This window comes from Aethalodelphis obliquidens, unplaced genomic scaffold, assembly GCF_003676395.1.
Source record: "Aethalodelphis obliquidens isolate GAN/ISIS:26980383/991018 unplaced genomic scaffold, ASM367639v1 scaffold9, whole genome shotgun sequence".
NCBI lineage: Eukaryota > Metazoa > Chordata > Mammalia > Artiodactyla > Delphinidae > Aethalodelphis > Aethalodelphis obliquidens.
Genome location: NW_020837953.1, coordinates 32,818,236 through 33,103,247, shown reverse-complemented (window position 1 = coordinate 33,103,247; position 285,012 = coordinate 32,818,236). Strand labels below are relative to the sequence as shown.

At 49.3% G+C, this 285,012-nt stretch overlaps 3 protein-coding genes and 1 long non-coding RNA gene across 12 annotated transcripts in view; all 4 read left to right on the top strand.

Moving 5' to 3' along the window:
- Window positions 1-50,061, top strand: part of MACO1 (macoilin 1) — a 56,394-nt gene extending 6,333 nt beyond the window's left edge. Inside the window, exons 2-11 of one of the 3 annotated variants that reach the window (XM_027109654.1) lie at window positions 8,513-8,654; window positions 10,205-10,331; window positions 14,656-14,779; window positions 16,319-16,497; window positions 17,690-18,191; window positions 37,352-37,510; window positions 38,887-39,069; window positions 41,094-41,214; window positions 44,166-44,340; window positions 48,888-50,061. In XM_027109654.1, coding sequence (XP_026965455.1) covers window positions 8,513-8,654; window positions 10,205-10,331; window positions 14,656-14,779; window positions 16,319-16,497; window positions 17,690-18,191; window positions 37,352-37,510; window positions 38,887-39,069; window positions 41,094-41,214; window positions 44,166-44,340; window positions 48,888-49,090 — 1,915 coding nt within the window. In that variant the 3' untranslated portion in view covers window positions 49,091-50,061. Of the gene's footprint in view, window positions 1-8,512; window positions 8,655-10,204; window positions 10,332-14,655; window positions 14,780-16,318; window positions 16,498-17,689; window positions 18,192-37,351; window positions 37,511-38,886; window positions 39,070-41,093; window positions 41,215-44,101; window positions 44,341-48,887 lie in introns of those variants that run through there. The other 2 variants (XM_027109655.1, XM_027109656.1) reach the window with 2 other exon arrangements.
- A 32,421-nt stretch (window positions 50,062-82,482) lies between these two features.
- Window positions 82,483-106,912, top strand: LDLRAP1 (low density lipoprotein receptor adaptor protein 1). Of its 4 annotated transcripts, none has more exons than XM_027109649.1 (9): window positions 82,483-82,651; window positions 91,101-91,243; window positions 92,062-92,174; window positions 94,488-94,602; window positions 100,178-100,250; window positions 100,636-100,722; window positions 101,247-101,377; window positions 103,058-103,092; window positions 104,877-106,909. In XM_027109649.1, the coding sequence occupies exons 1-9, from the start codon at window positions 82,564-82,566 to the stop codon at window positions 105,019-105,021; spliced, it is 930 nt and encodes a 309-aa protein (XP_026965450.1). In that variant the 5' UTR covers window positions 82,483-82,563; the 3' UTR covers window positions 105,022-106,909. The 4 variants fall into 4 exon arrangements, with proteins under 4 accessions (XP_026965450.1, XP_026965451.1, XP_026965454.1 ...); XM_027109650.1 differs by having other exon boundaries at window positions 82,505-82,651; window positions 103,061-103,092; window positions 104,877-106,912; XM_027109653.1 differs by having other exon boundaries at window positions 82,565-82,655; window positions 104,877-106,912.
- A 17,254-nt stretch (window positions 106,913-124,166) lies between these two features.
- On the top strand, window positions 124,167-273,267 carry MAN1C1 (mannosidase alpha class 1C member 1). Of its 4 annotated transcripts, none has more exons than XM_027109648.1 (12): window positions 124,167-124,514; window positions 194,669-194,765; window positions 239,895-240,010; window positions 242,375-242,455; window positions 247,019-247,113; window positions 253,377-253,503; window positions 256,567-256,660; window positions 261,816-261,931; window positions 267,391-267,610; window positions 270,103-270,275; window positions 271,420-271,535; window positions 272,506-273,267. In XM_027109648.1, exons 1-12 carry the CDS (start codon window positions 124,464-124,466, stop codon window positions 272,624-272,626), a joined length of 1,407 nt encoding a protein of 468 aa, XP_026965449.1. In that variant the 5' UTR covers window positions 124,167-124,463; the 3' UTR covers window positions 272,627-273,267. The 4 variants fall into 4 exon arrangements, 3 of the variants coding, with proteins under 3 accessions (XP_026965449.1, XP_026965448.1, XP_026965447.1); XM_027109646.1 differs by lacking the exon at window positions 124,167-124,514 and adding an exon at window positions 140,915-142,481; XR_003433380.1 differs by lacking the exons at window positions 124,167-124,514; window positions 270,103-270,275 and adding an exon at window positions 140,910-142,481 and having other exon boundaries at window positions 272,506-272,620.
- On the top strand, window positions 130,553-132,386 carry LOC113622016 (uncharacterized). The gene is made up of 3 exons (XR_003433381.1): window positions 130,553-130,810; window positions 130,957-131,106; window positions 131,852-132,386. It is a non-coding gene; the product is annotated as an uncharacterized LOC113622016 (long non-coding RNA).
- Window positions 273,268-285,012: the final 11,745 nt, after the last annotated feature.

Below are 285,012 nucleotides of genomic sequence, written 5' to 3'. Positions count from 1 at the left end.
TTTTTAAATTATATTATTACTTTGCTCATCTTCAAAACACTTTTAAAAACCAAATAAGCTGCTCAGTACTAAAGTCAGTACTTTGCCATCTTGTAGTGAGGTCAGGAGCTCTGGAGAAAATGGGGGCCATGTTCATGGTCAAACAAAAACTCCTGTCTCAGATGAGAGAGATACTAAGGCTGGAGTCTTCTGTCTCAGATGTAATAAGTATTATTTTCTTGTGTTTTTCTAGACTTGACAAACTATACCTCATGGTTCATTGTGTTTCTGGCTTTTTAAAAAATGAGTTGTCTTTTTATTTTTAAATTACATGTTTCTCTTTTACAATGACCATTCTATGAGTGTGAATATTGTTGGAGAGCAGTCTTGAATTGTCCCATCTTTTGTGCCATAGCTATTTCTGTAAAGAGCATTTGACTTTAACATCTTTTTCTGCAGAGCTTCATAGTGTGTTTACAAATTCATAGTTTATGAATTAAGGTACTGAGTGTTTATTCTTTCATAAAGCACATCTGCTCATTTTTTTAAAACTTGGTTCTCTTGGAGAATTAAAGAATTATGTAACTTGGGGGCTTCCCTGGTGGTGCAGTGGTTAAGAATCCGCCTGCCAATGCAGGGGACACGGGTTCGATGCCTGGTCCGGGAAGATCCGACATCCCGCGGAGCAACTAAGCCGGAGCACCACAACTACTGAGCCTGTGCTCTAGAGCCCGCGTGCCCCAACTACTGAAGCCCACACGCCTAGAGCACGTGCTCCACAGCAAGAGAAGCCACTGCAGTGAGAAGCACACGCACCGCAATGAAGAGTAGCCCCCGCTCGCTGCAACTAGAGAAAGCCCGCGCGCAGCAACAAGGACCCAACGCAGCCAAAAATAAATAAATAAATAAATTTAGTTAAAAAAAAGAATTATGTAACTTGAATATGTATACACAAAGGGATATAAAGAAGGGAAATAATATTTATCAAACATTTAGTAAGAGATGAGAAAGTCCAATGTGATGGATAAGCATATGGGCTTTAACATCATATGAACTTGTGTTCGATTAATGTCCCCGACACAGGTTTCACCACTTGATAGAGACCTCTATCTGCCTTACCCCAAAGTCTGTCCTCTTTTTGTTTTACTTTTTGTGCTACTTCACCCTTTCTGAATGGTGTTTATGTGTAATAACTCTTATGGTGCTCTCAAACTCTCTACTACGTGAAGGACAGGTGTCATTATCTTCATTTTTCAGGTGAAGCAACAGGTACCAGGAGTGTCTTGTGCAAGGCCATTAATCTTTTTTCCTTCTCAAAATGAGAATCTCTTTTCCATTAAATAATCCAATATAGATGTGACAACAGTGCAAAATGTGATCCTGGACTGGAATTGATTGATCAATGGGTCTATCTATCTATCTGTTGCTATAAAGGACATTAGTCAGTTCATTACTGAAATTTGAATAACTTCTGTAGATCAGATAATAGTACTGTATCAGTGTTAATTTCCTGATTTTGATAATTGTGTTGTGGTTATATAAGAAAATTTTCTTGTTTTCAAGAATTTCAGGAGTAAGGGAACATTATGTCTGCAAATTATTTTCAAATAGTTCAGGAAAAAACTACGTATACATATATAGGGGGAGAATGATAGAAACTTGATAAAATGTTTTACCTTTTGTGAAATCTGGGTGGAAAGATATAAGGGAGTTCTTTGTATTATTTTGGCAGCTTTTCTGTAAGTCTAAAACGATTTCAAAATGAGGAGTTAAGAAAATAAAAGCAATACATGCTTGTTATAAAAAATTAAAGCAGTATGACAATGTGTTAAGTGTAACAGAAAAGAGCTTAGTCCTCTTGCCCTGGAATGAGCACTGTTATATAATTCATAAGTATGGTTTCTTCCTTGATCCATATAAACAAACATATATAGTTCTTTCTTAACAAAAATAGAATTCTGTTTTACACAAAAGTTTCTTGGTTTTTCTCCTTATTTAATCATGTCCATTTCTTTACATAGAAATTTATTTATAATTTTTTAGCAGCAACACAGCAGTGCATGTAGAATTCACTCTGATCTCTGCGGTCTCCTGACTCCCATTCCTGTGCTCTTTCAACAGTGTCCTGCAGCTTATTAGTTCCCTGTTCCTCAGTTTTCTTTCCTATAAAATGATAATAACTGCCTTGCTTATGTCATAGTTGTAAGGATAAAATGAGATAATATGAAAGCTTTTGGAAGAGTTACACAAGTGCGATGTAAACATAAGGTATGATTAGGTAGATGATTATTACTATTAAAGATATGAAGCATAATACTTGATTCGTTTATAAAATGAATTTCTAATGTTTGTACAATGTTAACACAATTTTTTAGGGCCTGTGGGTTGTCTTCTTTCTCCTGTTGTCTTCTTTACCTCTTTTAATCCCAAACCCCATAGAGTCCACACTATTAAAAGTGTTTTTGAAGCAGAAATTCTAAAGCTCTAAACTTTCCAGTTACATTAGGTTACAGTACTTGTTCCTGATATCTTAATAGTCATATAGTACTTTAGAAAAATACTATACAACACAATTCTTAAAAGCTTTTTTAGTGATTTCCATTCTAGGGTTTTTTTCTTTTTAAATTGGACATATTTCACACTGTTAGATTTGTCATTCCAGTGGCTGTGTATGTGTATAAGCATGAGTGTGTGTGTGTGTGTGTGTGAGTGATTGACTCTAGAATGGTTTTCTTTGCAGTCTACAGGAGGCCCAGAATACAAAAGAAAAATACAGAACAGCTTAGGTCTTCTCAGCCTGCTCCCCTTTTCTGGATTTTACACAAGGATGTGGTTGCAGAACGTAGCAGTGGTTCTAGTCTTGAGGCTCATGCACTACTTTCTGTAGACCACCATTCCTCAGATTTTTTGTCTTGGAACCTCTTTATACTCTTAAAAGTGATTGAGAATCCCAAAGAGCTTTGGTTTGTATGGATTATATCTAAAAATTTTACTGGATTAGAAATTAAGACAAAAATTTTAAATAATTACTAGTTCATATAAAAATAACAATAATAAATGCATGAGAAGAGTGGTGTGGTTTTACATTTTTGCAGATTTCTTTAATGTTAGGCTTAATAGAAGATACTTTGAGGACCCCCACAGTAGTCAGAACCAGTGGCAGGTAGGCTAAATGGAGTGATAGTCTGGCATCCAGAGCAAGGCTGATAAGATTTCTTTCTTCCTAGGGGAAAAATAGTGAGAACAGATTGGGAGCAGGTGCATGGTAATCCTTCAGGCAGCAACTGTATTTGTTATCTTCGTTGGTGTTGCTTTGTTCAGACACCCTTCTTAGTCACCTGTGCATTATCTTTCCCTCTACCTTCACTTTGTAAGTGTGTGCTTTGATAAAAGCCCTACTGTTGGTCCTAAACATTCTTATGCATAGCAGGTCATTCATTCAACAACTATTTGTTAAGTTTCTCTGGTGTGCAAGGTTCTGTGCTGGGCATCGAGAATAAAGCAGGGAACAAAATGGGCAGCTCCTTTGTTCTTCTTGTGGACTTTACATTTAAACAATTAGTTATACAAAATGTTATTTAATTATAACATGATTCTTGTGGTACAGGATGCTATATGAACATATAATGGGGTAACAGTCTTTACTGTGGGGTCAGGGAGGCCTTTTTTGAAGAAATGATGTTCATGCTGCGTGCTGAAGGATAAGTAGTAATGGAAGTGCTTCATTTAGTTAAAGTTGTATTTAGGTAAGGATCTTGTCTGTGACTCAGAAAGAAATGTAGAAAAATGGAAGAATTAACCCTGGACAGTTTGAATGTTCCCAGTTGAGGGATGGATAGCTAACAGTTTGGAGATAAGTACTGATGATCTGAGTAGATCGTTGTCTTCTTTTTGAGAAATTGTGGAATTCAGTGGAAGTTCTATGAGTATGAGAAGTTTATACAATAAACCAATACTTCTCAAATTTTAATGTATGCACAAAGGGTCTAGGGATCTGGTTAATACACAGCCTTGGATTAAATAGGCCTGGGGTGGTCCCTGAAATACTGCTTTCCTAAAAAGCTCATACATGATGCTGATTCTGCTGGTCCATGGACCACACTTTGAGTAGCAAAACTGTAACTACATATAATAAGACTTTAGCAGGATACCAGCTGGACAAGAGGCTGGGCAAACATTCTGGAAGTGATGTCCAATAGGGAGAAGTATTCAATAACAGTAGAGACAAAGCAGTTTGTTTCAAGAGGTATCATGCTACATACTGAAAAGTAAAAGGGATTCACAGTTGCTGTTACGGAGAGAACAGGAAAGCTTGGGATTGTGATAGATGACTACCAGCACAGCCAGTGAAATATTCCACAGACTCATTTCTGTGGTGAGGCCCAAGTGAACTAAATGACCATTAGTCTGCCTAGGGAAAAGGTCAGGTACTGAGGATTGATAGCCACCCTGTGGTAATTATATGAGCTCCAGAAAATGATCTAAGTGACAAGCAGCTAGAGATACTAGAGAGAAGGTGCACTTTACATGGAAAAAGAAGAATGTTCAATACTACTTCTCATTAATCATAGGTGATTAATCCATAGATGGAGGGTATTGCTAAATAGATTCAATTTTAAAAAAATGGCAAGGGTAGGAGTAGAATGGGGAATTCTATTGGGAATGGAATGGGAAAAAAGAATCTTATAGTTAATATTCACTGTGAAAGAGTCACCACCATTAAGCCTAATGTTTGCATATCTCTTCTGTATTTCACTGGCACCCAGAGTAGAAGCTAATCAGACCATCAGAAGACATTATTGGTCTGCCCTTGTTTCAATATATTATTATGGAAAGTATCTTTTTGTTGCAATTCTGCTTTAAATTTTTGTTCAAGATATTTTATAGTAATTAGTAAACTTATTTGGATCAGAGAATTAAAGTAACAGCAAGTTAGCCATAAGTCATATTATGAACTATATATATAAAAATATTTTATATTTAATCATATTTTTTTCATGGTTTAAAAGAAATATTTTGGAATGTTAAGGGTTTAAAACCCTGTCTAGGGGCTTCACTGGTGGCACAGTGGTTAAGAATCCACCTGCCAACGCAGGAGACATGGGTTCAAGCCCTGGTCTGGGAAGATCCCACATGCTGTGGAGCAACTAAGCCCATGCGCCACAACTACTGAGCCTGCGCTCTAGAGCCCGTGAGCCACAACTACTGAAGCCCGCATGCCACAACTACTGAAGCCTGTGTGTCTAGAGCCCGTGCTCCACAACAAGAGAATCCACCACGATGATAAGCCCGCGCACTGCAATGAAGAGTAGCCCCCGCTCACCGCAAGTAGAGAAAGCCCACGTGCAGCAACGAAGACCCAATGCAGCCAAAAATAAAATAAATAAATTTATATTAAAAAAAAACCTGTCTAAAATTTTCTCCCCCTTTAGAATGTCATCTCTTTGGATTTGGCAAAATCTTATGACCTTCAGAATATGGAAGGAAAGGAATTAGTCAGGTTTTCTACACTGATGAGCAGTCATTTTAGTTTACTTGTCTTTTAAATTTTGTACATGTACCTATAGAAGGATGATAGGCATAATTTACTGATATAGAAGGCTCAGTGAATCAGGCAACTGTCTTAAACTTTCTAAAACTCTTATTAGATTGAAATGAATCTATAAAGTTTAAAACTAGTCCTAGAGTAGAATCAACTGTTAATTAAGATTGCCTCTTGATTTTAGAGGCAGGCCCACCTAGAAGGGGAGCCTGAGGAAAGCTGAGGGTATAGCACATGTTTGTGAAAGATCAAGTTTCCTTAGATATCTGTACTTCCAAACTGTGACTCCATAAGAACTGGGTGTCCAGGAACATCAGAGGTATGAAAGCAGCTGTTTGAAAAGAAATTAAATATATAAAAAGGAACCCCCTTGAAGTTACAGAATTGAAAATGAGTAGTCACTGTAACAAAGATGATCGTTTTTGTAATGCCTTAGGTTTAAATGATTGAGTTATTAAAAAGTATTCAACAGGCTGCCATTCTTAGGATAATGCTTTCTATACAGTGAAATGGTTTGTTGCCAGCTAGACTAGGATCCTGCCATGCCTGGGAGCACTTGGGGCAGAGAGCAGTCGGTAGAACTCTGTCTTCTCCACTTGGGGAATAGTGACAACTAGACATGATGAGGCACCCACCATGTCTTATTCGGCTACATTCCACACACAGCCCCATGAGAAAAGGATTCATCAGAGAAGTAAATACATTTCCATGACATTTCTTAAATGCCTTAGGAATATGGATGAAAGGCTATTATTTCTTCTTTAAAACCTAGAAACAATTCTAGAAACAAGGAAAAAACCTTTTACTTTTATTTATTTATTTATTGCTGTACGCGGGCCTCTTACTGTTGTGGCCTCTCCCGTTGCGGAGCACAGGCTCCGGGTACACAGGCTCAGCGGCCATGGCTCACGGGCCCAGCCGCTCCACGGCATGTGGGATCCTCCCGGACCGGGGCACCAACCCATGTCCCCTGCATCGGCAGGCGGACTCTCAACCACTGCGCCACCAGGGAAGCCCCAAAACCTTTTACTTTTAAAGCCAAGCTTGGAAATCTAGTTTCAAACTAGATTTGTGCTCCTGAATGCCTGCGTGTCTCAGTTGTTCTTTCTAACAAACTATGCCTTACTCTCCACTGGATCAGTGATGGATTTAATGAATGAGGATGAGAGCTCTGTCCTCATCTGGCTAACATGACTCTAATGAAACTAAAAGGTGGGACTTAAGATTCAAGCTTGTGGACTTCCCTGGTGGCTCAGTGGTTAAGAATCCGCCTGCCAATGCAGGGGACATGGGTTCAAGCCCTGGTCCGGGAAGATCCCACATGGCCACGGAGCAACTAAGCCTGTGCGCCACAACTACTGAGCCTGCGCTCTAGAGCCTGCGAGCCACAATTACTGAGCCGACGTGCCACAACTACTGAAGCCCACGCGCCTAGAATCCGTGCTTCGCAACAAGAGAAGCCACTGCAGTGAGAAGCCTGTGCACTGCAACAAAGAGTAGCCCCCGCTCGCTGCAGCTAGCGAAAGCCCGCGCGCATCAATGAAGATCAAATGCAGCCTCTAAATAAATAAATAAATATATGGGAGAAAAAAAAGATTCAAGCTTGTGTTGTGGTTTGCCTTGGGTTCCTTGATTCTACAGCAAACCTCTTAATCAAAACTTACTGTTGTGCCCAAAGAAGTTCTACCAAGAATTAGTATTAGAAATTGACCCTAGTTGCAAATTATGTATCATTATGATACTGTAACATTAAGGGTCATATGTGTCTGTTCTTGACATCTTTTACCTGTGTGGCTTTATAGGGCATAGAAAGAGGCCTCAGTGCTGGATCCTGCTTTTGTTAATTTTACCCCAAGAATATAAGTCTTTTCGTACCTTATTTTAACATATTTCAAAATTATTTATTAAAAGTTTTGATTTTATTGTTCATGTTGTATATTCAGACAGCTAATTTAATCAGCAATATTGGAATGTTTGTATTGCAAAACACCATGCAAGGCTGTTGCCCGAGTCAAAGTGAATTTTAGGTACTTCCCATCTGTATATCTTAGAAAACCTTTAAAAAAAAATACCTAAATTGAACCTGCTCCAGAAATGACCAGATTAAAGACCTAGAATTAGGGGCTTATTAATAGGTAGAGTCTGAAAGCTTCTGTTATCTATGATACAACTAATGAATTGGAAGAATGGCCTTTTAGATTATATGAAAAATATATTTTTTAATCCAGGTCCTTACCTTGCTTTCAGATATCACAGTGGTTAGATATGTGTTCTGACTGGCTTATCAAGGTGTGTTTCTATTTAACGTAAGTCCAGAGGGAAGTGGGAGCACACATTAACATCTCAGCTAGAGCAAGGCTGGGATCTTTCAGGGTTTTTTTCTTTAATGTACATTTTGGTACCCTCACAGCCCTTGGAAGTGATTGGCATCTGCTCCCTAAGTTAATTTCTGTCTGTTTTGGGAAGTCATTTGGTTGTTGTTTGGTTAATTCACATGAATACTATAGAGAGAGGCAAGAGGAGAAACGGGGGGAAAAAGACAGAATTCTTCAAGCGTGTAGGGATGTGCATCAAGAATTTCAAAGACTCTTCAAACAGATGTTGAGGGGTGGGGAAACAGCAAATTTCAAGCCACTCAACCATGACATTTCTTCTAATGAAGAACAGCTTGAAAGCTGTAATTTTGAGAGTGTTGCAGTATTGTGAAGTCATATACTTAGCACATTTTAAAATAGTGGTGAGATTTAAGTGGGCCTTTTCCATCTTAAATGGAATTAAGCATTTTGGGTCATCTTATTTTGGTAGTTGTGGGTCTCAGAATGAACACCAGAGCTTTTAAAATTTAGGTGGGCCATGGCAGCATCTCTTTTTGTCCTTTATCTCCACTGTTTTCATAGTATAGGAAGATATTTTTTGTCTCTTTAAATAAAGCAGTGAATTTTCTTTTTCTAGCTCTTCACAAATGACCTTGAATTCTTTTATATTTTGCAGTACGTTTTTATACCTGAAATTCCTGGTAGTGTGGGCACTTGTCCTCCTGGCAGATTTTGTCCTGGAGTTCAGATTTGAATACCTGTGGCCATTTTGGCTTTTCATCAGAAGCGTCTATGATTCCTTCAGATACCAGGGACTGGTAAGTTTATTAATATATATATTTTTCAAGTGTGAAAGATTTATTTACCCTTCTAAGAAAGTCTTCAATAACTGATAGTGAAACTGTTTAAAGTAGATTTTATTAGCAATACTTAGGTGACTGTACTGAGTAACAGGGTCTATGGACTGAAACTAGCCTTTGAGGCTATTTTGTCTAAACCCACTGATCAAATCATTTTACTCCCTCCTCTACCATTCCAGTGAAAAGAAGGGGAGGGAGGGAGGATTTCAGGAGGAAGACAGAGTAGTGGATAAAGCAGTAATTGCCCAGGTCTACTCTGAAGTACCTCTGGAGCCCCTATCACTGGCTTTGTGACTGGGTTCGAGTTAGAGCAGTGGTTCTCAGACGTTTTGGTCTCCAGATCCTTTACACTCTTAACAACTATTGAGGACTCTAGAAAGCTTTTATTTATGTAGGTTACATCTATCTATTTTTACTATATTAGAAATTAAAACTGGAAAAAATTTTAATACTTATTTAATTTAAATAAAAATAAAAAATTTAAATTTTTATTTAAAATAAAATAAAATTTAAAATAAAAATTGAATACTTAATTCACTTAAAAAAAGAAATAATAAACCCATTACATGTTAATACACATTACATTTTAAAATGAAAAATAACTGTATTTTCCAAAACAAAATAATTAGAAGATTGACTACATTTTTGAAAATCTCTCTAATGACTGGCTTAATAGAAGACAGCTGGATTTCCATATCTGCTTGTGAACTCAGGTGATTACAATATCACTTACCGTGTAACTTCTAGAAGACACCACCATACTCCTGAGTAAATGAGCATGAAAGAGGCAGATAACGCCTTAGTATTATTATGAAATTATTTTACCTGGGAGACTCCCTGGAAGGATCTCAGAGATCCCCAGGGATCCCCAGATCATGTTTTGAGAACTACTGGATTAGAGCAAGAGCATAGGCCTGGGCTTGCTCCCTTGGTTGACCTGCAGTTCTGTTGTGTTCCAGAGCCACATCTTAAACCTGTACCTCTTCTACCCAGGCCTGGTGCTTTGGTCAGAGCAAATCCATGCCTTGAAAAGATGGTTTTGAGCTCATGTCCTGTTAGTAATAGCTAATGATGTGTCCAGAGGAAGCTGCATTGTTAAAATTACGAACATCAGTGTAATTCTTGCCACAACAGCCTCCAACAGCCTATCCTTTAAGAATGAGTCTCTTTAGTAATATTTTGTGAGGAGAGAGGAGGCTTTTCTGTGTTAAAATTCTGTTTCTTTTAGGTAACCCACCTGTGGAGTCCAAGTAAACTCACTGTGAATCAACCTGTTTGTTCTGGTCCAGTTCTTCATGATTTGAGGCCATAAATAGGATTACTCTTTAATGCTAAATTAACGACTACTTTTTATATGGGTGATTTTAACTATTTAAAATTTCCTGTTGTAACTTGTTCTGTAGTTATTGCATAGCAGTTTCAGAGATTTTGTCCAACGTGCTTTTAATAATCTCTGTTTGAAATTAACATGTTCTAAGATATGCTTTTTATTTTGTTTTTCCCTTTAGGCCTTCTCAGTATTTTTTGTTTGTGTAGCATTCACGTCAAATATAATATGTCTGCTGTTCATTCCCATACAATGGCTTTTTTTTGCTGCTAGTACATATGTGTGGGTTCAGTACGTATGGCACACAGGTAAGTTTTAATGGTTTCTTAGATAGAAATCTTAGATTCAAACTTTTTAAATGTGATTTCCTTGAATAAATTATTTAGAGTTGAGTTTAATGTGAACATTTTTTTTAACATCTTTATTGGAGTATAATTGCTTTACAATGTTGTGTTAGTTTCTGCTGTATAACAAAGTGAATCAGCTATATGTATACGAATATCCCCATATCCCCTCCCTCTTGCATCTCCCTCCCACCCTCCCTATCCCGCCCCTCTAGGTGGTCACAAAGCACCAAGCTGATCTCCCTGTGCTGTGCCGCTGCTTCCTACTTGCTATCTGTTTTACATTTGGTAGTGTATAAATGTGGACATTTTAAAGATCCCTTTTCATAATAGATTATAATATACCTTTAAAATTTATTTTTTTATTATTGAATCAAAACTTTAAGCCTTTATGATTTGATATTTTGATTGTAGACATTTCAGTTACCAACTCTCATTATGAAGATATCCGATATCCATTTTTTAAAAAAAAGTTGAAGCAGGTTTTATTTAGGTGGACTTGAAGACAGCCATGTGCCAAATAGGAAAGATGTTCCTTCAGCTTCAGTATTGAAAGGAATGTCAGAAGTCATTTAGTTGAACCCTTATTTGGCGTAAGAGTCCCCACAGCATCCCTGGCACATGGTGGTTTAATGTCTGATTGAAAATCTAGTGACAAGGAACTTACTACTGTTGTTTTGGGGCAACTGGAATAGAAAATTCTTCCTCCTACTGAGCCAGAATTTTCCTCCTTACACTTTTGACCCAGCATGTCTTGACTGTCTTGGGACTCACTGATCACTTAGGGGATATAAAGGGCTTTCCCCAGAAAAACACATGGGAATATACAGAAAAATTTTTTTTTTTTAATTTTAAAGGGCTTACAGACCACCCCTCTAGTCCAAACATGGGACCCCTGCATTAGAGCCACACTGAATGAGCGTAATCTTCCATCCATGTTAACATTTCTTTAGAGCCTTAAAGACACTGTCATATCCTCTCATCTTCTTTTCTGTAGACCAAAGCATTTCTGATTTCATCAGCTTTTCCTTGTATGTTATTTTAAGCACTTGCACCATTCTGATCTCCCTAGTTCTTAGTGGCTCTCTAAACCAAAATGTACTATTTCAGGTATGTTCTGACTTGAGTGGAGCTACGTAGCCACCTCCCTTCTTCTTAGAGCTATTCTTTTGCTATTACAAACTAAGATGACCTGAGATGTTTTGATAGCTCCAGTCCACTATGAAGCCTGCACAAGGGACGCGTGGGGATATGATGATTGGCTCTCAGATCATCACATTTCTCTGCAAAGCTGCATGAAACTTGATTCCTAGGCCCAGCTGCAACCTGTAGAATTTTGACTGCTGTTGGAACACCAACTAATAAAAGCTGTCTGGAGCAACAGTCATTCTCTTCTCTAAATGCTATAAGGATGATGTTGTCCCATGGTAGAAGACACAGTTCAGCTCTTATTTAAAGTATCCACTTTGAGCATTGTTTTCTCCATCTTTAGCGCTCTCTCATATCTGACTGAATTTATAAGCTAGCATGCTGGTTCCTTAGTCTGCTTTCCTCTAGTTAAAGTGATTTTCCTATATACCAGTTTTTACTTCTATTTCCTTGTCCTAGCCCTCAGTTTCGAGTGAGTTGCCATTTATACTTGTCATTCTCTCTAGGTCTCAGCTTCTTCTCTGTCATGTGAGGGTAGAGTAATCTAGACAGTGTTTAAGGGAGCCTTCGAGCTCAGATAATCTCTGACTCTGATGAACTATAATGATTCCCTAAATTACTTTAATAATGTCTTAATAGATGAGAAAAAACTACTCATATAACTGTTAATAGAACCTATTGGAGTTCAGTGGGTGACCCACAGGGCAGCAATGAAGCTAATGTTATAAATGTTATTGGCCTCTCTTTAGCTCTAGGCTCAGAAATGCATGTTGGAATACCTACGTTATGAAGTATGTTTTAATTTGGAATGATTAGTGAACAAACAAAACTAACTTTGTGTTCTTATTAGGCCCAATAAATGAGTGCAATTTTTATAGCTTGGGATTAATTTCTCTTTCAGTTGTTAAAATTTTAAATTTTTCTTAAGAATGTTACGAATGGTTGATGAAATTATATATTGCCACAAAAGAATGAAAATATTATATCATTAATTTTTCTCCTTGCTATTAAGAGGGAGAAAACAGGATATAAAACTGTATGTACGGGACTACCCTGGAGGTCCAGTGGTTAAGACTCCACGCTTCCACTGCAGAGGACACGGGTTCGATCCCTGGTTGGGGAACTAAGAGCCCACATGCTGCACAGCATGGCCTAAATACATACATACATACATAACAGAAGCCAAAAGAATACCTAAAAACCACCTGTATATACAACATGACTATTATACTAGTTCAAAAATATTTTCAACGTGGTTTGATTTTATTTATTTTATAGGTGTAGAAATATGGGTAGTTTATCCAAATTTTTCTATTTTTTCTGTAATGTGCTTATTTTGTTTATGATAACTTTAGAAATTAATATAGGGAGTGCAGAATATAAATTTTTTAAAATGCATTTTGAAATGAAATTGAAAATGCATTATCCTAAGGGTTGCTGTTTGTCTTCCTGCATTGTGAAAATACCCTTTTTCCAGCACATTAAATCTGTAAGAATGGTTGAGACCATTAGCTGTCTTCACGGAGCTTCGAGTGTCTTCTTACCTTATGGACTAGGTCTATGGGGATTTAGGTTCTCCTTAGAAGCAGATTCATTGTTACCTCTGTGATTTGGACCCAATTTGTATAAACTCTGGGCCTCACTTTACTCTTCCATAAAATGAAAGTTGGACTAAGTGATCATCTTTCTAGTACCAAGATGCTATAATTTTTCTTGTGTTTCATCCTAAAGAGTCTTAGAAAAAAGCAATTTAGTTCTTCAGGTCACTGAGTTTTCCCTCCAGTTCTGTCTTCTGTAACTTGCTAGCTTTATATGGTCTCAAAGGAGATCTTTCCAGAGTTAGTGGATCTCATGCCTTTGTGGTCTGTCTTTCATGAAATATCCCATTATTAGTCATGTCCTGACATAGATGGACATAGCCTACAGACTTTGATTCTAAAGCCCAGTGAAAATTATCTCATTATTTGAGTTTTATTTATTCTATTGCAAGTTGCTTTTTCCTACATTGAAAATTGTTTTTAATTACAAAAGGAATATGAGCTTGTAGTTAAGAAAAAAAATTTTTTGAGTAATACTTAAATGTCAGAAACATTTCTTAGTGCTGTGTAACTCATTCTTACTTAAGAATTTGTGTTTTTAACATATTTTGTGCTAGTACAGATCTTCATCCTTTTGAAAAGCTGCATCATATTTCATTATATAGATTTATCATAATTAAACATTTCCTGTTGAAGGGCATTTAAGTTCATTCTAAGTCCTAATTTTTGCTATTGCAAATAATACATTGAATATTCTTATACATTTTTCCCAGGGCTCTTTTGTATTTCTGTAGGGTAAATTCCTGGAATTGGAATTTCTGGGTCAAAGGTATAAGTATTTTTAACTATACTGCCAAATTGCCTTCTAAGAAAGTTGCCCCAATTTATATTATTGCTGAGTATGAGAAGGAAGTGTTTCACATATCTTCCCTATACTATTACCCATCTTTAACATTTTTGCTTTATCTGATAGGCTAAAATAATAGAATCTCATTTAAAAAATTTTTATCTCCCTAATCAGTAATGAAGTTGGCATCTTTTCACATGTTTTTTAGCCGTCTATATTTTTTCTTTTATGACTTTCAAATTTTTTTCTTCAGTTGACTTTCTATTGATTTGTAGGAGCTCTTTGTATGCTAGGGGTATGACTTCTTTGTTTTACATATATTGTAAATATTTTCTGCCAGAATGCTTGTTTTTATTTTTGTCTATGATTCCAGGCATCTTTTGTCATATAAAAGCTTTCGGTTTGGATCATATTGCTTTTTAATTAGTTTGGAAGTCTTTTTTTAAAATTTATTTATTTGCTTGTGCTGGGTCTTAGTTGCAGCAGGTGGGCTCTTTAGTTGTGGCTCACGGGCTCCTTAGTTGTGGCATGCGAACTCTTAGTTGCGGCATGCATGTGGGATCTAGTTCCCTGACCAGGGATCAAACGCAGGCCCCCTGCATCGGGAGCGCGGAGTCTTAATCACTGTGCCACCAGGGAAGTCGCGAGTTTGAAAGTCTTAAAGTTACTGTAGTTGAACCAGTCTCCCAAACAACCCATCTGTTATATTAGTTAATGTTTCATTGATACTTGTCTCTCTGCTGCTTTCCCACAGAAAGGGGAGTGTGTTTGCCCACAGTATCCCTCTGGATACTCTTTGTTTATATTGAAGCAGCAATTAGATTTAAAGATCTCAAAAATTTTCATGTAGACCTTTGTCGTCCATTTGCTGCTCACTGGTGAGTATTATGTGTATTCTTAATCTGTAATCTAATTCAGTGTTTTCAATGTAGAATGGTAATTTCAATTATAAATTTTTTCTCAGAGGTATTACATGAATCCAGAAGATAACATAACATGGTGTGGTAAAGAACATGAGCCCTGTAGTCAGGCAGATGGGTGTTTGAATCCCAACTCTGCCCCCTAACAGCTTTGTTGCCTCGGACACGTCACCCTCTCTAAGCCTGAGTTCTCTTACCTATATGTTGGGAATCTGTCTCATGGGGTGTCATGGGAAAGATGAAATAAGGTGGTATATGTAAAGTGTTTAACTTAATGCCAAGCACATAGGTGTCTGATATATGTTATCTATTTTTATTGTAATCAGATAATGATTCCAAAAAGTCTTAGTGAAATATATGGCTATTTCATGGAGCTTAAATGAACTTACAATTTCCTTTGCCTATTTACAAAAGTAAGAGAATATTATTAATAATTTTTTAAGGAATATTATTTTTAACCTTAAACAATGAAACATGTTTTAAAATGAGCTTGATTCTTGTTTATATCTATTGTGGAAATAACCATGTAATGTATATTTCTTTTAAATACACCAATTTTTGCTAATATTTATGGCAGAAACCAAAACAAATAGGAATCAACAACAAAAAAATAGTTTCCAATATGTTTAAAGTCTTTTCACAAGCAAGTGAATTAAATAAACCTGGTCAGTAAAACTTGTCACTTTAAATTTGTGGTGTGATCACGTTTAGACTAATTATAATTGTTGTTTTCATGTTAATGAAGCTTAATATGAGTTTCAACAGTGTTTTCAGAGACTTTGAAATGATATTAGACAGACTGATGAGTTGAATGAAAATATTTCAACTTTTTATCCCAGAGATTAGAGTTGTAAGTACAGGTGGTTTAATTTGTTGGTGCAAACCAATTGTTGGCACTGTTAACATCAGACACTTAGTTAAATGATTCTTGAATTTATGTTTGATAGAGTGTTTATGTATGAACTAATTTTCCAGGAATAACTGGTGACAGTACCCCTCAGGCAGCAAGAAGATTAGTCACCTGAATTTGACCCTGCCTTCTAGTATTAAAAACCAAATGATGTCCTTTTGATTTTTTTAACACTTGTAATGTTCACTTATGACCACTCATAAAATCTCTACCCTGTTAGTTCTTAAAAGCATACAGATGCCTAAGTTCTAATCATGCATAAGGCAGTTCAATGTTCATCAAAGACATTAGCCACTGTATCCAACAGTCCCTACGGTAACTCCTTGAGTTCATTTGAAGAATGCCAAAGTCTGATGGGCAGCCTTTTATGGTCCAGCAGTCCTGCTGTTCCCTGGGGGTTTGTTCTACGTGCCAGCTGCCTCTGATTTCCACAGCATGCATTACACACTACGTGTGTGTTTACTGAATGCTCAACTATCATCATCATCTAGAATTTCTTAATTTCAGTCATAGGTGTCCTCATGTACTTGATGCACATGTTGTTTGTTTTTAACTTACAATTACTGGCGGGATTGTCTTCTTTCTAGTATTGGGTACCCTGTGGTGACTTTGGGCTTTGGCTTCAAAAGTTATGTAAGCTACAAAATGCGGTTGAGGAAGCAGAAGGAAGTGCAAAAAGAGAACGAATTTTACATGCAGCTTCTTCAACAAGCCCTCCCCGCAGAGCAACAAATGCTACAAAAGCAAGAAAAAGAGGCTGAGGAAGGTAGGTCTTTACTCTAAAGCTATTGACTCAATAGGTTAGTCATTATTTTGTCTGTCAGTAGTTTTTTTTTTTTTTTTTTTTCAGAAAAGTTGCTAGGGCTCTGGAAAATTACCAAGGCTTTTCCTGTCTTCTGGTGTGCCTCTTCAGGGCTGTTGCTTTGTTTGGTCATGAAATACAGAATGTGCATGATGTTTTCTACCTAGTGTCTGAAGGCCATGTGCTTTTAAATACGTTTATTTTATTATTTTTATATATTTCATTTTTATAGCTTATTTTCTATTTTAATATTTTATTTGTTTAAAATATTTATTCTCAGTAACAAAATAGTGTATATAACTATGTGCATTTGTAATTGAAGCAAACCAAGAACCAAAGTATAAGCAAGATAGAGATGTAAACATATAGAATTGTTTTATAAGTCAAAATTCTTCTGAATAGAGCAAAGATGGCTAGGTCTCACTTTAAATGGTTTGTATAATGCAACATGGATCTCAGATTGACCTTTTTCTAATACAACCTCTCTCATGAATATATAACCAGTTCAACAGATGAATTGATAGCAATACCAGTTTTCTTTGGTTTGAGAGGGTCATGTTTTTAGTTGATACATGACAAAATCTTATTATCTGGTGTGGTGCAAAATTATCTCTTCAAGTAGACTTTGACAAGTCGGAATATGTAGACCTGATACAGAAAATTCTTTGTAAGTGGCCTAGTAAATGATAATAGACTTCTTATTACTTTAATGAGAAAGTCCAGACAGAGGATAGATGCCCTGTATCCTAACATCACACCTTTTTGTTTAATCTAAGCATCTTTTAAAATGTGACCTTTTAAGAGTATGATGTGCCTGTGCCCTATCACCCCCGTGATAGACAAGTTTGATTTGACTGATAAGTATGACTTAATTGTAAAATCCTCATATTATTTTCAAGGCCAAAACTTTAATGGCTTGGTGTTCATAAGTGATGGCGATTTTCTAAATGTGCAGCTTCTCAAATTTACTTGGATTTGCTTCTTGAAGTTAGCATAATGTGGTGTGGTTATTGCTTCTGAATGAGTTTGCAACTGAATATAGTGAGTTTCTAAGTGTAGATGATGCAGTTTATTGAATCAATCCATTGTGTTTTTTTACAACTAAATATTCCAGTGTGGGTTTTTTTTGCTTGTTGGTTTGTTTTTGGTATTGTAGCAGCCAAAGGATTACCTGATATGGATTCCTCAATCCTCATACACCACAACGGAGGTATCCCAGCCAATAAAAAACTCTCCACAACTTTGCCAGAGATAGAATACCGAGAAAAAGGGAAAGAAAAAGACAAAGATGCCAAAAAACACAACCTTGGAATAAATAACAACAATATTCTACAACCTGTAGACTCTAAAATACAAGAAATTGAGTATATGGAAAACCATATCAATAGTAAAAGATTAAATAATGATCTCGTGGGAAGTACAGAAAATCTCTTGAAAGAAGACTCATGCACTGCTTCCTCAAAAAACTACAAAAATGCCAGTGGAGTTGTGAACTCCTCACCTCGAAGTCACAGCGCCACAAATGGGAGCATTCCTTCCTCATCTAGTAAAAACGAGAAGAAGCAGAAATGCCCTAGCAAGAGCCCGAGTGCACACAAGGACTTAATGGAAAACTGTATTCCTAATAACCAGCTAAGCAAACCAGATGCACTGGTAAGGTAAGTGTGTGTGCTGTGACCTTACCAACGCTTTCCATAAACTTGACTTAGGTCTTGAAAAACACACTTCCAAGTATGCCTGTAGGAATTGTTTGTGATCAGATACCGTGACAACTAACTTTGTGGTGTTTGACATTCAGTGTTTATTTCACATGGGTTTGTTGGTCAATTGTGCCGTTTTCCAGAAGCATTGACTCCAGCTCTTTCCAGTGTTCTGAGTGAGTGGTGACAGTGATTACTTTCCACATTTGACAAATTTACATGTAACTTGATTCTTCTCATGGTTTTGAGAGGCATATCTTTAGTCCTTGACCTCTTCTGTTTGCGTATCCAAAGTTCTTGTGGCATAGACACAAAAAGAAGAGTGTGTGTCCTGTTCATGCAAATCTTTGTCAGATAGATAGAAAAATGAGGGTGGGGGTGGAGAAGGTTGTCCTTTACCACTTTGGACTTGTTCTTGATTGTCCACTTAAAATATGAATTATCCCCCAAATAATTCTGGGAAGGTTAGGTTTGAAAAATAATCTCTTTCTAAAAATTCCATAAGTAAATACAGTTGATCCTTGAACAACGCGGGTTTGAACTGCATGGGACCACTTATATGTGTTTATTTTTCAATAGTAAATACTACAGCACTACATAGTCCTTGGTTGGTTGAATTTGCGGATGTGGAAGAACCATGGATATGGAGGGCCAACTGTAAATTACACTGGGATTGACCCCCATGTTGTTCAAGGGTCGACTGCACAGTGTTAGACATGGATTTTAATCAGAAATGTTCCTTTCCCCATCTTTAAGTTAAAGAGTAACGTCGTATTACCTTGACTGGCTCAGACTTAATTTTGCTGTATTTTATGTATTTTATAAAATACACATATGTTCATTTTACTTCATATCTTTCCATTTGGAAACTGAGATCTGAATTGGAGCTTTTTTATTTTTTTCTCCTTATGTTTTAAAATTGAAGTATAGTTGATTTACAGTGTTGTGTTACTTTTTGGTGTACAGCAAAGTGATTTAGTTTTATATATATATATTCTTTTTCATATTCTTATCCATTATGGTTTATTACAGGATATTGAATATAGTCCCCTGTGCAATACAGTAGGACCTTGTTGTTTATTTTATATATAGTAGTTTGTATCTACTAATCCTAAACTCCTAATTTATCCCTCCCCACTCCCTTTCCCCTTTGGTAACCATAAGTTTGTTTTCTATGTCTGTGTGTCTCTTTCTGTTTTGTAAATAAGTTCATTTGTATCATATTTTCGATTCCACATATAAGTGATACCATACGGTATTTGTCTTTCTCTGGCTTACTTCACTTAGTAGAATAATCTCTAGGTCCATCCATGTTGCTGTAAATGTCATTATTTCAAGGAGCTTTTTAAAAATACATAACTCAAGAGGGCACTTGTAACTTCTTTCCTCCACTAAGTTATCTTTATTCCTCTTCCTTTGGCTTGCTTCAGAACAGACAATTTATGAGGGAAGGTTTTTCTAGTGTTATGAATTAGATTATTAATTTGTTTTAGTTTTCTTATTGGCAGCTAGATGAAGGGAAATATATGTGGGTTCTACTGCTGAAGTCGCTAGAGGTTTCAGAGCCCTCTGCCACTTCTGGAAGCATACATGCTGTTGCTGATGCCAGGCTGGCATCCACATCTGTTTGTTTTGATATTCTGCCCCATCATACCCTGCAGAGAAAACACTCAGCAGAGAACTCTCTTCCATTTGCCCATGGGAGAAAGACCAATTAGTTGACCTTCTATGTCAAAGGGAATATCCCACAAATTTACTATATGCTATAAATGAAACATCTGCCACCATCTTTTTAACATCCTTTCTCCTACACAATTTTAATAATAGCAGTCAAGTCAAAACAGTTTTCCTCTGTAGGGTGTTGCAGAGAGAGAGCAGTCAAGGCTCAGTCTTGTGATACCACCTCACTTGGGCCCCACTTGTTATGTTGGTTGACTCTACTACCTGATCTGCCTTTAGTAAAGAATTTCAAGGTCTCAGATGGCCCATTTTCCAGTCGTGGGTCCAGTGCTCCTGTGCCTGCTCCTGGGGTATATACCTCTTCCTGTGGTCTCTAATGTGTCCTCTGATGTGCCTTGATCTGAAGGGCCCCAGAATATTACTCTGCTTTAGGCAATACCTGCTGTCAAATACCTAAATATAAAACGTTATATTTAAATAATTTTATAAGCTTCCATAGGATTATTTTCAACTTTTAATATAATATTATAAAAAATAAAGAGATGATATAAATATCCAACAATAGGGGAGAAATTTAAATAATTATGGTCCATCTATTCCATAGATGTTTAATACAGAAATTACAAAATCATATTTTTGAGCCATATTAAATAATATAGGGAAGTGCTTATGACATAATATTTCATGAAGAAAGTAGAAAGCAATCTTATTAAAAACATTTTGTTTTTCTAATATACACAGAGAAGGGATTTGAAGGGAAAGGAACCAAAATGATAACAATAGTTAATTGCTCCATGATAGTATGGGGGCTTTTAATTTTTCTTCTCTCATGCATTTTCAAGTTTTTCTATGATGAACAACAATGAAAGTTTATAAAAGGAAAAGGACATCTATCCTAGCGAATTATCACACTGTCCCTCGCCCTTCTTGGCTATCTCCTGTTTCTTCTTCCTTGACTTCATGTATGTTTTGATGAATATTAGTAAGACTGTAACGGATCCAAACCTGACATGTTTGAGCTGTTAGTCACAGAGTGGATTTGTTATCTTTAGATGGAAAGGGCTGGGCTCAGTGGTCTCTAAGGCTGCTTCTGATGCAAACGTACATGGGCTGACAGTATGTACATGAGTCCTTTGCTCCTGCAGGTACACCCAAGGCTGTGTATAGTTCCAGGCTGGCTATAAGGATAAGACTGATCATCCCTTTTATAAAGCTTTTTCTAAAAATCGTTTGAAAACCAGTACTGTATTATTAATAGTAAATTAATTGCAGCACATTCTACATAGCTATGTCTGTCTCAGTATCATGTTGAAAACTACTGTATTTGAGGAACCAGTTCATTGATTTTGGGGGGAATATTCATTAGTACACCACCTTCAAAGAATTCTTGGAGATCGGTGTGGCTGTCAAAATAAGGTTCGATGGTCGTTCCCTGTGAAGGAGCAAGCAGTCCTTCAGGTCTTCTCACCGTCTCTCCAAGCTCCAAGGATGTTCTCTAGTGTGCCGAACACCACAGGCTGGCAGACCACTGCACACAGGCCAAACTTGGCCCACCGCCTGTTTTTGTAAAAAAAAGTTTTATTGGAACATAGCCACGCTCATTCATTTACATAGTGTCTATGGCTGCTTTATTGTGGCAGAGTTGAGTAACTGCGACAGAGACTCTATGGCCTGCAAAGCCAAAGATGTTTACTCCTAGCCCGTAACAGAAAAAGTATGCTGATATATGTGCCACATCTTCTTTATCCATTCATCTGTTGATGGACACTTAGATTGCTTCCATGTCCTGGCTATTGTAAATAGAGCTGCAATGAACATTTTGGTACATGACTCTTTTTGAATTATGGTTTTCTCAGGGTATATGCCCAGTAGTGGGATTGCTCGGTCATATGGTAGTTCTATTTGTAGTTTTGGAATATTACTCAGCCATAAAAGGAAACGAAATTGAGTTATTTGTAGTGAGGTGGATGGACCTAGAGTCTGTTATACAGAGTGAAGTAAGTCAGAAAGAGAAAAACAAATACCATACGCTAACACATATATATGGAATTTAAGAAAAAAAAAAAGTCATGAAGAACCTAGGGGTAAGACGGGAATAAAGACATAGACCTACTAGAGAATGGACTTGAAGATATGGGGGGAGGAAGGGTAAGCTGTGACAAAGTGAGAGAGTGGCATGGACATATATACACTACCAAACATAAAATAGATAGCTAGTGGGAAGCAGCCGCATAGCACAGGGAGATCAGCTCGGTGCTTTGTGACCACCTAGAGGGGTGGGATAGGGAGGGTGGGAAGGAGGGAGACGCAAGAGGGAAGAGATATGGGAACATATGTATATGTATAACTGATTCACTTTGTTATAAAGCAGAAGCTAACACACCATTGTAAAGCAATTATACTCCAATAAAGATGTTAAAAAAAAAAAAAGTATGCTGATAGATCCACTAAGGTGGGGGAAGGTGGGGAACTTGGCAGTAAGTGTTGCCTGTAGGCTCCTTCCCAGGAAAAGTTTGGGAACTTGCTAAAGCCACTCCAAAGTCCTCTTTTGGTTTGAGAAATACATATCTTACAAAATGACCCAATTTCTGCCAGCTTGATTTCTGAATTCTTTACCCAAGTTATTTAGAAACAGACTTATAATATTGGTAGCGAAAAATATTTTTAATTCTGAAAGGAAGATCAGTTATTTTAAGTAAGTGCTGGGTTAGAAAGGAATCCTGTAAATTAGAGTGAGGTTTGCTCAATTTTTTTCTTCAGTGGTCAATTTTAAAATATTTTAAGTGTGAAAAAATTATAGAAGATTTAGGTGGAAAAAGGAGGAAATATATGACACAAATCACTGTTAAATTTTTGTTGTATTTCACCAACTAAATTTATATAGTTGTGGCCATAGTGTTTGTGTAGTTTTTTTTTTATTAATTTGTATTGGAGTATAGTTGCTTTACAGTGTTGTGTTAGTTTCTGCTGTACAGCAAAGTGAATCAGTTATATGTGTACATATATCCCCTCTTTTAGATTGCCTTCCTATTTAGGTCATCACAGAGCATTGAGTAAGAGTTCCCTGTGCTGTACAGTAGGTTCTCATTAGTTGTCTTTTTTATACATAGTAGTGTATATATGTCAACCCCAATCTCCCAATTCATCCCACCCCCTCCTTCCCCCATCGATATCCATAAGTTTGTTCGCTGTGTTTGTGTAGTTTTCATGTCCTGCTTTTTTCACCTAAATTATATTGAAATCATTTTCCCAATTTAGCCTAACACTGGTTTTCACTTGATGTGGAATATTCCATGGCAGGTCTGTGTGATCATTCAGTGGTCACTCTAAGATCCGGCAGGTCAGGGTGCGACACCTGAGCTGCTTTCCTGTAGTTTCAGGGCCTACAAGCAGAAGAGCCAACACTTTTGTTTGTACTTGGCACAAAGCTCCCTCTCAAATACAGCCCAAGACTGTGGGGTTTCTTGTTGGGGTTTGTTACTTGTTTCAATTTCCTGGTTAAGGGAGAGAATTTAAAACTGAGTACAAAATGTAAAGTGATCATATTCTGTAGAAATGTGGAAGCAAAAGTCTTCTTGGTTTATTTCCATCCCGCCTTTTCTTTCTTTGTTTTTTGTGTTCAAGACAGAAGATTAACCTTTCTTGTTTCTAGTGCTTATTCTTAATAAGATATCAACTCTTTAACATAGGTGAATAATGTTTGGTGTGAAGGGTCATGAAGGAAAAGAGTCCACAGTTTGCCTAGTAGAGATGCATTTTACAAAACTGAGTAGAATTTAGAATGATGCGTGTTTTTTTTGGAACTGCAAGAGTTCTAAGAGACAGACCAGCCTCCCCAACCCTGTCTTTTTAGCAGAGAAGTAAACAAGCCTTACAAGAGTAAATGGCTAGTCCAAGTAACCCAGCTAGAGTGGTAGTTACCAGGACCGGAACCGAAATTTCTTGACTTCTGCCTTTGCTGTTATACCATGCTGCTTAAAAAAAAAAGTTTTATCAACCTGCTTTATTTCTCTGTTTTTTAAAAACATTTTGTGTTTTTGTGTTTTTGTTTTAAATGCACACACAGCTAAAGCTGACATAAGGATGGGCACCAGAGCTAAGTTTTATGCTCTCGTGGCTAAAATCTACAGAAGAAATGCTTAGGATTTCAGAACTCACTTAATTTTACATTTTTCTAGAGATATGCTCTTTTAAGTGTTTTAAAAATTCTTGCTCTTGCCAAAGACACAGGGGTGTACTTATTTCTGAACAGAAGGGGGCCATCCAGTCGTACCCTTGAAAGCTTACAGGGTCTCTGAGAATTCAGTTCTGGTTAGTGCTACGTGGAAGTTAGTCTGGTTCAGATAGCCTAGAGCCACCCAGCAGGAAATTTGCCCTTTAGCAATAAATCTGGGGTAGGCCTAGCTTGACAGCAGCAGAGCGAAGAGCCTTGAATTGGAAAATTTAGGATTGGGGATGTAACCATCAACTTACCCTGAGGAAAGGCCACCAGTGACTGCTTTGAAGTCCTGAGGTGCTGGGGTGTGGGCGTGGCCATGGTGGTAAGTTCTGAGGGTGAGGGTGGGGGTGGGTTTTCTTCAGGGGAAAGTGGAAATCTGGGATATGTTTTCATATATTGAAAAGTCACTCTTTTTTCCTCTCTGAATTCATTTGGTTATTTTAAGCACACCAAAATGTTATTACTTATAAGTTAGTTTGTTCATACAGTTCTGCTTATTTGGAGACTTGAGAGCCTTGGGAGAAAAGGAGGATTTTTCCAGTAATCAGGATTTTTCCAGTAATCACTAAGCAAGTGTGATAGCCCTGACTCAGAGGGGAGGGAGGAGGAGAGGAGGGATAGAGAAGCACTTTAAGACATTTTAACTCATTCACTGACACTGAGGAGTGTTTAACTTACACTCATACCCAGGAACTAACTTATATTACTAGATCTGGGTCTTAGGGAAATATTTTGGGATCATATAGATTAATGACAACATACTTCATAAATAGTGTTCTGATCCATCCGTGAGTATATTGATTGTGTTTTTAGTAGCTGTGATATGAGTATTTGTGACTCATCTCTTTCTAGGTTAAGCTGGTAGGTGAGCAAAATGTCACTGGTCTTCATTCCACTTTCTAGCCCATATAAACTTTGTGTTTATGTTTTATGATTTTATGTTTTTCTTAAGGGGGACGAAGATAGCAAAAGCTAACAACAGCCAACTTTCTTCTTTGACAGGATTTGCTGATGCCACAGATTGCTCAGGTGGTTTGAATAGCAGTTCTCAGTCTTTGTACTTCTGCATTTAATCTTGTCTCCAGACACCAGCATTTGAGATTGTCATGTAACCTCTGCCTTATAGAAGGCTACTTAGTGTGGTCTTGCTGTTGGGAGAAAAACAACAGACAGTTTACACTACTTCCTATTTTTCATTTCCCACATTTTAAGGTGTCTACACACAATTAAAAATTATGTATCCATTGAAAGGAAATGGCCATATTTTTAGATACTGATTTTTAATAATCAGTGGGTTCAGTATGATTTTGGTGTGAATAGCTGTGCAAAAGAGCAGAGTAAAGATAATCCAAGAAGCCCCTGTTTTGTCATCTTAGAGATTGTAGGCACAAAGCGAGGGTAGAATCCAAAGTTGAGACCTGACTATGGGAAAGAAACAAGACAGAGCAGTCAATTCCAGAGGAAGAGCCCACGAGCATTCTCTGAGACAGATACTCCAGGGGGAGGTGGCCTTTTATGGACCTTTCCAGCCCTCTCCCAAGTCCCTAAAGAGTCCTACGTGGGAAATCACAGTAGTTTAAGTGGGGAAGGTTACAAAGGAGTCTCTTGAAAGGCGGAAACTCATCTTAAAAGAAGGTAATGGAAACACCCCAATATTGATTGTTAAAGGGGCGGAAATAGCAAAACAGATCATATGGTATGAACCATTAACAAAATATGGTTAGGTATCATTCTTATATACACAGAAAATTATTTGAAATAGTATACACCAAATGGTCAATTGCAGCTGATTATAGGAGATGTTTACTTTCTACATTGTCCATTTCTACATACTTTGAATTTTTACACGGGCTTATTATGCCCATAAAAGAATGTAAGCTCGACCAGGGCAGGGACCTCCTTTTTTCTTGTCTGCCACAGTACACAGTGATTGCCACAGGGTAGATGCTCAGTAAATACTTGTTGAATGAATATTACCTTTGTGCAGGGAAAATACTAGATGGGGGCAGGGGGAGGAAAGATGCAGTGCAGTGCAACTCAAAGGATTTTGAGGGTGGAAAACCTAACTATTACATTAGACCAGGCCAAGGACCTGCCATCCAGTGTCAAACTATTTGTTGTTCTTGAGTAAGTTGTTACTGATTTTATTTCTAAAAAATAGAAGGACTTTCCACTCTAAGCCCTTTTCCTTGGTATTTCCCAGAAAGTTTTAAAATTAAGTACTCTGTCAGGACTTTTTTCCAGGCTGTGAGGAGGTTTAAGAATTTCTGGAAGTTACAGGGCAAGGGGAGAAAACTCCTCCAAGGGACTTTTGAAAAAGCCATTTACTCTGCCAGTGGGTTGGTTGTTCCTCAGGGCCAAGGAATCCAGGCACAAGCCACACGTCAGCCAAGAACTCGGAGGAAATCTCAGTTTGCCTTGTCTTATTCATCTTTCCTGGAGGGTCTTGCCTTCTCTCTTCCCCCTTAGCTCTACCATTGTCTTTGTCTTTGTGGTAGCTGGAGAGAGAGCTTGGATTCCATGTTTCCAAACTTCCCTCCAAGGAAATCCCCCTGGTTAGAAAATGCGTTGACTGCTTGTATGTCATCTCTGGTGCCAAAGAGAAGATGGTATATTTGTTTGTTTTCTTTTGCATTTGAATACATTTTGCTGTGTGTCAGGAATAGTTTGTGGAAGAAAATATGACCTTGGGAGACAGTGATTGGGGCTTTGGGGCTTTACCCTGGCTGCTTTCCCTACGTGTGCTACCTGTCACCTGCATTGACAACCTGTGCTGCACAGTGACTTGCGTGACACTCTCCTCGTGAGTGGTGGCTGCCAAAGTAGGCCTTTCCGCTTCCACAGGTGCATTTGACCATTTACTTGTAACAGTATCATTTCTAGCTGAGAGGTAAATTTAGTAAAAATACGTGACATTTCAGAAAGAATTAGATTAAATATGTTGGATATAGCTGCTACTAAATTTTTTGGAAATTATTAAGTGAAAATAAATTCTTTGGAAATTATTAAGTGAAAAAAAGTAGTAGAGCCATATTTCTATTTATTAGTAAGTTCAGTGTCTCTGTGGAAACATGTTTTTGATTTATATTAGTCTAGCATTGTTTCTGAGCAGATATACATTGTTGGACCTGATTTATTTTCATTTTCTTCCATGCTCATAATATTTAAGGTACCTGTAGGTTTTATTTGGTTAGCTTTGTTTATTATATTAATTCATAATATAGTTTGAATTTATTTTAACCATTGCAGTGATTTAAAACTATAATATTCTGGGATATAAATGTGGTAATAGAAGCATGATCATTTTACACTTAAGCAGGCCTATTTTGTGACTTGAAAACCAGCAGCACTTGAGGAGCGAGGCATCAATGAATGCAAGCCAGCAGCTTACTTAGTCTGCGTATCCAGGTGATCAAAAAAGATCATTATCTATGTTGTATGGATAAATTATGAAATAACACAAATTATTTGGTGGGGGGAATCCACATTAGAAACATTTTTATGTTGAGTACTGAGAGTTTATTCTAAAACAGGGATTTCTGATTAGCCAGCTAGAAAGTTACCTCCCTAGAATTCAGAAGGAACTACTATAAAATGTTGTGTTAAATTCTGAGTCAGTACCCCTGCTGGCACATAACGAACTGAGATTTCCAGCTAAGGGAATTAGAGGTGGATTCCCTGAAGAGGCGGAGCTCCAAGGAAAAGGAACTGTATTCTTTAAATGTTACTCACACTACCATTTAGAAACTGGCTATTTGAGTACTTTGACCGCCAGTGTGGGTATACTTCAGTCTGTGCAAATCTCTCTGGGATCTCTTAGACCTCTTTTCTAGTCAGCTGGGACTCTCAGAATTAAAGCAAGTTTTAGTTTCTTTTTTATGGAAAGAATGACAACTCCTCTCTCTCGTAAGGTACGTTTCACCTTTCTTGGTAGAGTGTTGTAACAGATTTGAAACAGAAACAGTGTAATGAACTGGAAAGGACCACTGCCCTTACTGTCCCCCTGGCTCTAGAGAGGGTGTTGCGGACTCCGGCACGTACAGGAGCGAGGCAGGGCACAGGTGTGAGCAGGGGGCCGGGGTTGGCATCGTTCGTACTCAGTACTGCACCCGGCACGTGGGAGTTGGGAAGCACATGCCCTTCCAGACGGCCCAGCCAGGTGTTGCTGTGGGGTTGCAGGCCCAGTGTTGCTAAATCTTCTGATATTCAGAGGAGATGCCAAAATAGGTGTCTTTATGTGAAATCTCACAGTTCCACAACATTTATTTTTGCATCATGTGGAGGAGAGTGAAACAAACATGTTCATGGGCCGGATTGGCTCACCAGTCTGTAACCTCTGCACCTGACCCTTCTGTTACTCTTGTATTTTGTTCCATCCCCCACTGACCCCACCAGTCAAAAACTGGACTCCTGCAGGAAGGACTTGTAGTTAGGGGCAATCTGGTAATTCCCATGCACGGATCTGCCATGTATTGATGGGAACTTTTTGCCTTCTCCTGTCCTTGAGTTCCGTGTGCTCCTGGAAAACATGCACCTGTTGACAGTGCCCCTCCAGAGTCAAAGACTGCCATCTTTTTTGTTGCATCCTCACACCTGACCGTGAGGCCTTCAGACCACTTAGAAGGAGAGGGGACAGCCTTATGGTAAGAAGGGTAGTTTGGGTCTCTGGTGTTCCTCAAACCATACGGTATAGAGGCCTCCTGTGTCTAAGGCAGGTGACTTACTCCACACCAAGGTGTTTTTCTGCCGTGTTCTTGGAGCATAAAATACACCGAAACAGGGGACATGGACAGTGGTTATTTGCAGATTTCACAGACCAGCCAGTTTAGAATCTGGACCTCCCAGCACCATCCCCTGTAACGTGTGTATACTGTCAAGGCTGATGTCAGAGCGATGCCTGCTCTCTTCTTTTACAGGGAGCCCGGGCAGGGCCATAAACTGCAGCTCTAGAATCTAGATTTAGACAAACTGTTGCTTTGATAGGAACTGATGAATGGGAAGCACAGGTAGCTGATGCAGATTCAGGAACTGAGGTGTCTTCTACTTCAGAAAATTAAGTTCGCCTTCCTTGGAGTGACCTAAAAAGTTTAGGAAGTAAAAGAGTTGGGTTTTCCCTAAGGCTTTCAGATTATTTCTGAAACTGGCCTGTGACATGGGCAAATCTAAGAGTAACAGTGAATGTTGAAAAGCCATGGAAAGCAAATTAACAGCTTCCTATTTTGAAATAACTTTTCTCCCAATCATAAAATGATAATTAAAATGTTAAAAATAAGCTGTTGATTACTTCCAATTTTGAAAATAAAGAAGAGGTGGCCACTATCTTTTTTTTTTTTTTTTTTGCGGTATGTAGGCCTCTCACTGCTGTGGCCTCTCCCGCTGTGGAGCACAGGCTCCGGACGCACAGGCTCAGCGGCCATGGCTCACAGGCCCAGCCGCTCCGCGGCATGTGGGATCCTCCCGGACTGGGGCACAAACCCGTGTCCCCTGCATCAGCAGATGGACTCTCAACCACTGCGCCACCAGGGAAGCCCCACTATCTTAATGTATATCCTCTCAGTCTTTTTTTCTCTTGCATACATACATATTTTCACAAAACGAAGCTCATACTACATATAATGTTTTGTAATTGTCTTTTTCACTGACTATATCATGAGCATTCTCCCATGTCATTGAATATTCTTCCTCAGTGGTTTTTTTAAAAATTAATTTGTTTATTATTTTTTTGGCTGTGTTGAGTTTGTTGCTGCATGTGGGCTTTCTCTAGTTGCAGCGAGCGGGGGCTACTCTTCGTTACGGTGCACGGGCTTCTCATCGCGGTGGCTTCTCTTGTTGCAGAGCGTGGGCTCTAGGCGCGTGGGCTTCAGTAGTTGTGGCACGTGGGCTCAGTAGTTGTGGCTCGCAGGCTCAGTAATTGTGGCACACGGGCTTAGTGCTCCGCACCATGTAGGATCTTCCCAGGCCAGGGCTTGAACCCATGTCCCCTGCCTTGGCAGGCGGATTCTTAACCACTGTGCCACCAGGGAAGACCCCAATGGTTTTTTAATGGTGGCATGTCAGTCAGACACATGAATATACAATTTATTTAGCCACTCTTCTGTTGAATATTTGTGTTCCTGCTTTTTTTTTTCTTATTATAAATAATGCTGCAACAAACACACTTTTACACAAATCTTTGTGTGTATCTCCAGTGTGGGAGAGGGATGATGTATTAACAGATATGAACATTTTAAATACTTTTTTGATACAAAGTATCATATCTGACCACATCTTTTAAGGACCTTATTAAAAATACTAGTTCATGGCACCCATAGCTTTATTCTTAAAGGGCTTCAAGAAGTCAGTTTTCTATTCCGTGAATGGCCAGTGAAATCCTCTAGATTTCCTTTCCTCCTCTGTGTTCCTTAATGAAAATGAATGTGTTTGACAGATTAGGGAGCAGAGACATAAGGTACTTTGTATTATGGTTTCACCTAGCAATCAGATAATCAGGCTGTTGCTTATTTTTGGATACATGTGCCTGGTAAGCAATTGTAGTAACCACAGTGAGACCTGAGGCAGCTTCATTTCCTTATTTCCAAAGCTGTGGTTTATAGGATATACTAGAGCAGCTTCAAGTCAGTGTAGGCTCACTTAAGACGAAAGACATTCATGTTTTTATGTGAATGACCCATGCTACCCAGCCTGTCAGGGTGAATGACCTGGAAAGGGGGGAAGGGAAGGAGTTGGTGGAGAAGGTGAACAGTATTTCTTCTGGGGACAGAGCTTTGATTTATGAGCTCAGTTTCCTGCATAGACAGCCGTGTGGTCCCTAAACAAGTTTTGTCTTGTATGATTAACGTATGCCAGGGGATCTCCTAATGGAATTAGGTACGTAGCGAGATAAAGCAGTTGCTCTTCGTTCAGTCTTTTTTTTTTTTTAAACATCTTTATTGGAGTATAATTGCTTTACAATGGTGTGTTAGTTTCTGCTTTATAACAAAGTGAATCAGTTATACATACACATATATTCCCACATCTCTTCCCTCTTGCATCTCCCTCCCTCCCACCCTCCCTATCCCACCCCTCTAGGTGGTCATAAACCACATAGCTGATCTCCCTGTGCCATGCAGCTGCTTCCCACTAGCTATCTATTTTACGTTTGGTAGTGTATATATGTCCATGCCACTCTCTCACTTTGTCCCAGCTTACCCTTCCCCCTCCCCATATCCTCAAGTCCATGCTCTAGTAGGTCTGTGTCTTTATTCCCGTCTTCATTCAGTCTTTTCATGTGCACCTGCCTTCCTGATAAGCAAATGCCCCTTTACCCCTGTCTCCTTCAGCCACTACTGAAACTAAAAATCTGGCGGCCTGCTGTAGATAGGTTGTTTCCAGAGCCTCATATATCATAACGCTAACCCTGTTCTAATCTAAGCACTGAGGAAATGGACACAGAGCGAGGGTTAGAGACATGGTCTTGGAAGGGTTGGAAGAAACTTTAGAAATACACTTCCAGCTTCTAATTTTAGAGCACCGCCAGTCCCTGGCTTCAGAGAACTTTTAGACTCTTTAGAAATAAGATATATACACAGGAAAATATTAAAAACCAAAACAATGTAAAAACAGCACAGGGAAATGGTTTAGTGCCAAACCAGAAACACCAACAGTAAGGGCTTTCAGATTTCAGAAGGAGAGGGAAATCAGCACCTCATGGTGGAGAGTTTGGTTTTTGTTTTTATTTTTTAAGTGGGTCTCGAATGAGTGAGACTTGAAAATTGGAGGCCATTCCTCCAGGAGGGAGGGGTGGTATAATTAAAGGCAGAAGATGTCTGGAAACAAGGAGTGGGTCATTTTGGCTGGTATGATGGGTTTGTGAAAAAAACTAATCTTTCAGTCACTTGGCTGTATCGTTTGAAGGTGACCTTCTGAAGCCCCTTTTCTTACGTGGTAAGCAGCACTCTTAAGTTCTGTGTTGTCATGCAAGGCCTACAGCATCTCTGTCACAGCTTCTTAGAGCTCAGAGATAACCAGCAGAGCCGAGGCTCCTTATCTTCCTGAGGGCCTCATGGGGTCAAGCTGGCAACCCATAGAAATATACACTTAGGTCCTCTTCTGGAATGGGTATGGAGTCATCCGTAGGTGAAGTCCTGGCTGAGAAAAGGTCTCCCTCTTTTTCGCAGGACTTGCTTCCTGGGGCAGTTTCCTGCCCCGAAGTCTTAAAGTTCTTCTGTGTTCTCAGTCAGGCCTCATAAAGCCTCAGGCTTTATAAAAACATGAAGGTACTGGCTCTACACATTGGAGACTTTTAAACTTTCAATGAAGTCATAGCACTGTGGCTGTAATTCAAGTAATTCACAAAGATAAGGATTACAAACACTTAGACATAAATATCTCCCTACCTTTTCAGATGCTTAACAATACCTCTTTCAACTAAAAGCTGACACTTGAATACTGTACTTTGTTTTACTACCAGGTGTGCTTCAAGATGCTCAAAGATATTTTTGTTACTTAGCCTGCCTTGAAAGACGCAGGTCTGAGCTTCATTCTTTTGGTCAGCTAGGAAATTACCCCTTATTAACATGTAACTTTTTCCCTTAAAATTAAATAATTAGCAACCATTTACATTATAGCGTACCTTAGCTGGGTGGAATGAGGGAGGAGATGAGGTAGAGTTGAGGTTTGGAGTGGGTGAGAGCGTTCCTCAGCTTGGCAGTTTTGCTCTGAAGTCAGCTGGGCCGGCGAGTGGAGCCCTGAGGAAGGGCTGCTCCAGGGGCCCCACCTCTTGCTTGTGAGTTAGGTGCTCTGCTGGAGTTTAGAGGTAGCTTACAAGTTTAGAAGTTGATTTAAAATTTTATCAGTAAAGTGGAGTAAAGTGGCTCGGAAAGGTGCCTGGACCTAACAGGTAACATTCTGAGTTGATTAGACCCCTGGTTTGTCTGATTGGGCCCAGATAGACATATTTATTGGACACATAGACTCCAGCTTTGCTGTGGGCCCTGTCTGTATCCCAAGTGGCAGCGCTACTGGACAGCCTTCGTAAGGGTGACTAGCGCCACGGGAGTTGGGCAAGGAGGGAGTATGTTTATTTCCTGCCGAAGCCTTGGTTCGGTTTGGTTAAGATCTGTCTGACCCATTATTTCTCTTTTTTGGATGAGTTTATAGTTCTGCTGGAGGAAAGTTCTCTTTTATCCCTTAATCTTCTATTGTGTAGGGAGGAGAATAGGATTTAGCTCTGATAAATGGATTTGAGCTTGGAGATGAAATTTTTTCCTGCTTTCTTTTGATTCCTATTTACTGAAATTAGTTTTAAGGGTTATAAACTATTACTTCTGCCTCATTTTCTTCCTGGCCACGTGCTTCAAATTTAGGTTGCAGCTATCGACATTTTAGTAAAATCCCATGAACACATTTGAAGATTTTGCATTAACCTCTTAACACCATTTAATCAGTACTTCTTGGTGTTTCACAGCAGTAAATTATATATCTGCATTTTACCTAGTAAGTATTGACCTTCAGCACAAAAGGGTTAAGTTTACCATTATGACAAGTAGTAGTTATCTGTCTAATAAATGCCCCTGGCACTTGACTGGCTCGATTCAGTTCGACTTACTAATTCATGTAATTCTTTAAAAACTCATGTATACATTTTTTTATTGAGCATATGCAGAGATTGGTAGTACAGTACATCTGTGCAGTGTAATATTATGCAGCAATTAAGTTGTTTGTGAAAAGTTTCTAATAGCGTGGAAAGGTGCTTAAGATATGTAAACTATACATGTGATACCCTCTCAGCAATATGAAAAATGTTTACATGTGTTAAGAAAGAGAAAGAAAAAGACATACAGAAATGAAGTAAACCAAATGCAAATAGTGGTTCTGTCTGGATGAAAGGATTATGAGTTATTTACATGTTTATTCTTTATACTTTTCTGTTGTATGCAGTTTTTTATTTTGACTGGGTATCACTTTTGCAATAAAAACATAAATCCAATAAGGGTTTGTAAATCATTTTACCACCTACCTCAGTTAAGATTTAAAATATAGTGAACGTTCAACATTAAATTAATGCTTTCTGCAGAGAGACAATGAAAAGTTTCCCCTAATAAATTTTAAAAGTTACTGAGAATTTACCATTTAGCACATTAAGTTATCTTACATGTTGTTATGCAGTTTCCTATAGACCAGTGTTCCTTAAACTGAGGAATGCTGTGTTAACTAACAGGTTTGCTGCAACTGTTTGGAAAACAGTCATTCAGAGTTTTACAGAACCAATGGCAACAGTTATGAAAATCCTGAAGCATTTTAATTCTGTGCCTTGTGAACTTAAGTTATTTAATTTTTGAAAATAAGCTTTTTATTGAAGTATAACACATATCCACAAAAGTGCTCAAATCCTAAGTGTACAACTTACGAATTTTCAAAAAGTGAACACACCCTTGTAACCACGTCACTGTATTTTTCTTGTATTGTGCTGCTATATGTCTTTGATAAAATTTTCATAGTTCTACACACGAAAAATATTGTTTAGTGTTCTGCGACCTCCAGAAGTTACACTCTAGATATTCTTGCACACTTTGCTCTCCTAACTGCACTAACTCCTTGGTTTTTTTACATTTTTCGAAGAACTCTAAAGTTTCATTCAGAAATTGTTATTCTTAGTTCATGGTAGGAAATTTGGCTTTTATAGGTTAAAAACTCTAAAAAAGTAATAACTTCAAAATTCTTGACATCCAGACTTCGCAGATTTAATTTTTCTTTCATTCCCAACTGCGGCACATGCTTTGCCCCAGTGGCTGGTTGTGTGGAACTTGATTCCTGGGCCTCTGCATATGATACAGCTTAGGTTGCTAATCTGAAGGAGCAGATCAACAGCCAGTGGTAAGTGTGTCAGGCCTAGAAATCCTAGACCAAGCTGGGAGGAACTTTAGAGATCGTTTGCCTCAGATGGGGAAACTGAGTCCTGAAAGGTTATATGCCTTGTCCAGGGTCTCAGAGCTGGCTCCAGAGCTGAGTCGAGAATCCTGATCCTATACCCCGTTTCTAAACCTTGCTAAGTCCCTAGTCTCTTCTTAAAGCTCATCCTTTTTACTAAAAAGGCAGCCCTCGGGCTGTGAAACCAACTTCTCAAAAAAGATAAATTACCTAACACATTTTTCAGCCAAACTTCTTAATGAGGATAACCTGACAGCATCGACCTGTTTTAGAAAATATCCCTTGGGTAACTTCGGGTGAATGAGTGACGGTGTGGGGATGGTATAAATGCCAGTCGGTAATTGTTTAGAGCAGTTCCGGGAGTACATTCAACTGGAATAACCCTGGCAATAGGGAAAGTGTGGCATGATGTCCATTTGTGACGCTTCCCTGGGGAGCGAGCTGTGTCAGGAGACCCGGCAGCTCTTCTGGAACAGAGTCTCTAGTCCGTGTTCCCAGGCACTGGACAGGGGGACTGGCTACTGGGCCTGGGAGCTAACTGTTGATGTTTCATGACTTTTTGGTTTTGAGACTTTGTTTCAATTGGCTAAAGGTAAGACAGGTAAATAAAGCTGCTCTTTGGTTTTCTCAGGAATGCCAGGCAACCGATACATGTATTTAGTAAGTGTTGATCACTGTGATTGATGGGCCCTGGGGATTTAGTGCTTCATAAAACATATCTGTAAGGACCTAGTCTATGGACCTGGCAGTTCCAAGGAGAGATCACCATTGCCCTCCAGAATTCTTGGTGCTGTTGGTGTGTTGGATTAGTGAAATGCGCAAGTCTCTTCAGAGCTAACTGACTTTTGCCTGCTGTAAGTTTGTAGGAAAAGGTGTCTTCTGAGTCTCACCTGGCAGTCATCCTTGGCCTGAACTTGAGTGCCGTTCTCCATGGTCTAATCTGCCAGGTCCCTTCTATCCTTTCTCACCCTGTTCCCAGAGTACAAGCCTTCCTCAGAGGCCAGACTGATTGCTCTGCCTCCAAATGCCTGTGGCTGTTGCTACCTTTGAGCTTTTGAGCATGTTTTCCCCTTGTTTGGAATGTCTTCTCCTCCCCTCCTACTTCTCCAAATCCTGCCCAACTTTCGAGGCCCAACTCATTTCCCATCTTCTCTCCTCAGAACTCATGCGACACTTCTCCCCATGCCATGCTGTGGCTGATAGAGCCACAGTTTGGCCTGCTGGAGAAGAGAGTGGAGTCTAGAGCTAGGCTGCCTGTGTGACCTTGGGCTGGAACCTTTCCTGAATCTAAATTTCTTCATCTGTAAAAATGGGACTAATAATTGCCAAGGTTATTCAATTTAGCTCATAGTTGTACAGATTAAATGCGTTCATACCATTAAAACCTATGGAACAGTGCCTGGCATGTAAGTTCTCATTAAATATTAGTTACTCCCTTTAGCATGTTTTTAACCATGGCCTTCCTGTATTATGGTTTAATCATTTTAAATGTCTGTTTATTGGCCTCTAGTGAAATTGTAAAGTCCTCTCATGAAGAAGGGGGCTTAACTTTATATTCTTTGTTGACCCTTTTCAGTCCTACATGTGCATATAATAGCTCCCCAATACATATCACTTAAAGTGAAACTATTACTGCATTAAAGAAAATAGATGGAACAGGAGTAAGGAATTGAAAAGATAAGCTTCATTTCACAGATTGAGTTTTCTCATGATTCGTAGATCACGTAATTTGTACCTTTTTTCATTGTTGCTGAGTCTAGTGAGCTCTTCTGTCACAGTCACCACAAGTGTGAACATCATTTAGCAAGGATGCTAGCAGTTTCAGGAGGCTGCCTCAGACACTGTTTTCTTCTAGGCCCATGGTGGGAGGGAATCTCAGACAGTAGACTCTGATCTATCAGGATATCTCAAAGCATGTGGGTCCTGAGCTGGTTGTTATTAGCATATCTCCCTTGCTGAGGGGCATGGGGAATTCACCAGTGGAGAGGGGACCATGCCCTTCAGGCACCCTCCCTCTGCCTTCCCCTCCTCCTTTATTAGCAGCTCAGATACTCACAAGCACCATCTTCACCTGTCAGCGTTCACAAATATTTGGGGGGAATCAAAAGTTACCCTCTGGTGGGAAGGGGGAGACCCAGGCAGAAGCGCTGATTCAAAGGCTGATTGCAGACGGGAGTCGCGTTGATGTCAGGAGCTGCTGGCAGGGTGCTCCACCAGCCACCCAGCAGTCAGGGACTTCAGCCAGGGTCTGCCACAGAGCCCCTGGGTTGGCCTGTCAGTGATGAAGATGCTGTGTTTCTCCTTCTCCTAGGCTGGAACAAGACATTAAAAAGTTAAAGGCCGACCTGCAGGCCAGCAGGCAAGTGGAACAGGAGCTCCGCAGTCAGATCAGCTCCCTCTCGAGCACCGAGCGAGGGATCCGCTCAGAAATGGGCCAGCTCCGGCAAGAGAATGAGCTGCTGCAGAACAAGTATGTGCGCCTTGTGGGCCTCTGGCCGTGAGTCAAGCAGCCTCGCATTGCTCTTGTTTCCAGGGATTGGAGCACAAGGCTCATGACGACAAAGGGATCTAGCAGAGGGTTTTTTTTTTAAACAAAATGTTTAAAATATTTAATGTAGGACCAGATATTCAACATGTTATAAAATCTATAAAAACTTATTTCATTGCAGCCAGTTTATTAATATTACTATTCTGTCTTCTCTCATTTAATAACTTCTTCTCTTAGTTTAAAATAGTTATTGAGCTTTTGTGACAATATGAGTAAAATTGACAAGAAGTATTTCTGCCACAATTTGAAACTCTTGTTCCCTTGAGTGAACATTTCCAGAGGATTAGACTCTATCTCCTTGTTTTCTGGAACTAAAAGATGATGTTGAACTTGATTTTATTTGAAGAGGCAGACAAAAAGCTAGCTCTTCTGCATGAATTCTTTTATGCTTTCCATTAATTCATTCTGGAATTACTTCTTGACTCAATGTGGGTCTGTCTTTTTTTTTCATCTCTAAACAGTGTGTGTCCGGGGTAGTGATAACTGTTACAGGTGCTGAGCTTTCTGGGCTTTTCCTTGAAAGAGCAGTTCTTCATCATTTTCAGGGAATGTAGCTCAAAAGCTAGAGCATTATAGGCAAATAACCTCTCCATTGCTTCTGACTCACGTATGTATGTGATGGCTCTAGCATTATTACATAGAGAACATCTTACCTTACATTGATATATTGAGAGAAACTCACCTTATATTGATATGTAAAGTTGGGGGTGGTAGTAGCAGGGAAGGGAATGTGGCTGAAATTTTTATCTGAAATTAAGCATCCTGTGATTCTAACTACAAGATCTATTTTGGGATACTCTGAGAAAACATCTCCCAGCTGGAAAGGAAAGGCTGCAGTAGGCTGCAGCATATTGTATTCAGGCAGAGAAAGACCTTCCCCTCCTACCCTTTTCCTCAGTTTCAATGGATCTGGTTCAGCTCTTCCTTGGTCTCAGACTGAAGTTCTTTCAAGGTGCTTTGGGGCAGTAGAATTAGTTCTACAGTTATCTTTTCCTCTGATAGAAACTTGTTTTATCCTATTTTCTGGATTATCTTCCGTAGATCACTTACATTAATAAAGCAGAGGCTAGGTCCAATTCTGTATCTTGTAAGGCAGCTTGTTTATTGGCGTTTAGGAATTGTTAAATAATAATACAATGTATTTTCCTTGGACACTCCGGGAATTGACATTTATGATTTGCTGTTCAAATCTCCTGTTTGCTTTGGCCTCAAAATGATAAAGAGGAGCCATGTTTCTCCAGGGTTTATATTGGACGTTTCTAATTGTAAAACTTTGTATGACAATCATTTCCATATAGGTTACATAATGCTGTGCAAATGAAGCAAAAAGATAAGCAGAATATCAGCCAGTTGGAGAAAAAGCTAAAAGCTGAGCAGGAAGCCCGAAGTTTTGTAGAAAAGCAGTTAATGGAGGAAAAAAAAAGGAAGAAGTTAGAAGAAGCTACTGCTGCCCGGGCTGTTGCATTTGCTGCGGCGTCTAGGTATGTTGGTGCCACCTGAGCGCTCAATCCAAGGTTGGCTTTCCTTGGACTGAGAATGGGAGCTTGATGCCTTGGGCAGGGCTGGAAACACACAATCATGCGCGGATGGATTGCTTTTAAGTACTGTTTTATTAGCTGGTTTAAACCCCATCTGTGCAAGCTTATGCTGTCATGACAACTTCATCCCTCAGTGACCTGCTGTCTAAAGTGGGATGAGGGAATCTCCATGCCTCCCACACCTGGGAGGCAAAATTCTGCTCAAAAAGGGATTTCCAGCCACTTTCTGTAAGACCGATAATTACTAAATGCTTTGAGGGAACCAATCTGGACTTTTGTTCCCTTTGTAGAACTATCATTATGCTCTACTCTTAGTTGTGTGTTTCTGGTGTTTTTAATCTTAAACTGGAAGAAAGATAAAATCTTGGTCCCCCAAGCACTGTGTACTGACTGCTCATGTCTTTGTTGGACATCAGCAGACTGTCAAATGACCTGGAAAAGATGGGGAAGAGAGTTAAGAGCCTCTTTTTCTTCCCTTCTGTCTCTCTCTCTTTTTGGCTTCTACTTCACTTTTTCTTTTTTCTTTGTTTTTTTGACTGGTGAAGTTCATCTGCATGGTGGGGGTCAGTTATGGGTTTACAGATGTAGGGGAGGGTAAATTATTATTTATTTAAGTTTCTATCCCTAAATTTGTGTCTATGTAATATAATTCTACTTTTTGCTTTTTTGTATTTGTCATGTTAATAGCCTTCTTTTGGGTTCTGTCATTTGTAGAACAATTGGTGAACCATCATTTCATCTTTTAGGAAATAGCAGCGGGAGAGAGAACTCTTTCTCCTGCGTGATCCTGCCTTCCCCCAGCAGACTCTGTACTGCAGATGGCTGAGCTAACTTGGCCCGTTAGCATCTATACGGATTCACGAGACCATTTACTAACCTGCTTAGGATGTCGGGGGGGTGGGGGGGGTTGTTTGTTCACTCATTTAAAGATTTGTGAGCGTTCCTGAAGCACTTACACTTGCAGGAGATTTTCCTGAACAGTCATCTGGTGTGGCTTGTGCTCTCCTTAATTCATCCAGCAGTTACTCTTTCTCAAAATATCCCTGAGGAGGATATGACAGTTTCTTAACCATATTGTTTAGTGTCTCTTATGCTTGAGAATCAGTACATTGATTTCAGTCTCTACCCTTAATTTCTTTTGCTTTTGGTTAAGCTTATTGCCTTTGGTCTTATCCTTGGATGGTCCTTGTTTGCCATCATTTATGTAGAGGCTGTTTTTATTCTTAAGTGTATCGCAAGGCTTTAGTCTCTCACTGGGCCTTCCTTTTTGTAGGCAAAGGACACCTACCTTCTCCACCAGGCTGTTTCTGAAACCTAAACAGTTCACCAGCTTTGGACTGGCCATTGCCATCATCTTTTTAAGTTTGTCCTTATTATAGCCCTGAGAAGGAACCTAATGCTGCTCCCTTCTTTTTCTTTTTACTCCAATCTTGTCAAAACTTCATGACTAAAGAAAGGTGACCTTCCCAGCGCACAGTCCCTCAAAAGTGAAAATGTTTGTTAACTCACTGCCCTCTGCTGGAGACAGCACATGTCTGGTTTTCTCTTGCTCAGCTTGTGTGCCTTGTCTCAACTCATATGGCCTGATGGGAAGCTTGCTGGATTGGCAAGGTGGAAAAACCTCAGTTCTTATCCCAGTTCTGTGACCTGCAAGCTGGGTGACCTTGAACTAGTATTATATCTGAGTAGCTTCAGTTTTCTTCTCTGGAAAATAGGATAATAAACCCTACCCCAGTAAAGAAGGAAGTGTGGGTAAAGTACCTAGCTTGGCACCTGGCTCATATTAGACACCCAATTAATAATTATTTTAGATCATTTTTGAAATTATAAAGAACAGAGAGAATGAGCAGACTGAGCCAAAAGCTACAATCTGACTCTGTGGAGTATAAGAAAAATATCAATCCTGCAGTATAGTTAAACCTATAGTCTTTTAAATCCTCTTTTTCCCTTCTCTTCTTTTTCATAAGGGGAGAGTGCACCGAAACCTTACGGAATCGGATCAGAGAATTAGAAGCAGAGGGCAAGAAGCTCACAATGGACATGAAGGTGAAAGAAGACCAGATCAGAGAACTAGAACTGAAAGTTCAGGTAAAGGAGGAAAAACAGACTTCATCACGCTTGAATTCCTCTTCCGTGTTAGGTTTGTGCTCTGTGCTTCCGTGTAGAGATGGTGCCTTCTGATACAGACCAAACCCCATTGCATCTGAAAATCTCTGTATGACCAAAAGAAGCTCTCACCTGTCCGGCTCATTCAAGTCATATTTAGTTTATCTGGATTCTAAGACAAGCCAGAAATGTTAATGGTCCTTGACGTGTTTTATACCAGAACTTGACTTACGGGAGATTCATTACACTTTTTCAGGTTATAGGCCAGATTAGTGTGCTTTGGAACGTATGCACCTCTTCTTAGCCCTAATTCTCTGTCCATCGCCAGGGAATGGACCATTTTGGATGGCTCTCAGCTTCACAGATGGCCACTCTAGGCAATGCATGGGGAGGAAAGCTGCCAGTGCTGTGGACATAGCCAGTTTTGGGGCTGTGTGTACCTTAGCCAAGTATTTGGTGGCGTTGGGTCTTCAAAGGGATGTTTAAGGCTAATGTTATAAGTTGTAAAGTTACAGTAATTTTGAGTCACATGGAGCCCATGAGAAATTAGTAGCAGGTCAGTGGGGTAGAATAGGTGACCCAGAGACAAAGCCTAAATTAGTGTTCAGTGAAGGTGGCATCAGAAATGGATGGAGGGCTTCCCTGGTGGCACAGTGGTTAAGAATCCGCCTGCCAACGCAGGGGACACGGGTTCGAGCCCTGGTCCAGGAAGATCCCACATGCTGCGGAGCAACTTAAGCCCATGTGCCACAACTACTGAAGCCTGCATGCCTAGAGCCCATGCTCTGCAACAAGAGAAGCCACCGCAGTGAGAAGCCCGCACACCACAATGAAGAGTAGCCGCCACTCACCACAACTAGAGAAAGCCCGCGCGCAGCAACAATGCAGCCATAAATAAATAAATTTATTAAAAACAAAAAAAAGAAGAAATGGATGGAACAGCAAGGGTTGGTCAGTGAAAGGCTGAGGAACAGCTAGACAACGGGAAAAAATAAAATGAGATGCTCATCTCACATCACACAAAAATAAATTCCAGAGGAATAGTTGAATCCAGGGAAAAAAACCATTTTGTTTTAAATCACAAATTAAAAAAAAAAATGAAAAAATCAATTGGGGTGGGTACAGATATTGCAACAAATATTATAAAAAAAAGAATTAGGGGGCTTCCCTGGTGGCTCAGTGGTTGAGAGTCCGCCTGCCGATGCAGGGGACATGGGTTCGTATCCCGGTCCGGGAAGATCCCACATGCCGCGGAGCGGCTGGGCCCGTGAGCCATGGCCGCTGAGCCTGCGCGTCCGGAGCCTGTGCTCGGCAACGGGAGAGGCCACAACAGTGAGAGGCCTGCATACCGCAAAAAAAAAAAAAAAAAGAATTAATATCCTCAATATGTAAATAGCTCATAAAGATTGCTAAGAAAAGCTCAAATACACAGAAAGTAGGCAAATTATATGAACAGATAATTCACAGAAGAAATATAAATGACTGATAACAATGTAAGAATATATCCTCATCTGTCACCAAAGACAGATAGATTAAAATTGGATATCACTTATCTCTTGTGAAATCAGCAAAGAATTTTTAAATGCTAATATCAACCTGGGTGAGGATACAATGAAATAGGCCTCGTATGTTGCTGGTGGAAGTGTAACTTTCTGGAAAGGTCACGTATTTTTAAAAAATATTTTCCTCAGACTCCGGCCTTGAGGTAAATATTTAAAAGTCTCACCGATGATTGATATACAGAGATGTTCATCATAGTGGTATATAAATGCAAAAAAATTGGAAATAATCTTAACAATGGGAGATTTGTTTAATAAATTATGGTACATATACATGTAGGAATATTAAATTAAACAGCCAATAAAAATTGCATTTTCAAAGAACAGTTGAGATTATATGTTTTTAAAAAATTGTATGTATAGTTTGATTTCAATTATGCTGAAAGATACACGTATACTTAAAAAAGACTAAAAGAAAATAGATCAAATTTTTTGCAGCGTTGGGATTTTGGGTTATTTTTATTTTCTTCTTTGAACTTTTAAGTATTTTTTAATTGACTATAATAAGTTTTGATTTCTCTCTTAAAATGAAAAAAATATCAGCATATATATATATATATATATATATATACACACACACGCGCGCGCGCGCACACACACACACATACATATAGGCTACATTATCTGGTGTTTTAAGTGGGCCTATTTTTCAGTATACGCTGTCAAAATAATTAACATTTTTACAATTTTTAGTGTAGGTTGAGAGTAGAGTTTTCGCACGTTTGACTACAGCATTACAGCAACATTTGCAGCTGGCAGCAGGGAAACAGTTCTTTGTGGTTCTGAATTAGGATTGTAAGAAAGTGTTTTATATATTTTTTTAATTTATTTTTTTAATTTATTTATTTTTGGCTGTGTTGGGTCTTTGTTGTGGCTACTCTTCGTTGTAGCGCACGGGCTTCTCCTTATGGTGGCTTCTCTTCTTGCGGAGCATGGGCTCTAGGTGCACGGGTTTCAGTAGTTGTGGCACACGGGCTCTAGAGCATAGCCTCAGTAGCTGTGGTGCACAGGCTTAGTTGCTCCGTGGCATGTGGGATCTTCCCAGGCCAGGACTCAAACCTGTGTCCCCTGCATTGCCAGGCGGATTCTTAACCACTGCACTACCAGGGAAGCCCGAAAGTGTTTTATTTGGAGACAGAGTCCACAGTTATCTCAAAAAGCCCAATACAATTATCGTTTTGTATATGCACATCACTGTATAAATACATTTTGCACTCCCTCTAAGGGGCGAGGTCTAAACCCATGAAACACCAGGATTCTGTGTTCTAGGGGCCAGGTCAATAATAGTGGGATTTTATTTGTGATTTCAGGCTAATTTGTAGACATCGATGCCAAAACTATCTTGTAACATTGCTGCTTTGATGATATTGATAGGAGCTTCGGAAGTATAAGGAAAATGAGAAGGACACTGAGGTGTTAATGTCAGCCCTCTCAGCCATGCAAGATAAAACGCAGCACCTGGAGAACAGCCTGAGCGCAGAGACAAGAATCAAGCTGGACCTGTTCTCCGCACTGGGGGATGCAAAGCGACAGCTCGAGATTGCCCAAGGTAGGAGAACAGCCCAGGTCACGCAGCACGGCTGAGAATGCCTGGGGACACGGAGAGCAGAGCTCGCTTAGAGCTCGAACCAAAGGCATTTCCATTTCCTCTTCAAGTGGTTTGATAAGTACCCACCATGGACATCTAGGAATCATCACATTAATTCATTCTGCAGACATATTTTGAGATGAGAACATACCAAGTGCAGGGCACACAGGGAAGAGTGAGTTTCTCTGCTCAAGGAGCTCAGAGTGTTGTAGAAGAAATAGAGAACTGCAGAGTTACCAAAAGATGCTGATGTAACAGGATGTACAGGGCCTGTGGGAACATAGAGAGCCAGGGACTCAGCCAGTCTGGAGAGTTAGAGAGGGCTTTTTCTCAGGGGAGCTGATGTCTGAGCTGGGTCTTGAATGATGAGAAGGGGTTAGCCCAGTGAAGAAGCGGTGTAGTGGCAGTGAGGGGTAGAGAGGCATCTGAACAGAAGAAACAGCTCGAGCAAGGCCAGGGAAGCTAGGAGGGCCTGATGTGTTCAGAGCGGCAGCTGGCTCTGCTTTGCTGGAGCGAAGGCTGCAGATGAGGGAGTGGAGGGAGGAAAGTCTGGAGAGCAGGGTATTCCCTCGGCAGATATTACTGAGACTTACTACATGCCAGGCACTGTGCAAACCCCTAAGGGGACAGACAGTAACAAGCAAATATATAATATCTGATGGGTGCAGTGAAGAAAATAAAGCAGTGGTGACGCAGGCTGTGTGTGTGTGTAGGGCTGCTGCTTTGACATGGAGGACATGGAAGAGCCTTTGAATAGGTAGCATTTGAACAGAGACTGAGAGGAAGAGAGTGAGTGAGCCATATAAGTCTCTAGGGGAAAGGCACATGTGTCGTGGCCACTGGGGCTGCAGCCTGAGTGATGGGGAGAGTTTTTAGGGTCAAAAGTAGCAGGAGCCACAATCTGCCCAACTTTGCAGCCTATGGAAAGAACTTTGGCCTTTACTCTGCGTGACCTGGGAAACTGGAAAGCTTCTGAACAGAGGCCTGACATGACCTGATGAAAAGAAGTTTAGATTTTGTTCAAGAAATTGATAAGCCACCAATAGATTACTGAAAAAAATTTTCAAACAGTTGACTTAATGAAGGAAAAGAATATTTCAGCAGGTACTTACAGAGCGTTCACACTTGCTCTGCATAAAGCATTTTACTAGAAGGTGAAGGGGAGACAAAGACGAACAAGACATAGTCTAGCTGGGGATCCGCTAAGGTAGTTGTGCTCAAACTTTTTGGTCTTAGGGACCCCTTTACACTCTTAAAATTATTGAGTACCCCAAGGGAGGTGTTTTTCCAGTGAATTATGTCTACCAATATTGATGTATTAGAAATTAAAACCTAAAACATTTATTAATTCATTAAAAAAATAATGTAATAAACATATTACGTGTTAACATAACATTTTATGAAAATAACTATTTCTCAAAACAAAAAAAAGTTAGTGAGAAAAGCAGTATTGTTTTACATTTCGCAAATCTCTTTAATTTCTGGCTTAATAGAAGATATTTCAATTCTCGTCTCTGTTTCTACATTCAGTCTGTTGTTATTTCACTTGCCATGTTGCTCCTGGAAGACTCCACTTAGGCTCATGAGGGAATGCACGTGAAGAAGGCGGATAAATATCTTAGTATTAGCATGAGGACAACATGGACGCTGTGAGAAGTGCTGCACTAGGGAAAGCCATGCACGAGGCCTGCTGCCACTAGGTAGAGGCAGATGGCTTGAAAGGACAGAGGAGAGATCAGGGTGGCTTCATAAGGGAGGGACCATTGAGTGGACTTCGAAGGATGAATTCTGAGAGCAGAGAATGGCAGGGAAGAACATTGTTACCTGAGGGAATGGCATTTAAGCAAAGGAAGGACAGTGTTGAGAATGTCCACGTAAGCAGTCCAGTGGCCTCTAGCTGGGGGACATGGAAGAAGAGAGTAGATTAGTAGGACCGTGAATGAAGCTGTACTAGAGGATGTATCCCCTAGATTTTGAGGAGGAAGCAGGTGACATGTTCCAACAGGGTTGCTGGAACCATGGAAGAAGAACAAAACAGATGAAGGAATGAGAAGAGAGAATGAGTTTGGTTTGGGATGCTTTGATCTGGAGTTGCCTACCGGACACTCGGCCTAAAGATCTTCATCAGTCAGTGGGAATTTGGGGCCTAAACCCCAGGGAAAAGGCCAGAACCCCGGGGTTGGGGGTGGGATGTAGAAGTTGTGAGAAGTCAGTGAAGCCATAGGAGTGGCTTGGGATGGCAGTGGCAGAGCAAGAAGAGAAGGGGTTGAGAATCGGGCTTATGAATCTGTGGACTCAGGGAAAGGCATTTAAAAAGAAGGTTCCTGGGGGGCTTCCCTGCTGGCCGGTGGTTGGGAGTCCGCCTGCCGATGCGGGGGGCGCGGGTTCGTACCCCGGTCCGGGAGGGTCCCGCATGCCGCGGAGCGGCTGGGCCCGTGGGCCGTGGCCATTGGGCCTGCGCGTCCGGAGCCTGTGCTCCGCAGCGGGAGGGGCCGCAACAGTGAGAGGCCCCCCGCGTATCACAAAAAAAAAAAAAAAAAAAAAAGAAGAAGGTTCCTGGGAATCCTGCTAAACTTCTGACCATACGGTGGTGTTTTGCCTGCCTGGCTCAGCTCCCTGAGAAGTGGCTACCCTCTCCCTGCCTCATCCCTTTTACTTGGATTTGCAGACTTGAAAGAGGTTGTCTGCTGGAGTGAAGCAGCACCTGGGTCTCAGAGTAGCCGAGGGGAGCTTGGCTTCCCAGCACAGATTATGCTTCCTTGTTGGCCCAGAAATTCTCGTAAAGCAAAGAGAACTGTCTTTTCCAAAACTCTGGGAATGTTTGTATGTTACTGATTAAAGAAATCAAACTTAAATCTTCATGGAAAAAAGATACAGTGGCTTATATATCAGATGCTGTGAGGTATTTTATTCGTCTGAGGCTTACTTCGTTCAAAGGGAAGGAGGCTATTTGATGCTTACTTGAAGCTGAGGGGACATGAAGGAAGCCAGAGCGGGGCGGCTCTTTGCTGCCGTCTTTCCCACTACTCCCCTCCACTGTCATGCTCATGCTTGGAATATTCTAATAAGAACCCAACTTCATAATTTAAATCAAGCCCCTTGCTGGGTTTCTCCTTCCTACTTTCTGTATCATTTGATTCATCTTGGTTCCAAAATGGCTTTCATCTACTATATCATTTTTTAAAATACGCCACCATGCTCTCTTACATTTTAAATATATTACTGTATTCTGTAGGACTCAAAGTGAGTGCAACTCAAATACAATCTCTTCCTTTTTTCAGCATGTAAATTTCTGAAGGGCTACTCCTAAGTGTTCTTCCCCTAGTAGACCAGGAAGCATCAAAGCATGATGGAAATTGCATGGGCTTTGGAACAAAGTGGTCCTGGGTTTAAATCCTGCTTAGTCATTAATAACTGAATGACTTTGGGCAAGACACATACCTTGCAGGGCCTCAGCTTTCCACTGGGCTGGGCACTAGGGATTTGGCAAGGACAAAAATGGGGAGACAGTCTCAGCCCTCATGGAGCTCATGGGCCAGTGGAGAGATGATGGACACAAATCATCACCCAAATGAACACTCACCGGAGACAGAAAAATGCAGTCGGCAGGAGTGCAGACTCCAGAGCCAAACTGCATCATCTCGAATCCCAGCTCTTGTCCCTCAACCTCTCTGTGCCCTGGTTTCCTCACCTATAAAATGGATGACGATGATGATAATTCCCATCTGATAGGGTTGTTGGGATAAATAAATGAGTTAGTCTACGTAAGCACTTGGAACAGTGCCTGGCACATACGTGTTAGCTATTGTAATTATTATCATTATTACAAAGAATAAAGTGACAGAAAGGAAAGTTTCAGGTGTGTTGAGAATCGAGGAGTCGGGGGCTGGGGGTAGGGTCTGATTTAGATGGAAGGAGCAGGGAAAGCTTTGTGAGGGAGTAGAAACAGAAACCTCACGAGTTAACACAGAGAGCATTGGAGAAGCACAGAAAGGGAAGCAGCCCTGTGGCAGGCAGGAGCTGGTTGGATTCCTTGGTCTCATACTCCGAGATAGTCCATCCTCCCAGAAAAATGTTTCCGCGCAAGACGTAGAGCCCTAGTTCAAAAGAAGCACCCTCTTCGGCTGCCCTGGTGACTGCCGAGCTCAAAACGTGGCTCCTGGAGGTTGAGCCCTTTGCTTCGTCACACCTACCTAAACGCGGTTCCTCTTGACACCATGACCCGTAGGCCACATGTGGCCTGCCACCTTTTCTTGTACCACCCGTGGGCTAAGAATGGTTTTTGCAGTTTTCTACGGTTTAAAATAAAAAAAAACAAAAAACGACAAGGACAGTATGTGGCTCACAGTGTTTAAATATTTACTGTTTGGCACATTACAGGAAAAATGTATCTCCCCTTACAAACCATCAAAGCTGGAGTCGAATCCATTTGGGATCAGTGGGCCCAAGAGGGCACTCTGGTGGGTGAACGCTCCCTTCTCACTAATGGTGGGTCTTTGATCTTCCAGGACAAATTCTTCAGAAAGACCAGGAAATCAAGGACCTAAAACAGAAGATAGCCGAAGTCATGGCCGTCATGCCCAGCATAACATACAGTGCTGCCACCAGCCCCTTGAGCCCCGTTTCCCCACACTACTCTTCCAAATTTGTGGAGACCAGCCCCTCTGGACTCGATCCCAATGCCTCTGTTTACCAGCCCCTGAAGAAATGAAGGCCAGCAGTGTGTTTTTTCCAGGCTTTGGTTATCAGAAAGCATCACAAAGGAGCGTCTCTGGCAGTCAAGATTAAAAAAAGTTTATATTGTATTTTGTGGGACTGTATATGTTGTCGTTTTTAAAAAGGGGGGGAAAGATAACATCCAAGTCTGATTAGAACTGCCCACCAGTTTTTCTTGTAAGTTTTTAGAAGACCTCACAGAACTTTGCAGTTTATTTTTCTCGGCCATTACATTAAAACCATTCTTGGATTTCAAGTAGCCAATTTTGCCTTTTATGTATTCTTACAGTTTCCTCTTGAAGAAAAAAAAAAAAAGCAGAGTTTTTCCTTCTCAACCCTTTATTTTTGTTTTGTTTTATTCTTAAATCAGCAAGCAAAACCTGCACATTGGATTCACAGGGGATGACCATGAAAACTTAGTCTTTAGTGTGAAAGGTTTAAATAACCTAACACAGCTGTGATGCTATAGCTGCATTAAAGAAAATGATTACTAAAATTACAGAAAACAAAAATTGATTACCCCTCCAAGGACCAAACAAATTCAAGGAGTGTCATTTCAGCCGAGGGGAGAGACTCAGGTGATGAGACCAGCTGTGAGAACGTAACAGGGGTTGTGTCTGAAATGTGTATCTTCCCATCGGTGTGTTTAGTCCTAGAAAATTGCTAGCAGCAGTCTTGTTCACAGTGCCTTGGGAAAAGACATTTCAAGAGGAAACTTGATTTTAAACAATTTCCCCCTTTACCATCATCTACCTTCTCTCTGTGTCAAGCTCACTACGGATCCTGCTATAGAACTGGTGGGTAGCTGGGCTGTTCGGTACCACTTCAGCCACACCTTCTGTTTCCTTTCATTGAAAGCACCACGGTGTTCTGGACTTGTCTCGAGGCAAGCACCCTGGGAAGGGGAGCTGGGCGGTGTTTGTGTTCGAGAGACTGCAATGCCGGCTAATAAAAGCTGCAGTTCTAGGTTTTGTTTTGTTTTATTTTTTTTAATTTCCTTTAACTGTGCTTTCCACTTTTCGTCATCTTGTGTTTGACGATTTAAAAGAAACTTGACAATTCCTCAGCTCTTGTGCCAAGGAAGGTTTGTTGTTTTGTTTTGTTTAAAAAAGTTTAAAACTCAAAACTCTGCACAAAGATTTCAGTCTCAAGTGTATATTATACATTGGTAGAAAAGTGTTTGCACTGGCAACCTTTGGAAGTGTTTAAGAATCAGGGAGGGGGTGGAGGGAGGGGCTGGGAGAGGGAGGGGCAAAGCAAAACTGTATTTGGAACCTAGGAAAATTAAGAAACCAAATAGAATGGTTTGACTTCCTTGCCATGGATTCTGGAAGGACATAGTTCTAAAATTTCCTGTTAATTGGCATGTATGTCTCATTTAAAGCAAATTAAGTAGGACAAGCAAGTCAGCAAGATAGAAGTGTTAAAAAGAATCTTCCTTTTTAATCACTGATCTTATTTTGGGATTAAAACCTTCTAGCTTTAGCCAGGTATGCATGTTGCTGCCACTTTGCATTTTTGAATCATCTTGTGTAATTGTCACCATGGAAGTGTTACTCAGAATTGTCACAGATTTTTTTCATCTTTGTGCAAAAACATGGAAAATTGTCACTGACTTTGTGTTGAGGTTTCCCCCATTTTGCTGCCTTTTGGGACACTATTTTGGTTAAATACTTGGTCTTGGCTGCATTCCTTTTTTTTTTTTTTCCTGTGGGGTTCAAAAGAATAAACATTTTCTTACAGATAAAACTAGTTTTCTGCCTTTTTAACTTTTCAGGAGGGGACAACAAGGTAGATTGTTCTGAATGGGACTTAGATTTTTCACTCCTGTTCTGTCCTCATTTCCGAACCCTGACAGTGGCAGTGTCTCGGGCAACGGGTGCCGCGGGGCGCAGGTTACAGGATTTGGGGTGAATCCATCCAGGCTCTCAAGTAGTTTTCGTTCTAGTCTTACTTCGGATGTATCCATTCTCATTCTCTCTCCCTCCCTCTTCCTCCCTGTCCCTCCTCTTCCCTCCTTCCTCCCTCCCTCTTTCCTTCCCTTTTTCTCCCTCCCTCCCTTTTCCTTTCTCTCTGTCATCTGAGTAGAACCAAGGCTGCCTTGTTTTCTGGTACAATCCTCCTTTCCTAAAAAAGCAGTAGTTGAGAGTCCGCCTGCCAATGCAGGGGACACGGGTTCGTGCCCCGGTCCAGGAAGATCCCACATGCCGCGGAGCGGCTGGGTCCATGAGCCATGGCCGCCGAGCCTGGGCATCTCCGCAACGGTGAGAGGCCTGCGTACCGGAAAAAAAAAAAAAAAAAAAAAAGTTTAGGGGTGGGGTTGGAAGGTAGTTGGTGAGAAATTTTTGAGAGCAAATTTCCATTTTCCAGAATCTTGTCAGGCCAGTTTGTGACCAATACCCTATTGGGTTTCCTATCTGCTGCAGATCCTGAACTGATCTCCAAGGTAACCGCTTCTGTAGTCCTCCCTTGTTTCTAGAGGCTTTGTCTGTTTTCTTCCTCTGAGAAGCCAGCTGCCCCTCTCAGCCTCTGTTTTCCTCTCTTGGCCATTGTTACAATTGATCTTGGCTCCAGTTTCGGAAAATTCTGCTCTTGGCACCTCAGCCCCGTCCCTATTGCAGGACAGCCTTCCTGAGTCGCAGCCATTTAGGCTCTTGCAGACATACCACACTTAATACCGCGAGCAGAGTTCCCCAGGGGAAACGCCTTGGCCCTCCCTGAAGGAATGTGTCTGCCCAAAGCGTTCTCATTGTCATGTTCTTTTCCACCAAGGAGATCTCCAGTTGTTGTCTTTGTTACTCTAGGCCCATCATGAAATGGTTACGTCTTAGTACAGTATCATTTATGACAGGCCATAAAGCAGTGTTTGCCATTCTGGATGGTTAAATAGTTACAGAAAGCGTGGGCTGAGTGCTTTGACTGGCCGAATAACCTCTGTTGATGTCTCCCAACTTGACATAAGGAAATAGCTGTTGTGTGCCCATTCCCTCTGTGATAATCTTTCCAAGACATCCTATAAAATGAGAATGAGTAATTCCTCATGGCTCCCAGCCTAAAGAAAGGGAATAGTCCTTTCTCCTGCCATCCCAGGTCCCCAGGCTCACCTGGCTGCATCAGTCAGGCTATGGCAAGCCACCTGGAAGGGCTGAACGTCTCTAACAGCTGCTATCAGATTGCTTCCTGTGAAATTCACATCACGCCAGAGGGAGACAGACAGGTAAACTGGAAACCCACCCCAAAGCCAATTCAGTGAAGGCCAACTAGTAAACTGTTTTCAGGTGGACCACAGCAACTAGACCTGTTTAGGTTAAAGGCCCTTTGAGCCCCGTAAATGCCTGGTTTTCTGTGACTCTCAGTGATGTTTGCCGCTGTGCTGGCTTCTTCACAAGCCTGCAGCATCTCCTCTCTTTATAAGGCCCTAGTCTGTTCTAGGCCAGGCAAAGCCCTCTAGACAGAGATGGGAGTTTGCTCCCAGCTTTGCCACCAGCACAACTTCCCTGGGGTAGGTGCTGTTTCCTCCCCTTTAAGAAGGTGTATTGTTCCTGGCTGCCCAGCCTGCCGGAAGGAGTTGCTGTGGAAATCAGGGAGAGGAGTGCTCTGTGAACTAGCTAGGGCCTCTGCTGAGGTTAGGAGCTGGAGCTGCAGCAGGGAGCGGCCGTGAGGCCTGTCTGGCTGGGAGTCTGCATTCCGGGCCAGCTCTATCCCCGCAGCCTGACCCCCCAAGTGGGGTCCTCAGCAGTTTAGTGCGCACTGTGGGCCTGCAGCATCAGCACTGGGAGCTCTTCCCCAGGCCCCCATCTAAATCTGCACTTTAACAATGTCTCCGGGTGATTCAGTTGCACATGACTTGTTTAGAAGCCTTGCCTGAGCTGACTTTTCTAACCCGAAGACTCTCAACACTGTCACTCTCCTAGTTCAGCTTTGAAAATTCAGAACAAGAGCTTAATTTTTGAGGGGCAAGCTGGAGATGAAGAACTCAAAGTGTTACACATTTTGCTTATTTTGTTTATTATCTCTCCCCTCCCCGCCATTAGAATGTAAACTCTTCGAGGGCAGAGATTTTCGTCTGTTTACCGCTTAACCCCAGAACCTAGAACAATGACTGCCACACAGTAGGTACTCAGTGAATACTTACTGAATGAATAAAGTTAATTAATAGATTGGACATGTAACCTGAAACACAGTGTCTTAACTGAATCAGAGCATCTCTTTAATACTACTGTTAGAATGACAGTATAAACAGAACTGTTTCTAGGGGAGGAGAAAATTTGAAGTGGCATATTTACCATGACAGCTTCCATCTGCCTGTCTCTGGTTTCTGCCGAAACCTTGTTTTTCTTGTCAGATTTTCTCTACAAACTCCTGCTTGACTTTGCCAGGTGCAGAGATTTCCTAAACAGCTGGATGCCCTGAAAACCATCACTCCTCTGTCAGGGAAGCCTCGCTGCAGGGAACCTGCTGGGGGCCTAGGCGTTTTCTATCCAGTTGGAGCCTCAGACCCAATTTCCCCGAGTGCCAGCACTGCTGCATCTTGAGTCAACGTGGGGCTTTTTCATTCTGACAGTAATCGAATTATAAAGCATTTCCTCCAGGAAGGTATCTGGTTAAAGACTGATCCATCTGCCCAAGGGGAGCACACTTCTTTTCTCGGCCCCCTCCTTCCTGGGGCTTACTTTGCTCCTGCTTTATTCCTACCGAAGTGTTTGCTTTTCATTCCTCTGCCTCTACCTGAAGTTCAAGTCTTGCATCCCCTCAGGATGGGCTTGCTAGGGTTCTGGAATCACCCTGCCCTTATACCTCTGATCTCTGTCCTAAGAATCCAAGGCTTAGTTTCACACAATGTGGTGTGGCCTTTTAAGCCCCGTCCAAGGAGCCTGGATGGGTTTACTCTGGGCAGTGGTCCATTCTGCCCCTGTTCCCCAACTCTGCAGCCTCCAGATACCTCAGGGCTGAGAGGGAGATGGGGCCGAGTGTGGGCAGGGACCTTGAGGAGGTGTTTGTCCAGCACCAGCGCCTTCACCATTTCCTTCCCTTTTGTCCTCAGAGCTTGTGCTGTTTTGACACATTATCTGGTACCAGGCCTGTACTTATCTAGAACAATGGTTCTCAAACTTTAGGGCTTATCGGAAGTACCTAAATGGCTTGTTAAAACACAAATTGCTGGGTCCCACACTCAGAGTTTCTGATTCAAAAGAACTGAGGTAGGGCCTGAAAAGTTGTTTCTGACAAGTGTCCAGGTGAGGCTGGGTCCTGGGACCCCACTTTGAGAACCACTGACTTGATGGCCCTGTGAAGCCATCCCCTCCAGCTGCCACCAGAGGGCACATGCGATCTTAGCCAGAGGTCTTCTTTTCACCTCCAGCGCTGTCTCCACTGGACAGCAGAGGTTCTTCCCTAAAGATTCCTTTCTTTCTGATTGTAATTTTGTTATTATGTATTAGGAAGAAGAAATATTGATCTAAAAAATAAGGTGGGTTCTCAAAGTCTGTCTCTGACAAGCATCAAAGGTCTAAGGGACCAGCCTTTTAAAGGTGTTGAACGTCCAGGCTTTCAAGAATTGGAACTCTGTTTCTGCAGGAAAAGACTCCGGGGGGCCCCTCTCCCCCAGCGCATTGAAGTGGGAACTTTCTTTCAGAACGTCCTGGAATCATTCCGTATTCAGAACCCAAGGGGCAGTTAAGATTATAGGTGACTTTCATTTTCTTCTCTGCATTTCACTGTATATTCCAAATTTTCCACCATAAACCGAATATTATGTTTATAATAAAAAATAATGGTTTTTAAAACACACTTTAAATGTAATTAAAAGCCAAAACAACAACTCAACATTTGAAAATTGGGGATTTCACATCCAGATTTTTGTTTGTTTGTTTGTTTTCTGCTGAAAAATCTACATGTCTTGGCATCCCGGGGCTGGCATCCCTCTCCACGCACTGCAGAATCTGGAGGAGAAGTAGGCCTCAGGTCTCAACCCTGGTCGCTCGTTAGAACCACCTGGGGCGCTCTTAAAAATGCCCATTCCCCAGGGCCCACCCCCAAAGAGCCTGATTTAACCAGGCTGGGAGGAACCTGGGCTTTGTTTTGTTTTGTTTAAACTCTGCAGGGGGTTCTAATGTACAGTCAGGGTTGAGAAGTGGAACTAGAGGATAACGAGAGGAAGCCTCAGTCCTGGCCGGGGTCTGGAGCCTCAGACAGGTGTTACGGGCATTGGCAGGCCTGGGGCCGGGCCAGGACCGAAGGTGTTTTTAGCTGGCCAAACTGAGCTGTCCGGGAAGCTGGTCTGTCTGCCCACCTTCCCTGCAGAGACCCTGGTCGGCTCTCTTCTGCTGTCCGGCCCCTGGGCTTCCCTTCTGGCCCTTGTCCTGGACTCCCCTTGCCAACCACATTATCACAAGTGATTTTACCCGTTTAAATTGTTAGCCCTCCAGTTTCCAAAAAGAAATTCTGTTAGCATCACCTTAAATTTGTTGTTACTATGTGTTCTCTTCTTATCTGAAGTTTTTATATTGCAAGCCATAGACATGGACAATAAATCCAAAAGGGAATTGAATGGAAAGGTACAGGGCAAGCCCGTACAGTGTTGTCTGGAAGCTGAGAAGCCAGCTGGGAAAGACAAGAGTCAGCCAGTGTGGGCTCTCGCAGGCAGGAAGTGCTCAGTGGGGCCCGGGCCCTGCTCCTGGGGTAAATGAGTCCGTGACCCAGCCTCTCTCGAGTAAGAGTCTGTGGTAGATGTGTATGATGGTTCCCAGCCGTCCACTCCAGCCCCACTGAGAGGATTATGCATCCACCCTCCTGGGTGCCAGCTGGTTTCTGGAATGTGAGTGGACAGCACCTGTGCCAGAGCTGCGCAGAAGCTTTAAGTGAGCCTGAGTGGCTCAGGCTAGCCTCTGGCCCTCTCTGCCAGGAGAACAGTATTTCCCAGAGAGGGGCCGTACCTGGCTGGGAGCTGAGCCGAGCCAAACCAACCCTCAGGCCCGTGAACACAAAGAGGAGTTATTGGCGTAAGCCGCTGAGAGTTGGGGGCTGTTTGTTACCACAGCAAAAGCTGACTGATGGAGAGCAATTGTGCAAGCTTGAGTCTTCTGCCCTCCCCTGGGCTGAACCTTGGGGTGGAGAGCAGGAGCCTGGGCCCCCTCAGCTTCACGGTGGGGGCCAGAGCATGTGTCCCCTGCCCCAAGCTACACACAAAAATAGAGAGGTTGTTACAAAAAAGAAGCCAAGGTGCTGCTGGGCTGGGGGACCAAGAAGCCCGCAGTCACCACACCTATAGTTCTAGTAGACGAAGCCCCAGGCAGCGGGTCCTAGCCTTCCCGCCACCAGGCCCCTTTCATTATCTTCCTCTCCCATGAGCTCCACGTATAAGGATTTTACCAAAAAACAAAAGTAACTATGTGTATTATTGATTACTACCAATACTGTATTAGTCTAGGAGGTAACTGCTCATAGGACTTCTGATCCACCGCAGGGGCCAGTGGAGCTGAAAAGCAAGAGAATTCTACCTTTCAAGTCACCTGTGCAGCCTTTTTGAACTATCACAAATAGCTTTGGGAGAGCATGTTACAACTTCCCAGGCCTCTATATAGCTGGGCCCCGGGGGTGGGAACTGACAGCTTACTGTGCTCCCTGTTCACTCCATCCCGGCCGCCACACTGGAAGCCAAAAATGTCCTGAGAACCGAAGGAATGAGCCCAGCGGGGGCAGTGCAGGCAGCGTGGCAGGCGGTTCAGCAGATACCAGGGCCTTTGTGGGGGAAGCCCTGTGCATAAGGCTGTCTGCCCACTGATGAGCCCTGACTCTGAATAAACTGAATTCCTTGTGAGAGCAGCAGAGGGTGATGTGACACCCACCTGCTAGGATGCTTTCGGTTGGACAGAGCTTGGACCAAGTCACCTGAACTCTCTGTGCCTCACTTTCCTCATCTGTCAAATGGGGGTGATGAAAATGGTCCCCAGGTCACACTGTTGCTGTGAGAATTCAATGAATAGGTACCTGCCGGGCACTGGGCTGGTTCGCACTTCACCTCACCCATCACGTCACTAGTCCTCCTGGCTGTTTTAGGAAGAACATAAGAGAAGTAGGCTGGGGAGTTTGTTGCAAGGATGATATGAGCGAAGGCATGGAAGTCTCTAAGCTTAAATGGGTGAGTCTCTAAGCTTAAATGGTTGCAAGCACACTCATGTGTGTGTGTGTGTGTGTGTGTGTGTGTGTGTCCACGCCTGAGCATTCACCCTCCCTGCCCCAAGGTGATCCCACCTCCCCAGGTTTCAGAGTTTAAACTTTTGTTTCTTTGCTGCTGACTCCAACATCATTCATAATCTTCAGTTTAGGTCTCTCTCCTCAGCTCCAGACTTGTATTTCCAGATGCCTCTTGACAACTCCTCTAACTCAATCTGTTTAAACCGAGTTCCTAATTTCCTCCCAAACCTGTCTTCCTCCATCCTTCCAGTTGCTCAGGCTACCCCTGGATCCTCCCCGACTGCTCTCTTTCTCTCACACTGCACATCTAATCTGTCAGCAAATCCGGTCAGCTCTCCCCCTGGAAAAACAAAATATTTCCAGAATTTGACCTGTTCTCACCTCCTCCACTGCTACCATCCTGGTCTGACCCACTATCCTCTCTCGCCCAGACTTCTGCAGGAACCTCCTCACTGGCCTTCCTGCTTCAGCCCTTGCCCCCCTCCCCATGGTCCAGTTTCAACAAAGCAACCAGAGAGGCGCTGTTAGATCACAAATCAGATGATGTCAGAGACTCCCGGTGGTTCTATATACTCCGCGCAGCAAAGAAAGGAGTCCTTACGCTGTCCCACCAGCCTGTACACCTACCTCTCTGATCTCCTCTCCTCCTAATCTCCCTCAAGCAGTGCCTCCTTGCTAATCCCACCAGGCACACTCCTGCCTCAGGACCTTTGCACTTGCTGCCCTCTCTCCCCCCATTTTTGGATAAACATTTTATTTTAGAACAGTTTTAGGTATACAGAAAAATTGATAAGATAGTACAGAAGTTCCTATACTCCCCACCCAGCTTCCCCTGTTATTAACATCGTACATTAACATGGTAACTTTGTTACAATTAATGAACCAATATTGATACATTATTATTAACTAAAATCCATACTTAATTCAGATTTCCTCAGTTTTTACGTAGTGTCCTTTTTCTTTTTTTTTAAATTTATTTATTTATTTTATTTTTGGCTGCGTTGGGTCTTCGTTACTGCACGCAGGCTTTCTCTAGTTGTGGCGAGTGGGGACTACTCTTCGTTGCGGTGCGCGGGCTTCTCATTGCGGTGGCTTCTCTTGTTGCGGAGCACGGGCTCTAGGCATGCGGGCTCAGTAGTTATGACGTGCGGGCTCAGTAGTTGTGGCACACGGGCTTAGTTGCTCCGCAGCATGTGGGATCTTCCTGGACCAGGGCTCGAGCCCATGTCCCCTGCATTGGCAGGTGGATTCCTAACCACTGCGCCACCAGGGAAGCCCTAGTGTCCTTTTTCTGTTCCAGGACCCCATCTAGGACACCACATTACATTTAGTCATCATGTCTCTTTAGGCTTCTCTTGGCTATGACAGCTCCATTCTTTCTTTTCCAAATGTCTGACTCATTTCCTTACCTTCTTCCTGTCTTTACTCAAGTGTCACCTTCTCAATGAGCCCTTCTCTGACCAGCTAACCAAATAGTCTCTATCCCTCTTCTCTGCTTTATTCTGCTCGGTATTTATTACTATCTATCACATTTAAATTTTTTACTTATTTTGTGGTTTGTCTGTTTTCCCTGACAGAAAAAGTCAGTTCCATGAAGACAGGGACTTTTGTCTGTTTTGCTCACCTCTGTATCCCTGGCACCCAGTATCATGCCTGGCACATAGCGGAAGCTCCATAAATGTTTGCCGGATGAAAGAATGAGCACTAGAATCTGTCAGCCTCCGTATCCCCTTTCAATCCATATTCTGCACTCCCTCCCAATAAACAAGAGGAAATCTCTCTGAGTGCTTCCCTCCTGGGGGCCTAGGTCCACCTACCCTCATTCACTTCCACAACAACCCCAGGGGGTTGGTAGAGTTACCCTTGTCCTCACGGGTGAGGAAACTGAGGCTCAGAGAGGCGGGGTCACACAGGCAGGGAGTGAAGCCTCTGGCCTCCTTCATTACCAGCCTCCCTCAGATGCATGTCTCCTGCAGCCTGGGAGTCCTCTGGCAGTTAGAGGGAGGGGCTTTTTCCTCCCATGATGGTTTATCACAGGATATTGAATATAGTTCCCTGTGCTATGCAGTAGGACCTTGTTATTTATCCATCCTATACATCATAGTTTGCCTCAGCTAATCCCCAAACCCCCAATCCATCCCTCCCCCTCCCCCCTCCCCCTTGGCAACCACAAGTCTGTTCTCTGTCACTGTGACTCTGTTTCTGATTCATAGATAAGTTCATTTGTGTCATATTTTAGATTCCACATATAAGTGATATCATATGGTATTTGTCGTTCTCTTTCTGACTTACTTCACTTAGTATGATAATCTCTAGGTCCATCCTTGTTGCCGCAAATGACATTGTTTCATTCTGCTTTATGGCTGAGTAGTATGCCATTGTATATATGTACCACATCATCTTTATCCATTCATCTGTCAATGGACGTTTAGGTTGTTTCCGTGTCTTGGCTATTGTGAATAGTGCTGTTATGAACATAGGGGTGCATGTATCTTTTTATAGTTTTTTTCCAGATATATGCCCAGGAGTGGGATTGCTGGGTCATATGGCAACTCTATTTTTAGTGTTTTGAGAAACCTCCATACTGTTCTCCATAGGGGTTGCACCAATTTGCATTCCCACCAACAGTGTAGGAAGCTTGAGGGAAAGGCTTTGTGCGTGGTGTTTGCAGAGAGAGAGAGAGAAAGAGAGAGAATGATTCAGCCTAGTCAGAACATCATGCACCGTCAAGGAGGGGTCTAGTGGGCAATTGCTTTCCTGGGCCCTGCCTGGGTCAGGCCCTCACCACAGCTCTGTGCAGGCGAGCAGACTGAGGCCCTGTCCGAGTTCCCACAGCCCACCAGAGCAGGAGGGGGCAGGGAGGCTGGCCTCCTTGATTTGGAGGGGCCAGCTCCCTGAGTGAGGTGAGAATTTGTGGTTCTCAGCTTCAGGCGACAGGAGCGAGTAGGTGGAGTCAGTCCACCAATGGCATCCTTCAGACCACTCTGATTGGTTCAGGGATGGAAACTCAACCACATGAGGGCCAATAAGATGTGAGGAGTCATTACCCACCTTCCACAAGAGCACTTCCTTTCTCTTCCACCCAAATTGCCACGTGGCGTGAGGATGTGGCATTCAAGGTGGCCTGTTGGCGGGTTGTCCACGAGGTGCTGGGTGAACAGCCTCACTCACAGCCTGACCAGGGTGAAGAGGGGAGACAAGGCAATGCTCGCCCACCGACCACAGGGCCTAGCACACACCAGGGATCCCGTAGATATGGGGCATCAAGCTGCAGTAAACTTTTCCTGAATAAATGATCGATGGATGAAGAATGATGCCTTCCCTCAGCTCCCTATCCCAAATGAGCTGCTGAACTGGACTTATCTCTCCTTCAGTTGTTCCCCCATCCCAAATATCTCTAGTCTCAGCTTCCTAATCTGTTTACTGAGTGTAATAATAGTATCTACCTCCTAGAATTATTGTGGGAACTAAATGAATTTAATATATGTCTGGCACATAGTAGGTACATAACAAATGTCAATTATTATTGTTATCATCATCATCATTTCCCTCTGGGAGCCTCAGTTTTCTCATCTGTGAAATGGGAATTCATCTGTTCGTTCAACAAACTGTTGTGGTTAAGATCTGGGGCAGCTATACAGATGAATACATCAGGGTCGTGTCTGGAGGAATTAACCTTCGGGTGTGGCAGGCAGTCAGAGTTAAAACCCAGTGGGAGGAAAGCCAGGGCATATGGAAAATCTACTGTATAGATGTGGGGTGACCTGGGGTGGTGAGACGCTAGCTCCAAAATTGGACTCGTAGAGGTGAGGGATGGAATTGATTTCATGTCCCCTGCTCTTGCCAGTATGTTGAGTTGGCATGAAAACGTTTGGGATGGGCTCCAGCTGTTGACCCGAGCCAGACAGAAAGGGGAAGTTAGACTACCAGAGAGCCCAAGGTTTAGGGCAGGTCTAGATAGATACAATTAAGGGTCAGGGAAGAATGAACCAACTTGTATCTCAGGAATGTTTCTCCTAAAATATTATCTTAATTTTAAAAATTATGTGGAATGATGTATAAATTTAATTCTTTAGATTTTTGTCTTTTTTGAAAAAAATGAGTGAAATTTTTATTTTAATGGAGGTCAATATCTGATAGGAGCAGCCAAATTACACCGCCACCTGGTGGCAGCATACTAAAATCACAGGTTTGTTTTATTTTGTTTGAGATAAACAAAACACTGCAAGCTCGATTTTTGGATATGACCAGAGATATCAACTCCATTCCCGCCATTCCTCTTCTCCCCACCCCTTTACTAAAACCCAACTTCTATAGTCGATGCTCCCAATTTCCCAGCTTTTTGCCTGAGCCACACCTCCTCAGCAGACAAGCCAACCAGCTCCTCCTTCTCCCTGTCTCTTGGCCTTCACCAGGCCTGGAGAGCCTCAAGCCCATTTTCTCTCCAGCTCTACATTTGTGCTAACACATCCCCAAGCCCTTAGCCCAGCCTGAAAAGGGAATGTGAGAATCTGGAGAGAACCTAGTCCAAGCATAATGGTTGAGTGCAGATGGTACACTTGGACTGTTGTGGGCTCAAATCCCTGCTGACCACTTACTGGTTGTGGGTCTCTGGACCTCTCTAAGGCTTCTCTGAGCCTCAGATTCCCCATCTGAAAAATGGGATGGAGTCTGGATTCAACAAGAGACTTCTTGTTCTTTCTACTATATGTCTTTCTACTTCTCTTTCTACAAGAGCTGGAGTGGGTGGAGACCAAGCAATGATGGGGAGGAATGGGACGGAAGAGGAGCACTTCCGCCTCTTGGGGCACCTATCCAGAAATGGCTAAGGCCTAGCTCTTAGCTCTTTCACAGTCTCCCTTCCAGGCTCTCCCCATCCTAGTCTACCCAGTCTTCTCTAACAGATTTCTTCAGAGCCTGGCCCTAACACCTCACACCCTCTTATAGTCAATCCACTTAGCACTCAAGGGGCAATGAATGAGCAAAGGTCCATCAGCCCCTCCTTGGGGCCCAGAGAGGGCAACGCTTAACCCTCTAAAATGGCTCACAAAAGGTAGTATTGCAGGCGCTTAAGAAGGGGAGAAGTTTTGGAGCTGGGCTTCCCCAACCGTGGCAGCTACCAGAGCCCTGTCCTGAGCACAGGAAACCAGCCTTCTGGCTTGATGCTGAGGCTGCCTGGACCTTGTTGTGTGGCCTTGGATAAGGCTTAGCTCTGCTGAGTCTCATATTCCCCATCTGTAAAACAGAGCACCCCAATCTACTTCAGCCCCAGCAACATGGCTGCTGGGACTGCTGAAGAGGTGGGCAGGGTCGGGGCACCCTCTCCCTTCCCCTGCCTCCTTGGGGAACCCCAGGACCCTGCTCAGAGTAGGAAGCGCCACTTCCCCTAGGGAGGTAGGTCCCAGGGGACTCTGTGATCCTCTCCCACCCTCGCTCTGGGCAGCCAGCGCTAAGTGCTGTATTAATTGTTACCAGCTCTCCCTTGGGAAGCAAATTCAAAATGAGGTCACCATGGTAACCCAGACGGTTGCAATGTGACCAAATTTTTAAAGTGCTCAACGTGTTCCAGGCACCTTACCTTTCAGTGGAAAAGAAAATACTGGGGCCTCAGTCCCACACTTCAGTGGCCTGGGGAGCCCTGGAGCTCTCCTGCACCCAGAAAGGGTGAGGAGGGGGCAGGGCAGAGCTGGGAATGACATCCCGGTCCCACACAAGGCCTGACGGGAGAGCCAGAGGCCCTGGGTTTAGTCTCAGCTCTGGCACCATCTTGTCTGCAGCTCCAGGCTGTCCTTGTCTTCTCTGGGCCTCCGGTAACGCTTCACCCAGCAGTATCTCTTCAAAGATCAAATAAATGAGCCAGTGGGCTGTTACCCTCACAGGTCGGGTGGAGGGTGGCGGAGAAGGCCAGGGAGTCTTTTGCTAATCAGGCCTCCCAGGCAGAGAGACCACCTGGATTCAAATGCTACCTCTGCTGCCACCAGCTGCGTGACCTTGGGCCCGGGATCTCACCCCTCTGAGCTTTGGCTTCCTTACCTATAAGAGAGGGGCTAACAGTAGTCCCTTCCCTTTGGGGCGGTTGTAAAGTTTAAATAAGATAACCCATGGAAAGTGCTTAGCATGGCGCCTGCACACAGTAGGTGCTAACGTCATCCTTGCTGCCGTGCCCGATGTGCCAGGCCCTGAGTTCAGCAAGTTACACATGATCTAGCAGTGAATCCTCACCACGTTCCTCCCATGAGATGCTTGCTATTATTAAGCCCATTTTACAGATGTGGAAACTAAGGTTAGCAAGGTGAGACAACTCACTGAGGTGCAGAAACACCCATGGAGTGGGGCTTGGATTCTGACCCAGGTCTGTTCTTGAGTCTGAACTCAAACCCCTAACCACTCCCTACACAGCCTGAGGATGAAATGAGATGTGTGTTGAGCACCCAACAGTTGGTGCTTATTAAGTAGCGTGTGGCATACAGTTGGTGCTCATTAAATAGTGGGCAGTCACAGGCACATCCAGGTTTCGTGTCATAGCCACTGTATTGCTCCAACCGCTGTCTTCTGGAGCTTGGGTACCGGATCTGGTGGGTTCAGAACTTCCATGGCTCAGGCAGTGATGGGGGAATGAGCAGGCCCCTCTTTAGGCCACTGCATCACGATGGCCCTGCCTGTCCCTGGGGCCCTGGCTGCCCTCACACTGTGGGGACACAGACGGCCAGAAGCTGCCTCTGACCTCATCCCACCCTAGCTACTCTCTGGCCTTCACGGCCCCCACCTAACCCCTTCCTGCTGGGTCAGCCCCCCGCCCCACCCTCCCCTCCCGGCCACCCCCAGGCAAAGCTGGCTTTCCCAGGACAGAATGGGGTCAGGCCTGCTGAGTGGTAGATGAATTCAATAACCAGCCATTCCTACCACCAGCCCATTTGCCCTCCACTGTCCCAGGCCCACAGAGGGGCCAGAGTCAGCCTATCCATCAGGGGAGAGAAGTCAGAGGGGTGGAAAACACCCTCCCAGCCAGCTCAGGGCACTCCAGGAGCCCAGAGCAGCTCAAAGCTGAAAACTCGGGATACGGATACGCTGGTTTTAGCCCTTCTCCCCGATGCTGGTATGGCCTTGAGCAAATCATTGCTATTCTCTAAGCCTCAGCTTCTCCATCCACAAAATGGAGTGGATAATCCCCACTGCCTGCCTCCTGGGGTTGCTGTAGGGCCTGAGCCAGTAGCAGACGTGTTCTCCCTTTGTAAATCACCGTGCCCACATACAACGTGATTCTGGTTATTGATAATCTTGGCTGCTATCTGGGTTGGGTCCCCCCAGAAGCAGACCCTGAGACAAGGATGAGAGAGGTGCCCTTGGAACTTCTTGGGCAGTATTGCCCTGGTGGGGAAGTGGGGAAGTGAGGCAGGGAAGGAAGAATCCAGTTCAGGGATTCTGCAGGCTACAGAGAACAGGCTACAGAGGATCGGCCCGTCTAGAGATTTCTGCGAGATAGGGTAGCACAGGCCTCAGATTCATCCTACTCAAGAGGTGAGAAGCTGGGCTATTATCCACCAGCTCTCATCACCTTCGGTTGAGGACTGCTCCCTAAGACACTTTGCTGCTTCCCAGCACTCCCAGATGCCCTGTGAGGGGGCCAAGCATGCCCTCTGGGCAGAGAAGGCCTTCAGATAGGTTGCAGGTACTTAGCTAGGAGGCCTTCATGTGTACAGGAATGGTGATGCTGAGGGGATGCAGACAGGGTCCCACATGCATAATCTCATTTATTGTTATCCTCACATCAGCCTTATGAGGGAGGTACTATTATTAGCCCCATTTTGCAGATGAGGAATGTGAGGCTCAGAGAGGTAACATTCACTTGCCCAAGGCCACACAGCTCAGAAGGGGTGAGGCGAGGATTAGAATTGGCTGCAGGGTCTTTGGTCTTTCCACTGCCTCCCAAGTTGGCAGGACTCACTTGCATGTGGGTTGCAGCCAGTAGCGTGCTGATAAATGTTTAGCCACGGGAGAAAAAAAGCCCTGGCTTATAGTGTTTACTGGTTGCCATGGTATAAATACTCCCACCATGGCCAATTTCAAGCTACCAAAGCTATGTCTGTCACTGAACACAGAGCTGGGAAAAGATGCTAACAATTGGCTCTCATGAGCTGGTATGAGCTGGCTCCAGCACACCACTTTTGGAACATTTTTGGTCTCACCTCCTACCAGTGTAGCTCTCAGTACTGAGCAGACTGAATTTCTCTCTAGGGTGAAAACACATCACACCTGTTCTAGCTCCCACCCCTTTGCCCTTACTATTCCTTCCCTCTGGGATGCCCTTTTCTTCTTCTCCGCGTTTCCAAATCTTATTTACCTTTTAAGAGCCTGCTCTGGTCCCACTTCCTCTAGGTTGTATTGGTCAGGATAAGTACCACTAGCTGCTATAACAAACAGCCCCATAATCTCAGTAATTTAACACAATCTAAATTGATTTCCCCTTCGTCCTGTAGTCCAGGGGAGGTTCTTTTCACCCTGGAATGCAGATTCCTTCCATTCTTTTTCCTTCCATTTTTAAATACTACCATCATCAACACTCCACATCCAAATTCACCGCAGAATGAGGAGAGATGAGAAAGGATCCCACAAGAGTTATATGGCCAGCCCTGGAACTGACGCTCATCACTTCTACATATTTTGTTGATCAGAACTGCCCCTCCTGACTGCAAGGGGGTCAAGAAATATGGCTTAACTGGAAATGTGATTTTCTTACAAGGAGAAAATGAAACCACGAAAATGAAACAAAGCCAGCTTCTGCTTCTATATCCCCAACTTCCACAGTCCAACCAACTTCTTTCTCTTCTAGATTTTTCCAGAACATACTGTCCAGAAACTGTTTTCTTTGGTCTTTGACTCAGACTGCCAGGCATGGTTAATGGGTCGGTCTTCTCTGCCTCCATAGACTCACAGAGGCTGAGCTATGGAAACTCCCAGAAGCAGGGTTCCCAATTCTTGTTTCAGGTGTAAATCACCAGTGGATTCAGGGTTCCTGATAATGCAGGTCTGGGAAAGAGCCCAGCAATCAGTATTTTTAACCAGATTGTTAGGTAGTTCAGATGTGCAGCAAACACTGGAACCAGTGATCTAGTCCAAAGGTCCCATTTCATAGATGTGGACACTGAGGCCCAGAGAGGGGGAGGAGTTTGCCCTAAGCCATGGAGTAAGTTAAAGCTGGATCTGAAACTCAAACCCAGGGCTCCTGACTTTTAACCCTGAGCTCTGTTTATACGCCATGGTGTGTTTCCACAAGGAGACCTGACTGTAAACTCTAACACAAGGCGCTGGTCGATGCTGAGTCGGTCATGAGTTATCAAGATGACTTCTCAGTTGAATGTGAGCTCTAGAGGTAAGCAGACCTGGGTTCAAATTCTACCTCTTCCACCTGCTTGTTTTGGGATCTTGGACAAGTCTCTCTACCCCTCTGAGCCTTGGTTTCCTCAGCTGGAAAAGGGGGATGATAAAAGCACCTATTCCATAGGTTAGGAGGAGAAAATATATGAAAAGTGCTCAGCACAGCATCTGGTAAATTCTCAATAAATCCTTACTGCTGGCTCTGGTTATCTGCCGAGGTGAGCTGTTGTTCTCAAGGAGCGTGAGGAGCACCTGGAAACAACCTCTAGGATGAGGCTAATCCAGAAGAGAGCCTCTCCTCCTCTGGGTGAAGTTTCAGTCACTGTGCAGATCTTTCATGAAAACCAGCTCTCAACATGTACACGCAGAGCCCTTGGAAACTCAAGCAGCACAGCTTGATCTTGGTTTTTAAACAATTGGGCGCATAGCTAATTGCTTCAAAAATATACCCGAGCTGCATGTGTGCCTGTGCAAGCCTGGGCCTTTCTTCCAAGCACAGAGGCTGTATGGGTCCCAGCCCACAGGAGGGCCGTGTCAGCCAGGGCAGGGCAGGCTCTGCTGCAGTAACAAATACCCCCACAGCTTAGAACTACAAAGCTTGCTTTCAGGCACTGTGTGTTCATCATGGCTCAGCTGAGACTCTGCTCCTGTAGGCACTCAGGCACGGGGGCTGAAGGAGCAGCCACCAGCTCAACCGCTGCTCTTCCCTGTGGCCAAGAGAAAGAGGGCTCTTCGGGGCTTTCCTCAGGCAATGAAGTGTTCCGCCCTGGAACGGAGTCACATTACTGCTTGAGTCCAGACGCAGACACCACCTCACTGAGGCAAGTCCCTGAGCCTATCCCCTTCCCAGTCTGCATAAAGGGGATGAAAACAGTACCTACCTCATTGGTGTGAGGGGCTACCTGACATGACCCTGTGGAATTCTTAGAACAGGATGGTGAAAGAACTTGATAAATGATGGGTTTTAATAGCCAAATAGTGGAAACAACCCACATGTTCAACAACAGATGAATGGATAAACACACGTGGTCTATCCACACAATGGAAGGCTATTCAGCCATAAACAGGAGTGAAGTACTGATGCATGTTACAACACGGATGAACCTTAAAAACACTTAGGTAAGTGAAAAAGACAGTCGTAAAAGCCTTCTAGTATACGATTCTATTTATGTGAAGTATCCAGGATAGGCAAATGCATAGAGACAGAAAGTAGACTAGTGGCTGCCAGGGGCTGGGGGAGGAAGGAATTAGGAGCTAATGGATACAAGGTTTCATTCTGGGCTGATGGAAGTGCTCTGGAATCAGATAGTGGGGATGGCTGTACGACATTGTCACTGTACTACAACCCACTTGAAAATGGTGACGTTTATGTCATGTGAATTATATCTCAAGAATATAAAAAATTAAATAAATAACTAATGATAATAATTAATAAGGGAAGGATAAGAAATACTTCCCTTCCCCTACAGAGTTGTTTGCCCCCCCCCCCCAAACTGGGGCCCGGGTCTTTAAGCTGTCATTTCTGTGGACTGGCCTGTCTCCACTGGCCCAAGAGCCCTTCAAAGCCGTGGTGGAGCCTGGCTATTTTTGCTCTTATTTTTGGTCCCTGATCCCGGCAGGCAGGGTCAGGTGTGTAAACTGTGCACTCTCACTCACAAAGCTGTGCCCACGCCCTGTGTGGGTGTGCGCTCCTCTGTGTGTGCGCGCTGCTGTGTGTGTGTGTGTGTGTGTGTGTATGTGTGTGTGTGTGTGTGCGCGCGGGCACACAGCTCGGTCCTGGAGCCTGCAGGGAGCTGGTCGTACACTGGCACCCGTGGCAGGCGCTGCCTCACCTCTCTGGTCTCCCCGGGCGCTTCTCCTGCTGCCCCCAGAATCCTGGGGGATGCCTGCCTGGGAGGGAAGAGCCATCAGCGGTCCAGCCCCTTCCATTCAGTCGTAGGGAAGCCGGGCCCAGGGAGGGAGGGCTTGTTCAGTGTCACACCGTGAGGTAGCAGCAGAGCTGGACGAGGCCCCCAGGTGCCCCACAGCCCGCCAGTGCCCCTCCTGCGGGGGTGGCGTGTCAGAGGGTAGGCAGTGGGGCTGGGCGAGTGCTGAGAGATTCCTGGGCCTTCTCAGAGCTCCTCCCGCCAGACAGGTGACCAGTGGTGCATGAGGATGTGGAGGGGACAGAGGGCTGCTGGGGTCAGGCAAGGCTGAAGTCAGGCGGGGAAGGTCCCAGCCGCTCCGTACTTCCTGTTTTTATCATTGCTCTAGTCGTGGGACACAGTTGTCACCACAAAACCACAACAGCAAACCCTCTGGCTTCCCTTCGCACGTGCCTCTCCCTCCCAACAGTCCCTCTGGGATTATGTCCCTCTCTGTCCCCCTCCAGGCCCACAGAAGTGGGCCCCCCATGGCAGGGATGAGGCTGGACCCTGAGACGAACCAGCCCCTGGGAGCCATCGCTGCAGTCACGCCCACAGGCTCACTGAGGTTGGACCCATCCCCTCTTCCAAGGGCTCTATATTCATGCATTTATTGAGCACCTTTTGTGTGCCAGCTCCTCTACCACATGCTGAGGGCATCAACACCGGCCTGTCCAAGACTCACTTGAGACAGGCTTAGCCAGGCTGAGGCTGGGGGTACAGCTCGGGGCCCAGCCCATACCCAGAGCCCCAGCTCCACCCCGCCCAACTATGAGAGGTCACTCTTGCTGTCTTAAGTTCAGGACTCCAGGGGACAGTCTTTCACAAGGAGGGGACACATTCATGAGATGGGCTAAGTGGGCGCACAGGATACGGACTCACCGAGGGAGAAAGTGATTCCATTTCTGATGAGAAAGGAGAGTCTCGGATGGGTGCTCTCCGTGTTTAACACCTTTCTGACCTCCGCTGACCTCCCTTCGAACACAGAGACTGGCCCTCAAATCCAGAACCCTGGGGGCACCAGGGTCCAGCTAGAATTTAAGAACACTGGTGATTAACGTCATACTCATACCATGACTTAGCTCCTGTTTATGGCAATCATGCAGTTTTCCATTTACGTAGTTTCCTTTGAAAATAAACTATTTAAGTGAAGATGAGTTGATTTTTCAAAAAGCACCAAATAGCTATCAGTACAGGCAAAAATGAAAGTGGTTTTGAATGTTTGCATGGTTTGAGAAACACAGTCCAAGGTTTCGGGATCTGGGAGGTGGGGCGATTTAATCCCGGTATCCTCCTGCTGGAAGGACCCTGGACTGAACGTGTCATAACTGACTCCCGGTGGCCTGAGTCCTTGTCTTCAGAGCATCTGGCTCCCTGACTCCAGAGCAGCTCTGGGGAGGGTGCTGGTGGCCCTGAAGACGAGCTCCTGGGTGGAGGCCACCCTCCCTCAGGTGCTGCATCCTCCCTCATCAGGTGTGAGCTCAGCCAGCCTGGCCCCGGGCTGCTGTGTCACCTATGGCTCAGGACCCGGAACCACCATCCTCCTCTCTTCCCAGCCCTCCCCCATAGCTCTTCCTACAACGCCCTCAGATGACAAACGAGGGGTCTGACTACCTGGCCCTCCCTCTCCCTCCCTTCCTTTTCAGGTGAATTTGAGATTCCCAGCACAGAGCCTCTCCCGGCACCCGGTTCTCTGGACCGTGCCCCTCCTGCCCTGTGCCTCTTCTTCCAGGTTCACCCCCTCCATGGCTCCTGGGTGTAGCTCTCTGCCGCTGAGGGAAGCTGCCCTCAGATGGTTTTCTGGCACCTTCCTTTAAAACACCACCACCTAGATCTGTGGGCACCCTGTAGGGCAGAGTCGGGACTAAGGTGAGGCTGGCCAGGTGCCTAGGGCACACAATTTATGGCGGCGTGCGTTCCCAGTGGTCACCCCGAAAGTGAGTGCTTCCTTAACCTACGTGCCCCAGATACCTCCCTTGCCCTATGCTAGTCCCAGCAGTGCCACAGAACATGAGGGAAAGAACCCTGCTGGTTAGAAGGATTTCCTGGGGGTCATTGGGGTTCTGAGTCGTTCTCACAGCAGTTGCCCCCTTGGGATCATACGATGTCTCAGGGAGGCTGGTTGGCAAGGCGGCTGCCTAAACACAGTTGTGCGTGGTATGCACTTCAAAAGGGTGTGGAGTCAAGAGGTAAGTGTGGCTGAAATCCAGCCTGTCCCCACTCTGTGTGTCACCCTCTGTGTCGCGGGGCCTGCGTCAGCCTGCTGGAGGCGGCAACTTTCTGCATTTTGTCCACTGGTGAGGGCGCCTTTCAGTACTTCCTACGAGGATATCAAATGCGCAAATGCGCTCGCAGTGGCGGGATTAGAGAAGGGGATTAAAGAGGGGCGGGTACTTGCCCTAGGACACAAAGCAGCAGGGCTGGGACTCAAGTTTCTTGATTCTTTACTCAGTCTTCTTCCCTTTGCTTTTTATCACTCTAGTAAAATGCGTTAGAGAGCTATTTCCCACAGGCAGAGGTAAACCTAGAATATGGGGTCCCTGGTATGCCCTATCTCGTCTGCCCCTCCCCCACCAGCGGCAATTCCCTCCTTGATGTCTTTTCAGCCACTTGGATTCGCCTCTAATCCCGGGTCTGTGTGCCCCACTGGCCTGTGAATTCCTGGAGCGCAGAGAACTCGTAGCCCAGTCTCGGCAGGCACAGTGCGGCGAGCATGGTAACGCACGTATCCTGGGACCCCAGGAGGCCCCGTCTTGGCTCCAGGAGGGCAGAGCACTTCAGAAGACACAGACCATTAACCAAAAGTCATTTAAAAATAACTCCAACTGTGACTTGCGTCTAATACTCTTCAAAGCTGCTTCCCTCCATGTCCCTGTCCCTTTCCTCTCACTTTCCCCTTCAGGCTCTCTCCACCCATTTTCTTGGTCCTGTGACACAAAACCTAGAAACCAATTTGTCCCAAACCCAGACTCTCTTCATAGAGAGAAGGCAGGTGTAAATCAGCTGGTCGTCTTCCCAAACCATCCTCTTCTTCCTCCATGGCAGGTGGCCATGCTGCTGGACAACATTTCCCAGCCTCCCTTGCAGCAGTGGCCATTAGAACGTGAATGGCAGTGATGGAGGCCACGTTCAGGCCTTGGCCTTCAGTCAGTGGGTGCCCTCTCTTTCCTCCCTGCTGGCTGAGACCAGACGTGGTGACAGTAAAGCCTGTCAAGATGCAAGAGCCATGCCGTGGAAGGAACCTGGGTCTCTGCATGCTTGTGTGCCTCCCAGGCCTGGAACATTCGCCGAAGAGGTTTTGTGAGAGAGGAATACACTTCTGTGCTCTTTAAGCTGCTTTGTTTGGGGGTTTCTTTGCCTCAGGAAACAGGAGTTGAGCCTTATCCCTCAACAACAGAGAAGGAGGGGGGAGAAATGGCTGAATATCAAACCCAGAATTCTCTTTAGAAGGGGGAGCAGAGTCTGGACCACTCCCACACGACGCGCTGTGTCCCATCCCATGGGTGAGGAATGGCTGAGGGGCCGGGGGCGGTGGCAGCTGCAGGCTGTTTCTTGTGTAACTAAAGAGGGAGGGGAGAGAGTGGGGTCAAGCGGCACCAGGTTGCAGGACAGACGGCGACTCAGATGTGAAAGAAGTAACCTTCATTGTATCAGCATCGTTCTTCCAAAGGACCCAGGCCTCTGCTGCCCTTCCCTGGGAGGAGGGCAAAAGCAGCCCACCTCATTTCACAAGGGTCTCCCCAGAAGAGAGTGGCAGGCTTGCCCAAGGTCACCTTGGCCATTAGAGGCAGAAGGGGCCAAGGAAACCCCAAGAGAGGATTTGGAGCCAAAAAGGATTTGAACCTGGCAGCAGATGGGGAAACCAGCAAGGGAACCTTCCTGAGGTGGAAAGACCAACTGGAGAAGCTGCCGCCAAAGACAATGGATGGAAATGACCTAAGGAATTCCAGGAAGGAGAGAAACCTGTGGCCCAGGCATCTGGGGAGCTCTTACTGCGGCCTTCAGGGCGGCTGCCATTCACACCAGCAATGCTGGGACTGGCAGGAGGCAGAAAGGCTGAAGCACTGAGGTCTGAAAAGGAAATGCCGGAACCACAAGGCTCCGATGTGAGTCGTCTGAGCCAAAATGGGCCAGGGGAGGGCCTGGAGCCCAGATGGCCAGGCAGTGGAAAGACTGATGGTTCCCAGCCTTCCCAAATCACATCCATTCATTCAACATTCCCCAAACGTTTACTGAGCACCTGCAATGTACTCGGCACCTCTGTACCCGGGGGATACAGCTGCGAACCAGACAGACAGAAGCTCCATCTTCCAGGAGTCCACATTCTAGCGGGAAGAGCAGACCATAAGAGACAACCGTAAGAAGTAAGCCAACCATGTAGCACCGAGATGCAGCGAGAGCTATTTAAAACAACAAGACCAGGAATGATGGAGGCAAGGCCGGCTATGTAATTTGCAGCGCAAAATGCAAACGTAGGCTGTTGTTCAAAAAGAAGAGAAAAGGTATGGTACACAGGAAACTTCCTTCGTCAGTGTCTCTCTCTCATCACTGTGTTTCTATTTGCTATTTAATGTCTCTCTGAGTAAAGAAAAATTAAAAATTTAAATTATTAACATGAGTTTTACTATCCATCTTTATATTGTGCAATGCCAGTTTTAAATGCAAATGTCAGAGCATTTCACTCGTGGAATCATGGAAATCACACAATTGGTATTTCATGGCTCATTCCCAAGGGTGCCCCAAGCCCGCCAGAAGAGGCCAACAGGAAGACTGGAAGGAGGAAGTAACCAATGACCCAGCCACAGACTGAGGGAGCACTGCCGGCCACAGGAACACCCTCAGGGTGAAGATTCTCACAGGCACTGAGGGGCCCTGCCCCACCAACGAGGACACACCCTCTCTCTGGAGCCTGACAGCTGCCCGGTTCCCCCTCCCAAATCCTCCCTCCCGCCAGATGCTGGACTGAGGCAGACACCCCAGATGGGGGTGGGGGGTGGGGAAGTCAACCCAGGCATCTCTTTCCCACGGGTCCACGGCTCCAACCCTTGGCAGATGGGAGATGTCCTGGGGTCTTTAAATTTCCATCCCAGGATGTGCTTAGTACCTGGATTGGGGTCTTGCCCCCACTGAGATGTGGCCTCTGGCCAGTCACCCACAAGGTGTGCAGTGGTGCTGCCAGCCCAGGTTGGGGATGGCTGATGCCATGCCCTGTCCCAAGACTCTGTGGGGCACAGGGTCCTGCCAGGCACCAAAGACAGCTGCAGGGAGCAGAGGGGGGCCTGAGGTACTAACACACGGGGGAGCAGGCAGTGAGAGCTGGGACACATGTGAGCAGAGGCCAAGGCTCTGGTGCTCCCTTGTCCCATCAGACTTCTCTTACCAAACACAAATTCAAAGATAAAATTATTAAGAATTTCAAAACAGCAATGGAGGAGCAAAAAATGCCAAGTGTGGAGCCCTTCTGAGCACAGGGCCTGGTGTGCTCCCAGAAGCCAGCCCTGGAGGGAGGAAAGGTTATCATTTTAAATGAATGTTCAGAGAAAGTTCTATTCAGAAGGTGATATTTGAGCAAAGACTTGAAGAATGAAAGGGAATGTTTCAGAGGGAAAATTTCAGAGGGAAGAATGTTTACAACAGAGGGAACAGCAAGTGCAAAGGTCCGGGGTTGGGTACATGCCTGGGATGAACAAGGGACACCAAGCAGGCCCATGAGACTGGAGTTGCAGGGAGGAGGGGCCGGTTGTGCAAGGCCCTGGGGGACAGTTTAAGGACTTGGGCTTTTAGTCTGAGAGAAGGGGGGAGCCAAGGAAGGGTTTTCAGTAGAGGAGTGACACGATCAGACGTAGGTCTTCCAAGGATTCCTGCTGGGTTGAGAGTAGACTATGGGAGTCAGGAGGGCAAGCAGAGGGCTACTGTCATAATCCAGGAGACGGATGATGGTGACTCGGACCAGCCTGGAGGGTGAGTAGGCAGATTCTGGATATTTAAGAGGAACAATCTAACGAATATTTATTGGGCCTCCAGTCTGCTGCCTATGGTCCAAGCAGGAAAGACAAGGTTCCTGCTGTTATGGAGATGAGATTCTGGTGACGTACAGGCAGATGATAAGCAAAGAAAGGAAGAACAAGAAAAATATTGGACATGTTAGTGCTCTACATAGAATTAAAATCAGGTAACTGGAATACTTCCTCAGATGGGTGGCCAAGGAGGGCTTCTCTGACATTACATTTAGACCAAAATCTGAGAGACAAAAAGGAGCCACTGTGAAATCAGGGAAAATTATTCCAAGCAGAGGGCACAGCATGTGCAAAGGCCCTGTGTATTAGTCAGCTCAGGCTGCCATAACAAAATACTGTAGACTGGGTGGCTTCCACAACAGAAGTTTATTTTTCTCACAGTTTGGGAGGCTGGGAAGTGCAAGATCAAGGTGTCCACCAATTCAGTTCCTGGTGAGAGCTCTCTATTCCTGGCTTATAGACCTTTTTTGCTACGCCCACCATAGCCTTTCCCAAGTGTGTACACACAAAGAGAGAGAGAAATTCCTCTTTCCCATTTTACAAGGCTACCAATCCTATCAGATTAGGACCCCACACTTATGACCTCATTTAACCTTCATTTCCTCCTGAAAGTCCTATCTCCAAATAAGATCACATTGGGGGTTAGGGCTTCAACATGTGAGTTTGAGGGGGACACAGTTCAGTCTATAGCACCCTGAGCTGGGAAACAAGCTCAGTCGATCCAAGGCAAGACAAAGAGAAGGCCAGGGGCAGGGGAGAGTGCTTCAGGCTGAGGTGGGAGAGGCAGGGAGCAGGCAGCTCACGCAGCCTTTGCAAGCCAGGCATTGGGATTCTCCTCTAAGCGCTGACCATTTCTGAGCACCTCCTATGTGTCAAGCATGGTGCTAACAGCCCCGTGGGCATGATCTCATTTAATCGTCACAGTGAACCCAGGAGGTAGATAGTATCTCTGCCCATTTTACAGGTAAGGAGACTGAAGCTGGAGCAGCAGTGTTCGGAGAATGGAGACGCCTTCCACTTACCTGTCAGTGCTCAGGCCCCCAGGAGGTGAGGACAGAAGGGCCCTTAGCTGAGCCAGGAAGATGGGTCCTCCAGACACGGTGGCCTCAGTAACAGACACTGGATTCAATACAACCGAGGCCTATGGAGCCCTTGGTCCTGATGAGGGTCACTATGAGGCCTCAGTGTAAATCAGGCACAATCCCAGCACGTGAGGATAGGGCTTTTCAAGCTCAGGTTCTCAAGGGCTTTTCAAGCTCAGGTTCTCAAGGGCTGTTCAAGCTCAGGCTCTCAAGTCCTCTAAATCCAAATTTCCTGGGCCTCACCTGTGGATACAGAAACTCTGAAAGTGTTGCCTAGGAATTTGCATTTTTAACAAGCACCCCAGGGGAACTGCAGCTGTAGGGGGTGGGGGCAAGGCCTGTGGGCAAGCAGCCCGTAAAGGGGCCCCCAGGGAGACACGCATCCACCGGGTCCGCTGGTCTGGGAAGTATAGCGCAATGGCTTGGGCTGGGCACCGAAAGGGGAGGGCTCTCCCAGGGTGGAGCTGGGGGTGGGAAGGGGAGGGCATTGTAAGAGGAGGGAGCTGCCTGGGCACAGGCTGCGTGACTAAAGGAGAGAAGGGAAGGAGGTGAGAGGAGCTTATACACAAGCTTTCTTGGATCCCACGGTGACCAAGGGACACTGGGACCGGGCTGGTTTCATTAGCCTGCAACAGCTGGGGGGACAGGACTATAGTAAATTGGCACCTGTTGGCTTCAGAGATAGCCCCCCCCACCTCACTTAGGCCCCCAAGAGCCACTGATGGATGGGTCAGCTGGGCCCACTACCCCAGCTTCTCTTCTTCCTTCTGAGGGAGGTCGCAGGCTTTTATCCCAGAGAACAAAGGATCTGGAGGCTTGCGGGAGGGGGATGAGTAACGACCTCTGTGTGGGGCATGACTGACCTTATAGCCCTTCCCCGGGTGGCCCTTGATGTGCTGGCCTGGCGCGGGGCGGCCGGCAGGGGAGGCCACCTGTGATGGCTGCCCTTCTGCTCAGAGCAGTCATACCGGGAGGGGCGCTGGAGCTGGGCGGCTCACAGGAGCAGACTGTTAAAGATTCAGGAAATTGGCAAGCTGGTTGTTAAACTTCTGGTAACTTAAGGTCGGCCACGGTGGACGTATTTACACCATGGACATTGGCAGAGCTGATTGATCAAGCACTCCACCGACAAGGGAGCCACAGCCATGGGCACCTCAGGGCAGGGAGCCTGTCCCACACATAGCCTCTGGGCAAGCCCTGCACTGGGCCCAGGAAACACCCAGGTACATCAGATGCTCTCAAGTATCCCTGCTCTCAGGGAGCAAGCAGTCTAGTAGGGAGACAGAAAAGACAACCTGGGGATTTCTAGACCAGAGGGATAACACTAACAGCAGTCTCTCCCATGTGTCATGAGGCTGGGAACTTTTCACACATCACCTCTACTCCTCACCGTACACCCCACTGTACAGATGGGAAATATGAAGCCCAATAGTATGAAATCATCTGCCCAGGATCACACAGCTGGCAAGGTCAGGTCTAAAATCCTCATTGTTCTGACCCTTGAGCCTGTCAGTAGCCTTAACCGCTGCAACGTCCTGCCTCCACGTTTCACGTTGCACTTGGAGCACAGAGCAAGGAGCACCTAACCCTGCCTAGGGCAGGTGCAGGGGTGGCATGGGAAAAGGTTTCCCAGGAGTGGACATTTGGTCTGGGTCTTGAAGGATGAATAGGAGTTTGCCAGTTTTAGGGCAAAGTGGAGAAAGGCATGCCAGGTGGAAGGAAAAGGCATGGAGTTGTAAGCGGGCATAGGAAGTTTGAAGGATGAGAGAACAGGGTGCTTTGATGAGAGTGTGTGATGGGGAAGGAAGGTCGGGATTTTAGTGAGAAGGGCCTTGAAGGCCAGGCAGAGAGATTGGGTCTTTATCCTGCAGGCTTTGGGAGCCACAGGAGCTGAAAATTCCTAGAACTATGGAAATATTATGGCGGGGTTTCTATGATGTCTGTTTTTACAAGATCCCCTGAAGCAGTGCTTATCAACCATCTGTGGAGAAGGGCTGTTCTTTAAAATCTTCTAATCTGTCACAGACCAATACTTTTGTTAAATACAAGGAAAATGAATTACTAGAAAAATAAAATTTAAAAACTACAAGCCTATTTTTCTCGTTATGAGATTCAAGACAAAATGACTCTATCAAATTGCTCTACAAGTTCTCAACCCTTAGTTTCTGCACCCACTTTGATAGAGATGAGCTTGTCCAGGGATCTTTGTTACAGGCACAGGTTGAGGACAACACAGGTTCTCCTAGTAAGAGTTAAGTACTCTCAAACAAATCCCATTCTGGAGACGAGGAATCTGTCGCTCAGAAAAGATAGGTGGGTGGCCCAAGATCACACAGCTGGTGAGGGACGGGCCTGGGATTCAAACCTGGGGCTTTCTGCCTTGCTGCACGCGACCCACGTGGCAGGTGCAGCCCAGTCCCTCGGCAGAGCCTTGTCCCAGTCCCTTAGCCTTATCCCTCCCCTTAACACGAGGTCAAGAGCCCTGCAGATGGGGAAATGGAGTCAAGGTAAGAAGGGAACTTCCTTGCCCAGGGTCCACTGCAAGAGGGTGGCAGAGGCGGCCAGCCTCCAGGTCTCCTGACACCAGCCTGTGCTCAGTTTCGCCACTCTGCCTACCTTCATGTCTGTGCAATGACCTCCAGGCCAGACAGTGCCAAGGAGGGCAGGGGTATGAGAGGCAGGAAGAGGCAGGGAATGCATCAGTTGCTGGCAATTACACGGTGCTTTGTTATTCTTAATTAGCTCAGCAGCTCTATAGCCAGAGACATCCCTATGGATGTCCAGGCTGAGAAGGAGACAGCTGCTGGTCCCGCCCAGGAGGGCAGTCTGGGCCAGTAGGGGCCCCTCAGGAGCACCTCCCCCAGCCCCTTTAGGTGCTGCTGCTTCTCCAGCTGCAGAGGGCCACCCACTTGCTGGGTGCACTCTAAGAACCAGAGGACAGAAGTCAAGCCCTTGGATGTGTACTGAGCACCTCCCCTGTGCCAGGCACTAGTGGGCTGCTCTCAAGTACCCGGGGGTGAATGACGGTTTCCAGCCCCCGTGCTTGAGGCATGCTCAGCTGCTGCGGAAAGCAAACAGTTTCACCAAGAACCATAAAAAATGAATGATAACCAGTGTTACCATTTGCTGAGCACTTGTCACATGCCAGGCATGGGGCTAAGCATTTCCCATATATTATCTCACTGCAGCCTTGCAAAGCCCCCTAAAGCACGTAATATCCTCATTGTACAGATGAGGAAACCGAGGCCCAGTTAGCTAACGTTGCGTGAATATAGATGGAGCCTCTGATTTTAGAACCCAGGTGTATAGAACTCCAAGATCAAACAGTTGTCTAGGAGTGTGTGTGTGTGTGTGTGTGTGCGCGCGCGCGTGCGCCTACTGGGGAGGAAAGACAGGTGTGTGGGTAGCTGTGACTGTAGGTGTTGGGGAGGAGGCCAACCAGATGTTCAGGGCAAAGGTGAGGAGGTGACCTGGCTGGATGTTTCTGCACGAGGAAGGAGCATGGAAAAGGTCTGAGGAGGGAAGGGTTCCGAGGCGATTGGTTGGGGCTGCTGGGACGGTGGGACACAGCAGGCAGGAGAGGAGGCCCTGTGGGCTGGGTGAAAGGTCAGAGCCAAGTCTAATCAGAGATCCCAGGGCAGTAACCCAGGTTCCCTCAGATTCCCTGGGAAAGGGCTGTCTCCCACCTGGGTTTGAGGGGAGTGGGGGTGGGGGGAGCAATGAGGAGAGGTTGAACTACCCACAGCTCAGACTGGGCCAGGCTGGTTCCAATCCCAAGAGAGCTCCCATCCCTGGGAGCCAGTCAGGAATTATGGTAATAATAACCACTCCATCTTCACTGTTCACCCAGTGAGGAAAGTGATTTTAGTTTTATTAAAATATGTGACATAAATAGCACTTATTATATGCCAAGCATAATTCTAAAGATGTCCCAAATGTTAACTCTTTTAATCCTTACAGCCACCCATTTTTACAGATAAGGAAACTGAGGACTGTGGGATTTAAATGACTTGCCTAAGGTTATAAAGTAGGGAAATGGGGGAGATGGGATCCCAGACTCTAGTGTTCATGGGTTTCACCACTGTGCTTTGCTGGTTGGCGAGGGGAGGCGGGCGGTGGAACACACACTCTGCTGTAAAAACTCCCATTTTACAGATGGAAAAACTGAGACCTAGTCAGGTGAAGAGACTAGCTCAGGAAGACAGATTATTTGAGGAAATCAGGGCTTCTGATCCCAGTCTAAGGCTTTGGTCTTGGTCCCACTGCAAGCCCAAGTGATGGCTGGAGAGAAGCTGAGAGCCCTCCCAGCTCCCTGGCACCCACTATCTCACTGGGGTCCCATGAGGGCCCAGTGGGGGAGAAAACAGTAAGATTACAATTCTGATATAATTTTCCTAAAGACAAAAGCCAGTTATCCCATAGGTAGCTTTTCCCTCCCTTTTATTTATTTTTTCCTTTCTGATTATTAAAGAACATATGATCACTGTAAAAATTTTTACAAAGTTAGATCAGATAAACAAAAAAGAAAACAAAAAAGAAAAGCCACCTTAAAACTCTTTCTTGAATACTGGTGTACTTTCAAGATTTCTTTGCTCCCTCTCTGTTTTCATAAGCATCCAAGCTAGGAGGCAAGAGACTTGGCTTCTGGTCCAGGCTTGCTGTGTGACCTTGGGCAAGTCTCTGCCCTTTTCTGGGCCTCAGGCTCCTCACTTGTGAAATGAGGGTTTGGACATGGTGACCTCAGAGGAGGCCCCTTGCAGCTCTGACCTTCTGTTTCTGCTTCTGTTTCTGGGACTGGCAGACGGGGCATAAGCAGGCTGCCCCTCTGCGGGGGATGCATGGCTGATAGCTCCCAGCAGGTCACCTCCGGCAGGATGAGATGGCCCTGGAAACAGCCTTCACTGCAGCACAGAGTGCCCAGGCTTGCCTGCTTATCAGGCCCATATGGTACCCCCTGCCAGCCGGACACCACCAGCTGCCCTTCACCAGCCAGCCCTGGGTGATTACTTTTCCTTCAGGCTCCAGAATGTTCTCTCTGCCCCAGGGCCTAGCTGGCTCAGGGCTGGGGGACTCAGCCCTGGGGACCTACCTACACATCACCACAGCCCTTTACAGGAGAAGTTAGCCTGATGTGGTGAAAAGCTCGAGAGAGGATGGAAGGGAGGGAAGAAGGGAGGAAGGAAAGAAACACTGACTGTATTCCAACTCCATTTGGACCCCTTGCTAGTCATTTGGGATTCAGAGATAAATCAGAAAAACTTATTGCCCTTGAAGGACACAAAGTCTGGTGGAAGCAAATAGAGTAGAAATGGGCAGCTGCAATACTGCTGAAAGCTCAGGCCTGTGGCATCCCACAAGGAGAAGTCTGATGGATGGTAGTCGGGAAAGCTTCCTGGAGGAGGCAAGTTTATAGGTGAGTTCTTCTTAAGGAGAAGACTCAGACTTTCCAACTCATGTTATTTATTACAGACAGCGCTGTGGAATAGGTATTGTTGCCCCTTATACAGATGAGGCTCAGAAAGGTGAATTCACAACCACCAAAAGGAGGAAAGCTGAGTTCAGACTCCTGGCATTCTACTCTAGCCTAAGGCACTGGGTTTGAGTTCGATCCTGGCCTCTGACTTGCAGAGACCTGCAGTGAGTGCTTCTCTCCGAGGCCTTGGGCTCTTATCTGTAAAGTGGGTCTACTGCTGGCTGCAGTGTCGCTGAAGCAAAGGACAGAACGGCCGAAAAAGCACTTAGCTTATAGAGGAATGCCAGCCTCCCTGTCCCGCTGGTGACAGCACAGTCCTGTTTTTCCCCCAACAAGGGAACAGGACTCCTGCCTTCTGAGCCAGAAGCAATCCCAGAGATGATGGAAGGTCAGCTTACTGATGCAACATGCCCACGCCCCCAGAAGCCAGGCTGTGGCCTGGATATATGTGCTCTCCTTTTGACCCCCTTTGGTAAAGCCTGACAAGAAGGTACAGGATTCTACAGAGAATTCTAAATCCTGGACTTAGAACATCTGTGCTTGAGGAATTCTAGAATCCAGACTCCTCTTGAAGTGCCTCCTGTCAAGCAGGGCAGGCTCTGGGTCAAGGTCTGGTAGATTGGAAGGATCACCAGAGACAGGATCTCATCTCACTTTACAGATAAAGATTAAGACCCAGAGAGGGGAAGGATTTGCCTGAGGTCAGTCACACTGAAAGTCAGTGCTAGAACTAAGACTCCTTTCCCCACACCTCAGAGCATAACACCAAGGCCACACCACCTCTGAGGCTACTTGGGGAGTAGGGTGGGCAGGGAGCAGCCCAGAGTGCCCAGGTGGTGCCAGGGAGCAGGCTGAGTCTGTTGGGCAAGTAAAGTGCCCAACGGGTCTTGCTAAGGCAAACTTTATACTCCGGCCCTGTTCCCAGCAAAATTCTACCACCGTCAGCTCTTTCCAAGTCTCCCACTGCGATGGGCATCACCTTCCTCTTGTACAAGCCCATTCTCTCCCGTCCTCAGTCTCCCCATCTGTAAAATGGTCTCCAAGTAACTTTCAGCTGTCTAGAAATCCTAGGCCAGCGCCTCCCGCGGCGGGAGAAGCGGCTCTCGGACACTCAGCCTCCTACCTGGTGGGAAATAAGGGGTTTGGAGAGATAGAGGAAAAGAGAGGGCGTCGAGGGCTTTCGGCTCGCTGCCTCAGGGGCGCCCTTTGTCTGGACAGCCTTGGGCAACTGGGGCAGAGACCGGGCGAGGCGGGGCCGGGGGCGGAGCCTGGCCAGCCCTCGCCCCGCCCCGGCGGACGTCGGCGCGGAGCTCGCGCGGGGGAGGGGAGGAGCGCGGAGCCCGTGAGCCACCCGGCCCCGGCGGAAAGTTTTCCCTGACGGAGTTTTGGCTGCGGCGGCGGCGGCGGCGGCCCGAGCGGCTATGGACGCACTCAAGTCCGCCGGGCGGGCGCTGATCAGGAGCCCCAGCCTCGCCAAGCAGAGCTGGGGGGGCGGCGGCCGGCACCGGAGTGAGTGCGTGCGCGACCACCGGGGCCCGGCGGGGGCCGGGCGGGGGTCGGGGCGCACGGACGCCCCTCCTCAGAGTCCCGGGACGGGCGTGGGGGAGAGGCAGGGCCTGAGTCGCGCCCTGCGGTCCGGAGCGACCTTACCCGGCCCTGCGGGATTCGGGGTCGCCGAGGGTCAAGCTGCGTTCCTACTCCCGTCCCCATTCTGTGTGGCTGGGGAGGAAGGGCAGAAGCTGGGGGAAGAAACCGGAGCTCGGGGTCCCCAGGTGCGGGCTGCAGTCGGAGGGAGGTTGCAGGTCAGAGGAAGAGACTTGCGCGACCCCAGCACGTCCCCTCTTTGGACAGCCAGGGGAGGCAGGAGCTCAGCGTCGGTACCCGGGGGAGGGAGCAGGGGGCAGGGGCTTGGGAAGATACCCCCATCCCGCACCCCAGCACTCTGGCCCCGAGGTCAGCGGCCGGCGGGAGCCCCCTTGCCCCCTTCCCCCACCACGAGGTTACCTTTTGACTCCCGGGCGCCCAGAAGCCGACTCAGTGTGAGCCCGGGTTTGCAGGTACCTACTTGAAGTTGGGGGCGAGGCTCAACCTGGGGTCTCGGGAGGTACCTACCACACACCGGCCCATCTAGACCTCGTTGTCCCCTCCTCTGGCTGGGTCCAGGTGCCACGGCCGGCCTCCTGGCTATTTTTGAAACCTGTTTGTTTCTCGCACCTCCCCGCTTGAACTTCCGATGTCCCTGGGCGCCCGGGCAGACTCTGCCGCCACCTCTCCCAGGGGCGTCTGGGAGCCTGAGAGGAACCTCATCCGGCTCCCCCTCCTCTCCCTGTCTCCAGTTACTCTCAGGGAACCCGTCACCTGGCACCCTCCCCTGAGGCCTGAGAAACCCAGCCCTTTTCACAAGGAGAGACGGAGGGGCTTGTCTGGGGTCACTCAAGCCTTCCTGGTAGATATGGAGCCGAAGGCAGGACTCCTGCACACTGCCCCCCATGCCCCAACCGCCTGGGACCCTGGCCTCTCCAGGCACCAGGAAGCCGCTGTCAGTACAGTCACACCCCACCCCCTTCCCTCTTGGCCTTCCAGGGCTCCGCCAGGGGAGCCCTAGTTCGCTAGGCCCAGGAGAGGCCCAGGAGTGCCAGCGTGTCTGGGCCTAGGGAGCCTGCCCTGCCCCGCCTCTTGCCCGGCTGTGTGGTTCCAGCTGTGCCTGCCTCCTAAACCAAGACAAGACTGGCATTGGGAACGTGGGCTGGTGTCTACTGGTGGGGGTGGGGTCAGAGACCATTAGGACTGGACTAGCCAGGGATGCACCCGTCTCCCACATTTATGGACTCCCAAAATAGCTCCTTTAAATATTTGTGGGATTTGATCAGGACTGAGAATGATGGCCTGTTCCAGTGGGGGAACCCTGCAGTTTTCTCTAGGGATAAGGGAGGGGGGTAGGGCTCTGGGCAAGGGAAGGAAACTCAGGAGCCCCCCTTCCCTTGGTATCCTTCACTCGATATGGGGAAGGGTGAGAGTTAGCCACCTTGGATGGTGGAAAAGAGTTTCTCCTGCCTGCTCTGATGTTGGACAAGTCACTTTTCCTTTCTGAACCTCAGTTTCCTCATCCGCAAAATGGACATAACAGTTCTAACCCGGTAGGGATGTTGAGAAGGTTGTTGACAGTAACACTTCCTTCTGGCACCTAACTGGTGGTTTCCTTCTCCCCCATTCCCCTTCCCGCTGCCTGTCATGTGGACCTTCAACATAATACTTAGTGTGGTGGAAAGAGTTTTGGGGGCTCAGAGGCTGTCTACGTCTGTGGAGGAAAGAAGAGGAAAGAAGAGCCTTCCTATTAGGCAGACCCCAGTAAGCCCAGAGTGCCATCCTGGAGCCTTCTAGACCCAGAATAAGCGAGGTCGAATCCCCACCTGTCCCTGGTTATTAAGTCAGTTTTCTGATCTATAAACTGTTAATAACAGGAGTACCCACCACAGATTTTTGGGGGGGGTGCAGGTTAACTGAAATCATGTTTTGCCTGGCATAGAGAAAGAGTTCAGTAAATGGTAACTACTGCTTTGTCCCTCTACCTTTCACATAGTGTTTTTGCCTCCATTAGTGCATTTGCTCCTCAGAGGTGACAGAGCAGGGATTCCTATCAGATTCATTTCTCAGATGAAGGAGGCTGAGGCTCAGGGAAGTGGAGTCACTGGCCCCGACATGGCCACAAGTAGAGAGGGAAGCCATGCGGTGTGTCTGGGGTGGAAGTGCTGGGGCAGCCTGGCCTGTGGTGGTGTCCCAGCCAGGCCTTGGACCCAACCCTCAAGAAGGTCTGAGCCCTGTGCTTGAGTTTTGGGGCCAGGCTGAAGCCACTGGAGTTAAGGTTAGATTTTTTTTTTTAATGTTTAATTTTTATTTATTTACATTTTCTTATTAGTCACCCATTTTATACACATCAGTGTGTACAAGGTTAGATTTGATACCCGCTGTTGGCTGTGACTTGCTCCTCACCCCTCAAGGCCCTCAGCTGGGATCAGCGTGATCATTGTTTTATTTGCAGAGAAACTGGAGCCCAGAGAAGGACTTGCCTGAGGTCCCAGAGCAAAGCCAGCGGCAGACAGCTTTCTTTGCCCTGAACCTCATGGCTCCCTGTCTCCCAGTTAGTGCTGACTTTGAAGGAGGGCTCTCTCCTTCTCCCACACGTGGCTTTTCCCCCCACCTCTTTGGAAACCATAAATATTCTGTCTCAGTCCCTGCCCTGGGTTTTCCTTTCATCCAGCTGCCTGGAAGGGTGGTTCACCCTGGCCCCTCCGTACGCTTATTTCCAAGAGGAGTCCGTCTGACTCTCGGGCTCCTCCACGGGTTGTCAGAGAACTCCATGAGAATGGGTAAAAACAAAGCTGGTTTCAACAAAGCTGGTTCATGGTGGTAGGCGGGGGACGGAAGATCTATTCATCCTTATTTATAATGTTTATAATGAAAAATATAAATAAAGCCCAAACCGTAATACGTATTGAGCACTGACTGTGTGTCGGGCACTGTTAGAGGTGTCGGCGAGTCTGGGGAATGCGTCCATCTCTCTTCGGATAGCGCCAGCCCTCTGGGGGAGGAGGTAGACAGCATGACCAGGGTGCAGATAAGTGAGGTGCTTGTGGGTAGTGGTGACGCCAAGAGGAGAAAGATAAAGCGGGTGAGGAAATGATGGGTGGTGTCTTTGTTTGGGTTCTTCTAGAAGCAGATGCTGAGATAGGGATCTGAGTAAAGTCACTTATTTGGGAAGAGATCCCAGGAAATGTTTGTAGGAGAAGCAAGAAGGGAAAGGAGTCCAAAGAGTGGACAACATGAAGCCAGTTTCCATTGTGGGCGGCTGGGATGCCACCTGTGGGGAGCTCTGGAGCAGTTACTCCATTTGAGGGGCAGTTCCTGTCAGTGGTGGGAGGGGGCTGCTGGGAACAGGAGCTCTTACTGCCCCAGCCCCCATGGGCATCTGAGTCTCCGGCAGCCAGAGAGTGGCGTGTCAGGTGGCGTGTGTGGAAATGGTACCCACCGAGGAGATAAAGGTGGGGCACTGAGAGTGTCAGTGCAGGGGGTCAGGGAAGGCCTCTCGGAGAAGGTGTGGAACACACATATGAATACAGTACAAGGAGGGAGGAATCTGGGAACAGCATTCCAGCCAGAGGGAACAGCAAGTGCAAGGGACATTTAACTGGAGGCTGGGACGCTGCTTCTCACAGGTCTGGCGGCAGAGGGAGGGGTGTGTGGCTTGAAGGAGTCAGATCACCCACTGCCCACTGAAAGTGAGCCAGACGCTCCTTTCAGGCAGCCTCCAGGACAGGATACCCGTTCTTCTTGGATGACCCCGAGCCTGGCCCTGCTCATGGGAAGGGGCTTGGTGGGCTGCAGGAGAGGGCAGAGAGCACAGCTATGGATTCAAGGCCCAGCACTGTGGATTGAGTCATGGCCAGACACCTCTGAGTGTCTTCATCTGTGAAATGGGAGTCCTACTATATCCTTGACTCTTCTCATAAAGTACTGCAAATGGCTATGTACACATGAAAGCCCTTTGCACTTGACCCTTGATAATGACACAACACTCACACTTGGTATCTACCAGGTACCGTTCTAAGCCTACCTTGTGTATACTAATTTCATCCTCACAGCAACCCCATAGGGTGGGTACAGTTGTTGTCCCCATTTTTAAATGACGAAACCAAGGACCAGGGAGGTAGAGTGACTATGAACCCCACAACCCGTCTCCAGACCTCATCATTTTAACCTTGACAGCATATTTTTTTCTTACAGTATAAGTAGGTACTTAGGAATGGTAGCTGCTGCTATTATCTTTTTTTTTTCTTTTTTTTTTTGGCCGTGCCCCACAGCTTGCAGGATCTTATTTCCCTGACCAGGGATTGAACCCGGACCCCCGCAGTGAAAGTGCCGAGTCCTAAACACTGGACCGCAGGGAATTACCTTTTTGAAATTATTATTTTCTTTTGATAGTCTTAACAACTTCTCCAATTTGCCTAGCACTTTTCACATGCTGAACCTTTTTCTGATGATGCTCCTGCAGGCCTGAGCCCATTTGTCAGATAAGGAGACTGTGGCCTAGAGAAGCAGCCACACTCCAGGTCACAGCAGAGCTTGGGTCCTCTTTTGAGGTGTCACTCTGTGGCTTCTGAGGCCATATCCCCACCAGGCCGGAGGAGGCTGGAGGCCAGGACCCCTGCTGGAGGTTCCCCCCTGGCCCATGGGTTTGGCTGCAGCTCTGATGTTCCAGGCACCAGCCAGGCTGGGTCTCCCAGGGCAGCAGAAGGGGCACAAGGGCACAAGAGCTCTGACGCCTGGGCAGGGGCCCGCTTAATAAGGAAAGAGTACATGTTTGCAACTACAAGTTAGACTGGGCCTATGGTCCATCCATCCCCAGCTAATTCTGACAGCAGGTCATCTGTAAAATCGTAAAGTTAAAATAGTGCAGTCATTACCCACGACCGGGCCAAAAATAACGAGGACCGGAACAGCGCTGTGGACTCAGGCCTGTATTTGCCTGGGGGCCTCCGGGAGCTCTTCCTGAAACCCTGGGCTCCTCCTGGGAAGGAGCACATGGCCTCCAGCCTATCCGAGGTGGCTGGATGGTGACTGGGCCGGTGTGGCAGTGAACCCTACCTCTGTCTTTATTAATAGAGTGTTCTTTGGTTCCGGTTTCTTCAGGGAGGGAGTGGGGTGTGAGAGAACTTATACCTCACTGAAGAGATGAATCATGCCCAGAAGTATGGGCGCGGAGGCAGGGTTCCCTGGAGGGGCAGGAGGATCTCTGCTGGGCCTGGGAGGGGCAGGGAGAAGTAGAATGAGACAGCAGCAACATTGAGCGGGGATGCCCCTTCTCCATACTAGCTCCTGGGGGAGGCAGACATGCGTGGCAGTCCTTCAAGAGGAAAACACACAGCAGGCAGCGGCTTGGTGGTTGTGATATGGCTGTGGGAGGAAGAGAAGGAGATCCATACTCAGGAGGGGCAGAGAAACCCCTGACAGCAGGGACAGGCCCCAGGAGGCAAAACCATGGGTGGGGCCCTGTGCTAAGCACATTACATTTTATTGGCTCATTATCTCATTACATTTTATTATCTCATTATCTCATCAAAGGGTCACCACAGCCCTGTGAGCTGGAGACTTTTGCTTCTCCCACTTTATAGAAGAGAGAGCTGAGGCTCAGGGAAATTAACTTGCTCAGGCTCACTCAGTGGATTCGAGGATTCAGGCCCGTGCTCTTAACCACTAGGCTATACTGCCTCAAAGAAGGCCTTCCTGGAGGAGGCTGGGTGCGAGGGGTTTCAATCAAGCAAAGGGAAGGGCATTTCTGGTAGAGGGAGCTCCTTGAGCAAAGGCACAGAAGTGGGAAAGTAAATGTAACGTCATGGGAAGAAGCTGTGTCTGATTGGATCGTCTGCTGTGTGCGTGCCTGCATGTGTGTGCGTGTGCTTGCGTGCAGGGCTATTGGGGGGGAGACGAGGCTGGGCAACCTCTAATTTCGCAACAGTCCTTGTGGGAGTTGCCTGTAGTGCTTTGGGAGCTGGGGTCCCTCTGATTGCTGTGTGACCTTGCACAAGTCCCATCCTTCTCTGGGCCTCAGTTTTATCGTCTGTCAAGTGAGGAGGTTGGGCAGAGGGTCTCTGAGGCTGATGAGTGGCAACCAGTCTACCAGGGCTCTGTTCCAGGAGGCCATAGAAGAGGGGAAGGATCAGGCCAGGGAAGGAGGATTGCAGAAAAATGCGGAGTATTTCAGAGGTCAGGGGGGACTGGGGAATGTTTTGACAGCAAAGAGGTCGTCTGTGACCTTGGCAAGCTTTGGCCCTTTTGGAATGGAGGGAGCGGAAGTGGATTTGGAGAGGGGCCAGGAAAGGGCTGAGCTGGCGGAAATGGGAGAGAGAAGACATGAAAATGGGGAGAGGAAGGATGTTTGCTGTGGGGCAGGGATGGGTAATGAGATGAACAAGGCCACCCCTGATGGATTGGTATTGCCAGCCAGGAGCCTTTTATTGAGAAACAGTCCGAAGCCTTTAAATCAGAGGGAATAGGGCTGCAGTTGATTAGCAATGTCTGCCAAGGACACAGGCGACAGGCGTGGCAGCACATAGTCTGCCGCCCTTGCTTAGATGAATATCGAGTTGAAAGTGGTGGTCCAGGCATCTCCATACAGAGAGGAAGCCTCAGGAATTAAGAATTATGGGGGGAAATACCTCTGGCTCTAGGCACTTCTCCATGACCTTTTGCTAAACTGAGGGTAGTTTGCCTCATGGCAAGATAGCGTTTACCTGATGGTTAGGAACTTGGGCTTTAAGTGTCAAATAGACAAATAATTTGGCAAATTACTTGTCCTTTGAGCCTCAGTTTCCTCCTCTGTGAAATGGGAATGAAAGAATGCCAGCTTGCAAGGTAGCTGTGAGTGTTAGAGGTAATGGTAAGAGCTGCTGCTTTGTTGTTACTGTAGCTCTGTTTTGCCCTGATGGTGGCAATATTCTTGGTTTCTTTGAGAGCAAGGCCCATGTCTGAGTTGCTCCAGGGCTCCCATCACCAAACCCAGGACTGGGACACCTCGGGGACTTTCTGATTGTCTTTGGAGGATCAAATGAAATAGACTCATGGTTGATGGGACAGAGGATGGGGTCACTTCGGGGTCTTCTCAGTGGGGGTTGGCTTCATGTGGGGTGGAGGCCTAAGGGCAGAGGCTGGAGGGCAGTGGTCCAGGGTCCAGAGCTGAGGATGGGGTTGGGGCGTTGCAGGCCTGAAAGCCTTGGGGTTGTCTGGGTTCCTTCACTCAGGAATGCCAGCTGCATGCCAGGCTCTGGATGACAGGTTAACAAATTCCTCCTCACCTGGGTCTCAGTTTGGGAGACGAGGTACTCCTGTGAATTCTTGTATGACCCCTCCCACAGTGAAGACCACACTTCCCCTCCTGTCCCTCTGCCTGCTCAGGGCCCTCTCTCATGTGGGTGGGGTGAAATGGAGGCCTCTTTCCAACTCTCCCTCCTGGTCTGTTTCACCACCCAGTGAGCCAGGCTCATCCCCTCATTTCCCAACCTTCCTGACCTCAGTCGTGATCAGAGCTTTCAGAGGACCCTTCCCATGTGTCCTGCTGTGTGCCGTTGCTGTAGCCCAGGCATTATTAGTCTCAAAGAGGAGAGGGGCCTTCCCCAAGACCATGCAGGTGGGGGGAAGCAGAGCTGGGATTCGAACCCAGGTCTTCCGGATTCAGTGGCCTTCCTATGATGGTTTTTGAGCAGTCACCTGCCCCTTTCCCCACTAAGCCTTACCCCACGCCCACCCTCCTTGGGCTGCTGTCTCTTTCCTGGTCTCCCTCCTCCCTACCTTTTGGTCTCTGTGGCTGTGCAGATGGAGGAAAGCAGGCCAGACTGGGGCCATGGGAACCACCCAGTTTTGAATTGTGACTCCAACCCTTTACTCATTGTATGTGGCCTTTGTCTGACGACTTCACCTCTCTGAGCCTCAGTTTCCTAATCCGTAAAGTGGGAATAATACCCATCTCACCGGATTGCGTTGAAGATTCAATAAGAAAATGGCATGGTTTGCCCTCAGCAAGTGTTAACATTGAAGTTAAGGGTCTGGGCTTCGGATCTGAAAATGAGAGTTTGATTCTTGGCTCTTGCACTTGCTGGCTCTGTGGACTTGGTCATGTGATTTCGCCTCCCTGGGCCTCCGTGTCTTTGTCTGTAAATGGGTATGATAAAAGTGTCTGCCTCATAGGTCCTCATGAGGATCAATGAGAAGATTTTATGTAACGCTTCCTACCATGGTGCCTGGTACGTACTAGAAAATGTTATTCCTTTATTAAAGATAAAAGTAATGATAGATGGGGGGACCCCAATGTCCCTGCTGGGTCTTCCTAGGAGACGGGGGCTGCAGATGCTGCCGCTGTGGTGGGCCCTGCCCAGCGGGGTCTGAGCGCCTGTCCTCCTGTGCCCAGAGCTGCCTGAGAACTGGACAGACACTCGGGAGACGCTGCTCGAGGGCATGCTCTTCAGCCTCAAGTACCTGGGCATGACGCTGGTGGAGCAGCCCAAGGGTGAGGAGCTGTCGGCCGCCGCCGTCAAGAGGATCGTGGCCACGGTGAGCCCAGTCAGGGTGGGGTGTGGGAGCACGAGGAAGGGGTAGCGCCTTCTGGGGCTTGGGGGGTGAGCACCCATCCCCTGCATATCACCCTGACTGAACGTGTTGCAGCTGCCCTGCCCCCGCGTCCCCCCGCGTCCAGCTTAGAGGGTCGAGAGGGCGGCCGTTGGGCTGGCAGGGTCCGGCCAGTGTCCTCCTCTCCAGCTGCTGTGGCCGTGGCCTCTCTAAACCTCCCCTCCCTCAGCTCAGGCCACCGGCCGAGGGTTGGTAGCTTCGTGCCAGGGAGGGATAGTGGGAGGGCTGCTGGCACCCAGCCACCTGCCCTGTGGCCTGAGGGACTGGATTTCCTCCCCAGCTCTGAGTGAGCGCGTGCCCTATGAGTTCGCCTCTCTTGGTGGTCTCGGCCCCCTCTGCTCAGGCCCTGGCAGGTACAGTGGGTGGAGCGTGGAGTCCCCATCCTGCTGGGCTGTGATAGCGCGTTCAGCCCTCAAAGTCTGAGGTCCCTCCTAGCTGTGTGTCCTTGGGCAACTCCCTTAACCCCTCTGAGTCTGGTTTCTCCTGAGGCAAGTCCCTGCCGCCTGTGAGGATGACTCGAGGTCCCGTGCTTGGCAGACAGCAGGTACTCAGTGAGTGACATTTGTCCCTATTTTTATTAGAAGAAGGTGTTGGCTGAATTGTCTTCCCCATCATGTCTGCCGGTCACCTAAGGTGAGGCCTCCCGTGGGCCTCGCGTCTGGGGCTTAGAGCAGCTGGGTGTAGCCCACGAGGGTGGGTCCCAAGTGGGTAGGTAGGCTCCTCTGACCCACGTCTGCCCCAAGGCCAAGGCCAGTGGGAAGAAGCTGCAGAAGGTGACTCTCAAGGTGTCGCCACGGGGGATCATCCTGACCGACAACATCACCAACCAGCTCATTGAGAACGTGTCCATTTACAGGTACGCTCAGCATTGCCCACATTCAGTCTGCTGCTCGGGGCAGTGGATGGAGTGCTTTGTCTGAATCCAGACCCTACCACTTCCTATCTGGGTGACCTGGGGGCCTTAGTTCCCTCATCTGTGTGCGCGGTTGGAAGCAGGTCCCGCCCGGCGTGCGGTTATGAAGCCCTGGATGCCCCGCGCCTGGCTCACAGTGAGCGTGTGGCTAATGGCAGTTGCTGCTGCCATTATCACTAGTTGCAGCCGGCCTGGGACACCCCTGCCCCCCACCCCACCCCCAAGTGTGCTGCTGAGTCAGGCTTGGAGCAGAGAGCTGCACAGTCACTGCCTTTTTCGCTGGGAATGCAGCAGCTCAGCTCTGGACATCTGGCCAGGTGTCCAGGGAGGTCTCAGGCAGAGTCTGAGGCCAGAGTGTAGATGATCTCTGTAGAGGGTGGGCGCTGTTCACAGGGCAACAGGCCCGGCCCTTGGAGCCTCAGGCTGTCCCCGCCTCTCCCTTAGCTGGTCAGTTGTAAAATTTCAGAGCTGGAAGAGACAGGCAGCTCAGGTCCATTTTCCAGGTGGGGTAGCTGAGACCCAGAGAGGGAATTGCCCAAGGCCACGTGGTGAGATAGTGGCCGAGCTACGCCCAGGACACCGAGGCCAGAGTTCTGTCAGGCCTCTCGTCCCTGCACTCTCTTGCCTTGTCTCCGAGCAGGTGGCTCAGCTGGCTGGAGCAAAGCCAGTACTGGGGTTGGGGGGTGGTGGTGGGAGGGTGGATGTGTGTTGAGGGCGTGGTTTTAGAGTTTCTAGCTGGTGTCCAAGTACCTGCTCTGCTGAGGTCTGTGCCGGGTGAGCAATCAGACCCAGCCCCTGCCTTCAAGGAGCTTCCAGTCTAGGAGGGGATGGAGCAGAGGACATGGGAGATAGAGTATAAGTGTTTCCCAAGAGGGCAGAGAAGGAGAGGCCTGCCTGGGGAAGCTTGGGAGGGCCTCTCACGGGAGGAGGCGCCTTGCTGGGGCTTGAAAAATAGGATCTAGTTGAGTGACACCGAAGACCCAGGGCATTGAGGACAGGAGGCTGGATCCCCTGGGTTGGAGAAGAGGCAGTTGGGAACCTGACACCCCCTCCTTCTGCCCATCTGGGGGTTTTAAGTGGTGATGATCCCTTTGTCAATGCCTGTGATTGAAACTGGGGCTGCATGAGGTGAGGGCGTCTGCTGAGCTGTCCCACCCCTGGGCTGCCAGCTCCTCTTCTGATTGGGATTCCCAGGATGACTGGAGACAGCGGGGAGGGATCAGACAAGGGGGGAGAAGGTGTTTCAGAGGAGGGAGCTGCTGTGTCTCCCTCCTACGCCCCCGCCCTACTCCCAGCTCCTTTTCCCCTGGCCACAGCTCCAAGAGAAGCTGTCATTAGTCTCAGTCACCCTGGGAGAGATGGGCCTGTAACTCATCTGACCTGTGCGCAGGGGTGTGATCAAAGGGAGGGCAGGTGGGGGACACTCAGGTGAAGGGCATTGTGGGCAGGGTAGTGTCCTGCCCCCCTTTCCAGCTGGTTAGCACAAACTCTTAAGAGGGAGCATGGCAGTGGTTATGGCCTCCGGAAACTAGCCTGGTGGTCTGAGACTCTTAGCCTTAGTATTCTCACCTGAAAAGTGGGGATAGTACTAGAACGCATCTCAGAAGGCAGTGAGGTGATATCTAGAACATTGCCTGGTGTACAGTAAGGGCTCACCTACTACTATTTAGGGATGTGGCTCAGTAGAGGGGGGATGTGCCCTTCCTCCAGTCTTTTTTTTTTTTTTTAATTTATTTATTTTTGGCTGTGTTGGGTCTTCATTGCTGCATGTGGGCTTTCTCTAGTTGCAGTGAGCGGAAGCTGCTCTTCATTGTGGTGCGCGGGCTTCCCATTGCGGTGGCTTCTCTTGTTGCAGAGCACGGGCTCTAGGCACACGGGCTCAGTAGTTGTGGCTCGTGGGCTGTAGAGCGCGGGCTCAGTTGTTGTGGCACACGGGCTTAGTTGCTCCGCGGCATGTGGGATCTTCCCGGACCAGGGCTTGAACCTGTGTCCCCTGCATTGACAGGCGTATTCTTAACCACTGTGCCACCAGGGAAGCCCTTCCTCCAGTCTTTACCACCACTCCTTCTTGCCTAGCCTGGGTTTCCCCACTCTCCCGCACCCCATGGATGGCCCAGGATGCTAGGCCCAGAGTCCCACCCTAGTGGAATGGGATGGCAGGCTTTCTGGAACTCAGGGGAGATGCTCTAAGGGGCTTTCGGGATGCAGTCAGGCCCCTGTGCCGGAGTCTGGTGACACTTGCCACTTGCCTTTCAGAATCTCCTACTGCACAGCAGACAAGATGCATGACAAAGTGTTTGCGTACATCGCACAGAGCCAGCACAACGAGAATCTTGAGTGCCACGCTTTCCTCTGCACCAAGCGGAAGATGGTCAGTGGGGAGAGGCTGGGCTTGCGCAGGCTCTAGCCTCGCCTTGGCAGCCCTGCCTTGGGGGCCCTGACTGGGGGGAAGGCGGGACCCAAAGGTGACATCAGTTAAAGAAAGTCTGAAGTCCCTGGGAACCTCAAGTGGGTGCTGAGAGCTGAGGGCACCATGTAGGGCTACAGTCGGGTGGGCCACCTGTCAGGATGGGCTGCCCTCGCCTGGCCTGTGGGCAGCGACAAGCCCTCGTTCCCAGTGAGTGCCCTGAGCCGCTTCCTCTCTATAATGTGATTTGATGGATTTGAGATCTGGGGCGGGGGTGGGGTGGGTCTCCTGTCACTATAAGGTGCAGGGCCTTATAGGGATTAGTCTCTAGAGACTGGTGATCAGAGGTGCCCAGTGTGAAAGGCAAAGGCGAGGGCCCTCAGAGGACCCGGCTCGCTGTGGCCGGAGAAGGGAGGGAAATGGCCATATTTTGGTACCTACTCTGTGCCTGTTTCAGTGGTAATCTTTAAGGTACCGTCTCATTTCTCCTCGGAACAACTCTGCAAGGTGGGCACTGTAACTGCGTTCATTGTTTTTATTTTTATTTGTTTTTTATTTTTTGTTAAATTTTTTTTTATTTTTATTTTTTTGCGGTACGCGGGCCTCTCACTGTTGTGGCCTCTCCCACTGCGGAGCACAGGCTCCGGATGCACAGGCTCAGCGGCCATGGCTCACGGGCCCAGCCACTCCGCAGCATGTGGGATCTTCCCAGACCGGGGCACGAACCCGTGTCCCCTGCATCGGCAGGCGGACTCTCAACCACTGCGCCACCAGGGAAGCCCTTATTTTTATTTTTTATGAGGAAACAGCCTCACAGAGGTCAGCTCTCTTGCTGAAGATGATGTAGCTAACTGTCATCTAGCAGAGGGTGCCGTTAGCTAGCAGAGGGTCTAAACCCACATTTCTTCTCTCCCTGCATGGCTGTGAGGAGCCAGGAGTCCCTCACCCCATTTCCAGGATGCCCTGACACATCTAGCTGGGACGAGCTGGACCTCAGTGGTCTCTGGGCTTTTGTCTTGAACTTCGTGGCAAGCAGCTGGAGGGAGTCAGCCTTTGGCATTGAAGTTTTTGTTTCTGAGGCCCCCGAGATCTGAGCATCCGCCCTGTAAGGAGGTTCCCGACATTTATTGATTTAGTATTGGCCTCTGTTAACCTCTGTGTGCGAAGCCCAGAGCCCCAGTTCCTGTGCCCTGTGGTCCTTGTAGCCAAGGAGACAGGATCCGTTCCCCTCCCCATGTCATCAAGGACATATCCAGGACATCACAGTCTGAAAGTGACCCCCGCCCCGCCCAGGCTTTCTGCTACCCTTCAGGGCCCTCTTCTCCAACTTCAGAGCCAGTGGAGCATCTTCCAGTCTCCCTCTCTGCTCTGTCATCACATTGCTATTTCTGACTCTCACCCTCCTGCCTCCCTCTCATAAGGTCCTTTGTGATTGGGCCCGCTGGGTAATCCAGGATAATCCCCCATCTCAAAGTCCTTAACTTAATCACATCTGCAAAGTTCCTTTTGACATGTATAGTAACATTCACAGGTTCTAGGGATCAGAATGTGGACATCTTACCGGGGATGGGGTGGGGTGGGGTGGAGGGAGTACGATTCAGCCTACCACAGGTCTTGTGGGAGGAGCACTGTAGGAGGAGACAGACCAGGGGCCTGATCCTCTGTGACCGTGGATAAGACCCCTGACCTTCTTTGGGCTGCATGCCATCAGCAGAATGAGGAGGTCACCTCAATGACCTCCAGGATTGTTCTGAAAGGTCTCAGTTTCTTTTGTGCACCTTGTTTCTTTCCTGCAGACTCGATGTCGCCAGCCACTCACCCGGGGCCTCATGATGCCCTAGGTCCCTGAGCTGCGGTGGCTTCTCCCGTGACAGCCTTGTTCCCACAGAACAAGCTCATTATGTCCCCATTGTTTGTCTCTTCCTCCCCACTGACCAGAGCAGGCACCGGGCAGGGGCAGCTGGCCCTCAGCCATTGCTGCAGTGCAGGGGCTCCCAACATGTAGAGGCTTCCTCTGGGATGGAGAGGTCGGGGGTAAAAGAAAGTGGATGCTGGCCCAGCGGCTAAGGGAGCCTGGCCTTGGGCCAGAGGACTTTAGACAGGCTTGAACAAAACCCGTCTACCCCAGGCCAAGAGGTCAGGTACTGGGGAAAACAGCCAGCCTGCTTGGTGCTGACAGCAGAGCCACCGGGCAGAGGGACGGGCTCCTGCTGGACACCCAGGGCCCAGACTCTTGGCTTTTGGCCCGTTCTCATCTGCATCAGGAGCGGCTGGATATTGGCTTGTCCATCTCCAGCCTCTCCCACCTGGCCTCCCCGTTTCAGGGAGCCCTGGGGAGGTCCCTTGGAGAGACAGCCCAGCCCAGGGCGGTGTCAGTAGACCACCTGATGTGTGTGGTGTCCTTGTGGCTCCCAAGGCCTCAGCTGAGCCCAAGCTGCCAGTGTGTTATGGCCTTGTGGTCTGGCCACGTTGGAGACCTTGAGCCTCTCAGGGCGGAGCGGACGTCTCTGAGGAGGAGGCAGGAGGTGAAATGGGCGCCTCAGTCCACATCCCGCCTGCTGGCAGGTCCCTCCACGTGCTTGCTGCTGCCTGTCCCAGGCTGAGCTCCGTGTCGGGCACTGGGGACCCAGGGTGGCCGTGAAGATGCGAACCAGGCAACGGGAGAGAAGAGCCGGGATTCAGTAACGGGCATACAGGGAGCTTGGTTCTCAGGCGGAGGTTATTAAGTCACTCTGGAGGTGGCACATGAAGAGTTCTCAGAGGAGACATTTTGAGGTGGGCTTTGAAGGATGAGTAGTAAGTAGGAGTTTGCCAGGCCAAGCAAAATGGGGCAGGGTGGTGAGAGGGTGGGTGCACTCCAGCGCAGGAATCAGCACGTGCAAAGACACAGAGGTGCAAAGTGAAGTGGTACGATTGGGGGTTGGGGATTCAGATGTCACCAGAGCCTGGGTGGATGGCTAGGTAGAGTCAGCCTCAGGGGAGCCTTGAATTTGCACGCTGACGTAGCCCTCAGTCGTTCTGGCCAAGGGCCCAGAGCCTCCACATCCCCACCCTTCCTTGCTGGGCTGCCTGAATGAGCAAGAAGCCTAGGACCCACCCAGATCGAGGGGCAAATGGGTCCCTTTCTGGATCACCCACCAGTTCAGCTCAGCTCAGGCAGCCCAACCGCCTGGCCTCTCTTTCCCCGTGGCTTCTATTGGGCATGGCCAGGATAAGGTTCTGTACAAAGAAGTGTTTCCATCTGCCCACCTGGGAGCCCTCAGCCAGCACTTCAGCCTCTGGGCTCTGAAGTGAAGGTGCTGTTGCTGGCATCGGTGGGGAGCCCAGGGTTGCGGTACAGGTGGGCTCCCTAATTCCACCTGGGGTCGGGCGCGGCAGGGCTATTCTCCCTCCCAGGCCACTGGCATTCCTCAGGTCATCCTTTTGTGCAGTGATTTATGCTTCTGGGCAGCAGGGCTGTACAGGGCACCTGGCCTGACTTGGTTTGAGAACCTGGTTGGGGTCCTGGATTCCGGGGTCCTGGCCCAGGTCTGCAGCCCTAAGCTAGACCTGGTCCCCGTGAGAAGCTAACAGCCTGGTTACCCAGAACAAGACAGGGACGTCAAAAACTGGGCAAGGCAGTACCTGGTCAGGGTAATAAGACAGACCCAGAGGCCAGAGGCACTCAGGAGGGGCAGGCTCCTGGCCTGCGGAGTCAAGGAGGGCTTTTCGGTGGGCAGGCCTGAGCAATCCTTCCATCGCTAGTGCCTAGATTCCTGCAGTCGCCCAGGAAAACGGGGCCCACCCCCTCCCAGTCTCTGCCCAGCCTGGGCTTTCAGCCACCTGCATGCATCTGCATCTTGAGTTATATTGGGTTTAACTTGCAGCTCAGGACTTCGGGGTGAAAGGGCGGGGATGTATGCAAATGAACAAGCAGATTTATGCAAAAACAGTGTCAGGCTTGTGCCCTCAGATTTCCTGGAGGCAAAAATAATGGCGTTCCCATCTCCCTGCCACACCGGGTGACCAGCCCTTGCTTGGGTGTATAGTGATCTGACTCTGGCTGGTAATTAGCCCATATATTTATTTCATGGGCAATTCTCAATGGTAACTGGGTCTATTAAACTTGATCCAGACGTGACAGCTTAAATTGTAAACAGCTGTGAAGAGTTTCATACTTAATTACCATATTTAAGTTTTGCCATAAAGCGCCCGTACTTCCATCAAAAATGTAAATGACAGAGACATTCAAATGAGATTTTATACTTCGTGAAATTTAATTGGCATGGATCAGTCAGCTTGTTTAGGGATTTTAAATTTTAAAAAAGTTTTAAAGGCAGTAGCCACAGATTCATTTCTCAATTAAATTGAGTTGTCTGGCGGAGGCGAAGGGAGTGGGGCCGAGGCGGGTTAGGCCTGAACGTGTCGTACACTTGAAAGAGTCTGGTGGCTTTCTTCCCCAGGCCGAGCTTGCAGAAGACGCTACATGTCGCTTCCAGCTACAGTTGCGAGCTCTGGGACTTCCACTCCCAGAAGCTGAGCTGATTAACTCTGAAATGGAATCAGAGAGGAAAGGGCTGAGTTGAAGGTGGGCTAAGGGTAGGTCCTGGCTGGAGTGTAAGGCCTCAGGAGACCTGCCCCTGGGCAAATGCAATTCAGCCACCATCCTAGACACCCCTGGAGGGCTCTGGGAATCAGGGGTGTTCAGAGTCGATGCTTGCCTTCAGGGAGCACCCAGGTGGGGTGACACAGGCATGTGAGCTGGTGACACTTTCATATGCGTGACACCAGAGAGAGGTAGGCGGGGCTGTGGAAGCCCAGTGCCTGTGACGCGACATGACGTGACGTGAGAGAGGTGGTGACATTTGAGTTGGGTTTGAAGGAGTAGATGGGAGTCCCCCAGGGGTTGAGGGACAAGGTGTGGCCCTTCTTTACAGGTGGGCTATGGCACTGGATGGTTTTAGTCTTCTGCCCTGGGCCCTCATTGACATATTGCACCTGCCAGGAAATGTAGAAGCCTCCTCCTGCCTTTCTGGCATTCAGTTATAAGCCCCTCTGGCCCAGCATAGTAGTAACTGGAGTCTAACCTTTGCCTCTGCAGCTGTGGCTCATTCAGGCAGCGGCGGGGCCCTTTCCAACTCTGGCTTTTCTGTTCTCTCATTTTAAGGACTAAGTTACTGTGTGCAGTCCTCAGGTAATTAGAGAGGACTTCTCGGAGGAAATAAGCCTCACAGTTAATTGCATTTAGGGGAACTCAAAGGCGAAGGAAAAAAGTAGAGGTGAATGGCCATTGCCAAGGTGGGGACTGGAGTACCCGTGGGAATCTTGGCTGGGCTTCACTTAGTGAAGAGGGGGCCCAGCTGCCTGGGGAAGGTGTGACCTCATTACCTCAGCTTTGGTGATGTGGGAGGGGCCAGGACTCTGCCTCCACCAATCAGGCATTCCAGAGCCTGGGACAGCCAGGGTGGGCCTGGCCTGGAGTCCCTGGGCCTCCAGTTGAGACTTGCGTTTACCTGCCTAACACTGTACCCCTCCCCCGACCCCACTTCCTGTTTTTCAGGCCCAGGCTGTCACCCTCACAGTAGCCCAGGCCTTCAAAGTCGCTTTTGAGTTTTGGCAGGTATCCAAGGAAGGTGAGTCTTGTTTGCGGACATGGTGGGTGGGGTGTGCAGGGGCGTTGAAGGCGACCAGCAGAGCAGTCGGGGCGGGGAGGATGGTAAAGGCTCTGGAGTCAGGCCTGGACTGGTCGTCCGCTTCACCGCCTGTCTGGTTTGTGGCTTTGCACAGGCCCCTTCACCTCCGAGTCTCAGTTTCCCCATCTGAAGAATTGGGAGCAGCTGTCTCCCTCCCCCAGGGTCCTTGTGAGGATTAAGTGAAATATGCAGAGTTCCTTTTCTCCATTCTGGAGACCTAACACCTGCCCCCTGAGATTGGCCACAGCCTACCCCTTGCCCAGTGATGGCTAGGGATGGAGTGCTGGGGTCGGGGGCTCCAACGCGCTGTGCCTTGGTCCCACAGAGAAGGAGAAGAGGGAGAAAACCAGCCAAGACGGAGGGGACATCCTGGCGGGGGGCCGCCGAGACAGCACCCCTTCGCTGAAGAGCCGTGAGTCTTGGGCGGGGGAGGGGCTGCATGGCATGGGACCCTTCATCCAGAGGGCCCCCCTCCCTCCTGGGCTGGGGTAAGCTCCTGGGTTTTTATCTTTGTTTTGGTGTTAAATAAATAATGCTTGTTTATTATAGAGAAATTAGCAAATGCAGGTAAAGGGGGAAAATTACTTGTTTTGGTGCATGTTCCTCCAGATATGTCCCTATACAGGTATATAAATCTGTGTATACATCTCTCCCTATACACTTTACATCTTGTTGTGTGATCTCTTAAAAAACTTAATACCTGTTGTGAATATGGGTTTCAGCCTAAACCATGAGTGGGAGAGAGCTTCCCACCCTGTGGGCAGCTGTCCAGCTGCTTCGGGAGGTGCAAGGGTGGGGCTCTGGGTGGTCTGGGTGGAAAGGGCTGGAAAGGCCATGCCCAAGGAGGGAGTCGGGACCAGGGTAGCCCAGGAGGCTCCAGGATGGGGCTGGGAGACAGGAACCTCCTCTCCTCCTGACGCACCTGACCCCTCATAGTGGTCGCCACTGGGAACCTGCTGGACCTGGAAGAGACAGCCAAGGCCCCGCTGTCCACGGTCAGCGCTAACACCGCTAACGTGGACGAGGCACCGCGACCTCAAGCCTTAAACAGCAGCAGCGTTGTCTGGGTGAGTGGTCATGTGGCCTGGGGACCCCCCAGGATCCAGTGAGCCTTGGCCTGATCCCTGGATGAGGCCTAAGGCAGCTCCAAGGTGCAGACCCTGGAGCCCGTGACTTGCAGGCCTCCAGGAGGGCCTGACCCAGCCCAGCAGCCAGACCCAGGGTAGGGGATGAACAATGTCCCCTTTGAACCTAGGGCTGCGTCCCCAACAGCCTTGGCTCCCGGCACAGCTGTCTCCTCACAATGCCTGGCCTCTTGGCCTGAGCATCCATGGCTCTGCCCACTGCAGGACCAGCCAAAGGCCCCCTTGTTCTCGGCATGGGCACTTCGCTCCTGAAGCCTCTCCCCGTCGGCCCCCTGAACGCGGAGCCTGAGACTCAGGCAGGCAGCCTGGCCCTTGACTCACTCTGTGACCCGGGGCAAGCACTCTGACCTCTCTCTGTCTCAGCTTTTTCACTTCTTTAGTGATGATGATGACCTCTGCCTGCAGAATCTCCCAGAGGAACATAATTTTTTAATTTAAAAAATTAGAAATTTTTTTCATTTGGAAATAATTTCAGACTGATAAAAAATTACAGAAATGGTACAAAGCATTCCTGTTCCTCTTCATACAGATTCCTCAATTGTTAACATCTTACATAACCACGTTACAAAAATCAAAATTGTTAACATTTATGCAACACTTATATAATCTACAGACCTGATTCACATTTCTCCACTTGTCCCTCCAATGTCCTTTTTCTAGTCCAGGATCTATTGCAGAATGACATGTTACTTTATGTCATGTCTCTTTTTTTTTTTTTTACGTTTTTGCAAAATCTTCTTTTTTAATCTGTATTAGAGTATAATTGCTTTACACTGTTGTTTTAGTTTCTGCTGTACAACAAAGTGAATCAGCCACATGTATACATATATCCCCATATCCCCTCCTTCTTGCATCTCCCTCCCACCCTCCCTATCCCACCGCTCTAGGTTGTCACAAAGCATCAAGCTGATCTCCCTGTGCTATGCACGTCTCTTTAATTTTAAAAATCTGGAACATTGATGGACTTGAAAACCTATCAAATCCCATTGCCTGTTGGCGGCCACCCAGTGTCCCCCAAGCAGGCACCGCGAGCCTGTTGTCTGCAGTCTGGGAACCAGCCTTGCCACCTGCCCGTCCTCCCGGAGGCTGTGGAGGGAGCCTTGCCCATTGTTTTCCCACCTAGGCTGTGGCATTCCTGCCATCAGCTATCCCTTGTGAGCTTGGAATTTGGGCTCAGCTTCTGAAAGTGGGTGAAAGCTAGAAAACCTTCTTCCCATCCTCCCTCTTGGAATTTGAAAGCTGTAGAGGTCGTCCGGTCCAACCCCCTCATTTTGTGGAAGGAAAAGCTGAGTCTCAAAGAGGAGCAGTGACTTGCCTAAGGTGTTGCTGACTCGTGGCAGAGCTGGGAATTGAACCCCCAGGTCTTTAGGCACCTAGGTGCCCTTTCTCCTGTCCCACATCCCAGGTTTGGGTCCCTGTGCTGAGATGCTGGTGGCAGTAGCCAGGTGGAAGGCCTGCCCGTGCCTGTTCCTCTAGGCGCCCACCAGACTCCTACGCTTGTGTGCCACGTCCCTATAGCTTACCCAGGGCTGGGACAAGCCCCAGCTGTGAGCACGGGCTCCCCCTCTGAGGGTTCTTATCTCCTGCTTTGTTTTCCCCAAGGAGCTGGATGATGGCCTGGATGAAGCATTTTCAAGGTAACGTTAGGTGGGCTCCTGGTGCTGGGGGGGGAGGCCTGGCCCTTGGGGGTTGGTCTGCAGGGCCCTTTGCCATGTCTGAGAATGTGAACTCTGACCTTCCCCAGAGCAAAAATCTCAACTCAGATACCTCCAGGGGTGGGGAGCTCACTATCTGGCTAGGTCTGCCAGAAAGTTCTTGCTGTTGAATCAAAAGCTATTCCTGGTGACCGCTCTACCACAGGTTGAGCTGAACTGAACACACTACAGCTCAGGTTGGCTTCCTCTTCCTACACCTGGTGTAGCCTTCAAAAATGGGCTTTTCTGCAGGCTTTGTTCCTTCCAGAGGTTTTGCATTTATGGAAAGGGGCAGGGAGAAGGCAGTGGGGTTTTTTTTGTTTTTTTTGTTTTTTTTTTGCAGTACGCGGGCCTCTCACTGTTGTGGCCTCTCCCGTTGCGGAGCACAGGCTCCGGACACGCAGGCTCAGCGGCCATGGCTCACGGGCCCAGCCGCTCCACGGCATGTGGGATCTTCCCGGACCGGGGCACGAACCCGTGTCCCCTGTATCGGCAGGCAGGCTCTCAACCACTGCGCCACCAGGGAAGCTCAAAGGCAGTGTTTAATTAAGCCCATGGAGCATTACGTAGAGGAGGGATGTGAGTCCCATTAGGAGATATTTGGTCTAACCAGAGGCTGGTGGCATTTCCCCCTTTTCCAGGGGCCATCTCTGTCCATGGCTGCCTTCAGCTTGGGGACACGCCACCAAGAAGGCTGGCTGAGGAGAGGCCTGGGCAGCTCAGGCTTCCGAGCACTGGGCCCTGGTCAGCCAGGCCTTCCTTTCTCCCTTGGGACCCTCAGCAGCCCCCTACAGCCCTCCCCCGCTTCCCCATCCCCTTCCTGCCAGAACCAGTGGAAACCTCTCGGTGCAGCCCAGGTCGGGGGAGCGGCATGTGTGGCCCCTTCATGATTCTTTTTACCATCTTCCCAGCTTCTCTGGCTGACTACAACCCCCTTGTTTGAAGGAAATCTTTCATTCACTTTTTCCAGATTACTAAATTGTCTTGTGCCCTTAATGAACAACTTGGAAAATCAGCAAAGCGTTAAACAGGAAATAACACCATCCCATAATCCCACAGCCCTGACTTTGGGGCTTAATTCACGCTAATCCTATACATATACATTTTTTTGCATTGATCAGCTCATCATATTTGCATTTGGAGATCCTGATTTTCACTTACTGCTGGTGTATCAGGAGCATTTCTCCAGGCTGTTAAAAACTCCTTGTAAACACCTCATTCACTGACTGCCTCATGTTCTTTTAAGGACATGGGCCGTAATTTATTTAACTCTCCCTATTCTTGGTACGTTCAGTTGTGCCCCTTTTTGAATTTACTTTGTGAACAGCACTGTGTTGAACGTAGTTAAAGCCAGTGGTCTTCCATGGTTGCCCCAGGCTCGCTCTCACGCATGCCCCTCTCTGCGCTGGCAGCGCTGCCCTTTCTCCTCTTTCCTGGCATTTCCTGATGGAGCTGTGGACGGTGTGGGTGCCCCAGCCTCTCCGTGGTGGGAACGCCACTGCCTGCCCCACAGTTTTCTGAGCCCCTTGACCCTCAAGGGTAGGCTCTCTGGTTAGAGGCGCCACCTCTACTGACATCCGGGTCTTGCTTCTTTGGCCATGTGTCCTGCCGTTTTCCCACCCACGTCCTCTCACTTCTGACCCTGGTGCTGGCCAGGCTGGACCAGCTCCTCGGGGCCCCGCCAGCCCCTTGCCTGGGCCTCCGGCTCACGCAGCTCTGCCTTCCAGGCTTGCCCAATCTCGGACGAACCCTCAGGTCCTGGACACTGGACTGACAGCACAGGACATTCATTACGCCCAGTGCCTCTCGCCTGTCGACTGGGACAAGCCTGACAGCGGTGGCGCCGAGCCGGATGACCTCTTCAACTTCTGAGGCCTGGGGCTGGCGGGACACGTGACAAACCAAAGCCACCCACGTCGGGGGCGGGGCCAGCTCCAGGACCCCCAGCCAGTGTCCTTCAGTCGGCAGCGCTGTCAGTCTGCAGATGAGAGCTGCAACCAGTCAAGCAGAGGGAAGGAGAGATTCTTTTTTAACCCCGTTCTTTCTCTGAGAACTGAAAGATGCCTTGAATATTTATTCAGTGACTCCTGGTTCAACTCAGAAGCTGGTTGTGCATCAGGCGCGAGCGCAGTGTTATAACCAGCTTTCTGCCCTCTCTTGAGCGAGCTCTGCTCCACTGTGGGTGTCAGGATGGTGGCCAAAGCATTTCTTGTCCCTTCTCTTCAAGGGCCCAGATTTCCCTGGAGGTGCCCTTGCTCCTTACTGAAAGTAGTCGGATCGTTCATTTCTGTCATCCTTTGAGCACAGGAGGGCGACACAGCCGCGGGAGGAGACTGTGACATCCAGCCCGCCTTCCGTGGGGGGCCCAGCGGGCCGGGGCTTGGGCTCCTGGCCCTGGGGGCTCTCAGAGACAGAGGGGCAGCCCCTGACCAAAGACAACACGTGGCAGGCACTTTAAAGCACACACAGCAGGTGTGGCCCCCAGCTCCTCGACGGTGCTGCGTTGCGTAGAGCTTTCTTTCTGCCCTTCTTCCGAGAGACGAGGCCCAAAGTCCCCGGCGGTGCTTGGAACCGGTGTAACTGGCTGCCCTGGACTCCCAGAGTCTGCCTGCGGCGGTGGGGTCATCTGTGTGACCACCTCCTGCAGAGCTCCCATCCCGCCCTTCCCCCTCCACGTGGATGAAGTTTTCCCGCGCCGCTCTTTGGTCTGAGCCCCACCTCCCCGTACTTCCTGAGATAGTGCGTGAAACCTAACACCTAGATTTGTTTGCGAATGTTTGGTTGCCAGTTTCTAGATGAGGAAACTGAGACCACGCGCGTGGAAGGGGGAGAGTCAGGAGTAGAACCCAGATCTGGTGCCAAAGCTGCCTTCTCCCCCACACCTCTCACAACTCGCACCTCCTTTTTTCTGGCTTTGTTGTCCTCCCAGGAACCAAAAAGCCCCAGCTATTTTCTGACCAAAATGTGTTTCATAACAAACCATCTGGTGCCTTTACTCACGTAACTGGCATGAGCCTGTGTGCCCTGCTAGCTGTCTCGCTGTTGATTTCTGTGGAAATGGAAGTGTTTGAAGTCTGCTAATTCAGAGGGTGAAACAGAACCAAACTTCATAAGCATCACGCTGTTCCTTCCTGATGCTCCGACCCCAGGTCGGGGACGTACCAGCAGCAACCTGCCTTCAGAGTCTCCCCTCCTCTCCTTTCACCCCCATGGGGCTCCCAGCAAAGCCGCCAGCACCTTCTTCATCCTCGGGTGCCTCCCAGGCCTGGCTTTACCAAGCTTAAGTCTCTGGTGATAGTCGGAGCAGGTTTCACCAGCCCAGGAAACACACCGTTTCTTAGAATCTACGTATCTAACTAAGCATCTGAATCAAAACACAGAGACAGGAGTGCCTGGGTGAGAGGTGGGGTGGGATTGCCTTTATCAAAATGTAAAGATAACTTCCGTTCCCTGGCCCAGCTCCTGCACCCCCGCTGCCCACCCCAGATCTCCTTGGTATCAGCCCCTGTATTTGTCGTGAGGCAGCAGGGCTTGGACCTGACACAGGCCACCCTTGGCACGAGGGTCCAGGAGACCTGAGAAAGGCTGTGCTGTGTTTGTGTGAGTCTCCATGGGGCCTTCATCTGGTCTCTGGCCAACAGTGGTCAGTGTGCTCCCCTTGTGTCTACAAATAAGTTTTGTTGTGCTTTACTTTGTGTTGCTGTAAAGGAAGTTCTAATGAGGAAAAAAATAAGTAATAAATGTTCTCTTTTTGAAATACAAAGAGCACTTGCGTGGAGTGTCGTGGTGGCCGCGTAGGAGCGTGGCCTTGGGCAGCCCCTGCCCTGGGTGGTTGGAGCAGTGGTGGCCACAGACCCAGACATGGGGGATAACGGTCTGTGAGGGCCCCCTTTCCACCAGGCAGATGGGTTGTGCCATGAGGTCACCTCTGGATAGCTTAGTGAGCTCAGCACTGGAGAGGCCTCTGGAAACCTAGGTCAAGGCCTCCTAACCAGGGTCTGTGACCCCTTGAAATGTACATTATACGTGTGGCCACACATACATTTTTCTTGGGGATGGTGTCTCTCATTTCCATCACATTCTCAAATGAGTCCATGATGTTTATTCATTTGACAGACTTTGTGCTAAACACAAACCAGGCCTGGGATTCAGTGCTGGGGACAGCAGTCCAGACACCCTCCCTGTCCATGTGGACTCAGAACGTGTGGCTTGGGTGTGACTGGGGACTCGGGTGGGGGATGAAGGAAAGTGTGTTTTCGTGACTTGGGAGACCCAAGGTCTAGCTCTGGCTCTGCCACCTGGGGCTGTGACACTGGATCAGTCACTTCTTTCCTTGAGCCTCAGTTTCCCCATCTGGGAAAAGGGTACAACAGTCACCACCCTTTCTGCCTCCCTGGGTTTTGTGAGATTCGGGTGACAATTATATTGTCGGTGATGTACTTAGATGGCTCAAAGCTTATCTCAGAGCAAAAGGCAATTGGGACCAAATACATTTAAGGAAGTCAAAGTAAAATGGACAATAACGGGGGCTACTGTTAACCGAGCTCTTCGTCTGTGCCCAGGGCCGTGCCAGGCTCTCAACTCTAGCTCGTCGTGGCGCTCCTGTTGAGCCCCGTGGCGCTAGCTCCCTTTCCTGCTGCAGGCACCGAGGCTGCAGGCGCGGCTGCCAGGGCTCGACAGACCACAGCCCAGACTCCGATCTCTGTGGCCCTTGACTGCCACGTCCTGATCCCCCGGGAGCCACGTCTGCAGTCATGCTGCCTGTGGCCTCCTGTAGAGCCGCGCAGAAAGGCCGCTCTCTTCAAGCTCCAGTGGGGGTCTTCTCAGACATTTATCTCTTTGTCCCTTTCAAATAGTGATCATGGAAATATCCGGAACCCAGGGGCGGAGACCTCTGATATCAGCCGTCGTCGGGCAGACTGGCTGTGAATTCTGAGTGGATGGTAGATGACTAAGAAATTCTCTCCTTTCTTCTTCTCCCATAATCTGAGAAGACACTCAACAAGTCCGTCTTTCGGTTTAAATTTGGCCAACGCCTTTAGTCTCCGGATGTCTCAAATTATGAATCCTGAGCACTCGCCATCTGCTCTTTCATGCATAACGGATGAAGCTGCAGAGAACAAAGTCGCCTTTCAGATTTGATGTGACCTTCAGCTTCGCTGGGTGGATGTTGGGCTCTCCTCTCCCAGGGGGAGAGCCCATCCCAATTAAATCTCTCCAAGGACTTTCTGACAAGCCCGGAGAGTGAATCTGGGCGCATTCTGGGCCCTCGGTGCTTGTCTGGGGTCTGTTCTTCACCTGGCCTTCTTCCCTCTACCACTCCCTGTGCACGGAGTACAGAGGTGGCCTCTTTGTGATCAGGGAGTGAGCTTTTCCCCAGGGCCCTGTTAGTCCTTTACACCTAACGTCAGAGATACTAGTCTAACAACCATGCCAGGAGGTGGGTTGGTCCTAGTACCATTTTCAAGATGGGACAACTGAGGGTCAAGGAGGATAAGTGAATTGACCAAAATCTCACAGCCAGTAAGGAATGGACCTTGGATTTGAACCCCAGTCTGCCTGACGCCAGAGCTTGTATATTTCCACGGCACTACCTACCCTGTAGAGTGAGGGGCAAAGCCAAGCCGAGCTGCCCATGTCCTGTTCTGGGGAGCCTCTACCATGGCACAGATGGGAGCGGCAGGGCCCAGGCCAGGCTAGGTACCTGGGGCAGGGGCTGTCTTCACAGACTGGTGGAGATAGATCTTTCCCACTGCTAGGGGGTGCCCTTGGGGCTGCTTCTCTGGACATGACCAGTTGAGGACCCAGCGGGGCGTGTCTCATCACATCAGGGCCCTGTCTTGCCCCCAGCCAGCATTGCCCAGCCTATGTTTGTGTGGGGTGGACGGAGGTCCAGAGTGAGCTTTGGTGTCCCTCGAGGGGGAAGGTGTCCTCTGGGAGCAGACTCAGTGTGTCGGGGTGGTGAATGCCAGCCTCAGAGGGCCCAGGAAGGAGGGGAACACATCTCTGGAACACTGGCAGCATCTGAACCCATTAACTAGTTTAAGCTGCTGCACAGTGACTGTGCTAGGGGGTATTATTAGCCCATTTTAGAGACGATGACACTGAGGCCCACAGTGTTTATGGGACCTGCCAGCCTCGCACAGCTGGGAAGAGGCAGGCCTGGGGTGCAGAGCCCCTGTGTTCTCCACTGTCGCAAGGTGACCCTGCCCCTCTGCAGATTACTTGGAACGTTTAGACAACACAATGTCCTCGCTTACTTAGGAGCTTCTGAGCCCAACACATGGGTGCTGGGTCAAACTGGTGCCTTTGCTTCCAGCCAGGACAGATGTGGGCTGTGTCCTAAGTCCTTGTGCCAAGCGACAATTCTGACCACAACTCCTGAGCCCCAGCACGGGGTAGGGCTGCCGGGACCTGTCTTGACCTCTTCACAGGCCAGGGTTTGTGGGTCCTGGTGCCCTGGAAAGCTCCTGGGCGTGGGCTAGGTTTGTACCACACCACGGGGACATTAGAAGTCAGAGCTGGAAGCCGGGGAGAATTCCTGGAAGAGGGGTGTTCCAGCTGGGCCTTGAAGGAGGGGAGAAAGGTTGGGAGCTCTGAGACGCCAGGGCTGGGTCTGATTCACCTGAACCTCAGTGCCCAGCATAGCACCTGGCACAGAGTGGCCGTCAGTGACTCGAGTCAGCTCATCAAAAGGGGGACAACCAGCCCAGCTTCCTGTAAGAACCTGCTGAGAGCAGGGGCAGCCTCGGATTGGCAGGCAAGGCTGGAGTCTCTGCAGCCCAAAGATCCACTTTGCAGTTATCAGTTCTGAAGGCAAAGCCACTCGATGGTCAACGTCCCCATGCACACTTGCCTTTGGCTCTCTGGGCCTCCATCACGCAGCCAGTAGCCAAGCACTCCCAGCCCAGCCTGGTTTAGTGAAACATGTGGTCCACTCTCTGCCCTGACCGAAGATCTTGATTTTCAAAATGTCTTCAAAGCAGGAGTCTAGAATTTTCAGAGCTAGAAGAGCCATAATGGTCCTCCAGCCCACCTTCTTTGCTTACAGTCGGGGACTGGGGCCCACAGAGGGACGGGCCATGTGGGCAGTTGAGAAGCAGAGCTGAGATGGGAGTGTTATTCTTTTCCAGGGACCCCATGCCCTGTCCCCCATCCACCCCATAGAGAGAGAGGTCCCTTCCCCACGTGTGCTGGGAGGGCTGATGTGCTTGAGGGCTGCAGGGCTTGTGGGAAAGTGGAAATGATTAGATAAGAAGAGGCTGGAGAAAGGGCATTGGTGAATTCTCAAGCATGTAATAAGCATCAGCTCATCACCCGTCTCTTCACAGCGCCTCCTCCAGGGCCCCAAGGTCTCATCTGCTGCTCGAGCTGCTGGCACAGACGCCTGGAAGAGAGCAGAGAGCTGTGATTATGAGCGCGGCCCCTAGAGCCAGACTGGGTTTGAATCTCAGGTTTGCCACTTATTAGGCATGTAAGTGACTGAAGAGCAGTTGACTCAATAGTCTGGGTCTCAGTTTACTCCTGTATAAAATAGGATGGTAACAGCACCATCCACACGGGACGTTTTGAGGAGCTAATGAATGAGTTGGTACTTGTGAGGTGCTGAGAACTCCGCCCACTGTGGCTGTCAATTGCCGTGAGGGCTGCTTGCCGTGAGGGCTGCTGGGGGAGGGGGACATGCAGGACCAGTCTCACCGCAGGGCTGTGGCCCCACCCAAGATGGCAAAGGCGGGCACTTCCCTGGCAGTCCAGTGGTTAAGACTCCACACTTCCACTGCAGGGGGCACGGGTTCGATCACTGGTCGGGGAACTAAGATCCCTCATGCTGCGCAACACGGCCCGAAAAATAAAGAAGATGGCAAAGGGGGAGGAGCCATGTCCTACCAGCTTCCATCCTGACGCCACCCAAGTGCACACTCTGGCCCTTCTCTACCATCAAAGTGTGCCCCAGGAAAAACTCCAGAAACTTCGATATCCAGTCAGGACTCAGGCAAGAATACCTTCCACTCTAGCTGTTTCAAGTAGGAAATAAATCTCTTAATATATTCGGCTCACGAAACCACTGGGAGGGCTGGGGGTGTGAAGGAGGCCCCGCAAGGGTTCAGGGAATCAGGAAAGGCTGGAGCCGAGGGAGCTGCAGCCAGTGGCCCGGTGGCTCTCTCCTCCTAAGGTTGGTTCTGTGAGATCCGATCTCACTGGCAGAAGCCGATGTGAAGCCTGCTGGCCAAGGGAGGTGCGAAAAGTGGTTCACAGGCGTCCAGCCTCCGAGAGGGCACGTAGAAAGGGAGGAAGAAGGCGCTGAGACCACCGGGGAACCCCGTCCTCCCCTGACACTCCTGTGGGAGGTGGGGGACAGGGAAACCGGGGTGCTGGGCCAGAGGAAACCTCACCACCGTGTGGACCGTCAGATGCTGTGTGGAGAGCAGACACATGTTATCTTCGATCCTCACGACAGCCGTGTGAGAGACAAGCCTGAGAGATGAAGTGACAGGACCAGGGCTGGACCCCAGGTCTGTATGCACATCAGCTTGGACCCTGCCTCTGGGTGCTCCCGGAGCCAGGCTGGCGGTCAGGAGTGATTCGTTCAGCACCCATTGACTGAGCACCAACCATGCACACCAGGCTGGGTGCCGGGTACTAGGAGCATGGCAGCAAACAAAACAAAGAAGATCCCATCCCACGGAGTTGCATTCCACTGGGGGAGGGGGATACTGACCCTCCCCGCTCCCCAAAAATGTACTAGGAAGAAAAAAAAAAAGCCAGGGCTGGGGATAGAGGGGGAGGCGGGCAGTGCTGCTTTATACAGGGGTGGGAGGTCAGGGAGGTTTGAGCAAAGGACCTAACGAAAGTGGGAGGAAAGAGCACTTGAGACAGAAGACACAGCAAGTGTACCCCCTCCTCGGCCCCGCCCCAGGCAGGGGGGAGAGTGAGATGTGAGAGAACAGAAGGGGCGAGGAGGTCAGTGTGGCCGGAAGGAGAGAGCTGGGAGATGAGGTCAGAGAGCAGGTGGGCACCGGGGACCTGGGGCAGGGGCGGGGGCTTCTGACCTGCTTGAGACGGAGTGGGAGGTCTGTGCAGAGAAAGACAAGATCACAGAGGCTGCAGAGACCCCCAGGGGCTGGGGCAGTCGTCCAGGGTCAGGCCCAAGAGAAAGCGGGCTCAGGGCTAGAAAAGGGGCAGGTGGGAGCTTGACAACGGGACGCACTTTCTCCTCTGTTTCCGACGGAGGCCGGGGTTTGAGGCGTCACCGAGTCTGTGAGTCTGGGTCCCAGGCTTGTGCATCCTTGTGTGATGTGGAGGGCTGGTGTCTCCAGGTCCCTGCCGGCGTCAGGCTGTGGTGCGAGTGTCCCCGGGCACGTGTGTCATTCCTCTGGGAGTGTGGAGTGAGCATGTGTCAGCTCTGTGGTCTGTGTTGTGCTGCAGGCGTGCGTATCTGAACGTGAGCATGTGGACGTCTGGTCTGGTGGGGAGCAGGCCTGTGTGTTTCTTTGTGCATGTGTGGGTGCCTGCTTGTCTGTAGGGGGCAGCAATGGGGAATGTCTTTGACTTTGGCCCCTTCACTACTATCTAGTTCCCCTGCTTCCTTGACGTTCTGCAGAGCTCAGCTCTAATTTTTACAGGAAATCAGAACAGATGCCCCTGGGACCCAGGGGGGTTGGCATATGCTTCTTGGGGACTTGAGTTGAAGGTCTGTCCCGTGGGATTATCTGACAGCTGAAGTAGGGAGGATGCCCAGCCCCTGGTTCCCGCATGGGCAGCGTTTTAAACCCAGAGGCCCCCTCCCTCCCCAGGGACTGAGTTGGACCAGGGCTTTCACCACCCAGTTAGGAAGACTGTCTGAAGTTTGGGCCCTGCCAGCCCTCAGTAAGAGTCAGATTCCTAAGCCTGGAGGCCTTCAGGAGAAGCCAGGACTTCAGCACTGTGGAAAGAGCACAGAATTAGGAGTCAGAGGGACCTGGGTTCAAATCCCACTTCTGTCACTTACTAGACATAGTAACTAGTTCATAACCGTGGTCAAATGATGGCTTGGTTTTGTCTCTGTAGAGTGTGGACCTACCTCATGATGTTATTATGAGGATTAAATGAGAAGTTACTATGTGCCAGGCCCTGTGCTAAGGGCTTTGCATGAATCACCTCATTAAATCCTCACCATGACCCTCTCGAGTGGATGGTGTTCCCATTTTACTGAAGAAGAAACTGAGGCCCAGAGAGGTGAAGTTACTGGCCCAGTGTCACTCAGGGGGAATGGGAGAGCCTGGCTTTAAATAGGCAGTGTGACTTCAAAAGTAGCAGCGTGACACAGTGAATATAAAGCCGAGTGCCTGACTTTTGGTAGGAGTTTGGTCAGTGGTGGTTGTTATTACTGATGCCACACGGCTGTCAAATTCTTGACCCCCAAAGGATAGCTCTGGACTCTCTTTTCTCCTTTTAAATTTTAAAGAGGGCAGTGGAAAAGCACCAGACTTGGGAGACTGAAGTTCAGACCCTGACTGACTCATTCACTGTGTGACCTTGTACCAGTCACCTCCCCTCCCTGAGCTCCATTTTTCCTCATCTGTACAGTGAGGACACTCATTTCTGGCCTGCCTGTAAGGATCAGGTGTGTGCAAAAGAGCTTGCAGCCTAAGTTGACTGTGTCCTCCCCAAAAGATTTGTCCAAACCCCCAGTACGTCAGAATGTGACCTTATTTGGAAACAGGGTCTTTACAGAGGTGATCAATTCAAACAAGGTTATCAGGGTGGTGTCCTTATAAAATGGGGAAATTTGGACACAGGGCCAGCCAGGCGCAGAGCGAAGGCTGTGTGAAGAGACACAGGGAGGAGGCCATGTGAAGGCCAGGGTTATGCTGCCACAAGCCGAGGAACATCTGGGGCAATCAGAAGCTGGAAGAGGCGAAGCAGGATCTTCCCCTACAGGTGAAGCGGGGGACACGGCCCTGCTGACGCTTTGATTTTGGTCTTCTGGCCTCCAGAACTGTGAGACAATACATTTCTGTTGTTCTAAGCCACCCACTTTGCGGTATAGGTTTCCGCACAATCCCAAAGTTCCTATGAAACCTTTTGTAAGCTGAAATGGTATAACGCGAAGAAGCAGTTATTAGCACACATCTTGCTAACGGATGCAGACCATAAATCCAGTTAAAGCACAGATGCTCTCAGACACAGTTCAAAGCTAAAGTGGCTTGAGGTGCTTTGATGCTGAGATGCTGAGGGTAGTTTCCTGGAAAGGAGCTTGGCGGTGCCACTCTCACTCCTTGGGGTGCATGCTGCCTCTATGACGGCTGCTGCTGCAAAACAAACGCTGAACGCCATTCTCGCTTTTTCGTAAATGCTAAAATCCTCTATTTATTTTATTCATCTTTTTTGGCTGCGTCAGCACTTAGTTGCGGCACTCAGGGTCTTCGTTGAGACATGCGGGATCTTTCCTTGTGGCGCAGGCTCTTTGCTGTGGCTCAGGGGCTTCTCTCTTGTTGTGGTGCTCGGGCTTCTCTCTCGTTGTGGCGTGCGGGTATTCTCTCTCTAGTTGTGGCACGGGGGCTCCAGGGCGCGTGGGCTCTGTAGTTTGCAGCACGCAGGCTCTCTGGTTGAGGCGCACGAGCTCAGTAGTTGTAGTGCACGGGCTTAGTTACCCTGTGGCACGTGGGGTCTTAGTTCCCCGACCAGGGATCGAACCCGTGTCCCCTGCATTGGAAGGCGGATTCTTTACCACTGGACCACCAGGGAAGTCCCCGAAAATCCTCTTTGGATGGCTTTCAGTTGGGGAAAACAGGAACTAACATAGGTCTTTCGTAAACGTGAAGAGGCATAAAGCATACTTCTGAAAAGCGGGGGATACATGTTCCTTGTTACAGCAGCCCCAGGAAGCTAAAACAGGCCTGTGACATAAGAGCCATAATGCCCACCGTTTTTTTCTGGGGATACAAGCATGCACCCCATTGACGCTGTGAAGAGAGCGAGGTTCAGAGAGGTGAGGTCATCAGCCCATCACACAACAGATGAACACAGTGCCAGGACCGAACCAGGGTCCTCCTGACCCCAAAGTCAGTGCTACTCTGCCGAGGAACAGAGCCTGAGGCTGGAGGCCAGGTGACCGGGTGAGCCTGGGGCAGCCCAGGAACGGGGGCCCGGCCCTTCAGCTTTGCTCTGCAGCCTTTCCCCATCCTCCTCTGAGCTCTGGGGCAGTCGCCCTGCCCCGCCTGCCTCCAGGGCTATTGGGTCTCACGGCCTGGGTCACTAGGACACACAGAGTATCCCCGGCCACCCGGCGCTTGCAGGGGGAGGTGGCAGCTAGTGGCTCCCTGGTGTCAGAGCCAGAGAGCCAGGTTCAAGTCCTGACTCCACCGCTGCCTGATTGGCTTGAGTTTGTCACCACCCCCCTCTCTGAGCCTCAGTTTCTCTGTCTGCGAAATGGGACCGTGAACCATCTCTGCCTTCCCTGAAGGGTGGTCTAAAGGTACAGTGAGGTCAGGTGTGGGTAGAAGCTCAGAGACTGCTATGACGGGGCTGTTGCCTAGGCAGGGCCTGTGAGTGGAGGGTATAAAGTCCTGCCTGGGGTCCCCAGGGCACTGTGTCCCCAGTGCTGGCTGGTGGGTCTGGTCTACGGCAGAGTGGGAAGGAAGATGGGCCAGGTTTGGGAAGATTCTAAAAGTTCTGCCTCCCCCGTTCAGCTCCCCTGACCTGGGTCCTCTCTCAGCCCCCTAGGGTTGCTGTGGCGAAGGGGAGATGGACTAGGATGATTCATGGTTATAACTTATCAAGCACTTAGTCTGTGCCTAATTTTTGTTTTAAGGTAACTTTACAACAGCTCTCTGCAGAGTAGGTGATGTTGGTCCCATTTTACAGGTGAGGAAACTGAGGCTCAGAGAGACAACGTGACTTGCCTCAGGTAACACAGCCAAGAAGGGGCAGGGCCAGGATTTGAGGCCAGGCCTCACTCAACACACCCTGTCAGCCCGACATTTGGTGGAAACTGGGGTGGGGCCCAGAGAGGGGATGGACCTTGACTAAGGCCACATGGAAGGGCAGGGGTCGGACCTCAGGTCCAGGCCTTTCTTCCTCTTCAGAGAGCAGGGCTGAAGGGAGAGGCGGACACCCACGTGTTTAGCAAACCCCAGTTATAAGCCTGGAGCCTTTGCCTGCCCCTCCTGGTGTGGGGGAGGCCATGTGTTGTCAGGCGGAGGCATCAGGCTGGCCTGAGGCACAGACCGGAAGAGGGCCAGTGTGGCCAGGCCAGTGTTTGGGCTCTAAGAACAGACTGACTTCTGCCTAAAGCATGGCTGAAGGGTGCCTCAGTCAGGGGTGGCTCAGGCCCATGGCAATGTCCTGTGAGCATGGCATTCAGTCCCAGCCCTGCTGAGTCACCCCCAGGCAGAAAAGGCCCAACGCCGTGTCAGTTCCACTGCCCAGGAAAGATCGCGAGAGGATGTCTTAAATGCTGCAGCTTTATTGCAGTAAGTTTGTCGATTCAGCTCATTACATTTAATTAGAATTATTTAATTAGAATCTTAATAAAAGAGTAAAACAGGAAGGAGGCTGAGAAGCAGAGGTAAGCAAATCTGTGCTGAGTGTATGCAGTAGACCCAGCTGGGCGGTGGAGTGGCGCAGGGGCTGCCAGGACATTTGCCTGGAAGGTTGGGGATAGGGGTGCACATGTTCCGGGACCACCAGGGCCCAGGGATCTGGCAGTGGGGAGAAGGGAGCTGAGGGCCTGGGGCCGGGCTCTCACCCACCCATTCCGTGTGCCGGCTCCTGGCCTGAGGACACTGGGCCTGTGGAGATGAGTAGGACCCGTTTCCTGCCCTCAAGGGAAATAGACAAGAAGCCAGAGAGTTACAGTGCCCAGTGCCCCCCGGGGGGCAGAGTTCACTGCAGCAGCCATAGACGGGTGTCTCACCTGGGCTGGGGGTGGAAATCTTTCTAGAACATTGATGCCTGCCTGCGGTGACACCTGAACATTGAGTTGCAGTTACGACAAGGAAGAGGAGAGCTTCGAGCAGGCTTCGGGGAGGCTCCTGTGGGAGGCAGGGAAGAGTGGAGGTTGAGTAAGGACCTGGATCCAGGTGGCTGGTTCCCCATCCCAGCGCCACATCTGTGGGCTCTAGCAAGTTACCCCACCCCTCGGAGCCTCATTTTCCTCACCTGTGAATGAGATCCGCAGCGGAACCCGTCTCCTAGGGCTCTTGTGTAGTTAGATGAGCTGATTCACGGACAGCATTGGACCAGCGGCTGGTACATGGTCAGTGCTATGTGCACTAGCTCTTAGGATTCTTCTTCTTCTCCTCCAAGGTGAGATGTTCAGGGGTGGTCAGTTACACATGTCTGGGCGGGGGTCTAGCTCTGAGGGTCATCGGTAAAGCCATGGGTGTGGGTGGGCACCTCAAGAGAGAATGGTGGGCACTGCTGCCACCCATCACCTCCACTTCCTCTTTCCTCATTCCCTGAAGGACCCAGTTTGTTCAGAGATCTGCCCCCAGCAGAGCCCTTGCTCTTCCTGGCAGCGGATCCCATGCCCCAGCTCCAGAGGGGGTCTGGGGAGACTCAGGCAAGCATGGTCCTGGCATTCCCCTGCTTCTGGATCTCCGTGAGGCTGGAGAGCCGGCCTGGTTCCAGAGTCAGGGGAGGTTCTCCCTCTCCCCACCTCCCTCCTCCTACCTCTCCCATCTCCCCCCTCCCCCTCCCCTTTCCCTCCCTGTCTCCTCACACTCTCCCTCTTCCTCTCCCTCCTGGGAACCTACACAAGCAGGTGGTTCCATTGCCACCCCTTAGGGAATGAGAGCTGGGATAAAGCCAGTGATGTGCTGGTGTTTTTTCCTCTCCAGCTGAAAAAAAAAAAAGCCCTGATTTGTAGCGCTTGCTGATTTCCATGGTGTAAATATCTCCTCCATAGCCAATTTCAAACTGCCAACAGGATGCCACTGAACAGAGTTAGGACAACACACAATCACCTCTTGCAAGCCAGCATGAACCAGCTCCAGTACCGCTAGGTGTAGTCAACCCGGAGGAGGGCAGGGCTGAGAGAGAAGAGCATGGGCACCTCTGACAGCACTGGGAGCTGCCGGGAGCTGTGCATTCCAGGAGTCTGCCTTCCCGGGACCTCCACTGTCGCAGAGTTTTCTGTTGCTTGCAGCCAAATGCATCCCGCGTGCTGTGGGGATGCAGAGTAAGAAGAGAAGCGGACCCAGGGTCAGCCTCAAGGAACCACCAGCATGAATGCAGCGGGCAGAGGAAGAAGAGGCTGTGAACTCAGCTGCCACTGTAGTTTGACAATGCAAAGGATCATGGTTTGCATTTGGTTTTCCACAAACTTAATCCTACTGCAGTAAAAGATAAGAGAACTTTTAGTCCAGTTATAGAAAGTTCCTAGGCTCCAGTTTATGCCTTGAGTCAAGAATTTAGGTATTGAAGTTTGTTATTCTTTTTCTTTTAATTGTGTCATAGAATTATGAAATTTCTTTTCTAGTGTCATAGAAGCAGCCACCCCATCTTTGCAATCGTGCCATTTTTGTGTTCAATGGCCGTGACCACTGAGGCCCTCACAGCTTTGCCTTCAATGGCACTCTTTTCCAGATGGCCACAGGCCATAATTTAATTAATTAATTTAACTTAATTAGCTGTTTCACCACTACATACCACAGGCTGCTAGATTCTCATCCTGGATACTAACTGGATTTTGGCCACCTTCAGCCCCAACTAGAATAGATGATTATTTCCTTCCTTTCCCTGAGGGTGTCTTGTCTGAAACCCACCCGGTCAGACCAATTTCCAAACCAGTCAAGTTTCTTGGTTGAAAACAATGGAAACTGACGGTCATTAATTTAAGCAGAACAGGAATTTATTGGAAGGACACCAAGGAGCTCACAGAATCGACTGAGAGCGAGGCTCAGGGAAAGGGCGGATGTGAAGGAGGCTGGCAGCTCAGGACACAGGCAAGGGGCCCGTGTGGGCAGCGTGTGGGTCTGGTGCTGCTGCCAGGGCCGCCTTCGCTGGGCATCACGGCCTGGGCACGGCCTCTGGTCCCCAGGAATGACCCCCCCCGACTGTCCTCTGTAGCACCGTAGTGGTCCCTGAATTCAGGGTGGGCTCCTGATTGACGGGTGGAGTCTGGTCATGTGCCTGGTCCTACTGACCCAGGGGCATGTCAGCCTCTGCAATGGGAGGGCAGAGCCGCCTTCCTCTAAGATTCACCCCACAGGGGAGTCCCCCAAACAAGAAAGGGGTTTGAATGCTGAGCAGGAGAAAAAACAAAATCATAGAAACGGCGAATATTCACCTTGGCTAGGCACCGTGCTAACGTTTTGCCTGAATTATCTCTTAATCTTCACAATTGTTTTCTGAGCGGCATTACTTCTATCAACCTCACTTTACAGTTAGGGAAACAAGCTCTGAGCTTCTTTATCAGTAATAACCCCAGACTTTTGGGGTACTGTGAAGACCAGCCTGGACGCCTCAGAGCCAGGCTTCTGGAGGGGTTGCCCTAAATGGGGCGTCACAGAGGTGGAAGGAACCTGTCCAGTCTGAGCACTGCCTAATTCTAGATGCTACTGCTGTTGGCCTGCCTGGAACAGGTCCTGGACCAAGGGGGCACCATCCTGGGGACGGCGGCAGACACAGCTGAGCCACCAAGAGCAAACGGTGTGTCAGGAACGTGTGCTTTCTGGTGGGCCTCAGCACACGGGCCGTCTGTCACGAAGCTGGCTGCAGCCAACAGCCTGAGGTGGTGCCCACTGCTATGTAAGCAGAGATGCTGGGTTCTGAGAAACCGAGGTGTGAGCCCCCTCGCCCCACAACTAGGAAGAGGAGAAGGCATCTGAAAGGGAGAGAGAAGCCAGCCAAAACCCAAGCACGGACCCAGGAGCCTCCTGCTGGTGGCCCAGGTCTCCCCCATCAGACCAGGAGTTTCTGAACCTGAGTCGGGGCAGGGAGTCTCCCCGCTTAGATGAGCCTCCTGCGAGTGGAGTGTTATCTCTTCCAACATATCAGGAGGTCCTGTGTGCAGGGCTATGTCCCCCATCTCCGACTGGGGCTTCTAAGGGAGGAGTGTCTCTTCCTTCAGACTAGGGGCACCTGAAGGCAGGGCTGAGGGTTCTAAGAAGTCCGTGTCAGCGAGAGCCGTGCAGTTTGGAGGAGCAAGACCAGCAGAGCTGGATGGAACCTGGTCACACTGAAGGGGAATTGAGACCCAGAGAGGGGCAGGGGCCTGCAGAGTTCATCCCCCAGGGGGTAGCTGTCCAAGACAATATCCTAGGACTCTTGCCTCCCAGCCAGGAGGAATTGGGGTGACAGGGGAAGTGTGGCCTTAGGAATGCAGCTCCCAGAGCCAGGCAGGAGGGGGCAACTCTGTGGGGACCAAGGCTTGGCCCTGGGCTGCCGACCCCACCCCTTGGAAACGCCTCTGGTTGTTCTGTCCTGGATGTTTGCATCCTTGGCCAGGTTCCTGGGCAATTGCCTCATCCCACGGTGGCCAACAGATGTGCACAGCTGGAGGAGGGGCTCTGGGTGGAATCCAGTCCTGCCCGGTGCCAGCCTGGGCCAGGGAGCTGGGACTCTGGGTCCTGGTCCCCGCCTCCACCTCTACCTGGTTGTGTGGCCCTGGGTAGGGCCGTGGCCTCCCGGGGCCTCAGTTTCTTCTCTGTCTCATGGGGAAGACTCTTCTTTCATCAGATGTTGACTGAGGAGCCGGGCACATCCAGCGGTCCCTGCCTTCAAGTATTTTATGCTCCTTGGAGAGCTGACGTCGAGCATCTGTAGCAGTTTGTGGAGCTCTCGGCCTACAGGGGGCTTCACAGGAAGCGGTTTCATTTTTCTCCGATCTCTGGCCCCAGCTGTGCAGTGGCAGATCCCAGGGTGCTGTGGTCACTTTGTTATTACAAGGCCATCTGTTTGAAATCCCAGTCTCAGAGGCAATTCAAAGCTTTTCCTTCCTTTGTCCCCAGCCACCAGGCTTATGGGACTTGGAGAGTGGTGGGTATGTGTGTGTGTGCGTGCGTGCACGCGTGCGCGTGTGTGTGTTACCCCACACGGGGGGCTGGCTGCAGGGATGCTGGTTCTTTCCTGGTGTCCTGAGTCTAGTATCTTAGAGTATTTGGGGTTCCATGGTCTTCTCCTGGGATACTTCCCCCCTCCATCTTTTTAAAATGAAATTTTTTATTTTTAAGAAATTGTGGTAAAATATACAGAACATAAAATCTACCGTCTTATCCATTTTTAAGTGTACAGCTCAGTGGCGTTAAGTACATTCACACTGTCGTGCAACCGCCACTACTGTCCATCTCCAGAACTTCTTTATCATCCCAGGGTAAATCCCCCTCATTTTAAAATGATAGCTGTATTGAGACATGATTCACATAACATACAATTCACCCATTTAAAGTGTACACGTTAGTGGTTTTGAGTCCAGTCGCAGGGTTGTACAACTAGTATTACAATCAAGTTGAAAACATTCCATCAGCCAAAAGGACATTCCCTTCCGTGAAACACCTCAACCCCATCCTCCGCGACCAGCCCCGCCCCTTAGCCAACCACTGATCTATGTTCTGTCTCTGGATTTGCCTGTTCTGGACGGTCCCTATAAATGGAATCACACACCACGTGGCCTTCTGTGTCTGGCTTTTTTCACTTAGCATAATGGCTTCAATGTCCGGCTATGTGGTAGCAGGTGTCAGGGCTTCATTCCTCCCTCTCCATTCTTAAGGTGTAACCTCTCTGGTATAGGGGCTGAGGGAATCAGGGCTCAGCAGGCAACAGCTCCGTGTTACCACTCACGGCCGGGCTCCTCTCTGTGGATTGATGCTGCTGGCGGCCCAGCCAGTGCCCTCAGCGTGGCAGGTATCCGAGTGCTGGCTCACCGCCTTGCACGTGTGTGCATTCTTCGTGGGTCCTGAGGGGTCAGTCCCTCCCCTCTCTGATTGTCAGTTTCCTTATTTGTCAAATACCCTTCTTAATTTATTTTACTCCCATTTTACAGATGGCCCAGAGAGGGGAGGCGAGGCAGTGGCGCCCAGGCCCCCAACACCCAGCCCAGGGCTCTTTCCTCTACCCCTGGCCATTGTCCTCTCAGGAGTCTGGGCCGGGCCAGTCCCAGGGGACTCACAGTGGGCAGTTGATGCGAGGCCCAGCTTTCTGAAGATGAGCAGCACTGGGGTTCTCATGATAGTCCTGCTGGGGGTACCACAGCCTGAGCCACCTCCCCTCTCTGCACCCATCTCTGGGCCTGCCTGGGAGCTGACTCTGATTGTCCTGGGGCCCCATTGATGTGTGCAGACGTTCCCCACAGACACCAGGCTCCAGCAGTGCCACAGCGTTCCCAAGGGGCTCATACCCAGATCCCTGCATCCCATACACCACGTGGCAGGATCTCGGGCCCAGCATGGCAGTGGTGGTGCAGTTTGGGCTGTGTCTGGGCGCGCTGGGCCTCTCGTGCCCACTCGTGGGCAGGTCTCTGCCTCCAGGCCTCAGGGCCTGGGAAGACAGAGACCTGATGGTCCTTAATCCAATCTCAGATGCAGATTCACATCCCTGAGCCCCAGCCCAAGGCTTAACCTTGACTCAGGTTCCAGGCTAAGATCCCAAACTGTCCCTAGACTGAGACTTGCCCCCAGCTTCATTCCAAGCCCTGATCACAGTCCCAGACTGAGCCCTGCCCCTGGTTCCAGGCTGAGCCCTTACCAAAGATTAAGCTCTAAACCTAGCCCCCAATCAACTTGACTCTGGTCAGAAATTCAATCAGGAGCCAGCTCTAATTTCAGTCCTGACCTCAGTCCTTGTCTGAACTGTGACCATGGCCACAGACTGATCTCTACTTTCCAAACAACAAACTAACCCTTGACCTGAAATGTAACCCAAGTGGGAGCCCAGGAGCCCTTCACAGGGCAGAATTTGTGCTGGACCTAGAAGGAAAGTTAGTGCTTCACTGGGCAGAGTTGTGGGGACTATGTTCACGGAGGCTCGGAGGGGGAGAGTGGAGAAGGAAGTGGCATCTCAAAGAGGAGAAGCGAGTGGCCGGGGGAGTACTGCTGTCCAAATGGGGAGAGGGTGGAAGGACTCCGGACTCAGAATCCATAGCTGTGGTTCTAAGCTAGGCTCCCTCATCTATTGCAACCTTATTTGGGAGGAAGCGCTGGCCTCTCTGTTGTTGCTTCTTCATCTTAAAATGGATCCACCTGGGCTTCCCCGGTGGCGCAGTGGTTAAGAACCCGCCTGCCAATGCAGGGGACAGGGGTTCGAGCCCTGGTCCGGGAAGATCCCACATGCCATGGAGCAACTAAGCCCATGAGCCACAACTACTGAGCCTGCGCACCACAACTACTGAAGCCCGCGTGCCTAGAGCCCGTGCTCCGCAACAAGAGAAGCCACCACAATGAGAAGCCCACACACCACAAAGAAGAGTAGCCCCTGCTCACCACAACTAGAGAAAGCCCGCGCGCAGCAACCGACCCAATGCAACCAAAAATGAATAATAAATAAATTAATTATTTATTTTTTAAATCATAAAAAAAAGGATCCACCTGCTTTCCTCTTGGGTCATGTAGCTCACTAAGAGTGTAGTCAAGATATCTTGCCCTTAGGTCTTCTTACATACGGACCCTTTGCCTGGACCACTCTTCTTTCCTTGCCCACTCCTGCATCCCCAAAGCGAAATGCCCCTTCCTCTAGGCAGCCTTCCTGAAGCGCTTTGTGGTAGACATAACATGAGCCCTGATCACCCTTCAGTGAAAGATTTGGTGCCCTGGGTCTGGCGCGCTGTCTGCAGGCAGCCTTCACATTTCTGCGGTCACCCGCTTCAAGGCTGCCCACATCCAGTGACTGATGAGGGACTGAAGGCAGGAGGAGAATCAAAGACCTCCTTGCAGCCATCTCTGACCAACTCCAGACAACTCCCTTCCTGCCCCTCCCTTCCTGCCCCTCCCTTCCTCAGGTGTTGATCTCAGAACACTCCCCGCTAAGCACCTACATGCTGACCTCCATCTCAGATTCTGCCTCCAGAGAACCCAGCCTGTGACACCCCCAGGCCAAGTCCTAAATTACACCCATGGCACTTGGTCACCTCCTTTAGAACACTTATGAGAATGTAGAGTCCTTCCTTTTTCCTGTCTCCTTGTCCTGGAATTGTCATGCAGAGGGCATGGACCCAGCAGTAGCAGCACACGGTGCATGTGGAGATCGCAGGGGGAAAGCTCAGAGGCAGAGACGTAGTAGGGTCTGCAGTGCCCTGAGCTCTCAACATCCCCCTCCTGGGTTCTCAGCACGGCAGGCAAGTCCTCCACAGGGCCAGTGCTGCTGCAGAGGGGCCTGCCCCAGCCAGCCAGCTGGACATGCAACCGTCACCAAGAGAAAGGACCCACTCCGGACTGTTGGCCAAAGAGGTAAGAGGGAATGCGTAATTTCTCTAAGTAACAAGAAATATAACAAGGGATGTCTGGGTGTTAGTGACACTAGGGAGTATGCTTGCCAAGGCCCAGGGCTGCACCCCAAGGACGCGGAAGAGTCTTGAGGAGTGTCAGCAGGCAGGAACACGGACACGCACCAAAGCTGGGGTTGGCTGTTGCCTGCAGACGAGGCTAGTGCCGCCAAGCCAGCTCTCTGCTGAGCTACCGAAGGTGGGAAGAAAATGCGCCTCCACGGCTCTTCAGACGTGTCTCTCATCAAAAATGTATGCTTGGTGAGGGTAGGAGCTGAGTCTGTCTTGTTCCCTGCTCAATAAATTGGATGTGTGTTATGGATGAATAAATAAATAGATCAAGAGATCAGGGATGGAAAAGCAATTTACACTTCCGAAGCATTATGCGAGGCAGGGGATAACTGGGGAGAAAGGCTTCTTCTAGAAGTTATTCCTTAGGAGAGGCCAAAAAAAAAAGTCTATTAATAGATTCAATTAATAAACGTCAGCCAAGGTAAAGGTTAACAGGAAGCACCTCCGCAAATGTTGGTGGTCTCTCAGGCAGGGCCCGGGGTTGGCTGGCATGCAGGCAAAGAAGGCATCCTCCCTCCTGTTTGCTCAGAGCACGGTCTCAGCCCTGGGGGAGCCTCATCCCTACATCCTGAGTGGGGGCCACAGCCCAGATGCTTCCTGGAAGCTCACCCCACTCCAGCCACGCTGGCCCCTTCTGTGTTCCGTAAACACACCAAGCCTGTTTGTACCTCGGGGTCTTCCCCCTTGCTGTTCCTATTGTCCCTCTTCCCCTCACTTCCTTCAGGTTTCTGTGCAAACATCACCTCCTCAGAGAGGCATTTTCTGACCCCAATCTAAAATAGCAGCCTCTGTCCCCATCACTGCCCATCTTTAAAAGAAAATTCGAGCTTCCCTGGTGGCGCAGTTGTTGAGAGTCCGCCTGCTGATGCAGGGGACGTGGGTTCGTTCCCCAGTCCGGGAAGATCCCACATGCCGCGGAGCAGCTGGGCCCGTGAGCCATGGCCACTGAGCCTGCGCGTCCGGAGTCTGTGCTCCGCAACGGGAGAGGCCACAACAGTGAGAGACCCGCGTACCGCAAAAAAAAAAAAAGAAAGAAAGAAAATTCCCTGGCTCTGTTTTAATTTATTGAGAGGACTTGTTACAACCTGAAATTGTATATAGAATATATATGCCTTTTAAAACATTATTTGTTTTGTATTTTTGTCCAACTCCCCCCTCTAGAATGAAGATGGGGAATTTTTCTGTCCTGTTTACTGCTATATCTCCTAGAACTGCGCGTGGCCCTTAAGTAGGCACTCAGCAAACTGCTGAATGAATAAGTGGGGGGTGAACTGGACAGAGTCCCTGTCCTCAAGGGGCTCCCCTTCTAATAGGCAGCACTGGCAGCTAACTGGGCAGTTTCTCTGTCATGCGCTGAGTGATGTGACGAAGGCATGGGGGATGCTGGGGGGGAGGGACAGCGAGGAAAGGCATAGAACCGTGCTGGGAGGATGAGGCATGGCTTCTTGGATGAGGCCACATCTAAACCACAACCTGAGTACCGAGTCAGAATTCTCCAACTAGAAGGGAGGAGGAGAGCATTCTAGGTAGACGGAAGTAAAGGTTTAAAGTCCTGAAGGGCTTCCCTGGTGGTGCAGTGGTTGAGAGTCCGCCTGCCGATGCAGGGGACGTGGGTTCGTGCCCCGATCCGGGAAGATCCCACATGCCACGGAGCGTCTGGGCCCGTGAGCCATGGCCGCTGAGCCTGCGCATCCGGAGCCTGTGCTCCGCAACGGGAGAGGCCACAACAGTGAGAGGCCCGCGTACCGCAAAAAAAAATAAAAATAAAGTCCTGAAGGCAAGAGAGAGCCTGGGAAGTTGATAGAATGTAAAAAAGTTTTGTGTGTCTGGATCAGAGTGGGGAGGGGGAAGAGGCACAGAAGAGACTGGATGGTGGGCAGGGGTCCGTTCACAAAGCATCTAGAGCAGACGATAAGGCAGGAAGTAACGTGACCAGATCATATTTCTGCTTACCAGTGTTTTCTAAACATTCATAATCTTCGGGAACTTTGCCATATCTGGCATCTCTTAACTCAGTGATAAATACTATTCACTTAATACTTTACATGTAACCGACTCATTTTACTTAAATACGTTCATTTAAAAGGGAAACCCTTTGTAAACTATCCTAACTTGTGTCATATACACAAACTAACAGTAAAACTAAACCTAATGAAAACGAAATAATGTTCCATGTCACCACCTGCTAAGGTTCTGATTCCGAAGTCTACCTTCTCCTGTTAAAAAAAAGAGATTAACATGTCGGCAAGGTGCTAAAGATGAGATAGCACTAAACGGGACTTTCTCCTTGACTAGATCATCAGAAAGATTCAAAGAGGATTCAAAGGAAATATTAATATCTTTCTTACTGTGTGAGGCAGTGTTACTTCAGCTGTATCTAGATTTCTTCTAAGATTATTTCATAATGACATAAAATAATCTTAAACATGACCAGTGGTACGATTTCCACAGAGACTCGCTATAAACCTTTCAGATGTCTTTGAGTGAACAGAAGTAGGGCATGGAAGACAAAATGGGGTAGATGGCTAAGAAAACTGAAAAAGCCAATCAATCCAATTGTATCCCTTCACTCCATTACATTGTAAAACCTATCCATCCATCCACCTCACCACCTGGACATCCACCAGCCTGCCCATACGCCCACCCACCTTTTTGCTTATCTGCTTGCCCACCCACAAATCCATTTACTTACCCATTGTTCACCTGCTTCCCCATATACCTGAGTATCTTCTCACCTGCCAAATACATGCACCCATTCCCTCCATGCAACTGCTCTCCTAAACATTGCCCATCCACTCCCCTGTCTACCTATCTACCTATTATCCATCCATCCATCCATCCATCCTTCCATCCTTCCATCCATCCCATACATTACATTCCACACTTAGCGGCTTGACCCCTAATTCTCCTGTTCCTTCTAAAATAGAAACTGTGGCTATGACCCCTTTAGCTGAGTTCTGATTTGGGTGTTCATTGCCTCTTACAAGCTTCAGTCCTCCCTGAGCTTCCCTTTGGGTTGTCCCCACATGGAATCTCTGAAAATCACCTTATTCTTGCTGCCCTTGACCTCTTCCCTTCATACACTCCTCCTCACCAGGGGTCTTATTTTCCGATAACCGTACCAGGGCAGAGTCCTAGATTGTCAAAGATGAAAGGGGTGGCAGACACCACTGAGCCCAAAGCTTTCAGTTTCTAGATGGGAAAGCAGAGTGGGCAGGTCACAGGATGAGCCAATCACAGTATTAGGAACCTTTTTATTTCTCAAGATAAATCCTCCGGTGCCTACAAACTACTCCTGCATTTCTAAAATGTCAGGGCTCAAAGCAACCCTAGACATCATCTCTGAGTGGTTTTCCAGATGGGCCTCACAGGGTGGGTGTTTTGAGTGGTCTAGTCTCCAATTCCCTACAGCCCTACTTAACTAGAGGATGGGAGTATGTGGGATATTTTTTGAACAAAGGGTTTTGCTGCAAAGAGGAAAAAAATGTTTAAACTCTTTGTTCTCAACCAGTGCCCTCATTTTATGGACAAGGAAGTAGGTTCAGAGAGGAGAAGGTTCCTGCTCAAGGTCACACATCAGGTAAGTTGCAGAGCAAATGTGCTAACCCAGGTTTCTTGGCCTTGTCTTTTTCCTTTGCTGAGCATCTGCTGGCTTTAGAGGGACCTGAGTTACGGCAGCCAGGAAAGAAGGAATGCTATTCTTCTAGCCCAGGAATTCCTAGGGAGGGCCAATGATCCCAATCACTACTTACGGACTGAGGACATATATTTTAAAAATTAACTGTGGTCCTCTGGATTCCTTGGCTCCCTTCACTGGGAACTGGATGCCAAGAGGAGGCAAGCAGGGGCACCAGTTTTACTCCCAACCTCTCTTTTATGATGACCCCCTCTCCTCAGCAGCATCTCTTTGCTCTACAAAATTCTGCCTGTTAAGATTATGGGCACAGAGCACACTTTGTCCACTGTGACTGTGGACTTTGCCACTGAAACTGATAATCCCTCTTGGGAGAGACACGAGATGTTCTCCTCCCCTGACGCACAGTGTGCGCTGCTCTCCGCTCCCTAGTGGATGGCGGCAGTGTCAGGGCTCTGTGGACTCCTCTGGCTCCGCGGTATTTGAAATGCCACCTATCGACGTTTTCTAGGAGGGGGGCCAAGCTCCACAGCGCCGACCTTGTCCTGAGACCCTCCACCTGCGCCTCCTGTCACTCTCAGAGTTTTCTGGGCTCGTCAACATTTGCTGAAGTGTCATCCTTGCTTATTTGCAGGTCAGCTTTAAGCCCTGCCCCTGGTCTTTTAACACAGGTAAACTGTCTTTGCATAACATAATCATCTGTTAAGAGCAGGCTCTGGAATCAGGCCACCTGAGTGCAAATTCCAGCTGCATTGCTTACTGGTTATGTGCTCTTTGGCAAATTACTTAATCTCTCTGGGCCTCAGTTTCCTTATCTGTAAAAATGGAGAGATAAAATAATAGGAAGATACTTGGGCTGGGCTCTGAGGAAGAGGGGGAGAAGGGGAGAGGGAAAAGCATTGTGGGCAGAAGGGAACAGCATGTACAAAGGCCCTGTGGAAAGAGGAAACAGAGCACTTTACCTGGGACTGAAAGAAGACCCAGGACCATGGAGATGCCCTAGCTTGGCTTACTCAGCATCTTCCGTAGTGTGCCTTCCTGTACTAGACAGACCTAGAAGCTAGACTTCTGAAGCCAAGCATACAGATGCGATTTAGGTTCTGTCAACCATGGACGTTAACACAGGAAGGCTGAGGTCATACTTTTCTGATTTTCAGTCAAGCGGAGTTCTGGGTTGTTTTTTTTCTGCGGCTGCAGTTGCAGAGGGTTCAGGGTCTAGCCCCTTGTTTGTGATTGCAGAAGAAGAGCTGGGGGCACCCCTCCTGCTGGCAGGGATCAGGGCAGAGTATAGTCCTGCAGCCAGCAGTGGTGGTGGCAGCAACCAGATTCCTGGCTTCCCAGTCATGACAGAGGCTGCAGTGTTACTCTGGGGATCTCAGCCTAGGACCAACCTCTCCAGCCCTCCCAGCAGTGTGTGAGCACTGTTTCCCTGTATTACATTCCTTTCTGCTTAAATGAACTGCGGTGGTTTCTGTGATCTGCAGCTGAGCTGGACTGTGGTGGACAAAAGAAGGCCACACATTCTTCCCATCAAGGAATGGAGCTCGTTTCCCCTCCCCTCGGCGTGGGCTGGCTTGTGACTTCTTCACCAAAAGAAGGTCGTGGAAGTGATACTCTATCAATTCCAGGCCAAGCCTTGAAGTTCAGAGGGGGAGGTTTTTGCTTTTTTACCTGTGGAAAGTTCACTCTTGAGAGACTCTCTCCGAATCCAGCTGTCACGCAGTAAGAATCCCAAGGCACATGGAGAGGCCCCGTGTGGCCTCTATTTGACAGTTCTAGTTGAACTCTCAGGCAACAGCCAGCATCACCCACCAGACATGTGAGTGATCACCTTGGAAGCCCAGCCCGGTCATGCCTGCAGATGGCTCCAGACCCAGAAGAACCACACAGCTGAGCCTAGTCAAACCCAGGAATCACGAGAGAACTAAGATTTGGGGTGATTTGGGGGGCGGCAATAGACAACCCAAATACTGACGTGTACAGGCAGATGGAGTAAGAGGAAGTGGGATGAAGCTGGAGAAGATTATGTGGAGCCTGGTAAGCCATGGTTAGGAGCTTTGTTACTATTCTAAAAGCAGTGGGAAACTGCGGAAAGATTTTAGGTAGAAAGGTGACACTATGGCATTTCCCTTTCAAAGGCATCACCTTGCCTGCTGTGTGGGGAACAGACTGGAGGGGGAGCCAGAGAGGTGAGCCAGCCTGGAGATAAATGCAGGTGTTGAGGCAAGAGCTGAAGGTGGTTTGGACGGGAGAGTGGGATGGGGCTGGGGGTTAATGATTGAAAGGGAGCAAAGTGGATGATCATTGATATTTAGGAGATAAAATTATAATGACTTGGGGAGTGCTGGTAATCTATGTGGGCTTTACCTAACTAGTTCCTTCTATTCTCTGTGCCCCATACCTCTACAGAGTCGACAGTGGAGAGAGCAAGGACTCAGGTATCAGACACATTAATCCCAGTTTACTACTTAGCTGCTGTGTTACCTTGGGCAAGTCACCTAACTTCTCTGGACTGCAGTTTTCCTCAAACGGGGGCAATATGAAGCATGATCACAGTAGGTCCACTTGTTTACTGAACAGTGCCTGGCACATAGCAGGCACACAATAAATCTTTGTTGAATGAATTTAGTGGGTTGGAATTAATGAGCTACAAAGAAGAAATGACCTTATTTTTCTCCTCCTCCTGAAAACTTCTGTCAAGGAGGGCTTTCCTTTCCTGCATGTCTCCGAGCAAAAGCTGAAAAGAAAGCTCCTGGAGCAGGACCTGGAGGAGGCCACTGTCTGGCTGGATGGAGAAAGGGGAGGCAAAGAGAGAGCAGGGGCCGGGAAGTTGACAGGAACAGGCTAAAGGGTATGTGTTTGGGGCCACGTCCTGTCCTCTCGGGCCTCAGGGCCCTCATCTTAGCCTGGGTGGTTGAAGCAGATGTTCTGCCCACCAGCCATTCCTGCTCCAGGCCCCTTGCTCATTCTTTCTAACTCTGCATGGCAGCCTGGCCTTTCTGCTGCCCCTTGCAGAGTCCTCCTCCTGGGAGAGACCGCTTCTGCTGGGTTTCTGTGTCCGCCACCCTCCCCCAACACGGACACCTGGGGCCTGGCACCAAGCGGGCTGTGCCTGCCCATGTGAGGGACGGCCTCTCTCCCCCCCAGTCCTCAGGCCCTCAGCAGCAGTAACTGGGTGCAGGGGAAGACAAGGCAGAGAAGGGGCCCACTCTCCTGTTTTGAGCCCCTCCCGCCCTTGGCCCCTGTAGGTAATCACTGAGCCTTTAGGGGGTTCTGTAATATAAGTTGGGTTATCTCTAGCTTTCTCTGTTGGCAGTTTAGGGTTCAGGGTTCTTGGTTGCCCTAAGTTACAACCCACTGATCTGCTTTTCGGCCTTCCAAATTTTGTGAATGTTATCTCCTCTTCTGGGCTAATTATCCTTGTAGTTTTACGCCTTAAAAAAAAAATCCCTTTTGCCTTCATGTTAGTGGAGGGTCAGGAGGGAGTGGAGTTATGTGTGTGTGCTCGATCTGTCTTATTTAGCCAGAATTCATAGTCAGTCTAATTTAATCTTCACAACAACACCAAGGGGCCGTATTATTATTCTCATTCTCAGAGGCTCGGAGAAGAAGTCCACAGAACTAATAAGTGGTGGAACCTGGTGCCACCCACAGCCCTTGGTCTCCAACACTCTTCACCTCACACAGCTCTCCTGGCAGTGCTCAGAGAAGGCTGTGTCCTCCTCACTTCCACAGAAGTTGGCATCGTATGTGGTCAAAGCTCAGTTTGCCAGAAGGACGCCGTGGGGTGATCATACCTTCCTCCATCTGAACGTGTCCTCTGACCATGCCTTCTGTAGGAGCCGAGGCATTGTAAGAGTGGTAAATGCAATTAAGAATGGGAATGACCTTAATGTGCAACAGCAGTGGATTGGGTAAACAAATTTTGGTCTCCCCGTTTAAAATATCCTATCTGGCTGTCAGAATGATAAGGCAGAAGAATATTTAACTTCATGGAAAAATGCTCCTGACGTATTGGGACATTGAAGAAGTACACTTACTTTCTTTCTTTCTTTTTATTTTTATTTTTTTGCGGTATGCGGGCCTCTCACTGCTGTGGCCTCTCCCGTTGCGGAGCACAGGCTCCGGACGTGCAGGCACAGTGGCCATGGCTCACGGGCCCAGCTGCTCCACGGCATGTGGGATCTTCCCGGACCGGGCCACGAACCCGTGTCCCCTGCATCGGCAGGCGGACTCTCAACCACTGCGCCACCAGGGAAACCCGAAGAAGTACACTTTCTAAGCAGTGGGTGCTGTGTAGCAACAATAACACATACATAATAACAAATTAATAAAAGAGGAACTAACCTTTACCTGAAACCCTTGATCCTTGAGTATAGGTCCCAAGCCAACATCCAAAGTTAAAAGGGATCCTGTCTACCCCAAGGTATGAAATCAAATTCACCCTCTCCCACCCTTACCCCCTACTCTGTCCCCAGCACCCCATAATTCCTCATGACCTTGAAGTCTACAGTTCATATCCTGTGGAGGGAAAGTGCATCGGCTGCTCCCCTACCCTCACCTCCACCTGGGGTTTTGTGAATCGACTCCTGGAATACTGTGGGTATTGAGAACATTCTAAATAATCATAGTTTTTTTCTTTACTTTTACCTGGGCCACTGGAAAGCTCCCGCCCTCTTTTTCTTGGAGGAAGAGTAGGGCTGAGTGATTAGCTAAAGGGTGGGAAATGACAGCCATTTGTTATCCTGGAAGAAGAAGTCCCCCCACTGCAGGCGAAATGAGGAAAAATAGAACTAAAATCTAGCCACAACATATGTTACAAGACACTGGATTTCCTTTTCTAAAGATCCTCTGAAATGGGATAAAGATTTATGTATTCAGCCACCTTAGAATAGTGTGCGTCAGCGTGAGGGTCATTAGCCATTATAGCTGTGCTGTCCAGTCCAGTAGCTACTAGCCACACGGGGCTTACGGCACGCTTGAAACGTGGCTAGTCTGGATTGAGATGTGCTATAAATGTAAAATACACACTGGATCAGGAAGACCTGGCATGTAAAAAAAAAAAATGTAGCCGATCTCATTACTGATTTTTAAAATAATAATCGAAATGATAATATTTTGGCTATATTGGATTAAATAAAATATATTATTAAATTTAATTTAACCTTAAACATTTCCTTAAGTTAAAAACTTTTTTAAAGCCCTGTGGTCTCAGTGCCTCAACACAGCACCTATTAATTTCTCATGTAAGCTCCGTGCCAGCGCAGCCAAAGCAGATGTGCAGAAGGTCCTGCTCGTCATGGTCACGCAGGGACTCTGGCTGAGGGAGCAGCTGCCATCTAGATCACTGTCAGTCACCTTGCCAGAGGGAAAGCCAGAGCTCTGGAGGATATGGCCCTGGCAATTAAATGTTCTGGCCTAGAAGTGACACCCGTTGTTTCTGCTCACAGCTCATTGGCTGGAACCAGTCACATGGCTCTACTTAACCACAAGGGGGCAGGGCGATCCTACCCTGTGCCCCAAAGGCAGAGATCCAGAAATACTTGGTGGACATGACTAGCTTGGTTTCTATCGGCTTTTTTTTATTTCTTTAGAATATATAGAATTGAATAATAGTAAAAAGTAGAGTGGAATAAAATAGGAAATATCAGAGGGCATCACAAAATTTTAAAGTTATGATTGAGGCTCAATAAATATTTGTGAGATGGTGAAAATTCTTTCTGAAAAGGGATCATAGCCACAACGAACATGTCTTTCTTGCTTTATCACTAACGAAGTGTTTGCCCACTGGTTATCTCATGTGGGGTATTATGGGCCCCCTTTATGGATGACGAAACTGGCTCAGAGAAGTGAGTGATCTGCCCGGGTCACGCCGTCAAATGGCAGAGCTGGGACTTGGGACTAGTAAGATACTAATGCAACTCCCTCGTCAAACCCCAAACTTTTTTCTCTTTCATTTATCAACCCCGATAACTTGCTATTCTTTACTTCTTTTAATAATACTAACATTTAACATATACTGAGTTTAATACTATTATCATTGCTATTTTATAGCCGAGGAAACTGAGGCTCAAACAGATGAGATGACCACCCAAGGTTACACAGCCCCTGGTAAGCTCGGCAGGACTTGGGTTCATAGGCAGGTCTATGAGAGTCAAGGCTGCAGTTGTAATGCTCTTTTGCCACCCTGGCTTTTTGAGCTGGTTCTGGAAATCACTTGAATGGCATAATGGATAAGTTTTGAGGGAACTTCCCATGATTGTTTGGTTCACGTGGTTCCAGCAACTCCTGCCTATTACCTTGGGCCCTTCTTATATTCCTAATCCCAGAGGGGCAGATAGTTTGAGATCCTGCATAGAATCTGGAGCCTCAATAATCCACGGACATTAAGAAACACACACACACACGCACACTAAACAAAAGATAAAGACTCCCTGATATTAGTAAGTGGAACCGGATGACTAAGTTATGCCGGGGTTACATTTTAAAGATCCTGTTTCATTTCTAGCTTTATGGGGCTTGATGTAAGCTTTTGGAAATGTACTTTTATGAGATTCAAAGATAGTTATTCTACATGTCCTTTAAAAGTGCCCATACCATAAATAATAATAACTAATATTTAGTTCCTGCTATATGCCAGGCACTGTGCTAAGACATTAACGTGGATTATTTCATTTAACCCTCAATGACATCAGTGAGGTAAATGTAACCCAGGACTGTGGAAGTGAGAAGAAACCTTATGATACGTGTGGAAGTGGCCTTAGCTGGGATTCTCAAGTACTGATGAGATCCAGCCTCTGCTCTGCCTCTAACTGCAAATTACTTACGGGCACTTTGATCTTTAGATTTCACATCTGCAACATTCTACCTTTGAGCTGGATGATCTAGAAACTCCTGGAGAGGAGGGGCTTATCTGAGCAGTGCTTAGCGCAAGAGGACTGCATAAACAGCACTATTATGACAATCCAGATAGAGACCATATTTTCTGAAATGAAAATCGGTGTGTACAGTCTGGCAAATGAAAGCCCTCATAGAGACCATGAACAGAGTATTTGAAATTGGAACTTCCCTGGAAACCCTGAGTTACAAAGTTTCAGTCTGGTTGCTAGCTTGTTTGCCACTGGGAAATGAAGCAGCACTAATTCTTATCTTATAACATTGGTTCGCACTTATCCACTGCTCATGGTGCACCAGACTCTGTGCTAAGACATTTACAATGGTTGGCTCCTGTAGTCCTCACAACCACCCTATGTGATCATCTCCATTTCACAGATGAGGAAGTTGGGGCTTTAAGAGATGAGCAATTTTCCCAGGGTCTCGCTACTGGTAGGAGATGGAGTCCAGACTGGCACTCTGACTCCAGGGTCCTCATTCTTACCACCCTGCTTCCCCTTCTCCAGCGTACTGAGGACTTAGCTTTGGAAGGTAGATCAAGAACAAGTCCAACCCAGGCCCTGCTCACATGGAAGATGAGCAGAACATATGCTTCGGGCTCTTTGCAGCCAGTTATCTCATGTATTCCTCCCGTCATCTTTCTGAGGTATGCATTACTATTGACCCCATTTGACAGATGGAGAACTTGAGGCTCAGAGAGTTCAGACAAGTTGCCCAAGATGAACTAGCCAATGTGTGGCAAAGCCGAGATTCAAACCCAGGCCTCTCTGACTTCAAAGCCTTGGCTTTAAGCCAGGGTTTCTCACCCTTGGCACAGCTGACATTTGGGGCTGGACAGTTGGGAAGGGGGGACTGTCCTGTTCACTGGAAAATGTCTGATAGCATCCTTGACTTCTATCCACTAGATGCCAGTAGAACACTCCTCCCCCAATTGTGACAACCACAATTATCTCCAGACGTTGCCAAATGTTCCCTGGGTGCAAAATTGCTCCCCGCTGAGAACTCTTGCTTCTGGCTGGCTGACTGGGCCACCTCAGGACTGGGGACTCAGGCAAAGTGTTGAAAAGAAACTTTCATGATCTTCTTTTAAGAGACTGAGAGCAGGTGTTCTGGCTCTGTGACCCTGAAATTAGCCACCCCCTGCACAGCAAGGTACCGACCGGGACCTGCAGCCTGCTGGAGAGAGTCAGGGACACCTGCGGGAACTTTTGTCTCTAGACCAGCCTGGTGTGCTCTCACCCAGCAGGCCCCGTCATCCGTGCCTCTCTTGCCCAGGCTGAATTTGTCTGGAGGCCTTTAAGGAAGCTGCCCGATGATCGTCTCTTGGCTCAGTTTAGCTTTATCTCTAGTTTTTGATTTTAAATGGAACTAATGACCATTTGAGATTCAGATTCCGCACCAACTGCCCAGAACCTTCTCAATGAGCAGACTGGAAGCCCCGTACAGCCTAATTCACGTCTCGCACCTCAACAAATGCCCCTGGCAAGTTAGACACCTGGAATCCTTGCAGACATCTCCCTCTCTATCAACGTCAAATCTCAAGCCATCACCAAGTCCTCTCAGTTGGGATTCTAAGCATGATTTGGATCCTGGGGTCTTGTGCATCTCCCATCTCCCCAATCCAAGCCACCATAGGCTACTGCAATATCCTCTGAAAGGCACCCACATCATTCACTCCTGCCTTCCAGTCTGTTTTCACACTGTAGCTATAGTAGCCTTTTAAAAATGTTAATCTGAATCCACCCACCCACCTACCCCTTCACACACATTCCTGCTCCTGTCCTAAGTCATTCAGTGATGCTTCCTGTCTTTCCCCTTCACTCTCTCTACTCCAGACATACTGGCTTGTCTGTTCTCAAAAGTACCATATTCTCTCCACTGCAGGGTTTTTGCATATGCTGTCCCCTCAGCCTGGGTGTTCTCACAATCCCTCTTTGCTTAGGTAACTACACTCATCCTTAGAGGATGTCTTCCCTGACCACTTCTCACTCAACCCGAGTCTAGGTCCATCTCCATCGTTACATGTTCTTAGAGCAGCATCTCTCTTTTTCCTCACTTTTATCTCAGCTTGCAGAGTTATTTGGGGGTTGTTTATTTGTTTAGACTCCTCTTCCCCATAAGACTGTAAGCTCCACAATGGGAACAACGTGTCTATTTTTGCTCATCATTGCATCACCAAAGCATAGTATATTGCCTGGAATACAGCAGGTGCTCTTTACATACTTATTGAATGGCTGAATGAGCTCATATAATCCTCCCAACAAGCCTGTGAAAATTCTGCCTGGGTCCAGTGCTCTTTCCCTGCTCTGACTTCCTATAGCACCTGCTCTCTTGGCATTATATGATGGGGAGCAATAGACGCTGAAAGACATGAAGGGCTCTGGAGCCTGACCAACTGGACTCAAATCCCCCCTCTGCCACTTCCCAGCTGTGTGACATTGGGTAAGAGCCTTAACATCTCTGTGCTTTAGTTTCCTCTTCTATAAAATGCCAGTAATAATAGTACCTGTCTCATGGGATGGTTGTAAGGATTAAATAAGTGAGCTTCTACGAATTCTGTTATAAGGGTTTGGCACATAGTGTGTGCCCCATTAATCTTAGTTACTATTTGTATTATTAACAGAAAGAGCATTGATTCTGGGATTAGATGAGTCTGGTTTTCTCTCATACTTGCAAATTATTCCCTGGGTGGACAAGTCACGTCACACCCCTGAGCCTGAGTTTCCCCATCTGTTAAGTTGGGATCTCAAAGCCTACTTCAGAGAAGGCCATCGTGAGAGTAGATAGGATGAGAACAAAGCACTCAGCACAGTGCCCAGTGCATGGTAGTTCCCTTCCTGATGGGTTGAATTGGTCCCCGTTGCCTCTTAGACAAGAAGCTCCCTGAAGTTAGGCTTCACATCTGCCTTATTCAGGGCTGTTTTCCCCAGCCCCTCTGTACCTGGCACATAGTAGGTGTTCAACAAGTAGTTCTTCACTGAGTGAATGAATCAATACTGACAGGGACCATGCTTTGCTCATCTTTGACCAACCCGAGACTAGTGCAATACCTAGTATCTAATTTCAATAAATGTTTGTTGACAGAATAGATTTTTAAAATGCTATTCATTTCTGTTCCCAGTCCCACTTAAGTGTCTGAACTGAACTGAGAAAGATACTTGTTAACTTATCCTGAATCTCTCTAGCCTTAGTATTTTTATTTGTAAAGTGAGGCTATTAATAATATCTACCTCATAAGAGTGCTCTGAAAAGTAAATGAAGCAATATGTGTTCAGCACATTGAAAATGTTGGTTCATTATTATTCCCTTCCCTGAGCCTTGGTTTCCTCATCTGTGAAATGGACATCCACTCCCACATTTATTCATTCATTACTCAACAAACACAGTACCCATATGTGAGGTATTGTAGTTAAGACCTAGGGCAATTAGAGAAGTGAACGAGCCATGGTCCCTGCCATGAGGATCTAAGTTTGCTGTGGGACAGTATATGAATAATAAAAATCCAGTGAGAGAAGAGCCATAATGTGTGTGAAGTCTATGGGGGTTAGGCGTATGGGGGTGGGATGGGAGCTCCAGAGTTTCAGTGAGCTTGCTAGGGAGATTATAAAAGGTTATGGTATCACCAGCTTGGTGTAATCACCAACATGACATCAGTTTGAAATAGAGTTGTCCCCTCTGGGCTCTGGTTTTTGTAGGCTGAATCTGTGGAATCCTGATGCAGCCTCACTTTCTACCCTGGCTCACCAGCAATCCAGAGACTGGTCTAGGTGTCACAATCACAGTGAGGATCCAGTTCAAACAGATACAGCCTTCTGAGACTCTGCCTTGCCTTCCTCCCCTTCTCCTGGGTCCTCCCTTCTCAGGGGACTGAACAGTGATTCCCCTACACTCTCCATGTGGAATGATGTGCGGTGCCTCCAATGCCTGCTGAGTTCCTGCCTAGTTCTCCAAAGACAAGCCTCCCCCTTCCCAAGGTGGGTTCCGGAAGGGAGATTCTTGGGCGTTGGAGATTGGAAGAAGCCAGACCAGGTCTCTGGGCTCCTGCACCCAAGTGGACCACATGCTTGTCTCTGATGTTCACAGCTGGTTTCAGGGAACTGAGTGCCGCCAATCAAACTCAGGAGAGACTGAAACATCTAAATTAGAATTTTACATTTAAGCCAGGTGTGCTTGTGGGGTTGGGAGGGACGAATCATCGCCAGTGACCAAAATATTTGCACCTGTTACCCAGAGCTATCTTTTATTCTCAATTGAAAGAAATTTACATGCCAAAGGTATTTAAACATCAGGGGAGGGTCTGCTGTCAGTGGTCTGGCCAGAGGCAGAAGGATGTCTGAGTCCCAACGGCCAAGGGTAACAGGCCTCAGGGAATAAGCAAGATTTACGAGAGCCCGTCTGGGCCGCTTCTTCTGTCGGAAAGGCCTCCCTGCAGTATTTTCTGTCTCATCAATGCTGCATTTCATTTTAAATTGCACCTGAAAGCAGATATTTTCCCTCTTGCCTATTACACCTCTTAATTTGTCTCTCCCCCTGCTGTTATTTGTCTCTATAAAGTGTTTTGCATGAAAGACCCACACAGCACAATGTTTCTTTGCCTTGGGTTTAATAGGAGGGGAAGGCACAGAGACACTTGAGTCTGAGGAGGAAAGTGTGAGGGCCTTGAGGTCGAGACACATCTGTGTCTGGGAATATACGCCTGGCAGTGTGTACGTGTGTTTGGACCTATCTGTTGTGTGAGTGTCTGTGGGTATGTGTGTACATGTCAATATTTGTACTAATATGTATTACATGTGCTTTGGTATAATCACTTATACTTAAATTAAGTGCTTTGGTATAATCACATACCTAAATTAAGTGTATGTTTGTGTGCAGGTACACACCCACATGCAGTCTCTGAGTGCATCTGGAGCTACGCATAGAAGCACACATGTGCACATAAACACGCAGGCATCTGGGTACGCATGTCACATGCTGTGTGTGGTCTTCTACACACACGACCAAGGTTCCTTCTCCTTCCTTGCACTCAAACCACTGTGCTTAGCATCCCTCCCTGCCCCACCCAGGGGCCCAGGCCTGGTTTGGGGCCCGTAGGCAAAGGAAGGCAGAGCTGTGGTCTGCGGGGGTTGCAGTGGAAACACTGCCTTAGCCAGGCCCAGCCCGTCCTCACAGCGTGCCACAGCAGCACCACCGCGGCTCCCGCGGAAGCTCTCGGGGCCCCTGGGCAGGCCCCCGCCCCCTGCCAATCCTGGACTGGCACTGAGGGGTGAGTGAGGTTACCGAACGACCGCCAGAGCCCTCCAGACAAGCTGGATCTCCTGCCCCCTCTAGGGGACCAACAACCGGAGCGGCGAGGGTTGGGGGTACGGGGGACGTCTCGGTCGCTCCCAGTCCAGCGAATGCTGGGCACTAACCAATGGACGACTGCGGCCCAACGGGGATCCCTCCGAGGCAGCCAATGACCTCGCTCCTCTCTCCACCCCCGCCAACCCCGCGCAGCTGGACCATTGGTGCTGGCGGGATGGGGGGGAGTGTGCGCGGCGCTGGCCCTTCGAGGGAGGGGGCGTGGCTTGGAGTCCCAGCTCCTCTCCCCACCCGGGCTTTGGCCCCCGCACTCCCTACCCCAGCCGCGGGGCCATTGGCCTGGCTACGGCGCCGCGGCGGAGGTGGACCACGGGGCGCGCAGTGGGCGTGGCCCGAGGGCGTGGCCCGGCGGGAGGCGGGGCCGCGGGTGCTGTCTCAGTGAAAACCCGAGCTGCCGCGGCAGCGGCGGGGGTGTTCGGGTGGTGTGCGCGCCTGTGGGGCGCAGGCTCGGCAGCGGCGGCGGCGCGGCGGCTCAGTCTACGGCGGCAGCGGCCCGTCTGGAGCGGCCGCGGTGAGGACGCCAGCTGCGGCTGGGGAGGCGCAGCCGGGACTGCGCGCTCCGCGGAGCCGGCGGGGACCGGGAACAGGTGATCCCAGCAGGAACCCGGAGCCCTACCGAGTTGGCTGGGCGGGAGCCCGCACTCCCGGGCGCAGCTGCAGCCGCCCCGCCGCGGCTGGTCGCGAAAGGCGCCGGGCTCCAGACAGGGGGCCCGGCATCCCTCCGCTCCCGGGGGCCCGGGAAGACCCTGCTCCGCAAGCTCAGAAGTGCCTGCCCTCTCTCCCCGGAGCCCGCTCTGCGGCGGAGCAAAGTTGTAGACGTGTCCCTATAGCCGAGCCCCGGCACTGTCGCGACCCGGCCGGGCCGGCGCGCTCTCGGAGCGCAGCTGACACGCCGGCCCCGCCGCCACCTCTCCCCCGGAGCCGACCCCCTCTGGAAACTGCTTCTGAGGCTAAAACTTTGGGCCGAGGGGCTGAGGGCGGCTCGGAACGGGGACGAGGCCTGCGTGCGCCCCTCCGCGCCGACAGCCTGGGCGCCGCGGACGGCATGTGACGGCCCCGGCGGCCGCCGCAGCGCGGGAAAGCGCGGGCCCCGCGGGCTCCGGCCGCTGCGAGGAGGGGCCGCGCGGCGGCCGGAGGGAAGGCTGCGGCGCGCGGTCGACCCCTGCGGGCCCGGGCCCCGAGCCGTACCGCCTCGCTCGCCCGGGCCCCGCCGAGGCTGCTGCTCCCCCGTCCCGGCGCGGGAGGACTCGCTCCAAACTCCCTGAACTTCAGGAGCAGCCCCCGCAGGGCGAAACTCTCAGGGGCCCCCACCCCGGGCGGCGCCCTTCGACGACCTCCCCTCGCCGAGCCCCCTGCTGACAAGTGCCTGGACTCCCAGGGCCTCAGGGGCCCGGCTGGATCTGACTGTCCCCAGCCCCGTGTCCGGCAACGATGCTCATGAGGAAAGTGCCCGGCTTCGTCCCGGCCTCCCCGTGGGGGCTGCGGCTGCCGCAGAAGTTCCTCTTCCTTCTCTTCCTCTCCGGCCTCGTCACCCTGTGCTTTGGGGCCCTGTTCTTGCTGCCCAACTCCTCTCGCCTCAAGCGCCTCTTCCTGGCCCCCCGGACCCAGCAGCCCGGCCTGGAGGCAGTGGCGCAAGTCGCCGGCCACCCCCTGACCCGCGAGCAGGAGTCGCCTCCGAACCCGGCCCCCGCGGCTCCAGCCCCGGGTGAGGACGACCCCAGGAGCCAAGCCAGTCCCCGCCGCAGGAAAGGGTGGCTGCGGCGCACCCGCCCCACCGGGCCGCGGGAGGAGGCCACAGCGGCCCGGGCCAGCAGCGCCACGGCCCTCAGACCGCAGGAGGGGAGCATCTCCTCTAGCTTTGACTTCAACGCCTTCCGAAGCCGCCTCCGCCACCCGGTCCTGGGCACTAGGGCCGACAAGAGTAAGGAGCCCCAGAGCCTAGTTCAAAGCCAGCGGGAGAAAATCAAGGAGGTAAGGACTCTTCTCCCCGCACAAAAGAAAAAACCCTCTTGTGCTTCCATCCATTTCCCCTGGGCCCAGTCACTCCCGGGCTCCCTGGTCTACTCTAGGTCCTCCAGGCACACTCTATACCCTCCTCCCTCCTCCCAAACTTCCCACCTTCACTCTTGCCTGCACAGTTTTCCACTACCGGGTTCAGTTAATCATCCGCACCCCCGATGGTAGCTGAACCACTGGACCAACTTTCCCCCACCCCCAGACTCTGGTCTTTCCAGTCCAGTCCTCAGCCCAGGTGGGGCCTGCTCCCTCCCTTTGTGGAGATGTTAATAAGATTTTTGTGGAGTTGCTAGTTAGGCTTATTAATGGACACCCTTTCTGTTTGAAGGGGCCAAGAGCCATGTTGTTTCTCACTGTGTGTCTTTAAATTGTGACATCTCCCAACCCCCTTTAGGATCTACTACCTGGAAAGCCAGGATTTGGGGGGTATTTGGTGACCTGCAAGTATTTTGCAGTCTAGCCAGCAACCTACAAGCCAGAGGATGTTGTGCATTCTTGCTGTTTCTATTGAGCTTTGGAACAACTGTACGTAATTGCGTGTGATGCAAGGAGCAATGATCCCTAAGGCGGTGGTAATGTTACAGAAGCTCTGAGGTTATTGGCTTAATGTAGCAGGTCTTGGACTTGTTCCCTGTAGGGATTGTACCAGAGAGGGGTTAGAAGGGTCACTTTGAGTCTGAATCTTAGTCTTAATTTAAGAAACCAAAAGCAAACGCAGCCTCACCGTGGCTTGAAGACAGTTGCCAAGCCACCACTGATAACTAAATGTTCTGCTCAGTCCCTGTTAGAGCTGCCTACTGTTGGAGCCGCCTGCGCAAGGTTTTTGCCCAGCACTGCAGAGGGGGCTGCAGTGACACCCCCGGGCCACGAGGGGGCTGTGGGCAAGCAGTGGGCCAGGGTCTCCTCCCTAGAAAGGAGAGGATGCTCCCCCCATCCCCGTGGACCCAGAATGAAAGGACTGCTTCTGCCTGGACTTCTTGGTTTGCTGCAGAGCAGTCAGCAAGTCTGCCCTGATTTCCAGGGAGAGCAGGCAGCAAGAGTCAGGACCTGCCCTGTCCAGACCTGCTCAGAGCCAGTGGAGAGCTTAGCTGTCCTCCTCTCCTTGTCCAGTGTATCCTGTCTCCCAACGCCCACCTCTCCCTACTTACCTCTGCTGCTGTTACTCAGCCTTCTATGCTAAGCCCTGTGGAGACTCTATCTTAACTAGCAATCACTGGACATTTTGTGATGTCAGTAGAGGAAACCACAAAGACGAGTCCTTGTTTCCCGTGTGCAAGCACACACTCTTCAGTTTCCAAATTCTTGTTGAAATCCCAAAGGTTAATTGAAGCCTGGAACTTGCAGTAGCTAAGAAAGGGGCATCATTTCTCCCCCACTGTTTAAGGAGCCGTGTTGTTGAATACTCGCCTGAACCACCCCAGCTCCCTTTCCTAAAGCTGCCTCTGAAAACATGAACCCTTTCAGACCTCCTTGGAGGGCAGTAACCCGCAGTGAAATTACGTTTAAACTACATGCATGCAGTTTTTCACGGGGTGTAGAGCTGCCATCAGATCTTTAAAAGATGCCCCAAAGGATTAAGAGTTATCTACTGCCCTCTTCAAAAGGTGCTTTCTGCATTTGCATCTAGATATGGGACCCATTCTGAGAGCCTGCGGTGGGAGCCATGTGGGAAGGAGGGTGGGCTGTCTACGGGGGACCAGGTTCTGCCCCTCAATACAAAGAGAGCCTCCCTTGTGGGCAGAGGCTGGGGGTGGTGGGAGGTGTGGAGACTCTTCTTTGCAGGTGGATGTAAAGTAACACAATGGGTGGAGGTCTGTGTTGGTTGCCAGATGTCTGGATCTTTTTATCTGGCATCGCTGTACACCCCTGGTAGTAGCTGGAAGCCTGCTTGTCTATACCTGCCGTTGTTCAATGAGGCCCGTCTTAACTATCTTGAAGACGTTAAGCTCCTCAGAATGGAGGGGATGGGACTATATACACTATTATATTTTGAAGCCCATTTTCTCTTCAGGCTTCTTGAGTTTGGACCTCCCCCGGTCCCCAAACAACCTGAAAAAATGTGGGGCAGAGTGTTTGTTTTAGCTGTTAACACAGAGTTAACTTCCCTGGTGTCCCACCTGATGAGGAATGCAGTTGACAATTGCTGGAGGATGTCTTTATTTCCTTCTCATTTAAATTTCTATCTGTGCCATGCCCATGGGTAGATCATTTTAGAAAGGTGCCTGTTTTCATAAAAGGGACTGTTGCTTTCCTTTCTGGCTTGTTTTTTTTCCAGACATGGATTGATTAGACCCCAGGAGCAGAGGGACAGCTAGCATCAGATAAAAAGGGCTCTGTTCTTATAAGATGAGGTTTTTAAAGCGAAAGTAAACTTCAAGAGAGATTCAGAGAGGGTGATAAATGAGAGTGAACAAAGGCTGGACACTTGGGCTCTAGATCAATGAAGCATACTTATGAACATTCTAGTTTGAGAGATGGACATGGGCTCAAGGTCTCTGCTGATAAGATGGGCTGAAGCTGCATGTTCTGGGTGTAGACACATCAGGAAACAATCTGTCACTAGAATCAACATTTTCTCCTCAGTTTGCAATTTTGGAACCTTGGAGGAGGCAGTGTGGTGGAAAGGGTAACCCGGAGGACATTGATTCGAGCCTCAGCTCAACTGTCTGACTTTGGACAAACCACCTCCTCTCCTTCCTGGACCTTATTTTTCCTTCTGTAAAATGGAATGAGAGAGGGGGGAAGAGGCTGGTCACAAACTCTTGCTTCCAGACCTGGCCCCTAAGTAGACTGCCAGTCTGGCCAGGGACTCCATAGCGGCTGGGCTTTTCGCAGCTCTGTTTTCGGCATGTCTTAGTTCCATGAAGTAAGGGAAGATGTTGTGTTGTTGTTGATGATGGTGATGGTGTTCACTGTTGTATCCCTAGCACCTAGTCAAGAGTAGATATTCACATAGTTGATTAAGTTAAGTATTCCTCTCACCCATATTAAACTTTAGAGATGGGATTGAACAGCGACAGGTCCTCATCTTGGGATCATGGAGAGTAAAGGGACTGGTGAGAATGAGAAACGGCTTGCTAGCAGCCTTTCCTTTCAGATCTGATGATTATATAGGAAATTATTGTGATAATTATTTTAGGGGACCTTGGTCATAGGTGGGTTTCTCTTCAAGTTCAATAGACTTTTCTCACACATGACAAGAGTTGGGAGTGAATAGCTTGTCAGGGTTACATCCCAGGGAAAGGTTTCAAACTACGTGGTGTCCTACTAGTGATGGTAGGTTGCTGATCTGGAGCACCTCAGTTGTCCCTTCAGTGAAGGGAGCTTTTGTTAAAGGGAATTGGGCAGAGTAGGGCTGTGAGAACATAGCACTGGAGTGGGGCTGCCCCTAGCCCACAGGAAGAATGTGGATTGAATTTTACCCCCATCCCCGTCCCCTCTGCCCAGTGCCCTTATGCACCGCTGTATGTGGCAGTCGCCCTGAGTGTCCAGCCTGGGTTCAAGTCCTAGCCATGCCATCAACCCTGGTCTCAGGGGGAAATTCCTGTTTATCACTGGGCCTCAGTTTTCGTGGTAAAATGAAGAGACTGGCATTTAGGGGAGCCTTTTCTCTCCCTCGCTCCCACCGGTTTACTGTTTTGTTTATGGATCTGCCCAAGCACCTAGAATAGGATATGACGCTTAGTTGGAGCCCAGATACTTAGTTGGAGCCCAGAGGGGCTACAGGAAAGATCTATAAACTAACAGTTAAGGTTACTGGTGGCAGAAGCTGGGTCTTCTTCCTGAGGGTACATGGAATTCTACGAGTCGTAGAGTAGGGGCCACAGCAAGGTTTGGGGGCTTGGCTCTGTGACCCAAGAAGCCTTTTAGAAGTTGCAGTAATTTTCCAAGTGCAAGTCTAACTTAAAGGGACTGGAGAGGTGGCAGCCGTGAGTAGAATCTTTCATGCCTGGATAGCAGGCATCTGGAGGATGCCCGAATCACCCTGGAGTCTCTGAGACTTGGCAGGGAGTGCCCCAGCTCTTGCCTTCCATGTCTGCTGTGTTAAGCCTCCAGGATATTGCTCGTTGTGATATGTGACTATGTCTGAATAAGTCATCTTGGCAAATGGTCTTTGCTCCCCATTAACGTGCTGGTTCGTTAGTCATGTGTGGTTTCTCTGTATATCTGATTTATCGCTGCTAGTCCCAGGGACAGGTAGAAAAATTAAAAGGCTTTGTGTTCTTTGTAGCATGTGAATCTGAGGCTGTGAGATGTTCAGGATAATTGATATTAGGAGCACCTCAGATTTAAATAGCTTTCCTTCGAAGAGCTCTGTTTCAGTTGAAAATCCACTGAAGATTTTTCCCCCTTGTCCTTCAGTTTCTCTCTCGTCCTGCTCTATGATACATTTAATATAGACGGGAAGATTGCCCTATAGTAACCAGACAGGTCCCTTGGGAGACCCTTACATCATAAGCCCAGCTATACACTTCATTCTTCTTCCTTAGAACTGAGCACTGCAAGTAGACCAAAGCTTAGACCTTGTCCCCACCAGGTGTATGACTTAACACCCACAGGTTGGGTGGATCTCTGCTTTCATTGTGAGCTGCACCATAGTTTTAGGGACTTGGTGCAGGCATTCCAAGAGCAATTGCTTCCCAGGCCTCACATCCTTAACTCTGTCTTTAGTGTTAGCTTCAGAAACAAATAGTACAATGACTTTTAAAAGTCAGCTGCTTATTTCACACTGTAGTTAGCAGGGCGGGTGAGAACATAGATTGCCCTGCAGTTTTCAGAGTGACTGATTTACATCTGAGCTCAAGAAATGCCTTTTCTCTAGCTTTTCCCGAAGACTGATCCATTACTCCACCAAAAAATAAATATTGTGATATATATCAGGCATACTTTGCTCAAAGGACTTACGTCTTTTCTCTTACTGAAGAAAATAAATCAGGCTCGCAGATTGGAAAGCCCCATGCAGGGAAGCTGTTTGGTAATCTAGGTGGGCAACGAGCCTGTGGGTACTGTCTCTGGCGTGGGGAAGGTGCCTGAGTCTGCATCCTAAGTCAAGTCTGCACTAAGGGAGGTGATGGAGACTTCAGGAAATTCTCTCGCTGCCTTGCTTTCTTTAGCCAGGTCAGGAAAGACTTAACAAGGGTGTTATGGACAGGATTCAGGAGAGCATAATGGGCATTTATTACATTAACTTTAAAAGAGGGGCCATACTTGGAGCAGGGATGAATGTCATGAACCGGGGATTATTATTATTCCAGTTCTGTGCATCTGCAGTCCAAAAAGACCACCCTCATTCAAATAAGCTCTGGTTCTTGATTTCCCACGAATCTGGGGCCAAGGCCTTATGCACAAGTATTTGCAGAATTTGGGGAAAACAACAGACTTTTTAAGCTCTGTATTCTCATGGCAGATGATGGTAAGAAAAAAACTGGAGATTCCTTAAGGACTTCTGAGGACTCAAGGACCTCAATCCCACTCCCCTTCCCTCTTTCACCCCCACTAGGCTCTGGGGGCTAGTTAATAGCCAAGGCAGTATGGTTTTGTTTCTCTTAAATGCAGGGTGTGGCTGAGATCGCTGTCAGACCTGTTTTTTGGTGTCTCCATCCCCAAAGAGAACTGAAGCTACGGAGACCATAGCTGCAGTCTGTGGCCTCAGTGTGGTGGTCCAGTTGTAGGTATTTCTTCCCTTGAGAAGGCTGTTTTCTAAGATTTGGGTTGAGGGCTCTCCAAACTCAATAGGCAGGTGGTCAGAACAGCTCTTACTCACAAGGGGGTCTGAGTATGTCTCTTAACTCTGAATTTTCATTAATTAAAGGCTAAGACTAGGGAGGTTGTCCATCTGTTTTAGTGCAGTACCAGAGTGGTAACTTTTACAGAAGAAACTTGGGCGTATTGATTAGTGTCCTAAATAGATAAGCAATAATTATGCTTTCACCTGGCATGCTCTGGGAGTCAGCTGCTCTACAGGCGAAACTTCTAGGCAAATACCTTTCACTAAATAACAACCATTTTAAGTGGCTGAATAATAGTATATTCTTCTCCCCTCGTTCCACCTCTGCCATGACTTGGGGTCACCATAAAATCCACTGTGCAATACAGCATGTCCCATAGGGCCTGATGAGTCATTTAGGTAAGACTGCCGGCCTCTCAATGACTGTGTTTTGTGTTCTCATCTTATTTTTTTTTACAACCCTGTGATGCAGGTGCTACCTATTTATTTCAGTATAACTTACATATAGGGAAATGCACAGATCTTAAATACAAAGTTTGCTCAATTGCAGAAAACCGTATAAACCACACCCCTATGAAGATATAGAACATTCCCATCATCTGAGAAAGTTCCCTCTGCTCCTTCCCAAGCAGTCTCCCATCATCCACCCCCGACCACTGTTTTGATTTGTTGCCAGAGATTAGTTTCACCTGTTCTAGAACTTCAACTAAATGGAGTAGTACAATATATGCTATTCTGCTCAAAGCTTCTTTCACTGAGGCTAATGTTTTTGAAATTCATTCATGTTGTGTGTATCAGTGTTTCATTCCTTTTCATTGTTGAGACGTATTCTGTTGTATGAATATCCCACAATTTGTTTATCCATTCACCTGTGGTTGGACTTTTTGGTTGTTTCCAGTGTTTGGCTATCAAGCTGTTATGAACATTTTATGCACAATTTTTTATGTAGGTATATTTTCATTTCTTTTGTGTCAATATCTAGGAGTATAATTGCTGGCTCATAGAGTAAATGTATGTTTAACTTTATAAGAAACTGGAAACACTTTTCCCAAGTAGTTAGACCCACCAGCAAAGTGTTGAGAGTTCTGCATTTCCATCAACACTTGGTATTGTCCACATTTTTAGGTTTAGCCATGATATTTGATGTGTAGTGATATTTAATTGTGGTGTTTTTAAAAAAATACTTATTTATTTATTCATTCATTCATTTATTTTGGCTGGGCTGGGTCTTAGTTGCGGCATGCCGGATCTTCATTGTGGCGTGCAGGATCTTTAGTTGTGGCATGAGGACTTCTTAGTTGCGGCATGCAGACTCTTAGTTGCGACATGCATGCAGGATCTAGTTCCCTGACCAGGGATCGAACCCAGAACCCCTGCATTGGGAACGTAGAGTCTTACCCACTGGACCACCATGGAAGTCCCTTAATTGTGTGTGTGTGGTTTATTAAAATTAATTAATTAATTTTTAGTTTTGGCTGTGCTGGGTCTTCGTTGCTGCATGCAGGCTTTCTCTAGTTGTGGCAAGCAGGGGCTACTCTTTGTTGTGGTGCATGGGCTTCTCTTGTTGTGGAGCATGGGCTCTAGGTGCATGGGCTTCAGTAGTTGTGGCACACAGGCTCAGTAGTTGTGGCGTGCAGGCTCAGTAGTTGTGGTGCACAGGCTTAGTTGCTCTGCGGCATGTGAGATCTTCCTGGACCAGGGCTTGAACCCGTGTCCCCTGCATTGGCAGGCAGCTTCTTAACCACTGTGCCACCAGGGAAGTCCCCTTAGTTGTGGTTTTAATTTTTGTCTCCCTTTTAACTATTGATATTGAACATCTTTTCATATGTTTATCTGCCATTTCTTTATCTTTCTTTTAAGTCTGTGTTCAGATCTTTTGCCCCCCTTTTTTAAATTAAAAAAAATTGAGTGTTTATTATCTTATTGAATTTTAGAAATCCTTTGCTCATTTTGGATATGTCCTTTGTCAGATGTATATACTCATACTCTATGGTTTGTCTTTTCATTTTCTTAATAGTGTCAGTCAAAGAGCAGAAGTTTTAAATTTTGATGAAGTCCAGTGTATCAATGTTTTCTTTTATGGTTAGTGCTTTTGTGTGTACTTTAAATAAAGAATTCTTTGTCTACCCCAAGGTCATGAAGATAGTATCCTTTTAATTCCAGAAGCTTTATCATTTTAGTTTTTACATTTAGGTCTCTCATCTGCTTCAAATTAATTTTTGTATATGGTGTGAGGTAGGGGTTGAGGTTCTTTATTTTCATTTAAATATCCAGTTGTTTAGCACCATTTGTTGAAAAAGCTTTCTTTTCCCCATTGAATTGCTTTGATGCCATGTTAGCTTAATTTACTATACGTATGTAGCTGTATTTCTGGACACTTCTGTTCTATTGATTTGTCTTTATGCCAATTCATACTATTTTTTTTAGTGTAATTATTAGTATGAGTGTGTTTGAGCTAACCGTGTTTTTTTTTAGAGTTCTCGTTCATTTTTTTGTATCATTAATTTTTTATTTTTTTAATTAAAAATATTTTATTGGAGTATAGTTGATTTACAATGTTGTGTTACTGTCAGGTGTACAGCAAAGTGAATCAGTTATACATATACATATTTCCACTCTTTTTTTAGATTCTTTTCCCATATAGGCCATTATAGAGTATTGAGTAGAGTTCCCTGTGCTATACAGTAAGTTCTTATTAGTTATCTATTTTGTATATAGTAGTGTGTATATGTTAATCCCAATCTCCCAATTTATCTGCCCCCCCACACCTTATCCCCTGATACGCATAAGTTTGTTTTCTAGATCTGTGACTCTACTTCTGTTTTGTAAATAAGTTCATTTGTACCCTTTTTTTAGATTCCACATATAAGTGATATCATATGATATTTGTCTTTCTGTGTCTGACTTCACTTAGTATGATGATCTCTAGGTCCATCCATGTTGCTGCAAATGGCATTATTTTGTTCTTTTGTAAGTAAGCCAACCATCTTACTATTTGTTTCCTGGGGTTTTTTGGGTTTTTTTAAGTTTTTTATTGAAGTATAGTTGATTTACAATGTTGTGTTAGTTTCAGGTGTACAGCAAGTGATTCAGATATATATATATATATATATATATATATATATATATATATAAAAAACCTTTTTCAGATTCTTTTCCATTATAGGTTATTATAAGATATTGAGTATAGTTCCCTGCGCTATACAGTAGGTCCTTGTTTCAATTCATACTGACTTGATGCTGGGGCTTTATAGTAAGTCTTAAAAACAGGTAGCATGATTTCTCCAACTTTGAACTTCTTTTTCAAAATGGCTTTAGTTATTATAAGTCCTTTGCATTTCTGCCTACATTTGAGAATAAGCATGTCAGTTTCTATGACAAATCCTGCTGGGATTCTGATTGGATTTGCCTTGAACCTATAAATTGAATTCCTCTGAACATTTCTTTTAGTGTAGGTCTACTGGTGACAAATGCTTGCAGCTTTTGTTTTCTGAAAGTGTCTCTATTTTGCCCTCCTTTTAAAAGGGTATTTTTGCTTGATATAGAATTTTAAGTTGACTTTTCCTCACTTTCTTTACATGAAGGACCCATTGTCTTGTAACTTGCGTTGTTTCTGATAAGAGATTATATTCCCCTGCACGTAATGTCTTTCCCTTCCCATTGGATGCTATTAAGATTCTCTCTTTATTTTTGAGTCATTTGACTATGCTGTGCCTAAATGTGGATGTGATTGTTTATCCTTCTTGGGGCTTGTTGAGATTCTTGTGTCTATAGGTTGATATTTTTCTTCAAGTTTGGAAAAATTTTGGCCCATATTTTTTCATTATTTTTCCTACCCTAATCTTTCTTCTAGAACTCAACTTACATATAAGTTAATTTGCTTGATATTTTCCTAGAAGTCACTAAGTCTGTGTTCATTTTCTTTTCAGTCTTTATCTCTGTGCTTTGGTGTGGATAATTTATATTAACCCATCTTCAATTTCACTGAACTTTTCTTCTGTAACATCTAATCTGTTGTTAAGCCCACCCAGTGAATTTCTAATTTTCAGGTATTTTTTTACTTCTAGAATTTCCATTTGGGCCTTTTTCATTGTTTTGGGCTCTCCAATGTTTCACATCTGTTCACGCATTGTTTCCAGATTTTCTTTTAAGTCCTAAGGCGTATTTGTAATAGCTTTTCAAAAAGTCTTTTTTTGCCAACATCTTTGTCATCATTGGGTCTGTCCCTGTTGACTGTTTTCTCTCGTGGTTATGGGTCACATTTTCCTACAACTTCATGTAACACTAGTCATTTGTAAAAATGTTATGCCAAACATTGTGAATGCTACTTTTTTGAGATTCTAGATTCATCTGCTTTTAAGCAGTTTTTCTCCCCTCTTTCTGTTAGGCTGTCAGCTGTCACTTCTTTTGGCTGTCAGGATACCCGCCTCTGGCTGCTTTGTTCGCTACTCTTCCTATTTTGCTATTTTCTAACCTGCAGATGGCTAGGAGACCATTCAGTCTAGCTTGTTAGCATTATATATAAAGTACAAATAAGTAGACCTTGAGTAAGTCTCTGAAGACTCCTGAATCAAGTGCACAAACTTTACTGTGTATATTTTGGTATAGATTAGATATTTAAAGATTCCTATTTATTTTTGGTAATTGGTATTGGATGCATGAAATATAATTTTTTGTTGAAATTATATCCTGAATAGATACAGTAATTCTCAAAGGGTATCTTAATTTCTGGTTGATGTCATCTTAAACTATTTGTGCATTTTTTGCTCATCTGCTTTTAGGTGTTAGAAGAAATATTTGCTGATATCTGTGATGTTCCAGCAGTCTCCATTAGTGTGGCTTTCAGGATTTTTTAATCTGTCAAATATTTTCTCTGGTCTCCCTACCTTAAGTGTAATGATTACTTTTTAAAACTTTGTTTGTAAATCCCCACATTAAAAAAAAAACTATTTGTATAGTCCAAATTGCTGATTACTGGTCAGACGGAAGCTAAATATATATGGCTGAAGGATTTCCAAGGACTATTCTGTGGGATCTGATCGCCTATCTTCCCTCACTCAGGAAAGTTCAATATGAAGTAAATGTAGTGTTTCATTGCAAAGGCTACCTTTAATTTCACTTGTGTCACTTGGGGTGGGTGGGAGTGTTGAATTAAAGTTACAAATCTCTTATTTAAGATCCCTCTCCCCCATTTTCATTCCTGGAATGAGCTTTTAAGAGGTTAAACCTAAACTTTGCCAAGTAAATGCTGATCTCCTGGGAAGACATTTTGGCACCTTTTTTGTTTTTCTGTACTTGTGTTCTTGACGTAAATCAGCAAATCTTCCTCCTTTCCAGCTCTCCCAGAAGCCATTCTCCATGTCTGTCACACACCTTACAGAGCTCTGGAGTAGCCTTGGTTTTTAATTATTAGGATCGGTGGGAAAAGAAGACTTGAGTTTCTTGCTTTCAGAACTGGACCTTTTAGAGAACAACTGATAAATATAATCAATTTTGCTCCTTTAGAGTATAAGGAAACCCTTTATAGAGAAAGGTTCATGTTTTGTCAGTTTAGAGACTTCTCTAGCAGTTTCAGATACAGGCCTTTTGGGGTGTATGACTACGTAAAGGGCAGAGACTTCACACTGATGCAGTCTCAGAAGTGGTCTTGTGTAATAGCCACCCTATGATCATGGTAGGAGCTCTTGATCCTTGAGTAACTAAGAATGGTAGCAGAGTGGTGTCCATCCAGATGGGACTGAGGGAGACAAACAACATTAGACATTTTCTGTGATTAGGCACTGGATTCGATTAAGGCGTAATTAGATTCTCTGTGCTCTGAGTAAAGAGGTCTTAAACTTGGCCCAGTGGGAGCAGAATTCTGGTTTGTCAGCCCTGGAATTGAAGTTTTCTTGCATGTTAGAAAAGAGGTTTCTGAGTCTCTGGCCCCTGTACCATCCATTGTCTTTTAAATTCTCCCAGGGAGAATTTCCAGGGGGCCTGCTTGGAGGGCAGTGGGGCCTGGACTGGGCTAATACCTATCCCCTCGTGGACAGATCAAATCAGAGATTCCTTGTGTGTATTCTTAGTAGAGCCCTAGCATCCCGTTAAGAGTTTAGCTGATCCCCACAACAGCCTTGTGGCGTACACGGCGTGGACCATAATTCTATTTTATAGCTCAGATAATGCACACGCTGCAAAGGCAGTGACCATCTCCAGGCCCCGCCAATTTAAATTGTGATGCACTGACTCAGACCTCCTCTCCTGACTCTTTGGTTGACGTTCTTTCTATTATGTTATCTGAGGGCTCAAGGGTGACAATTTAGAAGAAGAGTTTTCACTTCGGGATGAAATAACGTAGAAATTGTCATAGTCTTGGTAGACGTTCAAAAGAACTGGTCTCATGAATCTTTAGAACAGGGATTCTAACCTTGAGTGCAGTCTGGAATCACCTGGGGGAACTTAGTAAATACTGATGCCTGAGTTCCTATCCCAGAGGTTCTGATTTAATTGGTCAGGAGTACAGCCTGAGCATTGGGATTTTTAAACACTTCCCAGATGATTCTAATGTACAGCTATGCTTTAGAACTCGCCTGTTGCAGTTTTGTCTTCACCGAAGCTGTATCTCCTTTCTGGCTATATTTCCCTTTTACCCACTTTTGGAAGAGGTTGGAAATTTTCTATATTTATTAAGACCTAGACCAGGATCAGGTAAGAAAAAAAAAATGAGCTAGAGAAAAGACTCAATTAAAACAGTTTTCCAGTGTTAAGAACATATAACGTTAACATCAAGAGAAGTCATACGTTTATTAAAATTTTAAGAAAAAATCTTGGAAACACTATCTATTGAGCCTCAGTTATACACTGAAAGCTATGTGAGCTAAAGAAAAAGTAGAGATGAGTCTCTGGCTTTAAGGAATTTTATAGCTTGATAGTGTCATGCGTCAGAATCACTTCCCACTACATACGGATGCATGGAGGAAGGGAAGCATTGGTTAGCTGCATAAATATTTGCATAAATATTGTCCCACCTAGATATTTTGGGGGAAGCAGGCAGAACATAAACATCTGGAATGAAAATATTTGCTTGTCCAGAAGTTGATTTCCCAAAAGGCCATCAACCTCCCTCCTATGGCTGCCTCTGCCCCTTTCCAGTTAACAGAGTAGCCTTTCACATTGCTGCTTGGGCCCTAAAATCAAGTAACAGATGCTCAGGCAACAGATATTGAAGAAGTGAAAGAACTGAACCCAGTCCCAGGTGTTCAGACTCAGGCAGCAATGCTGCAATTTCGTCGCATCCCTGCCTTGCCAGGTGCTGGATGTTACTGAACCTGAGCATTGCTGTTCTGGGTGGATCAGATCAAATCTACCCAGGCCACCTCCGCGTGGAAGCTGCAGGAGGTGAGACTGCCATAGATGAGTGTGAGTATCCTTCCCACGGCTTAGTGACGGTCCCCCCCGCCCCCCGAGAGCTCTGTTTCCATGCAAGAAACCTTTGAATTCTCAACCTGTGTCAAGTTGCAATCTTTCGTCAGTCTGCCCCAACTATTTCTAGCAAATTGTTTGGCTGACATGGCATATAGAACAAGTCCTATTCATGCCAAACTCATTTCATTCCAGCTTCAAGCAATAGACATTTAGTGTAGGAGCATTAATGGAGAGGCAAACTTCAGAGAAGAAATTTCCTTCTGTTGCTAAACCTTACGTTAAACCATGCTTACTCAGAGGCCTCTGGCTGCAGGAAACAGTGACAAGGGTGGAACTTGGCAGATGGCTGTAGCTGTGGCTTCCTGGAGGCCTGTGCGGGGAGACGATTGTTTGTATATTGGTTTTCATTTATGTATTGGTCTTATTTTCATCTTCCTGAGGTGCCCAGATGCCATGGTGATAGATTGGTTGGAAACGACTCATTTATCAGGGTTCCGTGGGGGACGTAGTTTTCTTTCTCGTGTGCAGTAGAGTCTAAAACGTTTAATTAGATGCTGAGGCATTTCTGCATGGGTCCCTCTCTTCCGGCCCTCCCAGGTGGATGCCATTCCTTAGTTTGGAGAGGGTCTGGGGCTTTCCTGGGCCCAACTTCCTCTCCCTTCATTTTCTCTTGATACAATCCTCAGTCCTTCCTCCTTTTAGCTGCTGTTTTTTTCCCCCATCATTTTTGTTCTAGAAACCACCTTCATGTGACTGCTGGAGTTGCAGAGCAGATTCGTGTTGGAAATCTAGTTGTCAAACAGGTCCAAACCAGACCTTACGAAATAATGTAGTTGAGCTGATACACAGCGAGAGGAATATTAACTACTTGCTGCTTGTGTGTTTTATTCCAGCTCAACTTTTCCAGAGAGCTCACCTTGTTCTCACCGCCTGCCAGGCAATGCCCTAGATGCTAAGGATGCAAAGATGAGGCTTCTGTCTCCAGAGTACCACATCTAGGCAGGGTGCAACAGGTGTGTGTGTACATAATTGTAGCACCATGGAGGTGCCCAAATCAGGGGGTGAACAGAGGGCTGGGAGTCACATCAACTTGAGGTGAGCTTGGGGGAAAGGTTGGTGTTTCAGGCAAATGTGGAGAATACCAGGCGTAGTGGGCTCCTCGGAGAGCAAGAGGCTCCATGTGCTGCATCTGGGGGGGTGTTCCAGGTGTGGATGTGGAAGGCGAAGTTTGGAATGGCCAAGGTTTCTACCTGGCGTCAATGGGGACCTCAGGAAGTGGGGACAGTGAGAAATCCTGGGAGGGGGAGATGAGTTGAATTCCAGACACAATAAAAATGATATGCCTTTGAAATCCAGGTGGTTGGAAATACTGGTTTGGGACTGTTAGGGGTGATGGCACAGGAGATGCGGATTTAGAATGGAGTGCTGGGGGCTGAAGACTTGAGCGCAAAGCCATTCGAGGAAAGCCTGGACAGAGAGGCGCAGGGGTCAGAGCCTTCAGGAGCATAAGTGTTTTAGAGAAGGAACGGAGATTTGGGGAGCAGATAGAGGCAGGTGGCCGAGGGACCAAGAGAGCTTCCTTTTTCCTTTCACCAATGGTTCTGCCACGCCTGGCTGCCCGCTGAGCCCTGTACGCAGCTCCTGGGCTGATGTGGGCTTGCAGCCCGGTGCCCTCTCCTGAGCGGCCTGCCTTTAGTTTCCTCTCTTCTTCAACCACCTCCTGGCTTCAGAGCACTGCCTTCACTGGTCACAGACCCCTTGGCTTTCCTTCCTTGCTGGCATCGAAGATTAGAGAGTCTGTCTCTCCCCTTTGTCTTCTGATTGTATATCAGGGCCTCTGCTAAAAAGAGCCGGTGTTCTGAGCTGTCTGTTCTTTGATTTCCAATTGAGAGCCCAAGAGCCAACCTGAGGACGGTGTGTGACTCTTTCCCGGCCTGATGCTGAGTGAGCTCAGCCTTGTAGCAGAACATGGGGAGCCCTTCCTTCATCTCCTTTCTAGAAACAGGGTGTGTGCATCCTCTGGCCTGACCACACACTAAAGATTCACAGGCCGGCTCCTTCCTCAGCGAAGGAGGAGGCCACGTGTTGGGGGAGGAGGCACGGTTTAATCTTCACTGCTGTGGAGGAAAGGAAGACATTGTGGAGTGGTGACAATGCATTTTGTCTTTTCCCTGTGACCGTAAGCGGTGACCAGATCCCACCACGTTCTTCTCAGCTTGTGGCCAGCATCTCTGCTCCAATGGGAGTGTTCTCTTGAAACGAAGCCCCTGACCACTAAAGGGAGGGTCATTTGGCAAAGTCCCTGCTGAAACTGCCATCTAAGGCATGTCTAAGTGGCATTCTCACCCAGGCCACCCTTCCAGACTTTCTCCTGAGAGCTGAGCCCCACCAGTGCTGCATGAGGTACCCTGTGTCCTGGCCTCAGCCTGGGATTGAAAATAGGCTGGACCGTACATCTAGAAGAAATCCTGAAAGCTCTGGTTCAAAGCAGTCCCTGTCTGGTTGCAACCTGGCAGTCCTGGTTTTTTCCGCCTTGGCCAAATCATTCTGACTTTTCCTATGGTGGTTTGAGCATCTTACAGTCTGAATATTTAGGTCTGCTCATCCTCCTGGGATAACAGGTGCGACACGGCCAGTGCTGGTTAATGCAGGTTTATAGTTATCGTCGCAGGGCTGAAAAGTGTGTGATGTCTTTCTCCCTCATGGTCACCGTGTTTTCAACAGCAGCCTGGGTTGGGTTGTTCAGCCTCCTCAGAGAGGCTCTGAAAGCTGAAGTGAGTTCCTGTTCCTTCGTCTGTGCCTGTCCTCATAGAGTGTTTATGTTGGTTGTAGCAGCCCCACCAGCTAAGGTGAAAGTGTCCAACTCCCTGACTCTGTGCACATTTGCAGTGCTGCCCCCTGGGGGGCCCAAGCCAGCACCCCCCCTCCAGTCCTGGAGCTCCGGAGACCCCAAAGCCTTAGCAAGGCTGCAGAGGCTGCTCGGGGCACCAAGGAACTGCATGCACTGCTCTGTGAGGTGGTGACTGTTTTTTTTTAATTATAGGTAGAATACGCATAACATTTATCTTTTTTTTTAAATTTTGAGCCTTCTTTTAATTAATTTATTTATTTTTTAAAATTTTTGGCTGTGTTGGGTCTTCGTTTCTGCGCGAGGGCTTTCTCTAGTTGTGGCAAGCGGGGACCACCCTTCATCGCGGTGCGCGGGCCTCTCACCGCCGCGGCCTCTCTTGTTGCGGAGCACAGGCTCCACACGTGCAGGCTCAGTAGTTGTGGCTCACGGGCCCAGTTGCTCCGCGGCATGTGGGATCCTCCCAGACCAGGGCTCGAACCCGCGTCCCCTGCATTAGCAGGCACACTCTCAACCACTGCGCCACCAGGGAAGCCCACGTGTATCCTTTTAACCGTTTTAAAGCGTACAATTCCGAAGCATTACGTGCATTCGCAGTGTTGTGTGATCATCACCACTATCTCATTCTGGAACTTTTTCATCCCCCCAAGTGGAAACCCTATACCCACCGAGCAGCCACGTCCCATCTCCCACCCCCACCTCAGCCCCTGGCAATCACCAAGCTGCTTTCTGTTTCCGTGCATTTTTCTATTCTGGATCTTTTGCATAAATGGAATCACACAATATGTGGCCTTTATGATGTTTTCAAGGCTCTGCCATGTTGCAGCATGTGTCAATTTTGTTTCTTTTTCTGTCTGAATAATAGTCCATTGAATGGATATACCGCATATTGTTTATCCATTCACCTGTTGACGGCCATTTGGGTTACTTCTACCTTTTGGCTATTATGAATAATGCTGCTATGAACATTCATGTGCTATCTTTGGGTGAACATATGTCTTCAGTCCTTTTAAGAGTGGAATACTGGGTATATGATAATTCTATGTTTAACTTATTGAGGAATCGCCAGTTTTCCACAGCAGAAAACTGTGGAAATGTTTATGTTCTCATCAGCAGTATGAGGGGAGGTGGTGACTTCTGGAGCCAAGTGTGCCAGCCCCTCTGGCATAAACCCAAGTAGTTATCTGGGGTGAGCCTCAGTGTAGGGGAGCTGGGACCAGGGGCGTCAGAAGTGAGCAGGGAGGGGCCGCAGGGCCTTGGAACTTGGACAGAGTTCACAAGGGCAGCTGGGCAGGCCAGGGCCTGGCCCTCAGTGGTGGTTGAGCCTCTCCGGTGTGGTGGACGCGTGTGATGGGAAGGGTACAGGGCAGTGCCGTGGGCAGTGGAAGGGCCACGTGGTGGGCTCAGGAGGGCTGATCCCGGTGGTGTCTGTGAGTGGAAAGTGTTAGACCCTGAGCCTGGGATGGTGGCAGAGTGTGTCCTCACCTCAGGGAGGACAGGTTACAAGTAGAACAAGGAGGCAGGCCCAAGCCCAGCTCATAGATTAGGCTGATGGTGGGGAGGTGAGGGTGGCAGGAAAGGAGTGCTGTGACGGGGGAAAGGGGCACTTCACTGGGCTCCAGTATGGAGGTGCTGTCTCTTACCCTGAAGCAATGCTGCTCTCCTAAGGCAGAGGCATCTGGGGTTGAGTTCTGAATCAGGCATGTGAAGTGAATCACATGCGGTCAAAACTATTCTTGAAAACTTCTCATTGCCAGGACCCAGGCCCTTGGAAACTCAAAAGGCAAAATTTAGCTTCTCTTGTTTGCTTTCCAGTGGTGGCTTCTCTTTCCTTGAAACACGGAGGCCAAGGTCTAGTTTGAGTGGGAAGGAGTAATGGAGAGAATAAGGAGGTTGGGGGAGGGGTGGCAGGTAGGTAGAATTGAATATTTGAGCCCTTCTGGCTGCTGTACTGACTGGCTTAGGACCCTAGGGTAGGTGTGCGGCCAGGGAAGATCAGAAAGGCCAACATCAGAGCCTCTGGGGCTGGGGAGGTGTTGCAGGGCTGTACTCTCACCCTTGCTGTACCAGCTCCTGGAGAGACTTGGTGTCAGGCCACCATAAATCCACAGCAGCCCCAATGGGCACAAACAGAGTTGGGGTGGCCCCTTCTACATAGCCATGCTCTGGCAGCCCAGGCTGCATCTGGCAGAGGTCCCCTTAGGGGTACATGGGCCAAGCCAGTGCCACCTTATAAACAGTGCTATAGTTGATCAGCATTGCAGTTTAGTAGGGATGCTTCCACATCCGCTGCCTCCTTGAAGCATTTGGTAATCAGGAAGCATATTCCCCATGTACAAATGGAGGTTTAGAAAAAGAATGGTTTTCGAATTTCCATGATTAGGAAGAGACAGAACTAGGACACCCACCTGGGACTTCTGGCTCTAGATTTCAGCATTCTTTTTAGTTTGTTCTTCTTAGGGAAGCTGTCTGATACTGGTGCTAATCTTTTCCTGTATTCTCTTTGGTAGAACAGATGATTGTCTAGGGGTCATGAGGGGCTGGGGAAGGATCAGGGTGGTGTCTGGTGCTCATGCAGGTAGCTCTCCCTCTCTTCAGGCTCTCGTCAAGAGTGAGATGGATCTGTTTTCCCTGCCTCTGCCCAGGCCATCCTGGCCCCCCAGCTCTGTGCCCCATCTGTGTAGGCCCCTTTCTGGGCAGCAGCCTCTCAAAGAGACAGCCCTCATCTAACACTGAGGTTTTGGGGTCAAGCCTCGATTCTGACGAGGCAGAGTTAGCATCTCTGGCTGCAGCCTCAGCTTTCAGCAAATGGTAAACTCTACTTGAGGGCAACATTCAATTATGAAAATCTATTTCTCTTGCCACATTCAGAAAGTCTCCTAATGTGCCTTTGTGCACTCACAAATTTAGTGACACATCACTAAATGTGTATGTGGTTGCCATGGAAATGTCTCTCTTCTAACATGGCATTCCAAGAGCAAAGAGAAGGGAAGTTTTCTTTGTAAAGAGAAAAGCAGAGCAGAACTTGGCTAATTGTCATCATACGAATCCCCAAACTGTCATTCTTCCCTGACTACCAGTCTCCTGCTTGCTGTCAACAACATAACGGTGGAAACCCAATCAGCCCGCTGCGTTTCTTTGGGAGTTTCACGAGCACTGTTCTTAACCTTTACGCCAAGCGTGCACCAGGAAGGACCCCAGGACTCTTGATTTGAGTTTTCACCTAGCTTGGAAGTGGTACCTTCCTGCGCCGCCTAGCACTCGCCACTCGCAGGCACTTGCGTCTCAGGAGGGCTCTTGGCACCAGTTTCTTTGCAGAACGTGCAGGCTGAGCAGGTCTTCTGAAGGTGCTTTGTGTTTTCCACCAGAGACTCTGAGCTTCAGTTTTTGTCGTTGTGACCAATGCACCATACAATGACATACAGAGCACGCTAATACTAAGGCGCCTTTTGAACGTCAGAAATCCCAGGTATTCTCCTAGCAGCGGTGTGAATCCACAGAGTGTGGGGAGAAATGGAGAAGGAGACCTAAGAGAGACCTAAGTCTGGCTGATGCCTTCCTGTCTCTCTGGCTCACCCTGACCCTGTTCTCACCTCTGTCCTGTAGACTTTATCTTGACCGAGCCTCTCTGCGGCCAAAGAAGTCCTCATATTTCTGGACTTTACCAGCAGCTTCTGAGGGGATCCTTGGTCCGTATTGGCTGAGCCTTTGACTGCACCTGCTGTCCCAGTCTTGGGGCTGGGTAGCTGTTCTTAATGGTGTTGAAGTTCAAGCTGCTGGCCTTTTTGCTGTTATGGTTTGCCAGTGGTGAGCTCTGAGATGGGAACCTCTGCCTCTTGCCCTGAATACCTGCCTAGGAACCTAGCTGTTCTTTCCATTCTCAGCTGCTCCGTATTTCCCTGCGGGACCCCTTGTCCTGTGAGGCTCTGCTGTCATTTCCCAAGCAGGAGATGCTTTCAGGGAGGCCATCTGCCCATACACGTGTTTCTGTTCCTGGCATCAGGTACACATGCGGCTTCTGGGCTGGAGGGACCAAGAGTGCTGGACTCCCTGCCTCCAAGGGGACCTCAGGGTTCCTGGGGTTCTGAGAGGCTGCCTGATGCTCTTCTACAGCTGCCCTGCCTCTGATGGAAGGATCTGGCTCCTGCCCAACGTCACAGGGTGAACCAAGAGGTTGAGCATATTCCAGCCTTGTTGCTTCTCATGTTGAAAATGCCAGGGTGCTCCATCTTGCCCATAACTGTACTGGCTCCTAAGAAGACCTTTAGCCACTGGCCATGCTGAGTTGCCAAAGTGATGGGACAGAACCAGCTTCTGACTCAAAAAGCAGAGGGTATAAATGCTGGCAGCCCCCGTGTACACAGATCTGCAATCCCCAATGCAGTCGGGGTCCCGTGCGTCTCCAATTACCCTGGGCACGAGGCAGGTCTTCCCTGCCGCAAGACAGATTGTCCTTTTTGCTTTTATAAATCAGGTCCTCAGCGTTGTTTCTTACCCAACATTTATTTCTCCTACCCTCAAGGGATGGATGAGGAGGTATCTGGTTCATTGCTGAGCTGTGACCTTGGTAAACACGTGTAAGTTTGACCAAGAGCTGAAGGATCTAATGAGAAACTCTGTAGGAGTTTGGAGCCTTTTGTCGACAAATCCGCGCCTGGTGCTTACCATGCCACGGCCTCTAAGAGACTGGCCAACCTCTGCGGCAACCACGGCTCCAGGCTGCTTCCGTGTAGTTGCTTCTGAGCTCGTTCGGGGGCCTGTATTGGGGAGTTCCTGAGAGAGACCGGGTCAGTCATTGTCCCCTTGACTCTGTGGCCTCTCTGTGGCTTAACTAAGTCTCCCCTCCAGCAAGGGACAGGGGCTTCTAACCATAGGACACTCTCTTTGAGACAACACAGAACTTATCTCTGACATGTCACACCCTGAGTTCTCTTCCTGCCATTTTAGACTCATATCTCTACCGCATTTGGGTGTATAAATGGCTGTTAGGAGAGCTGGCTGCCCTTTTTTGCCATTGGCTTGTGCAAGTAAATATCAATTTAGTCCTTACAGAATAAAAATAAAGGAGGCTTGGTTGTCGCCCTAATCCACAAACCCTGTAATTCTCACCTGGAAAACCTGGCTCTCCTATTTCAAATCAGTTTTAGGACAAAGGCTCAAGGAAGGCTTTATTGCTCTTATGGGAGCTTATTTTTTCATTTGTCCATTTAGTAAATAAGCACCCCTCCAAGGACAGCTGGAGGGGATTGGCTTGGCAGAAAGGGCGTCTATGACCACAGTAAGAGTCAGGGAGGGAAGCTTGGCTCTGGAGAGATTTCCACCTGCTGGACACTTGGAATGGGGTCCACCGACTAACAAGCAAACATTCTAGAAATCAGTGGATGCCGAGACTCAGGGGCAGCCACCGCTGAGTTCTGGAGTGCCAACTGGAAACCCTCTCCCAGCCTGTCTTCTGTCCCAGAGGGGACGTGCAGACCCACCCTTGCCGAGACTCCTGTTGTAACCAGGCCCAGCTGGGCAGAAAGACAAACTGCCCAGCTTGAGAGGCGAGTGTGGGTTCTTGGTTGCTCTGGCCCGGGGCCCTGAGCTTGTTTGGCTCCTCAGCTGTACTTTAAGCCTCTGTCCCAGCTCACAGTCTTGTTCTGGGGCTGGGAGGGTTGCTCCTGGCTGCTTGCTGCCCTGCAAGTAGTTGAAGTGGGACAGATTCCTGTCCCCACTCTGCCCTTGTCATCTGTGAGCAGCTTCCCAGCAGGTAGGAAGAGTACCCCACGCCCAGCCCTGTGGCCAGGACCCTTCAGCATCGGGCAGTGTCCGTCTTTTCTGTGTCTGCGGGGCCGTGACCCAAGTTGAGAGAAACACCATTTCTTCAAGGAAGATGCTCTCTGCAGGGAGAGGCTAATGTGTGTTCCTCTGACTCTTGTCACTGAACAGGTCACACAGAATTAACCTGCTCATCCTTTAACCACAGGCAGGTCCTTCTGGCCTGTTAGAGGGCATTCTAATTGCTCCCCTGGCCGGGGCCTGAAGTCAGCGGTCAGAAAGAAGGAAGGATGTTCCCCATGGGGAAAATCTGTACTTTGCGGGGAATAGGAGGCTTATCCCAGGTGTCCTCCCACTCCTGGGTTGTGGGATTTAGAAAAGCGATTAAGTCTTGTTCCATCTGAGGCATGTCAGCACCAGGACCCACGTCAGGACCACCCTGCTACCTGCCGGCGGTGGCAGAGGCTGGCCTGGGCAGGGATTGCTGAGAGCTCTGGGGACCCAGAGGGCCTGTCCCACTTCCCAGCAATGACCACCCAAAGTCAAGTGCTTTATTCTTCCGATGAGCCCCTCATAGCAGCTCCTGACCCCTAAGAGTCTGCCCGGCTGACCCTGAGGCCTCCAGTCCCTTCCCGAGGACACGGGAGATGCTCTGCTCCCGGCTCAGCACTGAGGAGCCTGTGCCCCTTGTGGGGGCTGGAAGGCCTGTGTGGTTCCCATCGAGGCCCCCCGACTTCTGCCTCACGACCGCTGCCGCCTTCCGGGTCGCTGTTGGGAAACAAAGGGCTTCTCTGAGTGGCCCTGGGACTCTTGAGAGTCCTCCTTGCTGCCAAAGAAGTTTGCTCAGTGCAGCGGAGTCGCGTTCTCCTGGAAAGTGAGACTCTGCTAATGTGTTCTCAAGTTCTGTTCCAGCTGGCATCTGCCATTCCCGCTCCGTGGGCTGGAAGGCCCCCAGCACCCCGCTCAGGCATGGGGCTGAGCCACTGGCAGCACTTGGCACGAGGCTGTTTAGCAAAGACCAAAGCCTGCTGCCGGCCTCAAGTCAGGCCATCTTTTCCTCTGGCTCAGTGGGTCTTGCGAGCTGGGACCAGAGCCTCACAAGGCACTATCATGAAGGTGCTTTGTCCCAAAGAGAGCTAGGGTGTCCTCCTACCAACATGCAAGATGAACAGGGGGCCTTAAACAAGGTACTTAACCGCTGCCCCAGTTTCCTCTTCTGGGCAATGGAACCATCCTCAGGGCTGGAGTCTGCATCAAGTACTTGGCCAAGTTCCTGGCACAAAATAGGTGTTTAATCAATATTAGCTTCTACTGTAATGTCTCTGCTGAGACCCCTGAAAATTCCCCATCACTGCTGGTCATAAGCCCCAGCTCTGCAAGGGGCTTATAGGAAACCATCTTTTTGTGCTGTGATGTGGCTACTCTGCGTGGCCCGTTCAGATGCCTTCTTATTAGATGTCCTGTCACCCTGCCCTGGATGAGGTCCTCTGGCTTCTCAGGTGAGGAGCTCCACAGACTCCGTGATTTTCCTGAACCCTCTTGGATCCAGTAGGTGTCAATGTCCTGAGCTGAGGGGCCATGTCAGAGTGGCTATTGGTCCTTCAGCTGCTTTCCCCAGAACTGGGCTGTTGTGGCTGCCCTCAGCTTCCCTCTAGTCTGGCTCCTGGGGGGAATTTGCTGAGTGGCCCAGCTCTTTTCTAGGGGACAGGGGGTGAGGCATGTTTGGGAGGACAGTACTGGGGGACTGCTCTGTCTCTGAAACTTGCTATCTATCTATTCCAGTGCTTTTCAACTGGGGTAACATTTGGCAATGTCTGGAGACATTTTTAGATGTCACAACTGGGGATGCTGTTAGCATCCAGTGGGTAGAGGCCAGGGATGCTGATAAACATTGACATTATACAAGACAACCTCCCACGAAAAAGAATTATCCAGCCCAAAAATGTCAGTAGTGCCAAGGTGGAAAAACTCTGATCTATTTCCGGCTGGACAGAGAGAGGACTTCAGCAACTCTGAGGATTATAGAGCAGCAGCATCCAGATAGATGAGCCTGAGTCCTTCATCCCTTCCTATCCCCCAGTCCAAGAACCTAGAATCACTTTTCTCTTACTGATGTGCTGTGCAACTGTGGACAAATTGAGCCCTCTGAGCCTTAGTTTTTATTCCTGAACGCAGGGGTACTGGGGGTTGCCTTTCCAGATGAAGATCTGTCAAAGACTTCAAATCTTGAGTAGAGATTGTTGTCTTAGGGGACCCCAGGCTGCTATACTGATTCATGAGGCACCTGACTCCTTCCAGAGGGCAAGGCTTTGTAAAAGGAAAGCTGTTCTGACTTATATTTTGAAGGGACTGCTGAGCCGGATCCAGGCTCTGAGTTAAGGAAGCACCATCCCAAGGGGTGGGTGGGTGCTCACCCCCGAGCTCTCCCAGGTCCCAGGACTGTGCTGTTGCCAAAGCAGTTTTTCTCTCCTCCAAATAATTGTCCTTTTTTTTTATGCTTAGCGAGCTTCTGCTTTAATCTGTGTGTGGCCGCATTGGGAAGCCTGACTTGACGGCAGATGCCGTGGGATGTAATCTTCTCACGTTTAGGCTGTAAATTCTCCGTGGTTCCAGAGTGCTGTGGAGTTCACCCGAACACGTGCTGTCCTCTGATAATTGAAGTGGCTTAAAACAAAGCAAGGCCTATTGGTTTGAAATAAACCATCTTGTGAGCTAGGCTATTTCAAAGTGAAAAGAAAACTTAGAGCATATCTCTGATTGAGGGCTCCAACCTGTCTCATCCCCAAAGGTCGTGGATTAAGGAATTGATTTACTCTGTGATCTTGAGCAAGCCTTTTGACTTCTCCAGGTCCGAGTTTCATCTCTGAAAGGTGGGGCCCAAACTAGGTCTCTGAGTCTCCTTCCTGCCGCAGCCTCTCTTTCAGGTCCTGGATTTCGTGGCGCTTAGGGCGGGAACGTGTGGTTGATTACTCCTCCTCCAGGGCTAAAATTGCCCCTTCTGAAAGGTGACACCAAGCTGTAGAAATGACCCTCTCTCCTCGCTTCATAGTTAACGATTCTCAGACACTCTCAAAATACCAGATGACAGGGCTTCCCTGGGGGCGCAGTGGTTGAGAGTCCGCCTGCCGATGCAGGGGACACGGGTTCGTGCCCCGGTCTGGGAAGATCCCATATGCTACAGAGCGGCTGGGCCCGTGAGCCATGGCTGCTGAGCCTGCGCGTCCGGGGCCTGTGCTCCGCAATGGGAGAGGCCACAACAGTGAGAGGCCCGCGTACCGCAAAAAAAAAAAAAAAAACCAGATGACAGGTTTAGTTACACAGAACTGGCTGACACTCGTAGTTCAAATCTCTCTTCTTGGCTCCAAGGGAGTGAGCGGAGTTTGGTGAATAACGAGTGGAAAACTCTTCTCTGGTCTGTCTCCGGCCCTTGGGCAGGAGATGATGGATGTGTGGGGCAGAGGGAGGCTGGTTAGAAGGCAGCAGGCAATGTTCTGCCCAACATTGCTCTTCAACTCCTGGTTTCTCGCCTCGGCTCTGTTGTCAGCCTCAGATCAGGGGTACTGACTTCCATGTCTATTGGTTGAAATCTCTTCCTTTTTAAAACCCTCTGGAAAATGCCAATTGTCCTTCAGGGACTTGTGCCAGGAGTTACTAGGACAACATAAAGAAATTCACTCTTACCAAAACCTCAATTCTCCTGTTGCAGTTTGACCTAAAGAAAAACATCTTATCCTTGAACCTCTTCCTCTTCCTCTTCCTCTTCTGGGGGCGGGAGGTGGGGTGGGGTGGGGTGTCTCCAGTAGGCTACAAAGCCGATGTGGGTCGTAGGTTGGAATGATTGTGTCCTTTTATTTTATTTGTTTATTTATTTTTTGCGGTATGCGGGCCTCTCACTGTTTTGGCCTCTCCTGTCGCGGAGCACAGGCTCCGGACACATAGGCTCAGTGGCCATGGCTCACGGGCCTAGCCGCTTTGTGGCATGTGGGATCCTCCCAGACCAGGGCACGAACCCGTGTCCCCTGCATTCGCAGGCGGACTCTCAACCACTGCGCCACCAGGGAAGCCCCCTTATTTGTTTATTTTTTAAAGATTTAATTTTATTTTTGGCTGCGTCAGGTCTTTGTTCCTGTGCGCAGGCATTCTCTAGTTGCGGCGAGCGGGGGCTACTCTTCATTGCGGTGCGCGGGCTTCTCATCCAGGTGGCTTCTCTTGTTGTGGAGCACGGGCTCTAAGTGCGTGGGCTTCAGTAGTTGTGGTACGTGGGCTCAGTAGTTGTGGCTCGCAGGCTCAGTAACTGTGGCTTGCGGGCTCTAGAGTGCAGGCTCAGTAGTTGTGGCGCACAGGCTTAGTTGCTCCGCGGCATGTGGGATCTTCCCGGACCAGGGCTCGAACCCGTGTTCCCTGCATTGGCGGGCGGATTCTCATCCACTGCGCCGCCAGGGAAGTGCCAATCATGTCCTTTTAAAAGACATCATTTCATGCTACAGCTACAGGTACATCTGGCACCTCCTCCAGGACAAGCTATTTGCAGGTTTTAGTAGTGCTTTGCCAAAGTGTTAGCTGAAACACTTTCCTCAGTTCTATAGGTCAACTTCATATTTGGAATAAATAAGCTTGTGTGTTAAATTCCTTCTTGGTCTCTACCTCATGCAGGTAATTCCATGTGTGTTTCTCTGCTGTATGTCAGGCTGTGCTTATGTTTGCTTAATTGCAGTGGTTCATTTGAAAGGTGCTGTTAGAAGTGGAAAATGAAAGAAGACACTTGTTTGGTCATGACCACACTGGCATCTTGCTGTTTAGGTTCATTGATCAGGGAGAAGTCAAAGAGGAGAGAGACAGGGATGGATAGACCAACCTGGGTCATAACCAGGTAAAGGAAAGGTCTCGTGTGTGGGATCCAGTCAGTAAATGGGTCCCAGGGCCTTCAACTCTCAAAACATGAGCCTGTCATGGCCACGCTCACCATTACCCAGTGGACAGTTCTGTGTCCTGGAACCCTGTCCTAGGAGCAAAGGAACTTTCAGACGGAGAAAGCCCCTCTCAACATGTGCCTTTTTCCAGAGGCTGGGGAGGAGGGGCAAGGGTTATGAGGCAGGGGTGGAGGTGAGCGGGGTGCTTGAAGTGGAGGAACAAAGCCGTGAAGCAGGGCCCTGAGACTTGAAGTGGTGGCACCTTTCTTTTTCAGTGGGAGATGCTTACCTTCTAGTGAAGCATCCTTATACACAGCAATTATGGTCTTCATTATTCTTTAGCAAGAAGTAATTTCCTGGTCATCTGTCACTTTAAGACTAAGGGCCTTCCACTCCCTCTGCTGAGCATATAGTAGCTTGTTATACATCAGTTCTATTTATGTCCCATTTGGGAGCTCTGGGGGCTGCCCTTTGACAAACACACAAAAAAGAGATTGATATAGCAAGAGCCATAGAAAAATGAGAAGGCAGGACTGGGGAGCTCGGTAACCTTGTGTTAAGCCCTGTTACCCACGGGGGCCTTGGCCTCAGTAAGTAATCAGCGGCTACCACTATCTTCCTTTCATATGTCATCCTTACTATAGAATAAAAACACTCATGTAACTTGCACTGCGAGTCACCCATCCTGTAGTGTGGTTGGGGGACTTGAACTCTAGGCTGCGGCCTGCCTCTGGATGGAAGGGCCTGGCCCACCACCTGGACACCTGCCCACTTTGAGGGCTCACTCACTTAAGAAGCATTTACAGCCAGGCCCCTGTTCTCCTCCCCGTTCCCCATGCCCACTTCCCTGCCCCCCAGGCCTTGAATGGTCTAAACAAGACCACATCTCCTGTTCTACAAGAACACCTGGTCTCGCTCTGGATGGCCTAGCAGATGTCAGTCATTCAAAGCCAAAACTCAGTAACCACTACCAGGGAGTAGGCCTTTCCCATAGGTTATTAATCTTCACCCTGGTTCTAGCCAACAGAGATGACTCTCCTTGAGTTTCAGTTGAGGCAGCTGAGGCTCAGAGATGTTAAGCAACCTGCGCAGAGTCACACAGCTAGAAAGTGGCAGAGCCAGCGTGGGAGCCTTGGTTATCCCATTCTTCCCTTGATCATAAGATGCACTATGGACTCTAAGAGCTGGCGTGAGTGCGGAGGGGCCTGGAGGCTTCCTGGGAATGAAGGGCAGCGGCCCAGAGGTTGGAATGAGCCTGGTAAGGAGACAGCCTGCTCTTCCCCCAACCTGCCTCCTGATGTCCTTTACCTTCTCTGAGGTCCCTCCCATTCGCGTAGCCCATTACCTCTTACATAGCCTTTCTTCTTTCTCTCTTGTGGTCTTTAAAATAGTCCTCAAAAGTGACCTTTTCTTTCCAGATGAGGAAACTGAGGCTCATGGGGAGGGCCTTGTCCAAGACGGTGTAGCGAACCATAGCGTTAGCAGGACTTTGGGGTCCTGAGTCGTGTTTTCTCCGTTTTCTGTTCCCCACCCCACCCCTACCCCAGTCCCCCAGCTCCACCCCCACCATTGCTGGTGTTTTCCTGTGTCTCCTAAATCTCAGCTTGACTGTTGTTTGAGACGGACCCTGGGCTGGGTCCTGGCATAACCAAGATTCACTCAGCCCATTCCCTCCCCCTTCCCACCCACAGGCCCTCTGAGGCCCTCCCCGAAGCACCTCTCATTTCCCTGGGTCTCCCCGATCCATCAAACTGAATCTGCACACACCGTGAAGATGCCAAGAGAGGTGGGCCTCTTCCTGGTGTGACCTGCACGGTCAGTCCTGGCAGCGGCGGCAGCAGCAGCAACGATGGCCCTGCCTGCCTCTCCCTCGTTCCTGAGCCCGTGGCTCAGGCGAGAAGCATTAGGGAGGGCGAGAGCCATCACAGGGCTGAGGGCGCTCGTTCAGTCCCAGCACCTGACAGGGGACTTAGGTGTAGGGTCACTGCTTGCCTGGATGTTCTGGTGTCGCACAACTGCACCCAGCCGGGTCTCGGGAGTGACTTGATGAGCCTCTGAATCTGCAGGGTTTGGGGGTTTGTCTTGTTGCTGAGATGGCACCTGGGCAGCCTGCAAAGTCAGGGCCACTTTGTTCTAGATCATTGTCTCCTGGGCCGTTTTCCCACCCCCCATGCCCCATGGAGTCACCCCGGCTTGTGGTTCTGCCTCTGTAGTTCCCCTGGCTCTGTCCTCCCACCTCCGCCTCAGACCTCTTACCTGGCTGACTTGGAGAAGCTTCTGGTATAGCCCTCAGGCCACAGTTTTCTACAATATGTGCTTCATGACCTAGAAAGCACAGTGCTGGCTATGTCCTTCTCAAGCCCTCCAAGAGGCAGTGCCAGTCCCTCCGGGGAATAGCCCGGGCCTACCCTTCCTCCAGTGAACTGAGCAGCTTTTAGAAACCCTAAATCCCAAAATGTAGTTCATAAGAAATCCTTTTCTTTAATCACAAAAGTTACATGTTGTACAAACACTGATATAGCAGCTTTCTAGCTTTTCTGATTGCACGGTCCTGGGTGAGTCCATTGACGCTGCATCTCCTGTGATCCCAAAGCAGGGCTGGGCCTGCCTGTGGAATGCGCCCAGTGATGTGCTAGGGCTGAGGCGTGAGAGCCATTGTTAAATTTTCAGAAATTTGGTGAGCTGATTGTTAAAAACAGCCATATTTTTAAATTATATAAATTTACAATTAAATAAATTATACTAAAAGCAATGGTAGAAAATACTCAAATCTCATTACTTCCTAAGTAATTTACTACACTTTATTATTTATCTATGCTCCTTTTTTGGGGGGTGGGGGGGTGCGGGGCATGCTGTGTGGCTTGTGGGATCTTAGTTCCCTGAACAGGGATCGAACCTGGGCCCTCAGCAGTAAAAGCACAGAGTCCTAACCACAGAACCACCAGGGAATTCCATACCTGTACTCTTGAGGTTACATATGTCTACTGTATCTGTACTTAATGGTGTGCTACTGTGTGTCTCTACCCAACATCGTTTTGGTATGGGAATATTTACACCACAAGCAATTGGCCAACACTATAAATCAAGATTTTATTTATTGTTTTGATAATTATCTAGACTTAGGAAAGTGGTGGAGAAGATCTTAATTAATAGTGCAGCGTAAACTTTAAAATGTATCATTGTAAATAAAAAGTGCAAAAAATTGAAAATAACATTTTTCTGGTTTTCAAAAACTACCATCCAATTCAGCAAAGATTCCACTCACATCACTGACAAACAAATGAAATCTGGTGTGTTTTCATTATTTCATTTTTGTCTTACTATTTAAGGTCAACAAAAATATTGACCAGTGCTTGTGTGGGAACCACACATCTGTTAGCACATCACAGGATTTGCTGCAGGTCCCACGTATTTGACCACTACCATGCCTTTGACTGGCGTGCCCAAGTCCCCTTTCATTCACTGACATTTATTTAACAAATACATACTGAGTGTATACTATGTGCCAGGCACCAGAGACACAGGAACGGACAAAACAGACAATAACAGAATAAACATGTCGACTGCATTTTCAGACCCTTCCCTCCTTAAAGGCACAAGTGCTCCCTCTCTGCATCTTGATCTCCCCCACCCAGGGTGAGCTCTGCCTCCATCCTGGTCCCGTCTTTCAGCTTTTCGCTGCTGGGGATGAGCCTCAGCTCGAGGAGGACAGAGTCTGAGCAGAGTCATGCGTGAAGGGCTTGGAACTTGAATGAAGGCCCAGGATTGAATGTTGAAGCAGCTTTTGGGACAAAGCCAGTAAGAGAAATCAGTTTCTTTAGAGTTTGTGAAAATGGGATGCATCCTTCCCACCTAAAGAATGGTTAGCTGTTCTCTGTACTGCGGGGCGGAAGATCTAAAATGAGACCTTTGCACTTGAAAGGGCTTCAAAATATTTAATATAAGAAACATCACAGGATAGCCTGCTGATTCACTCATCTGTTTGTTCAGCAAATACAAGTGGCTACCCAGCCGGGTGCTTGCAAGCTCTATGTACTGCCAAGCCTGATGATCTGCGGTCTCTCCTTGAGGGATTTTCAAACTTGTGGGGCAGTTGATAATCCAGGTTGCTGGCCAGTGAGCACAGCGGTCAGCATGCCCCCAGCCCCCCCGGAAGCCTTCCTCCTCTCTGTGGAATCAGGCCCCCACGGGCATCCAGTCTCCTCTTTCTCTGTTCTCCCCCTACTTAGCATCGATCTCAGTTTGCAGTAATTATATACCTGAGTGTGTGTTTGATGGATGTCTGTCTCTCTTACAAGAATGTCAGCTCCAGGAGGGCAGGCAGGGATCCATATCTGTCCTGCTCACAGGGCCCGGCATCAGTAGGCAATCAGGATAAACTTGTTAAATGAGTGAATGAAGGACAGAGCAAGTTTGGAGGAGGGAGACTGATGCAGGTGAGAAGCCCAGAGGGCATCTGGAGGGAGAGGCTTTTGAGCTGGAAGAATGAAGCCTTCATTCTTCCACTTACGGCAGGTGAGGCAAACTCTTGCATTTGTCAAGGTCCTGCCCGAACCTTACCTCCATTGCACAGCTTTTTCTTACCCCTTCTCTCTGGAGAGGTATCTATGACAGAACACAGCACTTTGCATTATAGCTTTTATGTGATTCTTAACCTTTCTTAGGTCACAGAATCTATGCTAATCTGATAAAAACTATAAACCTTCCTCCCCAGAATAATGCTTATGGCATGCAAATGCACCCGCACAAACACGCAGTTTTAAGTTCAGTTTCCAGGGGTTCACAGGCTCCCATTCCCTCCATAAACCCCACATTAAGAACCCTGCTTTAAAAAATGTGATTCCCCACGGCAGGCACATCCTGCCCCTCTGTAGCCCCCATATCTAGCACAGTTCTTGGCATATAGACCTTAATGTGGAATATTGGGTGGATACATAGAAGGATTGAATGGGTAGGTGGGCATTTTAAAAAGTGTCCTGATTTGCCACGACCTGTGTAGAGGCAAGCTAAAAATTCCATTGACATCATCAGGGGAGAGGGTCAGCTTGAGCAGAGAATGGCAGCATTCCTTATACCACCGATCTGTCCTGGCCCTAGGAGTGTGGTTCTGCCCATACCTGGGAAGCCCACCAACTCCATAAGACCATTTTCCAAATAAAAACTTAGAACATGGTGTCTGACACGTTGTCTGATAATGGCGTAGAATATTTGAAATTGGGCGCGTCTCAGAAAATTAGGGGTTGTGTGATTTCAGGGGAACATAACTTAGTCCTGAGGCTGATTGGGTTGCTCTTAGAGTTTCTGTAAATCCCAGAAGGGGATGATCAGGGTCTAGGCTGCGCTCCCCATGGTGACCAGGTTAGTCCTCCCATCTTAGGTAGTGAGACTCAGCACGGCAGCCCGTTTGTCCTCCACGTTCTTCTCTATGGTCAGCTGTGTCACTAATTCCTAGTGTGGTACCGCTAAATGCTGCCCATCTTCTGCTCATTACCACCCCTTCCCCCCGCAAAAGGGTGGTGTATATGAATCCCTACCTTTTAAACTGTTCAACTCTAGAATCTTAAAAAAAATTTTTTTTTTTGCTTCTATTTAAATCCCTATTTTTCACATTGGGGCGTTTGACAGTGTTGATTTTTAGACACCAGAATAGTTCAAAACCATGGGGGAAAAAAACCCTACAGTACTAGCTTTTGCTTGGAAAACAGTTGTCAAGGAAATAGATTTTGCAAAACATTTCCTCCCAGGAGAGCTCTCTCTTTCCATGTATCCCCACACTGAACATTATTCTCCTGTGCGATGTGGTAGGCAAAAGTACCATTGGCAGGTAATTTGTCTAGCCAACACCTAATTATGAATTAAAGCCCTTGCTGGCATGTTCTCAGGTCGGCAGCCGATGGTGGACCAAGTTCCAGTTCAGTTTATAGTGCATCTGAAACGTTCTTGGACTTACAGGAAGATATTTTGGCCCTGGCTATAGACCGGGGAATAGAATTCTGTAAACTCTATTAGCAGACAGTGGAAGTGCCTGATATAGATGGAGCTGAAATTGCAGAACGTTGTTCGATTAAAAGAAAAGGTGAAGGCTCATGGGGCAGAGGCTGTGACTCAAGGCATTCACATAAGGAGATACTTATCTCATGATTAGAGTGCTGGCGGCCCAGACACCAGCCAGTGGTACTTGGAAAATCTGTCACTGTTAGACATGCCAACACATGTATGAACTGCTCAGTTGTGAGCAGACCTCATAAGCGAGGCTGGTGGATTTAATTATCACTTGTGAGAACTTAGTCAAGAAAGTGCTGGCCCGGTTAGAGTTGTGGCCAGCGACACTGGCAGGTGGTTAATTACAGATTTCTCCAGTCCATGGAAGTGCAGGTCCATGTGTAGACAGGAGGAGAGTTGGTGACAAAGAAGCAAAGAAATGATCGTGTCTCCATTATTCTCATTTGTGTTGGGATCTGTTGTACTTGCAGTAATCTTTAATTATAAAAATTAATACTATGGGATGGTTATCAATGTTATCATTTTTTGTTATGTTGCCTGGTAATGTCCATTTGTGCCCAAGACATGCATGTTTCTATAGTTACAGTGTAAAGAAGTGAAACCTTCCTTGCTCTTAGCCATTTTGTCATCACAATATTCTAAAAGGCTATTTTGAGAGATGGTCGAGCCCAGTCTGTGGGGTGAAAAATGGAGCCTTTGTGACAAGAGCCTGAGTCTTTGAAAAGACTTCATTTTAACCAGAGTAGTTCACAATGTAGCGTTCCCCAGTAGCAAGACAGAAAAACGCTCCTAAACAGCTAACTGCATTCTCCTCTCCTCTTTCAGGTAACAATCTGTCCCATTACAGGGCACTCTCTAGTGCAGGACCCATTTCGCACGTCCCTATGGACTGCATGAGAAGCCAGAAGTTGTGAATCTTTAGGTTTTTGACAATTTCCATCCTAAGGAGTGATCACTAATGGAGAAAATGGTGCATTAAGTATTGCAGGTAGAGTCTGTTTGCACCTCCGTTAAGTCAGGTTATCTCCATCACCCTGCTGCTTTTGAAAATGCCCCAGGGCTTCCCCGGTAGCACAGTGGTTAAGAATCTGCCTGCCAATGCAGGGGACATGGGTTCAAGCCCTGGGCTGGGAAGATCCCACATGCCACGGAGCAACTAAGCCCATGAGCCACAACTACTGAGCCTGCGCTCTAGAGCCTACAAGGCACAACTACTGAGGCCGTGCACTCCTAGAGCCCGTGCTCCACAACAAGAGAAGCCACCGCAATGAGAAGCCTGTGCACCGCAACAAAGGGTAGCCCCCGCTCATGGCAACTAAAGAAAGCCAACACAGCCATAAATAAATAAATAAATAATTTATTAAAAAAAAAAAAGAAAATGCCCCATTAGTGGAAGAAATGGTGGCAGAATTATCATCAGAAGTACTCAAAATCATTCTATTTAAAGGTCACACTGGTAGAATTTTCAGATAACACTTGGCATTGCTTTTTTTTAAGTGGGAAAGTGGCTGCTCTGGGCATGGGGAGAGGACATCTTTTGGGTTTCAGATCTCTGGTTAAGGCTGTAACCCCACCAAAGTGGTGATCACTTAAAGATAATTACCTTCCACATTGTTCATGCTAAACTCGAGATGGACTGATTGGCATATTTAAATCTCCTCTCCCAGGCATTTGCTAATTATCATAGCCTAGTTGGAGAAGAACCTAATCAAATAGCTGTTTAGAGATGCTTTGCATTTTAAAATTGTTCTGGGTTTATCCTAGAGAGGAAATGTGCCTCTGATTTTCCACTGGTTCCTTCCCTGACCGGAAGAGGGTTTAAACTTTTAATGGCTTAAATAGCCACAGCTAATCACTCAGGAAACTTCGTGCATTTACATTTTCTCTTTTGCGTCATTTCCATCCTTGACCCCCTTTCATCACCTTGAACGAAGCTTTCTCACTTGGTGGCTTCTCATCCATGAGGGGGGCCATTGAATTCCAGCTAATGAGGCTCATCTCTTTTATTCATTTTAAGTGGTACCAACCAGGCCTGGAGTCAGATCTGAGAGTGAATGGTTATCACATGTTTCTCAGGTCCATAAATGGAATACCAAGTCCATGGTGAAAGTAAGAAGAATTTCTTGCTCAGAAAAAGAAAGACAAAAAGAGTAGCTTCTTGGGTCAGCAGGTTGAGTAGAAGCCACCCTCCTTAGAAAAGGCACCCAAGACTGGGTGCTATTTTCTTAACAGCAGCTGGAGAAGACCCTCACCCTGCCCCCACCCCTGCCAGCTGAACTGAGATCCTTTTTGTTTTGTTTTGTTTTTTCAGTATGCGGGCCTCTCACTGCTGTGGCCTCCCCCGTTGCGGAGCACAGGCTCCGGACGCACAGACTCAGCAGCCATGGCTCACGGGCACAGCCGCTCCGCGGCATGTGGGACCTTCCCGGACCGGGGCGCGAACCCGTGTCCCCTGCATCGCCAGGTGGACTCTCAACCACTGCGCCACCAGGGAAGCCCTGAACTGAGATCCTTTTATGCAATGTTCTTTTCCAGCCACTGTGCTCAAAATTGGGAAAACACGACGGTTTTCTCCTTTATACAGCATATGCGGCTGTCGGTGACAGAAATCTCACCAAGGCCTTTCTTTTGTAGGCAGTGTCTAAAACGGCCTGTCTTTGAGACTTATGTCTTTCAAGACCCTGTGAGCCACTGTCACCCGTAGTTGTACCTCAAAAGCAAATAAAGGGAAGAGGAATTTTGTGAAGGTTTTCTCAAGTCACTGTCACTGGCCGTCAGTCCGTTTGTCTCCCTTCTGTGAAAGGGTCTGTTTTGCGGGCTTGGCAGGAGCTGCCACCTCCCAGCAGCAGGTTTACAGGCCCCAGCAGGAAGCCAGATCTGGAGGCAGCTGAGAAAGAGAAAAGTCTGCTCTTTCTTATCAGAAGCCAGAGCAGCGGAGCTGGGGCAGGTGCATTCAGTTACTTGGGAGTGGGGAGTGGGGAGTGGGGATTCGAGGAAGGTTCTGAGAGGTAGGAGCACCTCAGAATCAAGCCAGCCGAAGCCCTGTGTGAGCTTTGACTTTGATCATTCAAACAATTCAAAACGCTGTGAAACTTGAGGATCTGAGTTTTCTCTCTTTCCTTGTCTGTCCCATTAGCTCATCAAGATTAGAGTCTTTTGGTTTTCATAGTTAATTATTCTTTGGTATTCTATTTCAGGGTTTTGAAATCAAATTGCTTGATGTTTTACCCTCTCCCGTGTGATTAGGTTATCTTTTATAATAAGACTGCAATAATCCTTTCAAGAACACAGCACTTTAGCTCAGCACTCTCAAGGAAGATGTCCTAAAGGTCCCATGAAGTTTAGTCTTGTAGGAGTCAGAAAACACCACCGGTTCCCGTTATTATGAATCCGGAAGTGCCACTGCACATCATCCATCATCACAGACCTAGAAAAATGAAAAGAAAACCTATGTTGAGCTGTCTGATTAATGCAAACTGAAGGAGTGCTTATGGGGTGGCAGCTCTTTGGCTTCATAGGATGAATGAGCTCCAGGACCTGAGTCTTTTGTATGATGTTTGTAAGGCTGAGCAGGTCTGTTTACTGCTTTGAAATTCTTTCTCCTGGTGTGAACGGGTAACCTTATCAGTGGGTTGTACAAGGCTTTCTAGCCAAGAAAAAGAAAATATGTACTTTGGAATCTCCGCTGATGGGGCCCCAGGGGGAATAAAGAGAAAAGTCAAATGCATGTCTCAGGCTACACGTGGGAAACAGGAGGAGTTTTTTTTTTTTCAGATACTCATTAAGATCTCAGCTCAGTTATCAACTTGGAGGCCTTCCTTGGCCAACCCCACCCACTCAGTCATCCTCTCCCCCTCTTGCTTGATTTTTCTTCAAAGTGCTTATCACTCTTCAAAATTACCCTGCTTATTTCTTATTGTCCATCTCCCCACACTATAGGAGCCGTGAAGGCAGGAACCTTGCCTGTCTTGTTTACTGCTGCATGCACCAGAACATGGGGTACCTAGTAGATGCTCAACACACTTTTTTAAAATGGATGTCAGGTGAGGGGAAGTTGAGAAAAGAACAGGAAGAGGCAAAGGTTGGAATCAGACCTAGGTTTGAATCCAAATCCTTCACTTATTGGCTGTGTGCCCTTGGAATAATTATTGAACCTCTCTGAGTCTCAGTTTTCTTATCTATAAAATGCTTCCCGGAGGAGCAATGGAGGATCAAATGAGATAAAGTAACGGTAACATCTGGCACAGGGGCTGGTACATGGAGGTGCTCAGTAAATACTAGTTCATTTTCCAAGCCTTAACGGAAACAATTGTACAGGGCGAGAGACAGGGCCCTTCACTGCCACACGCGTCCAGAGGTTTTCAGGCCTCCTTCTTGGGTCCAGGAATGGTATCTCTGAGGAAAGTAGTACTAATCCTTTCTCGGCTCCAAGGAGAATATAGACAGTTTCACGTGGTTCTACACGCATGCGTTAAAGATGGGGTCCCAAGGATTCCGTCCCCAGAGCTGGCTCTTCAAGAGATGGCAACACTGCCTAGAAGACAAGACTCCTGCCCTCCTGAAGGCTTTTGTTCTCATCCTCAGCTGAGGGCCTCCATGAGAACCCCAAAGGCCTTGAGACAGGTCACCTAGGCCCCTTGCTGTCACAGATGCCACTAACAGCCTTTAGAAAGTGTTTATCAAGGCTGATCTTCCAGATTTCCAATGGTGTTACCTCTCTAGGCAACCTGGCAACAGAGATTACTTCTCTCCATGGCCCAGTTAATGTCTCCCTGCCACTCACTGTGGTATTTTCCTTGTTTTCACGTAAACATGTTTTTTTTTTTTTTTCCTTTCTTTTAAAAAAATTCTTAACATTCAGGCGAAAAAGAACTGGTTCTGCCTCTTTTGCATTTCCAGAGACCCCAGCCTCTGCTGGGGCAGCTTTAAAGCAGGTCATGCCTCCCTTCTAACGTACTGAGCCTTCGGGAACTGGAAATTCGGACGGTTCTTGTTTTCAAAAAGAAGCAGGCCTCAGGTTGGGCCGCGTGGCAGCTGGCGGCAGCCAGTCCTCATTTTGATTCTGTGTGCCACGTGCCGTCCAGAGGTGCTGGGTTGATGTTTTGTTCATTCATTCAGTGGACAGTGGAGCAGCCTAGTGAGATGGAAGGGACACAGCCTTTTGAATCAGTCAGACCCCAGCTTCAAACACTGGCTCTGCCACTTGCCAGCTGCCTGGCCCCAAATGTTGGGAAAAGGAGACACTAATCTTACCTCGGAGGGTTGTAGAGTGGGAAACAGTGTGCTGTCATGGTTAAGCATTCAGGCCCCCAAGTTGTCCTCTTGCATCCATTGCCTGGCTCTGCCACTATTTGTTCTGCATCCTTGGAAAAGTTACTTAACCCTCCAGGACTCAACTGCTTCATCCTGTAAAATAGGGGTAACAACGGTAACCCATCCTAACAGGGTTGTGGTGCAGGATGAAATGCTTCTGAAAGGCTTAGCCCAGTGCTCAGCACATGCTAGGTGTGCAGTACATGTCCACTACTGGATAATAGATAGATAATAATGTAGCCATCGTTATTACTAATGTGCTATGTTGACTTCCTCTGTTGGGCCAGCCTCATGCTAGGGGTTGGGGATGCATCGGGTCACAGAGCTCAAGGGCAGGGGAAGAGATATGAAAGAAATTATTATCCTGCAGAAGTCTTAGGTACTGTCATTGATGGATGGCAAGGGGCTGTGGCAGTGAATTCCAGAATGGTGGTACCTCTGCTCCAGAATATCAGAATTCCTTATGTAGAAAAAGGGCTATGGTGGCATGAAAGTGCATTGGAAATTTGGTGGGTTTTGTTCATTCAGTTTTTCACTGGGAAGTGCTAAGGCCCTTAAGTGGTATATTAGTTTGCTATTGCTGTAGTCACAAATCACACAAACTTAGTGACTTAAAACAACACAAATTTATTCTTTTACAGCTCTGGAGATCAGAAGTCTAAAACGAGTCTTCCTGGGCTAAAATCAAGATGTTAGCTAGGCTCCTTCCTTTCTGGAGGCTCTAGGGGAAAATCCATTCCCTTGCCTTCTCCAGCTTCTGGAGTCCCCCTGGATTCCTTAGTTTACGGCCCCTTCCTCCATCTTCAAAGCCAGCAATGGCCAGTGGAGTCTTTTTCACATCTCACCACTTCGACTCTCCTGCCTCTTCCCTCTCACTTCTAAGGACCCTTGTGATTACATTGGGCCCACCTGGATAATCCAGGCTACTCTCCCCACCTCAAGATCAGCTGATTAGTCATCTTAGTTCCATCTGAAACCGTAATTCCATTTTACCATACATACTCACAAGTTCCAGGGATTAGGACATGGGCACCTTTGGGGGCCGTTATTCTGCCGACCCTAGGTGGGAAGGTGCCGTGTGAGTTTGAGGTATCGTCCAGAGGCCCCTGTGGCTGAAGCGTGGAGAGTGGGAAGGGGCCTGGGGAGAGGTCAGAGGCAGGCCTTTCAGGCACGGTGCCTTGGGGAGTTCTTGGACGCTCTTACACAGAGGAATGACATTTGATGGCTTGCATTTTTAAAGGGCTTAGTCTGTTGGTTGTATAGAGAAAGGATGTGGCGGGGGGGAGTGCCTGAGAGGAAGCGGGGAGCCCATACGGAGGTCCAGGGACAGTGGTGGACTGGGAGGAGGATGGGAAAGGGGTGAATCAGAGATGTTGTGGACAGGATTGCTGGAGAGTGAACGTGAGGTGTGGAGTAGAAGGAGACTCCAGAGGGCTCTGAGGTTTCAGGTGGATGGTGCTGATGTTTCTGGACATGGGAAGATGATGTGGATCCCAGGGCCACAGACCACAAGTGCTAATACTTACGACAGAGTTTTCTGTGTGCCGGGAGCTGTGCCGAATGCCTTGCATGGTAATTACAAACAGCCCTCCGTATCCACGCGTTCTGCGTCCATGGATTCAGCCAACCGAAATTCAGTCTGAGGTTGGTGACTCCACAGATGCAGAGCCCAAGGATAAGGAGGACCAGCGGTACCAAGCCATTTTACAGAAGGGACTTGAGCATCCATGGATTCTGATATCTGTGGGGGGCCCTGGATACCAAGGGATGACTGCAATCCTTGCAGCCCCCTTGGAGGCAGGCATGATAATTGCTCCATTCTATGAGAAGCATAGAGTATTCTGACAAGAGCGTAGACTGCCTGGGTTCGAATCCTGGCTCTGCCACTTGCTTGCTGTGACACTTGGGCATGTGCCTCAGTTTCCTCATATGAGAATGGGAGCAATGATAGACTAATCTTATAAAATTAGTGTGACGATTAAAGAGTTAACATATATGGAAAACACTGATGACTCATGGAAAACACTGGTTAAGCATAATATAACAGTATCCTTATCTTTAAACAAATGAGATAATCGAGGCACAGAGAGGTTAAGTATCTTGTCTAAGGACACACAGCTGCGGAAAGCTGGGATCCAAAGCCAGGCTCTTAACTACCATGCCTTACCTCCTCCTTGAGAGGACCTCTCAGAGCCGTGGTGAAAACTGCATGTGCTAATACATATAAAAGCCCTCTTCGTGGTGTTGGGCACATGCTGTATATTCCATCAGTGTGTGTATGTGGAAGTGCAGTTGTTGTTTTTTCTGTAAAATGGGGGTGATGGTGGCGCCCTCCCAACCTCACTCACAGGACCATAAGGCTCAAATCAGGAAGGCAAAGCACTTTGGAAATAGTAGAGCTACCTACACATAGGCCATTTTTATACTCAATTTCTTCAAAATGGCCTTGTTGAACCATTTCCCCTTGGAATTTCACTCACAGATGTGCTGAGGTCTTTCATACTGTCATTCATCTTTGTCCACAACTCCCCATCTCCCTGCCTCCACCCCAATGCCCAGGCTTTGACAGAAGAGAGTGGGGAGGACCCTTCACTTTGCAGTCAGGGAACCAATCTCAATGCAGTGGCAGAGCTCGATTTGCTTGTGACCTTCTCCATCAGCTCCCCTTGTTCATCTGCAGACTCTGTACCAAGATCATAAAGGTGTCCCATGGGAATGTGTCTCACCCGTTCTTGCTATCCCTGTGGCCTCACAGTTGGAGCTGTTCCCTTACTGGGCCTTCTAAAACCCTTGTTGAGGCAACTCCACCAGGCAGTAGGTGTTTCTGTCCCAGGCATCCCCCTTTCCCCTTGGTTCTCACAACACTAGCAGCCCCGGGGAGCTCCCCCTCTGTCGTCACCATCCTTAGATATTTATTCAACATACTTTTATGGAGGACCTCTATGTGCTGGGCAATCTGTTAGGTGCTGGGGAGCAATAGTGAGCAAATGGAGCCTGTGTTCTGGGTGTGGGAGGAATAGATACTAATTAACCAATCACGCAATGAATGTAAAATTCTGACTTTAATAATCCTCTATAACAGGAAGATTCAACACAGTCCAGGAGGTCAGGCTTCTCTAGGACATGGAAACTAAGCTGAGATCTGAAAGATGAGTGGAATTTACCAGGAAAAAAGTAGAGCGAGGAGTGGTCCAAGGAGAGGGACTATCGTGTGCAAAGGGCCCGTGGCAGGAGGAGGCATTGCTCTTTGAGGAACTGAGAAAGCAAGCTAGTACAGCTGGGCAGAGGTGGGGAGGAGAAGCTGACGCTGGAGGCATGAATGGGGGGACTCTACAAGGCTTGATGGGCCTTACTGAGTTTGATCTTTATATCTGATGGAACTGTTTAAGTGTGTGTTGGGGGTGGGGTAAAGATATGAATAAATTTGTCCTTCGAATAATCACCATGGCTGCAGTGTGGAGAACCATGTAGGAGGCCAGAGAGGACTCCTCTAGGCCAGTTAGGAGGCTGCTGCGGGAGTCCCATGAAGAGATGGGAGTGGTATGGATTAGAGTGGTGGTGCAGAGAGAAATGGATGAAGAGGTACTTAGTAGATAAATTAATAGTGTAGCAGCCATCCTATGGCTGCTTTTTACTGAGCACATATTATGTTCCAGCTGCTGTGCTAAGCACTCGGCAAGTGTTATCTTATTTACTCTCAGGGTTATTATAAGGATTAAATATTCCTGTCCTTTTACAGATGAGGAAACTGAGACTCAGAGAGGTTAAGTCACTTACTCAAGGCTGCACAGCCAGTAGATAGCAGAGTCCTAGAGCAGCTTCTCAAACTTTAATGTGCATTTGGATAACTTGAGGATCTTGTTAAAATGCTGGCTTTGATTCAGCAGGTCTGGGGTGGGGCCCAGGATGCTGCATTCCTAACATGCTCCCTGGGTATGCCCAGCTGTTGGTCCCTGGACCACACTGAATAGAAAGGGTCTGTCTGCCTCTAGGTCCCACACTCTCAGCCATGGCGCCTTAGAACAGCTACAGATGGGATGAGATTTCTGAGACTGCTCAAATCTGAATCCCATCCTGGGCAGGATGTGGGCGTGCTCTCTGGACCTCAGATAGGTCAGAAGTCATATCACATTTTCACTTCCTACATTTGTCCTTCAGTAGCTCAAGCAAACCCAGAAGTGAGAGGGTTAGAGGCAGCACCTCACTGTCTACTCCCCACCCACCCCTCCACCCCTCAGCACAACCAAACCCCATCCTGCATCCGCTTCTGAGATATAGGCCAGGGGTTATGTGCATTCGCAGATGTCTCATCAGCAGTTGTCAATCAGATCATTTTGTGGGGCACCCATAGAAGGGGGTGGACTGAGAAATCTAATGTGGATGGTTTTAGGTACCAAGCTGTCAGCTGTTTCCCTGGGCTGTGCTGAAAGTGAAGGAGTAAAAAATCACCCTAACATTCTAATCTCTTCATCTGTGTGGTCATTAGATCCTGGAATCATTAGAGACCAAGCCCTTTCCCACTCAGCCCCTGCAGATGGGCCAGGTGTCACTGCTGGGAGACACCAATAAGGCTGCAAGTCGCTGTGTGAGCACTTGTCTTTAATGACTGGGAAAATCCATTTCCCTTCCTGGCAGCTTTGAGATGTTGCAACCGTGCTTCTGGGTCATTGCCAGACCTGACCCTTTCTGTGTGCGTGTTTTATTTTATTTTATTTTATTTTTTTTGGTTTATTTATTTATTTATTTTTGGCTGTGTTGGGTCTTCATTGCGGCACACAGGCTTTCTCTAGTTGCGGCGGCGAGCGGGGGATACTCTTCGTTGCGGCAGGCGGGCTTTTCATTGTGGTGGCTTTTCTTGTTGCGGAGCATGGTCTCTAGGCACGCGGGCTTCAGTAGTTGTGGCACGTGGGCTCAGTAGTTGTGGCTCGCGGGCTCTAGAGCGTAGGCTCAGTTGTTGTGGCGCATGGGCTTAGGTGCTCCGAGGCATGTGGGAATCTTCCCAGACCGGGGCTCAAACCTGTGTCCCCTGCATTGGCAGGCGGATTCTTAGCCACTGCGCCACCAGGGAAGTCCGCGTGTTTTATTTTTAAAAGGGGAGGATGTCTCACTGTTTCAGTGATTGCTCCTTTCTCCCTAGCTGCCGCCAAAGAACTTTCCAATGCAAACTTTCTATTCAGTTTCCCACTCTCAAGGCGGTCCGCCAATATTCTATTTCTTCCTCTTCTCAAACGCATCATTTCTTGGCCCCATCATTCTGGGGCCCCTCAGGCTGGGGTGGGTGTCTTTGTCTGGGCAATGCAGTGGATTCTAGTCACCTTTCTGCAGGAGAGGATTCTAGAGCTCTGAGACAGGTAGAAAGAACATCTTAAACAAAATAATGTCTGCCTCAAATTAGTAAATATTTTTCATTTTAAGAGTTCATGTCATTGCAATTTGTTCACGTGGACAAGAACAGCTTTTGTTTGAGAAAGAACTGAAGAGGTGTCTTAGGATTCTGCTCTGATTGCCCTGCCTCTCACTGACGCTTTGTTTCCTGCCTCTGCAGAGCTCCGTGAAGGGAAGGCTTTGTGATCTATTGTTAGGTATTCTTTGAATCTATAAAGCATACACTGCTGGAAGGGAGGGGCTTCCAGACCATCCAGAGCTCCTGTCTCTCGCATGGACACGCATTCATGCACACACACACGTGCACACACACAAAAATGATGACTGCCTGGTGTGTATTTCTAGAACCCAGTGGGGGCAGAGGTGTTTAGTTCTTGTGTCTCTTGATTCTTACAGCCACGTTCTTGATTTCTCTTTCTGTAGCTCAGGCTGCCCCTACCCCCATCAGCTGCTTCACTTCTCTTGCTGGTTGGCCCCCTCTCTGACTCCTGGCTGGAAAGGCCTTTTCCTCTATCAAAACCCACTCCCTCCCAACCACCCCAAGGCCAACCACCTACACGATCCCTTTAGGCTTTAGGAGTAGCACTATAACATTTCTTCCTTATGTTTTTCATTTTAACCATCTTTCATTTTCACCTTACAAACATTTCTAGATATTCATTATAGAAAATCCAGAAAGTATAGGTCAATAATAAGAAAAAAATAACCACTAAACCTCTCACTATCTGACATAACCACTGTCAGCACTTTTGTGCATTTCCTTCCAGTATTTTTTTTTTCCTTTAAAACACTCGTACATAGTCCAGTGATCTTCATACCATGTAACTTGGTATCCTGCTTTTCCAACTAGTATTATATAATGAACATCTTTGTGTGTCTCTCCCTATATAGTGATATTTAGTTTATATCACTAAACATTTGGAAACACAATTTTTAATACCCGTTTCATACTTTACATCTCATACTTTAGCTCTTGCATGATTATTTTTAATTGGGAACAATACCTATCCTGTCAAGCCCACTGAACTGCTTGATCAAATGAGAGAAAGTGTGCAGAGAGCTGCACAAATATGCACAATGATCATTCATGATGTTAGTTTTATCTTCCCAAGTGAACTACTTTGTATGTTGTCACGGAATTGTTATATACTTTCCTATTCAACTTTTGCACAGCAGTGGGCAAAACTAGCTGTCTGGGTTTAATCTTTAAAAGGGAACATACTTATTAATAACTTTTAATTTTTTTCCTAGCAATTTCTTAGAGGCTCTGGCCTAAGGAACTTACCTGAAATATAGAAAAGGGAGTGTGCACAAAGATGTCCATTATGGCATTATTTACAATAACCCCAAAATAGAAATCACTGACATGTACAATTATATGGGAGGAAGGTTAAGTAAATGATGCTGAACCTACTTGCGAAGTTATTATATAGCTGTCTAAAATGATGTTTACAAAGCCTTTGTAATAAAATGGAAGATGTTTATGTCATCATCACTGGAAGAAGCAAAGATAAATGAAAAAGAGTGGAAAGAAAGACACCAAAGTGGCAACAGTGGTTATAATATTTAAATGATAGATGATTATTTTCTTTCTCTCTGTTTTTCTGCAATGAGCTTGTATACCTTGGATGCATTAAAAGATAGGTGGGTAGGTAGGTAGGTAGATGGATGGATGGATAGACAGATCAACCTTATTTTTTAAACTATTGGAAAGGATGTAAGCAGAAGAGGCAAGTACGGGGCACAGAACTGAGTTCAAGTGAAAGTAGTGACCCACAGGTGGGAGAAAAGGGCATGGGGGGCTGAGCCCAGACTGGGCTGGAACTTCTGGAAAATGCTTAGAACCACAAAAGGTGCCTTTTAGTTTATTTTTGGAGCAGGAAGAACAGAGTAAGGATGGGCACCTCATTTGAACATGGTAATATAATTATAAAAGGAGAAACCAAAATTGCTAGTTCCTCATTTGCTCCATCCTCTGACCAGCGTGGGCGGGACAGCCTTGGTGAGGGGAATGTGAAAGCCCAATAGGGCTTTTGAGGAACCGAGGGGTAAGCGGAGCCACAAGGAGACTGGCAACAAGCACATTCTATCATAATTTATACAAGTGGGGGAAAACAGAATTCTGTCATGTATAAATCTGGGTGGAAATGACATCAACATCCTGCAACGTTCCCTAATTTTTTTTTTTTTTCTTTTTTTTTTTGCGGTACACAGGCCTCTCACTGCTGTGGCCTCTCCCGTTGCGGAGCACAGTTCAGGGCTTCCCTGCTGGCGCAGTGGTTGAGAGTCCGCCTGCTGATTCAGGGGACACGGGTTCGTGCCCCGGTCCGGGAAGATCCCACATGCCGCGGAGCAGCTAGGTCCGTGAGCCATGGCCGCTGAGCCTGTGCGTCCGGAGCCTGTGCTCCGCAACGGGAGAGGCCACAACAGTGAGAGGCCCGAGTACCGCAAAAAAAAAAAAAAAAAAAAATTCAGACTTTTAGAAAAGTGGCAAAAGATACTACAAAGATTCACATTTACCCTTCACCCAGATTCCTCAAATGTTAGTGTTTTACCCTGTTTGCTTTGTGTACACTCTTCTCTCTCTCTTTCTACACACACACACACACACACACACACACACACACACACACACACACACACACACACACGAGGTTTCTGAACTATTTGGGAGTAAGTTGCAAGCATAATGCCTCTTACCCCTAAATACTTCATTGTGTATTTCCAAAAGGTTGGTTCTACTTTTCTATATAACCATAGTAAAACCAGAAAATTAACGTTGACACAATACTGTCTGATCCCTATACCCCATTCACATTTTGTCAATTATCTTGATGATTGTCCTTTATAGTAATAATAATAATAGTAGTTGTTATTAGTTCTGCTCCAGGATCGCATCCAAGGTCACGTATTACATTTAGTTCACGTCTCTTTAGTCTCCTTCAGGCTGGAACAGTTCCTCAGTCTTTCCTCTTCTTTCACGACCTTGATGTTTTTGAAAAGTAAAGGCCATTTACGTTGTAGGTTGTCTGTCTCTCAGTTTGGGTTTGTCTGATCTTTCCTCATGATTCGGTTCAGGTTTGCATTCTTGGCAGGATTACCACTGAAATGACGTGTGTTCTTCTTAGTGTGTCATATCAAATGGCATGTGATATCTATTTGTCCCCATTAATAGTTTTTAAAAATATAAATTAATAACAGCTTTACTGAGTTATAATTCACATATGATAAAATTCACCATTTTAAAGTGTAAAATCCAGTGGATTTTAGTATATTCCCAGAGTTGTACAGTCATCATCACAATCAATTTAGAACATTTTCATCGTCCCAAAAGGCCCCATACCCATTAGCCATCATTCTCCATGTCTTTTTCCCTCACCCCTGGTGACTACTAATCTACTTTCTGTCTATAGGTGTGCCTATCCTGGACATTTCATATACATGGAATCATATGCTGTATGGCCTTTTGTGTCTGGCTTCTTTCACTAAGCACAGTGTTTTCAAGGTTCATCCACGTTGGAGCATGTATCAGCACTGCATCCCTTTCTATGGCCAAATAATACTCCATTGTATCTATTTACACATTTTGTTGGTTCATTCATCAGTCAATGGACATTTGGGTTGCTTCCACTTTGGGGCTATTACAAATAGTGCTGCTATGCACATTGTGTACAACTTTCTGTATGGACATATGTTTTTAATTTTCTAGGGTGTATGTCAGGGTACCCAATACCACCGCTAGGTTCAGTGATTCACCAGGAGGGCATATAGTCCTATTCCTGGCTGATTTACTACAGTGAAAGGACACAAAGCAAAATCATCAAAGGGGAAATGTGCATACAGAGAAGCCCTGGGGAAACCAGACCCGGCACGCAAGAGTCCTCTCTGGGTGGAGTCACCCAGAACACACTTCATTCCTTCAGCACTGAGTTGTGGTGACACGTGTGAGACGCCATCCACCAGGAAGTTCGTTAGAGACTCAGTGCCCAAGGTCTTTACTGGGGGCTGGTCATGTAAGTACCCTCGGCCTAACATGTACCGAAATTCCAGACCCCCGGAAGGAAGGCAGGTGTTCAGCATACACCACATTGTTTGTACAGTCTCAGTGCAGTAAACCACCCTTACCCATCAGAGAATGGTGAGAACACTCACTAAATCCAAGTTCCCAGGCACCGGCCAAGGGCCAAATCTGCAAGCAGAGCCTTTCTAGGGATAGAAGTCTCAGGCCTACCGCGTTAACTCTGTTCTGCACGAGTCTACACCCAGGCGTGGAATTGCTGGGTCACATCGTAACTCCATATTTAACTTTTTATGCCACAGTGTTTTCCAAAGCAACTGCACCATTTTCATTTCCACCCGCAATTGATGAGGGTTTCCACTTCTCCACAGCCTGGCCCACACTTGTTATTGTCCATCTTGTTGATTATAGCCATCTGGTATGACTGATAGGTTTTTAAGTTAGTGATTTGCAGGCATTTAGAACCAAAAATGAGGATCCGTAGGAGCCAAAATGTGTTCTCTAAGAACAAATCATACCAGCCTAACCCCTGATTTTTCTTAAAAGAAAAAAAAAGCATCTGTTTTCTCTGTACTCGCTGTACGGGGGGCAGAGTGCTTCTGTATTTCAGTCCTGTCCTTCATAGTATCTTCGTATACAAAAATGGAGACACAGGGCTTGGACTGATTACCTGGAAGATTCCTCACTTGTTGACAGATGACACTCAAAGAGCAGTGCTGGAGCCAGGTGAGGGGCCCCTCCTGCTGTTTCCCCAACTCTGTCCTCAGCCCAGCCATTTAATGTTTCTCTCTAAAACTTGGGGGAGACACAGATGGCGGTCCCATGAAAGCAGGCAGAATACCCAAAACACACAGACACACACACAATGAATGATAAGATCTGGTTCCAGAAAGATCCTGACAGCACGGAATGAGTATGGAGAGTCCAGTGAGATGCAGTTGTTAGGGACAAATGGCAAGTCCACACCCACAGGGTCTGGTCCAGATGTAACCAGGGAGAGTTTGCACTTCGGTTTCTGCTTATTACCAAAAGCCAACCATAACAAATGGGTGACGAAGTCTGGGCACCCTGGAAAAACGTTGTGATGTGTATCTGCAGTTTCAGAGGATTTAGAGCTCTGCCATCAGGTGATCTGTCGAAGGAGCCGGGCTGTTCAGCCGGCCAACAGGCAGCCTAAGGTGACTTGAGAGTTGGCTCCCCCTGGATGAAGATCTGTGGTGGGAGCATATGAGCTGTCTTCCCCATGGCCCGTAGGGAAAAGCAGATTTAGATTGATTAAGAAAGAACTTTGTGAAACTCTGCAATTGAATGAGCTGCCTGCTAAGGAGGTAAGCACCCTTTCACTGGGGGTGTTCAAAGAGAGATTACTTAGTCTTTTTAAGGAACTTGCATGGGGCAGGAGGTGGCCTGAGTTCTTTGAAGCCTTAGAACTGCCTAAACATGAAGCCAGGGACTGTCCGTCTCTAAAGGCAAGTCCAGGGGCTGCCCAAGGCACATATCACCAGTTCCAGAGTGAGATTAGCCTTTCTGTAGGTCACCCTCTTCTTGTGCCCCTCACAATCCTACTTGTCCATCAGGACACTTGGGTGCCCGTGAAGCTCCCCTTGAGACACGCGCTTGCCTCTGTTACTCAGAAGCCCCCCCACCCCATCCCCCCGACCCATTACCTATTTTACCTGTGATGTGTGTGGTCCACACGTCAAGTCTCCCAGCCATGTGTTAAGCTCCAGAGCCAATTTTCTTGTTTGTTCTTACTTTCATTGAGCAAATACTTAATGAGCACCTATTATGTGTCAGTCCCCTGGTGAGTTGCCAGCACGCAGCAGTGACTAGGGGATGGGGGCACTGACCAAATAGTCGCGAGTATAAGAGTTTAACTGCAGGCTGCTGTGGGACCTGACATCAGGAATGTGGGGAGGTCGTGGGGGCCTGGCTGGGGAGGAGGACTCCCTGCAAAAGTACCCTTTCAGCTGAGAGTTGAAGGAAGATAAGCAGTTGGCAGGAAAGTGGAGGGAGGGGTCCGGGGGAGCAGTCCCACCGTGGCTGCAGCCCAAACTGCGGCCGAGCACAGGCTAGGACACCTGGTAGGTTGGGGCGCATTAGGAAGAGAAGTAAGGACCACCTGGCTGGGGGCTTTCCCCGTCATCCCCGCTTATCCAGCGCCTGGGCTTGCGAGCCGAGGTGGGAGACACAAGGATTAGCATTCGAGGGTCTGTGTGTCCTTGTGCACGTGTGTGTGTGTGAGAGCAGCTCTAATTGCCTTCTGAATCCTGTCCCAAGCGACACAGGGATTATTTGTGCCTTCCTTCCTCTCCGTTGATGTGGATGACTGTGAGAACGGGCCACGTTCCAACATCCCCACGTCCCTGCAGTGACAGCTCCTTTGAGAACATGTAGATACCCATGGTTCTCTTAATTACTCCTGCACACCCACTTCTCTCTCTCAAGCAGGTGGGGTTTGGGGGTAGGGTGCAGTCCTCCCCCTCCAGACCTCTCCTCCTGCTTTCCTGCTGCCATTTCTGTTTTAACAGCCTCCTGCTGCTCCCCTACCCATCCCCCACCCCTCCCTCCCCTCACACTGACTTAATCGAGGCCCGCCCCCCCAGAATAAGAGAGACTGAGGGAGGAGGCCAGTCTCCCTTAAGCGCTCATACCCAGCAATTAGTTTCCCTTATTGCCAATTCAAGATAAGTAGAAAATAACCAAGGAATGGAACCAGGGCTCAAAACCTGTGTCAAGTGCTTGGCACGCAGTACCGTGACATTTGCATGTGTGTCTCCTGGGAAGCCACACATCAGGCCAAGCATGGGGGTGGGGTCTGCTGGCCTGGGAGTTGAAAGAGCTGTATTCCAGCCCTGCTGGCTGTGCCACCCTGACCACCTTCCATCTCTGAGCCTCAGTTTCATCATCTATGAAGTGGAGAGATGGTACTAGATTATTCTGCCATTTCACGGAGAGCCCAGGACACAGACCTGTCAGGTCTGCCCTCCTGGTCTGTGTGTTTTGGCCCCAGGGGTGAGCATGGCAATGGTTACTGTCCAGGTGTGCCTGGAAGAGATGGCTGCTAGACCTTGGCACCAGGAGTGGCAGAGCATGGAGAACGCAGGTGGCGATGTCCAGAAAGACAGTGCTGAGGCAGGAAGGTGGGCTGGGAGATGGAAGGAGAAAAGCAGAAGGGTGCCAGACAGTGTCTGGAAGTGAGCTGGGAAATAGAAATAAACACATATAGTAGACTGCTGGTTCTCAGATATGGCCCATGGACCACGTGGGGATGTGTTAGAAAGACAGGATGTCAGGACCCACCCCAGACCTGCTGGATCAGAAACGCAAGGATGGGGCCCAACAGCCTGTTTTAACAAGCTCTCTAGGTGATTCTGATGCACGCCAAAGTCTGAGAACTAATAAGGTGGATGAAAGAGGGGTGGATGGATGAGGCTTGGAGAACCAGATGGGTATTTTAAAGGCTGAGCAGGAAAGAGGACTCGTGTTTGTTGATCACTTGCTGTGTGAAGTCAAAAACTGGGCATTTCCAGCTACTTGCTTTCATTTAAACCTTTCAGGATTGTGGCAAAGCAGCCCTTGTCATTCCCATCTCAAAGATGAGGCAGCTGAGGCTTGGAGACATTCAGTTGCTTGCCAAAGTCAAAGAGCTAGTGGCAGGGGTAGGATTAGAACCTGGGCCTCCCGGCCCCGAAGCCTGAGTTCTCTCCACGACACCAGGCTGCCTCCCACCTGCCTGTCCTTCAGCTGTGCCTCCGCTGCCTGGGCTGGCTCCCTTCTCAGCCCCATGGTCACCGCAGAGGCCTGCTCTGCTGTCCTTCTTCTGCAGCCTGCCATCAGAGGCAAAAGGGAGACCCTGGGGGGGGGCGGGAGAGCAGGGCTGGGGACAGATTGTTGCCTTGCGTTCCTCCAGCCTCCAGTGCTAAGTGCAGTTAGGAGACAAAGGTGCTTGTATGCTTGTGATGCTGCCGAGGGGCTAACATGGTTGCCTTAATGTAGTAAGAACTCATGCATGCACTGGGTGACAGAGCTGACAGATACTCATTGCCAAGCCTGTGCAGGGTGCTTTGGGGGAACTGAGGCAAAGAAAATGTAGTTTCTGGCTTCAAAGAGTTTGTGGTCCAGAACCAGTAAAACAAAAACTAACAGTGACCGGCTGGGGTGCTAGGAGGCCTGGGAGAGCCAGCCTGGGTCAAGCCAAGTGCAGGAGGAGTTCAAAGAGACTCAAGCAGTGACTTTAGGGGACAGACCTAAGGCTTCGGAGCCAGAGGGCATGGGTTCAATTCCCAGCATGCTCACTCACTCCCTGGGTAATCCTGGGCGAGTAACCTCATGTCTCGACCTGTCTCCTTATCTACAAAATGGAGTTAACAACCCCTAGCTCAAGGGACGGTTCTATTAGATTCTAACAGGCATCCCTCGTTGAGTTTTGTTTCCTTCCATTCAGAGGGTCACTTTAGGTCCGGGAAGGCTTCATGGAAGAGGTGGCTTTTCACTTTGGCACTGATGGATGGCTAGAATGTACTTAGTGCCTTTTGTGCCTTCTCTGAGGAATCTATGGGTAGATGCAGGACACGTGGGGTTGTCGGAGAACAGCCTTCCAGGCATAACTATGAATAGAACAGTGGTGAGAGGAAGTCGTCTTTCTCAATGTGGAAGATTGTTTTTATAATGTGGTTTCAAATCCTGTTGCAAAGGGCAAGGCCAGGTGGCCAGCCCACGCTATTGGGAATCTCCACGCTCAGGGTCTGTTTCTGCTCTTTCTTACAGATGATGCAGTTCGCCTGGCAGAGCTACAAGCGCTATGCAATGGGGAAAAACGAGCTCCGGCCCCTCACAAGAGACGGCTACGAGGGCAACATGTTCGGTGAGCTGACGTCGGAAGACCCCCTGCCCCTGGGGGCCGAGCAGAATTTCATTTTTGACTTTTTCTCTCCTGAGCTATGTCCCTGTTTCTCCAGAGCTCCAAGTCTGACTTCCTCCAGGGTTGTCTAGGCTTGTGAGCCTTCTAGGTTTGGGGGGAACCCACATGCTTCTCCCTCACCTCACACACTTCTTTATATGCACCTGTTGTTAATTTTCAGAGCAGACGAACTTGGAAATGTGAGTGGGGGCAGTGAGTGACGGACACTAGTTGCCATGGAGAAGGTGGGCAGATCTGAAGGACACAGAGGGTTGGGTTTAAATCCGCTCCTCCAAGTGGCTGTAAAATGATCTTGGGTGTTTTCCTAGAGAAACCAAACATGTACCTGATAAGCTGGGCACACGCGCTGCCTTTAGGGTCTTGGGTGTGTGTCTCTCGCCGGGTGGCTTGGTGGACAGTCACAGTTAGGGAGCAGCACGGGTGCTGCTGTGTGTTGGCAGCTTGAGTCTGACCTGTAGCCACACTTGCCGACGTCTCGGTCCTTTGCAGCCGTGAGATCCTCCTCAGCCAGAGCCTCGAAAGCCCTTCTCACCTGGAGAGACTGCAAAGTGCCTCACTGTGGGCACGGCTTTAGATATCAAATGTAATTCCCGGACAAATCACCAGCGCCCCTCTCTGCAGGCCCTTCACATGAAAAGATGCTGGAGGCACCTGGCTTCCTTCTTTCCTGTGAGACAGGAGCTATCTGGGGAGCTGGAAACAGAAATTCATCACCTGTATTCCCCACCCCTTAGAGACACAGGCTCCTGACATCAAGAACCAAAGAGCTAAGTCAGATGAAAATCCCCAGAAAATTTTCAAAAGCAGGTTTACAAGGCCCCCCATGCGTAGGGCAGAGTATTTGTGTTACGGGAAAAGGGACACAGGACCTACCTTCCTCCATGTCACCAGGCAGCATCCCAACGCTTCTGGCTGTTCAGGCAGTTCACTCCCCTTGGGTAGGGGGGTGTGATTTGGGGTAGCTGCTGCTGCTGCTTTTCCCCCCTGCTTATCATAGGCATGTAGGGGAAAAGAGAAAGTATCAGAAAGTGTAAAGCAGGCCAAAAATAACTCGTTCTACCATGTAGATGCAGCCTCTGTGCACATCTCGTCTTATTTCCTTCCAGTCTTTTCTTCAGTACACTTCCCCCACCCATATACAGTATTATGTTCTTCCTTTTCTTTTTTTTTTTAACTGAATGTTACATCATATGTGTTTCCCTAACTCGTGTAAATTTTTTCATAAAGAATATTTTTAATGGCTGCAGTTATTGCATGGATGTGCCATAATTCGTTTAACCATCCCACTAATGTTGGACAAAGGTCCTTTCCAATTTTTCACTATTAAAAATAACATGGCAGGGCTTCCCTGGTGGCGCAGTGGTTGAGAGTCCGCCTGCCGATGCAGGGGACACGGGTTCGTGCCCCGGTCCGGGAGGATCCCACGTGCCGCGGAGCGGCTGGGCCTGTGAGCCATGGCCGCTGAGCCTGCGCATCCGGAGCCTGTGCTCTGCAACGGGAGAGGCCACAGCAGTGAGAGGCCCGAGTACCGCAAAAAAAAAAAAAAAAAAAAAAAACACGGCAGTTATCATCTTTGTGCCTAAAACGTTGTCTTAGGATAGGTTCTGAGAGAGGACTCCTGAGTCGTGGGGAGGAAGACAGGTGTTTCCTTAACCTCAGATATGAAATGTGTGGATTCTAGTTTCAGAGGCTCGCTGCCTGACCCGTCCAGATCATAGACTTCCCCAACACCCACATCAGCCCTGGGGAAAGACGGCTGGTGTGGCTCTCATCAAAGTTGTTGGAGCTTTGGCTACTACTATAAATGAGGGACATAATCCTCCCTCTCTACACAGTGTGCAAATATTCAGGGAATTGGTGGAGGTTGGGGGGAGGCTGTTGATCTCTGAAACTGCGGAGCATGGGCCTAGCTATTGCTGTGACCATCCACGGGGATAGAGGGAGCACTGCCGGGAGGAACTGGGCTAAACCAAGTCCCATTTTCTGAAATTCCTCAGGGCCTGTGATTTAAATCTCAACCCTTTGGCCCCTTTCCCATCACTGAGCCTCAGGAAGAGTGGGCAGCTTGGAATGATGCAGAGAAACCTGGACCTTGAACCAGAAGACCTGGGAGCGAGTCCTCACTCTGCCCTGAACTATCTGTGTGGCCAAGTCACCTGACCTCTCTGGGCCCCCGTTCGTTCATCTTGCACACTCAGGTTGCTATGAGAGCGTGCAGGAACGTGCAAAGGGCTAAGTATATATGAGTGATATAGGATTTCCACAGTAATAAGTGGGGTCGGCAGTTGCCCAGGTGAGCCCATGGAGGGTTCTGAGGTCCCCTGTCTCCCAAGAGCGGCCTTGGCTAAGGCCCTGGGTACCCGATCATCCTGCGCCTGCAGCAGTCCTGGCAGTGAGACAGGGCCTTCCTTCTGTAGCCAGCCACTGAGCTGCAGCGGGAGGCTGGCTCCTGGGTAGGGCCCCAGGCGCTGGGCGGGGAGAAGCTAGCCTTGATTTTCTTACACTTTCATTCAGCAGCTGCTCGTGTAGTGCCATGCCCGGTGCTGACTGCTGGGGATGCAGGGATAAATGACACAGTGAAAACTCCACCAGCTCTGCAGAGACGTACACTGGCAACCCTTCCTCGGAGCCTCTCTGGGGTCTGTCTAGGTGCTCTCAGAATGAGGGGCACGTAGAAGGGATCATGATCAATGATGTGACCAGTCCTTCACTGGCTTGTGGCTCTAGGTCCCTGGAGCCCAACAAGTTCAGAATGACTTCACTCCTTCCTGGTTGAGTGACCTTGAGTGTTCTCTGAGCCTGAGTTTTCTGTAAAGTAGAACTAATGAAAACATCATACCCCCAGCCCAAGGCCTGCCTGACACACAGAACCATCTTAATAGCTGGTAGTTATGCTTATCGTTGCCACAAATGGGTCTGATGATACAGATGCTTATGCCAACACCCCCAGAGGAGGAGAGTTGAGGGGCATTCGAGGAACCTGGAGGAGGTTCTAGTTTGGGTTGGACTCATGAGGGGCTTGGAAGCCAGACTGTTCTGGATGATAGGAGTTGAACTGGCCTGAATGAAGCTGCTTCTCACGCCACTGGCTTCTTTTGCTGGACTCACACGGGCTTGTGGGTGGCCTCGTTCCTGGGCTGTGGCAGCCGCCGTCATCAGTCACCTCACTGTAGGCTGGGCCCTGCAGGGCATGGTCAGATGGCAGCTGTCCCCACCCTGCCCTGCCTGGCTGAGTGGATGTTCAGGGTCCCTGAGCAGCCTCCTGCATCCTGGTGCATATCAGTCTGCCACGGGCCCTTGCAGGCTCCTCCCTGGGCCTGTGGGGCCAAGAGAGCTGCATACGGGGTAGAGTAACGAGCTCACACTGGTGCCTGGCTTTGCCGGATTTACACGGGATGCAACGAAGACATCGGCTGCAGAGCCTGGTCTCCCCCCCGTGTGGCAGTTCACCAAACTGAATTTACCCTTCCCACCGCCCGTGCGCCCCTCCCCAAATCTGTTCTCACTTTGAAAGTAAGACCTCTGGGTGAGGCACCTCTCAAGCCAGTTTTTGTGTCCTGAGCAATTCAGTGTTAAAGTCTCTTCCTATTTACCGCAATCTGGCTCAGCAGGTCCTGCCAGAAAATGCCCCCAAGACCCTAGCGGCTGCCAGCAAAGTGGACGCGGCCTGTTCCTCACGGGCACAGGGCCGGCACTCGATGGTGATGCTCTCATCACTGTGAAGTCACAGGGGTGAGTCTGCCACTTGAAGAACACATTCGAGGAGGGCAGTGTAGAGGAACCAGCCATAAAGCAGCAGCTGGTGATGCCGTAAAGCACAGTGGCTCAGTACTCAGAGGCCCAGCTTCCTTACCTGTAAAAGGGGCTGCTCCTAGGACCTGGGGGAAGCCAGCCGAAGAGCGTGGACTCTGAGGCCAGATGGCTTGGATTTGCATGCTGCTCTGCCACTGCCCATCTGTGTGACCTTAGGCAAGTTTCTTCACCTTTCTGGGCCTCAGTTTCCAGCCTTAAATTGGGGACAACAGTAATACCTACTCGCAGGATTGTTTCGAGAACCAAATGAGTTAATTTGTGAGAAGTGCTTATATTCAGGCCTGGCACACAGGAAGCATTCTTCAAGTTCAGCTGCTACGAGGATGACATAAGGCCCTTAGGACAGTGTGTGCTTCTCCCATTTTGACTGGGCTATGACCGAGTCTCCTGGACCCAGGGACCCACGTGAGGACTCCAGGGCTTTCCCAGCCCTGATCCCTCCTGCCCTATTCCCCTCAGCCCTCAAGCGCCTGTGGCAGAGATCACGGATGGGCAGCCCACTGGTAGTCAGTGTACTTCTCACCCTTTCATTTATAGCAGCTTACAATGGAATTTTTAAGAGGGAAGAGTCAGGGGAAAGTTAGGGCTCAAGGCTATGGAATAAATCAGCCTCCTGACAGCGGAAGGGTTTCCAGGAGAATAGTGGGAGCTCATACCCAATGCCAGCTGTCAGCCTTAAAGCACTTAATGACATTAATCCTCCCAAGAACTCAGAGTGGTCATAAGAGCTCCATTCTCCCTTGGCATTGGGGAAATCAGTACTGGGCGCACAGTCTTGAGAAGTCCCCAGCAGAGAGGCCCTTTGGTGGCAAGTCCAACTGCCTCATCTTAGAGTTGCGGAAACCAAGCTCAGAGAGGGGAAGGGACTCAACCGGGGTGACACAGCATGTTAATTGTAGGTGTGGAATTTGAATCCTGGTGGCCTAGTCCCAGCCCAGTGCTCTTTGCACCACCCACTCTGAGATTAGCCAAATTGTCCAAGCCCAGATTGTCAAAGCACAGGTCTCTGGTTCTGGCCAGATCACCACCAGGAACTAGACGTTCTCAGAACTCTAGCAAGAGCAGATTTTCTTTCAGGAGGTGTATGATTTGGGAGCCAAGAGCCCACCTGCTTCCTGTACGTGCATCATACCAGGCACCGTAGCTGTATTCTCTCGTGTCCTCCTCACAGCCCTGCTAAGGTATAAATTACCCCCTTATCCCCATTTCACAGATGAGGAAACTGAGACTTGGCAAGGTTTAGGACTTGCTTAGTCACACAGTTATCAAGCAGAGACTTAATCACAGGTGTGCTGGACTCCACAGCCCAATCCACAGACCACCATGCTGCCCTGTCCTCCAGTGACCACGTGTGTGGCTGTAGAGAAGGGAGCAGGGGCAGAGGGATGGTCTCAGGGTTGGTGGTATTGCATCTTCTACTCCAGTGCCCTCACAGAAACCCAGAAAGACATGTATTTCAGGTCAGGGTCTGCGGCCACCCATCTGAAGGCATCATGATTTATTGGACATCAGCTGACTATTCAGGGCCTGGGAAGAAGATTCAGATTTCCCTCTTTTCTCCCACCATAGGAAAATATTTAATCTCTGCCATTAACCTAAAAACAGCTACTTACAAGACATGCCGTTGGCTGTCAGCATAATGAGCTGAGAAGAGCATGGATTTGAGAATCAGACCAGCCTGAGTCTGAATTCCGGCTCTGCCACTTACTAGTCATGTGACCTTGGGCGAGTTTCTTAAACTCTCTGCACCTCAGTTTCTCCATCTGTACAATGAGGACAGTGGTGAGGAGTAGATAAAGTTGATGTTTGTAAAACCTGCCCATATGCTTAAATAGACTTGCCCATATGCACTCATTAACTATAAGCTACCGCTGTTATTATTATATCAGTTATAAAATAATTGTGAGAATAATTATATCCTGAGACAAAAACAAACAGTGTGTGGCACACAGTAGACTCTGGATAAATATTGTCAGATGAATGAATTGCCCCCTGCAGTCTCTGCCTGCCCTGTTTTCCCTTAAGCCCTTCCTCCTGGTCCTGCTGTGCTCAGTTCCTCTCATCCTCTGCAGCTGCTTTGACCTCCTCCATCACAAAGTGCATTAGGAATCGGCAAACTGACCCTGAAAGAGCAGCAGTCCTGCTTAGTCAGCGGCTCTGATCTTGGGCATCTTCTCTGTGGAGGATAGAGGTGCTTGTATAGCCAGAAGCGCCGTCCCTCTGCTCCAAGCTGGCCCAGGGTGACCGTGAGAGCCCCAAATTGGATTCTGCCTCTGCCTGGTGAATCCCTGATAGAACTGCCCAACCAAATCCCCATCTCAAGGGATGATTATGGCCTTGGGTGAGTTAAGAGGGAAAATGAACACAGCACGATTTTTCAGATCACAGGCTGGGAATGTTCGGCCTTGGAAGAGAAAAAAATAATCTTTGCCTTGTAAACAGAGCAAATATGATGTTGAAGAGGGAATAAATCCAGGCCCCAAGATGTCATTTTTACAATTGCATTTTGGCATGTGACTTAGTGCCTTCTGCAAAACGTTCACAGTCTCCTACACAGACACACACACACCAATCTTACCGGGTCTTTATTGTGGGCGGAGAGCTGCACTGCAGTGTGGCTGCCGGGAGAACTGCATACTTTGCAGATAGACAGTTTGTGAAAACCACTTGCTTCCCAGTTTCCACAGGTCTCCATGCTGTTTCCACGGTTCTCTGTGTTTGTTTCCGGGTGGCAGCGGTTTTGACTTTGGAGTTGTGCCTGGTTCAAATCCCTGGTGTTTACCAGCTGAATTAAATTGGACAAGTCACAGAGTTCTCTGAACCTCAGTTTACTCACCTGTAAAAGGAGGCAGGCGGGGCTAGGTAGCCCCAGTACAGTGCCTGGCACCCAGTAAGTCTTCATAAAACATTAGGTTGTTTCTTCCCTGAGTGCAGACACACCCTTCCCAGTCCGTTTCCTATCTCCTCTCTTATCGGGTAACAGGGCACTTGGACTTGTCTGGCTGAAAATACTATATCTGCTCTTATAAGTTTTGTTTTCCGGAGGTTTTTCTTTTTTTTTTTCTTTTCTGAAAAACAAAAACAACACACCAAATATCCATAGTTCTTAGAAAATTGATGTCAGGTTGTGTCGCTCCCTGATTCTGGCAGGCCCGTGGTGCACATTCCTGACCCAGGCTCCGAGTTTGATTTGAGAAAGAGCTGTCATCAGCCTCCTCGGAGGTGGCAATGTTGCAATTCCTTGGGTAGAATGGGTCAGGCTTAAGGGCAACAAGCAGATCTTCCCGGCAGTCACATGTCTTGGGAGCCCCGGCTGCTCCATCTGGAGGCCAGAGGCTGTCAAAGCACGGGGGAAATGGATTAGAAGCACCAGTCACTGGCAGATGGCCTTTGGCACAAGGAGGGAAATTGCATAAAAATATGGACCCCACACATGTGAAGGACAGATAGGACTGGCCGTTGCTGGTCAGATGCTGCAGCTCCATGGGGGCCTCCCTGTGGCCTTGAATGACACATCCACGGTTCCTCAGCCACCTTCTAAAGACCAGGATGTCCCTCGGGTCACACTGGGTGATGAGCAAAGCAGAGCGCTCACCTCTAAATTAGCCTGCTGGACTTTCACGCTCTCAGGCTGCCGACCATTCAGGGCGCGCTGCTCTGCACCCTCCTCCCGAAAAGGTTTGTTTTTTTCCCAAGCAGTTTCTAATTAAGATGCATCTTAGCTGTTTTCTTTTTCTTTTTGTTTAAAAGGCTTCCCACCAGCACAGAGCATGATTTATTTCTCTAGAAAATCTAGCAGCAGGTTGTTGTAAAAAGAAAACTCGAGGCTCGGAGCCTCGGGTCCCCATCCCAGCCCTGGCGCCAGCAGCCATGGGAGCCGGCGACCTCCCCTGGGCCCCGGGCCCCGTCTCGGCTTCAGTACAAAGAGGTTTGCACCCTGGCCCCTCGCTGTCCTCTCTGTGATTCTCGGTTGGTTACTAGGCTGATTTCTTTCTTTCTCTTTTTTTTTTTTTTCCGCCTCTGAGTGGCTATTTGGGCTATGCCGATTCTCTTGAAATCTGAAATTTTAGTAGCAAGTTTTGCTTCTGTTGGGGAGGAGTGAGTGAGTCAGGGTATCTATTCCCAGAGCAAGTCGCTAGGGATGCATAAGATGATTCATATTGAAACTGACATTCCCTCCTGGGGGTGACGTGTTCCTGCCCAATTTACAAAGACCTTTCCTTCCTTGGAAACAAGGCAGAGCCCACAGCAGACAGCCAGCCCTCTTTTCTTCGCACCGCACTGATGGCGAGCACTTGCCAAATTTCCCAGCAAACTCAGTGACAAATAGGTACGTGGATTCGCAGAATCTCAGACTGTCTGTGCCAGTTGGATTCTTTGAAACCATCTGGTCCAGTGGCTAAGGCTGGGGAAAGAGGCACAAGGGGGACAGGGACTCAGGAAGGCCTAATAACCAGGACTTGAACTCTGGTACTTTGACGTGAGCCTCTTTTTTTTTTTTCTTTTTAATTACTTTTTAAAAATTGAGATGTAACTTATAACTTACATACAGTAAAATGCACAAATCTTAAGTGCACAGCCCCATGAGTTTTTACATGTGGATGCACCCCTTGATCTGCACCCACAGATCAAGATAGAGAGCACTTCTGTTACCCTCCAGAAGGTTCCCCCAGACCCTTCCTGGTCCCCAAGGGCCATTGCTGTTCTGACTTCTATCACCTTAGATTCGTGTTGTCTGCCTTAAAATTTCATATCGTACTGTATGTACTTTTATGGTTTACTTTTCTTTCACATAATTAGGTCATGAAGGGTTCATTCTTTTTCAAGTGTATCCATTCTACTGTTCCTGGACATTTTTGTTCCCAGCATTTGGTAATTATGAGTAAAGCTGCTATAAACAGTTTTTGTTTGTCTCTTAGTTTAACATTTAGTGAGTGCTTCAGCCGTGCTCTGGAGAGGGCAGGGCCCCTGCTCTTCCTGCCTTGACTTGCGGGTGAATCAGGGCTCTCAGGCCAGCTGCCTCAAGTGCCCCTTGCAGCAGAAGGAACAGTCGGCCGAGGCTTCCTTCACCACCCCCTCCCCACACTGTCTCACCAGCCCACCCAGCTGTGACACATGGGCACAGATGGCATGAACTGGAGCTTCTTTAGTTCAGCTACTAGGCTAGGAAAGGGGTCTTAATAGAGAAAATGTTGACCTTGGAGTCAGAAGACTTGAGTTGTCCAAACCCTGGCTCCACCACTAACCCACTGGATAGGTGTCCCATTTCCTTTTCTGAGCCTCAGTTTTCTGTCCTGTGGAATGGGGATGATGACACCTTCTCACAGATTGTCATTGGGATCACAGGAGACCATTTCTTTATCTGCCAGTGATCATTCAGTGCCTACTGTGTGCCACTAGACCCTGCTCGAGACACAGGAAACAGCAGGGACCAAGATGGACACCCACGTGGATGTCCCAGGCTAGTGAGGAGACTTAGGCATGAACTTGTAGTTTCAATTAAGGCAGTATGAATGCCATGAGGTACAAGCTCACACCAAGGGCTCCTTGACTCATCCTTGGAGGGATGGGCTTCAGAAAGATTTCCTGGGGGAGATGGCCTCAACTGAGGCCTGAAGCATGAATGAAGAAGCATAAGAGAGGGATCACGGGCACAGAAACACATGTGCAAAGGCCTCGAAGGGGAGACTGAGCACAACTGTGGCTCCTTAGGGTCTAAAAGGTGTTCAGTGTGACTAGAGAGGATGAGGGCATAGTGAGAGACCATCTGTGAGCAGCTGGCATATTAAGGGGACCTGTGAATGCTCCCCAGTGTTTTCTCCCCACCCCAGACCCCAAGAGCCAGGAGGCTTCTAATGGCTTCTGCTCTGTGATCCAGGCAAGGCCTGTTCCGTCTGTGAGCTCATTTCCCCACCATACGACGTGGGCGTCTGGCATATGGGCTCTCATGTTACTTCTAGGCCCTAAAGAGTAGGTGATTGGGCCACTCTGGGGTGTGTTTCACCCTGGCTGATGAAAGCCTGGTGCGGCCGAGTGGGCCACTGGCTCAGCGATGGAGGCAGAGGTGCTGCACTGGCTGTGGTGGCCACTCCTCTGGAAGGTGGGGGCCAAGACTTCACATCGCCCCGCCAGGGGCTTCTGAGGCAGGCAGCTTGGTTCTCTGCTCCACAGACGGCTGCTCTCCCAAGCATAAATGGTCGGCATGAGAACCATGCAGCGATCAATAGGAATTGTTGAAAAATTCTGAAGAGAGCCTGGAGGAAGACAAAGAGACCCGGAAGTGTGTTGTCAGCACAATTTGGGGCTAATACTCAAGTCTGTTTTTCATCAAGTCTGAAAGGCGGTTTAAAATCCACTGCTCTTGTTTTCTTTTGTTTTGTTTTGTTTTAATGGCTGGATAAAGCACAATTGCATTTTCTCCCCCAATAACTTTGAATTCTGGGAATAGACCATGTGGGGATAATTGCTGTTGTCTAATCCCACCGAAGGCCAAGCCAATGATTAGGACAGGGAGGGAGCTGCCGTGCCGGAAGCCCTCTGCCGGTTTCTTACTTCCAGCAGCCAGGGCTCGACTCCCCAGATGACCCTGTTCCCGAAATAGCAGTTGCCCAGAAATGCATCTGCATGTTGTTTTGCAGCAAGTAACTGATAGCACATGGGGACATGGAGAGTTTTCATTCAATCCTGCAACTTCTCCTTGAGTACTTACTATGTGGCAGGTTCTGAGCTGGATCTGGAGCAGGGAAAGAGGGTGCAGAAAAGAACAAGACACGGTGAGCTCATCGGAGAAAAGACGAGTGAAGTCTGCCTGTGGGTCAGACAGAACGTGTGCCCGAGCGGCACGGCTGCAAGAGAGTGTTAGCATCTACCGAGAGATGCCGAGCAAGAAAAGTTTTCGCAAAGTTCCCCACGTTTCATTGCTGGGGAATCACAAAGACGGCGGCATTGGAGAGGAGTCCTATGGGAGGGGCTGGATCCTACCCCAGAGCTGCTCAGGGAGTAGGTTTTGACAGACACCCATGAAGGCTCTGTTACAGACAGGGGAACAGCTCAGACCAAGCTTAGGTGGTCCTGCTGGGTGGAGTGCTGGTGCTCAGAGAGGGGAGGGTGGTTGGTGGCAGGTGGCGGGGGAGGCGAGGGGAGGGCTGCAGCCTTGAAGGGAAGAAACCTCGTCTGAGCAGCCAGCAGCCAGCCAGGCATTCCCTGCACAGGGCTGAACCTCTCCCTTACACACAGTGCCTAGGGCTCACAAAAGTATTTTATTTTATTTGTTTCTTTTTGGCCGCACCACGCAGCATGCAGGATCTTAATTCCCCAACCAGGGATTGAACCCTGACCCCACCCCCACCCCCACCCCGCAGCGAAAGCGCCAAGTCCTAACCACTGGATGGCCAGGGAATTCCCTCACAAAAGTATTTTAATTTTAATTTCTTTTAAAATCAGAAGAAAAATATGAATATAATAATGAATATAAAATAATGAATCCAGCTTCTTTATACCAATGCAATTGTAAAAGAGCGTTTTTAATATTTTTTACAAAGATGGGGCCCATGAAAGTCATAAGCAGCCCTGCATCCTTGTCTTCCTCACCAGGTGAGGAAGCAGCAGCCTGCAACTGCTGACTTGTCGGGAAGGATCCCCTTCCTTCTCGTTGTTGTCAGGAAAGCTGGCAGTAACCCTACCAACAACTTGGGTTTTCTGTCTCTTGTTACAGCTGGGCCGGCAGGGCCTTGCTGCAGGTGCCCACCTGCAGCACAGGCACCTTCTTGGGAGTTTCGTTTTCCCTTACGGTGCCTCTTTGAAGTGGTGTCAGTGTGATGAGGAAACTGAGGCTCTGAGAGGAATAACTAACCCAAGCCTGCAAAGAGGCAGAGCGGCGGTTCCAACGCAGGCTTGTCTACCTCCGAAGACCCCATGTCCTGTTTCCTCTGCCCCAGGGACTGTGAGCCCCCCACAGGCCAGGAGTCCCTGCGTCACCTGCCTTGTGTGACACCAGCATGTCATCAGGCCCAGAGGGCCCTTTGGGGTGTCCAGAGGTAACGGTGAAGGGCAAAGAAGGGTCTGTGTGTGTTTATTGATTAAAAGGAGTTTGTGACGTTCTGTTGACACGGCTCGGCCCTGGTCCATCGCATCCCTCTTCCCTGCATTAGGCTGTAAAAGTGCAGCCAAAGTAATTACTTGTCTTCCCCAAACCAAGGAGGACAAAATCCCGAACACCTTGGGCGAGGCTATCGCACGACACTCACCACCGTCTGAGAAGATGTCACACAGGGGCTGCACTGGGGAAAGCGCCTCTCCCGTTCTTGCCCAAATCCACAGCGGGGTCCTTCTTTCCACTGGGGATGTGCCTTCATCTGAAAGGCCTTGAATTCCTGGGACCTGAGGCACACCCAGCCCCACATGTAAGTGCAGAAGCAAATCCCTTGGCGAGCGAGACAGCCTCTCTGGGCTCCCCCACATTCCCAGGGTGGGGGATGTGACTCTGCCTCCCCCTTCAGGGTGCAAAGGGGGCAGCTCCACAGAGACCAGCCCCCAAAACATCCCAGAGCCTGAAGCTCAACGCAATGGCTGGGGAGGAAGCAAAGCCTGCGAAAGGATCCTGGTGATTTAAGGCAGTTACACCAACTGGTTGGGAGCACAGGTTTGGCACCAGGCGGCCTGGTCACCATTTTCTGGCTGTGTGACCTTGGGTGATTAAATTAACCTCTCTGTGCCACAGTTTTCTCTCCTAGAAAAAACAAGAATAATAAAGTGTACCTCATAGAGTGGTGGTTGTGAGCATTCCGTTAGTTAATACGTGTGAAGGGCTCAGGGCAGGACCAATAAACAGTAGCTGCTGTTATCATCATCATCATCTTTACCATTAATATGGTCAGAGCTGCCCAGGGAAGCAGGAGGGTTGGGTCCTCTCCCTGCTCTGCCAGTGATTGTCTGTGCGACCTTGGACGACACACTTTCTCCCGTCTCCCTGGCAGTCTTGCTATCTATGAAATGAGTAGTGTGGGCCAACTTGTAGCTCTTAACCAGGGAAAAGCATCAGAATTACCCGTAGGCTTTTGCAGCATAGACTTCTGGGCTCTATCCCCAGAAATTCTGATTCAGTGGGTCTGGATCTGGCCCAGGGACCGGTGTTAAGAGTAGAATCTCCACTGGTGGTTCTGATACACGAGCCGGGTTAGGAACCACAGGACCTTCCTGGGCCTAAAGGACATTGTTCCTGAAGTGATCAGTCCCCCTCCTGCGGACCCATTAGCCCAGGCGGCGCCATTGGCAAGGGCGAGCCCCCTGTGAATGCTGAGTCTGTCACCTGGGTGGGGGGTCTCGCTTCATTGGATGTGGCAGGCCAGCCCCCAGTTCAGCAGGAAGGCTGTGGTGGCCTGGAGAGCAGCCATATGGTGTGAGTGGGTCCAGCACGTCTAGGGGTTTCATCCAGCAGATGTTCAGTGAGCATGGCATTTGCAAATGGTAGGCAAAGCAGTTGTGAAAAGGGGGTCCCTTCTGGCCACATGGTACTTGGGAACTAATCCTACCCCCAGGTAACAGGATATTCTCAGTGTAACTTTGAACTGTTTCTGAAGTGTGGTTGAGAAGGGGCTGGGGGTGTGGATGGATGTCAGCCCCACATTCCTGTGGAGCCGGGGAGAGGATTTTGGCTGCTTTTGATAAGAAAAACCTCAAAGGAGCTTTATCATCACAAAGAGTCCATCTCCTTGGGCACTGGTGGGGCCCCATCTTCCCCCACTGGAGTTCATCCCACTGCCCAGCCCCCCGCAGACCCCTGCCTGGCACACTGACCCGGCTCCTTGCCCCTTCGGCACATCTCCACTCCCTTCTCTAATGGTCGGAACCAGCCAGGACACTAGGAGACCTTGGCCCTGTCTCTCTCCCAGGGCTGAGTAGCAGGACAGCCTCTCTCCATCCATCCCTTTTATCTTCCTTCTTGCCTCCAACCTCAGATGTTCCCTTTGTGAAATAAATTGGATTTGTGTTTTTCTCTTTGAAGAACACGCTCTGTAGTATAACCTGCTTCCTCAAGGTAGGCACAGCTTCTGACTGACCCTTACATCCAGTGCCAGCACTGGGCCGCAATACAGATGCTGGAAATGGGCAGGTGAGCAAACCAGTTGCTCCTGTCCTGAGACCCGATCATGGGCAGTGGCACCGTGCAGCCCCCCCCCCGTGTGGAGAGCAGAGGCCAGCAGGCTGCTGGGCACAGGCTTGCTATAGAATCTCAGTGGTTATTATAGCTTACGCATTTAACCACTTCAATTTGGCGTATGACTTGAGGTGCTGGGTAAGCATCTTGTCAACTTCAACACAGCTGACAAAGTTATGACATGAATGTTTAGACTTTGCAGTTTCCCCCGACCTCCAGCTGATCCTGTGAAAATGTCTCCTTCCAGAGAGCTGATTTGTGCCCCAGATTTTCCCATCTCAGCGAGAAGCGTCTCTTTGCAAGGTAAAATAGAAATTCGTTGTCATTCTGATACTCTAGTTTTGTGTTCCTGGCGAGGGAGGCATATTCTGTGTCCGGTTTGTTGCTGACTTTCAAGGTTGGTGTCCCAAGGGACGGAGCGATGGGGAAGGACGTATAAGGATGGCCGGAGACGCTCTCATTTTTAAGCTACTCTTCTCAGACACTAAACCTTGAAATGTGGGATTTTCTCTCTTAAGGCTGTCATTCTTCATGCCTCTTCTCAGTTGGAGAGTAATGAAGTTTGAACAAATCCTTTTATCCGTGTTGGAATTATCTGAGTATGAAAATCCTTTTCTACCCTTAAAATTACTCCATCTCTTTTTCCCTTTAAATAAATAAATAAATAAATGTAGTATATGCCCATTGTAGGGAAATTAGAAATTCCAAATAAGAACCAGAAAGAAAGGCTCCCGAAGTTCCATCACTCAGAGGTGACCCATAGTTTTGTGTGTCTCTCCAGTTATGTCCCCATATAAATGAATAGAGATAAATATGTATTTTTAAATAAATGGAATCATATGATAAATACTGTCTTGTGACCTGCTTTTTCACTTAACAGCATTTTGTGATCACCTTTTCAAGCTGTTAAACACTAAACAACTATATTGTCGTATTTAATGGCTACGTCGTAGTCTATTGTATGGACAGACTATATGTGTATATATGTACATATACACACGTGTATATATATATATATATATATAATGTGTATGTTCACACACATTATATATATAACATACATTTTGTATATTTTTTTCTTATCCTGTTACTTTACATTTAGGTTATTTCTGATTTTTTTTTTTTTTTTGCCATTCTAGAATCTTTATAATTCAGTTCCCTAATCTTTGCATACTTGTCCTAATGTTTTCTTAAGATAAGTTTTTAGTACAGGACTAGCTAACATGTTCAACTGTTTACCACATGCCACTCTACTGAGTGCTTTAAATATGTTATTTATTGAATCCTACAAATAATTCTCTACAGAAATATCTACATTTTACAGATGAGGACACTGAGGCCCAGAGTGGTTATGTGCTTTGGCCAGGGTCACACAGCTGGCAAACTGCAGAGCCAGGATTGGAACCCAAGCTCTTTGATCCTTTTCCTTTTCATGGAAAAGTTTAAGTCTGCATGGCCTTCCACTGAATGGTTTAAAGGTACCTGTTCCCTACTTTGTCTCCTCCAGCTCTTTACTCTGTGACTGCCATACTTGAGGCCTGGCCTATCGGAGTCCTGTCACACCCACAATTGCATAATAGGAACAGGAAAGGAAGAATTGGTGGTGTCTGTGTCATGCCACTATGATGTAGATGTGGTTCTCTGTCCCTGGGAGGTAGCTTCTTGGGAGCCATCCAGAGCAAGGAAGATGAGGTGACTGGAGGCCCACTTTAGGGAAGCTGTGAGGTCTCTGCACAACTCAGCAGGGTTGGCCGGCCTGCAGGCTGGGCTGAGGTATGGCCGGGCTGAGCGTGTGCTGTGCTTAGAGGCTCTGTGCTCCTCCTGGAGCAGGTTCCATGTGGGACCCGGGCTCTGGCTGGGGGAATCCTGGGAGGCCACTCTGGGAGAGTCAGGCATGCGCAAGGGATATGGAGATTTGCTTGGTGAGAATGCTGCTGGACTGGGCAAATCCAAGTCCAGAGCCTAGAAGGGAAGGCCTGTTTTGCAGGAACTCACCAGTGAGCACTAGGAGGACAGGCTTCTGGGCCCGGAGTGAGGCCAGGGCACTCTTCTCATGTCCCTCACTGGGGCTAGCTCATCGTCAGTGGATCTGCCCTTTGGGAATAATCAGAGGTCCAGCTGCCTTGGAACTTGAAGCTCTGCCTTGGAGCTGGGGCTTGGGGTGTGGCTGGGCCTGGTACATAAGCAGAACAAGGCAGAGCGTCTCTGAGGAGCAGAGGCTCAAGGATTCCACCTTGGCCACCTCACAGGGAAAGTGTGTCTTGGCCCAGCAGAAGAGACTGATGGGGAGGGCTTGCCCTCCACTGGGCCCAGTTATCTCTTCCTGATATATCCATAGATTGAGCCTGATGATCTGACTCATATTCATTCAACTAATCACGCGAGTTATTTCTGCAATTTAGGTCTTCAAATAAGTGCATTTGGTTGCTGAATATGTGATCAGCCACAGATTTCTCATTCTTTAAAACCCAGGGAGCGGAAATGCCAATGTAGAAAGCCATCACACGCAGCAGAGATTTCTGAAGCGCTAAAATCAGCCCATTCAAGGCTCTGGCCTCTGGACCTCCCATCTCATAGCCAGTTGGCCTATCAGTGTTCCATGCAGAGTCCAGGTAGGGGGTCTTTATCCGTAAAACATGGGAGGATGACAATCAATAGATAATCTGCTCACGTTCATTTTACTTAACCAGAGAATTGGTTTGCCTCTGCAGTAACTTGATCTGGGGAAGAAAATGCATTTGGGGGGCTTCAAAAGGGTGTGGGCCAACTGGGAAAAACTACTGCAGTCTTTGAGGTTGGGAAGGTCAGCATCCCTTCTCCCTGCCCAAAACTTTGCTGTAACCTTGAACGACAACTTCGCCTCTCCCTCCTTATCATTATCATCACAGTCGTCATCACCAGCCAGGCCCCTGGTACAGGGAAGCAGTCACAGGACAGGACGTACCATTCATTCATTCATTGGTTTATTCAACGAGCCATTGTGGAACTCCTACAGAGCTCCAAGTATTGGATTCAATGCTGGACATTTCAGAGAAAAGCCAGCCCTGGGTCCCGGTCTGACATGGCTCGTGTCTCACAGGGAAGACAGCGACAAACTGTTAAGAGGCAGATGTTGGGAAACAAGCGCTGGGAGCAGAAAGGAAGAGGCCTCCAGCCCCTGCCCCAATGCAGGCTCTCAGCTTCCCCTTCTTATCTGCGGGTGACTGGGATGGACCACGTCAGAAGTCTGAGACCAACTATAGAGAAGCTGTTTTTGTTCATTTCTCTGTGAAGCATTGGATGCTGTAAACAGGTGGGCCAGAGCTTGGTTGATGGAAAAGGTGTCCCAGGGGTTGTGCTGCAGACCTCAGATTCTTCCTGTTTCCCAAAACCAGTAACACGAATTTTCCCCAGAGCGCAGAAGAGGTGAAGGTCTCCAGTCGAAATAAGTATTTTGGGGCAGAACCCAAAGACCATGGCCTGAGATAACAAGATGTTCTGGAGCCGTAATTCCGGACAGCCTTTCATCCCTCCAGACTGACAGCCTCATTTTATTTGACCTCAAAACGTATATGTTTTTGAAAAACAAACCTACTGGAATAGCATAAATGGTTCATTTCTTTCCAGGTGGTTCCTTTGAGAGACTAGCTCACATTCCCCAATGCTGCCCAGCCTCAAGCAGCTCTAGCCTCCCATCTGAGAGCTGCTTTTAGGAGTCGGAGCCTGAACCATGCATTGTCACATCCTGCTAATTTGTTGTCACTCACCAGACTGGGACCCCAATAAACTCTGTTTCTAGAAAGTAGGTCTCTGCCTACTGCTGTGGAGATTCAAAACCTGGGTTTGAATTTTGCTTTGCCATTTGTTATTATCATCACATTGGGCAAATCATTCAGCTTCCCTGAATTTGTTTCCTCATGTGTAACATGGGCATAATACCATCTCACCTGGTTGTGGTGATAGCACACAAAAGCACCTGACTTCGTGCCAGGAGCACTGTAGTAATAACCCCCTCTCCCCCCATCTCTCTGTTCCCCACCCCACCTTATTTATGAGATATATAGTAGAAAGAACACTGGATTGAGTCAGGCAGGAGGACTCTGTGATCCTAGGTCAGAAATTTACCTCTCAGACCTCAGTATCCTCATCTGTAAAATGGGGATACCATTTCCTAACTCTGGCCAGCCTCAAAGGGTTAGGGTTAGAAGGATTAAACAAGAAGAATCATATGACTATTTTTTAAATGTAAAATGTTGGACAATGGCATATGTGATCTTAGAACTGGGGTGGTGGGGAGTTCAATCCCCAGACAGTACCAAAGAACCACTGTCTTGGAAAGTATCTAAGAAAGTCCCTGGTGAATTTCTTACTCATTCAGCATCACCTGGGGCTTGGACACTTGCATGTTCCTGAGCCCAGGAACATGGGAATCTGAAGCCCATGCACTTCACCAGGGCTCTGTAAGGCTCTTTAGTTGTGTCAGTCAATCAGACATGGTTGCTGCCCTGATCTCTTGGTTACAGTAAATGTCCTTTCAAGTATGAGAGCCTGAGATTGGCGGTTGGGGGGACAGTGCGTGAGAGTTCCAGTTGTTCCACATCCTCACCGGTGCTTAATATTGTCAGATTGTCAGTCTTTTTAATTTCAGCCCTTCTTGGGGTGGGGCAGGGAGACACTATCTTCTTCGAATTCTTGAAATGTATTTATTCACTCTATACTTTTGTTCATTCCTCACTCTAGGCTAAGCATGAGAGAGCACAGAGATGAATAATCATGGTGTGTGCTGTCCCAGGCTTGCGTCAGACAGCTGGGGTATGAGTCTAGCCACTTCCCAGCTTTACTAACCTTGGACAAATTCATCTCACTGAGCCTTGGTTTCCTCATCTGTAAGATGGGGTTGGTACCTCAAAGAAATGTGACAGTTAACTTCAATGACTTATATAGAAGGCCTGGCCTGCACAGATGCTCAGTGAATGTTAGCTGTGACTTGTTATCCATATGTTTTGCCTGCTGACTGACACATGGTATGAGGCGCCAAAGGTTTAAGAAAAAAGTGTGAGAGGAGAATTTAACAATAATAGTAACTTACATTTATTGAACACTTACTGTGTGCCAAGTGCTGTTCTAAGTGCCTTTTATAAATTACTATTAATATTAAAAGTCCTATTGATTTCCATAATTTTTTACAAATTGGGAAAAGACCACTGTGGTTTGATTCTCATGGCAGAACAGATGGTTACAATGTGTGGGAACCCAATGGCTTCCTAGGAGCATGATTCTAGAACCTCAGAGGTAGTGAGCTGGAAACTAATGATGTGTACTTTGCCTTTTTATGGTTGCTCGGTGACCATCACATACCTGCCCCTGCCCTTTGTTCAGAACCCGAGTGCTGATGACTTAGAAAGATGAAAAGAAATGGGTACTTAAAGAAAGATCAGTGTTTGGTATAGTTGGAAGGGCCCTGAGTGAGTGGTTGCCATATGTGGATTCTTGTCACTGGCAGATGTGGTTTTAGGAAAGTTCTCTCCCCCTCTGGGCTTCAGGGTGCCCACTTGTTTGGAATGCTGAGCTCTATGTATCAGTTAGCTATTGCTGTGTAACAAACCATCCTGAAACTTAGTGACTTAAAACAAAACCATTTATTATTTCTCATGAGTCTGTGGGTCTTGGCTAGGCTAACTCATACATCTGTAGTCAGCTGATGAGTCACCTGGGAGCCCTTAGGTCTAGGATGGCCTTGGTTGGATGACCTAGCTTTGCTACGTGTGGACCTGAACTTCTTCTCATGGCAGAGACAAGGGTCTAAAAGAACAAGTGGAAGCATGCATATCCTCTTAAGACCAAGGCTCAGAAGGCACACCGTTACTCCCTTCACATTCTGTTGGCCAAGCAAGTTAAAAGGCCAGCCAGGATACAAGGGATGAGGAGAAGGACTCCACCTCTTGATGAAAGCAGCTGCTGAGTCACATTGCCAAAGGCATGGCTTCAGGGAAGGGTGGAGAATCAAGATGTTTTTGCAGTCCACCACGCTCAGATTCCTCCCTGCTCTAAAATCTCTAAAATCAAATAGTTCATGGATCAGAGTGAAAGAAGGATGTTGAATTCCCATCGTCTCAGGCCAAGGCTAGATATGCCTTTCCTGGATTTGGGGTAAATTGCCCAAGTACCCAGTCAGTGTTGAAACGGACAGAACTAAAGGACATGTTTTTACTCACTCTGCATTTATTGAGCACCACTGTGTGCCAGATACTGAGCTAAGCTCTAAGGAGGTAGACTAGCCCGTGCTCTCAAAGCACCCTCAGTCCTTCAGGGTAACAGACGCATGAGGCATTATAACACAGCACACCGGTGTTCGTGGGGTCATGGAGAAGGCACCCCGGGCTTGTTTTATCACCAATGACCTCCCTACGGTTTGGGCTTCCTTCAGCAGATCCATGGGCCTCTTTTCAGACCACATATGAATCAGGAAGCCTTAGGGCCTGACAGTTCCATTTAAACTCCGTGGCTCCAGAGTCAGACAGCCCCGTCCAAACCCCTCCGGCACTGGGCAGCCAGGAAGTGGAAAAATAGAACTAGGTGTCCAGAGCTGGTGTGTGGATTTGATTAGTCTCCTCCTGTGCGCTAAGATTATCTCTGTCTGCTATTTGTAGCCACAAAACAAAGCTACAGGTTACCCATGCACTTGCAAGCAACTGGGGCTTCCGAGGGAGTTATATAAACCTTCTCATTTCCTGTAGCCCCTCGTCAAATAGACACCCAGCTGGCATTTTTTCTTAAACATCACTCATTTTTTAAAGGGGAAAAATGTTGATGGCGTTGAAATAGATCACACTTTAAAATGCAGAGTAGCAGAGAGACCGTTCAAATTATTCTCTTAATAGAGTCCTTCAGAGTGAGGAAGTGACGAGGGAACATAATCACTTCTTTTGTCATCTGAGCAAAATCTAAGGACTGCAATCCATTTGTCTGCAAATGTGTGTCTTCAGTACAAATTGCAGCAAGCAATCCATTCCCAGGGTAAATGGTCTTTAATTAAAGTCAGTCTCGGTGGTGGAGGGAAGATGAGGGTTGTTTGAAGCCCAAACTAATATAAATCTCCCCTTGAAAAATAAAAAAACTATATATATATATTTTTAATTACATATTTTCCTTGATTTGATAATTAGGGAAAAGCTTTGTTTATAAGTGAGACTATTCTGGCTCTTATTCATGAATAAAAATTTTGGTAGTGAGGCCTCTGAAAAGCAATGGGAAAAATTTCTGTAGCAGTCCTGGTAAAAACACATCCTCAAGCACTGATTTTTGTAGCTGAAGTGCATTATGTGTTTTGCGTGAGCTTTTGAAAGCTTAGGTAAATGAGGTGGCTCAGGAAGCAGATAAAAATCCTGGGAGGAAATTATGCCGATCCAAAAGAAGATAAGTGTCCACTAATTCCCAGATTAACATTTTAGACTCCTGTGTTTTTATAGGGGAATTTTTGCAATGCTGATAACGTGAGATTGGTTTACAATGTCACATACCAGGAAGAATCAACAAGACCTTGTTTAAGTTCTCAGAGTCAGCTACAGTTGAAAGGAAGTGGAGTTAATGCAGTAACCCGATAGTGCCCTGGTCCCTGTATTAGATGGCAGCACTGCTCCCAAGATGACATATTTTAAGGGTGACATTGACCTTAAGGTCAATTGTGTTAGTGTGTACTCTCTGGGTTGCAAGAGACAAAGACTCAAGCCCATTTGGTTTAACCCCCCAAAACATTAATTAGATCACTTAGTTGAAATCACTAGGGTTGGACTTCAGGCACAGCTTGATCCAGGCATCAAATTGAAGTCACCAAGACTCAATTCCTCCTTCTCTGTCTCTGTGCTGTACTCTCTCTCAGTGGGCTTCATTCTCAGATCGGCTGTTCCTTGATGATAGCAATTTGGCTACAGCTACTTTATCTTCCATCCACTCAATTTGTGTGTGGTATAAAAGAGCTAGTGCCACTTTCTTGATTGTTTCTAGATTGTTCACTTGAAGTCCCAAGATTAGCTCTGACAAGCTTTAATTGGGCCTGTGGCTCTGTCTGTCCCTAACATATCCTTATGTCCAGAGGGATGAAAGGTATGGATTGGCTGAGGTCTAGATCACTCATCCCCACTGTGGGGCATCTAGACAGTCCCACCCCAAGAAGAGCATAGACTAGAAGTGAGGGAGGAGGGGAGGTACCCCAGAAAGCAGTTTGGGGACCTGTTAACCAAAAGGATAGGCAAATGCTGGCCTGTGAAACCTCGGATTTCTGTTACATCAGTCTTTCATTCTTTCCTTCAGCAAATACCTGAGACCCCACAACAAGCCTTCTGGAGCTAGGTGCAAGGATTATGGGGATGAACAGGAGGGCTTAGGCCTTGCCCTCAGAGAGCAAACACGTAGTCTATCTTGTGTGTATTAGTCTGCTCAAGGGCCATAATAAAATGCCACAGGCCAGGTGGCTTAAACAACAGAAATTTATTTCTCACAGCTCTGGAGGCTGGGAAGTCCTACATCAAGGTGCTGGCAAGGTGGGTTTCATTCTGAGGCCTCTTCTCTTGGTTTGTAGGCAGTCACCATCTTGCTGTGTGCTCACATCTCGAGTGACTTCTTTGTGTACTTGTGGAGCGAGAGCAAGGGAGTGGAGGAGGAGGAGAGAGAGAGAATGCACCAGCTCTCTGGTGTCTCTTCATATAAGGGCACTAATCCCATCAGAGGGCCCCACCCTCATGACCTCATCTAACTCTAATTATTTCCTAAAAACCCCATCTCCAAATACTATTGCACTGGGGGGTTAGGGTTTCAACATATGAATTTTGGGGACACACAAACATTCAGTCCGTAACATCACGCTGGGGCTTCAGCCATGCCGTGGTCTTCCAGCCAACTCAGTGTTTTTCCTGAGCACCTGCTGAGTCCAAGCCCTGGAAACAGAAAAACGAGGAACACCAGGGCCCTGCCCTCAAGCAGTACAGTCAAATCATGACGGTGGTGTCCAGGAGTCTGTGACACTGGGGACATGTTCATGTCACCTCTCTTTGCCCTTGCCCAATTTATTACTTAGGATTGGATTCTACTGGAACTAATAGAAAATCCAAAATAGCAATAGCTTAAACAAAAGAGAAGGTTATCCCTTTCTCACTTACAAGTCCAGGTAGTTAGTCTAGGACTGGTGTGGTGACTCCACTTCACTGGGGACTCAGGGTCCACCCTTCATTCTCAATAGTGGCTTCTACCTTGTGGTCCACGGTGGCTGCTCTGGCTCCGGTCATCATGTCCACATTTCAGCCAGCAGAAAGGGAAAAGGGGGAAGAGAAGGAATGTCCCTTCACTTTAAACATACTCTCCAGAAGTTGCACACCCCACTTCCACTTACATCCCCTTGGCCAGTACTTGTGCACATGCCTACTCCTAGCTGCAAGGGAGGCTGGGAAATGTAGTCTTTATTCTCATGACCATGTGCTCAGATAGAATTATGGCTTCTGTTTCTATAGATATCAAGAGAGAATGGATATTAGGGGGCAACTAGCAGTCTCAACCATACTTATACTGTTTGCTCTGCTTGACAGGTCCCTGCCTTTTCTTCCATATGTCTCTCAAGTTCATTTTTAAAAACCAAGCTTACACACTGCCTCCTCCATGAAACCTCCTTGATTTTAACCCCAGTTGAATCAACAGCACTATCTTTTTCTTTTCACTTTCAAATAAACTATATTGATGTATAATTTCTTACAGTAAAAGGCACCCAGGGCTTCCCTGGTAGCACAGTGGTTGAGAGTCCGCCTGCGAATGCAGGGGACGCGGGTTCATGCCCCGGTCCGGGAAGATCCCACATGCTGCGGAGCAGCTAGGCCTGTGAGCCATGGCCGCTGAGCCTGCGCGTCCGGAGCCTGTGCTGTGCAACAGGAGAGGCCACAACAGTGAGAGGCCCGCATACCGCAAAAAAAAAAAAAAAAAAGACACCCAGTTTTAAGTGTACCTTTCAATGCATTTTGAGAAATTAACCACCACCAAAATCAAGATACAGAATATTTTTACCTCTGAAAGTTCCCTCATGCCCCTTGACAGTTCATCCTTCTTCAACTGCTGGCCCAGACCATCACTGATCTGCCTCCTGTCACTCTAGATTAGTTTGAACCTTCTAGAGTCTCTTATAAATAGAATGATACAGTGTGTACTCTTGTGTCAGGTTCTTTCACTTAACATAATGTTTTTAAAGTTCATCCACATTGTCATATGTATAATAGTTTGTGCCTTTTTATTGCTGAGTAGTATTCCATTGTATAGCCATTCCACAGTTGGTTTTTTTCCATTTACCAGTTGATGGACATTTGGGTTGTTTCCAGTTTGGGGCTATTACAAATAATGCTGTTTTGTATATCATGTACAAGTTTTTGTGTGGATGTATGTTTTCATTTCTCTTGTGTGTACACCCAGGAGTGAAACTGTTGGGTCATGTGTTAAGTGTATGGTTAACTTTGTAAGAAACTACCTAACTGTCTTTTTCAAAGTGGGTGTACCATTCTCCATCCCCACCAGCAGTGTTTGAGAGTTCCAGTTGCTCCACATCCTCTTCTCTCTCTTTGGTTCTACTCTGGGAAATTTCCTCAAATTTATCATCCAGCTCTTCTGTAGGTTTTTTTTTTTCTTCTTCCGTCAGACTGTGTATTAATTAACAAGAGTTCTGTTTTACTTCCTGAATGTTCTTTTTTGAGCATCCTGATCTTGTCTCATGGGTGCAACATTTTCTTTTGTCTCTCTGAGGATATTTTTTTTGTAGTTTTCTTCTTCCTGCAGAGCCTCTGCGTCCTCTAAATATACTTTTCCTGATTGTTTGGGTATATGTATGCCTATCGCACATGTGAGTTTTCCCTCAAATGTTTGAGGATCCTTGGCTGTGTGCATGTTAAATGGGGGCCAGAAAAGAAGATGGTTGGGGCTCCAGTGTGCCCCACGCCCACTCACCCCACCCCCCAATGTGGTGAATGGGTTTTGTTGGCTGATGCCTCACTGCAGGGTGATGCGACAGGGAACTCTGGATGTACGCCGGTTTTTGCTTTCTACGGCTAGTCAGAGTCTGCATTGAAGATGTTTCCATTCTCCTATCTGAAAGTGAATTCCTGGCCTCCGCTTGCCCAGAGCCAGGTGGGCAGAGGGCTGGAGGACAATGTGGGGCAGTCCAGAAACCTTTCCCTAACCCCCATGCTCTCGGGATGGTGCCCCTGCCTCTGCCAGGTCTCCCACAGTCCAGAGGCCTTCTGTCTTACTCCCTCCCAAGTCTCAACCCCTAGTTTTCTGCTGGGACGAGAGGGAGACATTTTCGTGGCTGGGTAGACATAAAAGAAAAGGGGTCTTACTGCCTTTAAGGCTGACTTTCAATAAATCCTTCCAGAGGTGCCCGGTGTTGCCACCCATTGCAGACCCTGTGCGGTTCTCTGGTGTGACCTGAACGCGTGTGCTTTCAGCATCTTGGCTTTGATTCTGCTTCCCTGGCTTCGCTAAGTCAGTGCTACAATGTCTCTCTCCTTAATAGAGGCCAAGACTGTTGCTCTTGCCTCTCCTCTGTTTGTTTTGTCCTTCTGAATTGATGCTTAAAAAAAAATCTCATACTGTTGTTTCAGTGGAGTTTTGGTGTGGGGGGTAGAAATCGGGGCTACTGCATTCATCTAACTCGCTCTCCTTAACCGTAATCTCTTGCTCTTCTAACTGCTTGGTTCCCTGAGCCTTGGCATTATCATCTATAAAATGGGGCAGGTGATCCCTTTCCTGACAGCTGCCCAGGAGCCTTGGTGAGGATTAGATTAGGTTTTTTACTCATCTAATATTTACTGTTCAAATACCAGGGTTCTAAGTGATGCGTGGCTGAGGGTAGAGGGTACCTTCTAGAGGCTGGGGCTGGAGAATAGGCCAATCCAGGCTGAGGGATACTTTCTCAGTTATCTGTTGCCACAATGATACTGCAAAACACATACCCAGAAACCTCACTGGCATGTAACACTAAGTTTTTATTTAGCCTGGGAGTCTTCAGGGTTTAGCAGCTCCAGGCTGGGTCGGCTAAGTGACTCTGCTGATCTTGACTGGGGGCGGCTGACTGTGAGCTGACCTAGGAGACCCTTGGACAACTGGGACAACTGGTCAGTTCAGCTCTGCTCCACATGTCTCTCGTTTTCAGTCGTCTAGTCCCAGGATGTTCTCATGTTGATGGCAAAGGGGCAAGAAAGCCAGCCTCTGCTTACATCACATTTGCTGTCATTGGCTAAAGTTAGCCACATGGCTGAGGCCAGAGTAAGCGGACAGGGCAGGAAACCCTGCTCAGAGGGGCAGAGGGCATGGACACAGGGAGAAGAGAGAAACCAGGGCATCAATGCAACCTCTGTGCCATGGGTGTGCAGGTATGGCTCTGGAACAGAGCGCGCCCCACCTTCAAGCTTTCTTCTACTAAACCCACAATACTTCGCCTAAACCACGAAGCTGGGGTCCTGCTACCCTGACTTGTATTCAGTTGAAAGAGTCAGTCCTTTACTCACTACTCAGAGGAAATGCTCTCCATCTTTAAAACAATCAGGAATGATCTCTCCGATAGAGAAATGCACTCCCCAGGCTTGGGCTGGGCTGTAGATCACAGGCAACTGATTTAATCTGCTTAATTATTTGATTCAATCAGGAGTTAGCTTAATTATTTTCTTGCTTCTCACCTCTTCTGAATCCATTCTGGAAACTGATTATGTCTTTAACACCAGCCCAGAGATAAGTATTTCAATTGGGAAATGTAATTAGCCAAGGAAAATGGATGTGGGTGCCGCCTTTTGTCCAAGCACCATTAAAATCCAACTCTGGTCAGTACCAACGTGGTGGAAGACAAAGGGCGCAGTTTGCTTCTCTCCGGACTGGAGAGGAACGCCCAGCAGGAAGTGGGGAATTAGGCCTCTTAGAGACGGAGGCTCATTCATTCATTCATTCAGGAGGCATTTCTAGGCCAGTTCTGGGCTGATGCCAGAGATGCAGAGGTGAATTGGCCATGTCCCTTGGCCCAAAGAGTTCTCCTAGAGGAAAGTATCCACATGTAATTGTGAGATACGCAGTGCTGGAAATACAAAGGAAGGAGCAGCTGACTCTACCTCTGGAGCTTCACAGAGCAGGTAGTATCCAACTGGGCCTTGAAGGATGAGCTAGAGCTGCCCAGGCAGAGAAGAGTAGAACTGCCTTCTAGGCGGAGTGCACAGCATGTGCAAGGGCACGGTGGAGTGAGAGCCCGGGAACTGTTGTAGAGGCAGATTAGGCAGGTTAGGGCAAAGCCGCCGGGGGCCTCCTAGGCCCTCCTGCGGCCCCCCAGAGCACAGGTGTGCACTGTGTCCTCAGGCCATCCCATCTCACCTTCCAGTGCTCCTCTTCCCGCCCCATCCTCCTTCTCCACCCCACTCTGCCTTTCAGAAGGAGTTCTAGAAGAATTCTCCTGAAGTGTTTGGGTTTTTTTGTTTTTTTTGCGGTATGCGGGCCTCTCACTGTCGCGGCCTCTCCCGTTGCGGAGCACAGGCTCCGGACGCACAGGCTCAGCGGCCATGGCTCACGGGCCCAGCCGCTCCGCGGCATGTGGGACCTTCCCGGACCGGGGCACGCACCCATGTTCCCTGCATCGGCAGGCGGACTCCCAACCACTGCGTCACCAGGGAAGCCCTGAAGTGTTTGTTTTAACAGAAGTTTAGGATACATGACTTTGGTGGGAGACTCTGAACAGTCTGAAAGCTGGGGGGTGGATTCAGGACAACTAAGAACAACAGACTTGGGTTCTAGAGCTGAAGAATAGGCAGGTGGAACAGGAGGGCTGACAGCCTGGGCAGAGGTACGGCGGTGGAGTATGCTGAACTGAGTGTGACGATAGCATGAAAGGAGAGGTAGGTACTAAGCTGCCCAGGAGGGCGGGAGCTACGTCACACAGGGCCTTTTAGAGGGTAGTTGGAGACCAGCTCCTTGGCCTTGGCCTCTGTGGTGGGAGGACTGCAGGCATGGGGGCCTCTCTAACACTGCCTGGGCTATAGCTGCTGCTGCAGTCCCTCTCCTGCAAGTCCTCACTATTTCAAAAGCTGTACGTGCTCAGGGCAGTGGTCGCTGGTTTGCTTGGATCTCTGCCTGAGACTGAAGGCTGTCTGGAATGCAGTGGGGTGGAGAGGTTACCTGGCCAGGTGGCTCCTGCACCTGGGAGAGGGAGGGAGGCCCTCCTGCTGCCAGGGCCAAGGAAACGATGAGCCACCACACCTGTGCCCACCTGGCTCCTATACACCTTTACCTTCAGCCATCGTTACAAGGAAAAATACAGCCAAGGAAGACCATGAGCTAACAGAAGTTGCCAGGCCCCGCCTCACTCTGAGACGCCCACCCAACTGTCTACCAGATCCCATCCCATCTGATCCATGCACGCTTGAGTTTTTAATGGAGTGGTGACCAGCATGTGTGCAATTTTATCTGCTTGTTTCACTTGATAGGATCTGGTAGCCTCTTTCCCTGCCCTCCCTAAGTGGGACCCTTCTCGCTGGCGAGGCAACTGGTATTGGGAGAGAGCACCAACACTGTAGGCATTAAGGCTATGGTTACTGCTTACTTGCTGTGTGACCTTGGGCAAGTTGCTTAACCTCTCTGAGCCTCCAGATGTCATCTGAAAATGGAAATACTATAACCTCTGCTGGAGAGTTGACAAAATGCTCGGTTTGGTGCTTGGTATGTAGGACCTACTAGACAAGTGACCGTGATTATTATGGGACGTTTATAGGGTGCAGCTCAGATTACTGCCTAGTGCACTGGCTGGGTTACCTTGAGCACCAGTGGTTTAATCTCCATGAGCTTCAGTTTCCTCCTCAGTGGAATAAGGGTAATGGCACCCGTAAGGCTGGGTGTAAGGCTCAGACAAGTTAATTATTGTGTGAAAGACTGAGGAAGTTGATGCTTTTTGTCCTTATTTTTTTTTTGATTCTTCTCTGTCTCTCCATAGAGCCTGGCCCAGGGTGTTGATGGTTTTTACTGTCAGGTGATTTGAGAGCCCCTCTCATGTCCCCAGCTAGCACTGGCAAGTGGACATTGGGCAAAGTGAGAGCACAGGAGACAGAGGAGGTCGGTGTCTGCAACCACCTGCCTAAGAACGGGGCCGCGGGACCATGTGTACAGGATGAGGTGGCCCTGCCCCTGAATCCAGGCTCCAGAGGCTGAGGGTGGGGCATTCTCCATCCCTACCTCTAAGTTATGGGTGAGGAAACCCTCTCAGCAGAAGGACATATAATGACCAGGATCCTGTTAAAGTTGTCGTTGCTCAGGTCCAGCTCAGCACTTCACATACCGCTCAGGCCTTCCTCCTGTCTTCTTATGGGGTCTCAGCACCAGTGCTGGGCTGGGAGTGCAGGACTGCTTAGGGGTGGAGTGCAGGGTGAGCCTCAGCTACCAGTGCGGGCTTCCATCCTGAACCCCTGCTCCCTGCCAGACTGGCTGGCGGAACTGTGAACCGCACGAGGTTCTCAAATCTCCAGAGACAGCAAGCGTGTGCCCCAAGCACAGAACCTGGCAGGAGGACCCCAGAGCAGGAGGATGTGGGGCTATGCAGAGAAATGACAAGGTTTTGATGATAGTGTCTACCTGACATGTCTGAAAAATCAGACGTGCATCTCCCTGGCAGGGCATGCAATTTCCTGTTAATGAGTTGTGAGAGGCTGGATCAAGTTATCAGGGAGGCAGGGCCAACTCCTTCCCAGGGGAGCCACCAGGAGACAGAAGCCAGGCCCCAGTCCCTCCCCCAGGGGGCTCAGCCCTTTGGGCAGCATCTCTGCCAAGCGGCAGAACTAAAGTCTGGAGTGAGGGTCTCCAATCTGAGTCAGGATCTGCTGATAGATCTGGACCCCTTGCCTGGAGCTTCTCCAAGACCTTGGCTGCACTCCCCCTGCCTCAGCAGGGGCTGTACAAAGTCCACTCCCCTTCGGGCTCTCGGAGAGACCAAAGCCACAACACCAGCAGGGAATGGCATCTCTGTAGCCTTCCCTGCTTGCAAAGCACCACTCACATTTGTCATCTTATTAGCCCTTCACGAAAATCTGCATTAGAGAAACTGAGGCCCAGAGAGGCGAAATAACATGCCCGAGGTCATTCTGTATAATGGGTGTATTTATTTAAGGTAATGCTAGATGCTATAACAGATAAACCCAGAGACCTTTTTATGGATTGAGAACAGACATTTACTTCTTGCTCATGTAAAGTCAAATTGATGGGAGGAGGAGGGAGCTTTGCTCATCACAGTCACTCGGGGACCCAGGGTGATGGAGCTTCCATCATCTTCAGATTGTGACTCCCAAGGTCACCTCAGCCTTGGAGGGTCCCACAGGGGGTTTTATGGACCAGGCCTCAAAATGTATGTAAATTATACCCATATTCCATTGGCCAGAACTTGCTCATAGGGCCCCACCTAAATGCAAGGAGGGTGGGCAATGCAGTTCCTGACTAGGTATAGTAGTTTCCCCACAACGGCTCTGCCTTCCTTAGAAGGGGAACATGGTCTTTGCTGGACCTAATAGAGGGTGTTTTCCTTAAACAAAGGCTGGGGACCCTGGATCAGAGTTTGATGGGAGGTGGTCACTTAAAAGTCAACAAGTGACCAACATGTACTAAGACCTGGAAGAAGACACAGGATGTTCCTGACCCTTTGAGTTCACAGACACTGCCCCAGCCTTCAATAAAGTCCAAACTCCTCAGCCTGGCATTCACCGACCTTCACAGGAGGACTCCAGCGCAGCTTGCAGCATTCCCTCTCTCGTCCCCCTCCCCACGTACCCTGTGCTCCTCCCTGACCAACCCCTCACCTCAGGGCCTTTGCACGTGCTGTGCCCTCTGCCTGGAATGTTCTTCCTCCAACTCTCCACCCTGCAGACTCCTGCTTGTCCTTCTTGATCCCAATCAGAGGTCATCTGTGAGGCTTCCTTCAGCAGAATTAGCTGCTTAGCCAGCATTGACTGAGAGCTCAATGTGTACCAGGTACTACGTGAAAGGCTTTATGGGAATGAACTCATACATAACCCCCCAAGCCTATGAGCTGGCCATCCCACTTTATAGATGAGGAGCCCAAGTCTCTGAGAGGTTCAGAAACCTGCGTGAGGTCACACAGTGGGTGGCAAAGACAAATTCCAAACCCAGGTCTCTATGTTCGCAGCTGAGACTTAATCACTGGGTAAACGTCCACCTTTTATTAGCACCTGTCACAATCCATCACAATTATTTGCTTACTTAATAGTGTGCTCTGAATCCGCTGTCATCCTGAGAAAGCAGCTGCAGACTCCCTGAGGGCAGAAGTCCCAGCTGATCATCCTGGAATTTCCCTCACCATTGCCACCATGCCTAGGTCTGGGTGGCACTTTTCTCTCGAATAAACTCCTTATCCTCCGAGAACCAGAACCAGAAATTCCTCAGATTATCATCTGTCATAATCCCCTCCCTGCTTGCCTGTCAGTTTTTGAAAGTTAACCTGAAACCATTTGAAAATGATCTGAGAGGCACAGCCCAGCCTTCTCCATGCATGATTAAGTGCGATGGCTTTTTAATGATTTGAGCTGTGCCTTCCGTGAATTGACAAAAGTGGATTACCATATATTTCTGAAAACTGTGCTGCTGAAATCAGATTCTTTTTCATTTTCTCAGTCATCCTCACAGACCTTTGCTGAGAATGACAAATACTTGGGCTTTAATTGTTCAGTCGCACGAGGGTGGCACCTCCCAAGTTCTGAGAACTGCTCTCGCTGGGACAGCAGTGAAAGGCTTCCTGGGGTTCGATCTTTAGGAAATTGAACTGTGTGTTTTCTCTGAAGCAGAGGGAGCTGTCTTCTGGGGCGCAGCACGTTTGCTACATTTGTGAATTGCATAGGCCCCCAGATCTAAATCAGAGGCAGTTCTCACCCAGGAAACATGCTCAGAGCTGTCATGCTAGGGATGAGGAGTGGGTGGACGTGGGAAGGTGGGTGAGGGGCCTCTCCCTGTTCAGCCCATGCACAGACCCTTCCCTTGTGCTCCCTCTTTCTGCCAGACTCTGTACCACATCCAAGCCATCCACACCTTCAAGCGGGGTGTTGTTAGTCCCTTTTGACAGATGCAGACTCATGGCTCAGAGAGCTTAAGCAACATGGTTGTGACCACACAACTGGTAATATATAGAACCAGCGGTCAAACATTTTGACTAGAAGCCTGTGCTTTTTCCACTATCACGTCTGCCTATTAAAAAAGTCAAATAAAATTAAATGAAAGGTGACTCAGAGGCACCTCCTGTGACCCATTTACATTTAAAGAAAAAAAACACCTTCCCTGTCCACCTATTAGTGCAGTCTCTCTAATAATATGCATTATCTGACATTATCCCCATTTCACAGATGAGGATGTTGAGGCTTATGTGGGTAAAGTAGCTAACCAGAGATCACACAGCTAGGAACAGTGAGGTAGGATTTTGTTCTACGTCTCCCTGGCTCCACAATAAATTCCTCACCTCATCCTCTGTAGGAAATAAAAATCTGCCCAGAGATCCCCCATCTAAGTTAGGTGGTCAACACAGGTAGGTCTGCCAATGGGAAGCCTGTGTTAGTTTCTGTGTAAAATGCATGCACGTGTCCTTTCAGTTAGGGGAGGGTCGGGGCGGCTTCTATCAGTTTCTGGAAGGGGCCTATGGATTAAGGAAAGGGGAGGTCCCTGGTCTGTAGAGGAGGGCAAGTCACCCTCCTGTTCTTCCCTGCATTCTGACGGTGAATCGGGTGGGGCCATCGTGGGCCTGATGGGGAGAGGGCCAGAGCTGCTCTGGCCTCTGCTCATGCTTGCTCGGGCTCCTTCTCAGTTCTCTCTCCAGATTAACTCCATATACGTTTACTCAGACCCTACCGAGCGCCCAGCATCGTAGATGATTCCGAGATGAATATGAAAAGATCTCTGCCTTCCAGGCTCCTGCCTGTGAGAGAGACAGAGCAACACAGACCCTCCTGTGAGTTGGCCTGGCCAAGTGATCAGCAGTGGGACCCAGAATGGTGCAGGGAGGAAGCGTCACTCCCTTGAGGGGATTGGGAAGGCTTCCTGGAGGCTGAGCATCACGGGCGGGGCTCCTGTGGGGAGAGGCACCAGCTCCTCTCACATAGGTGGTACCTGCTATAGAGGGGCACTGCTCCAGCCCACGGGTGGAAGGTGCTGCTGGACCCTGAGGAGACGGCCTGGGGGTCTTGTGGTTGTGGGCACCTCCCTGGGGCCCTCTCAGACCCTCTGAACCTGGCCAAGTTCCCAGAAATTGCACAGGAGCAGGATGGCACAGCAGTGAAATGCGGAGCCTCCGAGGCAGCCGGCCTGAGTTGAATCCTGGCTCCCCCATTCATCACCTTGGGAAATTTGACCTCTCTCAGCCTCAGTTTCCCCATCTGGAAAAGAGCAACACAAATTGCACCCTCCTCATAGGGTTGCTGGGAAGCTTTTTAAAGAGGTGCTTCCATCTGCCTCCACACAGGCTCAGTTGAGGCTGGCCGTGGAACGGCTGCTGCATCCACTGTGTGATCTCTAACCCTCAGGATGGGGTATGGTTGTCCCCATTGTACAGATAAGGAAACTGAGGCAGCTAGTAAGTGTGGCTCCAGGGCTCTGCCCTTTCTGCTGGCCCATTCCCTGCAGCTCAGCCATCCCAGCGACTAGAAGGACCCTCCGCTGGGGCGCAGCTCTGTACCAGGCTCTCCCGGCACTGCCTCTGCCATCTCTTTATGTTTCTTGGGGTGAATAGGGCCTCTTTGATTTCCTTGCTTTTCCCCTTTCCAGTAATCATCAGTCATCTTGTTATCACAGCCACACATCTGTGCCTCTTGACTCTGGTCCACAGGCTGTTTGCCATGATCAATGCATAGCTCTGTGTGGCCACCACGTATATCCAAGATGACATTGTGACCTTGCATCCATGGGCCTGGGAGGCCCTGGTGCTTCCAGAGGGCAGCTGGAGGCTCCCCCAGCGGGGCTGAAGTGAGGCGACTGGCTGATGGTGCCCTGTGCTCTTGGTCAATTCTTCTTGCCCCTGGACTGGTAACCAGCTCCCCACCAGCTAGGGGCGCCTCCAGCCACCTTCATGGGACCCCAAAGCACAGGCCCAGGTGCTCCCTGCCTCCCTCTGACCCAACCTAAGTGACTAGTGGGCTCTCACCAACCCAGACGGGTAGCTCCCTGAATTACTCTACGTGGGGTCTCCCTCCAGGACACTTCACACAGCAGCTTGAGTATCACTTTAAAACACCAGGCAGATGGGGGTCTCCCTAAGCCATCCACACAAGCCTCCCCGAGCCGCCAAGGCCCTGTGTGGTCTGCCTCCACACCCCGTCACCACCCACCATGTTCCCTTTCTCACCACCCCACACCACCTCTCTGCTCCACAAACAGGCCAAGACTTCCCCGCTCCATTCTATTTGCTGTGCATCTGCCTGGCCCGACCCCCTCTTTCCTCCTGTCTTCCTTCAGGCCTCAGCTCAAATGCCGCCCTCTCCTGACTGTACACCCGCTCTCTTTCCCTTTATCACATTTGGTCCTTTGTAACTCGGTGTCATCCGTGTGACACCCGGTTGGTGTCTTTCTCCCCCACCAGACCTTCAGCTCCTTGAGGGTGGGGACCAGAACCGTCCATTCTCCAGCACCACGCACATCCTGAGCACTCCAAAATATGCTTTTGGGTAAATGAATAAATATTGAGCAAGTGACTTAATTCCTTGAAATTTCAATCTTCATCTGTAAAAGAGGGACAATGATAGCGTTTTCACGAGGTTTAAAAAAGATGTGTATAATACGGTGCCTGGCACAAAGCACTATCTGCAGCTGTTCTTATTAACCTCTTTGGTTGGCATTTAGTAGAATCTCACATTCCACAAGTGAACTTCGGTTGGATGTCTGCCCTGGGCCAGGATTTCAGAGCACCATGGAGTTGGTCTCTGCCCCCTTACACCCCCCCACACCTCACACCACATTAGGAACAGCCTCTGGTGAGGTCACTGGCTCCCTGGAGGCTTCCTCGTCTAGGTGTGAGGCAGTGGGCGGAGGGCATCCTTCAGTAGATCTCAACGATGCCTTTGCTCTTCAGGCTTCGATTAAACAGGCTTAGATTCAGCCCTGAAGACACTCACTGCCTGGGATGGACTTGAGAAAAGGACACGGATGACACAGATTACTATAATGAAAGTTGAAAGCAATTCTTTTAATAAAAGTTCAGAGGAGGGCAACCTCAGGTCCAGGTGGGGCAATCAGGGATGTCTTCGTGGAGGAAGCAGCATTTTCTCCAAGACTTAAAGTAGACATTGGGTTTGGACATTTGTGGAGACATTTTGGGTTAGAGGAGAGCCTTCCAAGCAGAAGGAACAGCTTGAATAAAGGGCTGGAAGGCGAGAAACAGTGGACCTCATAGAATCTGTAGTCCAGCTAGAGTATGGAAAACGTGACAAGACCATTAAGAAATAGGGCTGGGGGGCTTCCCTGGCAGTCCAATGGTTAAGACTCCATGCTTCCACTGCAGGGGGCACAGGTTCAATCCCTGGTCGGGGAACTAAGATCCCACATGCCACACGGCCAGTGAGTGAGTGAGTGAGTGAATAAATAAATAAATAAATAAATAAGTGCTTTTGGATAAAAAAAGAAATAGGGCTGGAAGGGCATTATATCAGTCAGCTATTTCCAAAAATAATGCCACGTAACAAATTACTCCACAGTGAGTGGCAGGCAACAGTGAGCATTTATTTCTCGTTCATATAGCTACAGATAGGCTGGGGTTTGGTTTATCTAGGCTGTGCTCAGCGGGTCCAGGTCTGCTCCACCTACCTCTCATCCTTCATGGACCTCCATGGCTATTTTAGACTTGCTCTTCTCCAGGTGAAAGGTGGACACACAGGAGGGCAACCCCCCCATGCAAGCTTATTTCAAACCTCTGTTCAAGTCACATCCACTAATCCCATTGGCAAGTCTCATGGCTAAGCCTGAAGTCAGAGCCAGTTTTAATTCCCTACCCACCATGAGGCCAAAGCAGGTTACATGGACAAGACCAAGGTTGATGGGACAGGGATGTTTACCCTTCCCATGGAAGTAGAGGGATAGTACTGGGCAATTATCTAATTTGCAGGTAGAAGCCAGAGTATGGAGGGACTCTGGGTCTGCCCTCAGGAGCTTCCCATAGCAGCAGTCGGATTTAGTGTCTCTTGGGGCGAGCAGCCAGGGCTCCGGCCTTTGCTCTTCTTCCCACTGAGGCAAGAAGTGTGTTAAAAATATCACAGTGCCTGCCCAGCTTGGTCCCGACTTCCCGAGAGCCGATACCTCCTGCCCGCCTAATCTGCGAGGGATCCTACCTTTGCCTTCTTCTGCTGGAACTGAGCCTTATGGTAACAGCCCCGTGCATTGAGCACCTACTCTGTGCTGGGTGTATCAAATTCTCTTGTACTGAGTGCCTGCTGAGAGCTCTTTGTATACATTCATCTGAACTGGCCACGCCCTTCTGAAAAGGAGACCCCATTGTCCAATTTTTCTGAGGCCCAGAGATGTCAAGTCAGTTGCCCAAGATCACACAGCTGGGAAGGGATGAAGCTGGGATAACCAAACCCATAAGGTCAGATGGTGTGTAAGGCGGTGTCTGGTTACAGCTCTGCCCTGAGCTGCTGTGTGACTTTGGAGGATCCTGGGTACTAATTTCTCCATGTGCTTTTTCTTCTCTCAGAGATGCTCTGAGATAAAAGCACTTCAGAGCTTGCTACACAGCGCTGTCGCAGGGAATTTTTTTGAATACCAGTTTCCAGGTCAGACTGCACCCTCAGCTCTTCTTTAAAAACAAACAAAACGTTAACATTTTTAAACATACCTGGTTTTCCAACGAGGAACCCTGTCCAGTAGACTGCCTCAGTGAACCGTGTCAGGCCATTCGTCACAGTGAACCTCATCCAGCGGTCGACCACAGCAAACATTCTCCATCCGGCTGTGGCAGCAAAGCGTGGCATGTGTTTGGGAAGAGTGGAGGAAGGCATTAGTTCCACCAGGGCCCTGACGTCTGTCCATCTCACTCCTCTGACAGTGTTTTCCTTGGATAGCCGGCCACTGCTCTGAGTGGTATGTTTTCTCCGAGGCCAAGAGGCCTTGTAAAGTGTTTGGAAATCCCTAAGAAAGCGCTGTGGGCATTTCCACCAGTCGTTTATTCATTCAACAGCCATTTGTTCTTGCCTTCTCAGTGCCTGGCCTGGGGATGGATGGTACGGCTCCTGGGAAGAGTCCGAGCCAGCCACTGCCCTTTGGGATTCACAGGCAAAGATGTACGGTGTAGTGGGAACAGTGCTATGACGGAGCACCTGCAGCAGAGCAGGGCGGGCTTGCAGAGGAGGGAGTGGTCAGCTCTGCTTGTGGCTCTGGAACATTTGAGAGAAGACACAATGCTCTTGCATCAGCAGACACTGCAGGGTGTTTAGGGAGCTGCTAGTGGTCTGCTCTGGGTAGAGCATTGCATGCAAAGAGAGCAGGAGGGAGGTGAGACTAGAGAGGTTGCCAAGGCCTGGACCACAGGCACCCTGCATACTGTGCCCAGGACTTTGAACTTGGAGAACAGGAGGCTTTGAGGGCTTTTTTTAAGGGCAGTGACATGGTCAGACCTGATCACCTTTTATTAATCAGCCTCTAGTAAGAGCATTCTGTTGGGTTCCAAGAAGAGTTTGTAAAAAATATCTTTAGTCCTTCCGGAGGCACCAAGAAACCTTTTTCTGGAAACACTCAGCCCCTCAACACAACGTTATGTGATCCAGGAAATAACCATCATGGAAAGATTCAGGGAAAATATTCCTATTGGAAAACAAACAAACAGATAACCCAGACCTGATAAAAATGGAGAGGTCCTAATCCCTAAAAAGATTTTATGCAGCCAGAAGACCTGATGTGGTTTTAAAGAATGTACTTTGGGGTAGTGGGGATATCGCTTTAATTCATCTTCATAGAAACCCATGTGGCAGAACATTCCAGCTGCTACTGCTGCATAACAAATTACTCCAAAATTTACTGGCTTAAAACAATTATTTTATTATGCTCACAGATCCAGGGGGCTAGGAATTCAGAAAGGTCACAGTGGGGACAGCTTCTCTCTCTGCCAGGATATATGGGCCCTGACCTGGGAAGGCTTGAAGGCTGAGGGTGACTTGACAGCTGGAAACTTCTGGAAGCTTTTTCATTCACATGTCTGGAATTGTTGCAGACTGTTGGCCGGAACCGCAGATGGGCTGTCAGTCAGAAAACATACGTATGGCTTCTCCATCTATTCTCTCCTTGTGGGCTACCTTGGGCTTCCTCACAGTATGGCGGCTGGTCCCAAGAGCCAGCATTCCAAGAGACAGGAAGTAGAAACTGCCTGTTTCTTAAGGTCTGGGCCTGGGAACTAGAAAATCATCCATTTTGCTTTATTTTGTTATTCCAGGTAGTCACAAATTTCCACCCAGGTTCAAGGAGAGGAGTGTGGAAAAAGGTCCTCTTGTGGGATGGGATATCCTACGGCATCCGTCTTTGGGAACTGTGACCTGCCCCACAGCCATATTGGTTTCTTTGGAAGCTGAGAAAAACATTTGTGTTGTTTTCTTTACCGATTAAGAAAAGTCTCTGTGGATTATATCCTCAAATTAAATGCAACCATTAGTATTTGGCTCTGGGGATACTGTGGTAATAGGCTACGCCTTGGGTGATTTTTGTTTCTATCTAAACGTTCTTCCTGGAGCTTATGTTTTCCAGCCTGACCCATTTCTCTTTGCTAATATAATGTCACATAAAAACCTCATCATCATTAATATGGCAGAGTCAGGAGAGGGGATACAAACCACAGTCCAGCAGGGCAGGGTGGTTCCTGGCCAGGCAGCCCCCAGGGGAGGAGGTTATAAGAGCCTGGGGTCCATTCCCTTGTAGAGCCCGACACGCATGACAGATAGCTCTGTGCAGGGCACTGGTGTGGACACACTCAGCCCCCCTGGCCGATGTGGCCACAGCCTGCTGGGAGGGTCTCCTCTGTCTACTGGCACCAGCCCCTAGAGCAGACAGTTGAGCTGCCCTGGTGACCTGGGTGGTCACGGAAGATACCCGGCAGTAGGCTCAGTCTGTTCAACTGACACGTTGACCTTTAATGCCTCTGGGTGCCAGACTATAGCCAGGCACTGAGAGATATGAATGAGCCACGGTCCCCTCGAAGCCTTCCCTGCCCAGGAGGAGGGGGCCCTTTATTCCCAAATACTTGTCGTGTACCTGTGATGGGCAGGAAAGTGTTCTAGGCAGTGGAGGGCAGCAGTGCACAAAACAGAGCTCTCCCCGCCAGGAGTTTTACGCTCCATCAGGAAGACAGTAAATAGGGAAGCAGACCCACGTGTAACGTTGCTAGGAATAAAGGCACTGGGGAAAAATAAAGAGGGAACAGGAAGAGCGATGGGGGTGCTATTTCAGCAGAGCGATCGCAAGGGCCAAGGCCAGGACTCTAAGGCTTGGAGGGCGCCAGGAGCAGCAAGGAACTGGAGTGGAGGGAGAGAAGCCAGGCAGGGAGAGGAGGCCAGGGCCAGATCACAGCCTCCGAGGCAGGGGGGAGCCCTGGGAGGGTTTTGAGCAGAGGAACGGCATGATAGGACTTGCATTTCTGAAGGCGGCAGCCCAGAGGAGGTGAGGAGTGAGTGGCGGCTGGAACCCTTGTGAAGACAGAGCCGCCAGGATTTGCTGTGGGACCAGATGTGGGGGCAAGAGACGCAACGTCAAGGGCTTGGGGCCACAGCTCTTGGGAGGAGGGGGCTGGCATCCACCGAGGTGGGAAGCCTGTGGGAGGGGCAGGTTTGGAGGGAGGCGCAGAATTTGCTTTCAGACGAGTTAAAGGTGAGATGTGTGTGGACCTCCGAAATGTGAGTAAGGAGTTATTGGAGAGCGAGTCTGGGCTCCCGAGGTCAAGGTCCTGGCTGGAAATTTAAATCTGGGAACCATCAGCATGTGGATGGTATTTAAGCTGTGAGACCAGATTGAATCACTAAAGGAAGGAAGGTGGACAGAGAAGAGGCCCAAGGATGGAGCCCCAGGCGCCCCGGTCTCTAGAGGCCTGGTGATGAGGAAGAACCAGCAAAGGAGACTGGGAAGGAGCAACCACAGGGTGAAAAGGAGAAGCACGAGGAAGAGCGGCATCCTGAAGGCAGATCCAGCACAGAGTGAGCATGGTGCCAAGGTGCCGGTGCAGGTGCCCGAGACGGGCCAGCTGGTCTCCTGCCCTCCAGCCTGCCCACCCCCACTGGCAGCCATCTCTCAAGCGTGGAGACAACTCTGCTGCAGACTGCGCCCCTGCTATTTCGGAGGACGGGGCAGTAAATTGACGAACACTTTAGAGTGATGAGAAAGGAGCACTTGTCGTGGCAACGAGGGTACACGGAGTAGGGGCATGGAGGGTGGACCCTGAAGGGCTGGGGAAGACTTCTCAGGGAGGGTGAGACTTCATGCAGACTGTGGGGTGAGGATCACAGTGGCTTCCTGGGTGAGGAGGCACTGGGCAGGCTCTGGACGCCTCAGGAGCAGGTGGAATGAGGAAGGCAACTCCTAGCCAAGTTTGTAGAAGAGTCACAGAAGTCAGGGAATGTGCTGAAGCTGCAGGGAATAGGGAGGGGCCCAGTAGGGTTGGGAGCTCTGGCCTTTGGGGCCGCTTGGAGACAAGGCAGGGAAGGGGTGTGAGAGAAGCATGAGCCTCAATGATCTCATGATCTAGTTAGGGGGCAAGACAGAGCCCCACAGTGCAGGGCGGGAATGGAGGGTGCCTGAGTCGGAAGCCCAAGAAAGTGCTACGGGAGCTCTCTGGGCGGGAGGAGGTTGTCTGGGTGCAATCAGGGAAGGCTGCCAGTGGGAGGTGACCTTGAAGAAGGTGTAGGCTTTGCCCAGAGGCACAGAAGAGCTTTCTTGTCAGAGGAGACCCCACATGCAAAGGTAGGAAGGCCAGAGGATGCAGCCTCTGTCCAGGAAGCAGAGCTTGATGCGAGATATTAGCTAGATCCTTTGGATTCAGACCCAAAAGACTTTACGCGCGCGCACACACACACACGCACACACACACAACTCTTTATTGTATGGTTGTACTGTGAAGCCACTGCAGGTTCCTGAGCTGGGAATGGACACAGTGGATCTGGTTTTCGGGAGACAGATCAGGCGACAATATACAGGGTGGGAAGGAAGGGGTCCGGGAGGTAGGTAGACCCTTTTGGAGGCAGGTGTACACCCAGGTCAGGGGTGGGAAGCAGCAGACACAGGTGGGAGCCATATGACACTTTTCCTTTAAGTTGGGTCAAGGCTCTTGCAAGCCGCGTCTTGTGCCTACACTGCCCAGCAGGGTGGTGAGAGGCCAGTAATACAGGAGTGTCACAAGGCCTCAGTGACCCCAGAAGACTTTGTGGCGGGGCTGCCCAGGGCCAGCTGGGGACAAGGAGGGCCACACTTCTGTTTGTGGGGACCAGCTCATGTGTACCCAACATCATGCCAACTCCTTTCCATCCACCCCCCCACTTAACCCTCCCAGCAGCCTTACGAGGTTGGTCCTACTGTAATCTCCATTTTTTCAGATGAGAAAAATGAGGCTCAGTGAGGTACGATGACTTGCCCTGCACACAGCTAGTACATAGTGGAGCCAGGATTTGAACCCACATCTCCTTGGCCAGGCCAGTATTTCAAGGTGAGCTAAGGGACCCCAGAAATAAGAACAATGAACTGATTTGTCAAGCACTTACACCGTGCCAGGCATGTACAGGTGTCTTTATCAGGTGTCTTTAGGCTGGGCAGTATATGATACCTTTGTCCCAGCTCAGGAACCTTCAGTGGCACCTCAGTACCCCAGCCCAGTGGTCTTCACCTCATTTTACAGATGAGAACTTTGACACTTAGAGCAGATGGGTTGCTGGCCCAGGCTGGGATGTGAACCCAGAGCTGTGTTCTTTTAACAGAAGAACACAGGAAGGGGGGCCAGCAGGGGCCTTTGTGAACAGCAGCAGTTCAGAGCTAGAGCCGGGAGGGTGGGCCGCCCAGGAGAGTGGGCTGCCCAGGCCCAGGGAAGCTTCCAAGCTGGCCACCTGACTCTTTGTGCCCCACTGGCTCTTCACATACAAGTTGTGGGCCTGCTGACTGAATAGGCGGCTGTCTTTTTCCCTGGGGAGCTGCCCCAGGTCGGCTGCAGGTGCAGATAGAGTTGAATTCGGGATAGGGCCTTCTCTCCTGCCCGGCCTGGCCGCCAGGTAACCTCTGGCCTGAAACGGAAAGCTTTCCAATAAGTGCCTTGCTGGCCTGCAGCCCAGCTGTGTGGTAGGTGGGAGCGGAGAAGCAGGAGGACTTGGACACCCGAGAGCAGGGGCAGAACCTTGCCAACAAATCTTTTAGCGAGTTGCCTCCTCAGCCGGCTGCCTCGGGAGTGTTCGGGAAGGACAGCTGGTCACGAGGAGCCCTGGCTGCCCTCCCGGCCCAGCCAATGCCCTGGGGCCTCGGGACGCAGGGTTGGCCCAGGAGACGGAGGGCCTGTGGGGTGAAAACACCAGGCAGCCCGGGGCAGGATCCAGAAATCGGGTACTGTGGGCCACCTCTCCCTTGACCTTGAAGGACACACAGCTTGGGCTTCTCTTCTCTTCGCGTCAGAGCAGCCTCCTGCCCCCGCAGGGGAGGGGGACGTAGCAAGCAGATCTGAAATTGTTTTCCCAGGGAATTGAGAGGCCCTCTTGTGGAAAACACACTACACGTGGCCCGGCCTGGGGCCCCATTCCTCCCTTGGGCTAATCTTGGACGGGACCTCTCTGGGGTCCTCATCTATGAAATCTAGGGGTGAGGCAGCCGCATCTCAAAAATCCCTCCAGGCCCTTAAGAAGTCAGGTGTGAGGCCCTGTGGTTAACAGGGAGGGACCCTGGCATCAGAGCCAGGAGTGTGGACCCCAGACCTGTGCCCTTTGGCCTGGGCTTGTCTCAGTCCCTCTCTGGTCATGTGTGGCCCATCTGGGTCCCAAGGCCTGAGCACCTCAGGAGGGTAAGGAGTTGCCACGAACCGTGCTCAGCCTTGGACACCTACAGGGGAAGCAGCCAGGATAAACCAGAAAAAGACCAACTTGGTTTGGCTTTGAGTGTTTTCCTACTAATCCTTAAGTGTAGGAGGGGTTGACATTCTGGAAATTCACTTCAACTCAAAAGCCGAAGCCGTCCCAGGACACGTGTCTCTGGATTGGGAAACGCCTGCATCCCCCAGCCCTCCCCTCCCTCCACTCTTCCTTGCAAACCCTCCCTTCTGGAAATGTGTCTTTAACCTCCAGACTTAACTTTCTCTCAACTTCTCCCGGATCTCCCTCCCATCCTTTTCCAAGCCGTGCCCTTTATCTGACCTTGCTGCCCAGCCTAGAGAGGTGGTTAAGTGTTTGAGTTTCACAAGGATTCTCTGCCTGCGAAGTCAACACAAGTGAGCAGTTAAGGAAGCACTAATTAAGGAGATTAGACGCTAGCTCTGAATGCAGGAGTGCCCGCCAAGCCGTACTTCAGACTCAAGTGGGGCTCAGCACCTGTCAGGGAGCTCTAGTGTCCACTGGGGGAAGGTGGAGGCTGTGAGTGTCAGTGCTTTGAGCCTCTGCAAGGAGGACATTGAAGGAGCAATTACTCCTCTGAAGTTACCCTCTAGTCCCGAAAGGAAATTGCTGCTGCCTGCGATGACTGAAGTTGTAAGGAGTTGATGGGAGGCCACCATCTCTTCCAGGAAGCCCCCCAGATGGCCCCAGGCACATCTCTTTCTCCCTCATTTCTTCCTTTACCATCCTCTAGAAGGCAGGCTCTGGTTGTCCCATGTCGGAGGTTCTTCCTCATCGCTCTGCTGTCCAGTCTGTGATGTGGAAAACTGCACAATTTTCTCAGCCTTTACTCCCAGGACAAGAGTCTAAGGCCCCAGTGGCAGGGGCCAGGCCTCAAAGCTCACGCTTTGTGTACCCACTGGCCTAGAGCAAGAGTGGCCACGGAATCTTTGGTTTGTGCATTTGTTTAGTTTCTTTGTCCAAACTGTCTTTCCGTTTTTTTTTTTTAAACAGAAATAAATTTCTGGTTATAAAAATAATCCATGGGGCTTCCCTGGTGGCGCAGTGGTTGAGAGTCCGCCTGCCGATGCAGGGGACACGGGTTCGTGCCCCGGTCCGGGAAGATCCCACATGCCGCGGAGCGGCTGGGCCCGTGAGCCATGGCCGCTGAGCCTGCGCGTCCGGAGCCTGTGCTCCGCAACGGGAGGGGCCACAACAGTGAGAGGCCCGCGTACCGCAAAAAAAAAAAAAAAAAAATCCATGAGCTGAAGAAATCAAAAAGCACCTGTAATCCCAGCACTCAGCAACAACCACTGAATCACTTCCTGCCGGACTTGATTCTGTTCAGGCTCATCCACGTTGGCAAACAGGAAAGAAATTATATTGTGCTTTTTTTTTTTTTTGCAATCTACTTTTTTTTACCTTAACAGATCCCATGCGTATCTCCCCAACTAACATAGGTCTTTCTCAGTTGTGTGAATGTCTGCATAGTGTCCTATTTTATACATGAGCCACAATTTGTATAACTACTCTCCTATTATTGGACTTGGAGGGTTTTTTTCCCAACTTTTACCCATCATATATGATACGGCAATAAATACCTTCCTGGGTAAATATTTATGAACATCTTTTTGTTCTTAGAATAAAATAAAGAATGGCATTGAAGCGTCAGCGGACTGGCACATTTGTTAAGATTTTGTGGACCAAATGACAGTTCACCCGGCCACCTGCCACCCCCAGCATAACAGAGAAGTGGTGGGCGCCCAGCTGGCCCTGATGGTTGACTTGCTGGCAGACGTAAGAGTGGACCAAGGTCTGGGAAGCAGCTCATCCCTTGAACTCAGTCTCTCCAACCCCCCCCCCCCCCACTCTCTGCTGCCCTGAGGAAGAAGCAGCCCACGGGGGGACTCTGGGTCCTGGATGTGCCTTCAAAGGCTGGTGGCCCTGGGGTCTCCCTGGATCGTGCCTGGGAGCCTGCCCAGGCATTTAGAGGAGGCCCAGGGAATGGTGGCTTGTGTGACTGGGGTGGAAAGGACGACATTGACCCATCCTCTGTGCCTGCAGGAGGCCTCAGTGGGGCAACGGTCATTGATTCCCTCGACACCCTCTACCTCATGGAGCTGAAGGAGGAGTTCCAGGAGGCCAAGGCCTGGGTGGAAGAGAGCTTCCACCTGAACGTGGTGAGTCAAAGACCTCCGGGGTAGTAGAGCCAGAAGGGGCCCGAGAGGTCAGTGACCCGCTCCTCCCAGGCTGCCCAGCAGAGCATTCTTGGAAGCAGGGTTCCATGCACCCTGTGCCAAGGCCCCTCTCCTCAGACCAGCCTTGAGGTGGGGGATGTCCCCCCAGCCCTGGCCGGCCCATGAGTATTTACTAGCCGGAACTCCCTGGGGTGGAAGACAGCCATTCTTGCCCTCCCTAGGGTGTCAGGCACATTGCTCCCTTCCAGGAAGCCCCTTCTGGGACTGACTCTGTCAGACAGAACAGCAGCAACAGGGGAAGCGACTCTGGGAAGGGAGAAGTGGTTATCTGCTCAGAGATGCCCTAACCTAGAGGTCCCCATCCACCCCCGTGCTGCCCTCTTGAGAGTGAGAGGCGCAGGGGGAGCTGTCCGGTTTGAGGCCATGACCAGGCTTGGGGCCCTCTTGGTTTCTAGCCTTGCAGGCATCCCTGGTCAGGGACCAGGTCCTTGGGGCGGGGATGCTCATGTATATGGATGGTACAAAAGCCTTAAATACCAGATGCCTCTCCCACTGATCTCTCAGCCCAGACTAAAGTAACAGATCCATCCTGGAGGTCTCAGCTCCCCACAGGGAGAGGCTGTTTAGGTGGTTTGGGGGAGCAAGACATGGAGACAGATGGGTAGGGGGAAGGGTCACATCAAAACACACTGTCGGGCTCCATCTGGGGCTCCACAAGTGGCAGATCCTACTATGAACCGGGACAGCTCCTGGCAGGATGGAGGCCTCTGCTCCTGGAGAGGCCCATGTCAGAGCAGAGCAGGGCAGAGAGACAAAGTGGGGAAAGTCCGGGAAGGCAACGCTACAGGAGAGCCTCTGGCTCAGCTCGCAGCCTGGGAAAAGTCATCTAACCTTCCTGGGCCTTACTTTCCCAACCGAAAGATGGTACAATGATAGTGCCTAATTCACAGGCTTGTGAGGACTGACCACCACGGAGGGCTGTGAAAAGCATTTTACGACACTATACAGTCCAGTACAGATAAAGTGGTGTCATCGTCACTGTGATGACGTTGAGGCCTGGTACGACTTCTGCTGGTCTGTGTGAGGCGAGGAAGTTCAGAATCCTCCCATTTCCTACGGTATCAGAGGCAGAAGGAAGGAGTGTCTCCATAGCTCACCTTGACCCCTCCGCAGATGGTGGGTAGAGAGCAGGCCTCAGGCAGCTGCCTGAGGAGCCAGGTGGTGGCGGGGCTGGGCAAGCCTAGGGACATTCACACAGGCTGGGACAGATTGGGAGTGTCCCTGGAAGAAAGCAAGGTGGGGTCTCTCCACCTCTCTGAGCCTGGGCTTTCTCACCTGAAGAGTGGGAAGGATGCCTTCACCAAGGACTGTAAGGCAAAAGAGAGTAGCTGTGCAAGTGCTCTGTTAATGGAAAAGCTCTCCCAGATAAAAAGATGACCATTGCCGTCATCAGTAACAAAAGACCGTGATGTGGGAAGTAGGCCAAGGGGAGCCCTGCGGGGCAGGGGGTTTATAACAGGCACCTCTATGAAGCCATGCCCAGCACTGGGAAGGCACTGGGCAGGCATCTCACCTGCCCCACTCAGGATCTCACATCCATCCTGCTCGGGATGAAGAAACTCAGGCAGGGAAAAGCTAATCTTGCCCGAAGTTCGAAAGCCAAGTGAGTGACTCAGGTGGGATTTTAACCCAGATCTGGTCCTCGGCGTGATGCCTCAGTACCCCTGCTTTGCAGTCCGCACTTCAGAAAGAAAACAACAGTGATGAAGGCAAGTGTGGGTGTGCCCTGAGGGCTACAGAGCTGAGGCTGAGAAACTGCTGGTTGCCACCCCTCCTTTCTGCCTCAGAACCTCCTGTGAGAACTTTCCACTTGCCCTGTCACCCCAAAGGACCACACCATCCTCCTGCTAAGCCAGGGGGCTCTCTCGGGAAGGAGGGGGCCAGACAGGAGGAGGATTTGCCTCTCCTCAGGATAAGCTTCAGCCAGCAGCTCCCCACACAAGTTCCTGAGCTCCTTGGAGAGCAGCCAGGCCTAACTTTGCTCTGATGGCCTCCAGCAAAGGCTGGGGAAGGAAGCCAAGCCCAGTGTTTATTTGGAACTCTGTAAATGTTCAGTAGCTGCCCGCCAGGCAGGTGCTCATCCCTTTCACCTTTTGCTCTGAAAACCACCACCAAAGGTAGCCTGGCCCGCTGGGCAAGGGCTTGGAGCCCGGCACAGGTGTGGCCGGGTCAGTGGCGCAGGGACAGCGGCAGGTGTGACCTGTCTCAAGGGCCTGGCTGCCTCAGGAAGCCCTGTGGGCACCTCACGAATGTCCCCACTGCCCCCCCTGTCTTTCTGCCCCACAGAGTGGAGAAGCATCCTTGTTCGAAGTGAACATCAGGTACATCGGAGGACTTCTCTCGGCCTTCTACCTGACGGGAGAGGAGGTAAGTTGGCCTTTCAAAGCCCCTGGACCATCCAGGCTGGAAAGGGCTTAGGAGAACCTCCCACCCCCTCATTTTACCAATGAGGAAACAGGGATTCGAGGGGATCTGAATCCCATCTCCATGGTGCCACCCACAGATTCTTCCTTCAACTTTGCTGCCCAGGGGAGCCCAGGTGGCTCCCACAGTTGCTAGTAAATTCTCCAAGGGCAGCAGTTGGGGCTGCCCACCATCCTCACAGCTCGCCATAGGGCACCTGCGATATCTGTGCTCCGTCCAGGCTTGTGCTGCTGCTGGACTGGTTTTCCCACATGTTGGTTCTCAGGACTGATAAAGCCAAGACCGTTGTTTCACCATTTCCTCCTCGAGCCCCTTGGCCTTGGCCTGCTCCACGGCCATCCCCTTGCCCTCTGCTCCCGGGCCAGACACCAGCCAAACTCCAGCTCCAGGTCTCAAGGGGGCGACCGGGGAGGTGGGCAGCCACTGCCGGCCACTCGGCCCAGGCGAACCGCGTTGGCTTCCAGAAGGAGGGCCGTGAAGGGCGGCGAGAATGCAGAGCCCTGGGCACAGAGTCAGAAAACCTGCGTCTCATCCCTACGCGGCACCTGCCTGTGGCCTTGAGCAAGTCCCTTCTCCCGCCCCTAGACCTCATACCTTCCCCACGGTGGGGTGGTCCTAACCCCCAGGGGTCAGAGAGCTCTTGTGAAATGGGACGAGTGGGAAAGGGTTTGGCCCCAGGGCTGAAGGGCTCCAAAGCCCATGTTCTCTGCACTGCAAGGAATCCTGAGAACACAGAAATGGGAGACTTCATCCCTTGTGAGCGCCTGGGAAAGCACAGCCTGAGGATCTGGGGGGAAGCTGGCAGAATCCCCAGCGCATGGGGCACCCGTCAGTTGTGTGGCCCCTACGCAGAGCGGCTGCACTGCTCGGCACAGCCGCAGCTCTGTCCGCGTGGAGACATTATTATCCTGCCCCCTGCTGGTGGGGAGCCTCTGCCGCTGCTGTCAGAGAAAGCCCTGCCGCTTCCCTTCCAACAAGTGGCGCGGATGGGCGGAGGCCACGCGGGCGGAGGCAGCGGGCGGCGAGCACTTGATCTCTCCGGCCGCTCGGGGCCCCTCTCCATCAAGCCTAATCTCCTCAGCAGAGATTACCGCTTGTACCAATTTGTCCCCAAATGACTGTCCATGGGAAACCAGCGCGCCACCCAAGGCCTGAATTTCATTTGAAAACCCCAGGACAGGAAAATGATGTGGAGCAGAAAGAGGCGCCATGCTCTGCACGGGCACCGGCCAGCCTCCCGTCCAGGATGGGGTGGAGCCGTGCAGCTCAGGGCTCACAGCGGTGGGTGTGGGGCCAGCGATTTCTGGGGGTCAGACCAGGCAGTGGGGTGTGGTAGGAGTACCTGTGTCCAGAAGGCCCAAGGGGAGCCCGAGTGGCTCAGAACCCTGGGCAGGCAGGCTTCCGGGTTACGGGCGCAGCCCCGTCCTCCAGCCACGCCTCCCTGACCCCTCCGTGCCCAAAACCTCCCGGCGCAGAGACCGGCATACATGCAGCTGCGGAGACTGAGATTTAGGAAAGGGAGCCGGTGCGGGTCGCACAGGCTCCTGTGTCTTTCCACCGTGGGTCTGGGTTCTAGACCTTGTTCAGCCTGGCCCAGCATCACTGCTTATCACCAGGACTCGGCCACACCAGACTGAGGCCTCCATCCTCTCTCCATCCTCCATCTCGCATACAGGGGGTGCCTGTGGAGTGGGTCTTTCCCACGGTGTTTGTGGAATGAACGGTGAAGGAGATCCCACACCCCTTCCTGGGCTGAGGCCTTTCTTGCTTCAGAGGGAACCTGCAGGAGGTGGATCCCCTGCTGGGTAGGGCGGGAGGTGGGGGGTCCCACAGAGACTCTGCTTCCACGAGAATAACAGGAACGACCCCAGCTGCACCAGGTGACATTTGCAAAGCACTTTACAGTTTCTATAGCATATTCATTTATGTGCATCCTCTCGTCTGATTTCTAGAAGACCCCTTTGAAGAAGCCAGGGCACACGTCACTGTTCCTTTGTGCAGATGAGGCTCAGAGACAGTACCTGGTTCACGCAGGGTCACACAGCTGCTGAGTGGGGAGATCTGAGCCTGGGCTCTGACTCCCAGTCAAGAGCCCTTTCCACTCTCAGGATGTAATTTTTGCTGGTCTCTCTCACCTCTGTTCTGGAACCACTAGGCCCCCGCCCATTGCATGCCATGGCCGTCTGAGGCCATCTCTCTCTGTGTTGGTGAGGTGGCTCGGTGTCCTGGAAAAGAGCCACTTAATAGCTCCATAACCTTGGACAACTTGCTTCTCTGAGACTCAGTTTTGTTTTCCTCAAAGTGGGTCAACACCTTCCCCACAAGCCTGTTGCAAGCATCAAAGGTGACGTAGATAAGACACATCATTTCCAAATGATAAGGAGGACAGGTGTTCTGTTCCGCATGGTACCACTCCTGTCCAGTCACACCTGCAGCATCCTCCCTGGGATGGTTGAGGCTCTGCCATGCCAGCCTGCATCAGGGCCTTCCAAAGAAGGAGACGTGGTTTGCTGGCGGAGAGGAGCATTTCAGAGGAGTTAGCTTGGCGTCCTCAGGCAGAGGGCAGCCTGGAGCCCCAGCCTTGGGTCAGGTTCCCGTGGGTTCCTGCGTTCCTTCGTGCCTCTGTGCTCAGCCTCCCCGGGGGGCAAATGATGAGATCAGGACCTTCAAACAAGAGCCCCTTGTTGTTGCTAAACCAGTGGCTTCTGGGGTGACTCGAGGCTTTGGAATTTGAATTCTAGACAAGCTCCCTCAGGATTCTGCTGTGGCTGCCCCAGTGCCCACTTCTAGGACCCACTGTCGCACTGGACGTTATCATCTTCTGTCACCCATCACTACCAGGCCCCAGGTGCAATTCTTCCCTCTCCCTCCCACCCTCCCTCCTTCCTAAACAAGAACTACACCCGCCCCACAGAGGCTTCTAATCCACAGCCCAGGTAGTGTTCACAAACTCCTCCCCGCTGCGGTCCCCAAACAGCTGCCTCAGAACCTTTAAATTGCACATGTTAGAAGGAGAGACCTCAAGAAGACTTCATTTTGCAACAACACGCAGGCAATCGGCACACTGGGTCTCCCTGGAGCCCCAGAAGTGAAAGGAAATGCTTGTTGTCCCAGCAGGAGTGGTTGCTTAAGGACTTGCTTCTCAGCTTTTCAAAAATAAATAATGTTATTGTGGGTTTGCTTTTTTTTTTTTTTTTTTTTCCTTTTTTTCGGTACGCGGGCCTCTCACTGTTGTGGCCTCTCCCGTTGCGGAGCACAGGCTCCGGACGTGCAGGCTCAGTGGCCATGGCTCACGGGCCCAGCCGCTCCGCGGCATGTGGGATCCTCCCGGACCGGGGCACGAACCCGTGTCCCCTGCATCGGCAGGCGGACTCCCAACCACTGCGCCACCAGGGAAGCCCTGTGGGTTTGCTTTAATTGTAAAAATAGCACAGAAAATAGAGTTAAGCCAAAAGAAGAAAATAAAAATCCCCCATGAGCCTAGTCCTCTGAGAAGACCATGGTTAATAGTTAAGTGTATTCCCAACCTTTCCTCAGGCATCCATTTGTATATAATTTTTACAAAAGTTGAATTACACCATTGTGAAATGTTTTCTCTTAATAGATTATAAACCTTTTTTTGCTATGAAATAAACGTCTCCAACATCACTTCAGTGGCTGCATGGTATCCATTGCCTGGATAAGCCATCATTTCACCACTTCCCTGTGGCTTGGTATTTAGAGTATTTCCAGTTTTTCTATACTATTCTAAACAACACTGGAATAAGTAGCCATAAAGTTAAGTCTCTGCAACATCCTTGATGATTTATTCCCTTAGAATAAATTCCTAGGAGCCAGAAGGTCACAGGTGCTTTTGAATTAACCAGAAGAACAGTTTGAGGGGCTTAGAGCCTCGTGCAAGGGCCCTGACACCTGGGACCTCCCTGTGGCTCCCCGACTATCACATCACCGGCTTAGCCATTCACCTTTGCCGCTGTAAAATAGGGACAATGGGCAGAATCAGAATGTCAGAGAGGAAAGGCCCTTCCTTCCCCTGGGTTTACAGGTGTGAAGGCAGAGGTTTGCTGAGAAGCAACAGAAGCCAGGCTGGGAAGCAAGGCCGGGAGCTCCCCATCCCGTGCTCGTTACACTCTATCCGAATGTGTTTCTCACGCACTCAGCTTGGGGTGCACTGGCCCCGCCGTGCAGGCAGGCACTGACCATTGGTGACCCGCTGCCCTGACCTCTCCGTGTTCCCAGCACAGCATAATCACTGAGCCTTCGTCTAGTCCTGGCCCTGCAGTAAGGGCTTTACAACTATTATCTAATTTTCATCCCTCCAGCAACCCTCTGAGGAAGGCCTTGGATTTATAAACGAGGGAGGAACTTGAGCCAGGAATCCATGGACTCAGGTTCACGTCCAGGCCTGACTGACCCCAGAGCCTAACGCACCTCCCACTCTGGGCCCAGCAGCCTTGGCAGGTTTATCCGCCAGGATTCACAGTGCCCTTTGACCCTTCCTTGCAGGTGTTCCGAATAAAGGCCATCAAGCTGGGGGAGAAACTCCTGCCGGCCTTCGATACCCCCACGGGAATCCCTAAAGGCGTGGTGAACTTCAAAAGGTAGGATGCCGTCTGGTCTCCCACTTGTGGCTTCGGCTGCATCTGCGTGGAAACTGAGACACAGGGTGGGATGAATGCCGCCGCAGGAATCACGGGGGTCAGTGGCACAGTGACACCTAGCCTCGGCCAGGGGCTCCCCTGAGCTGGCGTTGGTCGCTAAACCTGGTTCTCGGGTGTAGGCCACGCAAGACCTGATCTTTCTGGCATGGAGATGGGGCCGCCGTTCCTCTGTGATCATCTCGTAACACTGCCGTGACTCACAGCCCCGCCGCTGTGCCCCAACTGCCCTCCCTTCCCAGCTGGGATCCCGGGCTGGGAGGCACGTCACACCTCCCACCACAAGCAGGAACCCAAAGCTGCTGGGGAGTCAGGACCCTGGGCAGAGGGACCCTGGTTTGCTGACCCCTCAGCCCCTGTCAGCCCAGAGGGGCTGTCAGAACTCAGAGGGGCTTCTGGGAGCATCAAGCCCATGGAGGCTCAGACTCCGAGGAGGAAAAACCCTGGCCGAGGTCATAGAAGCCAGTAACGGACCATCCAGGACATGAGCCCAGGACTTCCAACTCCATTTTCAATAATATCTATTGTGATTGCTCCCTGTAAAAATAAATCCTCATTGCAAAAAAAATGTGGATTATACCAGAAGTGTTGGATAAGACCCAGAAAATCACCTGTGACTCCACTAGTCAAGAAACCACTGGTATGTTTCCTTCTACCAACTGTTTTAAAACATTAGTTTTTATTGGCCACTTGCATCGTTTCCCCTCCTGATAGGTTGCGTAATTCGGCGTGTGAACTAGAGTCTTTCTGGACGTTCACCAGGTCACAGAGCCAGAGTAGAAGGGACCCGGGGTGACACAGCTAGAGCAGGTGGGGCCCAGGCCGCAGCTCCGTCCCGCTCCAAAGCCCCCCGGGGACTTACCTACCCTGCTGCTCCCCTCTGTGAGGGTGGAAGCCAGATGTGGCACTGAGACCCAGAGGGGAAAGGATGGGCTCAAAGTCAGGGGAATAGTGGCCAGCCGGCTTTAGGTCCACTGAGGAGCATGAATCTTGCTCCTGGAGACCCCAGTGCACCCCACTGTCTTGCCTTCCCTCGCTCTCTTCCTCCCCTGGGCTGCCATTTCTCACCATTTCCCTCGCTATCAGAGCCCAGCTCAGATGCCACCTTCTCCAGAAGCCACAAGTGTCCTTGCCTCTCCTGGCCTCCAGGCACTTTATCTGCTTCCTGTGGCCCTTGTCACACTCAGTCTTCACGTTCCCCCATCGGCCCTGGAGCTTCTTGAGGGCAGGATCCATGTCCCCGTCTTTCTTTGTTCATTCCTTCAACAAATGTTCACGTGAGCCAGTGTGTGCAGCATGAGAGACCGACTCTGATGACTGCTGTCCTTACCATTTATTGAGCGATCACTCTGCGCCTGGCATATGCTAAGGGTTTCGCTCAACGCCTCAGAGCACACTCCTCACAGCAGGCCTTTAGGGTGGGTATTTATATTATGCCCATTGCCCAAGGTCTTCTAGCTCACAGGCAATGGGGCCAGGTTTTAACCCATTTTGTTACAGATCAAAAGCTCTGCTCCCAATACCCACCTGGCCCTCCCTCAGGCAGGAGCCCTGCCACCCTCGCGACGCATGGAGCAGACCTGGACACCTGGTAGAAGGCACGTGCCGGTCCCCAGGCACCCAGGGAGCCCTCTGGGGCCATTCTTGAGACCATCCTACAACCTGAGCCTGGGGGGAGGGCTGTAATATGTCCATCACACTGGACTTTCTGTTCCATCTCCTGAAGCGCTTTCTTATCTCAGGGATCTCAGTCCAACAGGGGAGGGGAGGCAGGGGCCCTGGGCTCAGGTGGAGTGCCCAAGGCCCCCTTACTTCCTGGGGAGGTCGCACCCTCCAGGGCCTTGCCAAGAAGGGAGGACTCGGCCTGCTCAGCATCTTCACCTTCTTCATCTTCATCTCTGTGGTCAGAAAGGATTCCTGGGGTGTGATGTCACTTAAATCTCACTGCAGGCCAGGGAGGGGCCCTCAGGGCCCATCAAACCCCCATCTCGGTGCCAGGGTTGACTCCTCAGACCCTGACATTTTGATCCCTGCTCAGATTCCTTTCCCACCAACACTGATCTTGGAGAAACACGGCCAGACGTCTTGGAGCCAAGACACAAACACCCCGTCTTTCTGGATCCCTGTCCCGGGTCCAGCTTCTCAGGCCTCACTTAGCTCAGGCACCCCTCCCTCCTCCACGCATTGGTACCCCCTGACTCCAAGCAAGCCCCACAAGCTGCAGCCCTGGTTGCCTGCCTTACCCGTGTCCTGCAGAGCCCGGACCTGATCCCCCGCAGATCCTGACATTTCTGATTAAGAAAGCACGTTTATTTTTAGGCTGTTTGCATGCTGCCAGTGCTGTATACATATGTATGTGTATGCATATTTCCTGGCAACACCTCCCTCTCATTTTCTGGGTAAGAGAGTCTATTGCTAAAAATGCCTCCCCATTCCACCAGGGAAAACGTCAGGGATGTATACAGCCCGCGTGGCGCTGAGTGTTCCCTTTGGAGAGGGCCTGCTGGTGGGAGCTGGGTCCACACTGCTGCCCCTGGTCAGTGCAGGGCTGGCTGTGAGCAGTTCGGACCTGGGCCCTAGTAGGGGGGGCAGTAACTAGGCCCTGTCCCCAAACTGCCCGTTGAGGAGGACCCTGAAGGGAGGTGGTCCCCAAGTGAGTGTAACCGCTCCCCCTCCCTGGTGGCAGGCCTGGGAGGCGGAGGCAGGGGCAGCCATGACCTGTGACCTGCAGGACCACTGAACTCTGGGAGCGGGGAGGTGGCCAGTCCAAGGGCCTCCGCAGCTGAATCAATCTCACTGGCTCTCTCACACACCCAGCCTCACACACACCTATGCACCCTACTGCCACTCACCCAAATCACGAGGACTCAGATACGCAGGCTCACCTTTGTCACACGCACTCTCCCACCTCTATATATGTGCGCAGATTCACACACAAAGATGCGTTTACATGTGCACGTTTCTGCTACACACTTACACATCGTAATAATTGTGCACGTTTTTGAATGTTCACTGTGTCCCAGGCACAATGACGTGGGTTCTCTCTTTTCAGCACACAACAACCACGTGGGCCCCATTTTAACAGTGAAGAAACAGAGAGGTGAGGTAACTTACCCAGGTCACACAGCAGCAAAGCAAAGTTAGAATTAGAATCGTGGTCTGTCTGGCTCCAGAGTTAACGATTTCACCGTACACATGTGTGCACACACAGGCACACACATGAAGAAGCTTCCACCAGGCTGGGGAGGGGCATTGTGGAGCAGCCCCTCCCACCGGGGGAGAGTCCACTTGGAGACTTAAAAGGCAAGGAGGGGAGCAGAGGGCAGAGCTTCCATCAGCCCATTGCCTCATGAGGCTGATCAGAAGACCTCCTGGTCTCTGGATGCTGCCCAGAACAGATGCATTTGGGGCACAAAGTACCTAGGATTTGGATTTGAGATCAGCTCTACCAGCACTGTCACTTACTGTGTGACCTTGGAAAAGTGTCTTCTGCTCTCTGAGTCTGAGTATCCTAACCTATGAAATAAGAATCTTGGTATCTACCTCTAAAGTTAGATGTGAAGGTAAAACAAGATACGGCTGCTGCCTGGCACATTAGGAACTTAACTCTAACAAACAACACATAATTTAGATGTGCGTAATTACATAATGGTAACGATGACAGTCATCGTGTGCCTCATTTATATCTCACAATGGCTCTATGAGGTGTGGGTACTGTCATTTAACAGATGAGGAGACTGGGGTCTAGAAGAATTCACTGACCCTTCACTGACCCTCCTGAGGTCTCCTAAGCTGGGAACTGGGGGAGCCAGCATTTGAAGCCAGGCAGGAGAGAAGAAGGTGCCTGGCCTACCGCCCGCCTCTGCCCAGGGCGGCTGGACCACAGGAGGCCCACTTGGGAGGGTGAGCATTGAGAGGGAGGGGAGAGGAGGGAGAGGCTCCTGTGGGGGAAAATGAGAACAAAAGATGGCTGGTGGCTGGGTTTTTTTTTTTTACCTTGAATTTCTCTGCGAGGGCAGGAAGCATCAATTATTCAGGAAGCCCCTCTGTGGGTACCTGCAGCTCCCACTGAGATCACAGGCTGGAGAGAGAGGTCTCTTGGCGTGGGGGGAAGAGGGACAGAGAGGGGTCAGCTTCCCCTTCCCTCGAGGTGGCTATGGGGCCGTCTCGGGCACCCCTTAGGGAAGTGCTCTCTGAGGTTTGAATCCTGCCTCCACCCCCTACCAGCTCTGAGCTTCTGAAAGTGACTCACTTCCCTTTCTGAGCCTATTTCCTCAGGGTTTAACGATGCTTTGCCTTGTGGGCTTTAAATGAGGTCATGATGCAAACGCCTGCCCCAGTGCCTGCATCTGGAAGCTGTTTGATTTACTATCTAGGAGCCAAGTTTCCCCTCTCTGTGCAACCCATCCCTCCCCACCTGCCCCCAAGTCAGGAAAATACCCAAGGAAGCAGGGATGTTTACTGAGATCACCTGCTCCAGAAGATCCTAAGACTCAATTCCATCTGTTTCTGGAAGATGGAAGAGTTTCCTCACTTTCCTGAAACCACATCAGAGAGGAGAAGAGCAGCCTTAGGGGAGCCCCAGCCCACCCCAGATAAAGCAGTGCCCCTCAGCTGGCAAACTGTGACCTCCCAGACCCACGCCTGCCTTCCTAGGTCCTGTCCCTGGGAGACAGAGGGATGACAGAGGCCAGTTCCCAGGGAGCCAGAGCTACTACAGCAAGGAAGCAGAGGGGCTTCCAGAGGCCCCAGCAGAGCCAGCCCCCCAGCCTGCCACACACTGACTGCACCTTGGAGGCCCTACGGATAGGGGGCGCTCACTCCACCCCGCTCTGTGCCCACCCACTGTCACCCCGCAACCTCCCTGCAGAGAGAGGTTGACCCTTGTCTCCCTGGTTGTCCTAAATGTCCCACAGGAAAGAGCATCATGATACACATGAGGGCTCAGATCAGGGAGAGGAAGCAGCTTACCCAAGGCCACCACCATTCTGCATCTTCCTCTTCTCTCTCAATCCCCGCAAAGCCCTAGGAGCGGAGACTGGGACGCATTATCCTCACTCAGTCTGACGGATACAGAAACTAAGGTACACGGCAAGAAATGGTTTGCCCAAGACCTCGCTGCTAACAGACTTGAACCTGTGCCTCCTGGCTGCAGGTCCCAGGGAGATTTTAAGTGACAGCTCCTGGAAAGGCAGCGTCCTGGCCTCTTATCATGTAATGAGACGACAGGCCAGCAGCTGCACAGTGACTGGGACAAGCTCTGGCGTCAGAGCAGCCTTGGGTCCCCACTGTTCCATTTACTGTGTGATCTCAGGCAGTGATTTCACTGTCCTGTGCCTTGTTTTCCTCATCTGTGAAAGGGGCAGATGGGAGGATTACCCGAGGCCCTGCCCCTGCACTCTTCCTCCTTGAAAGCACCCAGTACTTTCAAGGAAGGGGGGGAAGCGGTTAGTTGACAGCCTTCTCCGACGGGGTCGCAGGGTCTGGCTGGTGATCCATCTAAGGTGTTCGTGAGACACGTACATGCTCAGCAAGTGAGGAGACCTTTGCTCCGAGAGCCCCTGCTGCTTTCATTCCTAACCTCGGACCTCCCAGGGTCCAGCAGCCCCAGGTGTGTGGTCTTAGCAGGGCCACCCACCCTTCAGGTGTGGGTTCCACGAAGTTCCAGGGGCCGTTGTGTGTCCGTGAGCAGCACTGGCTGAGGGGGGGGGAGGGGCCAGATGGGATCCCTGCTCTCTTCATCTGCCCCCTTCGGACCCCAGCCATGCACCATTTACCCTCCACAAGCAGCAACAATGATTATGAGCCATTGATAAGTGGATAGAAATAGTGTTCTGTGGGGGGAGGGGGGTTTGTGGCCCCTGACAGCATTATCAGTATCACCTGTAAATTTAGCATCACGTGTATGCCAGGTCTTGGCCACCAAGGCAGCTCTGCTAATATTCTTCTGGAGCCTACACGTCTTGCAGAAGCTGCTTGACCATAGAAACAAAGAATATTGCCTGTCAGACAGGCCTGGGTGACCTTCGGCAAGTTTCTCACCAGCCTCAGCGTCCTCATCAGCTAAATGGGGCTAAGGATAGTACCGACCCCCAGGGAGGGTTAACTGGGATTGCACGGCGAAGCTCCTAGTCCAGTGCCTGGCAATGGGGCAGAGGAGCCAGCCCTGCTGGCAGAGGGTGACCGAGGCTGCTTCTGTCTTTCAGCGGCTCCAACAGGAGCTGGGGCTGGGCCGTGGCAGGGGGCAGCAGCATCCTGGCGGAGTTTGGATCCCTGCACTTGGAGTTCTTACACCTCACCCAGCTCTCTGGCAACCAGGTCTTCGCAGAAAAGGCAAGTCTTCTCCCCTGCTCCCTCTTCTCCACACGGAGAGCGAAGGGTGGGCACTCGGCCCGTGACGGGGAAATGGACCGCGGGCCAGCTGGAGGGTGTGTGGGGAGCCCGAAGGCCTCCAGCCACTGCCAGCATAGCAGATAGTTGCCTAATCGTAACCGATGCCAGGCGCCAGGGAAGGTGAGTGCAGGGAGTCAGCAGCATTCTACAGAGGGCGCGGCAGAGACATAGCTGCCAGCGAGAAGGTTTTCCCTGGTACATGTGCGCCCGCTGGCAACCACACACGTGTGAAATCCGGAGAAAGTGCAACAACGGAAATCCAGGCACCAGTTTGCGTTGGCAGGAATTGGCCACCCGGCACAAAAGTCCCCTTTCCAGAGACATTTAACTTCTTCGAGTGAGATCTGCCTGCCTTTCCCCTTCCAGATGCCCATCTAGCACATGCTGTCAGCAGGCTGGCAAAGCAATTTCACTCCACAGCAGAGGCTCACGTCTGTTCCTTCTCGTCGTTTCCAGGCTGGCGAAGGCCACAAGGGGCTCAGAGCGCTAGCACCCAGGCCTTCGTCCATCCTGACAGCTGCCCATCCCTGCCCTGCTGTGAAGCCCTCCAGAAGGAGCGTTCCTCAGTGTCACAGCCCTTGGCAGTCCTACTGTCTGCAAGTGTCTCCGTAGGTCTAACCCTCAACCCGAGGAAGAGAAGTGGACACACACCACCCTCAGATGGTGCTTGCCCCTTCCTGAGTCCTGCCCCTATAGGGAGATGAAGCCCTGGCCTCCAGGAAGAAGGAGACCCCCACTCCCAAAGCCTTCTCTTCCCCCCAGATGTTAGTCTCTCGGAACGCCAAGGGAGCTGGGAGGTCACAGAGTCACACCTCTACCCAGTGGCTCTCAGTCTTTTGTCAGCCGACCAGCCCCAAAGCATCATCTAGCATGCTGGTGAAGAAGCGGATTTCTGAGTGTCGCCCCAGGCCCAGGAGTCTGTATTTGAAATAAGCCCCCATGTGCTCTTTGATGCCAGGTTTAGGACCACTGCTTGCTCAGTGTGGGAATCCACCCGAGCTTTCTTGAGAAGCTCAAAGAAGAGCTTTCAACCCCTTGATTGCTTCCTCTGCACTGGGGCTCACTACCAGCCTCAAACAGCCCCTCGTGTTGTCAGACCTCCCTCCAGAAGCTCTTCCTTATATTGAGAGGACTCTGCCTCCCTGGGATACCCCACCTCAAGAGCTCATGGAATAAATTCAATCCCACTTCCGATGGGTCTTCTCCTCTGGTCTTTTTTCCTGCCTCCAGGCCCTCCCTGCCCCCAGCCTCCCTATTTCCACTGCTCTTGAGCCAGACCCCTCTAGGAACACCACGGCCGGCTCAGAGCGGAGTGAGACGAGCAGCTTGCTCTAGTTCCTGCTAGTCTGGAGATACCACTGCCTGAGCACCTACGATGTGCTGGGTACCGTATAGGAGCTCTGATTTTCCCACCAACCCTATGAGGCCAGTTCCCCATTTTACAGAGGAGGAAACAGACTCAGAGAGGTTAAATCACTTGTCCTGGGTCATCCCCATTTTACAGAGGAGGAAACTGAGACTCAGAGAGGTTAAATCACTTGTCCTGGGTCATCCAGCTGGTAAGGGATAAAGCCGAGACTCAAACCCAGGACTTTCTGGCTCTGGAACCCACGATCTTCGAGACCAGATCAGTTCAGCAGGCTTCCGGATTTTTCTCAAGGGTCCATCCACTTCATTGTCTCTCTGTGTCTTTACATTTACATTCTCCAGCTGCTTTCATCCGCCAGTCATTGCCTCCCACAGAGGCGATTATTGGCAGTCAACAAATTGGCCCAAATTCTAGAAGCGCCCGCACCCTCCGGGGGAGCTAATTTAGCCCGTTTCACTGCTCACCACAAGGACAGTCGAGAATAACTCGGGTACAAGCACATTCCTGTCCGCCATAATGGGCTCCGTTAACATAAATGGATATGAGATCTGATGTGGCAAAGCAAAGTGCCGTCCCCCGGAAAGAAAGGTCTGACAGCTAAAAGGCTGCTTTCCCTGCTCCTTACCTTGTAGGTAAATCTGTGAGCGTGCTACAGCTCCATCCCCGAGGGCCCTTCTGTCCTGCAGAGTCTGTGCTGGGAGGATTTCATGTACCGCCAGACAGCAGACCCTGATGGATCAAGCCTTCCTGAATCCCGCATTGTGCCCTTTGTAGCCCCAAAGGTTGCAGATCCAGCCTCCTGATCCAGCGGGTGTGGCCTCTGCTACTCGCTGCTGCGTGGTCCCTGCCCTGATCCGTGTTGGAGCCGGGGCTGCTCCCTGTGGTCAGAGGGGCCTGACTCACGTCCTGGCTCTGCCACTTACAAACCCCGTGACCATGGGCAAGTGACTGACGCTCTCTGAGATCCGGCTTTCGCGTCTGTTAGACTGAGATAATAATACCGTATAGGTTGTTATGAGGGTTGGAGATAATGTATCTAATGGGTCTGGCTCACAGCAACTGAGAAACGTTGACAGCGTTGTAGCGTTGTAGCTGTTGTTAAGAAAACCCCGAGATGCCTATTAGGGTACAGGGATGTTGAGGGGCGCAGGCCTCCCCTCTGGAACGGTTCCCACAGTATCTGATAACATAACATGTTACCAAGCTGAACCGTGTGAAATTGCCAATATAACCGTTTCTGACCTGTTAAAAAGACAGTTCTGTCTAGCACTTACAAATGAGCTACTGTCACTTATACGAACGCCCTCCTCAAAAGACCCGTCCCCAAAATCCACACGCAATGAGGAAGGGGTGAGGTGGGGGAGGGGCAAGTGGCAGGGCCCCGGGCAGAGCAGTCAGCGCAGAGGTGGAGGGTCAGGCCCCACTGTGGCCGCACCCCGCCCTTGAACACAGGGGCAGGACCGCCTCACACCCCCGGGTTGGAGCCGGCTGCTAGTTACACAGCTCTCCCTTCCTGCCTCGTCGGAATGGTTTCCTCTCTGGACCAGAACCAGCTGCCTCAGTCCTCAGTGGGCTGGGACCCAGCTGGCTTCTTGGAGAGAATGAAGACGTGCCTGGTGTCCATCTCTTGGCAGGTCAGGAACATCCGAAAGGTCCTTAGGGATATTGACAAGCCCTTCGGCCTCTACCCCAACTTCCTCAGCCCGGTGAGCGGGAACTGGATGCAACGTGAGTACAGGGGCGCCGCTGCCCCTCCTCCAGCGGATTCCTGCCCAGCTTCCCGGCCTGGCTGGGCGAGGCACCCAGCTGAGTGAGGAGCCACGTACCAGCAAGGCATTGGCTCGGAGCTCCTGGATGCCACCCTCCTGCCACCCTCGGGGCATCGTGGGGAGTGTTCGTTTCTGTTGCCATTGCTGTTGTGACGGATGTGGTGGCTGCTGGCTAGTGAGGCCCTGCCCTGTGCGTCCCCCGCATGCTAGCTGTCTCCAGCCTTCCGTCTCTTACAGTGCCCACCGAAACCTCCTTCATCCTCCCCCAGACTTGCAGGGGTGCTCCCGTTAGATGTTTACTCCAAAAGCAGCTCTAAGAAAGGCCATGCATCCTCTCCCAGCCCCTTTCATCTGGTTCCCTACCTCCAACTTTAATTTCTTAAAAAATGTGTAAGCAGACCCTAACTATACAGCCATATAAAAATCAGGAATTCATCACTGGTATCTTACACCTGTTAGAATTGGCCCTAGGATTTCCTGCTGTTTATGTTCAGAGGCTTTTTTTTTTCAGCCAGACAGTTGTGGGTCACCTTTGGAGCCTCATTCGCAGCCCCCAGCTCCACCCACTGAAACAATGGGATTTGAAGGTCTCTCAGGCAGGGGAGTGTTAAAGTCTTCCACCTCCTGGGATTGCACCCCTATCGAGAAGCACTGCTCTGCCTTGCCCTTCTGTCCGAGGCCCTGGTTGTGTGATCACAGTCAGCACAAATTGGGGGCAGCAGGTTCCGTGGGCCCTGCCTCTAGGGGCTTCCCAAGACTTGCCCAGAGCCCCTACCTCCACTGCCTCTACGCAAAAAAGGACCCCTCTCCCTTTTCCTGCCTCCAGCCCCAATTGTTATGGCATTAGCAAGGGCTCAGCGACAAAGTAGACCTGAGTCTAATTACTGCATGCCTGAATCTTCATCCCTTGGAGCTTTGGTTTCCTCTCCTGCAAAATGGGAGAAGAGCTGGAGATGTGTTCTTTGTGCACCGTAGAGGGGCGTGGGAGCAATGGTCAGAAGCTGCAGGAAACAGACTTCAGTTCATCTTCCAAAGATGACATGGGTTGTCCCAAATGGTCATGAGCGCCCATCACCAAAAGTATGCAAGCAGGGCCTGGAGGGCCAGCTGGCCAGCCGGCAGGGATACTGTGAGGAAACTGCAGAGGCCTGTCCTTCCATCCCAGAGCCTCCATGATCCACATCCAGGAGACCCAGAAAGTTCGACCGGGGAATTTTCCTTGGTGATGACCTCACTCCCCAGGAGCCTCCTGCAAAAACCACTTACAGAAATGCAAAGTTTTTTTGTTTTGTTTTGTTTTGTTTTGTTTTTTGTAGTATGCGGGCCTCTCACTGTTGCGGCCTCTCCCGTTGCGGAGCACAGGCTCCGGACGCGCAGGCTCAGCGGCCATGGCTCACTGGGCCCAGCCGCTCTGCAGCATGTGGGATCTTCCCGGACCGGGGCACGAACCCATGTCCCCTGCATCGGCAGACAGACTCTCAACCACTGCGCCACCAGGGAAGCCCAGAAATGCAAAGTATTTTTAACCAAAACACACTGCCAAATTCAAAAGTGCCGGGAGAAAATGAAGGTTTGAATTACAGATTATGGCCATGGGAAGAGACAGTTCAATAACCGTTCCTGCCTTTAATTGCAAGGCCTGACTGGGTAAAGAGATAAACTAAGCAGCTGCCCGCCTTAGCTGCTCCAGGACAATGCAGCAAAACCCATAAAAAGAAGGAGAGGGGCGTGCTTCCCAGTCTGAATAGCTACCTTGGCAAATTACAGGGGAGCCGCCCCCCTCTTCCCCTTCCCCGCTGAGAAGCATAATTTTCTTTTCAGGCTGCACCTGGGGTCGCAAGGCCGGGCAGAGTCAGTCACATATGGAAAATTGTCTCATATTAATAAAATATGAATCGCAGGCCTGCCAAATTTCAGAGGGAAGGTTATAAAGAAAGCCCTGATCACCGGGGTGCCTGCTTTCCTCCTCCCCTGGCTTTGGCGCCTGGGGTCATCCCAGGTTTTCTGTGGTTTCCTTGGGTGTTTTGGTCTGTTTTTGTCTTTTTAGTATTTTTTGTTTTTGTTCTTGTTTTTTGATGATTGTGTAATTTTCCAGCAAATGATAACATTCCCCACTTGCATAAGCTAAGTTCACATTCTTTTCTCTCCTGGAATCCTCTTCGTAGCCCATTGCAACCAGAGGAATTGCCCCTTAAAGAGACAAAGGGCTAATGAGGGCTGCATCCCAGTCCCAGACCTCTGCTCTCACCTGCTCCCCACTCCTGCCTGAAGCTCAGCTTCAGGGTAGCCGGGGAGGCTGAGACTCTCCTGCCGCTAGGACTGCACAGCCAGGATAGGTCCAGCAGGCACAGAAGAGACCAGTCCTAGCAGAGCCGCTGAGAGCTCGAAGAGCTGCCAGCCCTTTGGCTTGGCCCCTGGCGTGGCTCGTCCTCCTTGTCCACTGCCCGAATCCCACACTTTCCTCAGCGGGCGGGAAGTGGCAAGTCCAGGTTCTCTCCCGTGGCTGTGGGAGTGTGAGCTGCCCGCCAGCTCCACCCCGGCCACCTCCCCCAGCTTCATGCCACTTTCCCGCCAGCGATTCCCAGGCGTATAGGGTGGCTGCCTCCTGCTGCCAAGTGTGGTGGGCGCGTTGTTGACACAATCAGGAAGCAGCAGAACCCATCTCTGCTCACGCACACCAACTCTCCCTTCTACATTTTACAGATCAGGAGACAGGCCCAGGGGCTCTGGCCTGCCCTGAGCTAATGATGGATCCACGTCTCTAATTCCCACTCCTGCACTTCTCCCCACGTGCCCCTCGGTGCGGGGAAGACACCCCCCACCTGTGCACTGCAGCTGAGGCCCCGGGAGACTACACACATGTCCCCAAGAGGGTGTCCTATCTCAAACACCTGTGGAACTCCTGCTGACCTGGCTCCCGTCTCCCGCGCACACCTGCCAGGTGAAGCCCTTGACCTTGTCCCTCACACACACTCTGCAATCACATGGTGAAGTCCAGTCTCTTTGGCTTTGACGTTCAAGGCTCTTCTGAGCACAGCCCCCACATGCCTGCCTTTCTCTCATTCAGGACTTACTGGGCGTCTGCAGTGTGCCACACAGGTATTGGGCATAGATGCGAGTCATACAGGGTCCCTCCCCACACAGCCCACAGCCTAGCGGGGGAGGTAGACCCACAAACAGGTACCGATGACACAGCGCTGGGAGCCGCTGAGGGCAAGGCTCGCACCTAGCGACGGTGGGACAGCTGCTCCAAGCACTTCCCGCAGGAGGGCGCTGGGCCAGAGGGTGCAGGTGCCTTATTTCCCTCACATCACCCTGCAGGGACCTCAATGTTATGGGGACACAGAGGAAAGCCCTTCCGAGCTGAGGTGAAGCAGTGAGGGGGTGTCAGCCACACAAGGTAGGGAAGGGTATTCCTGGCAGAGGGGTCATCACATGTGAGACAGAGTGGGCAGGGGGCTAGCAGTGTTTGGGGTGGCAGAGGAGCCGTGAGAGGAGGCAAGCCCAGGAGATGAGCGTGGAGGTGCCCGTGCCCCCGGCTGAGTGCCATGAGCGGGGGCCCCTTCTGTGCAGGCTGCCCCGGTCTGAATTCCGGCCTCCCCACCCCTGCCTTGCACAGACCTCGCGCCCCGGCCGTGGACACACCATCCACATGCCGGGCCTGGCACAGCCCTGCCCTCCCTCTGGGCTTGCCCAGCTGTGTCCTCCCCCTGGGAACAGGGGCAAGGGGGACGCTGTGCTGGTTCCGTCTTTTCAGGTAACAAAGTCCAGCCCACGCTGGTCCCCCCCGCACGTCTCCCTAAGCCTCAGGCTTTACCTGGTCTGTTCGCATTTTCACTAGTGCTCCTTCCGTTCCTGAACCCTTGCTGGGCCGGGGCTTGTTTACGGAGGGGGCTGGAGGGGGCCCCTGTTTACTGTGGGGGCCTCCTGTCAGCCCCCTTTCCTGGTTCCCAGCTGTCTGACCCTCTGATTTTTGATCTGACCCTCCCTCTTCCCACTTGCCCTTTCTTTCTCTCTGCATCTTTGTTTTCATTCTCTGGTTGACTGTGTAAACCTGCAGAAAGTGAGAGCTCTACCAGCTCGGTGGCTTTGGCCGAGCTATTTAGGCTCACTCTCAGTTTTCCCATCTGGGAAATGGGGTTCGTAGTGCTTACCTTATAGGGTTCTTGGGAAGATTGTTATAAATGATACAGTAAAGCTCCCGGCCCACAGTAGACCCTCGATAAAGGGTAGCTGTTGCTGTATTCTCTATTTCTTTCTCTCTCCCCCCACCCACTTTCCCTCCCCTGTCTTCTTCTAACCCCTCTTTCTCCAGAGGAGCTGAAAATCCTCTTCCCATCTCCCCCACCCCGCCTTCCTCCACCCCCTTCCCTTCCTCACTGTCTTGCTGCTTAACAGGGAGCCGCAGTTTTCTCCTTGTTTTATCTATTAAACGCCTTTGTGTTTCCCTGTTGTTAATTGTGATTGAAGCACCGCCGTGTCTTGCTTCTGTAATTAAGTGCTCCTCTGTCAGCCATCCCTCTCCTGGGGTAGCCCTGGGTGGAGACACCTGCCCGTTCAGCCACACCTGGAGTTCCTCCTCCACCAGGGCGGACGGAGGGCTCCTCAAACCCAGTTTTCCTTCCCTCTGCTCCTTTGAACCCCATTTATCCCAATTTGCTAAATTTAAACTTGGCTTTCCCAGAACAGCTTTGTGCTCTGACCAACTAAATTAAGCCTCTCGTTGCTCCTTTCCGTGGCCTTTTATGAACCTGCCCAGCATTAATTACCATGTTTGTCACCAGGTAATAAAAATCTCTGAACTCCCTGCCACCAGATTATCTTTTTCAAGAAATGCAACCCATTTACGGTTAATAACCAGAGACCCTGCCCCATCCTCCGCCTGCAAAAGCAACACGATGACATGATTTATAGCAGCCAAAGGAGCCCCTGCATTTCCATGAGGGACGATGGTGCTCAAGCTGGCCCTGGCTCCCCCGGTCGCAGGCCATGCCTTCCTCCCAGCCCCCCTTCTGTCGGGGGCTCCGAGGCTGCGGATTAAATGCTCGCTCCCCACCGAGTCGCGGCGGCCTCAGCAGGTGGAGATAATGTTCCTGTCCTCTCTCCCCTCACAGACCATGTCTCGGTTGGAGGACTCGGGGACAGTTTTTACGAATATTTGATCAAATCCTGGCTGATGTCGGCCAAGACAGATATGGAGGCTAAAGATATGTACTACGAAGCCTTGGAGGTAAGACAGGCGCCTGATTCTTCATGGGTGGTCAGTCACTCGCCACCAGTTCCCACGTGGGTTCCTGAGAGCCGGAGGGCTTGCTCCCCACCACACCCCTACGGTGAACTGTCCTCCCAGAGGGAGGACAAGACAGTCCCCTCCCCAGCCTGTTGCTTGACTCTTCTCAAACACCTTGAAATTAGGGCCGTGTGAGCATCCTCATTTCACAGATGCAAAACCCAAGCTCAAGGAGGTGAAGTCATTTGTCCGAGGTCTCACAGGAAGCAGCAGGCAGTCTGATTCAGCAACCACGGTGTCTGTGTTTCTGTTGATGTGTCAGAGCCCAGAACACAGCCAGACTAGGAGCCCCCAAGCGAGGCTGCCAAAGCAGGACCCTCGGCCATCTTCCTGTGGAACCAGAGGTGACATACTTAGCACATCCCGGCTGGGAGGGGCCTCCCTCAGTGGAGCACCCACTTCTCTTCCTTCTCTTTATGTGGATGGAAACCAAGGCCCAGAGAGGGGAAGGCACTTGCTCAAAGCCACACAGCACAGAACTGGCAGAGCTGGAGCTAGAGCCAGGTCTCCAAAGCCAGCCGCCAGGTTCTCCCCACTGTCCCTCAGCTCTGCTGGTCTGTCTACAGGGCATGGAGTGAACAGGGATGCTAAGCTCAGATGGGTCCCTCCAAAGAGGCGGAGACTGTAGGACAGAGGGGGAGTCGGTTAGAATCCCAGCAGCCCCATCAATAGATACCTTTGAGCCCAACTAAAGAAAAGGCACTGGGCAGGCTCCGGGCCTCAGTTTCCTCATCAAGTACGTTGAGCAGGTTGGATCTATTCTGCTACCGCCGTGGTCTAAGCTAACTGGATTCCTCGCTCCAGCCCTCCCCACTCTAAGTCAGTTCTTCCGCAGCAGCCAGAGTAGCTGTAAGTGCACGTCCCTCCGCTCATGACTCCCTTAGCTCTCGGAATAAACCAGACTCCTCACCTTTGCCCGCAGTCCCTGATCTGGGACTGCCAGTCACTCTGAGCTCTCTCCCTTTTGCCCTCTGAGCTCTCGTTCCCACCTCAGGGCTTCCGTACCTGCTGTTCCTTCTCCCTGGAGTATCATCCAGGTGGCTGGGTCCTGCTTATTGGTCAACTCAGATGCCACTGAATTAGCCTTCCCCAGCGTCTCTCTCTCTCACATACCTGAGGCGTATTATTATCAGCGTCTAAAATGATCACGTGTGTATCTGTTTACTTGTTTATTGTCTATCTTCCTGAGCTGTCTAGAGCAAGGATTTTGTCTACTCATTCACTGTATACGTCACTCCCAAAACAGTGCTTGGTACCTGGGAGGCATACAGTCACTATTTTGTGAACAAATAAATGGATGAGGGGAAGGCAGGAAGGAAGGGAGGGAGGGAGGGAGAGGGGATGGAAAGATGAGTGGGTAGGTGAACACGTGGATGATTGAATGGATGGACGGGTGGGTGGGAGGATGGATGGGTAGGTGGATATGGTGGATAGGTGGGTAGATATGGGTGGATGGGTGGGTGTGGGCAGCAGACTGGATGGATGAATGATATCTAGCTACACTCTGATCACATGAATCCGGCCAGGAATGGTAGTCCTTAAAGGAGGCACATTGGAACAGGCCTCCGGAGCCGTGGGTCCTTTAAACTGTGGGCTCAGTAATGAGTTTTCCCTGCCCAGCTCCCTGGCACCAAGACCTGAGTCATGAAGCAGGTCCCAGGATTCCAGTCCCAGCTCAGTCTGGCTCAGCCCCGTCCACTCCAGGCTTCTGAGCGGAGCTTCCACTGCAGCCTGCGGCTCCTGGCAAGGATTAGCGGTCAGGTTCAGCGGTGGCCAGGTGTGCTGCCTGGAGAGGCCCTTTCTGCCCTTGCTGCCTTTCTTGCAGAGTAAACATAGAGTTCACGAGCAGCCCAGTTCCTAGCCCTCAGGGAACACTGTAGCTGAGGCTTCAAGGGAAGAAATGGCCATAAATTATTTAAGCAAACGGGGAGTTTTATAGAAGTGCTCGATTGAACAGGCTAGAACTCAGCTTTGCTCCCACCTTTTATCTCCCCAGTGAAAAGCCTGAAGTGTCTCTGACCCTGGGTAAAGGCTGGGCCTCTGGCAAGTTTGGGGCTTTGAAGAATGTTCTGGTGGTTGTCAGCCTTGTTGGCATGTTAAAAACCACCTGGGGAGCTGTAAAACCCCAATGCCCAGGCTGCACCCCAACAAGGTGACATCAGAACCTCTGGGCTGGGGCCCAGGCCATAGCCTTGAAAGCTTCCCTGGGGGCTCCAGTATGTGGGTTAGACCAGTGTCCAGCTAGGGTGGGTGTGAGGGCTTCAGACAGATCAGCTGGGCACACCCGGGGTCACGGAGGAGGGGCAGCAAGAAGAACAGGCAGCTTCTGTCCCTGCGGCCTCCTCCAGGCAGGTGCGCTGGGTGCCTGGCCTTAGTTAGCCCCTTCTCGCAGATGATGAAACTGAGGCTCTGAAAGGCCCAGGGTCACCCGGCAACACGGCAGAGCCAAGACGCAAACACGGTCTCGCTGACTCTGGATCCAGGGCCCCTGCCTCTGCTCACCAGCTGGCGAATTGCTGGGGAGCCTGGCTGGCCCGAAGGCCCTCTCAGAAGTGCGCAGATGGGGTGCCCTCCAGGAGGTAGAGGAAGGAACCGTCAGTGCCAGGCGCTTAGCCAGCGTCTTTGAGTAGCTTCATAACCATCCCAGGAATTATTATTCCCGTTTTACAGTTGAGGAAAGGGAGTCTTCAGCAAAGGGAAGTAACTTGCCCAAAGTCACCCAACTCTCAAATTGCAGAGCTGGGATTCAAACTCAGCTCTCTACTATGTCTCTTGCTATGATTTTAGCCTTTTTACCAGTCGGTTGCCCGACCGTGCTATCTTGTGTTTTGCTAAGGGTTTTAGAAAGGCTTGGGGCTTTTGTTTTTTACCTTTGCGTTTGCTTGTCTAAATTATATCCTCAAAGAGAGACTGGCCTATCATTTCCTCTTTACCACAACTACTTAGCCTGGGGTTAACCCCAAATAGAAATAACCAGTGGGAGACAGTCTTGAAGGTACAGGTTTCCAGCTACAGTGTGAAGCTTCCTGGGATCTCCCGGGATGTCTGTGTCCTCTCCCCAGTGCTGGCAGTGATAACTGAACCAGGTTTCTGTGCCCGGGACTAGCCCTGCCACCCCTCCCGCACCAGCACCCTTAGCGACGCAGAGCAGCTACCGTGGACCCAGCTCTGCCCAGGAGCCAGGGCCCGGCCCGGACGCGGCAGCCCTCCAGGCTGCCTCCGTGCTCCTCCCCACAGGGAGCAGATGCCTTGGCGCGCCAGTCGCTTCATCAGAGCTTCCCCATCTGCTGCTCAGTGAGGGTCCTGCAGGTAGCCCACCGGCCTGGGCCTTACAGCAGAGGGCAAAGGACAAGACAGATCGAGGAACGAATGTTGTTTGAGCACCTCCCACATGCCAGGCACTGGCTGGAGGATGGTAGTGGTGGCTTCTGCCGTCACCTGGCACTCAGAGTCCTGGGACAAAGGCAGACGTTCCACAGAAATATATACACATAGGCGCACACAGGTGGGAACGACACCTCGTAGAAAGATAACAGGGTAGCAGCGTAATGGGGCCACAATGGTTTAGACCAAGGAAGAGGCATCCTGGAGGGGCTCAGACGCAGAGCTAGAGGTAGCAGAGCTGGGATGGGATCTTGGGGGAGAAGCAGTAGTTGCCGCAAAGCCCCGAGGCAGGAAGAAAAGGTCTTTGTGGAGGTCACCAGCGCAGAGACCTTCTCTGGCCTCACTCCGCAAAGTAGGACCTCCTCCCCGAGCTTTTTTCTGCCTCGTCCCCTTAATTTGTTTCATTCAGAATGTTGATCACAAATTGGGATTCTCGGGTGTATTTGCTTTTGTTGGGACGTCTCTGTGCCCACGGGTGAGCTCCCTGAGTCCAGGTCCAGACCCATCTTCAGGGCTGTGTTCCCTGCACGGAGCACAGTGCTGGCACCAAGAGGCGCTCACGAAATGTTCACTGGGGGAGGGGGCACAGGAATGAAACGAGGCCTGCGGCGTGGCTGGAGCGGGGACAGGGGCGGGGGCCGACTGGAGAGGAATCATAATAGCCAGCACTTATTGAGCCTCTCTGTGCGAAGAAATATACGCTAAGCTCTGCAGACACATCCCGCTGAATCCTCACAGCCCTGTGAAGTGGTTCATGCTCTCATCCCCATATTATACGTGAGGAAATTGAGGCACAGAGAGAACATAGAACCTGCGCAATGTCACACAGCTCGGAACTGGTGGAGGCGGGGTTTGAACCAGAGTCTACACCCGGGAGCCATGTCCGTGGCATCAGGTTAAACCTCAGGGTGTACATCAGGGAGTCTCGGAGGCCCTGCTGGACTTTCGTCTGAGGGCACTTGGAAACCATGGGAGGGCATTAAACAGGCCCAAGACGCAGTCAGGACCAGTACGTACAGAGTGCACCCCACCGCCCGCCCACCCCAGAGGATAGACGGGAGGGCAAGAGTGGAGGCAGAGGCCTGGCCAGGGCCCCAGAGGCTCCGCCCTGGATTAGGACCCATGGAGTCCAGCCTTGCAGCTGTGTGGGTGGCTGCCGCCATCACCTCAGTCTCCACGGCTCCCAAGGGACTAACGGCAGGCAGTCAGGGGCGCGATGGCCTGACACCTACACCCCCCAACATCCTGGGAGTCCTTCCCAACAGCATCACCTCTTGGGGGACCAGGGGAGGGCTCTGAAAGCCCCTTGCCACCAAAAGGAGCAGACATTGGGTAATGGAAGGAGCCGGGCTTGCACATCGGGGGGTCCTTGTCTTGACCGTGGTGTGGTGGGTGACCTGGGACACGCCACTCAACCCCTGTGTCTAGGGAGAGCAGTACAGCCCATGTGCCTGGCTTTTTGTGAGCATTAAATGAGGAAGCCTGTGGTAAGGGCCTGTAGAGGGCAGCTGTTACTGTCTATGGTCCTTTTTGAGAATCTGATCAAATATTACTGACCCTCTTCCCATGACAATGCCCTGAAGTGTCACCTACAATTCTAGGGGCACTCTGGACCCCTTCCAGCCCATCCACAGGCCAGCTGGGCTTCAGGTTAAGATTCCCTAACAGAGGATATAATGGAGATGGATAATAATTTTTAAAGATTTTTTTTTCCAAAAATTTTTTGAATGTAGAAGTTTTAAAAGTCTGTGTAAGAGACTGGCCCTGGGGAGCTGCCTTGTGTCCCAGCCCCCCAGCAAGCACCAGGCCTCAGCTGGGTGAGTGGCAGAACCTCCCACCAGCCCCATCAGGGACCGCCCCCAGCCAAGGCCGGCAGGCCTCCTTTGTCTGGGATGGAGGGCTCGACAGAGCTGCGCTTGCTGCCTCTCCAAAATGTTCACTTTCCGTCCTCTCCCTTCCCTTCTCTGTACCCTCCCACGCCCTTCCTCCCCGCCCAATTCCCACCTTGCTCCCAGGCAATAGAGACCCACTTGCTGAATGTCTCTCCCGGGGGGCTGACCTACATTGCTGAGTGGCGAGGGGGGATTCTGGACCACAAGATGGGGCACCTGGCCTGTTTCTCCGGGGGCATGATCGCCCTCGGCGCTGAGGATGCCAAGGAAGAAAAGAGGGCCCACTACCGGGAGCTCGCAGCCCAGATCACCAAGACGTGCCACGAATCGTACGCCCGCTCAGGTAACCCTGCAAGGGGAAGGGGCTGCAGGAAAGACTGAGGCTAGACGCCAGGAAGAACTGGAAAGACCAGGAGAGTGGCAGTGAGTGAAGGGCACACACGGACTTAGGGAAGCCTCACCTTGGAGGTTACCCGGAATTTGAATGAGGGGTGCGCTATACACACACAGAGACTGTGCCCTCAGTTAGAGGGAACACGGTGCTGTGTTAGCACTTTGTGTGTGCCGGGTGTCATTCAGCACTGGACATACATCATCGCTGACCCTCACAACACAGATGAGGAAACTGAGGCTCAGAGATGACCCGGCCAAGTTCCCATGGAAGGGGCTCAGAGCAGAGGGTCCTCCAGCCCCTGAGGCAGAAACATTAGCTTCCTGAGCCTTTAGCAAATTCCTTCTCCCTGAGCCCCTACCCCTAAACGTATCTCTGCCTTTCCTCCCTGGAACGCTCCCATTCAGAGGGTCTCACCACCTCCTGGCACCACCCCATAATCACCCTCTGATCCAAGACCCCCGGAAAGCTTGAGAGCTTCTGCACCATCCGCGCCAGCACTCACCGCAGCACTGTCAAACGCTAGACTCAGAAGCCACATGAGAGAATGTGAACCCAGCTCCTCATTTTACATGCAGGGAAACTGAGTCAGCCCAGAGCGGGGACCTGGCTTAGCCAAAGCCACACCGTGTATGAGTAGCTAAGCCGGGGCTAGAACCCAGGTCTCCTGATGCCCAGCCCCATCTTGTGTGCTGCCTTTCTAAACAACACCCCTCAGAAAAAGCCCCGGGCCCCCCTGACCCCAGAAGGGGCCCACCGCTCTGAGTTGTAAACCCAGCCTTGGTTGGAGGAGAGGACCTAAGATCTGCAGTAAAAGATCTTGGCTCAAATGCCACTCTGCCGCTCAGCAGCTGGTGACCTCTGTTTTCTCATCTGTTCGATGGGAACAATAACACAGGTCTCCTGGGCCCCACAGGAAGTGCTTGGCCCACGCCTTCAGCCAGCAGCATGGGAGGCGTTTGTTAGCAGTCCACCGAAAACGTGTCTGTGAGCGCGCCAGTGGAATCCAGAGCTCCTGGAGCTGTTTTCAGGAAGCCAGCAATTCGCAGTGGGTCCTTAAAACCGGTCTTCAATTCCCTTCAAAGAGCTCTGCCAGCACCACAAACAAATAGGAAATCTCAGGAATAATAAAAGCTTGCTATTTGTCGGGGACAATCAGCCCAGACCATAAAAGGCAGTCGCTTAGTAAAGCATGTTGTTACAACCAGCCCGGCTCGTCCACGGATGGCTGCAGCAATCGCTCTTGCCCTCACCCCATTAGCAGCTTGGCGAAACGGCTGTGTTCTGATGGCCAAGAGCAGCTGTGCCATCTGAGAGGATCAGAGGAGCCAGGATCTGCCTAATTCCTCTTCCATGAAGCCCTCCATGAATGAGTAGGCTGTCCTGCAAAGCTCCAATATGTCTCTGAGAAAAAGCAGCCCAGGGCCTCTTGGGGTCCTGAGCCCTAATGGGAGGTGGGGGGCCCACATTAGGACCAGAGCTGGGCCCTCCGCTGACCTGACAGGATATGCAGGCATTAAAGGGAGGATGGATCTGACCCACATACCCTAAATTTTGGACCTAAAGAGTCAGACCCAGGGGAGAAAGAGAGAGAGGACAGCCTGGGGAGAGGGCATCAGACAGATCCAGGGTCACATCCCAGCTCGGCCACAACTTGCTGTGTTACCTTGGACAAATTACATAGCCTCTCTGATCCTCAGTTTCCACATGTGCGAGAGGCAGGTAAAAGTATCTGCCTTACCAAAACAACATTTTTTAAGGATTGCAATAAATGTGTGTAAAGCACCCAGCACAGCCCTTGAACTCCTAAATGGTGGCTGCAGTGGTGGCTATAATGGTGGTCATCCAGAAAACAGGAACAGCAGCAAACTGACCGAAACCAAACAATGACAACAAAACCCAGACCTCGTCAGGCCTTCTTTATTCAGCTCCCTCTGCCTGAATACGTGCCTTCTGGGCGAATCTTCCCTCACCTCCACCTCAGCAGTCTCCCAAACTGTCAGCTCTGGAAGGCTGGTTCTGGGACGTGTCAAAAGCAGTTCCCAGAGAAAGGGGGTCTGTGGAGAAGCATCATGGCAATATTAGCAAATTAAAGGGTCTGGTAAGTCCTGTAGACAGGAGGCTCTCACTCTGTCTAACCCACTGTTCCCCAAATGTGCTTAAAACTCCAACCCCTTCTTGGCCGAGCACTGGTTAACACCCTGCAGGGCTAATGTCTCACCCAAACGTTTGTCTCCCCGGACTGCTGGGAAGTTCATTTGGATTCTCAGGGTCTAAACTGCAGACGTTTCGCGGCCTAAGGGCGTTGCTTTGGCCAGCCCATGCCAGCCCATCACCAGCCGGCCCCGGCCAGGGCTACCACGCCACTTCCGTCTCTCCTGGGGCACTGGGATCCCGAAGAGCAGGAGGTCTGACCCAGGCCCCCTGGTTGGTCATTCCTGCAGATACCAAACTGGGGCCCGAAGCCTTCTGGTTTAACTCAGGCAGAGAGGCCGTGGCCACGCAGACGAGCGAGAGCTACTACATCCTGCGGCCCGAGGTGGTGGAGAGTTACATGTACCTGTGGCGGCAGACCCACGACCCCATCTACAGGGAGTGGGGCTGGGAAGTGGTGATGGTGAGTGGCGGGGCGCAGGGGGAGGGTGGTGAACTGGTGGCAGGTGCCCTTGAGAATTCACAGTCAGGGTCCAAACCCAAGAGGAAGGGCAAGCCAGGCTGGCATCTGGCTAAAGTTGAGAGTGCAAAGGGTCAAGGTTTGGTTGCAGAGCCAGGAGTCCCCAGCCGGCCAGGAGCAGGCCAGGAACTCGTGAAGAGTGTTCTGAGTGCCCAATAATGTCAGCAGACCGAGAGGGGCGAACGCAGGGCGGCAGTCAGAGGTGGCCCAGCACACGCGTGGCCACTGCTCTCCGACGCTGGGGCCTGGACAGGTGACTTTAGATTTCTCCTCTCAAACAGGAAGGGGCTGCCAGCTCACCTCCCTCCTCTCCCCGAAGCTAGCCCAGCCCTGGGCAGCCCCCTCTCTGGGCTCTGCTCCCCCAATCCCCTTCCTTCTTTGGGGCAGGTATCAAAGGCAGGGTTGGGGATTCCAGAAGGTTCTTGGATGGATGCCAAGCTTTCTCTGCTGTTCTCCCCCGGGCCCACTGCTCTCGGAGGCACAGACTTGGTGGGGAGAGCCACACTCCCAGAGCACGTGCTCAGCTGGGGCGTGGGCCCTGCTCAGGCTCCCTGACATGCTTCATTGGCCAGAATCCCTCTGCTTTCCTGAAGACCCTGGTTCTTGACCTTTGAAAGCCAAGTGTTTTGTGCTCCTGGGCCCCACCCACAGACCCTCAGTGGGTACAACTTGCATTTCTGTACAAAAGGCAGGCACAGCCTCTGGCCCAGGGACTACACCTCTACAGGGAATCCCTGGGGCGTGCCAAGTCCAGTCCCCAAATCCCAGCCCGCAAACATCACCAGCCCCTTCCCTGACCTCTGTCCACCACTGTGGGTGAGTCTGTCAGGTCAGTCTAGTTCCCCGAGAGGCAGAGAAGCTTCCTCGAAGTTCACACCAGGTGAAGCGCTCAGGCCGGGCAGGGGCTAAGTTCTCAGCGTGGGCCCAGGGAGCGTGGTGACGGCAGGAATTCGGCCTGCTGCCCCCACCAATGCTGGGGTCTCCAGCCAAGGGGTGGGAGGGCCTGCCTGTTCGAGAGCTGGGCAGGCGGAATCTTGGGGGGGCGCCTCTCCTCTCCCCACACCACGGCTGCCTTCCTTTCCTTCAGGCCTTGGAGAAATACTGTCGGACGGAAGCCGGCTTCTCTGGGATCCAAGACGTATACAGTAAGGTTCCCGACCACGACAACAAGCAGCAGACTTTCTTTCTGGCGGAGACACTAAAGTGAGTTGGGGCTCGGCTGGCGTTCTTCCCAGAGGGCAACTGGGCTTTTCTTAGGGAAGGGGGAGGGGCAGGGGGGGCAGGGGGCAGCAGTCCCTTCCTTCACCATCAGTCAAGTTCTGCTGTCCCGGGAGCGCGGCCCAAGAGGGACGGAGGCTTGGGGTCCAGGGGCGGGCCTTGGGCCAGGCCAGTTTCTCCACGCAGAGTGAGGCCGGGCTGGACTCCACCCCCCTAAGCATTAGCTATGTGAGAAGTTAACTTCTTTAACCTGTCTCCTCAAGTTACTTAAGTTCTCTGAAACTGTGCCCTTCTGTAAAATGGGCAGAGTAATAACCATGATGGTGTCAAGCCCGGTCACTGCTGCAGTTGTGCTGCTGCGCTGTTCCCCTCCTTTCTTGGGGGGAACGTTGGCCTCCTCGTTTCCGCGCTGTTCCCTAAAGCAGTCCCCTTGTGCTTTAGCTCTTTAGGATGGATTGGATGGTCTGTTCCTTCCATTAAAAACCCCCATGGCTTGGAAACCTGCAGTTCTGGAGTCGCGACTCCCTGTGCGTTTTAGCGCCCGGACATCTGCTTGAGTGTCGAGTCTCCTGGTACATAAGGAAGCAGGCCGAGTCCTGGGGTAGCCCTCAGGCCTCCCTGCAAAAAAAAAGAGAGAATCTAGGCCACACAGGGTCCTCAGAGGGCCAGGTGGGGAAAGCACCTGAGGGAAGCTGGTTGGGGCAGAGGTACAGAGTGGGGGCTGGGGCAGCGCCAGGATGAACCGGCTCCGTCTGACCTAAAGCTCAGTGCTCCCCTCCACGTCCACAGCTCCTTCCTGGGGACGAGCCCTCTGGGCAGATTTGGGGTCTCTGACCTCCCTGCGCCCTTGGGCACAGGCCAGTCACAGAGGCCCCTGAGATTCCTTCCCAGTGGGTGCCTCCTTCCCCAGAGCGCTGACAGGCTGTGTCTTGCTCCCCTCCCTGCCGGGGCACAGGTATCTCTATCTTCTGTTCTCTGAAGATGACATGCTCTCGCTGGAAGACTGGGTGTTCAACACGGAGGCCCACCCGCTCCCCGTGAGCCACCCGGACAGCTCTGGCAGGGGCGGGGCCTGACTCCCACCACCCGTCGCCTTGTGCTCCAGGACCACCTTTACGGGATCTGGGGCTGTTCTCAAACGGATTGGAGATGTGGGCCCCTGCCTGGCGGACCCGGCAGATGTGTTGGACGAGCAACTTCTTTTCCTCTGTGAGGAGACAGGACTCGGAGACACAGCGATGTCACACCAGGCCCAGACATTCCTTTCCCCGGAGAATGTCTATGAAACCTGCTCACTTGCCATTCCAGGGCCAAAGCACCGGAGGTTTGCATTGCAGCCTCGTGTATTTGATTCACTTCCTTTCGTTTTGGAGGTTTTTTGGTTTTTGCTTGATTTTGCCTTTTCTCTACAGTTGTGTTTTCTCACAGATTTTAAATATAGTTTTCAAAATCATGTGCTTTCAAAAATGGTGTCCTCCAGTAAACTAAACCTTAAAGTGTTTGCACACACACACAAAATCCTGACCCCATTTTCTATAGTTTGAATTCCTTTTGCCCAACGTTTACTCTATGTTCAATTATGTGTCGTTTACCTTATAATTTGAGGAGGGGTTTCCCTTTGATTTGGGCCTAAGTGTTACGAATCACTAGTGCTGTTTTCAGTATTGTAATGGAAAATTCCGTAAAGTTACAATAAAGGAGTTTATTGAATAAGAAATACAATTGGGTTCATCGCACATCAGTGACTCCTGGGGAGACCATTGCAATGCTATCATCAGAAAGAATAATCAACCAGCAGTTGATTTAAGGTATAAAGATGCCAACTTCTAATACCTTCCCTTGAAATGGTCCTAATATATTCAGGAAGGGTGAGGGCAACCCTTTAAATGAAGTTGGATATTTATACTTACATCAAGGCTTGGAAGAGGCCCAGAGAGGAGCAGCAACTTGCCTGAGGTCCCACAGCCAGTAAAGGCAGAGGTGAAACCCCTAGGGTTTGCTCACCACCCCAGTCCAGCGTTCATCTATTCCATCATTCAGCAGATGCTTGGTGAGTGCCTGCAGGGGACCAGACGTGGGGGCGCAGCTGTGAGTGGGACAGTCATAAGCCCCGCCCTCAGGGAGCATACAGCCAAGCAGGGACACACAGACCATGAAGGAGAATGACTGCAAGTTACGTGAAGTGCTCCAAAGGAGACAAGCAGGCCGAGGCACTAATGTCCGGACCTGCCTTAGAGGGTCAAGGAGAGCCTCTCTGAGCAGATGACCTTCAAGCTGAGAGCTGGAAGGTAAGACTCTCCCACAGATCCACTCTCCTCCTGACCGTCACCCCTGGGAGGAGGCCGTTCTGCAAGGCAAGGAGGTCAGGCCCCAACACTGAGGAGAGAGCTTCCCCTCCCTCACCCTCACCCCTCTGCAGCGTGTCCACACAGCTGACTTCACAGGACAATACCGAGTCCTTTCCCAGGCTCAGCTACTTCATGTTGGCTGTTAGTGAACTTGAGTAGCCCCTGGGGTGTTGGGGCCCTGGGCCAGGTGACCTGGCTTTAAACCCTCACTGTGGGAACCTGGGCAGGTCACCTGTCTCCCTGAGCCGCTCTTTTCCATCAGGCAGAGAGCAGACCCTCCACCTTACAAGGTTCTCCTAAGTGGGATGCCGCTGGTGCCCTGGAGCTGTGGGAAGTGCTGCTTCCTTGTTCTGGAGACTCAGATGCTTCCGGCATGTTCTTAAGCAGTAGTTAGAGCTACAGGGAAGCTGTGGCTATAGCAGGAGCCCACGCATTTGGTAAATAAGTTGCTGCCTGAACCCAGAAAACCACTTCACTCTTGACAGGCACCAAGATAGTATGGCTCCAGTGACCTGCTAGGGCCCATTTTTTAAAAAGCAAAACACAAAATTAATTACACAGGTATTATAGAAAGGTTAGAAAGCTTATCTTTATGACAAGCTGAAAGAAAAATCATTCACCTTCCTACCCTCCAGAATAAATACTGTTACATTTTCTTCTAGATATTTCTCTATGAAGGGACAGAGTATATTCTGCAAACATGGTGTCAACTATGGCATCCTGTTTTGTTATAATCTGCTCTGCACCAGATGCTATATTATGAACATCTTTCCACGTCAACATGCATTTATCTCATTGCTGTACCCGGTTGTGTAGTGTTCCATCATGGGCTGTATCACACTTTCTGGATCTGAGCCCCAATTGTTGGGCATTTGGGTTTGTGTCAGTTTAGATTTTTAGCTACAAACAATAGAAACCGACTCTAACTTAAGAAAAAAAAAAAGAATTAAAATGCCTTGGAGTGGCTCATGGAATCTCAGGAGAGTGAACAGCCAGACATCAAGAAGGACTAGGCAGGGCTTCCCTGGTGGCACAGTGGTTGAGAGTCCGCCTGCCGATGCAGGGGACGCGGGTTCGTGCCCCAGTCCGGGAAGATCCCACATGCCGCGGAGTGGCTGGGCCCGTGAGCCATGGCCGCTGAGCCTGCGCATCCGGAGCCTGTGCTCCTCAACGGAAGAGGCCGCAACAGTGAGAGGCCCGCGTACCACAAAAAAAAAACCAAAAAGAAAACAGACAAACAAAAAAAAACAAACAAGGAAGGACGAGGAAGAGGATTTGATTTGGCCACGGATCCAGTTTGCAAGAACCAGGAGGCAGCCTCCCCAAGCACCACCACCAGGACGGGTGAATCCAGATGTTCACTCCAGATGCTACTGTGTCTCTTTTCAAGGACCTGAGCTTCCAAATGGTCTGGCCTGGGTCACGTGCCTCCAGCCAAAGGGAGGGCGAGGCATCTTGACTCACAGGCCCACCGAGACCCCATGTAATGGGCAAAAGGCTGTTCCCTGGAGAAAAAAATGAGGCTTGCTACCAAAATAACAGACCTGCCTGCTGGCAGAGCAAAAACAGCAGGACTGTTCGCAGGCGTGACTTTAATTTTTTTCAGCATTATAAGAGAGTTATGAAGGCATACTGGACCCGTTCCATTTTCCCCGGTCCAACTCCTTGGAGTCAGTCCCTGGAATGTCTCTCCAGGGCAGAGCCACTTAGCAGTTCCCCAAGACCCCAGGCTTCCCCGCTGGGCCTGTGTCGCTGTCCCCGCTCCTCCCCACAGCATTCTTATCTTCTGCGTTATCGCTGGGAGCAAGCTGTAAAAATGAATATTTTAAAATTCATCCTCCAGGAAAGCCCTTGCAGGTGGCGAAATACCATCCTTTGGGCAACTTAACTCCATTCCGGGGATAAAAATAAGTAAGACCCAAGGCAGACTGAGAGGAGAGAGGAATTAAGGGATGAGTCATCCTCACTGAAGGAGGCTCAGGAACCATTCCCAGAGCAGACCCCTCCATCCCCAGCCGGGGTGGGGTGGGGAGGCCAGCGTGCCGCCGGTCTCACTTTAAGCCTCGTCTTTGCCTTTGCTGCGGATGGAACCACCTTTTTCACCTGTTTTCTTCATGGATGGGCTTGATGCTGGTTCCTTCCCAGAAAGCTTCACTAGCACCTGGCTTTAGGCGCTGGGGCCTGCGGGGCATCACGTCCCTGGGAAGGGGGGGGACACAGCCCTTTGCAAGACGCCTCCCTTAAAGGACTGTGTGTTTGTTCAGACTGGCTTCATACACCACATTGTGTCTTTGGCAATTTGCAAAGTTCAAAAGCCAAACGCGTTGGTAAGAAAGGCAAAACTAGAACATCTGTTTTTAAAGGCAGCATCCCTGAGATCCAGGATGTGAGTCTTAGTTCTGTTCTCTTTACTTTGGAGAGGTGACCCCATCATGGTTTAAGCAGGTGCTAGCTGTAGGGAACGGGCCAGCTCCTCCATAGGGAGCTAACCTTGGAAGCATGCTGACTGATCACGTGGCACAGAGATGCTCAGCCCTCTGACTCATGCTTAATCACACACTACTGGGGGGACAGGTTGCAGATGCTATTTTTTGTATCTAAAAATATCTGATTGGTTTCCTATATTTGGGACAATATTTTGATCTCACTCAGCCTGTCTCTTAAGTCAGAGCTTCTCAAACTTGAATGTGCACCTGAACCACCTGGGGGTCTTATTAAAACGCAGGTTCTTATTCAGTGGGTCTTGCATGGAGTGTTTCTAACAAGCTCCCAGGAGATGCTGCTGCTGCCGGTCCTTGAACCACACTTTGAGTAGCACGGCCTCAATGAATGGCCACTCCTTTAGTTTCTGCCCTTTAAGTGCATCCCTGGAGTTGTAACTTCTCCAGAAAAAAGTAGAAGGGCTTGGGTGCTGGGATGGCATCTATCGGTACCTTGGCTACAGAGGGACCTACCTCAGAACAGGTGTCTATCGCCTACGCCAGTGGTTCCCGCTCCTCCAGGACAGTCAAGATAAGACAGGAGCAGGCCCACTGGGGGCTTAGAACAATGCTGCCCAGTAGAACGTTCTGTGATGATGGAAATGTTCAAAAGGGTGAGCATTTGAACTGCTGTCCAAAAGGGTGGCCACACGTGGATACTGAGCACTTAAAATGTGGCAAATGCAACTGAAGAACTAAATTTTTAATTTTATTTCATTTTAATTAAATTTAAATAGCCACGTGTGTGGTTACCGGCCACCATTTGGACAGTGCAACCTTAGAGCTCAGAGAGCCAGTCCTCTGCTGGCTGACTCCCTGCCCCACTGGAGCCTCCACCACCTGCATCGTTACAGAAAGAATCTTAGCACAAAAGATATTGTTTGGGGGCTTCCCTGGTGGCGCAGTGGTTGGGAGTCTGCCTGCCAATGCAGGGGGCACGGGTTCGTGCCCCGGCATGGGAAGATCCCACATGCTGCGGAGCGGCTGGGCCCGTGAGCCATGGCTGCTGGGCCTGCATGTCCGGAGCCTGTGCTCCGCAACGGGAGAGGCCGTGGCAGTGGGAGGCCCGCGTACTGCAAAAAAAAAAAAAAAAAAAAACACATATTGTTTAGGGACCGGATGATTCCCTTGAACATACATGGTTATTTTTATATGCATTCCAGCCTCTGTTTTCTGCAAAAGCCCCTGGTTTTTGCTTTGTTTTGTGTTTTTTCTCACTCACTGTTTATCTGCAGATTGGTGTGCATTCGGTCAGGTTGAAGATAAGAAAGGCAGAATGGCAAGCCAGGAGAGGAGGAACACAGGCCAAAACCGAATGGACCTGGGTTCAGCTCCACCCTGCCCTTTCTCTGGGCTGTGTGACCTTGCGCAAGCCCCTTAACCTCCCTGAGCCTCTGCTTTTCCATCTGTGGAAAGGGAGGATGGTTTCCTTAGTGTAGGAACTCAATACATATAGTGATGATTGTTATTGTTATTATGTGAACACTCTTCTTAAACTATAAACCGTGCGTAAATGTGAGGCAAAACACTGCTGTCAAAAATTATTATTATTTTTTTAACAAAATGTTATGAAACTTGGAGGAAACCGCATCAACCAGGCCCAAGAGACAGACCAAACTCTCAAAGCAATAAATCTGAACATTTTCTGTTTTTCGCATAGAACAAGCACATTGCCGTTAGCCCTGAATCTGGAAAATAGGGAAATTGGGATGAAGATTTATAGGCTGTCCAAGGGCTTCCAGGGGCCAGCCTGCTTGTGAAGGATGCTCAGGCGGGGGTGGAGGGCTGGAGAAGATGCTGAGAGCTTGCCCAGGACGCTGGCAGAGTGGGGTCTCTGCTTTGGAGGGTGTTTGAGGTCCTTTCCATCTTTCCTCTTCATGGAGACCCTGAATCCTTCCTACAACTTTGGAAGGGAGGCAAGGCCGGCAGCTATTTACGGAGGAGGAAGCTGATTTGATTAGTCCACCTCTCGTCCCATGGAGAGAGTGGGGAGACAGGCCAGAGCTGCTTATCACCCTCCACGTGGGGACGTCCCCAATCTGGGGGCTAAGATGAGAGCATGCCGAGTAGAGGGAAAGGTTTCACACACACACACACACACTCACATACACACATACGTACGCATGCATTCGCATGCACACACACACACTCGCACACATGTACACCCTCACATGCACACACCCACTCACACATTCACACATATACACATGCACAAACACCCAATCACACCCACTCACATGCACACACATACACACACACACAAACACACCCCTTGACTTCCCTCTCCTAAGCCTTAGGATTTATTGGCCAACCTGGCAGTCATCAGGGGTTGGCTGTCTCCCGGTGGGGGGGGGTGTGTGTGTTGGGGGGAGATGACCCAGATAGTCCCAGCTCCATCAGGAGCCCCTCACCGCCAGTCCCCTGAGACCTGGAAGGTTGGGGGGGAGGTGCGGATTCTGCACTGGCCCACAGAATGATTCACAACTGGACAGTCATTAGATCCGTGGCTCCCAGAGTGTGGAACTGGGTCGCAGCACCAGCAGCACCTGGCAGCTTGTTAGAAATGCACATTCTCAGGCCCCGCCCCAGACCCACTGAATCAGCAGCTCTGGGGGCGCCCAGCAGCCTGTTTGTAATAAGCCCTCTGGTGACTCTCACTCAGGCAGAGGTGGGAGAACCGATGCTGGCTGACCTCCAAGGCCACCCGACACCCCAGAGCAAAACCTATGCCTGGTCAGTCTCCATCCCATATCCCTCCTGCCTCAATTCTGAGTGTGTGGCTTATCAGAGGTTCTGCCATAAACCAAAGAAGAAGAAGAAGACCGCCCCCTCTTTGAACAACAGGAACACCCTCCCATCACTTAATTCTCTCCTCAAAAGAATAAATAAAATAAAATTCACAATGAAATCTCTTTGTCACAGAAACTGAAACCCAAGGAAATTGAAGTCCAGACACCTCCTTCTCCAAGTTTTATGCTGCACAGTCTTGACCAGAATAAAAATTCTGCTCTCAGCTTTTCTCCTTAGATGTCAGGCCCTCTCAGATGTTGGGGTTCCTGCATCCCTGGGGGTGGCCCTGTCGCCTCCTCCGATGTTGAATTAACCTGACCCCGAGTTTCCAGAGCATCTTGCTTTTCTGGGGTCAGACTCAGTAGGACGTGAAGAATCCCAGCGACAGCCAGAGGTTAGAATCTACAAGCAAACTCCTCTTCCTCTGGCTGTCATCCCTGCAGGGTGATGCTCCAGAGCCCTGCTAATCCAGACCCATGATGCCCTCAGCATGCAGGGGCTGGAACAGTGACAGAGTCCCAGGTGGAGAAAAGCCTCAGCCCTTCCAGGGGCCACGTGGTGTAGCATCGAGGGCCACTTCCTCTAACCTGGAGGAGAAACCCTGTACACGCTTGGCCTCCTCCCAAGGACGGAGGCATTAGGGATACTTCCATCTTCTGAAATTCTTTAGAGAATTTCAACTGTGGCAGTCCTAGGCCTTAGGACCTGCCTGGGACCCTCTCCAGGCACGATTCTGCATATTTTTAACAACCAGGTACCTTTGCTCCTGGTTGCTGGGGCCCAGTGCTGATTGGAGTGTGGGCTCTGCCCAGGTCACATTCTCCACCCCTCCTATGTGCAGGAGACCCCACATTTGTAACAGGTCCATTCCCTACCAGGCCATCTGCGCTTTTCTCTCTGCATTTCTCTATCCAGTAAGTTCTTAAGGTTGGGTTATGGGGCTCACTGCTGCTGCCCTGGGCACTGTTCTGGAATCCTCCAGGCTTTGTAATTCAACAAATAACCGTTCGCCATCTCTGCTGCGCAATGGGCAAGGTGCTAAAACTGCAGCTGAGAACAAGACAGACAAGGTGGCTCTTCCCACGGGGCTTCCAGGCTAGTGACCGACATGTAAACATATCTGTCAGGTGAGTGCAGGCGGAGGCCACAGACAGGGGACATGTGAGAGTAACGGGGTGGGGACACAGATGGGGAGGTCAGGGGAGCTGACACGTGTGACAGAGCATCCCAGGCAGAGGGAACAGCGAGTGCAAAGGCTCAGGGGTGGGAAGTTCTAGTGTGTCTGAGGAGCGGGAAGCTAGCGAGCCAGGGGGAGGCGCTGTCCTACCGGCTGGAAGAGGTCGGACAGACGGGGCTCCACCCCGCAGGCCTCTAGAACTGGGCGGAGTTTGATTTTAACCTAACAGCAGCCAGAAGCTAGGAAGGGTTTGAAGCTGGGGCGTGAGATGACCTACTTTCCATTTTGAAAGTTTCCTCTCACTTCTGAGTGGAGAGGCCTAAGAATTCTTTTTTCCCCTTACATCTGTCTCAGTGGAAAACCATTCTTGGGTTCCTAAGCAGAAGCTTCTGGAACCAGTGCCCCCAGGAGCGCAGAGAGAGGCCAGTGCCCTCCGCCATGTGTTCCTGCGGCCCGTCCTCAGCCTCTGGACTCTTCCGATCTCGGGCCTGGGAGACTTCAAGCCACCAGAGCTGTCCTTTGACCTTCGTTCCTGCAGCTTCCACTCCACTCTGCTCCCCACCCCCCACCCACCCCCGCTCCTTTAGAGGAAGCCCAGCTGTGTTTTAAAAATAGAAGCCTCTTACTAAGATGTACTTCCCTTGTACATGCGAAACCAAGGCTGTTTGTGGGGTCCAGGGCCTTCCTCTCTTTTCTCTTTGGAACCTTCTGGGTTTGTGGCAGGTACGAAGTCAAGTTGGGTTCTGGGTCTCAAACACAATACTTTGTCCGCCTTCACCTCCTCCCCGTGGGGAATGCCGGCCAGGAGACGGCCTGCCATGGGCGTCCCCCACAGGCCTGGATTCCACCCACCTGCCCACGCCATCCCCCCACCCTGCTCTGCCTTGGAGTCCTCCCAGCACTTCCAGGAGGGTCCTGACTCTGCACATTTCCAGGGCTTTCCCTCTGCCACATGGCTCCCCACCTACAATCACCATGTGGCCTCCACACCTTCTCTGCCCAACGCTCACCTGCTGGCTAAGGGGTCCACCCTGACTGCTGCCGCCCACCGTGGCTTTAAGGGCCCCTGGAGGGGTGCCCTGCCCCCGGCTCTCCGGGGAACATCTGACAGTGCTCTCTGAGATCCTGCCTCTGTCTCTGTTAAATCTCTCCAGGATCCCTCCATTGAGGAACACTTCCAATGCCTCCAACCCCTTGCTCCCATCTTGAGAGACTGGCAGCCCCCTCTTCCCTTTTCATCTTCGTCTCTGCGCTCACCCTGCCCTTAAGGAAGTCCCTCCCTTGCTCCACCTCAATCACCATGTCTTCCTTCATTTTACTTTCATTTTTCTGCTTCAAATCAGTCCTGTTTCTCCTTGAGTTTTTAAATGAAACTTTTTAAAAACAAACTTTTTTGGGGAGGGGTGGTAACTTCTTATTTAGCCCCCCCAAACTGAAAATAGAGTGAAAAACAGTTGAAAATTGCCTAATGTGATAGGAATGTTTACTAAAAAAAAAATAATGAAACCTTTTCGATTGAGGTTTAATGTAATCCAGTAACACGTGTAAAGGACAGTAATTTTAAATTCACAGCTCAGGAAATGTTGACCCGTGTACAGCCCTTATGACCACCTCCCCCATCAAGACAGAACATTCCCAGCCCCCGGAAAACTCCCTCCTGCTGCTTCCTGTCAATACCTGCCATCCCCAGAGTGAATCCTATGCTGACCTCGTCCACCGCTAATTTCAGCACAAAATCTTTTAATTCCCTTCTTGGTCTTTGAATTATAAAAATTCCACTGAGTTTTCCTCTGTCTCAATTTGTAAGAGACAATGTATAACGATTTATCTCCTATATAATAAGGGCCCTCACACTTTTTGTCTGGCCATCATAAAGCCCTTTTCTATCCTTTGTGGTTAAAACCTCTGAAGTACACAACTAAGATCAGAGCTTATGAAATAAAGCATCCTGGAGGCACCTGAGATATGTCCGTCCCTTGTAGGGCGGCCGGCTCATCCCAGCTGGCCTGGGACTTTGCAGCTGTTCATAGTGAGTGACCCTCAGTCCTGGGCACACCGGGAGGTTGATCCCAACCCCTAGTTCTCTCCGTGGCCACAGTTCAAAACAGACACGAGGAGCAGAGCGTGGGGCTGTTAACTCCATCTTCCTGTGCCTGACACTGTTTAAAGGCCCCCAAATGTCAGATTCATTTTCTGTAGCTTGTGTGGAACTTGTCTGTCTTTGCATTTGAAACTCTCAGCTTCCAGTCCTGAATGAGCAACAGGATCACGGGGAGGGTGGTTTTATAAAAAGGAAAAATTCTTCCGGATTTGGCATTCAATGCTTAGCTCTCCAAAAATCCCAGAGAGGAAAACTCAGCTAGTGCTCGCTGAGCCCGGTGAGTCTCAACCCTGACTGTGCCTCAGAATCGCTGGTGCACTTGGGAAAACGCTCCACACCAACTGGGGCGGGGGTCGGGCTGGGCTCTGGTCTCTATTCAAAGGCCCCAGGCGACGCTGGTGGCAGCCAGGCTAGCGATGCTGAGGATAAAGCAGTGCATGTGGGCAGAGTCCCAGGGGCCGCCTGACCCCAGGAAACCGCTCTCTGCCTGGACAGCATGAGAGTCTAGCCAAAGGCTGTCGTGACCCCTACAATCAATCTATTTTCTGGCTAATCACAGCCCCAGCCCCGCGCCTGTGAGTCCAGCCAAAGCCACTCAGCATTCCAAGGCTCGGCCACATTTGTGGCCACGTACAGCTGCTGTGACCACACAGGCCAAGGGCCTCTTCTCTCTCCTTTGAGACCTCATTGAATCTGGTGGCTTTAGATGTCATCCAGAGGCTGGGGACTCCCAAGTCTCTAGCCCAGGCATTGCCCCCCTGCAGCTCCAGACTCCCCCACACTGCCTCCCTGACAGCTTCATGCTTTGCTCCACACGGGCAGCTCAGGCATCTCCACGCTGCAGCCCCGACCCAGCTCCCCGCAGCCCGGGCCTCTCAGGCTTCCCCGCCTCGGGAATCGCACCACCATCTACCCGAGCTCGAGCCCAAACCGATGCTTGTCTTTGCTCTCACCGCCCTCCTCTGACCCATCAGCAAGCCCTGTCTCTCATCAGCCGCCACATCGTTGGCTGCATCCTCCCACCTCTCTCCAGGAGCCCAGGTCCTGACATCTAAGGGCTGGGAGCTGAACGAGCCTCCTGTCTCCCTCTTTCCACTCCTGCTCCCCTCAGTCTATCCTTTACCTAGAAACCAGAACAGTCTTTTTAAAAATGCTTTACCGGGGACTTCCCTGGCGGCGCAGTGGCTAAGAATCCGCCTGCCAATGCAGGGGACACAGGTTCGAGCCCTGGTCCGGGAAGATCTCACATGCCGCAGAGCAACTAAGCCCGTGTGCCACAACTACTGAGCCCGCGCACCACAACTACTGAAGCCCATGTGCCTAGAGCCCATGCTCCACAACAAGAGAAGCCACCGCAGTGAGAAGCACGGGCACCGCAACAAAGAGTAGCCCCCACGCGCTGCAACTAGAGAAAGCCCGCATGCAGCAACGAAGACCCTACGCAGCCAAAAATAAATAAATAAAATAAATAAAATTTTTTAAATGCTCTATGGGTTTATAATTTATATGCCATAAAATTCACCCATTTAGAGCAGACAATTCATGCTTTTTAGTATATTCACAGAGTTGTAGGACCATCACCATAATCTAATTTTAGAACATTTCATACCCCCGAAAGAAGCGTTGTAGCCCTCAGCCGACACTCCCTGTCCTCTCTCCTCCCCTTCCCCACTCCAGCCCCTTCCCCACTCCAGCCCCAGGCAACCACTAATGTACTTTCTGTCTCTGTAGATCTACCCATTCTGGACATTTCACATAAAGGGAATCATACAGTATGTGGTCTCTGTGTCTGGCTTCTTTCATTCAGTTCTTTCATTCAGTATAATGTTTTTGAGGTTTGTTCACACTGTAACACACATCAGCCCTTCAATTCTTTTAATTGAATAATACCCATTGTATGGCTATACCACATTTTGTTTATCCACTCATGAATCGAAATCTGGGTTGTTTCTCTTTTTTGGCTACTAGAAAGGTCTTTTTAAAAACAAATCACATGCCACTCCCCTGCTTAAAACCTTATGATGGTCTCCCATCATATATAAGTGAAACTTGTTGCCATGGCCTGCAAGCTCCTTGAGGACATGGCCCCAGCCTCTGTCACCAAGCTTTTCTCCTGTCACTCTCCCAATAACTCACTCTGCCTTCTTCATGTTTCTTGGACACACCAAGCTTGTTTCTACCCCTGGGCTTTTGCCCAGAAGAGGAAGGGGCATCCCAGGCAGGAAGAGGAAACTTGTTTCTTCTTCCCTGTGCCTGGGATGCCCTTTCCTCCGTTCTCCACAGAGCTGGCCTCTTCTTTTCACTCAGGTTGCAATGTAAGTGTTGCCTCCTAGCTGAAGTCACCTACCCCCACCTGTGTCACTCTGTAGCACCTTGTTTTACCCTTTCGTGCTCGCCATTATCTGAAATTATCTTCTCTGTGTGTTCATCACCTCGCTCCTCCTACTAGAATATTTAGGTCCAAGGCAGGAAGTACCCTGTCTGTCTTCTTCGCTGCTGTGCTCCTGGGACGTAGCATAGCTGCCGGCACAGAGTAGACACTGAGTTTGTTGAGAGGCCCACGGGG

Bases quoted from the DNA above. Each gene is read 5' to 3' on its own strand.
- LDLRAP1 (XM_027109649.1), top strand. From the start codon at position 82,564: ATGGACGCACTCAAGTCCGCCGGGCGGGCGCTGATCAGGAGCCCCAGC. The intron at 91,244-92,061 runs GTGAGCCCAGTC...GTCTGCCCCAAG, and splicing joins TCAAGAGGATCGTGGCCACG to GCCAAGGCCAGTGGGAAGAA. The intron at 100,251-100,635 runs GTGAGTCTTGTT...TTGGTCCCACAG, and splicing joins TTGGCAGGTATCCAAGGAAG to AGAAGGAGAAGAGGGAGAAA.
- MAN1C1 (XM_027109646.1), top strand. From the start codon at position 141,942: ATGCTCATGAGGAAAGTGCCCGGCTTCGTCCCGGCCTCCCCGTGGGGG. The intron at 240,011-242,374 runs GTGAGTCAAAGA...TCTGCCCCACAG, and splicing joins AGAGCTTCCACCTGAACGTG to AGTGGAGAAGCATCCTTGTT. The intron at 261,932-267,390 runs GTAAGACAGGCG...CCTTGCTCCCAG, and splicing joins TGTACTACGAAGCCTTGGAG to GCAATAGAGACCCACTTGCT.